General features: G+C 51.0%; 2 protein-coding genes across 17 annotated transcripts; one reads left to right on the top strand and one right to left on the bottom strand.

Annotated features, from left to right (window-relative positions):
- Positions 1-3,096: 3,096 nt before the first annotated feature.
- On the top strand, positions 3,097-37,479 carry USP48 (ubiquitin specific peptidase 48). The gene is made up of 22 exons (XM_073656056.1): positions 3,097-3,216; positions 3,295-3,428; positions 3,560-3,642; positions 19,908-20,087; positions 20,403-20,531; positions 24,797-24,946; positions 25,714-25,914; positions 26,142-26,256; positions 26,327-26,457; positions 26,566-26,637; positions 26,741-26,865; positions 27,244-27,366; positions 29,037-29,098; positions 30,215-30,325; positions 32,391-32,509; positions 34,996-35,102; positions 35,387-35,491; positions 36,037-36,195; positions 36,548-36,673; positions 36,758-36,806; positions 36,888-36,914; positions 37,004-37,479. The coding sequence occupies exons 1-22, from the start codon at positions 3,145-3,147 to the stop codon at positions 37,024-37,026; spliced, it is 2,403 nt and encodes an 800-aa protein (XP_073512157.1). The 5' UTR covers positions 3,097-3,144; the 3' UTR covers positions 37,027-37,479.
- A 13,549-nt stretch (positions 37,480-51,028) lies between these two features.
- Positions 51,029-217,200, bottom strand: RAP1GAP (RAP1 GTPase activating protein). Of its 16 annotated transcripts, none has more exons than XM_073656061.1 (24): positions 216,838-217,200; positions 120,601-120,691; positions 107,415-107,450; positions 102,187-102,234; positions 99,576-99,614; positions 96,161-96,346; positions 80,332-80,435; positions 75,538-75,616; positions 75,368-75,421; positions 75,135-75,218; positions 73,056-73,156; positions 72,787-72,916; positions 72,398-72,553; positions 72,055-72,126; positions 71,896-71,982; positions 71,689-71,826; positions 64,600-64,731; positions 55,912-55,989; positions 54,430-54,539; positions 54,209-54,322; positions 54,014-54,134; positions 53,782-53,893; positions 52,014-52,120; positions 51,029-51,733 (listed from the first exon to the last, which is right to left on the bottom strand). In XM_073656061.1, exons 1-24 carry the CDS (start codon positions 216,879-216,881, stop codon positions 51,725-51,727), a joined length of 2,232 nt encoding a protein of 743 aa, XP_073512162.1. In that variant the 5' UTR covers positions 216,882-217,200; the 3' UTR covers positions 51,029-51,724. The 16 variants fall into 16 exon arrangements, with proteins under 16 accessions (XP_073512162.1, XP_073512169.1, XP_073512173.1 ...); XM_073656068.1 differs by lacking the exon at positions 216,838-217,200 and adding an exon at positions 213,687-213,707; XM_073656072.1 differs by lacking the exon at positions 216,838-217,200 and adding an exon at positions 212,650-212,733.
- Positions 217,201-288,358: the final 71,158 nt, after the last annotated feature.

Here is a 288,358-nt window from a genome sequence, read left to right on the forward strand (position 1 = left end):
TGCGGTATACGCCTCCCCCGGTATATAGGTGCTTACTCTCCTGACTCCTCTCCCCCTGTAGGTGCGGTATAAGCCTCTCCCTGGTATATCGGTGCGGACTCTCCTGACTCCTCTCCCCCTGTAGGTGCGGTATATGCCCCCGGTATATCGGTGCGGACTCTCCTGACTCCTCTCCCCCTGTAGGTGCGGTATACGCCCCCGGTATATCGGTGCGGACTCTCCTGACTCTTCTCCCCCTGTAGGTGCGGTATACGTCCCCGGTATATCGGTGCGGACTCTCCTGACTCCTCTCCCCCTGTAGGTGCGGTATACGCCCCCGGTATATAGGTGCTTACTCTCCTGACTCCTCTCCCCCTGTAGGTGCGGTATACGCCTCTCCCGGTATATAGGTGCGGACTCTCCTGACTCCTCTCCCCCTGTAGGTGCGGAATACGCCTCTCCCGGTATATAGGTGCGGACTCTCCTGACTCCTCTCCCCCTGTAGGTGCGGTATACGCCTCTCCCGGTATATAGGTGCGGACTCTCCTGACTCCTCTCCCCCTGTAGGTGCGGTATACGCCTCTCCCCGGTTTATAGGTGCGGACTCCTGACTCCTCCCCCCTGTAGGTGCGGTATTCGCCTCTCCCCGGTATATAGGTGCGGACTCTCCTGACTCCTCTCCCCCTGTAGGTGCGGTATACGCCCCCGGTATATCGGTGCGGACTCTCCTGACTCCTCTCCCCCTGTAGGTGCGGTATACGCCCCCGGTATATAGGTGTGGACTCTCCTGACTCCTCTCCCCCTGTAGGTGCGGTATACGCCCCCGGTATATAGGTGCGGACTCTCCTGACTCTTCTCCCCCTGTAGGTGCGGTATACGCCCCCGGTATATAGGTGTGGACTCTCCTGACTCCTCTCCCCCTGTAGGTGCGGTATACGCCCCCGGTATATAGGTGTGGACTCTCCTGACTCCTCTCCCCCTGTAGGTGCGGTATACGCCCCCGGTATATAGGTGTGGACTCTCCTGACTCCTCTCCCCCTGTAGGTGCGGTATACGCCCCCGGTATATAGGTGTGGACTCTCCTGACTCCTCTCCCCCTGTAGGTGCGGTATACGCCTCTCCCGGTATATAGGTGCGGACTCTCCTGACTCCTCTTCCCCTGTAGGTGCGGTATACGCCCCCGGTATATAGGTGTGGACTCTCCTGACTCCTCTCCCCCTGTAGGTGCGGTATACGCCTCTCCCGGTATATAGGTGCGGACTCTCCTGACTCCTCTCCCCCTGTAGGTGCGGTATACGCCTCTCCCGGTATATAGGTGCGGACTCTCCTGACTCCTCTCCCCCTGTAGGTGCGGTATACGCCCCCGGTATATAGGTGCGGACTCTCCTGACTCCTCTCCCCCTGTAGGTGCGGTATACGCCTCTCCCGGTATATAGGTGCGGACTCTCCTGACTCCTCTCCCCCTGTAGGTGCGGTATACGCCTCTCCCGGTATATAGGTGTGGACTCTCCTGACTCCTCTCCCCCTGTAGGTGCGGTATACGCCTCTCCCGGTATATAGGTGTGGACTCTCCTGACTCCTCTCCCCCTGTAGGTGCGGTATACGCCTCTCCCGGTATATAGGTGTGGACTCTCCTGACTCCTCTCCCCCTGTAGGTGCGGTATACGCCTCTCCCGGTATATAGGTGTGGACTCTCCTGACTCCTCTCCCCCTGTAGGTGCGGTATACGCCTCTCCCGGTATATAGGTGTGGACTCTCCTGACTCCTCTCCCCCTGTAGGTGCAGTATACGCCCCCGGTATATAGGTGCGGACTCTCCTGACTCCTCCCCCCTGTAGGTGCGGTATACGCCTCTCCCGGTATATAGGTGCGGACTATCCTGACTCCTCTCCCCCTGTAGGTGCGGTATACGCCTCTCCCGGTATATAGGTGCGGACTCTCCTGACTCCTCTTCCCCTGTAGGTGCGGTATACGCCCCCGGTATATAGGTGTGGACTCTCCTGACTCCTCTCCCCCTGTAGGTGCGGTATACGCCTCTCCCGGTATATAGGTGCGGACTCTCCTGACTCCTCTCCCCCTGTAGGTGCGGTATACGCCTCTCCCGGTATATAGGTGTGGACTCTCCTGACTCCTCTCCCCCTGTAGGTGCGGTATACGCCTCTCCCGGTATATAGGTGCGGACTCTCCTGACTCCTCTCCCCCTGTAGGTGCGGTATACGCCTCTCCCGGTATATAGGGGCGGACTCTCCTGACTCCTCTCCCCCTGTAGGTGCGGTATACGCCCCCGGTATATCGGTGCGGACTCTCCTGACTCCTCTCCCCCTGTAGGTGCGGTATACGCCTCTCCCGGTATATAGGTGCTTACTCTCCTGACTCCTCTCCCCCTGTAGGTGCGGTATACGCCTCTCCCGGTATATAGGTGCGGACTCTCCTGACTCCTCTCCCCCTGTAGGTGCGGTATACGCCTCTCCCGGTATATAGGTGCTTACTCTCCTGACTCCTCTCCCCCTGTAGGTGCGGTATACGCCTCTCCCGGTATATAGGTGTGGACTCTCCTGACTCCTCCCCCCTGTAGGTGCGGTATACGCCTCTCCCGGTATATAGGTGCGGACTCTCCTGACTCCTCCCCCCTGTAGGTGCGGTATACGCCTCTCCCGGTATATAGGTGTGGACTCTCCTGACTCCTCTCCCCCTGTAGGTGCGGTATACGCCTCTCCCGGTATATAGGTGCGGACTCTCCTGACTCCTCTCCCCCTGTAGGTGCGGTATTCGCCTCTCCCCGGTATATAGGTGCGGACTCTCCTGACTCCTCTCCCCCTGTAGGTGCGGTATACGCCTCTCCCGGTATATAGGTGCGGACTCTCCTGACTCCTCTCCCCCTGTAGGTGCGGTATACGCCTCTCCCGGTATATAGGTGCGGACTCTCCTGACTCCTCTCCCCCTGTAGGTGCGGTATACGCCTCTCCCGGTATATAGGTGTGGACTCTCCTGACTCCTCTCCCCCTGTAGGTGCGGTATACGCCTCTCCCGGTATATAGGTGTGGACTCTCCTGACTCCTCCCCCCTGTAGGTGCGGTATACGCCCCCGGTATATAGGTGCGGACTCTCCTGACTCCTCTCCCCCTGTAGGTGCAGCCGCTGCGGTCGGGAGTCTCGGCTGCTCTCGATGTTTTCGGAGCTGGAGCTGAACATCCAGGGCCACAAGCAGCTGACGGACTGCGTCACCGAGTTCTTAAAGGTACGGCGGCCACCTGTGCAGGGGTATGTGGCCCCTGAGCGGCCCCTGTGGACTTCACCCCGCTGTGTCTTCTGACAGGAGGAGCGGCTGGAGGGAGACAATCGCTATTACTGCGAGGGCTGCCAGAGCAAGCAGAACGCCACGCGGAGGATCCGGCTGCTGCGCCTGCCGCCCACCCTCAACCTGCAGCTCATGCGCTTCGTGTTCGACAGGTGCGTGGATGGCGGGCGGGCGAGCGGGGCAGGGGGGTGTCTACCTGTGCGGACGGGGCAGGTCTCGGGTGGGGCGGGTCCTGTGCGCCCCTTATAAGCAGTTATCCTGATGACCCCTTTACTGTCTGCAGGCAAACGGGTCACAAGAAGAAGCTGAACACCTACATCGGCTTCAGTGAAACCCTGGAGATGGATCCGTTCATGGATCACACAGGTGAGCGCTGTCACATTACACAGACCTCTCATCCCAGACTGCTGCAGTACAGAGTGCAGCTCCGGAGTATAGTACAGGACAGTGTACGTACACAGTGACTGCACCAGCAGGATAGTGAGTGCAGCTCTGGAGTATAATACAGGATGTAACTCAGGATCAGTAATGTATATACACAGTGACTGCACCAGCAGAATAGTGAGTGCAGCTCTGGGGTATAATACAGGAGGTAACTCAGGATCAGTAATGTAATGTATGTACACAGTGACTGCACCAGCAGAATAGTGAGTGCAGCTCTGGAGTATAATACAGGATGTAACTCAGGATCAGTAATGTATGTACACAGTGACTGCACCAGCAGAATAGTGAGTGCAGCTCTGGAGTATAATACAGGATGTAACTCAGGATCAGTAATGTAATGTATGTACACAGTGACTGCACCAGCAGAATAGTGAGTGCAGCTCTGGAGTATAATACAGGAGGTAACTCAGGATCAGTAATGTAATGTATGTACACAGTGACTGCACCAGCAGGATAGTGAGTGCAGCTCTGGAGTATAATACAGGATGTAACTCAGGATCAGTAATGTATGTACACAGTGACTGCACCAGCAGAATAGTGAGTGCAGCTCTGGGGTATAATACAGGAGGTAACTCAGGATCAGTAATGTAATGTATGTACACAGTGACTGCACCAGCAGAATAGTGAGCGCAGCTCTGGGGTATAATACAGGATGTAACTCAGGATCAGTAATGTATGTACACAGTGACTACACCAGCAGAATAGTGAGTGCAGCTCTGGAGTATAATACAGGATGTAACTCAGGATCAGTAATGTAATGTATGTACACAGTGACTGCACCAGCAGGATAGGGAGTGCAGCTCTGGAGTATAATACAGGAGGTAACTCAGGATCAGTAATGTAATGTATGTACACAGTGACTGCACCAGCAGAATAGTGAGTGCAGCTCTGGAGTATAATACAGGATGTAACTCATGATCAGTAATGTAATGTATGTACACAGTGACTGCACCAGCATAATAGTGAGTGCAGCTCTGGAGTATAATACAGGATGTAACTCAGGATCAGTAATGTAATGTATGTACACAGTGACTGCACCAGCAGAATAGTGACTGCAGCTCTGGAGTATAATACAGGATGTAACTCAGGATCAGTAATGTAATGTATGCACACAGGGACTGCACCAGCAGAATAGTGAGTGCAGCTCTGGAGTATAATACAGGAGGTAACTCAGGATCAGTAATGTAATGTATGTACACAGTGACTGCACCAGCAGAATAGTGAGTGCAGCTCTGGAGTATAATACAGGATGTAACTCAGGATCAGTAATGTAATGTATGTACACAGTGACTGCACCAGCAGAATAGTGAGTGCAGCTCTGGAGTATAATACAGGATGTAACTCAGGATCAGTAATGTAATGTATGTACACAGGGACTGCACCAGCAGAATAGTGAGTGCAGCTCTGGAGTATAATACAGGATATAACTCAGGATCAGTAATGTAATGTATGTACACAGTGACTGCACCAGCAGAATAGTGAGTGCAGCTCTGGAGTATAATACAGGATGTAACTCAGGATCAGTAATGTAATGTATGTACACAGTGACTGCACCAGCAGAATAGTGAGTGCAGCTCTGGAGTATAATACAGGAGGTAACTCAGGATCAGTAATGTAATGTATGTACACAGTGACTACACCAGCAGAATAGTGAGTGCAGCTCTGGGGTATAATACAGGATGTAACTCAGGATCAGTAATGTACGTACACAGTGACTGCACCAGCAGAATAGTGAGTGCAGCTCTGGAGTATAATACAGGAGGTAACTCAGGATCAGTAATGTATGTACACAGTGACTACACCAGCAGAATAGTGAGTGCAGCTCTGGAGTATAATACAGGATGTAACTCAGGATCAGTAATGTAATGTATGTACACAGTGACTGCAGAATAGTGAGTGCAGCTCTGGAGGATAATACAGGATGTAACTCAGGATCAGTAATGTATGTACACAGTGACGGCACCAGCAGGATAGGGAGTGCAGCTCTGGAGTATAATACAGGAGGTAACTCAGGATCAGTAATGTAATGTATATACACAGTGACTGCACCAGCAGAATAGTGAGTGCAGCTCTGGGGTATAATACAGGATATAACTCATGATCAGTAATGTAATGTATGTACACAGTGACTGCACCAGCAGAATAGTGACTGCAGCTCTGGAGTATAATACAGGAGGTAACTCAGGATCAGTAATGTAATGTATGTACACGGTGACTGCACCAGCAGAATAGTGAGTGCAGCTCTGGAGTATAATACAGGATGTAACTCAGGATCAGTAATGTAATGTATGTACACAGTGACTGCACCAGCAGAATAGTGAGTGCAGCTCTGGTTTATAATACAGGATGTAACTCATGATCAGTAATGTAATGTATGTACACAGTGACTGCACCAGCAGAATAGTGAGTGCAGCTCTGGGGTATAATACAGGATGTAACTCAGGATCAGTAATGTAATGTATGTACACAGTGACTGCACCAGCAGAATAGTGAGTGACGCTCTGGAGTATAATACAGGATGTAACTCAGGATCAGTAATGTAATGTATGTACACAGTGACTGCACCAGCAGAATAGTGAGTGCAGCTCTGGAGTATAATACAGGAGGTAACTCAGGATCAGTAATGTAATGTATGTACACAGTGACTGCACCAGCAGAATAGTGAGTGCAGCTCTGGAGTATAATACAGGATGTAACTCAGGATCAGTAATGTATGTACACAGTGACTGCACCAGCAGAATAGTGAGTGCAGCTCTGGAGTATAATACAGGAGGTAACTCAGGATCAGTAATGTATGTACACAGTGACTACACCAGCAGAATAGTGAGTGCAGCTCTGGAGTATAATACAGGATGTAACTCAGGATCAGTAATGTATGTACACAGTGACTGCACCAGCAGAATAGTGACTGCAGCTCTGGAGTATAATACAGGAGGTAACTCAGGATCAGTAATGTATGTACACAGTGACTACACCAGCAGAATAGTGAGTGCAGCTCTGGAGTATAATACAGGATGTAACTCAGGATCAGTAATGTATGTACACAGTGACTGCACCAGCAGAATAGTGAGTGCAGCTCTGGAGTATAATACCGGATGTAACTCAGGATCAGTAATGTATGTACACAGTGACTACACCAGCAGAATAGTGAGTGCAGCTCTGGAGGATAATACAGGATGTAACTCAGGATCAGTAATGTATGTACACAGTGACGGCACCAGCAGGATAGGGAGTGCAGCTCTGGAGTATAATACAGCAGGTAACTCAGGATCAGTAATGTAATGTATGTACACAGTGACTGCACCAGCAGAATAGTGAGTGCAGCTCTGGAGTATAATACAGGAGGTAACTCAGGATCAGTAATGTAATGTATGTACACAGTGACTGCACCAGCAGAATAGTGAGTGCAGCTCTGGAGTATAATACAGGAGGTAACTCAGGATCAGTAATGTATGTACACAGTGACTGCACCAGCAGAATAGTGAGTGCAGCTCTGGGGTATAATACAGGAGGTAACTCAGGATCAGTAATGTAATGTATGTACACAGTGACTGCACCAGCAGAATAGTGAGTGCAGCTCTGGAGTATAATACAGGAGGTAACTCAGGATCAGTAATGTAATGTATGTACACAGTGACTGCACCAGCAGAATAGTGAGTGCAGCTCTGGGGTATAATACAGGAGGTAACTCAGGATCAGTAATGTAATGTATGTACACAGTGACTGCACCAGCAGAATAGTGAGTGCAGCTCTGGAGTATAATACAGGAGGTAACTCAGGATCAGTAATGTAATGTATGTACACAGTGACTGCACCAGCAGAATAGTGACTGCAGCTCTGGAGTATAATACAGGAGGTAACTCAGGATCAGTAATGTAATGTATGTACACAGTGACTGCACCTGCAGAATAGTGAGTGCAGCTCTGGAGTATAATACAGGAGGTAACTCAGGGTCAGTAATGTAATGTATGTACACAGTGACTGCACCAGCAGAATAGTGAGTGCAGCTCTGGGGTATAATACAGGAGGTAACTCAGGATCAGTAATGTAATGTATGTACACAGTGACTGCACCAGCAGAATAGTGAGTGCAGCTCTGGAGTATAATACAGGAGGTAACTCAGGGTCAGTAATGTAATGTATGTACACAGTGACTGCACCAGCAGAATAGTGAGTGCAGCTCTGGAGTATAATACAGGAGGTAACTCAGGATCAGTAATGTATGTACACAGTGACTGCACCAGCAGAATAGTGAGTGCAGCTCTGGAGTATAATACAGGAGGTAACTCAGGATCAGTAATGTAATGTATGTACACAGTGACTGCACCAGCAGAATAGTGAGTGCAGCTCTGGAGTATAATACAGGATGTAACTCAGGATCAGTAATGTATGTACACAGTGACTGCACCAGCAGAATAGTGAGTGCAGCTCTGGAGTATAATACAGGAGGTAACTCAGGATCAGTAATATAATGTATGTACACAGTGACTCCACCAGCAGAATAGTGAGTGCAGCTCTGGAGTATAATACAGCAGGTAACTCAGGATCAGTAATGTAATGTATGTACACAGTGACTGCACCAGCAGAATAGTGAGTGCAGCTCTGGAGTATAATACAGGAGGTAACTCAGGATCAGTAATGTAATGTATGTACACAGTGACTCCACCAGCAGAATAGTGAGTGCAGCTCTGGAGTATAATACAGCAGGTAACTCAGGATCAGTAATGTAATGTATGTACACAGTGACTGCACCAGCAGAATAGTGAGTGCAGCTCTGGAGTATAATACAGGAGGTAACTCAGGATCAGTAATGTAATGTATGTACACAGTGACCCCACCAGCAGAATAGTGAGTGCAGCTCTGGGGTATAATACAGGATGTAACTCAGGATCAGTAATGTATGTACACAGTGACTGCACCAGCAGAATAGTGAGTGCAGCTCTGGAGTATAATACAGGAGGTAACTCAGGATCAGTAATGTAATGTATGTACACAGTGACTGCACCAGCAGAATAGTGAGTGCAGCTCTGGAGTATAATACAGGAGGTAACTCAGGATCAGTAATGTAATGTATGTACACAGTGACTGCACCAGCAGAATAGTGAGTGCAGCTCTGGGGTATAATACAGGAGGTAACTCAGGATCAGTAATGTAATGTATGTACACAGTGACTGCACCAGCAGAATAGTGAGTGCAGCTCTGGAGTATAATACAGGATGTAACTCAGGATCAGTAATGTAATGTATGTACACAGTGACTGCACGAGCAGAATAGTGAGTGCAGCTCTGGGGTATAATACAGGAGGTAACTCAGGATCAGTAATGTAATGTATGTACACAGTGACTGCACCAGCAGAATAGTGAGTGCAGCTCTGGAGTATAATACAGGATGTAACTCAGGATCAGTAATGTAATGTATGTACACAGTGACTGCACGAGCAGAATAGTGAGTGCAGCTCTGGAGTATAATACAGGAGGTAACTCAGGATCAGTAATGTAATGTATGTACACAGTGACTGCACCAGCAGAATAGTGAGTGCAGCTCTGGAGTATAATACAGGAGGTAACTCAGGGTCAGTAATGTAATGTATGTACACAGTGACTGCACCAGCAGAATAGTGAGTGCAGCTCTGGGGTATAATACAGGATGTAACTGAGGATCAGTAATGTAATGTATGTACACAGTGACTGCACCAGCAGAATAGTGAGTGCAGCTCTGGAGCATAATACAGGAGGTAACTCAGGATCAGTAATGTAATGTATGTACACAGTGACTGCACCAGCAGAATAGTGAGCGCAGCTCTGGAGTATAATACAGGATGTAACTCAGGATCAGTAATGTAATGTATGTACACAGTGACTGCACCAGCAGAATAGTGAGTGCAGCTCTGGAGTATAATACAGGATGTAACTCAGGATCAGTAATGTAATGTATGTACACAGTGACTGCACGAGCAGAATAGTGAGTGCAGCTCTGGGGTATAATACAGGATGTAACTGAGGATCAGTAATGTAATGTATGTACACAGTGACTGCACCAGCAGAATAGTGAGTGCAGCTCTGGAGTTTAATACAGGATGTAACTCAGGATCAGTAATGTAATGTATGTACACAGTGACTGCACCAGCAGAATAGTGAGTGCAGCTCTGGAGTATAATACAGGAGGTAACTCAGGGTCAGTAATGTAATGTATGTACACAGTGACTGCACCAGCAGAATAGTGAGTGCAGCTCTGGAGTATAATACAGGAGGTAACTCAGGATCAGTAATGTAATGTATGTACACAGTGACTGCACCAGCAGAATAGTGAGTGCAGCTCTGGAGCATAATACAGGAGGTAACTCAGGATCAGTAATGTAATGTATGTACACAGTGACTGCACCAGCAGAATAGTGAGCGCAGCTCTGGAGTATAATACAGGATGTAACTCAGGATCAGTAATGTAATGTATGTACACAGTGACTGCACCAGCAGAATAGTGAGTGCAGCTCTGGAGTATAATACAGGATGTAACTCAGGATCAGTAATGTAATGTATGTACACAGTGACTGCACCAGCAGAATAGTGAGTGCAGCTCTGGGGTATAATACAGGATGTAACTCAGGATCAGTAATGTAATGTATGTACACAGTGACTGCACCAGCAGAATAGTGAGTGCAGCTCTGGAGTATAATACAGGATGTAACTCAGGATCAGTAATGTAATGTATGTACACAGTGACTACACCAGCAGAATAGTGAGTGCAGCTCTGGAGTATAATACAGGATGTAACTCAGGATCAGTAATGTAATGTATGTACACAGTGACTGCACCAGCAGAATAGTGAGTGCAGCTCTGCAGTATAATACAGGAGGTAACTCAGGATCAGTAATGTAATGTATGTACACAGTGACTGCACCAGCAGAATAGTGAGTGCAGCTCTGCAGTATAATACAGGAGGTAACTCAGGATCAGTAATGTAATGTATGTACACAGTGACTGCACCAGCAAAATAGTGAGTGCAGCTCTGGAGTATAATACAGGAGGTAACTCAGGATCAGTAATGTAATGTATGTACACAGTGACTCCACCAGCAGAATAGTGAGTGCAGCTCTGGGGTATAATACAGGATGTAACTTAGGATCAGTAATGTAATGTATGTACACAGTGACTGCACCAGCAGAATAGTGAGTGCAGCTCTGGAATATAATACAGGATGTAACTCAGGATCAGTAATGTAATGTATGTACACAGTGACTGCACCAGCAGAATAGTGAGTGCAGCTCTGGAATATAATACAGGATGTAACTCAGGATCAGTAATGTAATGTATGTACACAGTGACTGCACCAGCAGAATAGTGAGTGCAGCTCTGGAGTATAATACAGGATGTAACTCAGGATCAATAATGTAATGTATGTACACAGTGACTGCACCAGCAGAATAGTGAGTGCAGCTCTGGAGTATAATACAGGATGTAACTCAGGATCAGTAATGTAATGTATGTACACAGTGACTGCATCAGCAGAATAGTGAGTGCAGCTCTGGAGTATAATACAGGATGTAACTCAGGATCAGTAATGTAATGTATGTACACAGTGACTGCACCAGCAGAATAGTGAGTGCAGCTCTGGAGTATAATACAGGATGTAACTCAGGATCAGTAATGTAATGTATGTACACAGTGACTGCACCAGCAGAATAGTGAGTGCAGCTCTGGACTATAATACAGGAGGTAACTCAGGATCAGTAATGTAATGTATGTACACAGTGACTGCACCAGCAGAATTGCGAGTGCAGCTCTGGAGTATAATACAGGATGTAACTCAGGATCAGTAATGTAATGTATGTACACAGTGACTACACCAGCAGAATAGTGAGCGCAGCTCTGGGGTATAATACAGGAGGTAACTCAGGATCAGTAATGTAATGTATGTACACGGTGACTGCACCAGCAGAATAGTGAGTGCAGCTCTGGAGTATAATACAGGAGGTAACTCAGGATCAGTAATGTAATGTATGTATACAGTGACTGCACCAGCAGAATAGTGAGTGCAGCTCTGGAGGATAATACAGGAGGTAACTCAGGATCAGTAATGTAATGTATGTACACAGTGACTGCACCAGCAGAATAGTGAGTGCAGCTCTGGAGTATAATACAGGATGTAACTCAGGATCAGTAATGTAATGTATGTGCACAGTGACTGCACCAGCAGAATAGTGAGTGCAGCTCTGGAGTATAATACAGGATGTAACTCAGGATCAGTAATGTAATGTATGTACACAGTGACCGCACCAGCAGAATAGTGAGTGCAGCTCTGGAGTATAATACAGGAGGTAACTCAGGATCAGTAATGTAATGTATGTACACAGTGACTGCACCAGCAGAATAGTGAGTGCAGCTCTGGAGTATAATACAGGAGGTAACTCAGGATCAGTAATGTAATGTATGTACACAGTGACTGCACCAGCAGAATAGTGAGTGCAGCTCTGGAGTATAATACAGGAGGTAACTCAGGATCAGTAATGTAATGTATGTACACAGTGACTGCACCAGCAGAATAGTGAGTGCAGCTCTGGAGTATAATACAGGATGTAACTCAGGATCAGTAATGTAATGTATGTACACAGTGACTGCATCAGCAGAATAGTGAGTGCAGCTCTGGAGTATAATACAGGATGTAACTCAGGATCAGTAATGTAATGTATGTACACAGTGACTGCACCAGCAGAATAGTGAGTGCAGCTCTGGAGTATAATACAGGATGTAACTCAGGATCAGTAATGTAATGTATGTACACAGTGACTGCACCAGCAGAATAGTGAGTGCAGCTCTGGACTATAATACAGGAGGTAACTCAGGATCAGTAATGTAATGTATGTACACAGTGACTGCACCAGCAGAATTGCGAGTGCAGCTCTGGAGTATAATACAGGATGTAACTCAGGATCAGTAATGTAATGTATGTACACAGTGACTGCACCAGCAGAATAGTGAGTGCAGCTCTGGGGTATAATACAGGATATAACTCAGGATCAGTAATGTAATGTATGTACACAGTGACTGCACCAGCAGAATAGTGAGTGCAGCTCTGGAGTATAATACAGGAGGTAACTCAGGATCAGTAATGTAATGTATGTACACAGTGACTACACCAGCAGAATAGTGAGCGCAGCTCTGGGGTATAATACAGGAGGTAACTCAGGATCAGTAATGTAATGTATGTACACGGTGACTGCACCAGCAGAATAGTGAGTGCAGCTCTGGAGTATAATACAGGAGGTAACTCAGGATCAGTAATGTAATGTATGTATACAGTGACTGCACCAGCAGAATAGTGAGTGCAGCTCTGGAGGATAATACAGGAGGTAACTCAGGATCAGTAATGTAATGTATGTACACAGTGACTGCACCAGCAGAATAGTGAGTGCAGCTCTGGAGTATAATACAGGATGTAACTCAGGATCAGTAATGTAATGTATGTGCACAGTGACTGCACCAGCAGAATAGTGAGTGCAGCTCTGGAGTATAATACAGGATGTAACTCAGGATCAGTAATGTAATGTATGTACACAGTGACCGCACCAGCAGAATAGTGAGTGCAGCTCTGGAGTATAATACAGGAGGTAACTCAGGATCAGTAATGTAATGTATGTACACAGTGACTGCACCAGCAGAATAGTGAGTGCAGCTCTGGAGTATAATACAGGAGGTAACTCAGGATCAGTAATGTAATGTATGTACACAGTGACTGCACCAGCAGAATAGTGAGTGCAGCTCTGGAGTATAATACAGGAGGTAACTCAGGATCAGTAATGTAATGTATGTACACAGTGACTGCACCAGCAGAATAGTGAGTGCAGCTCTGGAGTATAATACAGGAGGTAACTCAGGATCAGTAATGTAATGTATGTACACAGTGACTGCACCAGCAGAATAGAGAGTGCAGCTCTGGAGTATAATACAGGATGTAACTCAGGATCAGTAATGTAATGTATGTACACAGTGACTGCACCAGCAGAATAGTGAGTGCAGCTCTGGAGTATAATACAGGATGTAACTCAGGATCAGTAATGTAATGTATGTACACAGTGACTGCACCAGCAGAATAGTGAGTGCAGCTCTGGAGTATAATACAGGATGTAACTCAGGATCAGTAATGTAATGTATGTACACAGTGACCGCACCAGCAGAATAGTGAGTGCAGCTCTGGAGTATAATACAGGAGGTAACTCAGGATCAGTAATGTAATGTATGTACACAGTGACTGCACCAGCAGAATAGTGAGTGCAGCTCTGGAGTATAATACAGGATGTAACTCAGGATCAGTAATGTAATGTATGTACACAGTGACTGCACCAGCAGAATAGTGAGTGCAGCTCTGGAGTATAATACAGGATGTAACTCAGGATCAGTAATGTAATGTATATACACAGTGACTGCACCAGCAGAATAGTGAGTGCAGCTCTGGAGTATAATACAGGATGTAACTCAGGATCAGTAATGTATGTACACAGTGACTGCACCAGCAGAATAGTGAGTGCAGCTCTGGAGTATAATACAGGATGTAACTGAGGATCAGTAATGTAATGTATGTACACAGTGACTGCACCAGCAGAATAGTGAGTGCAGCTCTGGAGTATAATACAGGAGGTAACTCAGGATCAGTAATGTATGTACACAGTGACTGCACCAGCAGAATAGTGAGTGCAGCTCTGGAGTATAATACAGGAGGTAACTCAGGATCAGTAATGTAATGTATGTACACAGTGACTGCACCAGCAGAATAGTGAGTGCAGCTCTGGAGTATAATACAGGAGGTAACTCAGGATCAGTAATGTAATGTATGTACACAGTGACTGCACCAGCAGAATAGTGAGTGCAGCTCTGGAGTATAATACAGGATGTAACTCAGGATCAGTAATGTAATGTATGTACACAGTGACTGCACCAGCAGAATAGTGAGTGCAGCTCTGGAATATAATACAGGATGTAACTCAGGATCAGTAATGTAATGTATGTACACAGTGACTGCACCAGCAGAATAGTGAGTGCAGCTCTGGAGTATAATACAGGATGTAACTCAGGATCAGTAATGTAATGTATGTACACAGTGACTGCACCAGCAGAATAGTGAGTGCAGCTCTGGAGTATAATACAGGATGTAACTCAGGATCAGTAATGTAATGTATGTACACAGTGACCGCACCAGCAGAATAGTGAGTGCAGCTCTGGAGTATAATACAGGAGGTAACTCAGGATCAGTAATGTAATGTATGTACACAGTGACTGCACCAGCAGAATAGTGAGTGCAGCTCTGGAGTATAATACAGGAGGTAACTCAGGATCAGTAATGTAATGTATGTACACAGTGACTGCACCAGCAGAATAGTGAGTGCAGCTCTGGAGTATAATACAGGAGGTAACTCAGGATCAGTAATGTAATGTATGTACACAGTGACCGCACCAGCAGAATAATGAGTGCAGCTCTGGAGTATAATACAGGATGTAACTCAGGATCAGTAATGTAATGTATGTACACAGTGACTGCACCAGCAGAATAGTGAGTGCAGCTCTGGAGTATAATACAGGATGTAACTCAGGATCAGTAATGTAATGTATGTACACAGTGACTGCACCAGCAGAATAGTGAGTGCAGCTCTGGAGTATAATACAGGATGTAACTCAGGATCAGTAATGTAATGTATGTACACAGTGACTGCACCAGCAGAATAGTGAGTGCAGCTCTGGAGTATAATACATGATGTAACTCAGGATCTGTAATGTAATATATGTACACAGTGACTGCACCAGCAGAATAGTGAGTGCAGCTCTGGAGTATAATACATGATGTAACTCAGGATCAGTAATGTATGTACACAGTGACTGCACCAGCAGAATAGTGAGTGCAGCTCTGGAGTATAATACAGGAGGTAACTCAGGATCAGTAATGTAATGTATGTACACAGTGACTGCACCAGCAGAATAGTGAGTGCAGCTCTGCAGTATAATACAGGATGTAACTCGGGATCAGTAATGTAATGTATGTACACAGTGACTGCACCAGCAGAATAGTGAGTGCAGCTCTGGAGTATAATACATGATGTAACTCAGGATCAGTAATGTATGTACACAGTGACTGCACCAGCAGAATAGTGAGTGCAGCTCTGGAGTATAATACAGGAGGTAACTCAGGATCAGTAATGTAATGTATGTACACAGTGACTGCACCAGCAGAATAGTGAGTGCAGCTCTGGAGTATAATACAGGATGTAACTCAGGATCAGTAATGTAATGTATGTACACAGTGACTGCACCAGCAGAATAGTGAGTGCAGCTCTGGAGTATAATACAGGATGTAACTCAGGATCAGTAATGTAATGTATGTACACAGTGACTGCACCAGCAGAATAGTGAGTGCAGCTCTGGAGTATAATACAGGATGTAACTCAGGATCAGTAATGTAATGTATGTACACAGTGACTGCACCAGCAGAATAGTGAGTGCAGCTCTGGAGTATAATACAGGATGTAACTCAGGATCAGTAATGTAATGTATGTACACAGTGACTACACCAGCAGAATAGTGAGTGCAGCTCTGGAGTATAATACAGGATGTAACTCAGGATCAGTAATGTATGTACACAGTGACTGCACCAGCAGAATAGTGAGTGCAGCTCTGGAGTATAATACAGGATGTAACTGAGGATCAGTAATGTAATGTATGTACACAGTGACTGCACCAGCAGAATAGTGAGTGCAGCTCTGGAGTATAATACAGGAGGTAACTCAGGATCAGTAATGTATGTACACAGTGACTGCACCAGCAGAATAGTGAGTGCAGCTCTGCAGTATAATACAGGAGGTAACTCAGGATCAGTAATGTATGTACACAGTGACTGCACCAGCAGAATAGTGAGTGCAGCTCTGGAGTATAATACAGGAGGTAACTCAGGATCAGTAATGTAATGTATGTACACAGTGACTACACCAGCAGAATAGTGAGTGCAGCTCTGGAGTATAATACAGGAGGTAACTCAGGATCAGTAATGTAATGTATGTACACAGTGACTGCACCAGCAGAATAGTGAGTGCAGCTCTGGAGTATAATACAGGATGTAACTCAGGATCAGTAATGTAATGTATGTACACAGTGACTGCACCAGCAGAATAGTGAGTGCAGCTCTGGAGTATAATACAGGATGTAACTCAGGATCAGTAATGTAATGTATGTACACAGTGACCGCACCAGCAGAATAGTGAGTGCAGCTCTGGAGTATAATACAGGAGGTAACTCAGGATCAGTAATGTAATGTATGTACACAGTGACTGCACCAGCAGAATAGTGAGTGCAGCTCTGGAGTATAATACAGGAGGTAACTCAGGATCAGTAATGTAATGTATGTACACAGTGACTGCACCAGCAGAATAGTGAGTGCAGCTCTGGAGTATAATACAGGAGGTAACTCAGGATCAGTAATGTAATGTATGTACACAGTGACCGCACCAGCAGAATAATGAGTGCAGCTCTGGAGTATAATACAGGATGTAACTCAGGATCAGTAATGTAATGTATGTACACAGTGACTGCACCAGCAGAATAGTGAGTGCAGCTCTGGAGTATAATACAGGATGTAACTCAGGATCAGTAATGTAATGTATGTACACAGTGACTGCACCAGCAGAATAGTGAGTGCAGCTCTGGAGTATAATACAGGATGTAACTCAGGATCAGTAATGTAATGTATGTACACAGTGACTGCACCAGCAGAATAGTGAGTGCAGCTCTGGAGTATAATACATGATGTAACTCAGGATCTGTAATGTAATATATGTACACAGTGACTGCACCAGCAGAATAGTGAGTGCAGCTCTGGAGTATAATACATGATGTAACTCAGGATCAGTAATGTATGTACACAGTGACTGCACCAGCAGAATAGTGAGTGCAGCTCTGGAGTATAATACAGGAGGTAACTCAGGATCAGTAATGTAATGTATGTACACAGTGACTGCACCAGCAGAATAGTGAGTGCAGCTCTGCAGTATAATACAGGATGTAACTCGGGATCAGTAATGTAATGTATGTACACAGTGACTGCACCAGCAGAATAGTGAGTGCAGCTCTGGAGTATAATACATGATGTAACTCAGGATCAGTAATGTATGTACACAGTGACTGCACCAGCAGAATAGTGAGTGCAGCTCTGGAGTATAATACAGGAGGTAACTCAGGATCAGTAATGTAATGTATGTACACAGTGACTGCACCAGCAGAATAGTGAGTGCAGCTCTGGAGTATAATACAGGAGGTAACTCAGGATCAGTAATGTAATGTATGTACACAGTGACTGCACCAGCAGAATAGTGAGTGCAGCTCTGGAGTATAATACAGGATGTAACTCAGGATCAGTAATGTAATGTATGTACACAGTGACTGCACCAGCAGAATAGTGAGTGCAGCTCTGGAGTATAATACAGGAGGTAACTCAGGATCAGTAATGTATGTACACAGTGACTGCACCAGCAGAATAGTGAGTGCAGCTCTGGAGTATAATACAGGATGTAACTCAGGATCAGTAATGTAATGTATGTACACAGTGACTGCACCAGCAGAATAGTGAGTGCAGCTCTGGAGTATAATACAGGATGTAACTCAGGATCAGTAATGTAATGTATGTACACAGTGACTGCACCAGCAGAATAGTGAGTGCAGCTCTGGAGTATAATACAGGAGGTAACTCAGGATCAGTAATGTAATGTATGTACACAGTGACTCCACCAGCAGAATAGTGAGTGCAGCTCTGGAGTATAATACAGGATGTAACTCAGGATCAGTAATGTAATGTATGTACACAGTGACTACACCAGCAGAATAGTGAGCGCAGCTCTGGGGTATAATACAGTAGGTAACTCAGGATCAGTAATGTAATGTATGTACACAGTGACTGCACCAGCAGAATAGTGAGTGCAGCTCTGGAGTATAATACAGGATGTAACTCAGGATCAGTAATGTAATGTATGTACACAGTGACTGCACCAGCAGAATAGTGAGTGCAGCTCTGGAGTATAATACAGGATGTAACTCAGGATCAGTAATGTAATGTATGTACACAGTGACTGCACCAGCAGAATAGTGAGTGCAGCTCTGGAGTATAATACAGGAGGTAACTCAGGATCAGTAATGTAATGTATGTACACAGTGACTCCACCAGCAGAATAGTGAGTGCAGCTCTGGAGTATAATACAGGATGTAACTCAGGATCAGTAATGTAATGTATGTACACAGTGACTCCACCAGCAGAATAGTGAGTGCAGCTCTGGGGTATAATACAGGATGTAACTCAGGATCAGTAATGTAATGTATGTACACAGTGACTGCACCAGCAGAATAGTGAGTGCAGCTCTGGAGTATAATACAGGATGTAACTCAGGATCAGTAATGTAATGTATGTACACAGTGACTGCACCAGCAGAATAATGAGTGCAGCTCTGGGGTATAATACAGGATGTAACTCAGGATCAGTAATGTAATGTATGTACACAGTGACTGCACCAGCAGAATAGTGAGTGCAGCTCTGGGGTATAATACAGGAGGTAACTCAGGATCAGTAATGTAATGTATGTACACGGTGACTGCACCAGCAGAATAGTGAGTGCAGCTCTGGAGTATAATACAGGAGGTAACTCGGGATCAGTAATGTAATGTATGTACACAGTGACTGCACCAGCAGAATAGTGAGTGCAGCTCTGGAGTATAATACAGGAGGTAACTCCGGATCAGTAATGTAATGTATGTATACAGTGACTGCACCAGCAGAATAGTGAGTGCAGCTCTGGAGGATAATACAGGAGGTAACTCCGGATCAGTAATGTAATGTATGTACACAGTGACTGCACCAGCAGAATAGTGATTGCAGCTCTGGAGTATAATACAGGAGGTAACTCAGGATCAGTAATGTATGTACACAGTGACTGCACCAGCAGAATAGTGAGTGCAGCTCTGGAGGATAATACAGGAGGTAACTCAGGATCAGTAATGTAATGTATGTACACAGTGACTGCACCAGCAGGATAGGGAGTGCAGCTCTGGAGGATGATGCAGGATGTGTTCTGCTTTGTGTAGGGACCATACTCTGCATGTCTCCTGTGGTCTCTCTGTTGGTCCGGGGGGTGTCATCACTGCTCTGATGGGTGTCGTCTTCCCCCAGGCAGTAAATGTGTGTATGAGCTGAGTGCCGTCCTCATCCACAGAGGGGTGAGCGCTTACTCCGGACACTACATCGCCCACGTGAAGGACCCTCACACCTCCGAGTGGTACAAGTTTAATGATGAGGAGATTGAGAAGATGGAGGTGAAGAAGCTGCAGCTGGGCATCGAGGAGGACCTAGGTAAAGCCCCCGTGTGAGGGTCTCATGCCTCTCTGGCTCTTGCGTGTTGAGTGCGGAGCAGCGTGCGCTGACGTTAGTCATGTCACAGGAGGTCCTGAAATCCTCTGTGCCTCTGTTAGGCCTGCTCGCCCTCTGGCCGCCTTGTGTCTCTGTGGATCGCTGTGCTTTCCTCCTGCTCTGTGCGCTGATGACGGTGGAGCCTCGGCCGCTCCGCAGGGGGGCTTCCTCCATTGTTGCATTGGTCGCTGGTCGATGGCGGCTTCTGCACGGCGGATGTAATGATCGCGGTCGTCTCTATTCTCTTCCCTTTATTAGCGGAGCCATCAAAATCCGCAACTCGGAAACCCAAGTGTGCGAAGGGCTTCCACTGCTCCCGCAACGCCTACATGCTGGTGTATAGGCTGAAGGCGGAAAAGCCGCCGGACGTGGACTGTGAGGTTCCAGGTGAGCGCCGCTCCGTCACCTCCACCTGCACGGGGAGGACATTACCCTGACTACTCTGCTCCGTCACCTCCACCTGCACGGGGAGGACATTACCCTGACTACTCTGCTCCGTCACCTCCACCTGCACGGGGCAGACATTACCCTGACTACTCTGCGCCGTCACCTCCACCTGCACGGGGCAGACATTACCCTGACTACTCTGCTCCGTCACATCCACCTGCACGGGGAGGACATTACCCTGACTACTCTGCTCCGTCACCTCCACCTGCACGGGGCAGACATTACCCTGACTACTCTGCGCCGTCACCTCCACCTGCACGGGGCAGACATTACCCTGACTACTCTGCGCCGTCACCTCCACCTGCACGGGGCAGACATTACCCTGACTACTCTGCTCCGTCACCTCCACCTGCACGGGGCAGACATTACCCTGACTACTCTGCTCCGTCACCTCCACCTGCACGGGGCAGACATTACCCTGACTACTCTGCTCCGTCACCTCCACCTGCACGGGGCAGACATTACCCTGACTACTGTGCTTCATCACCACCACCTGCACGGGAAGGACATTACCCTGACTACTCTGATCCTCCACCTGCACGGGGAGGACATTACCCTGACTACTCTGATCTGTCACCACCACCTGCACGGGGCAGACATTAACCTGACTACTGTGCTTCGTCACCTCCACCTGCACGGGGAGGACATTACCCTGACTACTCTGCTCCGTCACCTCCACCTGCACGGGGCAGACATTACCCTGACTACTGTGCTTCGTCACCTCCACCTGCACGGGGCTGACATTACCCTCACTACTGTGCTTCGTCACCACCACCTGCACGGGAAGGACATTACCCTGACTACTCTGATCCTCCACCTGCACGGGGAGGACATTACCCTGACTACTCTGATCTGTCACCACCACCTGCACGGGGCAGACATTAACCTGACTACTGTGCTTCGTCACCTCCACCTGCACGGGGCAGACATTACCCTGACTACTCTGCTCCGTCACCTCCCACCTGCACGGGGCAGACATTACCCTGATTACTGTGCTCCGTCACCTCCATCTGCACGGGGCAGACATTACCCTGACTACTCTGCTTCGTCACCTCCACCTGCACGGGGCAGACATTACCCTGACTACTCTGCGCCGTCACCTCCACCTGCACGGGGCAGACATTACCCTGACTACTCTGCTCCGTCACCTCCACCTGCACGGGGCAGACATTACCCTGACTACTCTGCTCCGTCACCTCCACCTGCACGGGGCAGACATTACCCTGACTACTCTGCTCCGTCACCTCCACCTGCACGGGGCAGACATTACCCTGACTACTCTGCTCCGTCACCTCCACCTGCACGGGGCAGACATTACCCTGACTACTGTGCTTCATCACCACCACCTGCACGGGAAGGACATTACCCTGACTACTCTGATCCTCCACCTGCACGGGGAGGACATTACCCTGACTACTCTGATCTGTCACCACCACCTGCACGGGGCAGACATTAACCTGACTACTGTGCTTCGTCACCTCCACCTGCACGGGGAGGACATTACCCTGACTACTCTGCTCCGTCACCTCCACCTGCACGGGGCAGACATTACCCTGACTACTGTGCTTCGTCACCTCCACCTGCACGGGGCTGACATTACCCTCACTACTGTGCTTCGTCACCACCACCTGCACGGGAAGGACATTACCCTGACTACTCTGATCCTCCACCTGCACGGGGAGGACATTACCCTGACTACTCTGATCTGTCACCACCACCTGCACGGGGCAGACATTAACCTGACTACTGTGCTTCGTCACCTCCACCTGCACGGGGCAGACATTACCCTGACTACTCTGCTCCGTCACCTCCCACCTGCACGGGGCAGACATTACCCTGATTACTGTGCTCCGTCACCTCCATCTGCACGGGGCAGACATTACCCTGACTACTCTGCTTCGTCACCTCCACCTGCACGGGGCAGACATTACCCTGACTACTCTGCTCCGTCACCTCCACCTGCACGGGGCAGACATTACCCTGACTACTCTGCTCCGTCACCTCCACCTGCACGGGGCGGACATTACCCTGACTACTGTGCTTCGTCACCTCCACCTGCACGGGGCGGACATTACCCTGACTACTGTGCTTCGTCACCTCCACCTGCACGGGGCAGACATTACCCTGACTACTCTGCTCCGTCACCTCCACCTGCACGGGGCGGACATTACCCTGACTTTGCTGATCCGTTACCACCACCTCCACTGGGCGGACGTTACCCTGACTACACTGATATGTCCCCTCACCCACTGCTGACGGCCGCGGGGAGGACATTACCCTGACTCTTCTGTGCTGCTCATGGTTCGTGGAGGACATTATCCTGACTTTTCTGTGCTGCTCATGGTTTGGGGAGGACATTATCCTGACTCTTCTGTGCTGCTCAAGGTTCGGGGAGGACATTACCCTGACTCTTCTGTGCTGCTCATGGCTCGGGGAGGACATTATCCTGACTCTTCTGTGCTGCTCATGGTTCGGGGAGGACATTATCCTGACTCTTCAGTGCTGCTCATGGTTCGGGGAGGACATTACTCTGACTCTTCTGTGCTGCTCATGGTTCGAGGAGTACATTACTCTGACTCTTCTGTGCTGCTCATGGCTCGGGGAGGACATTATCCTGACTCTTCTGTGCTGCTCATGGTTCGGGGAGGACATTATCCTGACTCTTCTGTGCTGCTCATGGTTCGGGGAGGACATTATCCTGACTCTTCAGTGCTGCTCATGGTTCGGGGAGGACATTACTCTGACTCTTCTGTGCTGCTCATGGTTCGAGGAGGACATTATCCTGACTCTTCAGTGCTGCTCATGGTTCGGGGAGGACATTATCCTGACTCTTCTGTGCTGCTCATGGTTTGGGGAGGACATTACTCTGACTCTTCTGTGCTGCTCATGGTTTGGGGAGGACATTACTCTGACTCTTCTGTGCTTCTCATGGTTTGGGGAGGACATTACTCTGACTCTTCAGTGCTGCTCATGGTTCGGGGAGGACATTATCCTGACTCTTCTGTGCTGCTCATGGTTCGGGGAGGACATTACCCTGACTCTTCTGTGCTGCTCATGGTTCGGGGAGGACATTACCCTGACTCTTCTGTGCTGCTCATGGTTCGAGGAGGACATTACTCTGACTCTTCTGTGCTTCTCATGGTTCGGGGAGGACATTACTCTGACTCTTCTGTGCTTCTCATGGTTTGGGGAGGACATTACTCTGACTCTTCAGTGCTGCTCATGGTTCGGGGAGGACATTACCCTGACTCTTCTGTGCTGCTCATGGTTCGAGGAGTACATTACTCTGACTCTTCTGTGCTTCTCATGGTTCGGGGAGGACATTACTCTGACTCTTCTGTGCTTCTCATGGTTTGGGGAGGACATTACTCTGACTCTTCAGTGCTGCTCATGGTTCGGGGAGGACATTACCCTGACTCTTCTGTGCTGCTCATGGTTTGGGGAGGACATTACCCTGACTCTTCTGTGCTTCTCATGGTTCGGGGAGGACATTACTCTGACTCTTCTGTGCTTCTCATGGTTTGGGGAGGACATTACTCTGACTCTTCAGTGCTGCTCATGGTTCGGGGAGGACATTATCCTGACTCTTCTGTGCTGCTCATGGTTCGGGGAGGACATTACCCTGACTCTTCTGTGCTGCTCATGGTTCGGGGAGGACATTACCCTGACTCTTCTGTGCTGCTCATGGTTCGAGGAGGACATTACTCTGACTCTTCTGTGCTTCTCATGGTTCGGGGAGGACATTACTCTGACTCTTCTGTGCTTCTCATGGTTTGGGGAGGACATTACTCTGACTCTTCAGTGCTGCTCATGGTTCGGGGAGGACATTATCCTGACTCTTCTGTGCTGCTCATGGTTCGGGGAGGACATTACCCTGACTCTTCTGTGCTGCTCATGGTTCGGGGAGGACATTACTCTGACTCTTCAGTGCTGCTCATGGTTTGGGGAGTACATTACTCTGACTCTTCAGTGCTGCTCATGGTTTGGGGAGGACATTATCCTGACTCTTCTGTGCTGCTCATGGTTCGGGGAGGACATTACCCTGACTCTTCTGTGCTGCTCATGGTTTGGGGAGTACATTACTCTGACTCTTCAGTGCTGCTCATGGTTTGGGGAGTACATTACTCTGACACTTCTGTGCTGCTTATGGTTCGGGGTGGGCCGCAGATCGCATTAACTCTTCTCCTCTCCGTCCCGTGTTGTAGTTTTCCTCCAGAAATTGGTGGAGCTGGATAACTGCAAGTTTGAGGAGTGGTGTGTGGAAATGTCCGAGATGCGGAAAGAGAGCGTGGACAAGGGCAAAGCCAAACATGAAGAGGTGAAGGAGCTGTACCAGAGGTTACCTGCAGGAGCTGGTCTGTAAGACATTTTATTACCTCCATAGCTGTGTGACTGTACTGATGCCGGGGGTCCGGGGCTCTCATTTCTTTATATGCTGCCTGTTCATTATCAGATTTGTGGGGGCCCCTCTGTCTGCCGCCGGGTGGGCTCGGTGCCCGGGCCCCTGATGCGTCCTGCAGCTCAGGTCACATTCCCGGGGTCCTGGTACCAGCTGCTCGGGGGGGGGGGGGGGGGGGTCTCTGGTTTCGGATCCCCACCCAGCTGACAGTGATGGCGCTGTTCTTAGTCCCGTGGGATTTCCTTTATTCTCTGGACCTGAGAGGTGAAGCGTCTCACTGACTCCGGAGCTCTTCCCTTATGGAGTCAGCTCGGTGACAGTAGGGGGCGCTCCTGTGATCAGTGGGGTCTTGCTTTGTACATGCACAGTTGTGTGGACTCTGTGATCGGGCCCAGGGTCAGTGATCGGCTTCTCCTCTCATCTCTGCTCCTCGGGGTGAAGCCGTATTTACAGTGTTGCATTGTTGTTGCCTCCTTGCTGATTGTTTCCTTACCTTTTATACTGCACTTTTCTCATGTACCGTGTGTGTGCGCAGGGGATGGGGGGCAGGTTGTGCACGGAGGGTGGCGGTAACTTACAATAGACATAGCAATGGTAACGCTGCCGCCGCCGCCTCGGTCTCCTCCTTGCTGACAGTTTCTGTACATTTGATTGTCTTGCTGATGGTTTCCGTGGTGGGCGGTGTGGTTACATTTTCCGCTCTTGTCCTCTGCTTCTCCGCAGATAACACCTACGAGTTCATTCCTCTCGAATGGCTCCAGAAATGGCTGGATGAATCTACGCCGGCCAAAGCCATCGACAACTCCAAGTACCTGTGTCCTCACGGCCGGCTGCACCCCGACAAGATCTCTCTAATGAAGAGGATCTCCGAGTACGCGGCGGAGGTCTTCTATAAGAGATACGATGGCGGGCCGCGTCTGAAAGGTGAGCCCCCCGTGAGGGTTATGCATCCCGACCATAGTCTTACTCCTCCTGTAGACCCCTGTCCCTCCCGGGTCGCGGCGGGGGCCCTCTCTGTCCCTCCCGGGTCGCGGCGGGGGCCCCATAGTAGGGACTCGAGCTGTTATTGTCCCTATGACAACACTTACCTGCTGGAGGCCGCCTCTCTGGGGGGTATTCTCCTTATTGTGCGGGGGCTTCTCTCTCCTCAGCCGAGTCCCTGTGTAAGGACTGTGTGGTGGAGCGCTGCCGGGTCCTGCGGCTGAAGAACCAGCTGAACGAAGACCACAAGAGCATCGCCACCATGGTGAAGGTGTCCGTGAGCGGGTGAGTGCGGCGCCCTCCGCAGGCGGGGGCCATGTGGCGGCATTTCTCACCGTCCCCCTCTGCTCCCCAGTGAAGGCTTCTGGATAGGGAAGGCGTCACTGCGACGATGGCGGCAGCTGGCGACCGAACAGCTCGGCCATCACCAAGAGGAGGAGTACGAGCACGGAGACGGGAAGATGAACGGCAGCACCCCCAAAAGAGGTAAAATGGCCCCCCCAACGTGTGTGTAGAGGCGGGTCCCCTCCAATACCCCCTCTTTCCCGGACGTGTGTGCGGAGGCGGCCCCCCAACATCTGTCTCTCTCTACAGAAGAGCTGCTGGAGGAGAAGAGGGAAGAGGACCCCGACACCGGCTTCAATGAAGACCTAGTCTGCCAGCACGGTAAGACCCCCGACCCTCCATCCTGGGGGGCTGCTGTTATCACACAGCACTTTGCTTGCCGCCCGGTTGTGAGCGCGGGGGCCGTAATCGCTCTCCCCCTCAGGTGGTCTGTGCACGTCAGAGAGCGAGAGGAGGCTGGTGTCTGACGCCACCTGGGTGAAGCTGAAGGAGTATTTCCCCACCGCCCCGGAGTTCAGACACGACCAGGAGCCGTGCTGCCAGTGCCAGGTACCGCCCCAAGCCCTGCCCCGGCTGCTGGGGTCCTGCCGCGGGGCCGCCCCAAACCCTGCCCCGGCTGCTGGGGTCCTGCCGCGGGGCCGCCCCAAACCCTGCCCTGGCTGCTGGGGTCCTGCCGCGGGGCCGCCCCAAACCCTGCCCTGGCTGCTGGGGTCCTGCCGCGGGGCCGCCCCAAACCCTGCCCTGGCTGCTGGGGTCCTGCCGCGGGGCCGCCCCAAACCCTGCCCTGGCTGCTGGGGTCCTGCCGTGGGGCCGCCCCAAACCCTGCCCCGGCTGCTGGGGTCCTGCCGCGGTGCCACCCCAAACCCCTGCCCGGCTGCTGGGGGGGGGGTCCTGCCGCCATCCCATTATATCCAGTGATTTCTGTAGGTTCTAGAACAAGAAGGGGAAAGGAACGACGCCCTGCACAGAAAGATGGCGACCGAGCAGAAGCTGGCGCTGCCCAACCTCTTCCAGGACAAGAGCCGCCCGTGCGGAGGCAGCTGGCCGCAGGTAGGTCGTCCATTGTGTGCACCAGGGGGCGCTCTTCTCTGCCGGCACCCGACTGCTGTCTGTTGTGTGCACCGGGGGGCGCTCTCCTGTGCCGGTACCTGACTGCTGTCTGTTGTGTGCACCGGGGGGCGCTCTCCTCTGCCGGTACCTGACTGCTGTCTGTTGTGTGCACCGGGGGGCGCTCTCCTCTGCCGGTACCTGACTGCTGTCTGTTGTGTGCACCGGGGGGCGCTCTCCTCTGCCGGTACCTGACTGCTCTGTTGTGTGCACCGATGGGCGCTCTCCTCTGCCGGTACCTGACTGCTGTCTGTTGTGTGCACCGGGGGGCGCTCTCCTCTGCCGGTACCTGACTGCTGTCTGTTGTGTGCACCGGGGGGCGCTCTCCTCTGCCGGTACCTGACTGCTGTCTGTTGTGTGCACCGGGGGGCGCTCTCCTCTGCCGGTACCTGACTGCTGTCTGTTGTGTGCACCGGGGGGCGCTCTCCTCTGCCGGTACCTGACTGCTGTCTGTTGTGTGCACCGGGGGGCGCTCTCCTCTGCCGGTACCTGACTGCTGTCTGTTGTGTGCACCGATGGGCGCTCTCCTCTGCCGGTACCTGACTGCTGTCTGTTGTGTGCACCGGGGGGCGCTCTCCTCTGCCGGTACCTGACTGCTGTCTGTTGTGTGCACCGGGGGGCGCTCTCCTCTGCCGGTACCTGACTGCTGTCTGTTGTGTGCATCGGGGGGCGCTCTCCTCTGCCGGTACCTGACTGCTGTCTGTTGTGTGCACCGGGGGGCGCTCTCCTCTGCCGGTACCTGACTGCTGTCTGTTGTGCGCACCGGGGGGCGCTCTCCTCTGCCGGTACCTGACTGCTGTCTGTTGTGCGCACCGGGGGGCGCTCTCCTCTGCCGGTACCTGACTGCTGTCTGTTGTGCGCACCGGGGGGCGCTCTCCTCTGCCGGTACCTGACTGCTGTCTGTTGTGCGCACCGGGGGGCGCTCTCCTCTGCCGGTACCTGACTGCTGTCTGTTGTGCGCACCGGGGGGCGCTCTCCTCTGCCGGTACCTGACTGCTGTCTGTTGTGCGCACCGGGGGGCGCTCTCCTCTGCCGGTACCTGACTGCTGTCTGTTGTGTGCACCGGGGGGCGCTCTCCTCTGCCGGTACCTGACTGCTGTCTGTTGTGTGCACCGGGGGGCGCTCTCCTCTGCCGGTACCTGACTGCTGTCTGTTGTGTGCACCGATGGGCGCTCTCCTCTGCCGGTACCTGACTGCTGTCTGTTGTGTGCACCGGGGGGCGCTCTCCTCTGCCGGTACCTGACTGCTGTCTGTTGTGTGCACCGGGGGGCGCTCTCCTCTGCCGGTACCTGACTGCTGTCTGTTGTGTGCACCGGGGGGCGCTCTCCTCTGCCGGTACCTGACTGCTGTCTGTTGTGTGCACCGGGGGGCGCTCTCCTCTGCCGGTACCTGACTGCTGTCTGTTGTGTGCACCGGGGGGCGCTCTCCTCTGCCGGTACCTGACTGCTGTCTGTTGTGTGCACCGGGGGGCGCTCTCCTCTGCCGGTACCTGACTGCTGTCTGTTGTGTGCACCGGGGGGCGCTCTCCTCTGCCGGTACCTGACTGCTGTCTGTTGTGTGCACCGGGGGGCGCTCTCCTCTGCCGGTACCTGACTGCTGTCTGTTGTGCGCAGGAGACGTCGGAGCTGTACATAGTCTCCCAGTTCTTCGTGGAGGAATGGAGAAAGTTTATAAGGTGAGCAAACCGGCGGCCCCCGTATGGTGAACAGAGAGCAAACCGGCGGCCCCACCTGCCGCCGTCTCCCTTCCCTCTTCCGGGGACTGAGCGGCCCCCAAGGGTGACCCTGCCTCCAGCCCCCTCCCCCTCCTGGGACTGAGTGGCCCCCAAGGGTGACCCTGCCTCCAGCCTCCCCCCTCCCCCCTCCAGGGACTGAGCTTCCCCCAAGGGTGACCCTGCCTCCAGCCTCCCCTCTCCCCCCTCCAGGGACTGAGCGGACCCCAAGGGTGAAGGGTGACCCTGCCTCCAGCCCCCTCCAGGGACTGAGCTTCCCCCAAGGGTGACCCTGCCTCCAGCCTCCCCTCTCCCCCCTCCAGGGACTGAGCGGACCCCAAGGGTGAAGGGTGACCCTGCCTCCAGCCCCCTCCCCCTCCAGGGACTGAGCTTCCCCCAAGGGTGACCCTGCCTCCAGCCTCCCCTCTCCCCCCTCCAGGGACTGAGCGGACCCCAAGGGTGACCCTGCCTCCAGCCTCTCCCCCCTCCAGGGACTGAGTGGCCCCCAAGGGTGAAGGGTGACCCTGCCTCCAGCCTCCCCCCTCCCCCCTCCAGGGACTGAGCTTCCCCCAAGGGTGACCCTGCCTCCAGCCTCTCCCCCTCCAGGGACTGAGCGGCCCCCAAGGTTGACCCTGCCTCCAGCCTCCCCCCTCCAGGGACTGAGCTTCCCCCAAGGGTGACCCTGCCTCCAGCCCCCTCCCCCCTCCAGGGACTGAGCGGCCCCCAAGGTTGACCCTGCCTCCAGCCTCTCCCCCCTCCAGGGACTGAGCGGCCCCCAAGGGTGACCCTGCCTCCAGCCCCCTCCCCCTCTCCAGGGACTGAGCGGCCCCCAAGGGTGACCCTGCCTCCAGCCTCCCCCCCCCCCCCCCCCCCCCCCCTCCAGGGACTGAGCGGCCCCCAAGGGTGACCCTGCCTCCAGCCCTCCCCCCCCCCCCCCCCCTCCAGGGACTGAGCGGCCCCCAAGGGTGACCCTGCCTCCAGCCTCCCCCCCCCCCCCCCCCCTCCAGGGACTGAGCGGCCCCCAAGGGTGACCCTGCCTCCAGCCCCCTTCTCACTGTAAACCGTACTTGTTTCCTTCAGGAGGCCGACCAAGTGCGGCCCGGTGCAGTCTCTGGGCAACAGCCTCCTCCTCTGCCCACACGGGGGTCTCATGTTCTCCTTCTCCACAATGACCAAGGAAGACTCCAAGCTGTGAGTATTCATCATGTGCTGGGAAGGGTGGGCCGCTGCTGAGCCGCACGTGGACCCCCCCCATACTCTGCTCCAGAGCTGAAAGCACAATTCTGCTGGTATTGGCAAGCTGGTGGATACCCCGATACTGTAACAGAGGGGCAATTAGTATTTACTTCAAATGACTGTCCTGACCTGGTGCAAAGACTGTGGGGGGCGCTGTGCGATCACTGAGCGAGTGGAAGACCAGCTGCAGAATAGGGAGTGCAGCTCTGGAGAATAACACAGGATGGATAGTGGCTTGCTAAAGTATTCACCCCCCCCCTAAAGTCAGTACTTTGTAGAGCCTCCTTTTGCAGCAATTACAGCTGCAGTCGCTTTGGATAAGTCTCTATGATCTTTCCACATCTGTCTCTGGGATTTTTGCACATTCCTCAAGGAACAACTACTCCGGCTCCTTCAGGTCAGATGTTTCCTCTGGTGAACAGCGATCTTCACGTCTGACCACAGATTCTCCATTGGATTAAGGTCTGGGCTGTGACTCGGCCACTCCAGGACATTTCCACGTTTCCCGTTACTCCACTCGAGTGTTGCTTTAGCAGTCTGCTTTGGGTCATTGTCTTGTTGGAAGGTGAACCTCCGTCCCAGTCTCCAATCACTGACAAACAGGTTTTGCTGAAGAATATCCCTGTATTTTGCATCATCCATCTTCCCCTCTACTCGGACTATTTTCCCTGTCCCTGCTGCTGAAAAACATCCCCACAGCATGATGCTACCACCACCATGTTTCACTGTGGGGATGGTGTTCTTGGGATGATGAGCTGTGTTGGTTTGGCGCCAGACATAGTGTTTACCTTGGTGGCCAAAAAGTTCAATTTTGGTCTCGTCTGACCACAGCACCTTCCTCCATACATTTGGGGAGTCTTCTACATGTTTTTGGCAAACTCAATTTTTGTGTGTAAGTAAAGGCTTTTTTCTGCCCACTCTTCCATAAAGGCCACCTCTATGGAGCGTACGGCTTATTGTGGTCGTATGGACAGATACTCCAGTCTCTGCTTATGAACTCTGCAGCTCCTTCAGGGTTACCTTTGGTCTCTGTGCTGTCTCTCTGATTAATGTCCTCCTTGCCCGTGGTGAGGATTTTGGTGGCGCCCTCTCTTGGCTGGTTTGGTGTGGTACCATGTTCTTTCCTTTTGATGGTGCTCCAGGGATCATCAAAGATTGGGAAATAATTTTTATAACCCCACTCTGACTTGTTTGGAGATCTCCCCGGTCTCCGGGGTGGTGTTTTGGAGGTCTCCCCGGTCTCCGGGGTGGTGTTTTGGAGGTCTCCCCGGTCTCCGGGGTGGCGTTTGGAAGGTCTCCTCGGTCTCCCTGGTGGCGTTTGGAAGGTCTCCTCGGTCTCCCTGGTGGCGTTTGGAAGGTCTCCTCGGTCTCCCTGGTGGCGTTTGGAAGGTCTCCTCGGTCTCCCTGGTGGCGTTTGGAAGGTCTCCTCGGTCTCCCTGGTGGCGTTTGGAAGGTCTCCTCGGTCTCCCTGGTGGCGTTTGGAAGGTCTCCTCGGTCTCCCTGGTGGCGTTTGGAAGGTCTCCCCGGTCTCCGGGGTGGCGTTTGGAAGGTCTCCTCGGTCTCCGGGGTGGCGTTTGGAAGGTCTCCTCGGTCTTCGCGGCGGCGTCTGGGGGTCTCTTCGCGGCGCCTCTTGTTAATGGTGTTGCAGCCTCTGTGGCTTTCAGAGAAGGTAAAGTGTATACTGACAGGTGACATTAGATTGCACACAGGTGACGTCCTGTCACTAATCAGGGACCTATGAAGGGAGTTGCTGGCACCAGAAATATTCAGGGGCTTCATAGTAAAAGGGGTGAATACTTTTGCACACGCTGATTTATAGTGATTTGATCCCATAAATATAATTTCTTCCTATATTTTCCTCCCTTCACCTTATATTCAGTGCTGATCGCACCAACCGATCACCGGTTATAATGTAACAAAATAGGTAAAAAGCCGAGGGGGTGAATACTTCCGCAAGCCCCTGTGTGTGCTCGGGGGTGGTCTTGCTGTGGTTCTGGGGGTAACGGGTGCCTTCTCACAGCTTCGCGCTCCTCTGGCCGGCTGAATGGGAAGTTATTCAGAAACTCTTCATTGTGGATCACACGATCAGGATCTCCAGGACGGCGGACGATGCGGCTTCACTCTATGTCTCTGATCCCGGTAGGTTCTTACGTTTTTCTTCTGCCGGGTGATACTGGGCGGGCAGTGAGGGGATCCCCGGCGTCTCCTGCGGTGCGGGCTGTGGAGGGGATCCCCGGCGTCTCCTGCGGTGCGGGCTGTGGAGGGGAACCCCGGCGTCTCCTGCGGTGCGGGCAGTGGGCGGTCCCCCAGCGTCTCCTGCGGTGCGGGCTGTGGAGGGGATCCCCGGCGTCTCCTGCGGGCAGTGGGGGGGGGATCCTGCGGTGCGGGCAGTGGGGGGGATCCCCGGCGTCTCCTGCGGGCAGTGGGGGGAACCCCGGCGTCTCTTGCGGTGCGGGCAGTGGGGGGAACCCCGGCGTCTCCTGCGGTGCGGGCAGTGGGGGGATCCCCGGCGTCTCCTGCGGTGCGGGCAGTGGGGGGGATCCCCGGCGTCTCCTGCAGTGCGGGCAGTGGTGGGGGCTCCCCGGCGTCTCGTGCGGGCAGTGAGGGGACACCCGGCGTCTCCTGCGGTGCGGGCAGTGAGGGGGGGATCCCCGGCGTCTCCTGCGGTCAGTGGGGGGAACCCCGGCATCTCCTGCGGTGCGGGCAGTGGGGGGAACCCCGGCGTCTCCTGCGGTGCGGTCAGTGGGGGTAACCCCGGCGTCTCCTGCGGTGCGGGCAGTGGGGGGAACCCCGGCGTATCCTGCCGTGGGGGCAGTGGGGGGGACGCCCGGGGTATCCTGCGGTGCGGGCAGTGGGGGGGGATCCCCGGCGTCTCCTGCGGGCAGTGGGGCGAACCCGACGTCTCCTGCGGTGCGGGCAGTGGGGGGAACTCCGGCGTCTCCTGCGGTGCGGGCAGTGGGGGGAACCCCGGCGTATCCTGCCGTGGGGGGGACGCCCGGCGTCTCCTGCGGTGCGGGCAGTGGGGGGAACCCCGGCGTCTCCTGCGGTGCGGGCAGTGGGGGGAACCCCGGCGTCTCCTGCGGTGCGGTCAGTGGGGGGAACCCCGGCGTCTCCTGCGGTGCGGGCAGTGGGGGGAACCCCGGCGTATCCTGCCGTGGGGGGGACGCTCGGGGTATCCTGCGGTGCGGGCAGTGGGGGGGGGATCCCCGGCGTCTCCTGCGGTGCGGGCAGTGGGGGGAACTCCGGCGTCTCCTGCGGTGCGGGCAGTGGGGGGAACCCCGGCGTATCCTGCCGTGGGGGGGACGCCCGGCGTATCCTGCGGTGCGGGCAGTGGGGGGGACCCCCGGCGTATCCAGCGGTGCGGGCAGTGGGGGGGGATCCCCGGCGTCTCCTGCGGTCAGTGGGGGGAACCCCGGCGTCTCCTGCGGTGCGGGCAGTGGGGGGAACTCTGGCGTCTCCTGCGGTGCGGGCAGTGGGGGGGGACCCCCGGCGTATCCTGCGGTGCGGGCAGTGGGGGGACACCCGGCGTCTCCTGCGGTCAGTGTGGGGGGGATCCCCGGCGTCTCCTGCGGTGCTGGCAGTGGGGGGGGGGATCCCCGGCGTCTCCTGCGGTCAGTGGGGGGAACCCCGGCGTCTCCTGCGGTGCGGGCAGTGGGGGGGGGATCCCCGGCGTCTCCTGCGGTCAGTGGGGGGAACCCCGGCGTCTCCTGCGGTGCGGGCAGTGGGGGGGACCCTCGGCGTATCCTGCGGTGCGGGCAGTGGGGGGGACCCTCGGCGTATCCTGCGGTGCCGGGCAGTGGGGGGGACCCTCGGCGTATCCTGCGGTGCTGGGCAGTGGGGGGTACCCCCGGCGTATCCTGCGGTGCGGGCAGTGGGGGAGACGCCCGGCATCTCCTGCGGTGCGGGCAGTGGGGGGGGATCCCCGGCGTCTCCTGCGGTGCGGGCAGTGGGGGGGGGGATCCCCGGCGTCTCCTGCGGTGCGGGCAGTGGGGGGGGGATCCCCGGCGTCTCCTGCAGTGCGGGCAGTGGGGGGGGGATCCCCGGCGTCTCCTGCAGTGCGGGCAGTGGGGGGGGGGATCCCAGGCGTCTCCTGCGGTGCGGGCAGTGGGGGAGACGCCCGGCGTCTCCTGCGGTGCGGGCAGTGGGGGGGGGATCCCCGGCGTCTCCTGCGGTGCGGGCAGTGGGGGGGGGGATCCCCGGCGTCTCCTGCGGTGCGGGCAGTGGGGGGGGGATCCCTGGCGTCTCCTGCGGTGCGGGCAGTGGGGGGGGGATCCCTGGCGTCTCCTGCGGTGCGGGCAGTGGGGGGGGGATCCCCGGCGTCTCCTGCAGTGGGGGGGGGGGAATTCCGCGTCTCCTGCGGTGCGGGCAGTGGGGAGAACTCCGGCGTCTCCTGCGGTGCGGGCAGTGGGGGGGAACTCCGGCGTCTCCTGCGGTGCTGGGCAGTGGGGGAGACGCCCGGCGTCTCCTGCGGTGCGGGCAGTGGGTGGTCCTCCAGCGTCTCCTGCGGTGCGGGCAGTGGGGGGAACCCCCGGCGTCTCCTGCGGTGTGTGTGTGTGTGGGGGGGTGCCTACTCTCTGCGGGGGTCTCCGTTCCTGACTGTCATGTCCTCTGATCCCCTCTGTCAGAGCTGTGTCCTGAGTGCCGGGAGGGTCTGCTGTGTCAGCAGGAGCGGGACCTGAGGGAATACGCACAGGCCACCATCTACGTCCACAAAGTGGTGGAGAACAAGAAGGTAAGCGGGCGACATCGGCCTGTGACGTGGCCCCCCCGCCCCCCCTGTGACGTGGCCCCCCCCCGCCCCCCCTGTGACGTGGCCCCCCTCCCTGTGGCCCCCACTCCCCGTGGCCCCTCCCTGTGGCCCCCACTCCCCGTGGCCCCCACTCCCCGTAGCCCCTCCCCGTGGCCCCCACTCCCCGTGGCCCCTCCCTGTGGCCCCCACTCCCCGTGGCCCCTCCCTGTGGCCCCCACTCCCCGTAGCCCCTCCCCCCGTGACGTGGCGTCTCCCCCTTTTTGCAGGTCATGAAGGAAGCAGCCCCCGAGCTGAACGTCAGCAGTTCAGACCCAGAAGAAGAGAAAGACGAACCCCGACCCGAAGGAGAGAACGACCCCGACTTCAATCAGGTGGGCTGCTCCAGGCCGGGATGTGTGTGGCCGGGGGGCCCTGCATTGTTACTCTGCTGCCGGCAGTGTAGGGGTCCTCCGATCTGTGGTTGGGGATTTTCCCTGTTGTTGTGTCATGGGCCATGATGGTGTGGTCCGATGTCATGGCCCCGGGGTGTGATGCGTGCAGGGTTTCGGGGTATTCATATCCCAATATGCAGTAGGTGTAATAATAATAGTAGCAAGTACCTCAAATTAGCAATTTACTATAATAAATCTTCAGATTCGCTGTGTCGCATACTCCATGGACAGGGCATTGTAGTAGCTTAGGTATCCATGGTTACGACCACTAAGCGCTAACTGTCACTATATGAGTGGTCATAACCATGGATACCTAAGCTACTGCAATGCCCTGCACATGGGGTATGCGACATAATGAATGCCTCCAATTTAGAAATGTATAGTTCTACTGATTAGCTAATATTATTATTAAGGCACCTACTACATTATTGGGATAGTATTTTGGAGAATGGGAGTACTCCGTTAACCTTTCCCCCGTTCTCCAGGCCAATGGAGCCGTCAAGAGGCAGAAGGTGTCCGTCCAAGGACAGGTGTCGTATCTGAAGCAGCCGGGGATCCGGAGGAGTACGCGGCACCGGAAGGTGCGGGGCGAGAAGGCGCTGCTGGTGTCTGCTAACCAGACGCTGAAGGACCTGAAGATCCAGGTGAGGGGTGGGTGCCGCCTCCGGGCTCTTGGGGGGCGGTGCCGCCTCCGGGCTCTTGGGGGGCGGTGCCGCCTCCGGGCTCTTGGGGGGCGCGGTGCCGCCGCCGGGCTCTTGGGGGGTGGGTGCCGCCTCTGGGCTCTTGGGGGGCGGTGCCGCCTCTGGGCTCTTGGGGGGCGGTGCCGCCTCTGGGCTCTTGGGGGGCGCGGTGCCGCCGCCGGGCTCTTGGGGGGTGGGTGCCGCCGCCGGGCTCTTGGGGGGCGGGTGCCGCCGCCGGGCTCTTGGGGGGCGGGTGCCGCCGCCGGGCTCTTGGGGGGCGCGGTGCCGCCTCCGCTGACCCTGCCTCTGCTTGCAGATCATGCACGCTTTCTCCGTCGCCCCCTTCGATCAGAACCTGTCTCTGGATGGGAAGGTGTTGAGCGAGGACGGCGCCACCCTGGGGTCGCTGGGGATCGTCCCGGAGAGCGTCGTTTTACTCAAGGTGATTAACCCCTTCCTGTCTGCGCCGGTCACCATCTGCTTGTGCGGAGCGGGGTGTAACCGCGGCTCTGTTTTACCACCACAGGCGGATGAGCCCATCGCAGACTACGCGGCCATGGACGACGTGATGCAAGGTGAGGGCGGCATGCATGTATGATGGGAGTAGTAGTCGCCGTGTCCTGACCTCATGTGATTCCTGCTCTTCTCTCTTGCAGTTTGTTTACCAGAGGAAGGATTTAAAGGTGAGGGGTCCGGGGTCCCGCGGATCACAATGATGGGGGTTGTCGTCTGCGGGGCGGCGGGTCGTCACTGACTCTCCCTCTCTTTGCAGGTACGGGGCTGCTGGGACATTAGCTCCGGTGATGGCGTCTTCCAGGGGGCGCGGAGCCTCCTCCTCCGAGCGTTGCCTTACACAGCAGATTGCACTGACGCCGGCGGCGGCGGCACAGAACGGACTCTACTTTTGTATGTACATAGAGATGGCGCCGTATATCTAGTATATGACTTGTTTACACTGGGGCCTCCATGCTGATGGGCTCCACAGACCGGAGGGCTCCATGCTGATGGGCTCCACAGACCGGAGGGCTCCATGCTGATGGGCTCCACAGACCGGAGGGCTCCATGCTGATGGGCTCCACAGACCGGAGGGCTCCATGCTGATGGGCTCCACAGACCGGAGGGCTCCATGCTGATGGGCTCCACAGACCGGAGGGCTCCATGCTGATGGGCTCCACAGACCGGAGGGCTCCGTCACCCTGAGTCTCCTCTCTGGCTTCTTGTCACATTAAAAGCCGACTGATCTGATAATGCTCAGCCTCCGTGTCCTGATGTGGTGGGGAGACCGCGTCCACAGCAGCACAGAGTGTTTCAGGAGAGCAGTTACAATAGTTGAAGGGGGGCGTGTGCTGAACATGGGGAAGGGCATAGACCAATACACAATGGAAGGAGCAGGATCCTCAGCAGCACAGAGTGTTTCAGGAGAGGTGTGGCGGTCCTTTGCACCTGGAGCGTCCAGCTCAGGGCGAGATATGTCTGCAGGTGGAACCAAACCCCAAATCTGCTGATCGTAACGTGAAAGCCGTGCGCGTCCTGGAGATCTGCAGCCCCTGACGATGGGACGTCCCACCCAAAGAGCAGAGCGAGCGTCCTGGAGCTCTGCAGCCCCTGATGATGGGACGTCCCACCCAAAGAGCAGAGCGAGCGTCCTGGAGATCTGCAGCCCCTGTCGATGGGACGTCCCACCCAAAGAGCAGAGCGAGCGTCCTGGAGATCTGCAGCCCCTGACGATGGGACGTCCCACCCAAAGAGCAGAGCGAGCGTCCTGGAGATCTGCAGCCCCTGACGATGGGACGTCCCACCCAAAGAGCAGAGCGAGCGTCCTGGAGATCTGCAGCCCCTGACGATGGGACGTCCCACCCAAAGAGCAGAGCGAGCGTCCTGGAGATCTGCAGCCCCTGACGATGGGACGTCCCACCCAAAGAGCAGAGCGAGCGTCCTGGAGATCTGCAGCCCCTGACGATGGGACGTCCCACCCAAAGAGCAGAGCGAGCGTCCTGGAGATCTGCAGCCCCTGACGATGGGACGTCCCACCCAAAGAGCAGAGCGAGCGTCCTGGAGATCTGCAGCCCCTGACGATGGGACGTCCCACCCAAAGAGCAGAGCGAGCGTCCTGGAGATCTGCAGCCCCTGACGATGGGACGTCCCACCCAAAGAGCAGAGCGAGCGTCCTGGAGATCTGCAGCCCCTGACGATGGGACGTCCCACCCAAAGAGCAGAGCGAGCGTCCTGGAGATCTGCAGCCCCTGACGATGGGACGTCCCACCCAAAGAGCAGAGCGAGTGTCCTGGAGATCTGCAGCCCCTGACGATGGGACGTCCCACCCAAAGAGCAGAGCGAGCGTCCTGGAGATCTGCAGCCCCTGACGATGGGACGTCCCACCCTCCCCCGAAGAGCAGAGCGAGCGTCCTGGAGATCTGCAGCCCCTGACGATGGGACGTCCCACCCAAAGAGCAGAGCGAGCGTCCTGGAGATCTGCAGCCCCTGACGATGGGACGTCCCACCCAAAGAGCAGAGCGAGCGTCCTGGAGATCTGCAGCCCCTGATGATGGGACGTCTCACCCTCCCCCGAAGAGCAGAGCGAGCGTCCTGGAGATCTGCAGCCCCTGACGATGGGACGTCCCACCCAAAGAGCAGAGCGAGCGTCCTGGAGATCTGCAGCCCCTGACGATGGGACGTCCCACCCAAAGAGCAGAGCGAGCGTCCTGGAGATCTGCAGCCCCTGACGATGGGACGTCCCACCCAAAGAGCAGAGCGAGCGTCCTGGAGATCTGCAGCCCCTGACGATGGGACGTCCCACCCAAAGAGCAGAGCGAGCGTCCTGGAGATCTGCAGCCCCTGACGATGGGACGTCCCACCCAAAGAGCAGAGCGAGCGTCCTGGAGCTCTGCAGCCCCTGACGATGGGACGTCCCACCCAAAGAGCAGAGCGAGCGTCCTGGAGATCTGCAGCCCCTGACGATGGGACGTCCCACCCAAAGAGCAGAGCGAGCGTCCTGGAGCTCTGCAGCCCCTGACGATGGGACGTCCCACCCAAAGAGCAGAGCGAGCGTCCTGGAGATCTGCAGCCCCTGACGATGGGACGTCCCACCCAAAGAGCAGAGCGAGCGTCCTGGAGATCTGCAGCCCCTGACGATGGGACGTCCCACCCAAAGAGCAGAGCGAGCGTCCTGGAGATCTGCAGCCCCTGACGATGGGACGTCCCACCCAAAGAGCAGAGCGAGCGTCCTGGAGATCTGCAGCCCCTGACGATGGGACGTCCCACCCAAAGAGCAGAGCGAGCGTCCTGGAGATCTGCAGCCCCTGACGATGGGACGTCCCACCCAAAGAGCAGAGCGAGCGTCCTGGAGATCTGCAGCCCCTGATGATGGGACGTCCCACCCTCCCCCGAAGAGCAGAGCGAGCGTCCTGGAGATCTGCAGCCCCTGATGATGGGACGTCTCACCCTCCCCCGAAGAGCAGAGCGAGCGTCCTGGAGATCTGCAGCCCCTGACGATGGGACGTCCCACCCAAAGAGCAGAGCGAGCGTCCTGGAGATCTGCAGCCCCTGACGATGGGACGTCCCACCCAAAGAGCAGAGCGAGCGTCCTGGAGATCTGCAGCCCCTGACGATGGGACGTCCCACCCAAAGAGCAGAGCGAGCGTCCTGGAGATCTGCAGCCCCTGACGATGGGACGTCCCACCCAAAGAGCAGAGCGAGCGTCCTGGAGATCTGCAGCCCCTGACGATGGGACGTCCCACCCAAAGAGCAGAGCGAGCGTCCTGGAGCTCTGCAGCCCCTGACGATGGGACGTCCCACCCAAAGAGCAGAGCGAGCGTCCTGGAGATCTGCAGCCCCTGACGATGGGACGTCCCACCCAAAGAGCAGAGCGAGCGTCCTGGAGCTCTGCAGCCCCTGACGATGGGACGTCCCACCCAAAGAGCAGAGCGAGCGTCCTGGAGATCTGCAGCCCCTGACGATGGGACGTCCCACCCAAAGAGCAGAGCGAGCGTCCTGGAGATCTGCAGCCCCTGACGATGGGACGTCCCACCCAAAGAGCAGAGCGAGCGTCCTGGAGATCTGCAGCCCCTGACGATGGGACGTCCCACCCAAAGAGCAGAGCGAGCGTCCTGGAGATCTGCAGCCCCTGACGATGGGACGTCCCACCCAAAGAGCAGAGCGAGCGTCCTGGAGATCTGCAGCCCCTGATGATGGGACGTCCCACCCTCCCCCGAAGAGCAGAGCGAGCGTCCTGGAGATCTGCAGCCCCTGATGATGGGACGTCTCACCCTCCCCCGAAGAGCAGAGCGAGCGTCCTGGAGATCTGCAGCCCCTGACGATGGGACGTCCCACCCAAAGAGCAGAGCGAGCGTCCTGGAGATCTGCAGCCCCTGACGATGGGACGTCCCACCCAAAGAGCAGAGCGAGCGTCCTGGAGATCTGCAGCCCCTGATGATGGGACGTCCCACCCTCCCCCGAAGAGCAGAGCGAGCGTCCTGGAGATCTGCAGCCCCTGATGATGGGACGTCCCACCCTCCCCCGAAGAGCAGAGCGAGCGTCCTGGAGATCTGCAGCCCCTGACGATGGGACGTCCCACCCAAAGAGCAGAGCGAGCGAGCATCCTGGAGATCTGCAGCCCCTGATGATGGGACGTCCCACCCTCCCCCGAAGAGCAGAGCGAGCGTCCTGGAGATCTGCAGCCCCTGATGATGGGACGTCCCACCCTCCCCCGAAGAGCAGAGCGAGCGTCCTGGAGAACTGCAGCCCCTGATGATGGGACGTCCCACCCTCCCCCGAAGAGCAGAGCGAGCGTCCTGGAGATCTGCAGCCCCTGACGATGGGACGTCCCACCCTCCCCCGAAGAGCAGAGCGAGCGTCCTGGAGAACTGCAGCCCCTGACGATGGGACGTCCCACCCTCCCCCGAAGAGCAGAGTGAGCGTCCTGGTGAGTGCAGTGTACGGTCTAACATAAGTGACCGCTGAAATAATCCAGGTGTGTCTTCTGTGCTGCTATAACCTGGGCGTCTCCTGTGTATAATCACACACAGCGGTGAAGCAAGTATTGAACACGTCACCAATGTTCTCAGTAAATCTATTGGTAAAGATGCTATTGACATGAAATTCTCCCCAGATGTCGGTAACAACCCGTCCAATCCACACAGGAAAGAAATCACCATAGATATCTCTCATTATTACACAGTTTATGGACGACACCGGGAGAAGTACTGAAATCTTAGTAATTAGAAAGCAATCCTGCCACTTGGTGACAAACTCAGCTGGTTCACCTGATGGCCGATAAAAGGGCGTCTCATTACCAAAGTGACACACAAGAATCATCTCATGATGGGTAAAACCAGTGAGCTGTCTCAAGACTTTCGCAACCTTATTGTTGCAAAACATCCTGATGACATTGGTTACAGAAGAATTTCTAATCTACTGAAAGTTCCAGTGAGCTCTGCTGGGGCGATAATCCGGAAGTGGAAGGAACATAATTTCACCATAAACCGGCCACGACCAGGAGCTCCCTTCAAGATTTCACCATAAACCGGCCACGACCAGCTGCTCTCTGCAACCTCCATGGCCCGTATGCACCCTCGCCACGCAACCTCCATGGCCCGTATGCACCCTCGCCACGCAACCTCCATGGCCCGTATGCACCCTCGCCACGCAACCTCCATGGCCCGTATGCACCCTCGCCACGCAACCTCCATGGCCCGTATGCACCCTCGCCACGCTACCTCCATGGCCCGTATGCACCCTCGCCACGCTACCTCCATGGCCCGTATGCACCCTCGCCACGCTACCTCCATGGCCCGTATGCACCCTTGCCACGCTACCTCCATGGCCCGTATGCACCCTTGCCACGCTACCTCCATGGCCCGTATGCACCCTTGCCACGCAAGACTCCATGGCCCGTATGCACCCTTGCCACGCAAGACTCCATTGCTGAACATAAAACATGGTCAAGCACGTTTGCTCAACCACATTCAGACAAGCCTATGAAATACTGGGAGAACATAGTCTGGTCAGATGAGACCAAAATTGAACTCTTTGGATGCCATAACACACTATGTTTTGGAGGCCAAAAGGCACTGCATATCACCCCAAAAACACCATACCAACAGTGAAGTGTGAAGGTGGGAACATCACGGTGTGGGGCTGGTTTTGAGGATACGGCACTGACAAACTTAATGTAACTGAAAGAAGGATGAATGGACAAATGTACCGAAACATTCTTGATAATCTGCTGCCATCTACCAGGATGATGAGGATGAAACGAGGGTGGACATTTCAGCAAGACAATGATCCCAAAAACACGGCCAAGGAAACTCAACTGGTGGCAGAAAATAAATCTGCCGATCACCGGACCTGAATCCTATAGAAAATGTATGGAAGGAACTAAAGCTCAGAGGTCATAGGAGGCACGGGAGCTTCAGAATGTGACGATTGTGTGGAAGAATGGGCCAAAATCCCACCGGAGCAATGCCTGCGACTAGTTTCTCCATACAGGAGGCATCTGGAAGCTTCATCACCAACAAAGGCTTTTGTACCAAGTATTACATTTCAGTAACGTGGTCAGTACGTCTCCCGGTGTCATCTCTCATTATTACACAGTTTATGGACATCTATGGTGATTTCTTTCCTGTGTGGATTGGACGGGTTGTTACCGAGATCTGGGGAGAATTTCATGTCAATGGCACCTTTACCAATAAATTTACTGAGAACATTGATGAAATATTGCAGGGAGCACCTGGTCATGGCCGGTTTATGGTGAAATCTTGTGGATAGAACCTGGTCGTGATCAGTTCATGGTGAAATCTTGCGGGGAGCACCTGGTCATGGCCGGTTTATGGTGAAATCTTGCAAGGAGCTCCTGGTCGTGGCCGGTTTATGGTAAAATAATGTTCTTTCCACTTCCGGATTATGGCCCCAGCAGAGCTCACTGAAAGTTTCAGTAGATTAGAAATTCTTCTGTACCTGATGCCATCAGTATGTTTTGCAACAATAAGGTTGCGAAAGTCTTGAGACAGCTCACTGATTTTACCCATCATGAGATGATTCTTGTGTGGCACTTTGGAAATAAGACACCTTTTTTTATCGGCCAGCAGGTGAACAAACACCTCTGCTTGCTGGGCCCTGCTGCGCTCTGAGGGGTTACACCTCTGCTTGCTGGGCCCTGCTGCGCTCTGAGGGTTACACCCACTTCTGCTTGCTGGGCCCTGCTGCGCTCTGAGGGTTACACCCACTTTTGCTTGCTGGGCCCCGCTGCGCTCTGAGGGGTTGCACCTCTGCTTGCTGGGCCCTGCTGCGCTCTGAGGGGTTGCACCTCTGCTTGCTGGGCCCCGCTGCGCTCTGAGGGGTTGCACCTCTGCTTGCTGGGCCCCGCTGCGCTCTGAGGGGTTGCACCTCTGCTTGCTGGGCCCCGCTGCGCTCTGAGGGGTTGCACCTCTGCTTGCTGGGCCCCGCTGCGCTCTGAGGGGTTGCACCTCTGCTTGCTGGGCCCCGCTGCGCTCTGAGGGTTACACCCACCTCTGCTTGCTGGGCCCCGCTGCGCTCTGAGGGGTTACACCTCTGCTTGCTGGGCCCCGCTGCGCTCTGAGGGGTTACACCTCTGCTTGCTGGGCCCCGCTGCGCTCTGAGGGGTTACACCTCTGCTTGCTGGGCCCCGCTGCGCTCTGAGGGGTTACACCTCTGCTTGCTGGGCCCCGCTGCGCTCTGAGGGGTTACACCTCTGCTTGCTGGGCCCCGCTGCGCTCTGAGGGGTTACACCTCTGCTTGTTGGGCCCCGCTGCGCTCTGAGGGGTTACACCTCTGCTTGTTGGGCCCCGCTGCGCTCTGAGGGGTTACACCTCTGCTTGCTGGGCCCCGCTGCGCTCTGAGGGGTTACACCTCTGCTTGTTGGGCCCCGCTGCGCTCTGAGGGGTTACACCTCTGCTTGCTGGGCCCCGCTGCGCTCTGAGGGGTTACACCTCTGCTTGCTGGGCCCCGCTGCGCTCTGAGGGGTTACAGGGGTTAATCATCAATAAATACAATTGTAAACAACAAACGTGTGTAGGAGGGATACAATAAAAGTAGCAGCAAGGGCGCAAGGCAAACAGGGAGCCAGACAAGCCTAGTAGGAGGTACTGTAATAGGGATTGGTTTAGAAACCAAGGAAGACACCAAACCAGGGCATAATAGATGGCTGAAGACCTCAAACCATGTGGTATAGTAAGTATGAAGAGTATACTGAGGAATAAGTAGCCCAGAGTGTGTAGAAAAGCAAGGACCTGGGAAAATGTCGATCCAAAATGTAAGAACCCAAACCTACTAATTACGGCTAAATGGCTTACCTCGAAGGAGCACAGCTCCCCAAAGGTGACCGATCTGTACCGCTTCCCGACGCGCGTTTCGTGTGGAGCGTATCCGGCTTTATCAAGGGAAGGTACTTTTGAGGACCTTAAAATACCCAGGTGACCAATCACGTGGTACTGTGTGTGCAGCGCATGGTGCGAATTGCGCCCCGCACCACAAGCCCGGCAGCCATGTTCGGGAGCGCGCAGCACAGGGCTGCGCGAGCACGGAGGATAAGACGCCGGACCGCAGAGCTCTTGCTGCTACTTTTTATTTTATCCCTCCTACACTTGTTTTCTCTGGTGCTCGGAGGAGCCTGGCCCGAGCTCGAAGGAGCTGCGCTGGATCTGGTCAGTGTCTCGGCTGTGACGCCTCGTATTCGGCCAGAGCCTCAGGATTGGAGACTGAGTTAAAGAAATTAACGTTCATCTGCTGCAACGCCGATCCGAGAAGTGAGAATTCTGCCGAGAACTAAAATGTTTGTATTCACGGGACCAATGCAGCATCATCATCATCATCATCATCATCATCATGATGTCCCGGCTCCATCTCCTGCCCAGTGAGTGGCTCCACATGGTGTGTATATACAGTAGTGTTGAAAATAACAGCAGTCCAGTATGACTAACCAGATTAATCACTGTTTTCTCCAATCCCCTCCATGAGGGCACCCTAGGAGTTAGCCTCCCCATCCTAATTCCATCCTAATTAGGGACAGGAAACACGAGAGGTTAAATAAACACCCCCCCCCCCCCCACCGCCATCCTCAATGTTTTTCCTGTCCCTAATGAGATGAAGAGGTTATCTGTGGGGTGCTGTGGCCGGCGATCAGTATCCCCCTTATGTTACCTGGAAACCAGGCTGCAGCGGTTGACCGCTCCTGCCCTTCTCCTGTCAGCTCCGGACCAGGACCCCGCCACGTATCCATGCTGCAGGGTAACGTTGAGTTCGGGCGGAGGTCTAGGGTCCTCACGCAGCTCCCCAGCCCCGATCTTCCTCCATTGCGCTCTGAATGCCTCCTGCAGGAGAAACCGGAGGTCCGGTATCGGCGACTGGTGACGTCACTTCCGGTGCGTTCCAGGGTCACCGGCGGGAAATAAAAAAACAGGAACAACCTTCCATGATGGACGAACTTAGGAGGATGGTCCGACAAGCAATTCAATCATCCCTAGCCTCCTCAAAAACCTTCTGTCTGGGGGGTCCACTTGCTGCTAAAAAGTACGACCCTAGAGATTCATCAGACTCTGACGTAGAGATATGTGTATCAGATGAATGGTCAGAAGGAGAATTAGATGTTCAACATTCAGAAGAAGATAAGATATTACTTTTCCTCTGAAGATATGGAAGAACTGTTAACAGCCGTAAGAAGTACGATGGGAGTGGAGGAAGAGGAAAAGAGGAGAAGACGCGGTCGGTGTTAGGAGAACTAAAGTCCAGGAAGAAATTGCTGTTTCCCGTCCATGATAACATCCAAAGTCTGATAACAGATGAATGGGAGTATCCTGAAAAAAAAAGGCTGAGTATCCCAGGAGAAATGAAAAACCGATATCCCCTAGACGAAGATATTGCAAAATATTGGACTGAAATCCCAAAAGTTGAATATACAAGTGGCAAGAGTAGTGAAAAGATGATGCTACCTTTTGAGGATTCATCTCAGCTTAGAGATCCTATGGACCGAAAAACAGACAACTTATTAAGGAAGTCATGGGAAACCTCCTCACCCTTGAAAAACAGACAAGTCATGGGAAACCTCCTCACCCTTGAAAAACAGACAAGTCATGGGAAACCTCCTCACCCTTGAAAAACAGACAAGTCATGGGAAACCTCCTCACCCTTGAAAAACAGACAAGTCATGGGAAACCTCCTCACCCTTGAAAAACAGACAAGTCATGGGAAACCTCCTCACCCTTGAAAAACAGACAAGTCATGGGAAACCTCCTCACCCTTGAAAAACAGACAAGTCATGGGAAACCTCCTCACCCTTGAAAAACAGACAAGTCATGGGAAACCTCCTCACCCTTGTTAAATACTAACATCGCATCAACTTGTGTGGCAAGGTCCGTTTTTCGCTGGCTACAACAGCTGGAGGAGCATATTTCCAAACGTACCCCGAGAGAAGAGTTGCTAGCTGCTTTACCTTTGCTGAAAAAAATTCCCGGGATTCCCGGCGGATGCTTCTGCAGAATCTGTTACGACGGCAGCCCGATCCTTGGTCTTATCCAATTCAGCGAAAAAGGGCGCTATGGTTGAAGATGTGGAGTGGGGATAGTACTTCCAAATCTAAGCTTTGTACTATTCCGTTTTAAAGGAAAATATTTATTGGGGAAGCCTTGGATGAGTTATTGGAAAAAGCTTCGGAGAAAATGAAGTCGCTACCGGAGCTGAAGGTGTTTAAAAGGAGAGCACAAATAGTTCTCCTCACATCCTTATTAGGAGGTCTTCAAGATCTACAAAAATCTGGAGTTGTATCTCCACGAGGAACAAGGGAAGGGTCATTACTCCCAACTTTTCCTCATAAAGAAGCCCTCAGGGGCATACAGAATGAATCTAAAACTGTTGAATCATTGTCGAGTACAGAAGATTCGTGATGGAATCTATAAGATCCACGATTCCGTTCATACGCATCATGGCAACCATCGACCTGCAAGAGGCGTATTATCACATACCTATACATCAATCTTACCGAAAATATCTAAGGTTTGCAGTCAAACAAGGACAAAATATAGGGCATTTCCAATTCAACGTTCTGCCCTTCGGGATCTCGTCAGCTCCATGGCGGAGGTGGTAGCGTTCATAAGAAATCGGTATCTCCATCATCCCCCTACCTAGACTACTTCCTGGTAATGGCCGCCTTGGTTCCTCAACTCAAACAAGATCTGCTGGTTACCCTTCACATCTTGGAATCTTTGGGTTGGCTGGTAAACGGAGAAATCGGACCCAATCCCACCCAGTAGGATAATTTTCCTGGACTCACAGAAGCAAACCTTGTTTCAACCCAAAGAGAAACAGATATGGTTGAGAGCAAAGGTCTATGCCCTGAAGAACAGAAAGAGGGTCTCTAGACGGTTGGCGATATCAGTCCTAGGTTCCATGTCCTCCTGTATTCAGGCTGTCCCATGGTCCCAGGCCCACTCAAGACTTCTTACATTCTTTCTCGCTGGGACAGAACGCCAAAGTCTCATCTTTATCCACCGTGGAAGGTGGATATTGTGAATCGAGAGAACATTGGAAGAGGAACATCATGGACACCACCAATCCTCGAACTTCAGAGAATTAAAGGCGGTGGAAGAGACCCTCAAAGCGGTTACGTCTCAGCTTCAAGGGACACATGTCAAAGTATACTCGGACAACATAACGACTGTGGCCCATTTAAGACATAAGGGGAGCATGAGATACAAAAAACTGCAGCAGATCTTCATCCGGGCAGGGCAGCATCTTCTCGCCCTGTCCGTCCTTCACTTAGAGGGCTCTGACAACCCCCAGGTGGCGGACTTCTAGAGCGGAAAGGGAATGGAGCTTGAACACAGACATATTCCAGATGCTGGTGGAAAGATGGATGTATCTGGAAGTGGATGCAAAAGTGAGACGATTCTTCTCCCTGAACCCAAAGACGCTTCAGTGGGGATAGATTCTTTCTCCTATCCTTGGGAAGCCAGTCTCACCTACGCATTCCTGCCGATCCCATTGCTACCGAGATTACTACAAAAAAATCAGCAGAACGAGTCAAGACAATCCTCATAGCTCCAAATTGGCCAAAAAAGAGGATGGTTTGAGACTAAGACTAAAACGACCTAAAGATAGAAGAACCGATATTGCTTCCTCCAGTCCACAACATACTACAACAAGGCCCGATCATCCATCCGGACCCTCAGAGCCTAAATCTAGCAGCCTGACTTCTGAAGCATCTCGGAAGGAGCGATTCAGATCCTTCAGAAGAGCAGGTTACTAATTCTATCTATGCTAAAATCTGGAAGGCTTATGGTACGGTCCTCATCCACCAGACCCTTTCCATCCAGATGTGGCCAAGATTCGGGATTTCCTACAGGAAGGCCAGTCAAAGGGACTATATTCAGAGCCCTGAGTTCTTACTTTGATAAAGATCTAGCAAATCACAGATCCTACAAAAACAGTCCCTCCCTGGGATCTGAATGCGGCCCTTTAAAGGTCTTGCCATGCGGCCCTTTAAAGGTCTTGCCATGCGGCCCTTTAAAAGTCTTGCCATGCGGCCCTTTAAACCAATCATAGAGGTACAAATTGAGGAGCTGTCATCTGCTTTTCTGGTAGCCATAACGGCAAGAAGAGTAAGCGAGATCCAAGCGCTATCCATCAGAGAACCCTATCTGAAGATCTCAGAGGATAGGATAGTTTTCCAGCGAGAAGCTTCATTTCTTCCTAAAGTGGTAACAGATTTTCATAGGTACCAACCTATAATCCTCCCTTCTTTTTGTCAAAACCCTTCAAACAGCGGAGAAGTGTTCCCTACCCTGGATGTCAGGAGGATTATTCCAGTCTACCAGAGCACTGTCTCCTGGGCTGAGAGCGAGTGCATCAGTCGAGACGATCTGCAGAGCGGCGGCCATACCTTTGCAAAACATTATCGTTTAGATGTGGCCGCTAATAAGGATCTAGTCTTTGGAAGGAAGATCCTTCAAGCTGTTGTCTCTCCCTGAAATATTATTCTTTGGTCCTACTCCTAGGGTGCTGTTATGGAGAAAACAGAAACCGAATTACCGGTAAGGCTAATTCTAAGACCCTCCATGACATCACGGGGAGTTTCCGCCCTTTAAAATTTGTTTCTTTATCAATTCCTTGGTGTGATTAAAAATATTTGATGCATTCATACTGTGTGGTCCTTTAGAAAAACACTGAGGATGGCGGTGGGGAGGTGCTATTTAACCTCTTGCGTTTCCTGTCCCTAGCTAGGATTGGGAGGCTACCTCCTAGGGTGCCGTCATGGAGAGTCTTAGAATTAGACTTACCGGTAAGTCTAATTCTATCACCACATGTTAGACAATTTACCAGTTGGTGCAGTAGATTATAAGAAACCCCCAGACTCGGCATTCATGATCTGCAGGTTTCTGACTCTGTGTATCTGAATAATTAATTATACAACGTGTGTTCAATATAATAGCAGTGTGGAGGTCAATCAGTGCGGTCAATCATTCCGTGAGGAAACAGGGGTGAATCAGGTGGCCCTTATTTAAGGGTGAAGCAGCACATGTTGTACCTGCATTTCTCCTTGAAAGCCTGAGAAATATGGGTCGTTCCAGACATTGCTCAGAAGAACAGTGTACTTTTGATGAGTTTTACTCTTTCCAGTCAACTTTTTAAAGAAGCGCAGAGAATGATCGGCTGTTCAGGAAAGCAAAACCAGAGCGACGTGGAAGAAAACGGAAGACTACCATCCGAATGGATGGAAGAATAGCCAGAATGGCAAAGGCTCAGCCAATGATCAGCTCCAGGATGATCACAGACAGTCTCCAGTTACCTGTGAGGACTGGGACAGTTAGAAGACCCCTGTGTGAAGCTAATCTCTTACCAAGAAGTCCCCGCAAAGTCCCACTGTTACAAAAAAGACATGTACTGAAGCGGATACAATTTGCCAAATAACATATCAACCGGCCTAAAGAGAAATGGAGAAACATTTTGTGGACGGATGAAAGTAAAATTGTTCTTTTTGGGTCCAAGGGCTGCAGACAGTTCATCAGACGACCCCCAAACTCTGCATTCAGCCACAGTACACCCTGCAGACAGTGAAGCATGGTGGAAACATTGTGATATGGGCATGTTTCTCTTACTATGGTCTGGATCTATTTACCGCATACCAGGGATCATGGACCAGTCCGTATATATTAAAATACTTGAAGAGATCATGTTGCCTTACGCTGAAGAGGATATGCCCTTGAAATAAGACTCTGTGATGACTCGTGTTTCTGATCACACTGCTATTATTGTGAACACTCCTGTATGTGATGTGTTCCCGCATATTCACTGTCTGTACGCGGCTTTATCTGATGAAGGATTTCACCTGCTTTACACCAAATGCAGACTCCGTGGCCAATCAGGTTAGGTCTACGTCTGTGTATGGGAAGTGACTGCAGCTCTGGAGGTGACTGGAGTATAAGAGAGTCACTATCCTGCTGTAACATCATGTCTTACCCTCCCGTCACCTGCAGAGCTGCCCTCACTCGAAGTAATCACACAGCAGTGACCGCAGCTCTAGTGAACACCACGTGATGAAACAGCAGCGTTCACTTTACTGGCCAGGCCGGGCTTTACCTGCAGTGCCCCCTCCATCCATCATCTTTGCCCCCAATACAAGCAGCCCCTCCCCCACCACTGCACACATGGAGTCGCTGAGCGGCCAGGACGATGGTGGCGCCGCTCATCTTCAGCAGCGCTTGTCCTGGTGCCGCGGCTCCGTGTGCTGTGATGTCTGCGGCGTCGTGGGGTCCCCGGAGCAGCGGCTGAGGCGACACATGGGGTCTTTTTCTCATTTTATTTCTTTACATCTCGTCAGATAAATAATTTCTATTTCTTTACAATTAAACATCGAGACATCGTGACGCTGAATGGAAAAATAATATTTATCCCCTGCCAGGGGGCGTGCCGCCGCAGGCAGAGGCCAGGGGGCGTGCCGCCTCCAACACCGGGCTCCACGGGATGCAGTCACCAATCCTCTCAGCCGGACGCCTGTGATCACCGCTGGGAGGATGAGAGTTGTAGTGCTGCAGTTACCGCCCGGCGCTGAGCGGGCCGCGTCCACAGATGAGAACAAGCAGGACGAGACACACGATGCATAGAGGGGGCACAGTAACCCCTTCAGGTCTGGGTAAGCGTTCGAGGACTTGTGCATTGATTGACATCCTGAGAATGAACTGTACAAGGCGCCACGTCCAGGGCGCCACGTGAGGATGGCCCCCCCCACAGCTCACCCCCCGCCTCTTCTGACGGCTGGGGGAAGGGCGCAGCCTCCCTCGTTATTAAGTGCTGGAGCGGCGACTGCAGGAAAGAGTCGGTGGTTGGTGCAGATCGCTCCATTTCTGCTTCGGTGCCGCCGCTGGCGGAGAGGACAGGAAAAAATGTCGCTCCGCAGGTCGGAGGGCAGGGACGGAGAGGTGGTCACCCGGCGTCCATGGAGGATCGTTAGTGATGGGGTCCTCACCTGCCTTCGCTCAGGTGGGGGCTAGCAGCGCTGGGGAGAGATGCAAACAGTCAGTGCGCAGGAGGCGGAGCCAGAGGTCACATGTCACTACAGCAGGAGGTGGAGCCAGAGGTCACACGTCACTGCAGCAGGAGGTGGAGCCAGAGGTCACACGTCACTGCAGCAGGAGGCGGAGCCAGAGGTCACACGTCACTGCAGCAGGAGGCGGAGCCAGAGGTCACACGTCACTGCAGCAGGAGGCGGAGCCAGAGGTCACACGTCACTGCAGCAGGAGGCGGAGCCAGAGGTCACACGTCACTGCAGCTCTTACCTCATTGGTTGCACTTGGGTTGGTTTCTTCCAGCTGAATCTTAATCTCGGGGTACGCGGGGTCTCCGCTCAATCTCCGGCCGTCTGGGTGGGGGGAGCGCGGGAAACCTGGTGGACAGAGGATCAGTTACACTCCTCCAGATGGCGCCAGTGAGGGGTCGTTCACCGCTGACCAGCGTCTAAGTAGCGGCCACAGGGCGCTGCATCACAACAGACGTGGCTGCTGATCAGTGGCAGCGGTCTCTGTAAAATATACCACGGGAGACGAGCTGCACCCCCAACACTGCATGAGGGGATGGACAATCCCTTAAAGCAGTGGTCACTCCGCCCTGCGCAGGCGTATATTCCCTGCCGTACTGTATACTGCTCCTCTGCACTACGTAAGTGTACAGTGGGGGAAATAAGTATTTGATCCCCTTCAAACCATTATGAGTTCTGGCTCCTAGTGAACTCGTTACCTGCATTACAGACGGCTGTCTTACATAGTCACCTGTATAAAAGACTCCTGTCCACAGACTCAATCAGTCAGACTCTAACCTCTACAACATGGGCAAGACCAAAGAGCTTTCTAAGGATGTCAGGGACAAGATCATAGACCTGCAGAAAGCTGGAATGGGCTACAAAACCATAAGTAAGACGCTGGGTGAGAAGGAGACAACTGTTGGTGCAATAGTAAGAAAATGGATGAAATACAAAATGACTGTCAATCAACATCGATCTGGAGCACCATGTAAAATCTCACCTCGTGGGGTGTCCTTGATCATGAGGAAGGTGAGAGATCAGCCTAAAACTACACAGGGGGAACTTGGTAATGATCTCCAGGCAGCTGAGACCACAGTCACCAAGAAAACCATTGGTAACACATTACACCTTAAAGGTTTAAAATCCTGCAGTGCCCGCAAGGTCCCCCTGATGAAGAAGGCACATGTGCCGGCCCGTCTGAAGTTACCAATGAACACCGGGATGATTCTGTGAGTTATTAGGAGAAGGTGCTGTGGTCAGATGCTGCGTATGACCCAAAGAACACCATCCCCACTGTCAAGCATGCAGGTGGAAACATTATGTTTTGGGGGTGTTTCTCTAATTAGGGCACAGGACTACTTCACCGCATCAATGGGAGAATGGATGGAGCCATGTACCGTAAAATCCTGAGTGACAACCTCCTTCCCTCCGCCAGGACATTAAAAATGGGTCGTGGCTGAGTCTTCCAGCAAGACAATGACCCCAAACATACAGCCAAGGCAACAAAGGAGTGGCTCAAAAAGAAGCACAGTAAGGTCATGGAGTGGCCTAGCCAGTCTCCAGACCTTAATCCCATAGAAAACTTATGGAGGGAGTTGAAGCTCCGAGTTGCCAAGAAACAGCCTCAAAATCTTAATGATTTAGAGATAATCTGCGAAGAGGAGTGGACCAAAACTCCTCCTGACATGTGCACAACCCTCATCAACTACAGAAAACCTCTGACTGCTGTGCTGCCAACAAGGGTATTACCACCAAGTATTAAGTGGTGTTTGCCAGAGGGATCAAATACTTATTTCTCACTGCAAAATGCAAATACATTTATCTAATTTATACAATGTGATTTTCTTGATTGTTTTGGGGATATTCTATCTCTCAATGTTCAAATTAACCGACCCGTAAAATTATAGACTGTTCATGTCTGTGTCAGTGGGCAAACTTACAAAAACAGCAAGGGATCAAATACTTATTTCCTTCACTGTATATTCCCTGCCGTACAGCAGACTACTCCTATACAATGATGTCGGCACCTGATGCGCTGCCTCCGCTGGCGGTGCTCATACTGCTGGCGGTGTCTTCCAGCCACGTGCTGTATGTGAAGGAGTCGCGCTTGTGCGGAGCGTCCGCGGAGGAGACGCCGTCCTGCGGAGAAACGTCAGTGCTACATCAGTGTACGCAGAACACGCGCTATATACAGATGCAGACGCCGTGCTGTACCCCCATCCACCCCCAGAGGCGCTGTTCTGGCGATGAATGCGTTACCGTCCCGGGGTCGTCCTCGTCCAGGAGTTCGCTCTCCTCCACCACGCTGGCGAAGCTGCTGGCGCTGGACGATGAGCGGGAGAAATCTCTTTGGGCTTCTGGTTTAGACCCGGAATCCATCCTGAGAGACAGCGATAATGAGTACAGAGGTCCGGGGGGCCGCACGTCCGGGGGCCGCCGCATCAGGACACGTACATATTCTTTGTCGTGGGCAGCTCCGGGGAGCTGTGATTGGACGAGTTGTCAGATTTCGGCTCCTGGGAGGCGGGGCCGCTGTCTGGGGTCTTCAGGGGGCCAGTCGGACTCTCTCTAAAATCATGTAAATAATACTGAAAAAATGTCCTTTAAGTAAGTACACCCCCATCCTCGGATCGGCCCGACCCGCCGAGGCTGAACTTCCTCTTGCGGCCGCTCACCGCTTCTCCTGCACCTCCTGGATGTTCTCGATGCCGATGGCGCTGCTGCGCCGGGAGCTGAAGGGGCCGGACTTCTTCCTGGTCGGACTCTTCCCAGGAACAATCAGAGACTGGAAGAGATTGGCTTGTCGTTAATCTGCGGCCACGTTTCCCTGTCTCCCGTTCCCCCCCCCATTCCTCCATCTCCCGTTCCTCCATCTCCCGTTCCTCCGTCTCCCTTACCCCCGTCTCCCTTACCCCCGTCTCCCGTTCCCCCCCATTCCTCCGTCTCCCGTTCCACCTTTCCTCAGTCTCCCGTTCCTCCGTCTCCCGTTCCCCGTCTCCCTTACCCCTGTTCCTCCGCCTCCCGTTCCGCCGCCTCCCGTTCCTCCGCCTCCCGTTCCTCCGCCTCCCGTTCCTCCGCCTCCCTTACCCCCGTTCCGCCGTCTCCCGTTCCTCCGTCTCCCATTCCCCTGTCTCCCGTTCCACCGCCTCCCGTTCCCCCGTCTCCTTTACCCCCGTTCCGCCGTCTCCCGTTCCCCCGTCTCCCGTTCCGCCGTCTCCCTTACCCCCGTTCCGCCGTCTCCCTTACCCCCGTTCCGCCGTCTCCCGTTCCTCCGTCTCCCGTTCCCCCGCCTCCCGTTCCCCCGTCTCCTTTACCCCCGTTTCGCCGCCTCCCGTTCCCCCGTCTCCCCCCATTCCTCCGTCTCCCGTTCCACCTTTCCTCAGTCTCCCGTTCCTCCGTCTCCCGTTCCCCGTCTCCCTTAACCCTGTTCCTCCGCCTCCCGTTCCTCCGCCTCCCGTTCCTCCGCCTCCCGTTCCTCCGCCTCCCGTTCCTCCGCCTCCCGTTCCTCCGCCTCCCTTACCCCCGTTCCGCCGTCTCCCGTTCCTCCGTCTCCCATTCCCCTGTCTCCCGTTCCACCGCCTCCCGTTCCCCCGTCTCCTTTACCCCCGTTCCGCCGTCTCCCGTTCCCCCGTCTCCCGTTCCGCCGTCTCCCGTTCCCCCGCCTCCCGTTCCCCCGTCTCCTTTACCCCCGTTTCGCCGCCTCCCGTTCCCCCGTCTCCCGTTCCGCCGTCTCCCTTACCCCCGTTCCGCCGTCTCCCGTTCCGCCGTCTCCCGTTCCCCCGTCTCCCCACTGCACCTTCCAAATCCCTTGCTCAGCTGCAGGTGCGTGACAATGTATTCTTGCAGCAAGTCATGGGCCTTACCTGCACTGACACATTGTAACTACCCCTCAGCTGTATGTAGGACAAGGCCCCTAATGTGAAGCATATACATTTTATTCACGGACAGTCGGCCATTGGTGAGGACACCGGTCACACAGGCGGACGGCAAGAAGCGGAGGACGAGGAGAGGCCACCTGACACTTCTGATGCCGCCGATCCATGATGTATGCCGGGGTCCGCGCAGCTCACACACCATCCACACCTCACGCCACGAGCTCACGTGACCCCGCACTCAGCGACACCGAAATTTGAGCCACAGCCGGAGCCATTATCCACCTCTTCTATGGTTCCTATGCCTATGGCACTGCCGCGGCGTCCATGCCGACCGGGAGCTCTCCCTGGCACAAGCAATGACTAGTGAACAAGAAGGAGCGAGGCACAAAGACATGGAGGAAGAGACAGCGGGCGGAAAAAGGAGCGCGAGACAGACAGGTAATGATGGCGAGTCAGGGAGAGAGAAGAGAGAAAAAGAGAACGTCATTCACAACCTCCACCTGCGGGGGCAGCACCCCAGTGCCCTCCACCTGTGGGGGCAGCACCCCAGTGCCCTCCACCTGCGGGGGCAGCACCCCAGGGCCCTCCACCTGCCAACACTCCCGGGGAGTCCCACTCCTCACTGGCCTCTGATCAGGAAGCTTCTCAGATCTCCACACAGACCCATCTGCCCGGACCACCTAATCTATAACCAGCCCCTAGAAAGGTGTCTGCACAAACTGACGACCCTGGAGAGGGCGGACAGAGAAGAATCTGGAAAAAAGGAGAAGGAGGACAGAGAAAAGTCTGGGAGGGAGGAGAGAGGAGGACAGAGAAGAGTCTGGGAGGAAGGAGAGAGGAGGACAGAGAAGAGTCTGGGAGGGAGGAGAGTGAGGACAGAAGAGTCTGGGAGGGAGGGAAGAGAGGACAGAAGAATCTGGGAGGGAGGAGAGTGAGGACAGAAGAGTCTGGGAGGGAGGAGTGAGGGGGAGGACAGAGAAGAGTCTGGGAGGGAGGAGTGAGGGGGAGGACAGAGAAGAGTCTGGGAGGGAGGAGAGGGGAGGACAGAGAAGAGTCTGGGAGGGAGGAGAGGGGAGGACAGAGAAGAGTCTGGGAGGGAGGAGAGAGGACAGAGAAGAGTCTGGGAGGGAGGAGAGAGGACAGAGAAGAGTCTGGGAGGGAGGAGAGCGGACAGAGAAGAGTCTGGGAGGGAGGAGAGAGGACAGAGAAGAGTCTGGGAGGGAGGAGAGAGGACAGAGAAGAGTCTGGGAGGGAGGAGAGAGGACAGAGAAGAGTCTGGGAGGGAGGAGAGAGGAGGACAGAGAAGAGTCTGGGAGGGAGGAGAGAGGACAGAGAAGAGTCTGGGAGGGGGGAGAGAGGACAGAGAAGAGTCTGGGAGAGAGGACAGAGAAGAGTCTGGGAGGGAGGAGAGAGGACAGAGAAGAGTCTGGGAGGGAGGAGAGAGGACAGAGAAGAGTCTGGGAGGGAGGAGAGAGGAGGACCGAGAAGAGTCTGGGAGGGAGGAGAGAGGAGGACAGAGAAGAGTCTGGGAGGGAGGAGAGGACAGAGAAGAGTCTGGGAGGGAGGAGAGAGGAGGACAGAGAAGAGTCTGGGAGGGAGGAGAGAGGAGGACAGAGAAGAGTCTGGGAGGGAGGAGAGAGGAGGACAGAGAAGAGTCTGGGAGGGAGGAGAGAGGACAGAGAAGAGTCTGGGAGGGAGGAGAGAGGAGGACAGAGAAGAGTCTGGGAGGGAGGAGAGAGGAGGACAGAGAAGAGTCTGGGAGGGAGGAGAGAGGAGGACAGAGAAGAGTCTGGGAGGGAGGAGAGAGGAGGACAGAGAAGAGTCTGGGAGGGAGGAGAGAGGACAGAGAAGAGTCTGGGAGGGAGGAGAGAGGAGGACAGAGAAGAGTCTGGGAGGGAGGAGAGAGGAGGACAGAGAAGAGTGTGGGAGGGAGGAGAGAGGACAGAGAAGAGTCTGGGAGGGAGGAGAGAGGAGGACAGAGAAGAGTCTGGGAGGGAGGAGAGAGGAGGACAGAGAAGAGTCTGGGAGGGAGGAGAGGACAGAGAAGAGTCTGGGAGGGAGGAGAGAGGAGGACAGAGAAGAGTCTGGGAGGGAGGAGAGAGGAGGACAGAGAAGAGTCTGGGAGGGAGGAGGACAGAGAAGAGTCTGGGAGGGAGGAGGACAGAGAAGAGTCTGGGAGGGAGGAGGACAGAGAAGAGTCTGGGAGGGAGGAGAGAGGAGGACAGAGAAGAGTCTGGGAGGGAGGAGAGAGGAGGACAGAGAAGAGTCTGGGAGGGAGGAGAGGACAGAGAAGAGTCTGGGAGGGAGGAGAGGACAGAGAAGAGTCTGGGAGGGAGGAGAGAGGAGGACAGAGAAGAGTCTGGGAGGGAGGAGAGAGGAGGACAGAGAAGAGTCTGGGAGGGAGGAGGACAGAGAAGAGTCTGGGAGGGAGGAGGACAGAGAAGAGTCTGGGAGGGAGGAGGACAGAAGAGTCTGGGAGGGAGGAGGACAGAGAAGAGTCTGGGAGGGAGGAGGACAGAAGAGTCTGGGAGGGAGGAGGACAGAGAAGAGTCTGGGAGGGAGGGGAGAGAGGACAGAAGAATCTGGGAGGGAGGAGAGTGAGGACAGAAGAGTCTGGGAGGGAGAAGAGAGGACAGAGAAGAGTGGGAGGGAGGAGAGAGGACAGAGAAGAGTCTGGGAGGGAGGAGAGAGGACAGAGAAGAGTCTGGGAGGGAGGAGAGAGGACAGAGAAGAGTCTGGGAGGGAGGAGAGAGGACAGAGAAGAGTCTGGGAGGGAGGAGAGAGGACAGAGAAGAGTCTGGGAGGGAGGAGAGAGGACAGAAGAGTCTGGGAGGGAGGAGAGAGGACAGAGAAGAGTCTGGGAGGGAGGAGAGAGGACAGAGAAGAGTCTGGGAGGGAGGAGAGAGGACAGAGAAGAGTCTGGGAGGGAGGAGAGAGGACAGAGAAGAGTCTGGGAGGGAGGAGAGAGGACAGAGAAGAGTCTGGGAGGGAGGAGAGAGGACAGAAGAGTCTGGGAGGGAGGAGAGAGGACAGAGAAGAGTCTGGGAGGGAGGAGAGAGGACAGAGAAGAGTCTGGGAGGGAGGAGAGAGGACAGAGAAGAGTGGGAGGGAGGAGAGAGGACAGAGAAGAGTCTGGGAGGGAGGAGAGAGGACAGAGAAGAGTCTGGGAGAGAGGACAGAGAAGAGTCTGGGAGGGAGGAGAGAGGACAGAGAAGAGTCTGGGAGGGAGGAGAGAGGACAGAAGAGTCTGGCAGGGAGGAGAGAGGACAGAGAAGAGTCTGGGAGGGAGGAGAGAGGACAGAGAAGAGTCTGGGAGGGAGGAGAGAGGACAGAGCAGAGTCTGGGAGGGAGGAGAGAGGACAGAGAAGAGTCTGGGAGGGAGGAGAGAGGACAGAGAAGAGTCTGGGAGGGAGGAGAGAGGACAGAGAAGAGTCTGGGAGGGAGGAGAGAGGACAGAGAAGAGTCTGGGAGGGAGGAGAGAGGGAGAGGACAGAAGAGTCTGGGAGGGAGGAGGACAGAGAAGAGTCTGGGAGGGAGGAGGACAGAGAAGAGTCTGGGAGGGAGGAGGACAGAGAAGAGTCTGGGAGGGAGGAGGACAGAGAAGAGTCTGGGAGGGAGGAGGACAGAGAAGAGTCTGGGAGGGAGGAGGACAGAGAAGAGTCTGGGAGGGAGGAGAGAGGACAGAGAAGAGTCTGGGAGGGAGGAGAGAGGACAGAGAAGAGTCTGGGAGGGAGGAGAGAGGACAGAGAAGAGTCTGGGAGGGAGGAGAGAGGACAGAGAAGAGTCTGGTAGGGAGGAGAGAGGGAGAGGACAGAGAAGAGTCTGGGAGGGAGGAGGACAGAGAAGAGTCTGGGAGGGAGGAGGACAGAGAAGAGTCTGGGAGGGAGGAGGACAGAAGAGTCTGGGAGGGAGGGAAGAGAGGACAGAAGAATCGGAGGGAGGAGAGTGAGGACAGAAGAGTCTGGGAGGGAGGAGTGAGGGGGAGGACAGAGAAGAGTCTGGGAGGGAGGAGAGAGGACAGAGAAGAGTCTGGGAGGGAGGAGAGGGGAGGACAGAGAAGAGTCTGGGAGGGAGGAGAGAGGACAGAGAAGAGTCTGGGAGGGAGGAGAGAGGAGGACAGAGAAGAGTCTGGGAGGGAGGAGAGAGGAGGACAGAGAAGAGTCTGGGAGGGAGGAGAGAGTGTCGGGGTAAAAGAGAATATATATTTTCTGTAACTTTTATACTTTTGTAACTTTTATACGCTTTTTTGCTAATGTACTAACCACCATTTTGTGTCTTATAACAATAAGCTTTCCTTGCTACGTAATACTTAAATCGAAACTTAAACTAAGACATTTCCAGCGTTGCCAAGACTTATTTCAGAGAAACGAAACAAGATTATAAGCTGACGGCTGCAATATCTGCCCAGAGACTGAGATAAGGAGATGTGGACCAATCAGGAGTAGCCAGACACTGGACTTTCATGGCTTACCCCGCTCCAGACAACCCCTTTCCCCTCCCCATTATGTAGTGTATTTAGGTTTATGTATGTAGGAATAAACACAGAACATTGCTGAGAACGTTGTCTGTAGTAGTCTTTTGAGCGTGCTCTGAGTTTGAACCAGCTTGTTGTCTGACTCATTCTTTGAATGGTTGACCCATGCTCATAGCCTTAATTTGGAGTGACTGGAGGACGAGTGGAATGTCATCACGACCCTCACAAGAGGAGGACAGAGAAGAGTCTGGGAGGGAGGAGAGAGGAGGACAGAGAAGAGTCTGGGAGGGAGGAGAGAGGAGGACAGAGAAGAGTCTGGGAGGGAGGAGAGAGGACAGAGAAGAGTCTGGGAGGGAGGAGAGAGGACAGAAAAGAGTCTGGGAGGGAGGAGAGAGGAGGACAGAGAAGAGTCTGGGAGGGAGGAGAGAGGAGGACAGAGAAGAGTCTGGGAGGGAGGAGGACAGAGAAGAGTCTGGGAGGGAGGAGGACAGAGAAGAGTCTGGGAGGGAGGAGGACAGAGAAGAGTCTGGGAGGGAGGAGGACAGAGAAGAGTCTGGGAGGGAGGAGGACAGAGAAGAGTCTGGGAGGGAGGGAAGAGAGGACAGAAGAATCTGGGAGGGAGGAGAGTGAGGACAGAAGAGTCTGGGAGGGAGGAGTGAGGGGGAGGACAGAGAAGAGTCTGGGAGGGAGGAGAGAGGACAGAAGAGTAGGACAGAAGAGTCTGGGAGGGAGGAGAGAGGACAGAGAAGAGTCTGGGAGGGAGGAGAGAGGACAGAGAAGAGTCTGGGAGGGAGGAGAGAGGACAGAGAAGAGTCTGGGAGGGAGGAGAGAGGAGGACAGAGAAGAGTCTGGGAGGGAGGAGAGAGGAGGACAGAGAAGAGTCTGGGAGGGAGGAGAGAGGACAGAGAAGAGTCTGGGAGGGAGGAGAGAGGACAGAGAAGAGTCTGGGAGGGAGGAGAGGACAGAGAAGAGTCTGGGAGGGAGGAGAGAGGACAGAGAAGAGTCTGGGAGGGAGGAGAGAGGACAGAGAAGAGTCTGGGAGGGAGGAGAGAGGACAGAGAAGAGTCTGGGAGGGAGGAGAGAGGACAGAGAAGAGTCTGGGAGGGAGGAGAGAGGACAGAGAAGAGTCTGGGAGGGAGGAGAGAGGACAGAGAAGAGTCTGGGAGGGAGGAGAGAGGACAGAGAAGAGTCTGGGAGGGAGGAGAGAGGACAGAGAAGAGTCTGGGAGGGAGGAGAGAGGACAGAGAAGAGTCTGGGAGGGAGGAGAGAGGACAGAGAAGAGTCTGGGAGGGAGGAGAGAGGACAGAGAAGAGTCTGGGAGGGAGGAGAGAGGACAGAGAAGAGTCTGGGAGGGAGGAGGACAGAAGAGTCTGGGAGGGAGGAGGACAGAAGAGTCTGGGAGGGAGGAGGACAGAAGAGTCTGGGAGGGAGGGAAGAGAGGACAGAAGAATCTGGGAGGAGTGAGGGGGAGGACAGAGAAGAGTCTGGGAGGGAGGAGAGCGGACAGAGAAGAGTCTGGGAGGGAGGAGAGAGGACAGAGAAGAGTCTGGGAGGGAGGAGAGAGGAGGACCGAGAAGAGTCTGGGAGGGAGGAGAGAGGAGGACAGAGAAGAGTCTGGGAGGGAGGAGAGAGGAGGACAGAGAAGAGTCTGGGAGGGAGGAGAGAGAACAGAGAAGAGTCTGGGAGGGAGGAGAGAGGACAGAGAAGAGTCTGGGAGGGAGGAGAGGACAGAGAAGAGTCTGGGAGGGAGGAGAGAGGACAGAGAAGAGTCTGGGAGGGAGGAGAGAGGACAGAGAAGAGTCTGGGAGGGAGGAGGACAGAGAAGAGTCTGGGAGGGAGGAGGACAGAGAAGAGTCTGGGAGGGAGGAGGACAGAGAAGAGTCTGGGAGGGAGGAGGACAGAGAAGAGTCTGGGAGGGAGGGAAGAGAGGACAGAAGAATCTGGGAGGGAGGAGAGTGAGGACAGAAGAGTCTGGGAGGGAGGAGTGAGGGGGAGGACAGAGAAGAGTCTGGGAGGGAGGAGAGAGGACAGAGAAGAGTCTGGGAGGGAGGAGAGAGGACAGAGAAGAGTCTGGGAGGGAGGAGAGAGGACAGAGAAGAGTCTGGGAGGGAGGAGAGAGGACAGAGAAGAGTCTGGGAGGGAGGAGAGAGGACAGAAGAGTCTGGGAGGGAGGAGAGAGGACAGAGAAGAGTCTGGGAGGGAGGAGAGAGGACAGAGAAGAGTCTGGGAGGGAGGAGAGAGGACAGAGAAGAGTCTGGGAGGGAGGAGAGAGGACAGAAGAGTCTGGGAGGGAGGAGAGAGGACAGAGAAGAGTCTGGGAGGGGGGAGAGAGGACAGAGAAGAGTCTGGGAGGGAGGAGGACAGAGAAGAGTCTGGGAGAGAGGAGGACAGAGAAGAGTCTGGGAGAGAGGAGGACAGAGAAGAGTCTGGGAGGGAGGAGGACAGAGAAGAGTCTGGGAGGGAGGAGAGAGGAGGACAGAGAAGAGTCTGGGAGGGAGGAGAGAGGAGGACAGAGAAGAGTCTGGGAGGGAGGAGAGAGGAGGACAGAGAAGAGTCTGGGAGGGAGGAGAGAGGAGGACAGAGAAGAGTCTGGGAGGGAGGAGAGAGGAGGACAGAGAAGAGTCTGGGAGGGAGGAGAGAGGAGGACAGAGAAGAGTCTGGGAGGGAGGAGAGAGGAGGACAGAGAAGAGTCTGGGAGGGAGGAGAGAGGAGGACAGAGAAGAGTCTGGGAGGGAGGAGAGAGGAGGACCGAGAAGAGTCTGGGAGGGAGGAGAGAGGAGGACCGAGAAGAGTCTGGGAGGGAGGAGAGAGGAGGACAGAGAAGAGTCTGGGAGGGAGGAGAGAGGAGGACAGAGAAGAGTCTGGGAGGGAGGAGAGAGGAGGACAGAGAAGAGTCTGGGAGGGAGGAGAGAGGACAGAGAAGAGTCTGGGAGGGAGGAGAGAGGACAGAGAAGAGTCTGGGAGGGAGGAGAGAGGACAGAGAAGAGTCTGGGAGGGAGGAGAGAGGACAGAGAAGAGTCTGGGAGGGAGGAGAGAGGACAGAGAAGAGTCTGGGAGGGAGGAGAGAGGACAGAGAAGAGTCTGGGAGGGAGGAGGACAGAAGAGTCTGGGAGGGAGGAGGACAGAAGAGTCTGGGAGGGAGGAGGACAGAAGAGTCTGGGAGGGAGGAGGACAGAAGAGTCTGGGAGGGAGGGAAGAGAGGACAGAAGAATCTGGGAGGAGTGAGGGGGAGGACAGAGAAGAGTCTGGGAGGGAGGAGAGCGGACAGAGAAGAGTCTGGGAGGGAGGAGAGAGGACAGAGAAGAGTCTGGGAGGGAGGAGAGAGGAGGACCGAGAAGAGTCTGGGAGGGAGGAGAGAGGAGGACAGAGAAGAGTCTGGGAGGGAGGAGAGAGGAGGACAGAGAAGAGTCTGGGAGGGAGGAGAGAGAACAGAGAAGAGTCTGGGAGGGAGGAGAGAGGACAGAGAAGAGTCTGGGAGGGAGGAGAGGACAGAGAAGAGTCTGGGAGGGAGGAGAGGACAGAGAAGAGTCTGGGAGGGAGGAGAGGACAGAGAAGAGTCTGGGAGGGAGGAGAGGACAGAGAAGAGTCTGGGAGGGAGGAGAGGACAGAGAAGAGTCTGGGAGGGAGGAGAGGACAGAGAAGAGTCTGGGAGGGAGGAGAGAGGACAGAGAAGAGTCTGGGAGGGAGGAGAGGACAGAGAAGAGTCTGGGAGGGAGGAGAGAGGAGGAAAGAAGAGTCTGGGAGGGAGGAGAGAGGACAGACAAGAGTCTGGGAGGGAGGAGAGAGGACAGAGAAGAGTCTGGGAGGGAGGAGAGAGGACAGAGAAGAGTCTGGGAGGGAGGAGAGCGGACAGAAGAGTCTGGGAGGGAGGAGAGAGGAGGACAGAGAAGAGTGTGGGAGGGAGGAGAGAGGAGGACAGAGAAGAGTCTGGGAGGGAGGAGAGAGGAGGACAGAGAAGAGTCTGGGAGGGAGGAGAGAGGAGGACAGAGAAGAGTCTGGGAGGGAGGAGAGAGGACAGAGAAGAGTCTGGGAGGGAGGAGAGAGGAGGACAGAGAAGAGTCTGGGAGGGAGGAGAGAGGGGGAGGACAGAGAAGAGTCTGGGAGGGAGGAGAGAGGAGGACAGAGAAGAGTCTGGGAGGGAGGAGAGAGGGGGAGGACAGAGAAGAGTCTGGGAGGGAGGAGAGAGGACAGAGAAGAGTCTGGGAGGGAGGAGACAGGAGGACAGAGAAGAGTCTGGGAGGGAGGAGAGAGGACAGAGAAGAGTCTGGGAGGGAGAGGACGGAGAAGAGTCTAGGAGGGAGGTGGACTCGCGCTCTCTGAATCTGAGGTGTATGATATATTTCGGGGGGTCCTGCAGGCTTCTTCTGACCTTACACTACCTCTGCTGTTAACCGCTATCCACCTCCTTTACCTACAGGGGCAGAGTCACCTGTGCCCACAGCAACCAATCAGAATGCGTGTCTGCCCTGGTATACATGTATACAGGTGGCACTTACTATTCCTGGGGGCTTTGGATTATCCTGGTTGTTGTGGCCAAAGCTGCCGCTGTGGCTGGTGGACACCGTGTGCGGCTTCTTACTGCTGAGCCCCATGGCGTCCATGGATTGACTGCGGCTCCGGATTACTCTCTGCAAAGAGACAAGGCTGTGACACACCGGGGGCAGAAGTGACCTGTATGGGGCGAGGGTGGCTGTACGGGGTGACGGCAGAACGCAGGATGGGTGCAGTACTGCTGCACGACCACCAGGGGTCACTGCTGTCACTACTAAATAGCAGAAATGAGGATCATCTCTGTATGTAAGATGCAGCAGAGACCCCCAGATCCTGAGAGTAGACAGATACAAAGACCTGAGCCCCCCCAGATCCTGAGAATAGACAGATACAAAGACCTGAGACCCCCAGATCCTGAGAATAGACAGATACAAAGACCTGAGCCCCCCAGATCCTGAGAATAGACAGATACAAAGACCTGAGCCCCCCAGATCCTGAGAATAGACAGATACAAAGACCTGAGCCCCCCAGATCCTGAGAGTAGACAGATACAAAGACCTGAGCCCCCCCCAGATCCCGAGAATAGACAGATACAAAGACCTGAGCCCCCCCCAGATCCCGAGAATAGACAGATACAAAGACCTGAGCCCCCCAGATCCTGAGAATAGACAGATACAAAAGACCTGAGCCCCCCAGATCCTGAGAATAGACAGATACAAAGACCTGAGCCCCCCCAGATCCTGAGAATAGACAGATACAAAGACCTGAGCCCCCCCAGATCCTGAGAATAGACAGATACAAAGACCTGAGCCCCCCAGATCCTGAGAATAGACAGATACAAAGACCTGAGCCCCCCCAGATCTGAGAATAGACAGATACAAAGACCTGAGCCCCCCCCAGATCCCGAGAATAGACAGATACAAAGACCTGAGCCCCCCAGATCCTGAGAATAGACAGATACAAAGACCTGAGCCCCCCAGATCCTGAGAGTAGACAGATACAAAGACCTGAGCCCCCCAGATCCTGAGAGTAGACAGATACAAAGACCTGAGCCCCCCAGATCCTGAGAGTAGACAGATACAAAGACCTGAGCCCCCCAGATCCTGAGAATAGACAGATACAAAGACCTGAGCCCCCCCAGATCCTGAGAATAGACAGATACAAAGACCTGAGCCCCCCCCAGATCCTGAGAATAGACAGATACAAAGACCTGAGCCCCCCAGATCCTGAGAATAGACAGATACAAAGTCCTGAGCCCCCCATATCCTGAGAATAGACAGATACAAAGACCTGAGCCCCCCCAGATCCTGAGAATAGACAGATACAAAGACCTGAGCCCCCCCAGATCCTGAGAATAGACAGATACAAAGACCTGAGCCCCCCAGATCCTGAGAATAGACAGATACAAAGACCTGAGCCCCCCATATCCTGAGAATAGACAGATACAAAGACCTGAGCCCCCCCCAGATCCTGAGAATAGACAGATACAAAGACCTGAGCCCCCCCAGATCCTGAGAATAGACAGATACAAAGACCTGAGCCCCCCCCAGATCCTGAGAATAGACAGATACAAAGTCCTGAGCCCCCCATATCCTGAGAATAGACAGATACAAAGACCTGAGCCCCCCCCAGATCCTGAGAATAGACAGATACAAAGACCTGAGCCCCCCAGATCCTGAGAATAGACAGATACAAAGACCTGAGCCCCCCATATCCTGAGAATAGACAGATACAAAGACCTGAGCCCCCCAGATCCTGAGAATAGACAGATACAAAGACCTGAGCCCCCCAGATCCTGAGAATAGACAGATACAAAGACCTGAGCCCCCCCCAGATCCCGAGAATAGACAGATACAAAGACCTGAGCCCCCCAGATCCTGAGAGTAGACAGATACAAAGACCTGAGCCCCCCCAGATCCTGAGAATAGACAGATACAAAGACCTGAGCCCCCCCCAGATCCCGAGAATAGACAGATACAAAGACCTGAGCCCCCCCCAGATCCCGAGAATAGACAGATACAAAGACCTGAGCCCCCCAGATCCTGAGAATAGACAGATACAAAAGACCTGAGCCCCCCAGATCCTGAGAATAGACAGATACAAAGACCTGAGCCCCCCCAGATCCTGAGAATAGACAGATACAAAGACCTGAGCCCCCCCAGATCCTGAGAATAGACAGATACAAAGACCTGAGCCCCCCAGATCCTGAGAATAGACAGATACAAAGACCTGAGCCCCCCCAGATCTGAGAATAGACAGATACAAAGACCTGAGCCCCCCCCAGATCCCGAGAATAGACAGATACAAAGACCTGAGCCCCCCCCAGATCCCGAGAATAGACAGATACAAAGACCTGAGCCCCCCAGATCCTGAGAATAGACAGATACAAAGACCTGAGCCCCCCAGATCCTGAGAGTAGACAGATACAAAGACCTGAGCCCCCCAGATCCTGAGAGTAGACAGATACAAAGACCTGAGCCCCCCAGATCCTGAGAGTAGACAGATACAAAGACCTGAGCCCCCCAGATCCTGAGAATAGACAGATACAAAGACCTGAGCCCCCCCAGATCCTGAGAATAGACAGATACAAAGACCTGAGCCCCCCCCAGATCCTGAGAATAGACAGATACAAAGACCTGAGCCCCCCCAGATCCTGAGAATAGACAGATACAAAGACCTGAGCCCCCCAGATCCTGAGAATAGACAGATACAAAGTCCTGAGCCCCCCATATCCTGAGAATAGACAGATACAAAGACCTGAGCCCCCCCAGATCCCGAGAATAGACAGATACAAAGACCTGAGCCCCCCCAGATCCTGAGAATAGACAGATACAAAGACCTGAGCCCCCCCAGATCCTGAGAATAGACAGATACAAAGACCTGAGCCCCCCCCAGATCCTGAGAATAGACAGATACAAAGACCTGAGCCCCCCCAGATCCTGAGAATAGACAGATACAAAGACCTGAGCCCCCCAGATCCTGAGAATAGACAGATACAAAGTCCTGAGCCCCCCAGATCCTGAGAATAGACAGATACAAAGACCTGAGCCCCCCCAGATCCTGAGAATAGACAGATACAAAGACCTGAGCCCCCCAGATCCTGAGAATAGACAGATACAAAGACCTGAGCCCCCCAGATCCTGAGAATAGACAGATACAAAGTCCTGAGCCCCCCATATCCTGAGAATAGACAGATACAAAGACCTGAGCCCCCCCCAGATCCTGAGAATAGACAGATACAAAGACCTGAGCCCCCCAGATCCTGAGAATAGACAGATACAAAGACCTGAGCCCCCCATATCCTGAGAATAGACAGATACAAAGACCTGAGCCCCCCAGATCCTGAGAATAGACAGATACAAAGACCTGAGCCCCCCAGATCCTGAGAATAGACAGATACAAAGACCTGAGCCCCCCCCAGATCCCGAGAATAGACAGATACAAAGACCTGAGCCCCCCAGATCCTGAGAGTAGACAGATACAAAGACCTGAGCCCCCCCAGATCCTGAGAATAGACAGATACAAAGACCTGAGCCCCCCAGATCCTGAGAATAGACAGATACAAAGACCTGAGCCCCCCAGATCCTGAGAATAGACAGATACAAAGACCTGAGCCCCCCAGATCCCGAGAATAGACAGATACAAAGACCTGAGCCCCCCCAGATCCTGAGAGTAGACAGATACAAAGACCTGAGCCCCCCCAGATCCTGAGAATAGACAGATACAAAGACCTGAGCCCCCCAGATCCTGAGAATAGACAGATACAAAGACCTGAGCCCCCCAGATCCTGAGAATAGACAGATACAAAGACCTGAGCCCCCCAGATCCTGAGAATAGACAGATACAAAGACCTGAGCCCCCCAGATCCTGAGAATAGACAGATACAAAGTCCTGAGCCCCCCAGATCCTGAGAATAGACAGATACAAAGTCCTGAGCCCCCCATATCCTGAGAATAGACAGATACAAAGACCTGAGCCCCCCCCAGATCCTGAGAATAGACAGATACAAAGACCTGAGACCCCCAGATCCTGAGAATAGACAGATACAAAGACCTGAGCCCCCCCAGATCCCGAGAATAGACAGATACAAAGACCTGAGCCCCCCAGATCCTGAGAATAGACAGATACAAAGACCTGAGCCCCCCAGATCCTGAGAATAGACAGATACAAAGTCCTGAGCCCCCCATATCCTGAGAATAGACAGATACAAAGACCTGAGCCCCCCCCAGATTCTGAGAATAGACAGATACAAAGACCTGAGCCCCCCAGATCCTGAGAATAGACAGATACAAAGACCTGAGCCCCCCAGATCCTGAGAATAGACAGATACAAAGACCTGAGCCCCCCAGATCCTGAGAATAGACAGATACAAAGACCTGAGCCCCCCAGATCCCGAGAATAGACAGATACAAAGACCTGAGCCCCCCAGATCCTGAGAGTAGATAGATACAAAGACCTGAGCCCCCCCAGATCCTGAGAATAGACAGATACAAAGACCTGAGCCCCCCAGATCCTTAGAATAGACAGATACAAAGACCTGAGCCCCCCCAGATCCTGAGAATAGACAGATACAAAGACCTGAGCCCCCCAGATCCTGAGAATAGACAGATAGAAAGACCTGAGCCCCCCCAGATCCTGAGAATAGACAGATACAAAGACCTGAGCCCCCCCAGATCCTGAGAATAGACAGATACAAAGACCTGAGCCCCCCAGATCCTGAGAATAGACAGATACAAAGACCTGAGCCCCCCAGATCCTGAGAATAGACAGCTATGTGCTCCACTTGTGTGGGCGTAGATGACTGTTGCAATGATACTGGGGGCCCCCAGGATATTACAGTGGGTAACCAGTATTTGACCCGCTCCCGATCCTGTAAGTTTTCCCCCTCCACAGAATGGAGAGATCTGTGATTGTTCTCGTCGGTCTCTTCACCTGTGAGAGACGGAATCTAAGAATAATCCAGAGGATCCATTGTAGGATTGTTCCAGAATTAATCTGCATTTTACTGCATGAAATAAATATTTGATACAATAGAGAAACAGAAGTTAATATTTGTTACAGAAACCTTTGTTACAATTACAGAGGGCAGACGTTTCCTGTAGTTCTTGACCCGGTTTGCACACACTGCAGCAGGGATTTTGGCCCCCTCCTCCATACAGATCTTCACCAGGTTTGCACACACTGCAGCAGGGATTTTGGCCCCCTCCTCCATACAGATCTTCACCAGGTTTGCACACACTGCAGCAGGGATTTTGGCCCCCTCCTCCATACAGATCTTCACCAGGTTTGCACACACTGCAGCAGGGATTTTGGCCCCCTCCTCCATACAAATCTTCACCAGGTTTGCACACACTGCAGCAGGGATTTTGGCCCCCTCCTCCATACAGATCTTCACCAGGTTTGCACACACTGCAGCAGGGATTTTGGCCCCCTCCTCCATACAAATCTTCACCAGGTTTGCACACACTGCAGCAGGGATTTTGGCCCCCTCCTCCATACAAATCTTCACCAGGTTTGCACACACTGCAGCAGGGATTTTGGCCCCCTCCTCCATACAAATCTTCACCAGGTTTGCACACACTGCAGCAGGGATTTTGGCCCCCTCCTCCATACAGATCTTCACCAGGTTTGCACACACTGCAGCAGGGATTTTGGCCCCCTCCTCCATACAGATCTTCACCAGGTTTGCACACACTGCAGCAGGGATTTTGGCACCCTCCTCCATACAGATCTTCACCAGGTTTGCACACACTGCAGCAGGGATTTTGACCCCCTCCTCCATACAGATCTTCACCAGGTTTGCACACACTGCAGCAGGGATTTTGGCCCCCTCCTCCATACAGATCTTCTCCAGATCTTTCAGGTTTCGGGGCTGTCGTGGACAACATTGAGTTTCAGCTTCCTCCAAAGATTTTCTATTGGTTTCAGGTCTGGAAACTGGCTAGTGGCTTCTTATGGAGCCACTATTAGGCTGCCCTGGCTGTGTGTTTCGGGTCATTGTCATGCTGGAAGACCCAACCACGACCCATCTTCAATGCTCTGACTGAGGGAAGGAGGTTGTTGGCCAAAATCTCGCAATACATGACCCCCGTCCATCCTCCTTTCAATATGGTGCAGTCGTCCTGTCCCCTTTGCAGAAAAGCACCCCCAAAGTATGATGTTTTCCCCACCATGCTTCACGGTTGGGAGGGTGTTCTTGGGGTTGTACTCATCCTTCTTTTTCCTCCAAACACGGCGAATGGAGTTGATACCATAAAGTTGTATTTTGGTCTCATGTGACCACATGACCTGCTCCCATGCCTCCTGTGGATCATCCAGATGGTCATTGGTGAACTTCAAATGGGCCTGGACATGTGTTGGCGTGAGCAGGAGGACCTTGTGTGCCCTACAGGATGTTAATCCATGACGGCGTAGTGTGTTACTGACGGTAATGATTGAGACTGTGGTCCCAGCTCTCTTCAGGTCATTGACCAGGTCCTCCCGTGTAGTTCTGGGCTGATTCCTGACCTTTCTCAGAATCATCCTTACCCCACGAGTCGAGACCTTGCATGGAGCCCCAGACCGAGGGAGATTGACCGTCATCTTGTGATTCTTCCATTTTCTAATAATTGTGCCAACAGTTGTCGCCTTCTCACCAAGCTGCTGCCTATTGTCCTGTAGCCTATCCTAGTCTTGTGCAGGTCTACAATTTTGTCCCTGGTGTCCTTAGACAGCTCTTTGGTCTTGGCCATGGTGGAGAGGTTGGAGTGTGAGTTGTGTGGACAGGTGTCTATTATACAGGTAACGAGTTCAAACAGGTGCAGTTAATACAGGTAATGAGTGCAGAGTAGGAGGCTTCTTACAGAAAAACCATCAGGTCTGTGAGAGGCAGAATTCTTGCCGGTTGGTCGGGGATCGAATACTTATTTCCTGCAGTAAAATGCAGATTAATTCTGGAACAATCCTACAATGGATCCTCTGGATTATTCTTAGATTCCGTCTCTCACAGGTGAAGAGACCGACGAGAACAATCACAGATCTCTCCGTTCTGTGGAGGGGGAAAACTTACAGGATCGGGAGCGGGTCAAATACTCATTTCCCCCACTACATCTCACCTTAAAAGACTCAAAGAAGCCCCCGCCACCGCCGCCGTTCTCCATCTTGTCGTCGTCCCCGCCGAGCCCCATCATGGACTGGCTGTTGATGTGCAGCTCCTCGTACAGCGTCTCCAGTAATGCGGCGCGCGTCCGCTCCTGAGGGCGAGGAGAGGTGAGACACGGGGGGACATGAGCGGACACTGTTCGGGGGGGCGCAGCCCTCACCTCCAGCTTAGCGAACTTCTCGGCCTTGTAGCAGGCGTACTCCGCGTTGATCAGTTTAGTCAGAAGGAATTCCTGAAAGTCGGAGTCCTGGGAAAAGGCGGAAAAGAGTCAGGCCAGAGGGCTGCTGGGAGTTGTAGTTCACCAGAATGTCTGACTTACCTTATGGAACACAGCGGGGTCTGGAAGTGGTGGGCCGAAGAAAGGCACGTCATCCCGGGCAGTGACCGAGACCTGAGGGGGCCACACATTATATTATTACATAACCGAGAACACCGGAGACGCTGCCGCTGAGGGGTCCGAGACGGGCGAGAGCGCAGCGTGTCCCCCCATCACCGCACCACAGAGCCGACCTCCAACACACTGCTCAGTAGGGACCCGGAGCAGCCCCCGGGATCAGCGGCATGGGGTCCGGGGCACCCTGGGATCAGCGGCATGGGGTCCGGGGCCCACACAGGATCAGCGGCATGGGGTCCCCCCTGAGATCAGCGGCATGGGGCCGCACCTTGTATGCGGCGGTGTCGGTGCCGGCGTTCTCCACCTGCACCACGATGTAGGCGTGCAGAAAGTTGGAGGCGATCATGTCGGGGACGAACGGCGTGTTCTCCTCCTGGAAGACGATGGCCACGATGTCATTCCCGATGTGCCGCTTACGCTGCAACTAAACAAATGAGAAAGATGACACAGCGGGACGGGGGAGGGGCAGCAGCGGACCACCAGGACTCATATCAAGAGGGGTCTCCACAGCCCATCATCTGGGCTTCTATCTACTCCGAGGAAAGTTGTCCGACACCCCAGTAACCAGAATGATAGCTCCTGGAGGGTGTCAGACGCCGACACTTCTATAAGGCCTTGCATGTGTACACCCCCCCGCACCGAATACGGGGGTCCTACCTGCTGGGCATCGCCCTCAGTGTACGGCAGCTTGGTGGACACGTGGAACATGATCTCCTTCCCTCGGAAGTTGCAGTAGACGGATTCTGTCCCCGTCTGTCCATGAGTCACATCCAGTCCTCCCCGAAACCTGCAGCATCAGACGGAGTCAGAGGGGAGCGGCCAACGACCACCACAGGATCCCGAGAGAGCGCCAGACCCCCGAACCACTACAGGGCCCCCAGACAGAGGGTGAGACCCCCGCACCCCCACAGGACCCCCGGACTCACCCCCTAAAGTCCTGCAGGAGAACCCGCTCCCCCAGCAGCTCCAGGAACTCCACGAAGGCAGCGCCCTCCTGTGTGGTGCCGAACAGCTCCTCCTCGGTGGTCTGCAACGGGGGGAGGGTTACCAGAGACCGAGAAAGGCAGAGACACGCCCCAAGAGAACCCGCCACATCCCGAGAGAGAGCGACGCGCCCTGAGAGGAGCCGCCACATCCCGAGAGAGACCGACGCGCCCCAAGAGGAGCCGCCACATCCCGAGAGAGAGCGACGCGCCCCAAGAGGAGCCGCCACATCCCGAGAGAGAGCGACGCGCCCCAAGAGGAGCCGCCACATCCCGAGAGAGAGCGACGCGCCCCGAGAGGAGCCGCCACATCCCGAGAGAGACCGACGCGCCCCAAGAGGAGCCGCCACATCCCGAGAGAGAGAGCGACGCGCCCCGAGAGGAGCCGCCACATCCCGAGAGAGAGCGACGCGCCCCGAGAGGAGCCGCCACATCCCGAGAGAGAGCGACGCGCCCCCTAGAGAGCGAGAGCGACGCTCCCCCGAGAGACGCTCCCCCGAGAGAGAGATGCTCCCCCCGAGAGAGAGCGACGCTCCCCCGAGAGGAGCCGCCACATCCCGAGAGAGAGAGCGACGCGCCCCGAGAGGAGCCGCCACATCCTGAGAGAGAGCGACGCGCCCCGAGAGGAGCCGCCACATCCCGAGAGAGAGAGCGACGCGCCCCGAGAGGAGCCGCCACATCCCGAGAGAGAGCGACGTGCCCCGAGAGGAGCCGCCACATCACGAGAGAGCGACGCGCCCCGAGAGGAGCCGCCACATCACAAGAGAGAGCGACGCGACCCGAGAGGAGCAGTCACATCCCGAGAGAGAGCGATGCTCCCCCAAGAGAACCCGCCACATCCCAAGAGAGAGCGACGCGCCCCGAGAGGAGAAGCCCCATCCCGAGAGAGAGCAACGTGCCCCGAGAGGAGCCGCCACATCCTGAGAGAAAGCGACGCTCCCCCAAGAGGAGCCGCCACATCCCGAGAGAGAGCGACGCGCCCCGAGAGAACCTGCCACATCCAGAGAGAGAGAGCGACGCGCCCCGAGAGGAGCGGCCACATCCCGAGAGAGAGAGCGACGCGCCCCGAGAGAACCCGCCACATCCCGAGAGGAGCCGCCACATCCCGAGAGAGAGAGCGACGCGCCCCGAGAGGAGCCGCCACATCCTGAGAGAGAGAGACGCTCCCCCGAGCGGAGCCGCCACATCCTGAGAGAGAGAGCGACGCTCCCCCGAGAGGAGCCGCCACATCAAGAGAGAGAGAGCGATGCGCCCCGAGAGGAGCCGCCACATCAAGAGAGAGAGCGACGCGCCCCGAGAGGAGCAGCCACATCCCGAGAGAGAGCGACGCGCCCCGAGAGGAGCCGCCACATCCCGAGAGACAGTGACGCGCCCCGAGAGGAGCCACCACATCCCAAGAGAGCGACGCGCCCCGAGAGGAGCCGCCCCATCCTGAGAGAGAGCGACGCGCCCCGAGAGGAGCCGCCACATCCCGAGAGAGAGAGCGACGCGCCCCGAGAGGAGCCGCCACATCCCGAGAGAGAGAGCGACGCGCCCCGAGAGGAGCCGCCACATCCCGAGAGAGAGCGACGCTCCCCCGAGAGAGAGCGACGCGCCCCGAGAGGAGCAGCCACATCCCGAGAGGAGCAGCCACATCCCGAGAAAGAGAGCGACGCGCCCCGAGAGAACCCGCCACATCCCGAGAGGAGCCGCCAGGTCCCGAGAGAGAGCGACGCGCCCCGAGAGGAGCCGCCACATCCTGAGAGAGAGAGACGCTCCCCTGAGAGAGTGAGAGAGACACACCACCTAGAGAGAGAGCGACGCTCCCCCGAGAGCGACGCTCCCCTGAGAGAGACGCACCCCCTAGAGAGAGAGCGACGTGCCCCGAGAGTGAGGCTGCCCGACCGAGAAAGAGAGAGACAGACAGAGACACTTTTCTGACAGCCAGACACCCCCCTGATAGTGATCATGACCGAGAGACACCCTGGAGGTCCCAAAATCCCCCCACCCAGCGGTCAGAGACCTCCGGGGGCCGCCACTCACCTGCCCGCTCTTCTGGTAAATGACCCCAAATTTGAAGTTGTTGCTGATGACGTGTTCATCATAGGTGACGATGAGCCGAGAGGCCTGAAGAGCGAGAGGTCAGAGGTCAGTACGAGCGCCGGCAGGTGGATACATTGTATCACTCGGATGCAGCAGAGCGCAGCGTGTAATGGATCGCGGGGGATCACGTGGCGCACAGCTGATCACGTGTCGCAGATCCGGTTACCACTCACCTTTGGGTAAAGGACGGGATGAAATCGATCCACGTTCACATCTTCACAGACCAGCTGGAAAACAAAGCAAAATGACTGAGGTGGGGGAGGGGCGGGCTGCCGAAAACAGCCAGGAGATGCCCAATAGTGCAGAGAGCAGGCGCCGTGGGGTCCGGCTGTGGGGTCCGTACCTTGGCCATCTGCACCACGTTGGGGAACTCGGTGAGGCAGGAGATGGGGATCACGTCGTGGAACGTCTGGTTCTTCGTCCTGGAGAAACGATGGAATAAACTGAGCGGCGCCGCAGCATCCGAGCACAGCGGAGCCATCAGCAGCCACCACCCCCTCCCAAATATCAGGGGGCAACACCCGGGCCGGGGGCACAGCGGAGCAGAGCTGGGGGCACAACGGAGCAGGGAGCCGAGCCGGGGGCACAGAGAAGCCATCAGCAGCCACCACCCCCTCCCAAATATCAGGGGGCAACACCCAGGCCGAGCGGAGCAGGGAACAGAGCCGGTGGCACAGCAGAGCCATCAGCAGCCACCACCCCCTCCCAAATATCAGGGGGCAACACCCGGGCCGGGGGCACAGCGGAGCAGAGCTGGGGGCACAACGGAGCAGGGAGCCGAGCCGGGGGCACAGAGAAGCCATCAGCAGCCACCACCCCCTCCCAAATATCAGGGGGCAACACCCAGGCCGAGCGGAGCAGGGAACAGAGCCGGGGGCACAGCAGAGCCATCAGTAGCCACCACCCCCTCCCAAATATCAGGGGGCAACACCCGGGCCGGGGGCACAGCGGAGCAGAGCTGGGGGCACAACGGAGCAGGGAGCCGAGCCGGGGGCACAGAGAAGCCATCAGCAGCCACCACCCCCTCCCAAATATCAGGGGGCAACACCCAGGCCGAGCGGAGCAGGGAACAGAGCCGGGGGCACAGCAGAGCCATCAGCAGCCACCACCCCCTCCCAAATATCATGGGGCAACACCCAGGCCGGGCGGAGCAGGGAGCAGAGCCGGGGGCACAGCAGAGACATCAGCAGCCACCACCCCCTCCCAAATATCAGGGGGCAACACCCAGGCCGAGCGGAGCAGGGAGCAGAGCCGGGGGCACAGCAGAGCCATCAGCAGCCACCACCCCCTCCCAAATATCAGGGGGCAACACCCAGGCCGAGCGGAGCAGGGAGCAGAGCCGGGGGCACAGCAGAGCCATCAGCAGTCACCACCCCCTCCCAAATATCAGGGGGCAACACCCAGGCCGAGCGGAGCAGGGAGCAGAGCCGGGGGCACAGCGGAGCCATCAGCAGCCACCACCCCCTCCCAAATATCAGGGGGCAACACCCGGGCCGGGGGCACAGCGGAGCAGAGCTGGGGGCACAACGGAGCAGGGAGCCGAGCCGGGGGCACAGAGAAGCCATCAGCAGCCACCACCCCCTCCCAAATATCAGGGGGCAACACCCAAGCCGAGCGGAGCAGGGAGCAGAGCCGGGGGCACAGCAGAGCCATCAGCAGCCACCACCCCCTCCCAAATATCAGGGGGCAACACCCAGGCCGAGCGGAGCAGGGAGCAGAGCCGGGAGCACAGCGGAGCCATCAGCAGCCACCACCCCCTCCCAAATATCAGGGGGCAACACCCGGGCCGGGGGCACAGCGGAGCAGAGCTGGGGGCACAACGGAGCAGGGAGCCGAGCCGGGGGCACAGAGAAGCCATCAGCAGCCACCACCCCCTCCCAAATATCAGGGGGCAACACCCAGGCCTAGCGGAGCAGGGAGCCGGGCCGGGGGCACAGCGGAGCAGAGCCAGGGGCACAGCGGAGCATAGCCGGGGGCACAGCGGAGCCATCAGCAGCCACCACCACCTCCCAAATATCAGGGGGCAACACTCGGACCGAGCGGAGCAGGGAGCCGGGCCGGGGGCACAGCGGAGCAGGGAGCAGAGCCGGGGGCACAGCGGAGCAGGGAGCAGAGCCGGGGGCACAGCGGAGCAGAGCCGGGGGCACAGAGAAGCCATCAGCAGCCACCACCCCCTCCCAAATATCAGGGGGCAACACCCAGGCCGAGCGGAGCAGGGAGCAGAGCTGGGGGCACAGCGGAGCCATCAGCAGCCACCACCCCCTCCCAAATATCAGGGGGCAACACCCGGGCCGGGGGCACAGCGGAGCAGAGCCGGGGGCACAACGGAGCAGGGAGCCGAGCCGGGGGCACAGAGAAGCCATCAGCAGCCACCACCCCCTCCCAAATATCAGGGGGCAACACCCAGGCCGAACGGAGCAGGGAGCAGAGCCGGGGGCACAGCGGAGCCATCAGCAGCCACCACCCCCTCCCAAATATCATGGGGCAACACCCGGGCCGGGGGCACAGCGGAGCAGAGCCGGGGGCACAGCGGAGCAGAGCCGGGGGCACAACGGAGCAGGGAGCCGAGCCGGGGGCACAGAGAAGCCATCAGCAGCCACCACCCCCTCCCAAATATCAGGGGGCAACACCCAGGCCGAGCGGAGCAGGGAGCCGGGCCGGGGGCACAGCGGATCAGAGCCGGGGGCACAGCGGAGCCATCAGCAGCCACCACCACCTCCCAAATATCAGGGGGCAACACCCGGACCGAGCGGAGCAGGGAGCCGGGCCAGGGGCACAGCAGAGCAGGGAGCAGAGCCGGGGGCACAGCGGAGCAGAGCCGGGGGCACAGAGAAGCCATCAGCAGCCACCACCCCCTCCCAAATATCAGGGGGCAATACCCAGGCCGAGCAGAGCAGGGAGCAGAGCCGGGGGCACAGCGGAGCCATCAGCAGCCACCACCCCCTCCCAAATATCAGGGGGCAACACCCGGGCCAAGCGGAGCAGGGAGCAGAGCCGGGGGCACAGCAGAGCCATCAGCAGCCACCACCCCCTCCCAAATATCAGGGGGCAACACCCAGGCCGAGCGGAGCAGGGAGCAGAGCCGGGGGCACAGCGGAGCCATCAGCAGCCACCACCCCCTCCCAAATATCAGGGGGCAACACCCGGGCCGGGGGCACAGCGGAGCAGAGCCGGGGACACAACGGAGCAGGGAGCCGAGCCGGGGGCACAGAGAAGCCATCAGCAGCCACCACCCCCTCCCAAATATCAGGGGGCAACACCCAGGCCGAGCGGAGCAGGGAGCCGGGCCGGGGGCACAGAGGAGCAGAGCCGGGGGCACAGCGGAACCATCAGCAGCCACCACCACCTCCCAAATATCAGGGTGCAACTCCCGGACCGAGCGGAGCAGGGAGCCGGGCCGGGGGCACAGCGGAGCAGGGAGCAGAGCCGGGGGCACAGCGGAGCAGAGCCGGGGGCACAGAGAAGCCATCAGCAGCCACCACCCCCTCCCAAATATCAGGGGGCAACACCCGGGCCGAGCGGAGCAGGGAGCAGAGCCGGGGGCACAGCGAAGCCATCAGCAGCCACCACCCCCTCCCAAATATCAGGGGGCAACACCCAGGCCGAGCGGAGCAGGGAGCCGGGGGCACAGCGGAGCAGGGAGCAGAGCCGGGGGCACAGCGGAGCCATCAGCAGCCACCAACCCCTCCCAAATATCAGGGGGCAACACCCGGGCCGGGGGCACAGCGGAGCCATCAGCAGCCACCACCTCCTCCCAAATATCAGGGGGCAACACCCGGGCCGAGCGGAGCAGGGAGCTGAGCCGGGGGCACAGCGGAGCAGGGAGCAGAGCCGGGGGCACAGCGGAGCAGGGAGCAGAGCCGGGGGCACAGCGAAACCATCAGCAGCCACCACCCCCTCCCAAATATCGGGGCAACACCCGGGCCGAGCGGCGCAGGGAGCAGAGCCGGGGGCACGGCGGAGCAGAGCCGGGGGCACGGCGGAGCAGGGAGCAGAGCCGGGGGCACGGCGGAGCAGGGAGCAGAGCAGGGGGCACAGCGGAGCAGGGAGCAGAGCAGGGGGCACAGCGGAGCAGGGAGCAGAGCAGGGGGCACAGCGGAGCAGGGAGCAGAGCCGGGGGCACGGCGGAGCAGGGAGCCGAGCCGGGGGCACGGCGGAGCAAGGAGCCGAGCCGGGGGCACGGCGGAGCAGGGAGCCGAGCCGGGGGCACGGCGGAGCAGGGAGCAGAGCCGGGGGCACGGCGGAGCAGGGAGCAGAGCCGGGGGCACGGCGGAGCAGGGAGCAGAGCCGGGGGCACAGCGGAGAAGAGCCGGGGGCACAGCGGAGCCATCAGCAGCCACCACCCCCTCCCAAATATCAGGGGGCAACACCCGGGCCGAGCCGAGCAGGGAGCCGGGGGCACAGCGGAGCAGGGAGCAGAGCCGGGGGCACAGCGAAGCCATCAGCAGCCACCACCCCCTCCCAAATATCAGGGGGCAACACCCGGGCCGAGCGGAGCCGGGCCGGGGGCACAGCGGAGCAGACCCGGGGGCACAGCGGAGCCATCAGCAGCCACCACCCCCTCCCAAATATGAGGGGGCAACACCCAGGCCGAGCGGAGCAGGGAGCCGGACCGGGGGCACAGCGGAGCCATCAGCAGCCACCACCCCCTCCCAAATATCAGGGGGCAACACCCGGGCCGAGCGGAGCAGGGAGCAGAGCCGGGGGCACAGCGGAGCCATCAGCAGCCACCACCCCCTCCCAAATATCAGGGGGCAACACCCGGGCCGAGCGGAGCAGGGAGCCGGGCCGGGGGCACAGCGGAGCAGAGCGGGGGGCACAGCGGAGCAGGGAGCCGGGTCGGGAGCAGACTGGCGCAGGGAGCGGAACTGATGCTGTACAGAGCTGGGTGGTTGTAACTCTGCATCAGTTCTAAACTAGACACCTCAATTATTCAGATGATACATCCCCCTGGCTCGGGCCCCGGTGTGGGGGTCCCTACATCCCCGCTGGCTTGGGCCCCGGTGTGGGGGTCCCTACATCCCCCGCTGGCTCGTGCCCCGGTATGGAGGTTCCTACTTCTCCCGCTGGCTCAGGCCCTGGTGTGGAGGTCCCTACTTCTCCCGCTGGCTCGGGCCCCGGTGTGGGGGTCACTCACCGCAGCAGCAGGCGGAGGTGCTCCTGATCTCCAATCACATCGTACTTCAGAGAAAAAACCAGATGCCCGAGAGCTGCGTCCAGAGAGTAATAGCTGAAGTGTTCCTGGAAAATAGGGGTAACATCACATATACACGTACACCGGGGGTCCTGTACACACCGGGGTCAGAGAGTATACAGTGGGGGAAATAAGTATTTGATCCCTTGCTGTTTTTGTAAGTTTGCCCACTGACACAGACATGAACAGTCTATAATTTTAAGGGTCGGTTAATTTGAACATTGAGAGACAGAATATCCCCCAAAAAAATCAAGAAAATCACATTGTATAAATTAGATAAATGTATTTGCATTTTGCAGTGAGAAATAAGTATTTGATCCCTCTGGCAAACAACACTTAATACTTGGTGGTAAAACCCTTGTTGGCAGCTCAGCAGTCAGACGTTGTTTGTAGTTGATGATGAGGGTTGTGCACATGTCAGGAGGAGTTTTGGTCCACTCCTCTTCGCAGATCATCTATAAATCATTCAGATTTTGAGGCTGTCGCTCGGCAACTCGGAGCTTCAACTCCCTCCATAAGTTTTCTATGGGATTAAGGTCTGGAGACTGGCTAGACCACTCCATGACCTTACTGTGCTTGTTTTTGAGCCACTCCTTTGTTGCCTTGGTTGTATGTTTTGGGTCATTGTCTTGCTGGAAGACCCAGCCACGACCCATTTTTAATGTCCTGGCGGAGGGAAGGAGGTTGTCACTCAGGATTTTACGGTACATGGCTCCATCCATTCTCCCATTGATGCGGTGAAGTAGTCCTGTGCCCTTAGCAGAGAAACTACCCCAAAACATAATGTTTCCACCACCATGCTTGACAGTGGGGATGGTGTTCTTTGGGTCATAGGCCGCATTTCTCTTCCTCCAAACACGGTGAGTTGAGTTAAGAGCTCAATTTTTGTCTCATCTGACCACAGCACCTTCTCCCAATAACTCACAGAATCATCCAGGTGTTCAGTGGTAAACTTCAGACGGGCCTGCACATGTGCCTTCTTCATCAGGGGGACCTTGTGGGCACTGCAGGATTTTAAACCTTTAAGGTGTAATGTGTTACCAATGGTTTTCTTGGTGACTGTGGTCTCAGCTGCCTTGAGATCATGAACAAGTTCCCCCCGTGTAGTTTTAGGCTGATCTCTCACCTTCCTCATCATCAAGGATACCCCACGAGGTGAGATTTTACATGGTGCTCCAGATCGATGTTGATTGACAGTCATTTTGTATTTCATCCATTTTCTTACTATTGCACCAACAGTTGTCTCCTTCTCACCCAGCGTCTTACTTATGGTTTTGTAGCCCATTCCAGCTTTGTGCAGGTCTATGATCTTGTCCCTGACAGCTCTTTGGTCTTGCCCATGTTGTAGAGGTCAGCGTCTGACTGATTGAGTCTGTGGACAGGAGTCTTTTATACAGGTGACTATGTAAGACAGCCGTCTGTAATGCAGGTAACGAGTTCACTAGGAGCCAGAACTCATAATGGTTTGTAGGGGGTCAAATACTTATTTCTCACTGCAAAATGCAAATAAATTATCTAATTTATACAATGTGATTTTCTTGATTGTTTTGGGGATATTCTGTCTCTCAATGTTCAAATTAACCGACCCGTAAAATTATAGACTGTTCATGTCTGTGTCAGAGGGCAAACTTACAAAAACAGCAAGGGATCAAATACTTATTTCCTTCACTGTATACACCGGGGGTCCTGTATACACCAGGGTCAGAGTGTATATACACCGGGGGTCCTGTATACACCAGGGTCAGAGTGTATATACACCGGGGGATTCCTGTATACACCAGGGTCAGAGTGTATATACACCGGGGGATTCCTGTATACACCGGGGTCAGAGTGTATATACACCGGAAGATTCCTGTATACACCGGGTTCAGAGTGTATATACACCGGGGGATTCCTGTATACACCAGGGTCAGAGTATATATACACCGGAAGATTCCTGTATATACCGGGGTCAGAGTGTATATACACCGGGGGATTCCTGTATACACCAGGGTCAGAGTATATATACACCGGGGGATTCCTGTATACACCAGGGTCAGAGTGTATATACACCAGGGGTCCTGTATACACCGGGGTCAGAGTATATATACACCGGGGGATTCCTGTATACACCAGGGTCAGAGTGTATATACACCGGGGGATTCCTGTATACACCAGGGTCAGAGTGTATATACACCGGGGGATTCCTGTATACACCGGGGTCAGAGTATATACACACCGGCAGTCCTGTATACACCGGGGTCAGAGTGTATATACACCGGGGTCAGAGTATATATACACCGGGGGATTCCTGTATACACCAGGGTCAGAGTGTATATACACCGGGGGTCCTGTATACACCGGGGTCAGAGTGTATATACACCGGGGGTCCTGTATACACCAGGGTCAGAGTGTATATACACCGGGGGTCCTGTATACACCGGGGTCAGAGTGTATATACACCGAGGGATTCCTGTATACACCGGGGTCAGAGTGTATATACACAGGGGGTCCTGTATACACCGGGGGTCCTGTATACACCAGGGTCAGAGTGTATATACACCAGGGGTCCTGTATACACCAGGGTCAGAGTGTATATACACCGGGGGATTCCTGTATACACCGGGGTCAGAGTATATATACACCGGAAGATTCCTGTATACACCGGGGTCAGAGTGTATATACACCAGGGTCAGAGTGTATATACACCGGGGGTCCTGTATATATACACCGGAAGATTCCTGTATACACCGGGGTCAGAGTGTATATACACCAGGGTCAGAGTGTATATACACCGGGGGTCCTGTATATATACACCGGAAGATTCCTGTATACACCGGGTTCAGAGTGTATATACACCGGGGGTCCTGTATACACCTGGGTCAGAGTGTATATACACCGGGGGATTCCTGTATACACCAGGGTCAGAGTGTATATACACCGGAAGATTCCTGTATACACCGGGTTCAGAGTGTATATACACCGGGGGTCCTGCATACACCAGGGTCAGAGTGTATATACACCGGGGGTCCTGTATACACCGGGGTCAGAGTGTATATACACCGGGGGTCCTGCATACACCAGGGTCAGAGGGTATATACACAGGGGGTCCTGTATACACCGGGGGTCCTGTATACACCAGGGTCAGAGTGTATATACACCAGGGGTCCTGTATACACCAGGGTCAGAGTGTATATACACCGGGGGTCCTGTATACACCGGGGTCAGAGTGTATATACACCGGAAGATTCCTGTATACACCGGGGTCAGAGTGTATATACACCAGGGTCAGAGTGTATATACACCGGGGGTCCTGTATATATACACCGGAAGATTCCTGTATACACCGGGGTCAGAGTGTATATACACCAGGGTCAGAGTGTATATACACCGGGGGTCCTGTATATATACACCGGAAGATTCCTGTATACACCGGGGTCAGAGTGTATATACACCGGGGGATTCCTGTATACACCGGGGTCAGAGTGTATGTACACCGGGAGTCCTGTATACACCGGGGGTCCTGTATACACCAGGGTCAGAGTGTATATACACCGGGGGTCCTGTATACACCGGGGTCAGAGTGTATATACACCGGGGGATTCCTGTATACACCGGGGTCAGAGTGTATATACACCGAGGGATTCCTGTATACACCGGGGTCAGAGTGTATATACACAGGGGGTCCTGTATACACCGGGGGTCCTGTATACACCAGGGTCAGAGTGTATATACACCAGGGGTCCTGTATACACCAGGGTCAGAGTGTATATACACCGGGGGTCCTGTATACACCGGGGTCAGAGTGTATATACACCGGAAGATTCCTGTATACACCGGGGTCAGAGTGTATATACACCAGGGTCAGAGTGTATATACACCGGGGGTCCTGTATATATACACCGGAAGATTCCTGTATACACCGGGGTCAGAGTGTATATACACCAGGGTCAGAGTGTATATACACCGGGGGTCCTGTATATATACACCGGAAGATTCCTGTATACACCGGGTTCAGAGTGTATATACACCGGGGGTCCTGTATACACCTGGGTCAGAGTGTATATACACCGGGGGATTCCTGTATACACCAGGGTCAGAGTGTATATACACCAGAAGATTCCTGTATACACCGGGTTCAGAGTGTATATACACCGGGGGTCCTGCATACACCAGGGTCAGAGTGTATATACACCGGGGGTCCTGTATACACCGGGGTCAGAGTGTATATACACCGGGGGTCCTGCATACACCAGGGTCAGAGGGTATATACACAGGGGGTCCTGTATACACCGGGGGTCCTGTATACACCAGGGTCAGAGTGTATATACACCAGGGGTCCTGTATACACCAGGGTCAGAGTGTATATACACCGGGGGTCCTGTATACACCGGGGGATTCCTGTATACACCGGGGTCAGAGTGTATATACACCGAGGGATTCCTGTATACACCGGGGTCAGAGTGTATATACACCGGAGGTCCTGTATACACCGGGGGATTCCTGTATACACCGGGGTCAGAGTGTATATACACCGGAGGTCCTGTATACACCGGGGTTAGAGTGTATATACACCGGGGAATTCCTGTATACACCGGGGTCAGAGTGCATATACACCGGAGGTCCTGTATACACCGGGGTCAGAGTGTACATACACCGGGGAATTCCTGTATACACCGGGATCAGAGTGTATATACACCGGGGTCAGAGTGTATATACACCAGGGGATTCCTGTATACACCGGGGTCAGAGTGTATATACACCGGGGGTCCTGTATACACCGGGGTCAGAGTGTATGTACACCGGGGGTCCTGTATACACCGGGGTCAGAGTGTATATACACCGGGGGTCCTGTATACACCGGGGTCAGAGTGTATGTACACCGGGAGTCCTGTATACACCGGGGTCAGAGTGTATATACACCGAGGGTCCTGTATACACCGGGGTCAGAGTATATATACACCGGGGTCAGAGTGTATATACACCGGGGTCAGAGTATATATACACCGGGGGTCCTGTATACACCAGGGTCAGAGAGTATATACACCGGGGGATTCCTGTATACACCGGGGTCAGAGAGTATATACACCGGGGGATTCCTGTATACACCGGGGTCAGAGTGTACATACACCGGGGAATTCCTGTATACACCGGGGTCAGAGTGTATATACACCGGGGTCAGAGTGTATATACACCAGGGGATTCCTGTATACACCGGGGTCAGAGTGTATATACACCGGGGGTCCTGTATACACCGGGGTCAGAGTATATATACACCGGGGGTCCTGTATACACCGGGGTCAGAGTGTATATAAACCAGGGGATTCCTGTATATACACCGGGGGTCCTGTATACACCGGGGTCAGAGTGTATATACACCGGGGAATTCCTGTATACACCGGGGTCAGAGTGTATATACACCGGGGGATTCCTGTATATACCGGGGTCAGAGTGTATATACACCGGGGGTCCTGTATACACCAGGGTCAGAGTGTATATACACCGGGGGATTCCTGTATACACCAGGGTCAGAGTGTATATACACCGGGGGATTCCTGTATACACCAGGGTCAGAGTGTATATACACCGGAAGATTCCTGTATACACCGGGTTCAGAGTGTATATACACCGGGGGATTCCTGTATACACCAGGGTCAGAGTATATATACACCGGGGGATTCCTGTATACACCAGGGTCAGAGTGTATATACACCGGGGGTCCTGTATACACCGGGGTCAGAGTATATATACACCGGAAGATTCCTGTATACACCGGGTTCAGAGTGTATATACACCGGGGGTCCTGCATACACCAGGGTCAGAGTGTATATACACCGGGGGTCCTGTATACACCGGGGTCAGAGTGTATATACACCGGGGGTCATGCATACACCAGGGTCAGAGGGTATATGCACAGGGGGTCCTGTATACACCGGGGGTCCTGTATACACCAGGGTCAGAGTGTATATACACCGGGGGTCCTGTATACACCAGGGTCAGAGTGTATATACACCGGGGGTCCTGTATACACCGGGGTCAGAGTGTATATACACCGGGGGATTCCTGTATACACCAGGGTCAGAGTGTATGTACACCGGGAGTCCTGTATACACCGGGGTCAGAGTGTATGTACACCGGGGGTCCTGTATACACCAGGGTCAGAGTGTATATACACCGGGGGTCCTGTATACACCGGGGTCAGAGTGTATATACACCGGGGGATTCCTGTATACACCGGGGTCAGAGTGTATATACACCGAGGGATTCCTGTATACACCGGGGTCAGAGTGTATATACACCGGAGGTCCTGTATACACCGGGGGATTCCTGTATACACCGGGATCAGAGTGTATATACACCGGAGGTCCTGTATACACCGGGGTCAGAGTGTATATACACCGGGGAATTCCTGTATACACCGGGGTCAGAGTGCATATACACCGGAGGTCCTGTATACACCGGGGTCAGAGTGTACATACACCGGGGAATTCCTGTATACACCGGGGTCAGAGTGTATATACACCGGGGGTCCTGTATACACCGGGGTCAGAGTGTATATACACCAGGGGATTCCTGTATACACCGGGGTCAGAGTGTATATACACCGGGGGTCCTGTATACACCGGGGTCAGAGTATATATACACCGGGGGTCCTGTATACACCGGGGTCAGAGTGTATATAAACCAGGGGATTCCTGTATACACCGGGGTCAGAGTGTATATACACCGGGGGTCCTGTATACACCGGGGTCAGAGTGTATATACACCGGGGAATTCCTGTATACACCGGGGTCAGAGTGTATATACACCGGGGGATTCCTGTATACACCGGGGTCAGAGTGTATATACACCGGGGAATTCCTGTATACACCGGGGTCAGAGTGTATATACACCGGGGTCAGAGTGTATATACACCGGGGGATTCCTGTATATACACCGGGGGATTCCTGTATACACCGGGGTCAGAGTGTATATACACCGAGGGATTCCTGTATACACCGGGGTCAGAGTGTATATACACCGGGGGTCCTGTATACACCGGGGTCAGAGTGTATATACACCGGGGGTCCTGTATACACCGGGGTCAGAGTGTATATACACCACGGGTCCTGTATACACCGGGGTCAGAGTGTATGTACACCGGGGGTCCTGTATACACCTGGGTCAGAGTGTATATACACCGAGGGTCCTGTATACACCGGGGTCAGAGTATATATACACCAGGGGATTCCTGTATACACCGGGGTCAGAGTATATACACACCGGCAGTCCTGTATACACCGGGGTCAGAGTGTATATACACCGGGGTCAGAGTGTATATACACCAGGGGATTCCTGTATACACCGGGGTCAGAGTGTATATACACCGGGGGATTCCTGTATACACCGGGGTCAGAGAGTATATACACCGGGGGTCCTGTATACACCGGGGTCAGAGTGTATATACACCGGGAGTCCTGTATATACACCGGGGTCAGAGTGTATATACACCGGGGGATTCCTGTATACACCGGGATCAGAGTGTATATACACCGGGATCAGAGTGTATATACACCGGGGGTCCTGTATACAGCGGGGTCAGAGTGTATATACACCGGGGGTCCTGTATACACCGGGGTCAGAGTGTATATACACCGGGGGTCCTGTATACACCGGGGTCAGAGTGTATGTACACCGGGGGTCCTGTATACACCGGGGTCAGAGTGTATATACACCGGGGGTCCTGTATACACCGGGGTCAGAGTGTATGTACACCGGGGGTCCTGTATACACCGGGGTCAGAGTGTATATACACCGGAGGTCCTGTATACACCGGGGGATTCCTGTATACACCGGGGTCAGAGTGTATATACACCGGAGGTCCTGTATACACCGGGGTCAGAGTGTATATACACCGGGGAATTCCTGTATACACCGGGGTCAGAGTGCATATACACCGGAGGTCCTGTATACACCGGGGTCAGAGTGTACATACACCGGGGAATTCCTGTATACACCGGGGTCAGAGTGTATATACACCGGGGTCAGAGTGTATATACACCAGGGGATTCCTGTATACACCGGGGTCAGAGTGTATATACACCGGGGGTCCTGTATACACCGGGGTCAGAGTATATATACACCGGGGGTCCTGTATACACCGGGGTCAGAGTGTATATAAACCAGGGGATTCCTGTATACACCGGGGTCAGAGTGTATATACACCGGGGGTCCTGTATACACCGGGGTCAGAGTGTATATACACCGGGGAATTCCTGTATACACCGGGGTCAGAGTGTATATACACCGGGGGATTCCTGTATACACCGGGGTCAGAGTGTATATACACCGGGGTCAGAGTGTATATACACCGGGGTCAGAGTGTATATACACCGGGGGATTCCTGTATATACACCGGGGGATTCCTGTATACACCGTGGTCAGAGTGTATATACACCGAGGGATTCCTGTATACACCGGGGTCAGAGTGTATATACACCGGGGGTCCTGTATACACCGGGGTCAGAGTGTATATACACCGGGGGTCCTGTATACACCGGGGTCAGAGTGTATATACACCACGGGTCCTGTATACACCGGGGTCAGAGTGTATGTACACCGGGGGTCCTGTATACACCTGGGTCAGAGTGTATATACACCGAGGGTCCTGTATACACCGGGGTCAGAGTATATATACACCAGGGGATTCCTGTATACACCGGGGTCAGAGTATATACACACCGGCAGTCCTGTATACACCGGGGTCAGAGTGTATATACACCGGGGTCAGAGTGTATATACACCAGGGGATTCCTGTATACACCGGGGTCAGAGTGTATATACACCGGGGGATTCCTGTATACACCGGGGTCAGAGAGTATATACACCGGGGGTCCTGTATACACCGGGGTCAGAGTGTATATACACCGGGGAATTCCTGTATACACCGGGAGTCCTGTATATACACCGGGGTCAGAGTGTATATACACCGGGGGATTCCTGTATACACCGGGGTCAGAGTGTATATACACCGGGATCAGAGTGTATATACACCGGGGGTCCTGTATACAGCGGGGTCAGAGTGTATATACACCGGGGGTCCTGTATACACCGGGGTCAGAGTGTATATACACCGGGGGTCCTGTATACACCGGGGTCAGAGTGTATGTACACCGGGGGTCCTGTATACACCGGGGTCAGAGTGTATATACACCGGGGGTCCTGTATACACCGGGGTCAGAGTGTATGTACACCGGGGGTCCTGTATACACCGGGGTCAGAGTGTATATACACCGAGGGTCCTGTATACACCGGGGTCAGAGTATATATACACCGGGGGTCCTGTATACACCGGGGTCAGAGTGTATATACACCGGGGTCAGAGTATATATACACCGGGGGTCCTGTATACACCAGGGTCAGAGAGTATATACACCGGGGGATTCCTGTATACACCGGGGTCAGAGAGTATATACACCGGGGGATTCCTGTATACACCGGGGTCAGAGTGTACATACACCGGGGAATTCCTGTATACACCGGGGTCAGAGTGTATATACACCGGGGTCAGAGTGTATATACACCAGGGGATTCCTGTATACACCGGGGTCAGAGTGTATATACACCGGGGGTCCTGTATACACCGGGGTCAGAGTATATATACACCGGGGGTCCTGTATACACCGGGGTCAGAGTGTATATAAACCAGGGGATTCCTGTATACACCGGGGTCAGAGTGTATATACACCGGGGGTCCTGTATACACCGGGGTCAGAGTGTATATACACCGGGGAATTCCTGTATACACCGGGGTCAGAGTGTATATACACCGGGGGATTCCTGTATACACCGGGGTCAGAGTGTATATACACCGGGGAATTCCTGTATACACCGGGGTCAGAGTGTATATACACCGGGGTCAGAGTGTATATACACCGGGGGATTCCTGTATATACACCGGGGGATTCCTGTATACACCGGGGTCAGAGTGTATATACACCGAGGGATTCCTGTATACACCGGGGTCAGAGTGTATATACACCGGGGGTCCTGTATACACCGGGGTCAGAGTGTATATACACCGGGGGTCCTGTATACACCGGGGTCAGAGTGTATATACACCACGGGTCCTGTATACACCGGGGTCAGAGTGTATGTACACCGGGGGTCCTGTATACACCTGGGTCAGAGTGTATATACACCGAGGGTCCTGTATACACCGGGGTCAGAGTATATATACACCAGGGGATTCCTGTATACACCGGGGTCAGAGTATATACACACCGGCGGTCCTGTATACACCGGGGTCAGAGTGTATATACACCGGGGTCAGAGTGTATATACACCAGGGGATTCCTGTATACACCGGGGTCAGAGTGTATATACACCGGGGGATTCCTGTATACACCGGGGTCAGAGAGTATATACACCGGGGGTCCTGTATACACCGGGGTCAGAGTGTATATACACCGGGGAATTCCTGTATACACCGGGAGTCCTGTATATACACCGGGGTCAGAGTGTATATACACCGGGGGATTCCTGTATACACCGGGGTCAGAGTGTATATACACCGGGATCAGAGTGTATATACACCGGGGGTCCTGTATACAGCGGGGTCAGAGTGTATATACACCGGGGGTCCTGTATACACCGGGGTCAGAGTGTATATACACCGGGGGTCCTGTATACACCGGGGTCAGAGTGTATGTACACCGGGGGTCCTGTATACACCGGGGTCAGAGTGTATATACACCGGGGATCCTGTATACACCGGGGTCAGAGTGTATATACACCGGGGGTCCTGTATACACCGGGGTCAGAGTGTATATACACCGGGGTCAGAGTATATATACACCGGGGGTCCTGTATACACCAGGGTCAGAGAGTATATACACCGGGGGATTCCTGTATACACCGGGGTCAGAGAGTATATACACCGGGGGATTCCTGTATACACCGGGGTCAGAGTGTATATACACCGGGGGATTCCTGTATACACCGGGATCAGAGTGTATATACACCGGGGGATTCCTGTATACACCGGGGTCAGAGTGTATATACACCGGGGGTCCTGTATACACCTGGGTCAAAGTGTATATACACCGGGGTCAGAGTGTATATACACCGGGGGATTCCTGTATACACCGGGGTCAGAGTGTATATACACCGGGGGTCCTGTATACACCTGGGTCAAAGTGTATATACACCGGGGTCAGAGTATATATACACCGGGGGTCCTGTATACACCGGGGTCAGAGTGTATATACACCGGGGGATTCCTGTATACACCGGGGTCAGAGAGTATATACACCGGGGGATTCCTGTATACACCGGGGTCAGAGAGTATATACACCGGGGGATTCCTGTATACACCGGGGTCAGAGTGTATATACACCGGGGGATTCCTGTATACACCGGGGTCAGAGAGTATATACACCGGGGGATTCCTGTATACACCGGGGTCAGAGTGTATATACACTGGGGTCAAAGTGTATATACACCGGGGTCAGAGTGTATATACACTGGGGTCAAAGTGTATATACACCGGGGTCAGAGTGTATATACACTGGGGTCAAAGTGTATATACACCGGGGGATTCCTGTATACACCGGGGTCAGAGTGTATATACACCGGGGGTCCTGTATACACCGGGGTCAGAGTGTATGTACACCGGGGGTCCTGTATACACCGGGGTCAGAGTGTATATACACCGGGGGTCCTGTATACACCGGGGTCAGAGTGTATATACACCGGGGGTCCTGTATACACCGGGGTCAGAGTGTATGTACACCGGGGGTCCTGTATTCACCGGGGTCAGAGTGTATATACACCAGGGGTCCTGTATACACCGGGGTCAAAGTGTATATACACCGGGGTCAGAGTGTATATACACTGGGGTCAAAGTGTATATACACCGGGGGATTCCTGTATACACCGGGGTCAGAGTGTATATACACCGGGGGTCCTGTATACACCGGGGTCAGAGTGTATGTACACCGGGGGTCCTGTATGCACCTGGGTCAGAGTGTATGTACACCGAGGGTCCTGTATATATACACTGGGGGATTACTGTATACTCCGGGGTCACAGTGTATATACACCGGGGCTCCTGTATACACCGGGGTCAGAGTGTATATACACCAGGGGTCCATTATACACCGGGGTCAGAGTGTATATACACCGGGCTCCTGTATACACCGGGGTCAGAGTGTATATACACCAGGGGTCCATTATACACCGGGGTCAGAGTGTATATACACCGGGGGTCCTGTATACACCGGGGTCAGAGTGTATATACACCGGGGTCAGAGTGTATATACACCGGGGGATTCCTGTATACACCGGGGTCAGAGTATATATACACCGGGGGATTCCTGTATACACCGGGGTCAGAGTGTATATACACCGGGGTATTCCTGTATACACCGGGGTCAGAGTGTATATACACCGGGGTCAGAGTGTACATACACCGGGGTCAGAGTGTATATACACCGGGGTCAGAGTCTATATACACCGGGGGATTCCTGTATACACCGGGGTCAGAGTGTATATACACCGGGGGTCCTGTATACACCGGGGTCAGAGTGTATATACACCAGGGGATTCCTGTATACACCGGGGTCAGAGTGTATATACACCGGGGGATTCCTGTATACACCGGGGTCAGAGTATATATACACCGGGGTCAGAGTATATATACACCGGGGGTCCTGTATACACCGGGGTCAGAGTATATATACACCGGGGGTCCTGTATACACCGGGGTCAGAGTGTATATACACCAGGGGATTCCTGTATACACCAGGGTCAGAGTGTATATACACCGGGGGATTCCTGTATACACCGGGGTCAAAGTGTATATACACCGGGGGATTCCTGTATACACCGGGGTCAGATTGTATATACACCGGGAGTCCTGTATACACTGGGGTCAGAGTGTATGTACACCGGGGGTCCTGTATACACCAGGGTCAGAGTGTATATACACCGGGGTTCCTGTATACACCGGGGGTCCTGTATACACCTGGGTCAGAGTGTATATACACCAGGGGATTCCTGTATACACCGGGGTCAGAGTGTATATACACCGGGGGATTCCTGTATACACCGGGGTCAAAGTGTATGTACACCGGGGTCCTGTATACACCGGGGTCAGAGTGTATATACACCGGGGGATTCCTGTATACACCGGGGTCAGAGTGTATATACACCGGGGGTCCTGTATACACCTGGGTCAGAGTGTATATACACCGAGGGTCCTATATACACCGGGGTCAGAGTGTATATACACCGGGGTCAGAGTGTATGTACACCGGGGGTCCTGTATACACCGGGGTCAGAGTATATATACACCGGGGTCAGAGTGTATGTACACCGGGGGATTCCTGTGTACACCGGGGTCAGAGTGTATATACACCGGGGTCAAAGTGTATATACACCGGGGGTCCTGTATACACCGGGGTCAGAGTGTATATACACCGGGGGATTCCTGTATACACCGGGGTCAGAGTGTATATACACCGGGGTCAGAGTGTATGTGCACCGGGGGTCCTGTATACACCTGGGTCAGAGTGTATATACACCGAGGGTCCTGTATACACCGGGGTCAGAGTGTATATACACCGGGGCTCTTGTATACACCGGGGTCAGAGTGTATGTACACCGGGGGTCCTGTATACACCGGGGTCAGAGTATATATACACCGGGGTCAGAGTGTATGTACACCGGGAGTCCTGTATACACCTGGGTCAGAGTGTATATACACCGGGGCTCTTGTATACACCGGGGTCAGAGTGTATGTACACCGGGGGTCCTGTATACACCTGGGTCAGAGTGTATATACACCGAGGGTCCTGTATACACCGGGGTCAGAGTGTATATACACCGGGGCTCTTGTATACACCGGGGTCAGAGTGTATGTACACCGGGGGTCATGTATACACCGGGGTCAGAGTATATATACACCGGGGGTCCTGTATACACCGGGGTCAGAGTGTATGTACACCGTGGTTCCTGTATACACCGGGGTGAGAGTGTATATACACCGGGGTCAGAGTGTATGTACACCGGGAGTCCTGTATACACCTGGGTCAGAGTGTATATACACCGAGGGTCCTGTATACACTGGGGTCAGAGTGTATATACACCGGGGGTCCTGTATACACCGGGGTCAGAGTATATATACACCGGGGGTCCTGTATACACCGGGGTCAGAGTGTATATACACTGAGGGTCCTGTATACACCTGGGTCAGTGTGTATGTACACCGGGGGTCCTGTATACACCGGGGTCAGTGTGTATGTACCCTGGGGGTCCTGTATACACCGGGGTCAGAGTGTATATACACCGGAGGTCCTGTATACACCAGGGTCAGAGTGTATGTACACCGGGGGTCCTGTATACACCAGGGTCAGAGTGTATATACACCGGGGGTCCTGTATACACCGGGGTCAGAGTGTATGTACACCGGGGGTCCTGTATACACCGGGGTCAGTGTGTATGTACCCTGGGGGTCCTGTATACACCGGGGTCAGAGTGTATATACACCGGAGGTCCTGTATACACCAGGGTCAGAGTGTATATACACCGGGAGTCCTGTATACACCGGGGTCAGAGTGTATATACACCGGGGGTCCTGTATACACCGGGGTCAGAGTATATATACACCGGGGGTCCTGTATACACCGGGGTCAGAGTGTATATACACCGGGGGTCCTGTATACACCGGGGTCAGAGTATATATACACCGGGGGTCCTGTATACACCGGGGTCAGAGTGTATATACACCGGAGGTCCTGTATACACCAGGGTCAGAGTGTATATACACCGGGAGTCCTGTATACACCGGGGTCAGTGTGTATGTACCCTGGGGGTCCTGTATACACCAGGGTCAGAGTGTATATACACCGGGAGTCCTGTATACACCGGGGTCAGAGTGTATGTACACCGGGGGTCCTGTATACACCGCGGTCAGAGTGTATATACACCGGGGGTCCTGTATACACCGGGGTCAGAGTGTATATACACCGGGGGTCCTGTATACACCGGGGTCAGAGTATATATACACCGGGGGTCCTGTATACACCGGGGTCAGAGTGTATATACACCGGGGGTCCTGTATACACCGGGGTCAGAGTGTATATACACCGGGTTCAGAGTGTATATACACCGGGGGTCCTGTATACACCGGGGTCAGAGTATATATACACCGGGGGTCCTGTATACACCAAGGTCAGAGTGTATATACACCGGGGGTCCTGTATACACCGGGGTCAGAGTGTATATACACCGGGGGTCCTGTATACACCGGGGTCAGAGTATATATACACCGGGGGTCCTGTATACACCGGGGTCAGAGTGTATATACACCGGAGGTCCTGTATACACCGGGGTCAGAGTGTATGTACACCGGGGGTCCTGTATACACCGGGGTCAGTGTGTATGTACCCTGGGGGTCCTGTATACACCGGGGTCAGAGTGTATATACACTGGGGTCAAAGTGTATATACACCGGGGTCAGAGTGTATATACACTGGGGTCAAAGTGTATATACACCGGGGGATTCCTGTATACACCGGGGTCAGAGTGTATATACACCGGGGGTCCTGTATACACCGGGGTCAGAGTGTATGTACACCGGGGGTCCTGTATACACCTGGGTCAGTGTGTATGTACCCTGGGGTCCTGTATACACCGGGGTCAGAGTGTATATACACCGGGGGGTCCTGTATACACCTGGGTCAGTGTGTATGTACACTGGGGGTCCTGTATACACCGGGGGTCCTGTACGCACCAGTCGCCGCGCTCTCACCTTCCCCAGGAAGTGCTTGCGGTACAGCCGCGCAGTGTGGTTGCTCTCCAGCTTCACTTTGCTGCTCGGTGATTGGTAGTTCTCGGAGGCGGGGATCAGCGAGACGTCATGATTGGTTCCCTCAATCCAGTATCCCCCAAACTGAGGCAAAAGAATGAGAGGGAAGGGACGGCGCCTCCCGAGCACCTGCCGAGCAGAGAGCACAGGGTGGGCAGCGGCACGCGGGCAGAGAGCACAGGGTGGGCCGCGGCACGCGGCCAGAGAGCACAGGGTGGGCAGCGGCACGAGGGCAGAGAGCACAGGGTGGGCAGCGGCACGAGGGCAGAGAGCACAGGGTGGGCAGCGGCACGAGGGCAGAGAGCACAGGGTGGGACGCGGCACGCGGCCAGAGAGCACAGGGTGGGACGCGGCACGCGGCCAGAGAGCACAGGGTGGGACGCGGCACGCGGCCAGAGAGCACAGGGTGGGCAGCGGCACGAGGGCAGAGAGCACAGGGTGGGCAGCGGCACGCGGCCAGAGAGCACAGGGTGGGACGCGGCACGCGGCCAGAGAGCACAGGGTGGGCAGCGGCACGCGGCCAGAGAGCACAGGGTGGGCAGCGGCACGCGGCCAGAGAGCACAGGGTGGGCAGCGGCACGCGGCCAGAGAGCACAGGGTGGGACGCGGCACGCGGGCAGAGACCACAGGGTGGGACGCGGCACGCGGGCAGAGAGCACAGGGTGGGACGCGGCACGCGGGCAGAGAGCACAGGGTGGGACGCGGCACGCGGGCAGAGAGCACAGGGTGGGACGCGGCACGCGGGCAGAGAGCACAGGGTGGGACGCGGCACGCGGGCAGAGAGCACAGGGTGGGACGCGGCACGCGGGCAGAGAGCACAGGGTGGGACGCGGCACGCGGGCAGAGAGCACAGGGTGGGACGCGGCACGCGGGCAGAGAGCACAGGCTGGGGCGCGGCACGCGGGCAGAGAGCACAGGCTGGGGCGCGGCACGCGGGCAGAGAGCACAGGGTGGGACGCGGCACGCGGGCAGAGAGCACAGGGTGGGACGCGGCACGCGGGCAGAGAGCACAGGGTGGGACGCGGGCAGAGAGCACAGGGTGGGACGCGGCACGCGGGCAGAGAGCACAGGGTGGGACGCGGCACGCGGGCAGAGAGCACAGGGTGGGACGCGGCACGCGGGCAGAGAGCACAGGGTGGGACGCGGCACGCGGGCAGAGAGCACAGGGTGGGACGCGGCACGCGGGCAGAGAGCACAGGGTGGGACGCGGCACGCGGGCAGAGAGCACAGGGTGGGACGCGGCACGCGGGCAGAGAGCACAGGGTGGGACGCGGCACGCGGGCAGAGAGCACAGGGTGGGACGCGGCACGCGGCCAGAGAGCACAGGGTGGGACGCGGCACGCGGCCAGGGAGCACAGGGTGGGACGCGGCACGCGGGCAGGGAGCACAGGGTGGGCAGCGGCACGCGGGCAGAGAGCACAGGGTGGGACGCGGCACGCGGGCAGAGAGCACAGGGTGGGACGCGGCACGCGGCCAGAGAGCACAGGGTGGGACGCGGCACGCGGCCAGAGACCACAGGGTGGGACGCGGCACGCGGCCAGAGACCACAGGGTGGGACGCGGCACGCGGCCAGAGACCACAGGGTGGGACGCGGCACGCGGCCAGAGAGCACAGGGTGGGACGCGGCACGCGGCCAGAGAGCACAGGGTGGGACGCGGCACGCGGGCAGAGAGCACAGGGTGGGACGCGGCACGCGGGCAGAGAGCACAGGGTGGGACGCGGCACGCGGGCAGAGAGCACAGGGTGGGACGCGGCACGCGGGCAGAGAGCACAGGGTGGGACGCGGCACGCGGGCAGAGAGCACAGGGTGGGACGCGGCACGCGGGCAGAGAGCACAGGGTGGGACGCGGCACGCGGGCAGAGAGCACAGGGTGGGACGCGGCACGCGGGCAGAGAGCACAGGGTGGGACGCGGCACGCGGGCAGAGAGCACAGGGTGGGACGCGGCACGCGGCCAGAGAGCACAGGGTGGGACGCGGCACGCGGCCAGAGAGCACAGGGTGGGACGCGGCACGCGGGCAGAGAGCACAGGGTGGGACGCGGCACGCGGGCAGAGAGCACAGGGTGGGACGCGGCACGCGGGCAGAGAGCACAGGGTGGGACGCGGCACGCGGGCAGAGAGCACAGGGTGGGACGCGGCACGCGGGCAGAGAGCACAGGGTGGGACGCGGCACGCGGGCAGAGAACACAGGGTGGGACGCGGCACGCGGCCAGAGAGCACAGGGTGGGACGCGGCACGCGGCCAGAGAGCACAGGGTGGGACGCGGCACGCGGCCAGAGAGCACAGGGTGGGACGCGGCACGCGGCCAGAGAGCACAGGGTGGGACGCGGCACGCGGCCAGAGAGCACAGGGTGGGACGCGGCACGCGGCCAGAGAGCACAGGGTGGGACGCGGCACGCGGCCAGAGAGCACAGGGTGGGACGCGGCCAGAGAGCACAGGGTGGGACGCGGCACGCGGCCAGAGAGCACAGGGTGGGACGCGGCACGCGGCCAGAGAGCACAGGGTGGGACGCGGCACGCGGCCAGAGAGCACAGGGTGGGACGCGGCACGCGGCCAGAGAGCACAGGGTGGGACGCGGCACGCGGCCAGAGAGCACAGGGTGGGACGCGGCACGCGGCCAGAGAGCACAGGGTGGGACGCGGCACGCGGCCAGAGAGCACAGGGTGGGACGCGGCACGCGGCCAGAGAGCACAGGGTGGGACGCGGCACGCGGCCAGAGAGCACAGGGTGGGACGCGGCACGCGGCCAGAGAGCACAGGGTGGGACGCGGCACGCGGCCAGAGAGCACAGGGTGGGACCCGGCACGCGGCCAGAGACCACAGGGTGGGACGCGGCACGCGGCCAGAGACCACAGGGTGGGACGCGGCACGCGGCCAGAGACCACAGGGTGGGACGCGGCACGCGGCCAGAGACCACAGGGTGGGACGCGGCACGCGGCCAGAGACCACAGGGTGGGACGCGGCACGCGGCCAGAGACCACAGGGTGGGACGCGGCACGCGGCCAGAGACCACAGGGTGGGACGCGGCACGCGGCCAGAGACCACAGGGTGGGACGCGGCACGCGGCCAGAGACCACAGGGTGGGACGCGGCCAGAGACCACAGGGTGGGACGCGGCCAGAGACCACAGGGTGGGACGCGGCACGCGGGCAGAGAGCACAGGGTGGGACGCGGCACGCGGGCAGAGAGCACAGGGTGGGACGCGGCACGCGGGCAGAGAGCACAGGGTGGGACGCGGCACGCGGGCAGAGAGCACAGGGTGGGACGCGGCACGCGGGCAGAGAGCACAGGGTGGGACGCGGCACGCGGGCAGAGAGCACAGGGTGGGACGCAGCACGCGGGCAGAGATCAGCGCTTACCTCGTGGACGCTAGGATACGGGATGTAATCCTCTTCTGTCTGTAAGAGAAGATGTGGTCACATGGCGGACCCCGCGAGAGAGGTCAGCGGGGGCCACAGGGCAGCTCCACCCACTGACCACATTCATATAGTGCTCAAGTCACCTCCAGAGCTGCAATCACACTGCATCCTATCCTCCAGTCACCTCCAGAGCTGCAGTCACGTCATCTCCTATCCTCCAGTCACCTCCAGAGCTGCAGTCACGTCATCTCCTATCCTCCAGTCACATGGCGTACTGCGGTCACATTATGTCCTATCCTCCAGTCACCTCCAGAGCTGCGGTCACATGGCAGCCTATCCTCCAGTCACCTCCAGAGCTGCAATCACACGGCGTCCTATCCTCCAGTCACCTCCAGAGATGCAGTCACATCGTGTCCTATCCTCCAGTCACTTCCAGAGCTGCAGCCACATCATCTCCTATCCTCCAGTCACATGGCGTACTGTCCTGCAGAACTGCGGTCACATTATGTCCTATCCTCCAGTCACCTCCAGAGCTGCAGTCACATCGTGTCCTATCCTCCAGTCACTTCCAGAGCTGCAGTCACGTCATCTCCTATCCTCCAGTCACTTCCAGAGCTGCAGTCACGTCATCTCCTATCCTCCAGTCACTTCCAGAGCTGCAGCCACGTCATCTCCTATCCTCCAGTCACATGGCGTACTGTCCTGCAGAACTGCGGTCACATTATGTCCTATCCTCCAGTCACCTCCAGAGCTGCAGTCACATCGTGTCCTATCCTCCAGTCACCGCCAGGGCTGCGGTCACATTATGTCCTATCCTCCAGTCACCTCCAGAGCTGCAGTCACATTATGTCCTATCCTCCAGTCACCTCCAGAGCTGCAGTCACATCGTGTCCTATCCTCCAGTCACCGCCAGGGCTGCGGTCACATGGCAGCCTATCCTCCAGTCACCTCCAGAGCTGCAGTCACATGGCAGCCTATCCTCCAGTCACCTCCAGAGCTGCAGTCACATCGTGTCCTATCCTCCAGTCACCGCCAGGGCTGCGGTCACATGGCAGCCTATCCTCCAGTCACCTCCAGAGCTGCAGTCACATCGTGTCCTATCCTCCAGTCACCGCCAGAGCTGCGGTCACATGGCAGCCTATCCTCCAGTCACCTCCAGAGCTGCAGTCACATCGTGTCCTATCCTCCAGTCACCTCCAGAGCTGCAGTCACATTGTGTCCTATCCGCCAGAGCTGCAGTCACATGGCAGCCTATCCTCCAGTCACCTCCAGAGCTGCAGTCACATCGTGTCCTATCCTCCAGTCACCTCCAGAGCTGCGGTCACATGGCAGCCTATCCTCCAGTCACCTCCAGAGCTGCAGTCACATCGTGTCCTATCCTCCAGTCACCTCCAGAGCTGCGGTCACATGGCAGCCTATCCTGCAGTCACCTCCAGAGCTGCAGTCACATCGTGTCCTATCCTCCAGTCACCTCCAGAGCTGCGGTCACATGGCAGCCTATCCTCCAGTCACCTCCAGAGCTGCGGTCACATGGCAGCCTATCCTGCAGTCACCTCCAGAGCTGCAGTCACATCGTGTCCTATCCTCCAGTCACCGCCAGAGCTGCAGTCACATCGTGTCCTATCCTCCAGTCACATGGCGTACTGTCCTGCAGAACTGTGGTCACATTATGTCCTATCCTCCAGTCACCTCCAGAGCTGCGGTCACATGGCAGCCTATCCTCCAGTCACCTCCAGAGCTGCAATCACACTGCGTCCTATCCTTCAGTCACCTCCAAAGCTGCAGTCACATTGTGTCCTATCCTCCAGTGACTTCCAGAGCTGCAGTCACGTCATCTCCTATCCTCCAGTCACCTCCAGAGCTGCAGTCACGTCATCTCCTATCTTCCAGTCACCTCCAGAGCTGCAGTCACGTCATCTCCTATCCTCCAGTCACATGGCGTACTGTCCTGCAGAACTGCGGTCACATTATGTCCTATCCTCCAGTCACCTCCAGAGCTGCAGTCACATCGTGTCCTATCCTCCAGTCACTTCCAGAGCTGCAGTCACATCATCTCCTATCCTCCAGTCACCTCCAGAGCTGCAGTCACGTCATCTCCTATCCTCGTCACATGGCGTACTGTCCTGCAGAACTGCGGTCACATTATGTCCTATCCTCCAGTCACCTCCAGAGCTGCAGTCACATCGTGTCCTATCCTCCAGTCACCGCCAGGGCTGCGGTCACATGGCGGCCTATCCTCCAGTCACCTCCAGAGCTGCAGTCACATGGCAGCCTATCCTCCAGTCACCTCCAGAGCTGCAGTCACATCATGTCCTATCCTCCAGTCACCGCCAGGGCTGCGGTCACATGGCAGCCTATCCTCCAGTCACCTCCAGAGCTGCAGTCACATCGTGTCCTATCCTCCAGTCACCGCCAGGGCTGCAGTCACATGGCAGCCTATCCTCCAGTCACCTCCAGAGCTGCAGTCACATCGTGTCCTATCCTCCAGTCACCGCCAGGGCTGTGGTCACATGGCAGCCTATCCTCCAGTCACCTCCAGAGCTGCAGTCACATCGTGTCCTATCCTCCAGTCACCTCCAGAGCTGCGGCCACATCCTGGATGAGACGTTACCTTTAGGGGGGGTGGCAGTGAGTATCTCTGTTCGTCCATTCTGCAGCCCTGAAAGACAAAGCAAAAAGCTGAGCAGAAATCACACGACCAACTGTAACAGACCCTCAGCTGTGACAACGACAATCTGTCAGTAACACAGCCGGAGATCACACAGGGGAGGCTGCTGCTCCGAGAGCACTGTCTGCACTGACACACTGCAACAAAAATCAGCTGTGGGAGGTGTGTCTGCACTGCGCATTATTAAAACAGGGGGTATGGAAGTGACAATGCGCGCTCCGGAATCAGAACAATCCCGTGGTAAAATGTAGGTTTATTATCAGTACCATGGGATGGTGGTGATTCCGAAGAGCGCGGTATCAGTGCCACATCGCTCTGCAGCATCTGGAAAACAGGCGTCACGCAACCGTATAGGTAGGAGAGCGCGGAGAGCGCGGAGAGAGCGGCGAGAGAGGAGACCGGTGAGAGAGGAGAAGAGGAGAGCGGCGAGAGAGGAGAGCGCGGAGAGAGCGGCGAGAGAGGAGGAGAGGAGAGCTGAGAGCGGTGAGAGAAGAGAAGAGGAGAAGAGAGAGGCGAGAGAGGAGGAGAGGAGAGCTGAGAGCGGTGAGAGAAGAGAAGAGGAGAGGAGAGCGGCGAGAGAGGAGAGCGCGGAGAGAGCGGCGAGAGAGGAGGAGAGGAGAGCTGAGAGCGGTGAGAGAAGAGAAGAGGAGAGGAGAGCGGCGAGAGAGGAGGAGAGGAGAGCTGAGAGAGAGCTGAGAGCGGTGAGAGAAGAGAAGAGGAGAGAGAGGAGAAGAGGAGAGAGAGGAGAAGAGGAGAGAGAGGAGAGAGAGGAGAAGAGGAGAGAGAGGAGAAGAGGAGAGAGAGGAGAAGAGGAGAGAGAGGAGAGAGGAGAGCGGGGAGAGAGGAGAGCGGGGAGAGAGGAGAGCGGGGAGAGAGGAGAGCGGGGAGAGAGGAGAGCGGGGAGAGAGGAGAGCGGGGAGAGAGGAGAGCGGGGAGAGAGGAGAGCGGGGAGAGAGGAGAGCGGGGAGAGAGGAGAGCGGGGAGAGAGGAGAGCGGGGAGAGAGGAGAGCGGGGAGAGAGGAGAGCGGGGAGAGAGGAGAGCGGGGAGAGAGGAGAGCGGGGAGAGAGGAGAGCGGGGAGAGAGGAGAGCGGGGAGAGAGGAGAGCGGGGAGAGAGGAGAGCGGGGAGAGAGGAGAGCGGGGAGAGAGGAGAGCGGGGAGAGAGGAGAGCGGGGAGAGAGGAGAGCGGGGAGAGAGGAGAGCGGGGAGAGAGGAGAGCGGGGAGAGAGGAGAGCGGGGAGAGAGGAGAGCGGGGAGAGAGGAGAGCGGGGAGAGAGGAGAGCGGGGAGAGAGGAGAGCGGGGAGAGAGGAGAGCGGGGAGAGAGGAGAGCGGGGAGAGAGGAGAGCGGGGAGAGAGGAGAGCGGGGAGAGAGGAGAGCGGTGAGAGAGGAGAGCGGAGAGAGAGGAGAGCGGTGAGAGAGGAGAGCGGTGAGAGAGGAGAGCGGGGAGAGAGGAGAGCGGGGAGAGAGGAGAGCGGGGAGAGAGGAGAGCGGGGAGAGAGGAGAGCGGGGAGAGAGGAGAGCGGGGAGAGAGGAGAGCGGGGAGAGAGGAGAGCGGGGAGAGAGGAGAGCGGGGAGAGAGGAGAGCGGGGAGAGAGGAGAGCGGGGAGAGAGGAGGAGAGGAGAGAGGAGAGCGGTGAGAGGACAGCGGTGAGAGAGGAGAGCGGAGAGAGAGGAGAGCGGTGAGAGAGGAGAGCGGTGAGAGAGGAGAGCGGTGAGAGAGGAGAGCGGTGAGAGAGGAGAGCGGTGAGAGAGGAGAGAGGAGGAGAGGAGAGAGGAGGAGAGGAGAGAGGAGGAGAGGAGAGAGGAAGAGAGGAGAGAGGAGGAGAGGAGAGCTGAGAGCGGTGAGAGAAGAGAAGAGGAGAGGAGAGCGGCGAGAGAGGAGGAGAGGAGAGCTGAGAGAGAGCTGAGAGCGGTGAGAGAAGAGAAGAGGAGAGAGAGGAGAAGAGGAGAGAGAGGAGAAGAGGAGAGAGAGGAGAGAGAGGAGAAGAGGAGAGAGAGGAGAAGAGGAGAGAGAGGAGAAGAGGAGAGAGAGGAGAAGAGGAGAGAGAGGAGAAGAGGAGAGAGAGGAGAAGAGGAGAGAGAGGAGAAGAGGAGAGAGGGAGAAGAGGAGAGAGGGGAGAGAGGAGAGAGGGGAGAGAGGAGAGCGGGGAGAGAGGAGAGCGGGGAGAGAGGAGAGCGGGGAGAGAGGAGAGCGGGGAGAGAGGAGAGCGGGGAGAGAGGAGAGCGGGGAGAGAGGAGAGCGGGGAGAGAGGAGAGCGGGGAGAGAGGAGAGCGGGGAGAGAGGAGAGCGGGGAGAGAGGAGAGCGGGGAGAGAGGAGAGCGGGGAGAGAGGAGAGCGGGGAGAGAGGAGAGCGGGGAGAGAGGAGAGCGGGGAGAGAGGAGAGCGGGGAGAGAGGAGAGCGGGGAGAGAGGAGAGCGGGGAGAGAGGAGAGCGGGGAGAGAGGAGAGCGGGGAGAGAGGAGAGCGGGGGGAGCGGGGAGAGAGGAGAGCGGGGAGAGAGGAGAGCGGGGAGAGAGGAGAGCGGGGAGAGAGGAGAGCGGGGAGAGAGGAGAGCGGGGAGAGAGGAGAGCGGGGAGAGAGGAGGAGAGGAGAGAGGAGGAGAGAGAGAGGAGGAGAGGAGAGAGGAGGAGAGGAGAGAGGAGAGCGGTGAGAGAGGAGGAGAGGAGAGAGGAGGAGAGGAGAGAGGAGGAGAGGAGAGAGGAGGAGAGGAGAGAGGAGGAGAGGAGGAGAGGAGAGAGGAAGAGAGGAGAGAGGAAGAGAGGAGAGGAGAGCTGAGAGCGGTGAGAGAAGAGAAGAGGAGAGGAGAGCGGCGAGAGAGGAGGAGAGGAGAGCTGAGAGAGAGCTGAGAGCGGTGAGAGAGGAGACCGGTGAGAGAGGAGAGCGGTGAGAGAGGAGAGCGGTGAGAGAGGAGAGCGGTGAGAGAGGAGAGCGGTGAGAGAGGAGGAGAGGAGGAGAGGAGAGAGGAGGAGAGGAGAGAGGAGGAGAGGAGGAGAGGAGAGAGGAGGAGAGGAGAGAGGAGGAGAGGAGAGAGGAGGAGAGGAGAGAGGAGGAGAGGAGAGAGGAGGAGAGGAGAGAGGAGGAGAGCTGTGAGAGAGGAGGAGAGCTGTGAGAGAGGAGGAGAGCTGTGAGAGAGGAGAGGAGGACAGCGGGGAGAGAGGAGAGCGGGGAGAGAGGAGAGCGGGGAGAGAGGAGAGCGGGGAGAGAGGAGAGCGGGGAGAGAGGAGAGCGGGGAGAGAGGAGAGCGGGGAGAGAGGAGAGCGGGGAGAGAGGAGAGCGGGGAGAGAGGAGAGCGGGGAGAGAGGAGAGCGGGGAGAGAGGAGAGCGGGGAGAGAGGAGAGCGGGGAGAGAGGAGAGCGGGGAGAGAGGAGAGCGGGGAGAGGAGCGGGGAGAGAGGAGAGCGGGGAGAGAGGAGAGCGGGGAGAGAGGAGAGCGGGGGGAGCGGGGAGAGAGGAGAGCGGGGAGAGAGGAGAGCGGGGAGAGCGGGGAGAGAGGAGAGCGGGGAGAGAGGAGAGCGGGGAGAGAGGAGAGCGGGGAGAGAGGAGAGCGGGGAGAGAGGAGAGCGGGGAGAGAGGAGGAGAGGAGAGCTGAGAGAGAGCTGAGAGCGGTGAGAGAGGAGAGCGGTGAGAGGAGAGCGGTGAGAGAGGAGAGCGGTGAGAGAGGAGAGCGGTGAGAGAGGAGAGCGGTGAGAGAGAAGAGCGGTGAGAGAGAAGAGCGGTGAGAGAGGAGAGCGGTGAGAGAGGAGAGCGGTGAGAGAGGAGAGCGGTGAGAGGAGGAGAGGAGGAGAGGAGAGAGGAGGAGAGGAGAGGAGAGAGGAGGAGAGGAGAGGAGAGAGGAGGAGAGGAGAGAGGAGGAGAGGAGAGAGGAGGAGAGGAGAGAGGAGGAGAGGAGAGAGGAGGAGAGGAGAGAGGAGGAGAGGAGAGAGGAGGAGAGGAGAGAGGAGGAGAGGAGAGAGGAGGAGAGCTGTGAGAGGAGGAGAGCTGTGAGAGAGGAGGAGAGGAAAGCAGCGAGAGAGGAGAGGAGAGCGGGGAGAGAGGAGAGCGGGGAGAGAGGAGAGCGGGGAGAGAGGAGAGCGGGGAGAGAGGAGAGCGGGGAGAGAGGAGAGCGGGGAGAGAGGAGAGCGGGGAGAGAGGAGAGCGGGGAGAGAGGAGAGCGGGGAGAGAGGAGAGCGGGGAGAGAGGAGAGCGGCGAGAGAGGAGAGCGGGGAGAGAGGAGAGCGGCGAGAGAGGAGAGCGGCGAGAGAGGAGAGCGGCGAGAGAGGAGAGCGGCGAGAGAGGAGAGCGGCGAGAGAGGAGAGCGGCGAGAGAGGAGAGCGGCGAGAGAGGAGGAGAGGAGAGCTGAGAGAGAGCTGAGAGCGGTGAGAGAAGAGAAGAGGAGAGGAGAGCGGCGAGAGAGGAGGAGAGGAGAGCTGAGAGAGAGCTGAGAGCGGTGAGAGAGGAGACCGGTGAGAGAGGAGAAGAGGAGAGCGGGGAGAGAGGAGAGCGGGGAGAGAGGAGAGCGGCGAGAGAGGAGAGCGGCGAGAGAGGAGAGCGGCGAGAGAGGAGAGCGGCGAGAGAGGAGAGCGGCGAGAGAGGAGAGCGGCGAGAGAGGAGAGCGGCGAGAGAGGAGAGCGGCGAGAGAGGAGAGCGGCGAGAGAGGAGGAGAGGAGAGCTGAGAGAGAGCTGAGAGCGGTGAGAGAAGAGAAGAGGAGAGGAGAGCGGCGAGAGAGGAGGAGAGGAGAGCTGAGAGAGAGCTGAGAGCGGTGAGAGAGGAGAAGAGGAGAGGAGAGCGGCGAGAGAGGAGGAGAGGAGAGCTGAGAGAGAGCTGAGAGCGGTGAGAGAGGAGACCGGTGAGAGAGGAGAAGAGGAGAGCGGGGAGAGAGGAGAGCGGGGAGAGAGGAGAGCGGGGAGAGAGGAGAGCGGGGAGAGAGGAGAGCGGGGAGAGAGGAGAGCGGGGAGAGAGGAGAGCGGGGAGAGAGGAGAGCGGGGAGAGAGGAGAGCGGGGAGAGAGGAGGAGAGGAGAGCGGGGAGAGAGGAGGAGAGGAGAGCGGTTCTTCTGATCTATTGTGACCCTACTGCGCTTTTACATCTCTTTCTAATGCTGCTCATTGTTATCTATAAGCAATGGGGTGAGAGGAGCGAGGCCCCCAGAGACGGCAGGGGCCCCCCAGAGACAGTGAGGTTCAGACACTCACCTGCATCTTCTCAATCATCTCAAAGAAGTCCGAATACTAAAAGAGAAAACAAAAATTATGAGAAATATCAAAAACTACACAGGACCGAACCCTCAGCTGAGCGACCGTACAGAAGACACAGGACCGAACCCTCAGCTCAGCGACCGTACAGGAGACACAGGACCGAACCCTCAGCTCAGCGACCGTACAGAAGACACAGGACCGAACCCTCAGCTCAGCGACCGTACAGAAGACACAGGACCGAACCCTCAGCTCAGCGACCGTACAGGAGACACAGGACCGAACCCTCAGCTCAGTGACCGTACAGGAGACACAGGACCGAACCCTCAGCTCAGCGACCGTACAGAAGACACAGGACCGAACCCTCAGCTCAGCGACCGTACAGAAGACACAGGACCGAACCCTCAGCTCAGCGACCGTACAGGAGACACAGGACCGAACCCTCAGCTCAGCGACCGTACAGGAGACACAGGACCGAACCCTCAGCTCAGCGACCGTACAGGAGACACAGGACCGAACCCTCAGCTCAGCGACCGTACAGGAGACACAGGACCGAACCCTCAGCTCAGCGACCGTACAGGAGACACAGGACCGAACCCTCAGCTCAGCGACCGTACAGGAGACACAGGACCGAACCCTCAGCTCAGCGACCGTACAGAAGACACAGGACCGAACCCTCAGCTCAGCGACCGTACAGAAGACACAGGACCGAACCCTCAGCTCAGCGACCGTACAGAAGACACAGGACCGAACCCTCAGCTCAGCGACCGTACAGAAGACACAGGACCGAACCCTCAGCTCAGTGACAGTACAGAAGACACAGGACCGAACCCTCAGCTCAGCGACCGTACAGAAGACACAGGACCGAACCCTCAGCTCAGCGACCGTGCAAAAGACACAGGACCGAACCCTCAGCTCAGCGACCGTACAGAAGACACAGGACCGAACCCTCAGCTCAGCGACCGTACAGAAGACACAGGACCGAACCCTCAGCTCAGTGACCGTACAGGAGACACAGGACCGAACCCTCAGCTCTAGTCACATGATGCGGCCCGAGTGTGACAGTGACAGGCGGTAGCGGTTTGCTCAGCCCCCAGGAGGATTGTGCGGAGATTTCCATACGGAGGAGACTCCGTGGCTTCCAGGTATCAGGTCAGAGACTGCACCACTGCGCCAGCACTGCAGCCACCGCCGACCCTGCTGCCTCTCGCCTCCTCTGTTTGCTGGCAGTGAATGGCCACATTCTGACCCAGACCAGCTCCCACAGCTGAGGCTTTGTAACATTGTGTCAGCAGAGCATTACATGGTGCGGAGAGGGGACCGTACCCCGATCACAACCTGCCGGGAGAGAATCATCAGATCCTCTGCAGAGACCTACCCAAAAGAGGAGGCACGTCCGGAACCAGCCCCCCACTGACCGCCTCCTCCGGGCCCGGAGCCCCTCACTCACAGCCTCCTCCCGGCCCGGAGCCCCCCACTCACAGCCTCCTCCCGGCCCAAAGCCCCCCACTCACCGCCTCCTCCCGGCCCAAAGCCCCCCACTCACCGCCTGCTCCTGGCCCGGAGTCCCCCCACTCACCGCCTGCTCCTGGCCCGGGGCCCCCCCACTCACCGCCTCCTTCTGGCCCGGGCCCCCCACTCACCGCCTGCTCCTGGCCCGGAGTCCCCCCACTCACCGCCTGCTCCTGGCCCGGGGCCCCCCCACTCACCGCCTCCTTCTGGCCCGGGCCCCCCACTCACCGCCTCCTCCTGGCCCGGAGCCCCCCACTGACCGCCTCCTCCTGGCCCGTAGCCCCCCACTGACCGCCTCCTCCTGGCCCGGAGCCCCCCACTGACCGCCTCCTCCTGGCCCGGAGCCCCCCACTGACCGCCTCCTCCTGGCCCGGAGCCCCCCACTGACCGCCTCCTCCTGGCCCGGAGCCCCCCACTAACCGCCTCCTCCTGGCCCCCCCCAATTCAACGCCTGCTCCTGGCCCGCCCAACTCAACGCCTGCTCCTGGCGCGGCGCCCCCCACTCACCGCTTGCTCCTGGCCTGGGACCCCTCACACAGCCTGCTGCTGGCCCGGGACCCCCCCTCACACCGCCTGCTCCTGGCCTGGGACCCCTACAACGCCTGTTCCTGGCCTGAAACCCCACACACCGTCTGCTCCTGGCCTGGGACCCCTACAATGCTTGTTCCTGGCCTGAAACCCCACACACCGCCTGCTGCTGGCCTGGGACCCCTCACACCGCCTGCTCCCAGCCTAGGGCCCCCCACTCACCGCCTGCTCCCAGCCCAGGGCCCCCCACTCACCGCCTGCTCCCAGCCCAGGGCCCCCCACTCACCGCCTGCTCCCGGCCCAGGGCCCCCCACTCATCGCCCGCTCACCGCCCAGGGCCCCCCACTCACCGCCCGCTCCCGGCCCAGGGCCCCCCACTCACCGCCTGCTCCCGGCCCAGGGCCCCCCACTCACCGCCTGCTCCCAGCCCAGGGCCCCCCACTCATCGTCTGCTCCCAGCCCAGGGCCCCCCACTCACCGCCTGCTCCCGGCCCAGGGCCCCCCACTCGCAGCCTGCTCCTGTCACAGACCCCTCACCTGCAGCACGACGCTGTGGCTCCTGTGGCCCTGTAGTCTCCTCATCTTGTGCTTGCTCATGCTCCTGGACACTGGGCCACCGCCGCCTCTGGTCCGTGCCATGTACCCGCCGCTCAGGTATAATTATCCTCCAGTGATGTCACAACCCGGCTGTTATCAGGGACGGAGCGTCCTGCACCCGGGTGTGACCGAGGACACCTCAGATCAGGAGAAATACCAGAGCTCCTGACCGCCCCACCGGGGCTCCAAATAAGCAGAGGGGCCCCAGAACCACGCACCCACAAGACACCGACCCCCGCGACCAGAGCCGCATGAGCGGAGAAAACGCATCTTACTGTGACACGGAACACTGACTGCAGCTCTATTATGGGGGCACTGGGGCTCTTATTCTGGGGGGGAGGCACTGGGGCTCTTAGTCTGGAGGGGGAGGCACTGGGGCTCTTATTCTGGGGGGGAGGCACTGGGGCTCTTATTCTGGGGGGGAGGCACTGGGGCTCTTAGTCTGGAGGGGGAGGCACTGGGGCTCTTAGTCTGGAGGGGGAGGCACTGGGGCTCTTAGTCTGGGGGGGGGCACTGGGGCTCTTAGTCTGGAGGGGGAGGCACTGGGGCTCTTAGTCTGGAGGGGGAGGCACTGGGGCTCTTATTCTGGGGGGAGGCCCTGGGGCTCTTAGTCTGGAGGGGGAGGCACTGGGGCTCTTATTCTGGGGGGGAGGCACTGGGGCTCTTATTCTGGGGGGAGGCACTGGGGCTCTTATTCTGGGGGGGAGGCACTGGGGCTCTTATTCTGGGGGGGAGGCCCTGGGGCTCTTAGTCTGGAGGGGGAGGCACTGGGGCTCTTATTCTGGGGGGGAGGCACTGGGGCTCTTATTCTGGGGGGAGGCACTGGGGCTCTTATTCTGGGGGGAGGCACTGGGGCTCTTATTCTGGGGGGGCACTGGGGCTCTTATTCTGGGGGGAGGCACTGGGGCTCTTATTCTGGGGGGGAGGCACTGGGGCTCTTATTCTGGGGGGAGGCACTGGGGCTCTTAGTCTGGGGGGGAGGCACTGGGGCTCTTAGTCTGGGGGGGAGGCACTGGGGCTCTTAGTCTGGGGGGGAGGCACTGGGGCTCTTATTCTGGGGGGAGGCACTGGGGCTCTTATTCTGGGGGGAGGCACTGGGGCTCTTAGTCTGGGGGGGAGGCACTGGGGCTCTTAGTCTGGAGGGGGAGGCACTGGGGCTCTTATTCTGGGGGGGAGGCACTGGGGCTCTTATTCTGGGGGGAGGCCCTGGGGCTCTTAGTCTGGAGGGGGAGGCACTGGGGCTCTTAGTCTGGAGGGGGAGGCACTGGGGCTCTTAGTCTGGAGGGGGAGGCACTGGGGCTCTTATTCTGGGGGGGGGGGGCACTGGGGCTCTTAGTCTGGAGGGGGAGGCACTGGGGCTCTTAGTCTGGAGGGGGAGGCACTGGGGCTCTTATTCTGGGGGGAGGCCCTGGGGCTCTTATTCTGGGGGGGAGGCACTGGGGCTCTTAGTCTGGAGGGGGAGGCACTGGGGCTCTTATTCTGGGGGGGAGGCACTGGGGCTCTTATTCTGGGGGGAGGCACTGGGGCTCTTATTCTGGGGGGGAGGCACTGGGGCTCTTATTCTGGGGGAAGGCACTGGGGCTCTTATTCTGGGGGGGGCACTGGGGCTCTTATTCTGGGGGGAGGCACTGGGGCTCTTATTCTGGGGGGGAGGCACTGGGGCTCTTATTCTGGGGGGAGGCACTGGGGCTCTTATTCTGGGGGGAGGCACTGGGGCTCTTATTCTGGGGGGGAGGCACTGGGGCTCTTATTCTGGGGGCACTGAGGCTCCTCCCCCAGGATTATATAATGGCCTCCTGATGTAACTTCTGGTGACTCCGGTTCTTCGTCTCCCTGCAGCTTCTCTCTCTGCTATATATAGAGCAGCAGCGCCCAACCGTGTACAGCACAGGCCGCTTACATGGGACTACAGGGGACACCTACTGGATTATGTAACAGTTATCAGCTGTACTCAGAGGACAGATAATATAGTGATGTCACCCGCAGTCCCATGTAACACCACATATAATGTCCATGTCACCTGCAGCCCCGTGTAACACAACTGATAATGAAGATATCACCTGCAGTCCTATGCAACACCACAGATAATGTAGCTATCAGCTGCAGTCCTATGTAACAACACGGATAATGTAGCTATCACCTGCAGTCCCATGTAACACCACAGATAATGCTATCACCTGCAGTCCCATGTAACACCACAGATAATGTAGATATCACCTGCAGTCCCATGTAACACCACAAATAATGTAGCTATCACCTGCAGTCCCATGTAACACCTCAGATAAAGTAGATATCACCTGCAGTCCTATGCGACACCACAGATAATGTAGCTATCACCTGCAGTCCTATGTAACACCACGGATAATGTAGCTATCACATGCAGTCCTATGTAACACCTCAGATAATGTGGCTATCACCTGCAGTCCTATGTAACACCTCAGATAATGTAGCTATCACCTGCAGTCCTATGTAACACCTCAGATAATGTAGATATCACCTGCAGTCCTATGTAACACCACAGATAATGTAGCTATCACCTGCAGTCCCATGTAACACCTCAGATAAAGTAGATATCACCTGCAGTCCTATGCGACACCACAGATAATGTAGCTATCACCTGCAGTCCTATGTAACACCACGGATAATGTAGCTATCACATGCAGTCCTATGTAACACCTCAGATAATGTAGATATCACCTGCAGTCCTATGTAACACCTCAGATAATGTAGATATCACCTGCAGTCCTATGTAACACCACAGATAATGTAGCTATCACCTGCAGTCCTATGTAACACCTCAGATAATGTAGATATCACCTGCAGTCCTATGTAACACCACAGATAATGTAGCTATCACCTGCAGTCCTATGTAACACCACAGATAATGTAGCTATCACCTGCAGTCCTATGTAACACCACAGATAATGTAGCTATCACCTGCAGTCCTATGTAACACCACAGATAATGTAGCTATCACCTGCAGTCCTATGTAACACCTCAGATAATGTAGATATCACCTGCAGTCCTATGTAACACCACAGATAATGTAGCTATCACCTGCAGTCCTATGTAACACCACAGATAATGTAGCTATCACCTGCAGTCCTATGTAACACCACAGATAATGTAGCTATCACCTGCAGTCCTATGTAACACCTCAGATAATGTAGCTATCACCTGCAGTCCTATGTAACACCACAGATAATGTAGCTATCACCTGCAGTCCTATGTAACACCTCAGATAATGTAGCTATCACCTGCAGTCCTATGTAACACCTCAGATAATGTAGATATCACCTGCAGTCTTATGTAACACCACAGATAATGTAGCTATCACCTGCAGTCCTATGTAACACCTCAGATAATGTAGCTATCACCTGCAGTCCTATGTAACACCTCAGATAATGTAGCTATCACCTGCAGTCCTATGTAACACCTCAGATAATGTAGCTATCACCTGCAGTCCTATGTAACACCTCAGATAACGTAGCTATCACCTGCAGTCCTATGTAACACCTCAGATAATGTAGCTATCACCTGCAGTCCTATGTAACACCTCAGATAATGTAGATATCACCTACAGTCCTATGTAACACCTCAGATAATGTAGCTATCACCTGCAGTCCTATGTAACACCTCAGATAACGTAGCTATCACCTGCAGTCCTATGTAACACCTCAGATAATGTAGCTATCACCTGCAGTCCTATGTAACACCTCAGATAATGTAGCTATCACCTGCAGTCCTATGTAACACCTCAGATAATGTAGCTATCACCTGCAGTCCTATGTAACACCTCAGATAATGTAGCTATCACCTGCAGTCCTATGTAACACCTCAGATAATGTAGCTATCACCTGCAGTCCTATGTAACACCTCAGATAATGTAGATATCACCTGCAGTCCTATGTAACACCTCAGATAATGTAGCTATCACCTGCAGTCCTATGTAACACCTCAGATAATGTAGATATCACCTGCAGTCCTATGTAACACCTCAGATAATGTAGCTATCACCTGCAGTCCTATGTAACACCTCAGATAATGTAGCTATCACCTGCAGTCCTATGTAACACCTCAGATAATGTAGATATCACCTGCAGTCCTATGTAACACCTCAGATAATGTAGCTATCACCTGCAGTCCTATGTAACACCTCAGATAATGTAGCTATCACCTGCAGTCCTATGTAACACCTCAGATAATGTAGCTATCACCTGCAGTCCTATGTAACACCTCAGATAATGTAGCTATCACCTGCAGTCCTATGTAACACCTCAGATAATGTAGATATCACCTGCAGTCCTATGTAACACCTCAGATAATGTAGCTATCACCTGCAGTCCTATGTAACACCTCAGATAATGTGGCTATCACCTGCAGTCCTATGTAACACCACAGATAATGTAGCTATCACCTGCAGTCCTATGTAACACCTCAGATAATGTAGATATCACCTGCAGTCCTATGTAACACCACAGATAATGTAGCTATCACCTGCAGTCCTATGTAACACCACAGATAATGTAGCTATCACCTGCAGTCCTATGTAACACCTCAGATAATGTAGCTATCACCTGCAGTCCTATGTAACACCTCAGATAATGTAGCTATCACCTGCAGTCCTATGTAACACCTCAGATAATGTAGCTATCACCTGCAGTCCTATGTAACACCTCAGATAATGTAGATATCACCTGCAGTCCTATGTAACACCTCAGATAATGTAGATATCACCTGCAGTCCTATGTAACACCTCAGATAATGTAGCTATCACCTGCAGTCCTATGTAACACCTCAGATAATGTGGCTATCACCTGCAGTCCTATGTAACACCACAGATAATGTAGCTATCACCTGCAGTCCTATGTAACACCTCAGATAATGTAGATATCACCTGCAGTCCTATGTAACACCACAGATAATGTAGCTATCACCTGCAGTCCTATGTAACACCACAGATAATGTAGCTATCACCTGCAGTCCTATGTAACACCTCAGATAATGTAGCTATCACCTGCAGTCCTATGTAACACCTCAGATAATGTAGCTATCACCTGCAGTCCTATGTAACACCTCAGATAATGTAGCTATCACCTGCAGTCCTATGTAACACCTCAGATAACACAGTGATACAGTAGCAGTGCAGGTAAAGCGGCAGGTGTTACATAGGACTGCCGCCGCCGCCGCCCCCGGTCGCTCACCCCGGACGCTCCGGTCTCCTCCTCCTCCTCTCGGGTCTCCGCCATCCTCGCGCTGTGCCCGGTCCCGGGTCTCCGCCGGCTGTTCCGCCTCCTCCATGCTCCGGGCGGGGGAGGGGACAGCGCGGCTCCGGGTCTCACCTTACACGGGGGGCGGGCGCCTCTCCCGGGCCCCGGGGGCCACACGGTGCAGCGCGCTCCGGACCCTCATACACAGGAGCTCCCGGCCGCGTCCTGCACCGCACGGCATTCTGGGGGAACGGAGAGACCCTCGGTGCGGCCCCCATTCACATGATCTGGAGGTGGAAAATACGGGGTCAGGGCTATGAGACCCCCGCTACACACCGGACCCCACAGACCCCCCGCCACACACGGGACCCCGCAAACCCCCCGCCACACACTAGACCCCGCAGACCCCCCACCGGACCAGCAGACCCTCGCCACACACTAGACCCCGCAGACCCTCGCCACACACTAGACCCCGCAGACCCCCCACCGGACCCCGCAGACCCTCGCCACACACTAGACCCCGCAGACCCCCCACCGGACCCGCAGACCCTCGCCACACACTAGACCCCACAGACCCTCGCCACACACTAGACCCCGCAGAGCCCCCACCGGACCCCGCAGACCCTCGCCACACACTAGACCCCGCAGACTCCCTGACCCTCGCCACACACTAGACCCCGCAGACCCCCCACCGGACCCCGCAGACCTTCGCCACACACTAGACCCCGCAGACCCCCCACCGGACCAGCAGACCCTCGCCACACACTAGACCCCGCAGACCCTCGCCACACACTAGACCCCGCAGACCCCCCACCGGACCCCGCAGACCCTCACCACACACTAGACCCCGCAGACCCCCCACCGGACCCGCAGACCCTCGCCACACACTAGACCCCGCAGACCCCCCTGACGCTCGCCACACACTAGACCCCGCAGACCCCCCACGGACCCCGCAGACCCTCGCCACACACTAGACCCCGCAGACCCCCGCCACACACTAGACCCCGCAGACCCTCGCCACACACTAGACCCCGCAGACGCCCCTGACCCTCGCCACACACTAGACCCCGCAGACACCTCGCCACACACCGGACCCCGCAGACTCCTCAGTGTAGCCTGGGCAGGGGGCCCTGATGCCTCTTCTCTGGACGTTCACAGGAGGAGAGTGCCGCCGCCACAGTAGGAGAGCGACACAGGAGAGCGCCACCACCACAGGAGGAGAGCGACACCACCACAGGAGGAGAGCGACACAGGAGAGCGCCACCACCACAGGAGGAGAGCGAAACACAGGAGAGCGCCACCACCACAGGAGGAGAGCGCCACCACCACAGGAGGAGAGCGACACAGGAGTAGAGCGACACAGGAGAGCACCACCACCACAGGAGGAGAGCGACACCACCACAGGAGGAGAGCGAAACACAGGAGAGCGCCACCACCACAGGAGGAGAGCGACACAGGAGAGCGCCACCACCACAGGAGGAGAGCGACACAGGAGAGCGCCACCACCACAGGAGGAGAGCGACACAGGAGAGCACCACCACCACAGGAGGAGAGCGACACCACCACAGGAGGAGAGCGAAACACAGGAGAGCGCCACCACCACAGGAGGAGAGCGACACCACCACAGGAGGAGAGTGCCACCACCATAGGAGGAGAGCGACACAGGAGGAGAGCGACACCACCACAGGAAGAGAGCAACACAGGAGGAGAGCGCCACCACCACAGGAGGAGAGCGACACAGGAGGAGAGCGCCACCACCACAGGAGGAGAGCGACACAGGAGAGCGCCACCACCACAGGAGGAGAGCGACACAGAAGAGCGCCACCACCACAGGAGGAGAGCGACACCACCACAGGAGGAGAGCGACACCACCACAGGAGGAGAGCGACACAGGAGTAGAGCGACACCACCACAGGAGGAGAGCGACAAAAGAGGAGAGCGACAAAGGAGGAGAGCGCCACCACCACAGGAGGAGGGCGACAAAGGAGGAGAGCGACACCACCGCAGGAGGAGAGGGACACCAGAGGAGACGACACCACCACAGGAGGAGAGCGACACAGGAGGAGAGCGACACCACCACAGGAGGAGAGCGCCACCTCAGGAGGAGAGCGGCGCCACCACAGGAGGAGAGGGACACAGGAGGAGAGCGACACCACCACAGGAGGAGAACGACACCACCACAGGAGGAGAGTGCCATCACCACAGGAGGAGAGCGACACCAACCACAGGAGGAGAGTGCCATCACCACAGGAGGAGAGCAACATCACCACAGGAGGAGAGTGCCATCACCACAGGAGGAGAGTGCCATCACCACAGGAGGAGAGCGACACCACCACAGGAGGAGAGGGACATCACCACAGGAGGAGAGCACCACCACAGGAGGAGAGCGCCACCACCACAGGAGGAGAGCGACACAGGAGAGCGCCACCACCACAGGAGGAGAGCGACACCACCACAGGAGGAGAGCGACAAAAGAGGAGAGCGACACCACCGCAGGAGGAGAGGGACGCAGGAGGAGAGGGACACCAGAGGAGAGTGACACCACCACAGGAGGAGAGCGACACAGGAGGAGAGCGACACCACCACAGGAGGAGAGGGACACAGGAAGAGAGCAACACAGGAGGAGAGCGGCGCTACAGGAGGAGAGCGGCGCCACCACAGGAGGAGAGGGACACAGGAGGAGAGCGACACCACCACAGGAGGAGAGCGACACCACCACAGGAGGAGAGCGACACCACCACAGGAGGAGAGCGACACCAACCACAGGAGGAGAGCGCCATCACCACAGGAGGAGAGCGACACCAACCACAGGAGGAGAGCGACACCACCACAGGAGGAGAGCGACACCACCACAGGAGGAGAGTGCCATCACCACAGGAGGAGAGCGACACCACCACAGGAGGAGAGCGACACCACCACAGGAGGAGAGCGACACCAACCACAGGAGGAGAGCGACACCAACCACAGGAGGAGAGCGACACCAACCACAGGAGGAGAGCGACACCAACCACAGGAGGAGAGCGACATCACCACAGGAGGAGAGCGACACCACCACAGGAGGAGAGCGACACAGGAGAGCACCACCACCACAGGAGGAGAGCGCCACCACCACAGGAGGAGAGCGAAACACAGGAGAGCGCCACCACCACAGGAGGAGAGCGCCACCACCACAGGAGGAGAGCGACACAGGAGTAGAGCGACACAGGAGAGCACCACCACCACAGGAGGAGAGCGACACCACCACAGGAGGAGAGCGAAACACAGGAGAGCGCCACCACCACAGGAGGAGAGCGACACAGGAGAGCGCCACCACCACAGGAGGAGAGCGACACAGGAGAGCACCACCACCACAGGAGGAGAGCGACACCACCACAGGAGGAGAGCGAAACACAGGAGAGCGCCACCACCACAGGAGGAGAGCGCCACCACCATAGGAGGAGAGCGACACAGGAGGAGAGCGACACCACCACAGGAAGAGAGCAACACAGGAGGAGAGCGCCACCACCACAGGAGGAGAGCGACACAGGAGGAGAGCGCCACCACCACAGGAGGAGAGCGACACAGGAGAGCGCCACCACCACAGGAGGAGAGCGACACAGGAGAGCGCCACCACCACAGGAGGAGAGCGACACCACCACAGGAGGAGAGCGACACAGGAGTAGAGCGACACCACCACAGGAGGAGAGCGACAAAAGAGGAGAGCGACAAAGGAGGAGAGCGCCACCACCACAGGAGGAGGGCGACAAAGGAGGAGAGCGACACCACCGCAGGAGGAGAGGGACACCAGAGGAGAGCGACACCACCACAGGAGGAGAGCGACACAGGAGGAGAGCGACACCACCACAGGAAGAGAGCGCCACAGGAGGAGAGCGCCACCTCAGGAGGAGAGCGGCGCTACAGGAGGAGAGCGGCGCCACCACAGGAGGAGAGGGACACAGGAGGAGAGCGACACCACCACAGGAGGAGAACGACACCACCACAGGAGGAGAGTGCCATCACCACAGGAGGAGAGCGACACCAACCACAGGAGGAGAGTGCCATCACCACAGGAGGAGAGCAACATCACCACAGGAGGAGAGTGCCATCACCACAGGAGGAGAGGGACATCACCACAGGAGAAGAGCGACACAGGAGAGCGCCACCACCACAGGAGGAGAGCGACACAGGAGAGCGCCACCACCACAGGAGGAGAGCGACACCACCACAGGAGGAGAGCGACACCACCACAGGAGGAGAGCGACAAAAGAGGAGAGCGACACCACCGCAGGAGGAGAGGGACGCAGGAGGAGAGGGACACCAGAGGAGAGTGACACCACCACAGGAGGAGAGCGACACAGGAGGAGAGCGACACCACCACAGGAGGAGAGGGACACAGGAAGAGAGCAACACAGGAGGAGAGCGGCGCTACAGGAGGAGAGCGGCGCCACCACAGGAGGAGAGGGACACAGGAGGAGAGCGACACCACCACAGGAGGAGAGCGACACCACCACAGGAGGAGAGCGACACCAACCACAGGAGGAGAGCGACACCAACCACAGGAGGAGAGCGACACCAACCACAGGAGGAGAGCGACATCACCACAGGAGGAGAGCGACCACCACCACAGGAGGAGAGCGACACCAACCACAGGAGGAGAGTGCCATCACCACAGGAGGAGAGCGACACCACCACAGGAGGAGAGCGACACCACCACAGGAGGAGAGCGACACCACCACAGGAGGAGAGCGACACCACCACAGGAGGAGAGCGACATCACCACAGGAGGAGAGCGACATCACCACAGGAGGAGAGCGACACCAACCACAGGAGGAGAGCGACACCAACCACAGGAGGAGAGCGACATCACCACAGGAGGAGAGCGACATCACCACAGGAGGAGAGCGACACCAACCACAGGAGGAGAGTGCCGTCACCACAAGAGGAGAGCGACACCAACCACAGGAGGAGAGCGACATCACCACAGGAGGAGAGTGCCATCACCACAGGAGGAGAGCGACACCAACCACAGGAGGAGAGTGCCATCACCACAAGAGGAGAGCGACACCAACCACAGGAGGAGAGCGACACCAACCACAGGAGGAGAGCAGCGCAGCCACAGGAAGAGAGTACAGTCGTCACGGTCCATGATTGTCAGACATGTGAGATCGGGAAGACAGAGGCGGCCATTACCACAGGACAGGGGGCATCCGAGCACGCAGCCGCCATATTGGATGGAGGCGGAATAGAGGAACGTTCTAGCCAAGACCACACAAAGCAGGCACAGTTTATGTAAGCGGGTAGGGGGGGCAGCACGGTCAATGTAATGGATGGGGGGGGCAGTATGTGGGGTTTCCTCTTACCTTAACTTGGGGAGCACTTTCCTGGGGGCTGGAGTTGGTGCTGGAGAGATCTAGGGTGTAAGAAAGGAGCTGACTCCGCTCATCATACTGCCTGGAAATGAGAGGAAAGAAGAATATGTGATGCCCCCGCAGAGCAGTGCTGTCGCTAAGCCCCTCCCCCGCAGAGCAGTGCTGTCGCTAAGCCCCTCCCCCGCAGAGCAGTGCTGACGCTAAGCCCCTCCCCCGCAGAGCAGTGCTGCCGCTAAGCCCCTCCCCCGCAGAGCAGTGTTGTCGCTAAGCCCCTCCCCCGCAGAGCAGTGCTGTCGCTAAGCCCCTCCCCCGCGGAGAGGAAGATGCTGTATGTGTCCCTCTACAGTCAGTGCAGCAGATCTGCCGGGATGGGGGCAACTCCCCAGGAACGAGACGCCCCCTCCACCCCTCCCCCACCCGCTGCTTGCATTCTGTGCTGGCAGCGTGCGGCACGTACAGGGTTAACCCCTCGCTGCGGCTCCCGGATGCCGACATCCTGTTTGTTCTTGTAAAATATAACTGCAGGAAATGTTACCTGAGATCAGGTTACAGCACCTGAGGCAGCAGCCTCCGCAAAGTATGTGCCCCCCGAGAGGTGGGACACGAGAGCCTGGCCGGTCCCCCATATAATACGCATCCTCCTCCCTCAGGCCGCAGGGGTCACATTTGCCGTGCTGCCGGCCCCCCACGGCCCTCGCTCTCTGGGATGCGCCCGTGCAGCTGCCGGCCCCTCGCGGCCCTTGCTCTCCGGGATGCGCCCGTGCAGCTGCCGGCCCCCCGCAGCCCTCGCTCTCCGGGATGCGCCCGTGCAGCAGTCGGCCCCCTGAAGCCCTCGCTCTCCGGGATGCGCCCGTGCAGCTGCCGGCCCCCTGAAGCCCTCGCTCTCCGGGATGCGCCCGTGCAGCTGCCGGCCCCCCGCGGCCCTTGCTCTCCAGAATGCGCCCGTGCAGCTGCCGGCCCCCCGCGGCCCTCGCTCTCCGGGATGCGCCCGTGCAGCTGCCGGCCCCCCCGCGGCCCTCGCTCTCCGGGATGCGCCCGTGCACCAGTCGCCCCCCCGCGGCCCTCGCTCTCCGGGATGCCACCGTGCAGCTGCCGGCCCCCTGAAGCCCTCGCTCTCCGGGATGCGCCCGTGCAGCTGCCGGCCCCCCGCGGCCCTCGCTCTCCAAGATGCGCGCGTGCAACAGTCGGCCCCCCGCGGCCCTCGCTCTCCAAGATGCGCGCGTGCAACAGTCGGCCCCCCGCGGCCCTCGCTCTCCGGGATGCCACCATGCAGCTGCCGGCCCCCTGAAGCCCTCGCTCTCCAGGATGCGCCCGTGCAGCTGCCGGCCCCCTGAAGCCCTCGCTCTCCGGGATGCCACCGTGCAGCTGCCGGCCCCCTGCGGCCCTCGCTCTCCAGGATGCGCCCGTGCAGCTGCCGGCCCCCCGCGGCCCTCGCTCTCCGGGATGCGCCCGTGCAGCTGCCGGCCCCCCCGCGGCCCTCGCTCTCCGGGATGCGCCCGTGCACCAGTCGCCCCCCCGCGGCCCTCGCTCTCCGGGATGCCACCGTGCAGCTGCCGGCCCCCTGAAGCCCTCGCTCTCCGGGATGCGCCCGTGCAGCTGCCGGCCCCCCGCGGCCCTCGCTCTCCAAGATGCGCGCGTGCAACAGTCGGCCCCCCGCGGCCCTCGCTCTCCAAGATGCGCGCGTGCAACAGTCGGCCCCCCGCGGCCCTCGCTCTCCGGGATGCCACCATGCAGCTGCCGGCCCCCTGAAGCCCTCGCTCTCCAGGATGCGCCCGTGCAGCTGCCGGCCCCCTGAAGCCCTCGCTCTCCGGGATGCCACCGTGCAGCTGCCGGCCCCCTGCGGCCCTCGCTCTCCAGGATGCGCCCGTGCAGCTGCCGGCCCCCCGCGGCCCTCGCTCTCCGGGATGCGCCCGTGCAGCAGTCGGCCCCCCGCGGCCCTCGCTCTCCAGGATTCCACCATGCAGCTGCCGGCCCCCTGAAGCCCTCGCTCTCCGGGATGCGCCCGTGCAGCTGCCGGCCCCCTGCGGCCCTCGCTCTCCGGGATGCGCCCGGGCAGCTGCCGGCCCCCTGCGGCCCTCGCTCTCCGGGATGCGCCCGTGCAGCTGCCGGCCCCCCGCGGTCCTCGCTCTCCGGAATTTGTGTATTCACCTTTCCCGGATCTTTGCTCTGTAAATAAAGTTGCAGAGCGCGGCACACACTGAGCTCTGCGAGGACGACGGTCAGAAAAGGCAAATACGTCAGGGAGTAGCTCGGCACCTGCTCTTCTGCCCCCACTTACGCCATCGTGGGCAATGACTGGACCGGACACACTGGGTGGGTTTAAACTAAAACATGGTAAAGACTAAGCCAAAGCTACCGATGTCAGGAAGCTGATTATTATTCTGAGAGTCATAAAGCCATGAAGAGGAGCCATGGGATTCACCTGTTCTCAGAGCCAAGTAACCTAGAAGTGGACGACCACGGAGAAGGTTCTCCAGAGTCGATCACATTATTAAGGAAAAGTCAGGATCTGATTCCCATAAAAGTGCTGGACAGATATCGCAAGAAATGAAGAAGAATATGGGGTGAAAGTCGCCGGACTGTGGTGTGACGGCTGAGAGCAGTAGGGTGAACGCACGAGGTCCAGTCAAGAAGCCTTTCATCTCCGCAAGAACCGGAGAAAGAACAATGGAAGGAGACAGAATGCTCTCAGGTGTTGTGGTCGTATGAATCCAAATGCAGGCAGCACTATATATACCGCCCAATGTGAAAGAGTAATGATGTAAGGTACCACACGCCTACAGTGAAGCATGGTGGAGGCAATGTCATGGTTTGGGGCTGCTTTTTGCATCTGCCATTGGCCCTCTGCATAGAATTGATGGAAATATGAATGTTACCATGTACAAGGATATACTGGAGAATGTAATGCCGCCACATGGTAAAACCAAAGTAAACCAGCAAGACAATGATCCTAAGCACACATCCAAAGAAATATATTCACCTGTCGCAATGGCCGAGCCGATCGCCTGATGTAAACCCTATAGAGCACCTCTGGGATGAGTTGGGGCCCGGACCCCGAGCAATAAAGATGAATTGCCTGCAGATTTGTAAATGGAGCGAGATCCCTCCAGACGTCCTGAATCCCCGAGTGGCGTCAATGCGCCGTCAGTGCGGGAATTACAGCACGAGGTTGTGATACAAAATACTAAGTTCTGGCATTGTAAGCAATGAATGAACTCTATGATGGGATCAATAAACAGGAGATGCAGAACTATCCGCCAAGACTTGTCCTTGAGCAGAGCGCCACCTGGTGCAAATGTGGAGACAATGCAGTAATCGAGCAGGTGAAAAAAATCTATATAGCCCCTTTATTGTCGCCATAATCTGTACAAATCCACAGAAACAAATAAGTCAATGACAAAACTACTGTAATGTGTTTGCATAAGTGTGCACACCCTGCTATGATTGTGGCTGAGCTCAGAATCAGCCGATCACATTCCCCCATGGTACACAGTAGTCAGCGCTCGGCTGCCGTCATTTACAGTTATTCTGATTAACGCCAGAGAAAGTGTCGCTGCTCTCGGAGGATGTGCCCCCCTATAAACAGCTGACAACACAGCAAACGATCTCCGTGTGGAAAGTTGTCAGGAGACGGTACAAGAACATTTCCCAGGCTTCAGATCCACCATGGACACTGTGAGGATGTCACAAGAAGGGGCTGAAATCCGGCCGCACAGCGACATCACCCAGAGCTGGACGTCCCTCCATGATGAACAGACCAGAACATTGGTGCTGGAGGCTGCAAGAGGCTGAGACAACATTAGAGGAGCTGCAGGAGCTTCTGACCAGTCCTGGTTGTGTCCTGCATGTGACCACAATCTCCCGTATTCCTCATATCTCCAGCCTGTGGGGTCGGGGGGGAGACTGAGCCTCTTCTTACTAAACCTCCAGGCCGGCCATCTTCTTCCATCACGTCGGCCAGAAGCAGAGACGTGTTCTGTGTGATGAGACAGAGGGGGAACTCTGCGGCCATAATCCCACAAGGCACAAAGCCAACACCGGTCATCACCAGAAGATCACCATCCCCACAGTGAGGCATGGTGGAGGTAGCATTGTGTTCTGGAGCTGGTCTTCAGCAGCTGCATCTGGGGCTTTAGCCAAGGGGGAGGGGCTTATGGAGAGAACAAATATCAGACAATTCTACATCAGAACCTTCCGGCCGCTGATAAAAGCTGAAGATGAGGAATTTCACCTCTCACCAGACAACGACCCTGAGCGACCTCTGAAGCTCTGGAGCCGCTGAGGGGCAATCTGTGGTGACCTGAAGAGGGCGCTGTACACAGAAGACGCCCCCGCAATCTGACAGATGTGGAGACGCCGACAACTTTCGCCAAGATGTGCCGAGTGATCGACCCCCCCCCCCCCGAGCCAAAAACACCGACCGCTGCCAGAGACTCACAGGGACTGCAGCAAAGTGTAAGGGTGTGAAGACTTATGCAACCACATTATTTACTTTTTTAACTTGAAACTACTGGAATGATTCTATCCTGAACCAAGATGTACAATACAAAGTTATATTGTGGTACCGTGTTAGCCAGAAAAATCACTTGTATGCCATAAATGACAAAAGTATTTACGTTCCTACAACAAGGATCCCATCCGCTGGTAATAGATGAACAGATCCAAGAAGCAGCCTCCTGGAGTACAGACAGAGGGAGGACATCAACAGGGAGCCTCTGTGGTCACATACGACCCCCACATGAACGTCCTAAGATTGGTGCTGATCTCCAACCCATATTCCACAGAAATATTCCCAGAACTACCACTTCTCTCCTACAAACGGCCCCTTAACTTAAGGAATCTCCTTGTCAGAAGTGTCCTCTCATTCCCATGTAAAAACATAAAAAATGCAAAACTTGTAGCCACATATTACCATCAAATACAGTCGGCAAACCCAACACAAATCAGGACTACAAAATCATGGCTGTCATGGACATCCTCCAATGTGGTGACATGATACAATGTACAAGGTGCCCGGAAGGAGTTTATATTGGAGAAACTATGCAAAGGCTGCAAACGAGAATGAATTTACACAGACACACAATTAAGAATGAACTGGACACGCCTGTGGGAAAACATTTCTCTGGCCGGGGACACTGGATGAAGGATCTAAAAGTTTTAATACTAAAAGGTCACTTCAAGGGCGACAGAGAAAGAAAAAATTGGGAATTCAAATTGATAAGGACGTTCAATTCACTGACAACAGGACTCAATATAACACCTGGGTTTATGACTCACTACATGGACACAATTCACACCTCCAGATAATTAAACATTCCCAAGGCCTCTCATTTTGCAACAAAAAAAAAACTAATTTGCTCTCCCTAACTTATCAGTAGGAGGCATCACAACTTACACCTCATGAACAAATGTCTTGCTGTAACATCTCTCAAATGCTGTGCCTTTTGTCTTATGGATTCATTTGTAATCTTGCCTGAAGAAGGTGCCTCTGTGCTCTGAAAGCTCGCATATATATATATATTTTTTTTCTGGTTAGCCAATAAAGGTATCACCCCAAGAATACTTTTGGCATTCTTGGCATTCTTGGCATTCAAGTATCCTGAACCAAGAATTTTACAGGAGCGTGTAGACTTTCTATATCCATTATAGATCCACCCTTCGTATAATCCCATCTCCAGCCATTGTATCATCAGTTTCAGGGGTAATAAACCTTGTTTTCTGCCATAGGCCACTTGGATCATCATTCGGAGGCCAAAGAAATTCATCACCTGAAAATTTATCCTGCAATATTTGCTCAAATATTTAATTACCTCCCCCCTAATGTGATGGTGGAGCGGCGCCTCTCTGGTGAGGTGTGAGCTTAGGTGGGATGGGTGATGTTACTCTCGGCTGCCTGTCCAGGTTTGTATCAATCAGGAGTGCAAGCGACTCCCTGTAATGGAAAGGCACACCGACACTGCGGTATATACATCACGTAGGAGACACCAAGACTGCTGTATATATCACGTATGAGATACCGAGACTGCTGTATATACATCACGTAGGAGATACCGAGACTGCTGTATATATCACGTAGAAGATACCGAGACTGCTGTATATATCACGTAGGAGATACCGAGACTGCTGTATATATATCACGTAGGAGATACCGAGACTGCTGTATATACATCACGTAGGAGACACCAAGACTGCTGTATATACATCACATAGTAGGCACCAAGACAGCTGTATATACATCATGTAGGAGATACCAAGACTGCTGTCTATATCACGTAGGAGATACCGAGACTGCTGTATATATATCACGTAGGAGATACCGAGACTGCTGTATATACATCACGTAGGAGACACCAAGACTGCTGTATATACATCACATAGTAGGCACCAAGACAGCTGTATATACATCACGTAGGAGATACCAAGACTGCTGTATATATCACGTAGGAGATACCGAGACTGCTGTATATACATCACGTAGGAGACACCAAGAATGCTGTATATACATCACGTAGGAGACACCAAGACTGCTGTGTATACATCACGTAGGAGACACCAAGACTGCTGTATAAATATCACGTAGGACATACCGAGACTGCTGTTTATACATCATGTAGGAGACACCAAGACTGCTGTATATACATCACATAGTAGGCACCAAGACAGCTGTATACACATCATGTAGGAGCCACCGAGACTGCTGTATATACATCACATAGGAGACACCAAGACTGCTATATATACATCACATAGGAGATACCGAGACTGCTGTATATACATCACGTAGGAGACACCAAGACTGCTGTATATACATCACATAGGAGACACCAAGACTGCTGTATATATATCACGTAGGACATACCGAGACTGCTGTATATACATCACGTAGGAGACACCAAGACTGCTGTATATATATCACGTAGGACATACCGAGACTGCTATATATACATCACATAGGAGATACCGAGACTGCTGTATATATATCACGTAGGAGACACCAAGACTGCTGTATATACATCACATAGGAGACACCAAGACTGCTGTATATATATCACGTAGGAGATACCGAGACTGCTGTATATACATCACGTAGGAGACACCAAGACTGCTGTATATATATATCACGTAGGAGATACCGAGACTGCTGTATATACATCACGTAGGAGACACCAAGACTGCTGTATATACATCATGTAGGAGCCACCGAGACTGCTGTATATACATAACGTGGGAGCCACCGAGACTGCTGTATATACATCACATGACAGCAAGACTGCTGTATATACATCACATGACAGCAAGACTGCTGTATATACATCACATAGGAGACACCAAGACTGCTGTATATATCACGTAGGAGAGACCGAGACTGCTGTATATACATCATGTAGGAGACACCAAGACTGCTGTATATATATCACGTAGGAGATACCGAGACTGCTGTATATACATCACGTAAGGGACACCAAGACTGCTGTATATATCACGTAGGAGAGACTGAGACTGCTGTATATACATCACGTAGGAGACACCAAGACTGCTGTATATATATCACGTAGGAGATACCGACACTGCTGTATATACATCACATAGGAGACACCAAGACTGCTGTATATACATCATGTAGGAGCCACCGAGACTGCTGTATATACATAACGTAGGAGCCACCGAGACTGCTGTATATACATCACATGACAGCAAGACTGCTGTATATACATCACATAGGAGACACCAAGACTGCTATATATACACATCACATAGGAGACACAGAAGCCACTGTATACACATCACATATGTGATGTATATACAGAAGTCTTGGTGTCTCCTACGTGATGTATGTACAGCAGTTTCGGTGCCTCCTATGTGATGTATATACACACAGCTGTCTCAGTGTCACCTAGGAGGCACCGAGACTGCTGTATATACATCACATAGGAGGCACCGAAACTACTGTACATACATCAAATGACAAGACTTCTGTGTATACATCACATAGAAGACAATGAGACTGATGTATCCATTACATAAGAGACACCGAGACTTCTGTATATACATCACATAGAAGACACAGATTGCTGTATATACATCACACAGGAGACACAGACTGCTGTGATATATATATATATATATATATATCTATATCTATCACATATTGAGACACTGAGACTGCTGTTTCACATAGGAGACACCGAGACTGCTGTACGTATTTCACACAGAAGACCCAGAGACTGCTGTATATACATCACATAAGAGAGACAGAGACTGCTGTATATACATCACACAGGAGACTCAGAGACTGCTGTATATACATCACACTGGACACACAGAGACTGATGTATATACATCACATAGGAGACACAGACTGCTGTATATACATCACATAGGAGACACAGACTGCTGTGGTGTGAAGGTTGGATTTGCTTTGCAGAAAGATCAAACATGAGAACTTATACTACAGCGCCAGCTCCTCATCTATTAATTCTGACAACCAGCCTGTATACCCTGTGAGAGGTTGTCAGCCCCGCCCCCTGGCGATGACATCACTGATATACTGACATGTGATCAGGCATGAGACCACACCCCTTATACTACAACACCAGCTCCTCATCTAACACTGCTGACAACCAGCCAGTATATATGTGTGAGGGGTTGTCAGTCCCACCCCCTGGTGATGACATCACTGATATAATGACATGAGACCACGCCCCTTATACTCCAGCACCAGCTCATCTATCACTGCTGACAACCAGCCTTTATACATGTGTGAGAGATTGTCAGCCCCGCCCCCTGGTGGTGACATGACTGATATAATATCTGACAACCAGCCTGTATACAGGTGTGAGGGGTTGTCAGCCCCGCCCCCTGGTGATGACATCACTGATATAATATCTGATAACCAGCCTGTATACAGGTGTGAGGGGTTGTCAGCCCCGCCCCCTGGTGATGACATCACTGATATAATATCTGATAACCAGCCTGTATACAGGTGTCAGGGGTTGTCAGCCCCGCCCCCTGGTGATGACATCACTGATATAATATCTGACAACCAGCCTGTATACAGGTGTGAGGGGTTGTAGCCCCGCCCCCTGGTGATGACATCACTGATATAATATCTGACAACCAGCCTCTATACAGGTGTGAGGGGTTGTTAGCCCCGCCCCCTGGTGGTGACATCACTGATATAATATCTGACAACCAGCCTGTATACAGGTGTGAGGGGTTGTCAGCCCCGCCCCCTGGTGATGACATCACTGATATAATATCTGACAACCAGCCTGTATACAGGTGTGAGGGGTTGTCAGCCCCGCCCCCTGGTGATGACATCACTGATATAATATCTGACAACCAGCCTGTATACAGGTGTGACGGGTTGTCAGCCCCGCCCCCTGGTGATGACATCACTGATATAATATCTGACAACCAGCCTGTATACAGGTGTGAGGGGTTGTCAGCCCCGCCCCCTGGTGGTGACATCACTGATATAATATCTGACAACCAGCCTGTATACAGGTGTGAGGGGTTGTCAGCCCCGCCCCCTGGTGATGACATCACTGATATAATATCTGACAACCAGCCTCTATACAGGTGTGAGGGGTTGTTAGCCCCGCCCCCTGGTGGTGACATCACTGATATAATATCTGACAACCAGCCTGTATACAGGTGTGAGGGGTTGTCAGCCCCGCCCGCTGGTGATGACATCACTGATATAATATCTGATAACCAGCCTGTATACAGGTGTGAGGGGTTGTCAGCCCCGCCCCCTGGTGATGACATCACTGATATAATATCTGATAACCAGCCTGTATACAGGTGTCAGGGGTTGTCAGCCCCGCCCCCTGGTGATGACATCACTGATATAATATCTGACAACCAGCCTGTATACAGGTGTGAGGGGTTGTAGCCCCGCCCCCTGGTGATGACATCACTGATATAATATCTGACAACCAGCCTCTATACAGGTGTGAGGGGTTGTTAGCCCCGCCCCCTGGTGGTGACATCACTGATATAATATCTGACAACCAGCCTGTATACAGGTGTGAGGGGTTGTCAGCCCCGCCCCCTGGTGATGACATCACTGATATAATATCTGACAACCAGCCTCTATACAGGTGTGAGGGGTTGTCAGCCCCGCCCCCTGGTGATGACATCACTGATATAATATCTGACAACCAGCCTGTATACAGGTGTGAGGGGTTGTCAGCCCCGCCCCCTGGTGATGACATCACTGATATAATATCTGACATCCAGCCTGTATACAGGTGTGAGGGGTTGTCAGCCCTGCCCCCTGGTGATGACATCACTGATATAATATCTGACAACCAGCCTGTATACAGGTGTGAGGGGTTGTCAGCCCCGCCCCCTGGTGATGACATCACTGGTATAATATCTGACAACCAGCCTGTATACAGGTGTGAGGGGTTTTCAGCCCCGCCCCCTGGTGATGACATCACTGATATAATATCTGACAACCAGCCTGTATACAGGTGTGACGGGTTGTCAGCCCCGCCCCCTGGTGATGACATCACTGATATAATATCTGACAACCAGCCTGTATACAGGTGTGAGGGGTTGTCAGCCCCGCCCCCTGGTGATGACATCACTGGTATAATATCTGACAACCAGCCTGTATACAGGTGTGAGGGGTTGTCAGCCCCACCCCCTGGTGATGTCATCACTGATATAATATCTGATAACCAGCCTGTATACAGGTGTGAGAGGTTGTCAGCCCCGCCCCCTGGTGGTGACATCACTGATATAATATCTGATAACCAGCCTGTATACAGGTGTGAGAGGTTGTCAGCCCCGCCCCCTGGTGATGACATCACTGGTATAATATCTGACAACCAGCCTGTATACAGGTGTGAGGGGTTGTCAGCCCCGGCCCCTGGTGATGACATCACTGGTATAATATCTGACAACCAGCCTGTATACAGGTGTGAGGGGTTGTCAGCCCCGCCCCCTGGTGATGACATCACTGGTATAATATCTGACATCCAGCCTGTATACAGGTGTGAGGGGTTGTCAGCCCCGCCCCCTGGTGATGACATCACTGATATAATATCTGACAACCAGCCTGTATACAGGTGTGAGGGGTTGTCAGCCCCGCCCCCTGGTGATGACATCACTGGTATAATATCTGACATCCAGCCTGTATACAGGTGTGAGGGGTTGTCAGCCCCGCCCCCTGGTGATGACATCACTGATATAATATCTGACAACCAGCCTGTATACAGGTGTGAGAGGTTATCAGCCCCGCCCCCTGGTGATGACATCACTGGTATAATATCTGACAACCAGCCTGTATACAGGTGTGACGGGTTGTCAGCCCCGCCCCCTGGTGATGTCATCACTGATATAATATCTGACAACCAGCCTGTATACAGGTGTGAGGGGTTGTCAGCCCCGCCCCCTGGTGATGACATCACTGATATAATATCTGACAACCAGCCTGTATACAGGTGTGAGGGGTTGTCAGCCCCGCCCCCTGGTGATGTCATCACTGATATAATATCTGACAACCAGCCTGTATACAGGTGTGACGGGTTGTCAGCCCCGCCCCCTGGTGATGTCATCACTGATATAATATCTGACAACCAGCCTGTATACAGGTGTGAGGGGTTGTCAGCCCCGCCCCCTGGTGATGTCATCACTGATATAATATCTGACAACCAGCCTGTATACAGGTGTGAGGGGTTGTCAGCCCCGCCCCCTGGTGATGTCATCACTGATATAATATCTGACAACCAGCCTGTATACAGGTGTGAGGGGTTGTCAGCCTCGCCCCCTGGTGGCCGTCACCTCATCCTCGGGCTCCTGTGATGTAATACATCAGGTTATTACGGACGGACCCGCCGCACACGATGTGGCGCTCATTAGTCGGCTCATTATCTCCTCGTTCACTATCTGATCCGTAATCTACAGAATTAATGCAATAATTAGACTATTTCATCACACGCTGGAATAGCGGAGGATTACAGCACATAATACCGAGACATCACAGGCGGAGGGGGAATCGGCTAACACCGACGCTGTACAGGCGGGGGGACGGACCCCGAGACTAGATCTCATTCACTGACAAAGGACATCCGCACTTCATAATTATTACAGGTGAAGTCCAGGTCCAGAGCGGAAAAGATTACACATCCATCTAAGATCTACAGCAAAATCCCCCGACACAGAACAAGGTGTGAAACCCCCCGACACAAAACAAGGTGTGAAACCCCCCGACACAAAACAAGGTGTGAAACCCCCCGACACAAAACAAGGTGTGAAACCCCCCGACACAAAACAAGGTGTGAAACCCCCCGACACAAAACAAGGTGTGAAACCCCCCGACACAAAACAAGGTGTGAAACCCCCCGACACAAAACAAGGTGAGAAACCCCCCGACACAAAACAAGGTGAGAAACCCCCCGACACAAAACAAGGTGTGAAACCCCCCGACACAAAACAAGGTGTGAACCCCCCCCCCGACACAAAACAAGGTGAGAAACCCCCCGACACAAAACAAGGTGTGAAACCCCCCGACACAAAACAAGGTGAGAAACCCCCCGACACAAAACAAGGTGAGAAACCCCCCCGACACAAAACAAGGTGTGAAACCCCCCCGACACAAAACAAGGTGTGAAACCCCCCGACACAAAACAAGGTGAGAAACCCCCCGACACAAAACAAGGTGAGAAACCCCCCGACACAAAACAAGGTGAGAAACCCCCCCGACACAAAACAAGGTGTGAAACCCCCCCCGACACAAAACAAGGTGTGAAACCCCCCGACACAAAACAAGGTGAGAAACCCCCCGACACAAAACAAGGTGAGAAACCCCCCCGACAAAAAACAAGGTGAGAAACCCCCCGACACAAAACAAGGTGAGAAACCCCCCGACACAAAACAAGGTGAGAAACCCCCCGACACAAAACAAGGTGAGAAACCCCCCCGACAAAAAACAAGGTGAGAAACCCCCCGACACAAAACAAGGTGTGAAACCCCCCCCCGACACAAAACAAGGTGTGAAACCCCCCCCCGACACAAAACAAGGTGTGAAACCCCCCGACACAAAACAAGGTGAGAAACCCCCCGACACAAAACAAGGTGTGAAACCCCCCCCCGACACAAAACAAGGTGTGAAACCCCCCCGACACAAAACAAGGTGAGAAACCCCCCCGACACAAAACAAGGTGAGAAACCCCCCGACACAAAACAAGGTGAGAAACCCCCCGACACAAAACAAGGTGTGAAACCCCCCGACACAAAACAAGGTGAGAAACCCCACCCCGACACAAAACAAGGTGTGAAACCCCACCCCGACACAAAACAAGGTGTGAAACCCCCCCCCCCCGACACAAAACAAGGTGTGAAACCCCCCCCGACACAAAACAAGGTGTGAAACCCCCCGACACAAAACAAGGTATGAAACCCCCCGACACAAAACAAGGTGTGAAACCCCCCGACACAAAACAAGGTGTGAAACCCCCCCGACACAAAACAAGGTGTGAAACCCCCCGACACAAAACAAGGTGAGAAACCCCCCGACACAAAACAAGGTGAGAAACCCCCCCCGACACAAAACAAGGTGAGAAACCCCCCGACACAAAACAAGGTGAGAAACCCCCCGACACAAAACAAGGTGAGAAACCCCCCGACACAAAACAAGGTGAGAAACCCCCCCGACAAAAAACAAGGTGAGAAACCCCCCCGACACAAAACAAGGTGAGAAACCCCCCGACACAAAACAAGGTGTGAAACCCCCCCGACACAAAACAAGGTGTGAAACCCCCCGACACAAAACAAGGTGTGAAACCCCCCCGACACAAAACAAGGTGTGAAACCCCCCGACACAAAACAAGGTGAGAAACCCCCCGACACAAAACAAGGTGAGAAACCCCCCCGACAAAAAACAAGGTGAGAAACCCCCCGACACAAAACAAGGTGAGAAACCCCCCGACACAAAACAAGGTGAGAAACCCCCCGACACAAAACAAGGTGAGAAACCCCCCCGACAAAAAACAAGGTGAGAAACCCCCCGACACAAAACAAGGTGAGAAACCCCCCGACACAAAACAAGGTGAGAAACCCCCCGAGAAAACCAGCAACGCTGCGTTGAAAAATGCTGCACACATCAGTGCAGAAAAATACTCCAGCGTTACTGCTATCACCTGATCAACTCCGTACTATAATACTGCCCCCTATGTACAAGAATATAACTACTATAATACTGCTCCTATGTACATGAATATAACTACTATAATACTGCTCCTATGTACAAGAATATAACTACTATAATACTGCCCCTATGTACAAGACTATAACTACTATAATACTGCCCCTATGTACAAGAATATAACTACTATAATACTGCTCCTATGTACAAGAATATAACTACTATAATACTGCCCCCTATGTACAAGAATATAACTACTATAATACTGCTCCTATGTACAAGAATATAACTACTATAATACTGCTCCCTATGTACAAGAATATAACTACTATAATACTGCCCCCTATGTACAAGAATATAACTACTATAATACTGCCCCCCTATGTACAAGAATATAACTACTATAATACTGCTCCTATGTACAAGAATATAACTACTATAATACTGCTCCCTATGTACAAGAATATAACTACTATAATACTGCTCCTATGTACAAGAATATAACTACTATAATACTGCCCCCCTATGTACAAGAATATAACTAGTATAATACTGCTCCTATGTACAAGAATATAACTACTATAATACTGCCCCCTATGTACAAGAATATAACTACTATAATACTGCTCCCTATGTACAAGAATATAACTACTATAATACTGCTCCCTATGTACAAGAATATAACTAGTATAATACTGCTCCTATGTACAAGAATATAACTACTATAATACTGCCCACTATGTACAAGAATATAACTACTATTATACTGCTCCTATGTACAAGAATATAACTACTATAATACTGCCCCCTATGTACAAGAATATAACTACTATAATACTGCCCCCTATGTACAAGAATATAACTACTATAATACTGCTCCTATATACAAGAATATAACTACTATAATACTGCTCCTATGTACAAGAATATAACTACTATAATACTGCCCCCCTATGTACAAGAATATAACTACTATAATAACAAGGTGAGAAACCCCCCCGACACAAAACAAGGTGAGAAACCCCCCGACACAAAACAAGGTGAGAAACCTCCCGACACAAAACAAGGTGAGAAACCCCCCCGACACAAAACAAGGTGAGAAACCCCCCCGACAAAAAACAAGGTGTGAAACCCCCCGACACAAAACAAGGTGTGAAACCCCCCGACACAAAACAAGGTGAGAAACCCCCCGACACAAAACAAGGTGAGAAACCCCCCGACACAAAACAAGGTGAGAAACCCCCCCGAGAAAACCAGCAACGCTGCGTTGAAAAATGCTGCACACATCAGTGCAGAAAAATACTCCAGCGTTACTGCTATCACCTGATCAACTCCGTACTATAATACTGCCCCCTATGTACAAGAATATAACTACTATAATACTGACCCCTATATACAAGAATATAACTAGTATAATACTGCTCCTATGTACAAGAATATAACTACTATAATACTGCCCCCCTATGTACAAGAATATAACTACTATAATACTGCTCCTATGTACAAGAATATAACTACTATAATACTGCCCCCTATGTACAAGAATATAACTACTATAATACTGCTCCTATGTACAAGAATATAACTACTATAATACTGCTCCCTATGTACAAGAATATAACTACTATAATACTGCCCCCTATGTACAAGAATATAACTACTATAATACTGCCCCCCTATGTACAAGAATATAACTACTATAATACTGCTCCTATGTACAAGAATATAACTACTATAATACTGCTCCCTATGTACAAGAATATAACTACTATAATACTGCTCCTATGTACAAGAATATAACTACTATAATACTGCCCCCCTATGTACAAGAATATAACTAGTATAATACTGCTCCTATGTACAAGAATATAACTACTATAATACTGCCCCCTATGTACAAGAATATAACTACTATAATACTGCTCCCTATGTACAAGAATATAACTAGTATAATACTGCTCCTATGTACAAGAATATAACTACTATAATACTGCCCACTATGTACAAGAATATAACTACTATAATACTGCTCCCTATGTACAAGAATATAACTAGTATAATACTGCTGCTATGTACAAGAATATAACTACTATAATACTGCCCACTATGTACAAGAATATAACTACTATTATACTGCTCCTATGTACAAGAATATAACTACTATAATACTGCCCCCTATGTACAAGAATATAACTACTATAATACTTCTCCTATGTACAAGAATATAACTACTATAATACTGCTCCTATATACAAGAATATAACTACTATAATACTGCTCCTATGTACAAGAATATAACTACTATAATACTGCTCCTATGTACAAGAATATAACTACTATAATACTGCTCCTATGTACAAGAATATAACTACTATAATACTGCTCCTATATACAAGAATATAACTACTATAATACTGCCCCTATGTACAAGAATATAACTACTCTAAATACTTCTATGTACAAGAATATAACTACTATAATACTGCGCCCTATGTACAAGAATAGAACTTCTATAATACTGCTCCTATGTACAGGAAAATAACTACTATAATACTGCTCCTATGTACAAGAATATAACTACTATAATACTGCCCCTATGTACAAGAATATAACTACTATAATACTGCTCCCATGTACAAGAATATAACTACTATAATACTGCCCCCTATGTACAAGAATATAACTACTATAATACTGCCCCCTATGTACAAGAATAGAACTACTATAATACTGCCCCCTATGTACAAGAATATAACTACTATAATACTGCTCCTATGTACAAGAATATAACTACTATAATACTGCCATCTATGTACAAGAATATAACTACTATAATACTGCTCCATATGTACAAGAATATAACTACTATAATACTGCCATCTATGTACAAGAATATAACTACTATAATACTGCTCCTATGTACAAGAATATAACTACTATAATACTGCTCCCTATGTACAAGAATATAACTACTATAATACTGCTCCTATGTACAAGAATATAACTACTATAATACTGCCCCCCTATGTACAAGAATATAACTAGTATAATACTGCTCCTATGTACAAGAATATAACTACTATAATACTGCCCCCTATGTACAAGAATATAACTACTATAATACTGCTCCCTATGTACAAGAATATAACTAGTATAATACTGCTCCTATGTACAAGAATATAACTACTATAATACTGCCCACTATGTACAAGAATATAACTACTATAATACTGCTCCCTATGTACAAGAATATAACTAGTATAATACTGCTCCTATGTACAAGAATATAACTACTATAATACTGCCCACTATGTACAAGAATATAACTACTATAATACTGCTCCCTATGTACAAGAATATAACTAGTATAATACTGCTGCTATGTACAAGAATAGAACTTCTATAATACTGCTCCTATGTACAGGAAAATAACTACTATAATACTGCTCCTATGTACAAGAATATAACTACTATAATACTGCCCCTATGTACAAGAATATAACTACTATAATACTGCTCCCATGTACAAGAATATAACTACTATAATACTGCCCCCTATGTACAAGAATATAACTACTATAATACTGCCCCCTATGTACAAGAATAGAACTACTATAATACTGCCCCCTATGTACAAGAATATAACTACTATAATACTGCTCCTATGTACAAGAATATAACTACTATAATACTGCCATCTATGTACAAGAATATAACTACTATAATACTGCTCCATATGTACAAGAATATAACTACTATAATACTGCCATCTATGTACAAGAATATAACTACTATAATACTGCTCCTATGTACAAGAATATAACTACTATAATACTGCCCCTATGTACAAGAATATAACTACTATAATACTGCCATCTATGTACAAGAATATAACTACTATAATACTGCTCCATATGTACAAGAATATAACTACTATAATACTGCCATCTATGTACAAGAATATAACTACTATAATACTGCTCCTATGTACAAGAATATAACTACTATAATACTGCCCCCTATGTACAAGAATATAACTACTATAATACTGCTCCTATGTACAAGAATATAACTACTATAATACTGCCCCTATGTACAAGAATATAACTACTATAATACTGCCCCTATGTATAAGAATATAACTACTATAATACTGCTCCATATGTACAAGACTATAACTACTATAATACTGCTCCTATGTACAAGATTATAACTACTATAATACTGCTCCTATGTACAAGATTATAACTACTATAATACTGCTCCTATGTACAAGAATATAACTACTATAATACTGTTCCCTATGTACAAGAATATAACTACTATAATACTGCCCCTATGTACAAGAATATAACTACTATAATACTGCTCCATATGTACAAGAATATAACTACTATAATACTGCCCTCTATGTACAAGAATATAACTACTATAATACTGCCTCTATGTACAAGAATATAACTACTATAATACTGCTCCTATATACAAGAATATAACTACTATAATACTGCTCCTATGTATAAGAATATAACTACTATAATACTGCCCCTATGTACAAGAATATAACTACTATAATACTGCCCCTATGTACAAGAATATAACTAATATAATACTGCCCCCTATGTACAATATAACTACTATAATACTGCCCCTATATACAAGAATATAACTACTATAATACTGCTCCTATATACAAGAATATAACTACTATAATACTGCTCCTATGTATAAGAATATAACTACTATAATACTGCCCCTATGTACAAGAATATAACTACTATAATACTGCCCCTATGTACAAGAATATAAATACAAAAATACTGCCCCCTATATACAATATAACTACTATAATACTGCCCCTATATACAAGAATATAACTACTATAATACTGCCCCCTAAGTACAAGAATATAACTACTATAATACTGCTGCTATGTACAAGAATATAACTACTATAATACTGCCCCTATGTACAGGAATATATCTACTATAATACTGCTCCTATGTACAAGAATATATCTACTATAATACTGCTCCTATGTACAAGAATATAACTACTATAATACTGCTCCTATGTACAAGAATATAACTACTATAATACTGCCCCTATGTACAAGAATATAACTACTATAATACTATCCCCTATGTACAAGAATATATCTACTATAATACTGCTCCTATGTACAAGAATATATCTACTATAATACTGCTCCTATGTACAAGAATATAACTACTATAATACTGCTCCTATGTACAAGAATATAACTACTATAATACTGCTATGTATAAGAATATAACTACTATAATACTGCCCCTATGTACAAGAATATAACTACTATAATACTGCCCCTATGTACAAGAATATAAATACAAAAATACTGCCCCCTATGTACAATATAACTACTATAATACTGCCCCTATATACAAGAATATAACTACTATAATACTGCCCCCTAAGTACAAGAATATAACTACTATAATACTGCTGCTATGTACAAGAATATAACTACTATAATACTGCCCCTATGTACAGGAATATAACTACTATAATACTGCCCCTATGTACAAGAATATAACTACTATAATACTATCCCCTATGTACAAGAATATATCTACTATAATACTGCTCCTATGTACAAGAATATAACTACTATAATACTGCTCCTATGTACAAGAATATAACTACTATAACACTGCTCCTATGTACAAGAATATAACTACTATAATACTGCCCCTATGTACAAGAATATAACTACTATAATACTATCCCCTATGTACAAGAATATATCTACTATAATACTGCTCCTATGTACAAGAATATATCTACTATAATACTGCTCCTATGTACAAGAATATAACTACTATAACACTGCTCCTATGTACAAGAATATAACTACTATAATACTGCCCCTATGTACAAGAATATAACTACTATAATACTATCCCCTATGTACAAGAATATATCTACTATAATACTGCTCCTATGTACAAGAATATAACTACTATAATACTGCCCCTATGTACAAGAATATAACTACTATAATACTATCCCCTATGTACAAGAATATATCTACTATAATACTGCTCCTATGTACAAGAATATATCTACTATAATACTGCTCCTATGTACAAGAATATAACTACTATAATACTGCTCCTATGTACAAGAATATAACTACTATAATACTGCCCCTATGTACAAGAATATAACTACTATAATACTATCCCCAATGTACAAGAATATATCTACTATAATACTGCTCCTATGTACAAGAATATATCTACTATAATACTGCTCCTATGTACAAGAATATAACGACTATAATACTATCCCCTATGTACAAGAATATATCTACTATAATACTGCTCCTATGTACAAGAATATAACTACTATAATACTGCCCCCTATGTACAAGAATATAACTACTATAATACTGCTCCTATGTACAAGAATATAACTACTATAATACTGCCCCTATGTACAAGAATATAACTACTATAATACTGCTCCTATGTACAAGAATATAACTACTATAATACTGCTCCTATGTACAAGAATATGACTACTATAATACTGCCCCCTATATACAAGAATATAACTACTATAATACTGCTCCCTATGTACAAGAATATAACTACTATAATACTGCTCCTATATACAAGAATATAACTACTATAATACTGCCCCTATGTACAAGAATATAACTACTATAATACTGCCCCTATGTACAAGAATATAACTACTATAATACTGCCCCTATGTACAAGAATATAACTACTATAATACTGCCCCTATGTACAAGAATATAACTACTATAATACTGCTCCTATGTACAAGAATATAACTACTATAATACTGCCCCTATGTACAAGAATATAACTACTATAATACTGCTGCTATGTACAAGAATATAACTACTATAATACTGTTGCTATGTACAAGAATATAACTACTATAATACTGCTCCTATGTATAAGAATATAACTACTATAATACTGCTCCTATGTATAAGAATATAACTACTATAATATTGCTCCTATGTACAACAATATAACTACTATAATACTGCCCCCTATATACAAGAATATAACTACTATAATACTGCCCCTATATACAAGAATATAACTACTATAATACTGCCCCTATGTACAAGAATATAACTACTATAATACTGCTCCTATGTACAAGAATATAACTACTATAATACTGCTCCATATGTACAAGAATATACCTACTATAATACTGCTCCTATGTACAAGAATATAACTACTATAATACTGCTGCTATGTACAAGAATATAACTACTATAATACTGCTCCATATGTACAAGAATATAACTACTATAATACTGCTCCTATGTACAAGAATATAACTACTATAATACTGCTCCATATGTACAAGAATATAACTACTATAATACTGCTCCTATGTACAAGAATATAACTACTATAATACTGCTCCTATGTACAAGAATATAACTACTATAATACTGCTCCATATGTACAAGAATATAACTACTATAATACTGCTCCTATGTACAAGAATATAACTACTATAATACTGCTCCTATGTACAAGAATATAACTACTATAATACTGCCGCCTATGTACAAGAATATAACTACTATAATACTGCCCCTATGTACAAGAATATAACTACTATAATACTGCCCCTATATACAAGAATATAACTACTATAATACTGCTCCCTATGTACAAGAATATAACTACTATAATACTGCTCCCTATGTACAAGAATATAACTACTATAATACTGCCCCCTATGTACAAGAATATAACTACTATATTACTGCCCCCTATGTACAAGAATATAACTACTATAATACTGCTCCTTATGTACAAGAATATAACTACTATAATACTGCCCACTATGTACAAGAATATAACTACTATAATACTGCTCCTATGTACAAGAATATAACTACTATAATACTGCTCCTATGTACAAGAATATAACTACTATAATACTGCTTCTATGTACAAGAATATAACTACTATAATACTGCTCCCTATGTACAAGAATATAACTACTATAATACTGCTCCTATGTACAAGAATATAACTACTATAATACTGCCCCTATGTACAAGAATATAACTACTATAATACTGCCCCCTATTTACAGGAATATAACTACTATAATACTGCTCCTATGTACAAGAATATAACTACTATAATACTGCTCCTATGTACAAGAATATAACTACTATAATACTGCTCCTATGTACAAGAATATAACTACTATAATACTGCCCCTATGTACAAGAATATAACTACTATAATACTGCCCCCTATTTACAGGAATATAACTACTATAATACTGCTCCTATGTACAAGAATATAACTACTATAATACTGCTCCTATGTACAAGAATATAACTACTATAATACTGCTCCTATGTACAAGAATATAACTACTATAATACTGCTCCCTATGTACAAGAATATAACTACTATAATACTGCTCCTATGTACAAGAATATAACTACTATAATACTGCCCCCTTTGTACAAGAATATAACTACTATAATACTGCTCCATATGTACAAGAATATAACTACTATAATACTGCTCCTATGTACAAGAATATAACTACTATAATACTGCTCCCTATGTACAAGAATATAACTACTATAATACTGCTCCTATGTACAAGAATATAACTACTATAATACTGCCCCCTTTGTACAAGAATATAACTACTATAATACTGCTCCATATGTACAAGAATATAACTACTATAATACTGCTCCTTATGTACAAGACTATAACTACTATAATACTGCCCCTATGTACAAGAATATAACTACTATAATACTGCCCCCTATTTACAGGAATATAACTACTATAATACTGCTCCTATGTACAAGAATATAACTACTATAATACTGCCCCCTTTGTACAAGAATATAACTACTATAATACTGCTCCATATGTACAAGAATATAACTACTATAATACTGCTCCTATGTACAAGAATATAACTACTATAATACTGCCCCTATGTACAAGAATATAACTACTATAATACTGCTCCTATGTACAAGAATATAACTACTATAATACTGCTGCTATGTACAAGAATATAACTACTATAATACTGTTGCTATGTACAAGAATATAACTACTATAATACTGCTCCTATGTATAAGAATATAACTACTATAATACTGCTCCTATGTACAAGAATATAACTACTATAATACTGCCTCCTATGTACAACAATATAACTACTATAATACTGCCCCCTATATACAAGAATATAACTACTATAATACTGCCCCTATATACAAGAATATAACTACTATAATACTGCCCCTATGTACAAGAATATAACTACTATAATACTGCCCCCTATGTACAAGAATATAACTACTATAATACTGCTCCTATGTACAAGAATATAACTACTATAATACTGCTCCATATGTACAAGAATATAACTACTATAATACTGCTCCTATGTACAAGAATATAACTACTATAATACTGCTGCTATGTACAAGAATATAACTACTATAATACTGCCCCCTATGTACAAGAATATAACTACTATAATACTGCCCCCTATGTACAAGAATATAACTACTATAATACTGCTCCTATGTACAAGAATATAACTACTATAATACTGCCCCCTATGTACAAGAATATAACTACTATAATACTGCCCCCTATGTACAAGAATATAACTACTATAATACTGCCCCCTATGTACAAGAATATAGCTACTATAATACTGCTCCCTATGTACAAGAATATAACTACTATAATACTGCTCCTATGTACAAGAATATAACTACTATAATACTGCTCCTATGTACAAGAATATAACTACTATAATACTGCTCCTATGTACAAGAATATAACTACTATAATACTGCTCCATATGTACAAGAATATAACTACTATAATACTGCTCCTATGTACAAGAATATAACTACTATAATACTGCTCCTATGTACAAGAATATAACTACTATAATACTGCCCCCTATGTACAAGAATATAACTACTATAATACTGCCCCTATGTACAAGAATATAACTACTATAATACTGCCCCTATATACAAGAATATAACTACTATAATACTGCTCCCTATGTACAAGAATATAACTACTATAATACTGCTCCCTATGTACAAGAATATAACTACTATAATACTGCCCCTATATACAAGAATATAACTACTATAATACTGCTCCCTATGTACAAGAATATAACTACTATAATATTGCTCCCTATGTACAAGAATATAACTACTATAATACTGCCCCCTATGTACAAGAATATAACTGCTATAATACTGCCCCTATGTACAAGAGTATAACTACTATAATACTGCCCCCTATGTACAAGAATATATCTACTATTATACTGCTCCTATGTACAAGAATATAACTAGTATAATACTGCCCCTATGTACAAGAATATAACTACTATAATACTGCTCCTATGTACAAGAATATAACTACTATAATACTGCCCCTATGTACAAGAATATAACTACTATAATACTGCTCCCTATGTACAAGAATATAACTACTATAATACTGCCCCTATGTACAAGAATATAACTACTATAATACTGCCCCTATATACAAGAATATAACTACTATAATACTGCTCCCTATGTACAAGAATATAACTACTATAATACTGCTCCCTATGTACAAGAATATAACTACTATATTACTGCCCCCTATGTACAAGAATATAACTACTATAATACTGCTCCTTATGTACAAGAATATAACTACTATAATACTGCTCCTATGTACAAGAATATAACTACTATAATACTACTCCCTATGTACAAAAATATAACTACTATAATACTGCCACTATGTACAAGAATATAACTACTATAATACTGTCCCTATGTACAAAAATATAACTACTATAATACTGCCACTATGTACAAGAATATAACTACTATAATACTGCTCCTATGTACAAGAATATAACTACTATAATACTGCTCCCTATGTACAAGAATATAACTACTATAATACTGCCACTATGTACAAGAATATAACTACTATAATACTGCCCCTATGTACAAGAATATAACTACTATAATACTGCCCCCTATTTACAGGAATATAACTACTATAATACTGCTCCTATGTACAAGAATATAACTACTATAATACTGCCCCCTTTGTACAAGAATATAACTACTATAATACTGCTCCATATGTACAAGAATATAACTACTATAATACTGCTCCTTATGTACAAGACTATAACTACTATAATACTGCTCCTATGTACAAGAATATAACTACTATAATACTGCTCCTTATGTACAAGACTATAACTACTATAATACTGCTCCTATGTACAAGAATATAACTACTATAATACTGCTCCTATGTACAAGAATATAACTACTATAATACTGCCCCTATGTACAAGAATATAACTACTATAATACTGCTCCATATGTACAAGAATATAACTACTATAATACTGCTCCTTATGTACAAGACTATAACTACTATAATACTGCTCCTATGTACAAGAATATAACTACTATAATTCTGCTCCTATGTACAAGAATATAACTACTATAATACTGCTCCTATGTACAAGAATATAACTACTATAATACTGCCCCCTATGTACAAGAATATAACTACTATAATACTGCTCCTATGTACAAGACTATAACTACTATAATACTGCCCCTATGTACAAGAATATAACTACTATAATACTGCTCCTATGTACAAGAATATAACTACTATAATACTGCCCCCTATGTACAAGAATATAACTACTATAATACTGCCCCTATGTACAAGAATATAACTACTATAATACTGCTCCTATGTACAAGAATATAACTACTATAATACTGCCCCTATGTACAAGAATATAACTACTATAATACTGCTCCTATGTACAAGAATATAACTACTATAATACTGCCCCCTATGTACAAGAATATAACTACTATAATACTGCATCCTATGTACAAGAATAAAACTACTATAATACTGCCCCCTATGTACAAGACTATAACTACTATAATACTGCTCCTATGTACAAGAATATAACTACTATAATACTGCCCCCTATGTACAAGACTATAACTACTATAATACTGCTCCTATGTACAAGAATATAACTACTATAATACTGCTCCTGTGTACAAGAATATAACCACTATAATACTGCTCCTATGTACAAGAATATAACTACTATAATACTGCCCCCTATGTACAAGAATATAACTACTATAATACTGCCCCCCTATGTACAAGAATATAACTACTATAATACTGCCCCTATGTACAAGAATATAACTACTATAATACTGCCCCCTATGTACAAGAATATAACTACTATAATACTGCTCCCTATGTACAAGAATATAACTACTATAATACTGCCCACTATGTACAAGAATATAACTACTATAATACTGCTCCTATGTACAAGAATATAACTACTATAATACTGCTCCTATGTACAAGAATATAACTACTATAATACTGCTTCTATGTACAAGAATATAACTACTATAATACTGCTCCCTATGTACAAGAATATAACTACTATAATACTGCCCAATATGTACAAGAATATAACTACTATAATACTGCTCCTATGTACAAGAATATAACTACTATAATACTGCCCCTATGTACAAGAATATAACTACTATAATACTGCCCCCTATTTACAGGAATATAACTACTATAATACTGCTCCTATGTACAAGAATATAACTACTATAATACTGCTCCTATGTACAAGAATATAACTACTATAATACTGCTCCTATGTACAAGAATATAACTACTATAATACTGCCCCTATGTACAAGAATATAACTACTATAATACTGCCCCCTATTTACAGGAATATAACTACTATAATACTGCTCCTATGTACAAGAATATAACTACTATAATACTGCTCCTATGTACAAGAATATAACTACTATAATACTGCTCCTATGTACAAGAATATAACTACTATAATACTGCTCCTGTGTACAAGAATATAACCACTATAATACTGCTCCTATGTACAAGAATATAACTACTATAATACTGCCCCCTATGTACAAGAATATAACTACTATAATACTGCCCCCCTATGTACAAGAATATAACTACTATAATACTGCCCCCTATGTACAAGAATATAACTACTATAATACTGCTCCCTATGTACAAGAATATAACTACTATAATACTGCCCACTATGTACAAGAATATAACTACTATAATACTGCTCCTATGTACAAGAATATAACTACTATAATACTGCTCCTATGTACAAGAATATAACTACTATAATACTGCTTCTATGTACAAGAATATAACTACTATAATACTGCTCCCTATGTACAAGAATATAACTACTATAATACTGCTCCTATGTACAAGAATATAACTACTATAATACTGCTTCTATGTACAAGAATATAACTACTATAATACTGCTCCCTATGTACAAGAATATAACTACTATAATACTGCTCCTATGTACAAGAATATAACTACTATAATACTGCCCCTATGTACAAGAATATAACTACTATAATACTGCCCCCTATTTACAGGAATATAACTACTATAATACTGCTCCTATGTACAAGAATATAACTACTATAATACTGCTCCTATGTACAAGAATATAACTACTATAATACTGCTCCTATGTACAAGAATATAACTACTATAATACTGCCCCTATGTACAAGAATATAACTACTATAATACTGCCCCCTATTTACAGGAATATAACTACTATAATACTGCTCCTATGTACAAGAATATAACTACTATAATACTGCTCCTATGTACAAGAATATAACTACTATAATACTGCTCCTATGTACAAGAATATAACTACTATAATACTGCTCCTGTGTACAAGAATATAACCACTATAATACTGCTCCTATGTACAAGAATATAACTACTATAATACTGCCCCCTATGTACAAGAATATAACTACTATAATACTGCCCCCCTATGTACAAGAATATAACTACTATAATACTGCCCCTATGTACAAGAATATAACTACTATAATACTGCCCCTATGTACAAGAATATAACTACTATAATACTGCCCCCCTATGTACAAGAATATAACTACTATAATACTGCTCCTATGTACAAGAATATAACTACTATAATACTGCCCCCTATGTACAAGAATATAACTACTATAATACTGCTCCCTATGTACAAGAATATAACTACTATAATACTGCCCACTATGTACAAGAATATAACTACTATAATACTGCTCCTATGTACAAGAATATAACTACTATAATACTGCTCCTATGTAAAAGAATATAACTACTATAATACTGCTTCTATGTACAAGAATATAACTACTATAATACTGCTCCCTATGTACAAGAATATAACTACTATAATACTGCCCCTATGTACAAGAATATAACTACTATAATACTGCCCCCTATTTACAGGAATATAACTACTATAAAATACTGCTCCTATGTACAAGAATATAACTACTATAATACTGCTCCTATGTACAAGAATATAACTACTATAATACTGCTCCTATGTACAAGAATATAACTACTATAATACTGCTCCTATGTACAAGAATATAACTACTATAATACTGCTCCTATGTACAAGAATATAACTACTATAATACTGCCCCCTTTGTACAAGAATATAACTACTATAATACTGCTCCATATGTACAAGAATATAACTACTATAATACTGCTCCTATGTACAAGAATATAACTACTATAATACTGCTCCCTATGTACAAGAATATAACTACTATAATACTGCTCCTATGTACAAGAATATAACTACTATAATACTGCTCCTATGTACAAGAATATAACTACTATAATACTGCCCCCTTTGTACAAGAATATAACTACTATAATACTGCTCCATATGTACAAGAATATAACTACTATAATACTGCTCCTTATGTACAAGACTATAACTACTATAATACTGCCCCTATGTACAAGAATATAACTACTATAATACTGCCCCCTATTTACAGGAATATAACTACTATAATACTGCTCCTATGTACAAGAATATAACTACTATAATACTATCCCCTATGTACAAGAATATATCTACTATAATACTGCTCCTATGTACAAGAATATATCTACTATAATACTGCTCCTATGTACAAGAATATAACTACTATAATACTGCTCCTATGTACAAGAATATAACTACTATAATACTGCCCCTATGTACAAGAATATAACTACTATAATACTATCCCCAATGTACAAGAATATATCTACTATAATACTGCTCCTATGTACAAGAATATATCTACTATAATACTGCTCCTATGTACAAGAATATAACTACTATAATACTATCCCCTATGTACAAGAATATATCTACTATAATACTGCTCCTATGTACAAGAATATAACTACTATAATACTGCCCCCTATGTACAAGAATATAACTACTATAATACTGCTCCTATGTACAAGAATATAACTACTATAATACTGCCCCTATGTACAAGAATATAACTACTATAATACTGCTCCTATGTACAAGAATATAACTACTATAATACTGCTCCTATGTACAAGAATATGACTACTATAATACTGCCCCCTATATACAAGAATATAACTACTATAATACTGCTCCCTATGTACAAGAATATAACTACTATAATACTGCTCCTATATACAAGAATATAACTACTATAATACTGCCCCTATGTACAAGAATATAACTACTATAATACTGCCCCTATGTACAAGAATATAACTACTATAATACTGCCCCTATGTACAAGAATATAACTACTATAATACTGCCCCTATGTACAAGAATATAACTACTATAATACTGCTCCTATGTACAAGAATATAACTACTATAATACTGCCCCTATGTACAAGAATATAACTACTATAATACTGCTGCTATGTACAAGAATATAACTACTATAATACTGTTGCTATGTACAAGAATATAACTACTATAATACTGCTCCTATGTATAAGAATATAACTACTATAATACTGCTCCTATGTATAAGAATATAACTACTATAATACTGCTCCTATGTACAACAATATAACTACTATAATACTGCCCCCTATATACAAGAATATAACTACTAGAATACTGCCCCTATATACAAGAATATAACTACTATAATACTGCCCCTATGTACAAGAATATAACTACTATAATACTGCTCCTATGTACAAGAATATAACTACTATAATACTGCTCCATATGTACAAGAATATACCTACTATAATACTGCTCCTATGTACAAGAATATAACTACTATAATACTGCTGCTATGTACAAGAATATAACTACTATAATACTGCTCCATATGTACAAGAATATAACTACTATAATACTGCTCCTATGTACAAGAATATAACTACTATAATACTGCTCCATATGTACAAGAATATAACTACTATAATACTGCTCCTATGTACAAGAATATAACTACTATAATACTGCTCCTATGTACAAGAATATAACTACTATAATACTGCTCCATATGTACAAGAATATAACTACTATAATACTGCTCCTATGTACAAGAATATAACTACTATAATACTGCTCCTATGTACAAGAATATAACTACTATAATACTGCCGCCTATGTACAAGAATATAACTACTATAATACTGCCCCTATGTACAAGAATATAACTACTATAATACTGCCCCTATATACAAGAATATAACTACTATAATACTGCTCCCTATGTACAAGAATATAACTACTATAATACTGCTCCCTATGTACAAGAATATAACTACTATAATACTGCCCCCTATGTACAAGAATATAACTACTATATTACTGCCCCCTATGTACAAGAATATAACTACTATAATACTGCTCCTTATGTACAAGAATATAACTACTATAATACTGCCCACTATGTACAAGAATATAACTACTATAATACTGCTCCTATGTACAAGAATATAACTACTATAATACTGCTCCTATGTACAAGAATATAACTACTATAATACTGCTTCTATGTACAAGAATATAACTACTATAATACTGCTCCCTATGTACAAGAATATAACTACTATAATACTGCTCCTATGTACAAGAATATAACTACTATAATACTGCCCCTATGTACAAGAATATAACTACTATAATACTGCCCCCTATTTACAGGAATATAACTACTATAATACTGCTCCTATGTACAAGAATATAACTACTATAATACTGCTCCTATGTACAAGAATATAACTACTATAATACTGCTCCTATGTACAAGAATATAACTACTATAATACTGCCCCTATGTACAAGAATATAACTACTATAATACTGCCCCCTATTTACAGGAATATAACTACTATAATACTGCTCCTATGTACAAGAATATAACTACTATAATACTGCTCCTATGTACAAGAATATAACTACTATAATACTGCTCCTATGTACAAGAATATAACTACTATAATACTGCTCCCTATGTACAAGAATATAACTACTATAATACTGCCCCCTATGTACAAGAATATAACTACTATAATACTGCCCCCTATGTACAAGAATATAACTACTATAATACTGCCCCCTTTGTACAAGAATATAACTACTATAATACTGCTCCATATGTACAAGAATATAACTACTATAATACTGCTCCTTATGTACAAGACTATAACTACTATAATACTGCCCCTATGTACAAGAATATAACTACTATAATACTGCCCCCTATTTACAGGAATATAACTACTATAATACTGCTCCTATGTACAAGAATATAACTACTATAATACTGCCCCCTTTGTACAAGAATATAACTACTATAATACTGCTCCATATGTACAAGAATATAACTACTATAATACTGCTCCTATGTACAAGAATATAACTACTATAATACTGCCCCTATGTACAAGAATATAACTACTATAATACTGCTCCTATGTACAAGAATATAACTACTATAATACTGCTGCTATGTACAAGAATATAACTACTATAATACTGTTGCTATGTACAAGAATATAACTACTATAATACTGCTCCTATGTATAAGAATATAACTACTATAATACTGCTCCTATGTACAAGAATATAACTACTATAATACTGCCTCCTATGTACAACAATATAACTACTATAATACTGCCCCCTATATACAAGAATATAACTACTATAATACTGCCCCTATATACAAGAATATAACTACTATAATACTGCCCCTATGTACAAGAATATAACTACTATAATACTGCCCCCTATGTACAAGAATATAACTACTATAATACTGCTCCTATGTACAAGAATATAACTACTATAATACTGCTCCATATGTACAAGAATATAACTACTATAATACTGCTCCTATGTACAAGAATATAACTACTATAATACTGCCCCCTATGTACAAGAATATAACTACTATAATACTGCCCCCTATGTACAAGAATATAACTACTATAATACTGCCCCCTATGTACAAGAATATAGCTACTATAATACTGCTCCCTATGTACAAGAATATAACTACTATAATACTGCTCCTATGTACAAGAATATAACTACTATAATACTGCTCCTATGTACAAGAATATAACTACTATAATACTGCTCCTATGTACAAGAATATAACTACTATAATACTGCTCCATATGTACAAGAATATAACTACTATAATACTGCTCCTATGTACAAGAATATAACTACTATAATACTGCTCCTATGTACAAGAATATAACTACTATAATACTGCCCCCTATGTACAAGAATATAACTACTATAATACTGCCCCTATGTACAAGAATATAACTACTATAATACTGCCCCTATATACAAGAATATAACTACTATAATACTGCTCCCTATGTACAAGAATATAACTACTATAATACTGCTCCCTATGTACAAGAATATAACTACTATAATACTGCCCCTATATACAAGAATATAACTACTATAATACTGCTCCCTATGTACAAGAATATAACTACTATAATACTGCTCCCTATGTACAAGAATATAACTACTATAATACTGCCCCCTATGTACAAGAATATAACTGCTATAATACTGCCCCTATGTACAAGAGTATAACTACTATAATACTGCCCCCTATGTACAAGAATATATCTACTATTATACTGCTCCTATGTACAAGAATATAACTAGTATAATACTGCCCCTATGTACAAGAATATAACTACTATAATACTGCTCCTATGTACAAGAATATAACTACTATAATACTGCCCCTATGTACAAGAATATAACTACTATAATACTGCTCCCTATGTACAAGAATATAACTACTATAATACTGCCCCTATGTACAAGAATATAACTACTATAATACTGCCCCTATATACAAGAATATAACTACTATAATACTGCTCCCTATGTACAAGAATATAACTACTATAATACTGCTCCCTATGTACAAGAATATAACTACTATATTACTGCCCCTATGTACAAGAATATAACTACTATAATACTGCTCCTTATGTACAAGAATATAACTACTATAATACTGCTCCTATGTACAAGAATATAACTACTATAATACTGCTCCATATGTACAAGAATATAACTACTATAATACTGCTCCTATGTACAAGAATATAACTACTATAATACTGCTCCCTATGTACAAAAATATAACTACTATAATACTGCCACTATGTACAAGAATATAACTACTATAATACTGTCCCTATGTACAAGAATATAACTACTATAATACTGCCACTATGTACAAGAATATAACTACTATAATACTGCTCCTATGTACAATAATATAACTACTATAATACTGCTCCCTATGTACAAGAATATAACTACTATAATACTGCCACTATGTACAAGAATATAACTACTATAATACTGCCCCTATGTACAAGAATATAACTACTATAATACTGCCCCCTATTTACAGGAATATAACTACTATAATACTGCTCCTATGTACAAGAATATAACTACTATAATACTGCCCCCTTTGTACAAGAATATAACTACTATAATACTGCTCCATATGTACAAGAATATAACTACTATAATACTGCTCCTTATGTACAAGACTATAACTACTATAATACTGCTCCTATGTACAAGAATATAACTACTATAATACTGCTCCTTATGTACAAGACTATAACTACTATAATACTGCCCCTATGTACAAGAATATAACTACTATAATTCTGCTCCTATGTACAAGAATATAACTACTATAATACTGCTCCTATGTACAAGAATATAACTACTATAATACTGCTCCTATGTACAAGAATATAACTACTATAATTCTGCTCCTATGTACAAGAATATAACTACTATAATACTGCTCCATATGTACAAGAATATAACTACTATAATACTGCTCCTTATGTACAAGACTATAACTACTATAATACTGCCCCTATGTACAAGAATATAACTACTATAATACTGCTCCATATGTACAAGAATATAACTACTATAATACTGCTCCTTATGTACAAGACTATAACTACTATAATACTGCTCCTATGTACAAGAATATAACTACTATAATTCTGCTCCTATGTACAAGAATATAACTACTATAATACTGCTCCTATGTACAAGAATATAACTACTATAATACTGCCCCCTATGTACAAGAATATAACTACTATAATACTGCTCCTATGTACAAGACTATAACTACTATAATACTGCCCCTATGTACAAGAATATAACTACTATAATACTGCTCCTATGTACAAGAATATAACTACTATAATACTGCCCCCTATGTACAAGAATATAACTACTATAATACTGCTCCCTATGTACAAGAATATAACTACTATAATACTGCCCACTATGTACAAGAATATAACTACTATAATACTGCTCCTATGTACAAGAATATAACTACTATAATACTGCTCCTATGTACAAGAATATAACTACTATAATACTGCTTCTATGTACAAGAATATAACTACTATAATACTGCTCCCTATGTACAAGAATATAACTACTATAATACTGCTCCTATGTACAAGAATATAACTACTATAATACTGCTTCTATGTACAAGAATATAACTACTATAATACTGCCCCCTATGTACAAGACTATAACTACTATAATACTGCTCCTATGTACAAGAATATAACTACTATAATACTGCTCCTGTGTACAAGAATATAACCACTATAATACTGCTCCTATGTACAAGAATATAACTACTATAATACTGCCCCCTATGTACAAGAATATAACTACTATAATACTGCCCCCCTATGTACAAGAATATAACTACTATAATACTGCCCCTATGTACAAGAATATAACTACTATAATACTGCCCCCTATGTACAAGAATATAACTACTATAATACTGCTCCCTATGTACAAGAATATAACTACTATAATACTGCCCACTATGTACAAGAATATAACTACTATAATACTGCTCCTATGTACAAGAATATAACTACTATAATACTGCTCCTATGTACAAGAATATAACTACTATAATACTGCTTCTATGTACAAGAATATAACTACTATAATACTGCTCCCTATGTACAAGAATATAACTACTATAATACTGCCCCCTATGTACAAGAATATAACTACTATAATACTGCTCCTATGTACAAGAATATAACTACTATAATACTGCCCCTATGTACAAGAATATAACTACTATAATACTGCCCCCTATTTACAGGAATATAACTACTATAATACTGCTCCTATGTACAAGAATATAACTACTATAATACTGCTCCTATGTACAAGAATATAACTACTATAATACTGCTCCTATGTACAAGAATATAACTACTATAATACTGCCCCTATGTACAAGAATATAACTACTATAATACTGCCCCCTATTTACAGGAATATAACTACTATAATACTGCTCCTATGTACAAGAATATAACTACTATAATACTGCTCCTATGTACAAGAATATAACTACTATAATACTGCTCCTATGTACAAGAATATAACTACTATAATACTGCTCCTGTGTACAAGAATATAACCACTATAATACTGCTCCTATGTACAAGAATATAACTACTATAATACTGCCCCCTATGTACAAGAATATAACTACTATAATACTGCCCCCCTATGTACAAGAATATAACTACTATAATACTGCCCCTATGTACAAGAATATAACTACTATAATACTGCCCCCTATGTACAAGAATATAACTACTATAATACTGTTCCCTATGTACAAGAATATAACTACTATAATACTGCCCACTATGTACAAGAATATAACTACTATAATACTGCTCCTATGTACAAGAATATAACTACTATAATACTGCTCCTATGTACAAGAATATAACTACTATAATACTGCTTCTATGTACAAGAATATAACTACTATAATACTGCTCCCTATGTACAAGAATATAACTACTATAATACTGCTCCTATGTACAAGAATATAACTACTATAATACTGCTTCTATGTACAAGAATATAACTACTATAATACTGCTCCCTATGTACAAGAATATAACTACTATAATACTGCTCCTATGTACAAGAATATAACTACTATAATACTGCCCCTATGTACAAGAATATAACTACTATAATACTGCCCCCTATTTACAGGAATATAACTACTATAATACTGCTCCTATGTACAAGAATATAACTACTATAATACTGCTCCTATGTACAAGAATATAACTACTATAATACTGCTCCTATGTACAAGAATATAACTACTATAATACTGCCCCTATGTACAAGAATATAACTACTATAATACTGCCCCCTATTTACAGGAATATAACTACTATAATACTGCTCCTATGTACAAGAATATAACTACTATAATACTGCTCCTATGTACAAGAATATAACTACTATAATACTGCTCCTATGTACAAGAATATAACTACTATAATACTGCTCCTGTGTACAAGAATATAACCACTATAATACTGCTCCTATGTACAAGAATATAACTACTATAATACTGCCCCCTATGTACAAGAATATAACTACTATAATACTGCCCCCCTATGTACAAGAATATAACTACTATAATACTGCCCCTATGTACAAGAATATAACTACTATAATACTGCCCCCTATGTACAAGAATATAACTACTATAATACTGCTCCCTATGTACAAGAATATAACTACTATAATACTGCCCACTATGTACAAGAATATAACTACTATAATACTGCTCCTATGTACAAGAATATAACTACTATAATACTGCTCCTATGTACAAGAATATAACTACTATAATACTGCTTCTATGTACAAGAATATAACTACTATAATACTGCTCCCTATGTACAAGAATATAACTACTATAATACTGCCCCTATGTACAAGAATATAACTACTATAATACTGCCCCCTATTTACAGGAATATAACTACTATAAAATACTGCTCCTATGTACAAGAATATAACTACTATAATACTGCTCCTATGTACAAGAATATAACTACTATAATACTGCTCCTATGTACAAGAATATAACTACTATAATACTGCCCCTATGTACAAGAATATAACTACTATAATACTGCCCCCTATTTACAGGAATATAACTACTATAATACTGCTCCTATGTACAAGAATATAACTACTATAATACTGCTCCTATGTACAAGAATATAACTACTATAATACTGCTCCTATGTACAAGAATATAACTACTATAATACTGCTCCTATGTACAAGAATATAACTACTATAATACTGCTCCTATGTACAAGAATATAACTACTATAATACTGCCCCCTTTGTACAAGAATATAACTACTATAATACTGCTCCATATGTACAAGAATATAACTACTATAATACTGCTCCTATGTACAAGAATATAACTACTATAATACTGCTCCCTATGTACAAGAATATAACTACTATAATACTGCTCCTATGTACAAGAATATAACTACTATAAAACTGCTCCTATGTACAAGAATATAACTACTATAATACTGCCCCCTTTGTACAAGAATATAACTACTATAATACTGCTCCATATGTACAAGAATATAACTACTATAATACTGCTCCTTATGTACAAGACTATAACTACTATAATACTGCCCCTATGTACAAGAATATAACTACTATAATACTGCCCCCTATTTACAGGAATATAACTACTATAATACTGCTCCTATGTACAAGAATATAACTACTATAATACTGCCCCCTATGTACAAGAATATAACTACTATAATACTGCTCCTATGTACAAGAATATAACTACTATAATACTGCTCCTATGTACAAGAATATAACTACTATAATACTGCTCCTATGTACAAGAATATAACTACTATAATACTGCTCCCTTTGTACAAGAATATAACTACTATAATACTGCTCCATATGTACAAGAATATAACTACTATAATACTGCTCCTATGTACAAGAATATAACTACTATAATACTGCCCCTATGTACAAGAATATAACTACTATAATACTGCTCCTATGTACAAGAATATAACTACTATAATACTGCTGCTATGTACAAGAATATAACTACTATAATACTGTTGCTATGTACAAGAATATAACTACTATAATACTGCTCCTATGTATAAGAATATAACTACTATAATACTGCTCCTATGTACAAGAATATAACTACTATAATACTGCCTCCTATGTACAACAATATAACTACTATAATACTGCCCCCTATATACAAGAATATAACTACTATAATACTGCCCCTATATACAAGAATATAACTACTATAATACTGCCCCTATGTACAAGAATATAACTACTATAATACTGCCCCCTATGTACAAGAATATAACTACTATAATACTGCTCCTATGTACAAGAATATAACTACTATAATACTGCTCCATATGTACAAGAATATAACTACTATAATACTGCTCCTATGTACAAGAATATAACTACTATAATACTGCTGCTATGTACAAGAATATAACTACTATAATACTGCCCCCTATGTACAAGAATATAACTACTATAATACTGCCCCCTATGTACAAGAATATAACTACTATAATACTGCTCCTATGTACAAGAATATAACTACTATAATACTGCCCCCTATGTACAAGAATATAACTACTATAATACTGCCCCCTATGTACAAGAATATAACTACTATAATACTGCCCCCTATGTACAAGAATATAGCTACTATAATACTGCTCCCTATGTACAAGAATATAACTACTATAATACTGCTCCTATGTACAAGAATATAACTACTATAATACTGCTCCTATGTACAAGAATATAACTACTATAATACTGCTCCTATGTACAAGAATATAACTACTATAATACTGCTCCATATGTACAAGAATATAACTACTATAATACTGCTCCTATGTACAAGAATATAACTACTATAATACTGCTCCTATGTACAAGAATATAACTACTATAATACTGCCCCCTATGTACAAGAATATAACTACTATAATACTGCCCCTATGTACAAGAATATAACTACTATAATACTGCCCCTATATACAAGAATATAACTACTATAATACTGCTCCCTATGTACAAGAATATAACTACTATAATACTGCTCCCTATGTACAAGAATATAACTACTATAATACTGCCCCCTATGTACAAGAATATAACTACTATATTACTGCCCCCTATGTACAAGAATATAACTACTATAATACTGCTCCTTATGTACAAGAATATAACTACTATAATACTGCTCCTATGTACAAGAATATAACTACTATAATACTGCTCCATATGTACAAGAATATAACTACTATAATACTGCTCCCTATGTACAAAAATATAACTACTATAATACTGCCACTATGTACAAGAATATAACTACTATAATACTGTCCCTATGTACAAGAATATAACTACTATAATACTGCCACTATGTACAAGAATATAACTACTATAATACTGCTCCTATGTACAAGAATATAACTACTATAATACTGCTCCCTATGTACAAGAATATAACTACTATAATACTGCCACTATGTACAAGAATATAACTACTATAATACTGCCCCTATGTACAAGAATATAACTACTATAATACTGCCCCCTATTTACAGGAATATAACTACTATAATACTGCTCCTATGTACAAGAATATAACTACTATAATACTGCCCCCTTTGTACAAGAATATAACTACTATAATACTGCTCCATATGTACAAGAATATAACTACTATAATACTGCTCCTTATGTACAAGACTATAACTACTATAATACTGCTCCTATGTACAAGAATATAACTACTATAATACTGCTCCTATGTGCAAGAATATAACTACTATAATACTGCTCCTATGTACAAGAATATAACTACTATAATACTGCTCCTATGTACAAGAATATAACTACTATAATTCTGCTCCTATGTACAAGAATATAACTACTATAATACTGCTCCTATGTACAAGAATATAACTACTATAATACTGCCCCCTATGTACAAGAATATAACTACTATAATACTGCTCCTATGTACAAGACTATAACTACTATAATACTGCCCCTATGTACAAGAATATAACTACTATAATACTGCTCCTATGTACAAGAATATAACTACTATAATACTGCCCCCTATGTACAAGAATATAACTACTATAATACTGCCCCTATGTACAAGAATATAACTACTATAATACTGCTACTATGTACAAGAATATAACTACTATAATACTGCCCCTATGTACAAGAATATAACTACTATAATACTGCTCCTATGTACAAGAATATAACTACTATAATACTGCCCCCTATGTACAAGAATATAACTACTATAATACTGCATCCTATGTACAAGAATAAAACTACTATAATACTGCCCCCTATGTACAAGACTATAACTACTATAATACTGCTCCTATGTACAAGAATATAACTACTATAATACTGCCCCCTATGTACAAGACTATAACTACTATAATACTGCTCCTATGTACAAGAATATAACTACTATAATACTGCTCCTGTGTACAAGAATATAACCACTATAATACTGCTCCTATGTACAAGAATATAACTACTATAATACTGCCCCCTATGTACAAGAATATAACTACTATAATACTGCCCCCCTATGTACAAGAATATAACTACTATAATACTGCCCCTATGTACAAGAATATAACTACTATAATACTGCCCCCTATGTACAAGAATATAACTACTATAATACTGCTCCCTATGTACAAGAATATAACTACTATAATACTGCTCCTATGTACAAGAATATAACTACTATAATACTACCCCATATGTACAAGAATATAACTACTATAATACTGCTCACTATGTACAAGAATATAACTACTATAATACTGCCCCTATATACAAGAATATAACTACTATAATACTGCCCCCTATGTACAAGAATATAACTACTATAACACTGCCCCTATGTACAAGAATATAACTACTATAATACTGCTCCTATGTACAAGAATATAACTACTATAATACTGCTCCTATCTACAAGAATATAACTACTATAATACTGCCCCTATGTACAAGACTATAACTACTATAATACTGCCCCTATGTACAAGACTATAACTACTATAATACTGCCCCTATGTACAAGAATATAACTACTATAATACTGCTCCTATGTACAAGAATATAACTACTATAATACTGTTCCTATGTACAAGAATATAACTACTATAATACTGCTCCTATGTACAAGAATATAACTACTATAATACTGCTCCATATGTACAAGAATATAACTACTATAATACTGCTCCTATGTACAAGACTATAACTACTATAATACTGCCCCTATGTACAAGACTATAACTACTATAATACTGCCCCTATGTACAAGAATATAACTACTATAATACTGCCCCTATGTACAAGAATATAACTACTATAATACTGCCCCTATGTACAAGAATATAACTACTATAATACTGCTCCTATGTACAAGAATATAACTACTATAATACTGCCCCTATGTACAAGACTATAACTACTATAATACTGCCCCTATGTACAAGACTATAACTACTATAATACTGCCCCTATGTACAAGACTATAACTACTATAATACTGCTCCTATGTACAAGAATATAACTACTATAATACTGCCCCTATGTACAAGACTATAACTACTATAATACTGCCCCTATGTACAAGACTATAACTACTATAATACTGCCCCTATGTACAAGACTATAACTACTATAATACTGCCCCTATGTACAAGACTATAACTACTATAATACTGCCCCTATGTACAAGACTATAACTACTATAATACTGCCCCTATGTACAAGACTATAACTACTATAATACTGCCCCTATGTACAAGAATATAACTACTATAATACTGCCCCTATGTACAAGACTATAACTACTATAATACTGCCCCTATGTACAAGAATATAACTACTATAATACTGCTCCTATGTACAAGAATATAACTACTATAATACTGCCCCTATGTACAAGACTATAACTACTATAATACTGCTCCTATGTACAAGAATATAACTACAATAATACTGCCCCTATGTACAAGACTATAACTACTATAATACTGCCCCTACGTACAAGACTATAACTACTATAATACTGCCCCTATGTACAAGACTATAACTACTATAATACTGCCCCTATGTACAAGACTATAACTACTATAATACTGCCCCTATGTACAAGAATATAACTACTATAATACTGCCCCTATGTACAAGACTATAACTACTATAATACTGCTCCTATGTACAAGAATATAACTACTATAATACTGCCCCTATGTACAAGACTATAACTACTATAATACTGCCCCTATGTACAAGACTATAACTACTATAATACTGCCCCTATGTACAAGAATATAACTACTATAATACTGCTCCTATGTACAAGAATATAACTACTATAATACTGCCCCTATGTACAAGACTATAACTACTATAATACTGCCCCTATGTACAAGAATATAACTACTATAATACTGCCCCTATGTACAAGACTATAACTACTATAATACTGCCCCCTATGTACAAGAATATAACTACTATAATACTGCTCCTATGTACAAGAATATAACTACTATAATACTGCTCCTATGTACAAGAATATAACTACTATAATACTGCCCCTATGTACAAGACTATAACTACTATAATACTGCTCCTATGTACAAGAATATAACTACTATAATACTGCCCCTATGTACAAGACTATAACTACTATAATACTGCCCCTATGTACAAGACTATAACTACTATAATACTGCCCCTAAGTACAAGACTATAACTACTATAATACTGCTCCTATGTACAAGAATATAACTACTATAATACTGCCCCTATGTACAAGACTATAACTACTATAATACTGCCCCTATGTACAAGACTATAACTACTATAATACTGCTCCATATGTACAAGAATATAACTACTATAATACTGCTCCTATGTACAAGACTATAACTACTATAATACTGCCCCTATGTACAAGACTATAACTACTATAATACTGCCCCCTATGTACAAGAATATAACTACTATAATACTGCTCCTATGTACAAGACTATAACTACTATAATACTGCTCCTATGTACAAGAGTATAACTACTATAATACTGCTCCTACGTACAAGACTATAACTACTATAATACTGCCCCTATGTACAAGAATATAACTAATATAATACTGCCCCCTATGTACAGGAATATAACTAATATAATACTGCCCCCTATGTACAGGAATATAACTACTATAATACAGCCCCCTATGTACAGGAATATAACTACTATAATACTGCTCCTATGTACAAGAATATAACTACTATAATACTGCTCCTATGTACAAGAATATAACTATTATAATACTGCTCCCTATGTACAAGAATATAACTACTATAATACTGCCCCCTATGTACAAGAATATAACTACTATAATACTGCTCCTATGTACAAGAATATAACTACTATAATACTGCCCCTATGTACAGGAATATAACTACTATAATACTGCTCCTATGTACAAGAATATAACTACTATAATACTGCTCCTATGTACAAGAATATAACTATTATAATACTGCTCCCTATGTACAAGAATATAACTACTATAATACTGCCCCCTATGTACAAGAATATAACTACTATAATACTGCTCCTATGTACAAGAATATAACTAATATAATACTGCCCCCTATGTACAGGAATATAACTACTATAATACAGCCCCCTATGTACAGGAATATAACTACTATAATACTGCCCCTATGTACAGGAATATAACTACTATAATACTGCTCCTATGTACAAGAATATAACTACTATAATACTGCTCCCTATGTACAAGAATATAACTACTATAATACTGCTCCTATGTACAAGAATATAACTACTATAATACTGCCCCTATGTACAGGAATATAACTACTATAATACTGCTCCTATGTACAAGAATATAACTACTATAATACTGCTCCCTATGTACAAGAATATAACTACTATAATACTGTTCCCTATGTACAAGAATATAACTACTATAATACTGCTGCTATGTACAAGAATATAACTACTATAATACTGCCCCTATGTACAAGACTATAACTACTATAATACTGCCCCTATGTACAAGACTATAACTACTATAATACTGCCCCTAAGTACAAGACTATAACTACTATAATACTGCTCCTATGTACAAGAATATAACTACTATAATACTGCCCCTATGTACAAGACTATAACTACTATAATACTGCCCCTATGTACAAGACTATAACTACTATAATACTGCTCCATATGTACAAGACTATAACTACTATAATACTGCTCCTATGTACAAGACTATAACTACTATAATACTGCCCCTATGTACAAGACTATAACTACTATAATACTGCCCCCTATGTACAAGAATATAACTACTATAATACTGCTCCTATGTACAAGACTATAACTACTATAATACTGCTCCTATGTACAAGAGTATAACTACTATAATACTGCTCCTACGTACAAGACTATAACTACTATAATACTGCCCCTATGTACAAGAATATAACTAATATAATACTGCCCCCTATGTACAGGAATATAACTAATATAATACTGCCCCCTATGTACAGGAATATAACTACTATAATACAGCCCCCTATGTACAGGAATATAACTACTATAATACTGCTCCTATGTACAAGAATATAACTACTATAATACTGCTCCTATGTACAAGAATATAACTATTATAATACTGCTCCCTATGTACAAGAATATAACTACTATAATACTGCCCCCTATGTACAAGAATATAACTACTATAATACTGCTCCTATGTACAAGAATATAACTACTATAATACTGCCCCTATGTACAGGAATATAACTACTATAATACTGCTCCTATGTACAAGAATATAACTACTATAATACTGCTCCTATGTACAAGAATATAACTATTATAATACTGCTCCCTATGTACAAGAATATAACTACTATAATACTGCCCCCTATGTACAAGAATATAACTACTATAATACTGCTCCTATGTACAAGAATATAACTAATATAATACTGCCCCCTATGTACAGGAATATAACTACTATAATACAGCCCCCTATGTACAGGAATATAACTACTATAATACTGCCCCTATGTACAGGAATATAACTACTATAATACTGCTCCTATGTACAAGAATATAACTACTATAATACTGCTCCCTATGTACAAGAATATAACTACTATAATACTGCTCCTATGTACAAGAATATAACTACTATAATACTGCCCCTATGTACAGGAATATAACTACTATAATACTGCTCCTATGTACAAGAATATAACTACTATAATACTGCTCCTATGTACAAGAATATAACTACTATAATACTGCCCCTATGTACAAGAATATAACTACTATAATACTGCCCCCAAGCTGTGAGGTTGTGTTTTGTAGCTCTCCTCATGTCTGGAGCAAGCCCAGGGCGGGGCCCCCCTGGGCGGGGAAGCTCCCCAGGCAAGGCCCAGGCTTCTCGGCCTACACTGGGACAAGGCTCCCAGGCTACTTCGAATGGGAATAATACACCCAGAGTCACTGTGAGACCTGTGACTGCAGCACAAAGCTCCAGTAAGAAAGAAGGAGATAAAGAATCTGTGTGTAAAGTTTTGGGAGGAAAACCAGCTCCAAGTGCAGCAAAGAAGCCAGATGTGAGTAAAGAAATGCAGCAAAGTGTGAAGCTTTGTAATCCACCCAGTGGAAGTCCAGTCCGTGCACAGCCCCAGCCGGCAGCTCAGCCTCCATCACCATCAGGTGTGCAGCTCAGCTCTCCAGTCTGCAGACAGAGACGGACGTCTCTGGAGAAACAAACCCTCCAGGAAAATCTCCAGCAGCAGCATGTGGTGTCCGGCATGGTGAATTCAGGTCGCACGAGGTCGCAGTCTGGTGTCAGCGGGAAACTTGCCGCAGTGCCTGAATCCAACAAGGTAGCCACAAAAACACCTGTGGTGGACGCAAGTGACAAGTCAGTATTCAGAGTCCCTGACCCTGTGGCCAAGCCTAAATCTGTGGAGACGCAGCGTGCCCCCGAGCTGCAGCTGGCGGAGGAGATACCCGGACTGGTCAGGAAGATGGGTGAGTTGCAGCAGCACAAACAACTGCTGCAGATGCAGATAGACTTTATCTATAATCTAAAAGCAACTAACCCTGAGAGTAACGCTGTGTGTGACATGAAACTGAACTCACTTGGTGTCGAGCTGGCGAGTGTGGTGCAGGACATGGACAGTGTGCTGGAAAGCATGGGGCCCCTGAAGGAGACCTACGCAAACCGGGCACGGTTCGCCTCCTATAAGCAGGACTGTGCTGCGGAGTCCAGAACCCCTGATGTGAAGTCAGAGACCCCCCAGCTGCAGGCACGACCGGTGTTACAGGCTCCCCGCTTCTGTTTCCAGGTTGGAAAAACACTGCAACAGCAGGCAGCGGCGTGTGAACGGGAGTGTATACCTCAGATTCCAGCAGAGGCACCACAAGTCCCAGAGTGCCCCACACAGGAGCAGGACATTGCATGTGAGACTGTTTGTGCTGATGAGGCCGAGGCTGAAGCACAGACTGGCGCTAATGATGCTGTGCCTATGGGGTCGGGGGCTGGGGGGGATTTACAGGCTGTGATGGACGTTGTACTGTCTGATGATAATAATGCTGTTCATGATAATGTGCATGATATGGGTGATTGTCCCCCTTTACCATCTAGTACACAAGGTGTGACAGCCCCTCCTGCTGCAGACCCTATCCCTGTCAGCCAGCCTAGTGTGACCCGGCAGGTGCCCCCCAGGAATGCCTGGAGCCGCGGCGCTCCGTCTTTCACCTCCGGAGCAGGGTATACGGGCCAGACATTTAGGCGCATAAATGTAGTGCGTTTTAAATTCTTAGGTGCCAAGGAGGATCTACCACAACGCAGGTATGTGGTGAGAGAGCTACTATGCCGCCAGATGGGGTTTGTGCCGACTGAAATCCTGGCGGTAACTAATCTGCAGGACAGGCAGGGCTATGATGTCAGCTTTAAGCTCATGCCTGACCTGGATAGATTCTGGGCCAATTACCCCAAGTTCAGAGAAACTGAGGTCTGGAATAAGTTTATACTGGTTCCCATTTCCAGGCCAGATACCGTCACTGTGAATATCACCTTCTGGAATGAGGCCGTTCCCCCACAGGACATCCAGGTGTGGCTCCAGAGACATTGTGACCTCGTCTCTGGACTCACCAAGATCAGAGATGAGGATGGTATCTGGACAACGGGGTGGAAGGTCCAGGTGAAGCTGCGGCAGTATAACAACATCACTGCCCACCTACCCAACTCCTTCTTCATTGGGAGGGAGAAGGGGGCATGTTACTATCCCGGGCAGCCAAGAAAATGCTTTAAATGTGGTAAAACAGGTCATCTGGCTAATGCCTGTACTGTACTAAAGTGCAGCCTGTGTGGGGTAATCGGCCATGTCGCTGCAGACTGCCGGGACGTTAGGTGCAACCTCTGTGGTAAGATGGGCCACCCTCACAGGGACTGTCCAGACGCCTGGCACAATATCTGCAAAGCCTTCCCTGATGAGGATGTGATGGCAGGGGCAGAGGCTCAGGAGGTGGTGGCAGGGGCAGAGGCTCAGGAGGTGGTGGCAGGGGCAGAGGCTCAGGAGGTGGTGGCAGGGGCAGAGGCTCAGGAGGTGGTGGCAGAGGCAGAGGCTCAGGAGGTGGTGGCAGGGGCAGAGGCTCAGGAGGTGGTGGCAGGGGCAGAAGCTCAGGAGGTGGTGGCAGGGGCAGAGGCTCAGGAGGTGGTGGCAGGGGCAGAGGCTCAGGAGGTGGTGGCAGGGGTGCAGGAGGAAGAGGATTTAACTTCAGCAGGGATACTGAATAGCTCAGGTGCCCGCCAGGAGTCCACCCATGTAACACCAGAGCAGCGGGGTACAGAGGGTGCAGAGGGGAACATGGAGGTCGTGCCTCAGGTAGCCCCCCCTTCAGCATCAATGTCTGTATCTGATGACTGGAGCGTAAATCATAATAAAAGAAAGAAAAAGAACACGTCCTCCCGTAAACCTGAGGCAGAATATGACTCTGGTCAGAGTGGTAGTAAGAAGGTCCAGAGTTCTGCAGATGTGATGGTTGTGTCCAACAAATATGGAGTCTTATCTGAGGATAATGATGATGACTATGAGGAAGAGTTGAGGAAAATTGATGCTGAATGTGACAGGGACACAGAGGACCATCCCCCGCCAAAGCGAAAGCCCTTATCTGTGGACCCTCAGGTGGAGGCTGACATGGACACCGGTGGTGGACAGAATATTTCTGATTCACGATGATGGCTGTTACTCTGCTCCTTCTATATTGTGTTGTGATGGCGGGGTTCTCATTAACACTGACATCAAGTAACGTGAATAGTATTAAGGTGAGGAGGACGAGACACGCAGTGTATGAACATCTCAGATACCTGGACACAGATGTCATCTTCCTGCAGGAGACACGACTGACATCTCTGGGGCTTTTGAGAGAGGCAGAGAGGGAATGGCGGTCCGGTCCATCTTTCTGGTCACTGGCTGTGGAGCCTTACGCCGGGGTTGCTATCCTGTTTAACACCCATGATGTGACTGTACATAGGAGGACAGAAGTGGTCATGGGAAGGTGTCTGGTCCTGGAAGTCACTATCCATGGTAGGCGACTCCGGCTTATTAACATCTATGGGCCACAGACGGTGACTGACAGGATCCAGCTGTTTAATGACGTCAGGCCTTTCCTCTTCACCTCTCTCCCGGTGGTGATGGCGGGAGACTTTAATGCCATACTGACATCAGGTGACAGCTCCTCAGGTAGGACAGTGACCAGGGACGGCAAGGTCCTACATAACATCATAATGCAGGCAGGACTGACTGATATTTTCACACAGGGAGGTCGTCAGCCAAAATTTACGTATTCTTGTTCCAACAGGAGCAGTAGGATAGATTTTGTTTTTGCGAGTCCTACTGAGGCTGTCAGCTCCCTGAGTGAGAAGGTCGTCCCTTACTCTGACCACCTCGCCTTGTGCTTCTGTCTGGGGACCTCTAACCGCCCGGACATTGGTAGAGGGTTGTGGAAGCTTAATTCCAGTCTCCTAGGTGATGCCTATGTCCAGAGTCGTGTCCACTCCCTTATTCAGGTCCATCTAGACAGGGTTGATTTTTATGACAACATGACCGACTGGTGGGAGGACGTCAAGGAGGATATCAGATCCCTCTTAAAGAGACTGTCAGTTAATAAAGGGAGGAACAAGTACAGCCAGTACCTAAAGCTGCGTAAAGAATTGGAGTCATTGTATTCGGCAGGCGGGGATGATAAAGTGAAGATCGACCGGCTGAAATCTGAGATAAGGCAGTATCAGTACAGCAGGTACACCTCCCTGGTTCTTGAACGGGATTATGGGTCCTTAGGGGCACCTGATCCCTTTGAGAATTGCAGGGAGAGGGTGGCCAAAAAAATGGTCCCAGGTCTCACTGACTCCCAGGGTGTATTGCAGGATTCACGGGAGGGTATTCTGGGGGTCGTGAGATCTTACTATGCTGACTTGTTTCAGAGGAAAGTTTTGGATAAAAATAAGATGGCTCAATTCTTGGAGGCAACTCCAGTGCCTGATACTAACGATCTGGACTTTTCTTCTTTGACAGCAGAATTAACGGTGGAGGAAGTTAAGGCGGCTATTGATAAATTATATCTGAAGAAGGCACCAGGTCCAGATGGTATAACAGCAGAATTTTATAAGGAATTCAGAGACCTCCTGGCTCCAATCCTTGTGGATGTGTATAGGAATTGTCTAGAAAATCACCTGATGCCTCCATCCATGAGAGTGTCCTCGTTAATTCTGCTGTCTAAAGGTAAAGAGCCGAGTGACATCAAGAACTGGAGGCCGATTGCCCTCTTGAATGTAGACAGGAAGATTCTGGCAAAGATCCTGTTTTCTAGGTTAGTTTGTTTGTCCCCGGCACTGTTGGCAGGCTCTCAGTTTGGCACAGTAAAAGGGCGGAACATCTCTGGAGCAGTCATCTCGATACGGGAGATGTTTGAGAGATGTAAAGCTCTGCGGTGTGGGAGATATGTTGTCAGTCTGGACCAGGCTAAAGCCTTTGACAGGGTTGATCACGATTATCTGTGGGCCACTTTGTCAAAGTACGGTGTTCCGGGACAATTCGTGGATTGGCTGAAGACTTTGTATAGAGAGGCGCTGAGCTTTCCTCTGATTAATGGTTGGCAGGGTGATACTTTTGGAGTTGAGGCAGGGGTGAGACAGGGCTGCCCACTGAGTCCGCTCCTGTATGTTTTCGCCATAGACCCGTTTCTGAGGTCACTGCAGGAGTGTGATTTTCAGGGGGTGCCGGTCCCCCACTGCCTGCCTCTGACTGTTGTTGCCTATGCTGATGATGTGACGTTGGTGATCTCCAATCCTCAAGAGGTGCGGATGTTATCGGCGGCCATCAGAAGCTACTCTGAGGCCTCCGGGTCTCTGGTCAACCTTGAGAAGAGTCAAGCTCTGTGGACGTTAGACACTGATCCCGGCTTTGATCTGCCACAGTTTGCTAAGGCCTCCACCCATATTAAGATCTTAGGGGTTAAATTTGGGAGGGATGATAATGCCAAGCTAAATTGGGAAGAGAAATTGGAAACCGGAAATGCAAAGGTTCAGCGATGGAAGAACTGGAGGCTGACCTACAGAGAAAGGGTCGCTATGTTGAAGACGTACCTGGTCCCCATCTTCTTGTATGTCTCTGTTATTTTCCCTTTGCCAGAGTCTTTCTCAGCGAGGCTTTTCAGCTTGTTCTTCCAGCTCTTGTGGGGGAATAGGTTGAACCTAATAAAGAGGGGAGTAACGTACCTACGGCGGAGAGATGGTGGGCTGGATATGTTAAATCCAAGGGTTTTCTTTGACTCCCTGTTTCTAAAAGTGAATTTTGGGAACATGGACTCAAACAGTAGCTCCCTGTGGGTGAATAGTATCAAGGACTGGATATTGCCTTTTGCAGAGTCTTGGGTGCGAGGTGGCAGTCTCAAGAGGAGGAGATGGACAGGTGACCACCTCCCCCAATATCTGGACTACGGTCTGAAGTGTGTCAGGAAGTGGGGACTGGAGAGGTCTTACATTGAGAGCAATACGAGAAGAGACCTATATGCTCATGTATGTGGGACGTTCTTCTTTTCTCCACTGGCCCTGAGAAATTGTGTCACCACCGCCCTGCAGGAAAGTCTCAGGTTCCTAAACGGGAAACGACTTCCTCCCAAACTGTTTGACATCTCTTGGCTTTCACTACATAGTCGGCTCTTTGTCAGGGGGAACCTGAAACATCTGAGTGTCTCTGATCGGAATTGTCCCCTTGGTTGTCAGCAGGAGGAGACTATGGAGCACTTTATCTGTGATTGCTGGGGAGGGAGGAAGATCTGGGAGGAGGTGTCAGCTAATCTAAAAATCCCCAGACTTCTGACCCTAAAGTATCCTGACATAATCTATGGTGTCCCATCCACTGTCAGTAACATCGACAGAGAGACCATGTACATTATAATCAGTGTCATAAAAGACTATCACTGGCACATGAGAACCCGGGTATCACTGCACAATGAGCCGTTCGATCACACCGCTGCAGCCAATCAGGTGATATCAGAACTCCGGTGGATAAAATCACTAGAAGTTGGAAGGAGTCAGAAAAACATAAAGTTATGGAGCAACGTAAAATTCAGTTAGGGAATATGATGATGATTATTATTATTATTATTATTTTTTTTTTTTTTTTCCGCAGGCGTGGACTTTTTAATTTATTTATGTATATGATCTGATTATTTTAATGTTTTTTTTTTTTTTTTGCATATATAACCCATGTGATTTGTCTTTTTGTAATACTGGATGATTTTTGTTTGTTATAATTGTATTTATGTTTGTTTTTATAATAAAAATTGCCCCTATGTACAAGAATATAACTACTATAATACTGCCCCTATGTACAAGAATATAACTACTATAATACTGCCCCTATGTACAAGAATATAACTACTATAATACTGCCCCTATGTACAAGAATATAACTACTATAATACTGCTCCTATGTACAAGAATATAACTACTATAATACTGCTCCTATGTACAAGAATATAACTACTATAATACTGCTCCCTATGTACAAGAATATAACTACTATAATACTGCTCCTATGTACAAGAATATAACTACTATAATACTGCCCCTATGTACAAGAATATAACTACTATAATACTGCTCCTATGTACAAGAATATAACTACTATAATACTGCCCCTATGTACAAGAATATAACTACTATAATACTGCCCCTATGTACAAGAATATATCTACTATAATACTGCTCCTATGTACAAGAATATAACTACTATAATACTGCTCCTATGTACAAGAATATAACTACTATAATACTGCTCCTATGTACAAGAATATAACTACTATAATACTGCTCCTATGTACAAGAATATAACTACTATAATTATGCTCCTATGTACAAGAATATAACTACTATAATACTGCTCCTATGTACAAGAATATAACTACTATAATACTGCCCCTATGTACAAGAATATAACTACTATAATACTGCCCCCTATGTGCAAGAATATAACTACTATAATACTGCCCCTATGTACAGGAATATAACTACTATAATACTGCCCCTATGTACAAGAATATAACTACTATAATACTGCCCCCTATGTGCAAGAATATAACTACTATAATACTGCCCCTATGTACAAGAATATAACTACTATAATACTGCCCCTATGTACAAGAGTATAACTACTATAATACTGCTCCCTATGTACAAGAATATAACTACTATAATACTGCCCCCTATGTACAAGAATATAACTACTATAATACTGCCCCTATGTACAGGAATATAACTACTATAATACTGCCCCTATGTACAGGAATATAACTACTATAATACTGCTCCCTATGTACAAGAATATAACTACTATAATACTGCCCTCTATGTACAAGAATATAACTACTATAATACTGCTCCTATGTACAAGAATATAACTACTATAATACTGCTCCCTATGTACAAGAATATAACTACTATAATACTGCCCCCTATGTGCAAGAATATAACTACTATAATACTGCTCCTATGTACAAGAATATAACTACTATAATACTGCCCCTATGTACAAGAATATAACTACTATAATACTGCCCCTATGTGCAAGAATATAACTACTATAATACTGCCCTATGTACAAGAATATAACTACTATAATACTGCCCCTATGTGCAAGAATATAACTACTATAATACTGCCCCTATGTACAAGAATATAACTACTATAATACTGCTCCTATGTACAATATAACTACTATAATACTGCTCCTATATACAAGAATATAACTACTATAATACTGCTCCTATGTACAAGAATATAACTACTATAATACTGCCCCTATGTACAAGAATATAACTACTATAATACTGCCCCTGTATACAAGAATATAACTACTATAATACTGCCCCCTATGTGCAAGAATATAACTACTATAATACTGCCCCTATGTACAAGAATATAACTACTATAATACTGCTCCTATATACAAGAATATAACTACTATAATACTGCCCCCTATGTACAAGAATATAACTACTATAATACTGCCCCCCATGTACAATATAACTACTATAATACTGCTCCTATATACAAGAATATAACTACTATAATACTGCTCCTATGTACAAGAATATAACTACTATAATACTGCCCCCTATGTACAATATAACTACTATAATACTGCTCCTATTTACAAGAATATAACTACTATAATACTGCTCCTATGTACAAGAATATAACTACTATAATACTGCCCCTATGTACAAGAATATAACTACTATAATACTGCTCCTATGTACAAGAATATAACTACTATAATACTGCTCCTATGTACAAGAATATAACTACTATAATACTGCCCCTATGTACAAGAATATAACTACTATAATACTGCTCCTGTATACAAGAATATAACTACTATAATACTGCTCCTATGTACAAGAATATAACTACTATAATACTGCCCCCTGTATACAAGAATATAACTACTATAATACTGCCCCTATGTACAAGAATATAACTACTATAATACTGCCCCCTATGTGCAAGAATATAACTACTATAATACTGCCCCTATGTACAAGAATATAACTACTATAATACTGCCCCTATGTACAAGAATATAACTACTATAATACTGCCCCCTATGTGCAAGAATATAACTACTATAATACTGCCCCTATGTACAAGAATATAACTACTATAATACTGCCCCCTATGTGCAAGAATATAACTACTATAATACTGCCCCCTATGTACAAGAATATAACTACTATAATACTGCCCGTATGTACAAGAATATAACTACTATAACACTGCCCCCTATGTACAAGAATATAACTACTATAATACTGCTCCTATGTAAAAGAATAAAACTACTATAATACTGCCCCCTATGTACAAGAATATAACTACTATAATACTGCTCCCTATGTACAAGAATATAACTACTATAATACTGCTCCTATGTACAAGAATATAACTACTATAATACTGCTCCATATGTACAAGAATATAACTACTATAATACTGCCCCCATGTGCAAGAATATAACTACAATAATACTGCTCCTATGTACAAGAATATAACTACTATAATACTGCCCCTATGTACAAGAATATAACTACTATAATACTGCCCCTATGTGCAAGAATATAACTACTATAATACTGCTCCTATGTACAAGAATATAACTACTATAATACTGCTCCTATGTACAAGACTATAACTACTATAATACTGCCCCTATGTACAAGACTATAACTACTATAATACTGCCCCTATGTACAAGAATATAACTAATATAATACTGCCCCCTATGTACAGGAATATAACTACTATAATACAGCCCCCTATGTACAGGAATATAACTACTATAATACTGCCCCTATGTACAAGAATATAACTACTATAATACTGCCCCCTATGTACAAGAATATAACTACTATAATACTGCTCCCTATGTGCAAGAATATAACTACTATAATACTGCCCCTATGTACAGGAATATAACTACTATAATACTGCCCCTATGTACAGGAATATAACTACTATAATACTGCCCCTATGTACAGGAATATAACTACTATAATACTTCCCCCTATGTACAAGAATATAACTACTATAATACTGCTCCTATGTACAAGAATATAACTACTATAATACTGCTCCCTATGTACAAGAATATAACTACTATAATACTGCCCCTATGTACAAGAATATAACTACTATAATACTGCCCCTATGTACAAGAATATAACTACTATAATACTGCCCGCTATGAGCAAGAATATAACTACTATAATACTGCTCCTATGTACAAGAATATAACTACTATAATACTGCTCCTATGTACAAGAATATAACTACCATAATACTGCCCCTATGTACAAGAATATAACTACTATAATACTGCCCCTATGTACAAGACTATAACTACTATAATACTGCCCCTATGTACAAGACTATAACTACTATAATACTGCCCCTATGTACAAGACTATAACTACTATAATACTGCCCCTATGTACAAGAATATAACTACTATAATACTGCCCCTATGTACAAGACTATAACTACTATAATACTGCCCCTATGTACAAGACTATAACTACTATAATACTGCCCCTATGTACAAGAATATAACTACTATAATACTGCCCCTATGTACAAGACTATAACTACTATAATACTGCCCCTATGTACAAGACTATAACTACTATAATACTGCTCCATATGTACAAGAATATAACTACTATAATACTGCTCCCTATGTACAAGAATATAACTACTACAATACTGCTCCTATGTACAAGAATATAACTACTATAATACTGCCCCCTATGTACAAGACTATAACTACTATAATACTGCCCCTATGTACAAGACTATAACTACTATAATACTGCCCCTATGTACAAGACTATAACTACTATAATACTGCTCCATATGTACAAGAATATAACTACTATAATACTGCTCCTATGTACAAGACTATAACTACTATAATACTGCCCCTATGTACAAGACTATAACTACTATAATACTGCTCCTATGTACAAGAATATAACTACTATAATACTGCCCCTATGTACAAGACTATAACTACTATAATACTGCCCCTATGTACAAGACTATAACTACTATAATACTGCCCCTATGTACAAGACTATAACTACTATAATACTGCCCCTATGTACAAGACTATAACTACTATAATACTGCCCCTATGTACAAGAATATAACTACTATAATACTGCCCCTATGTACAAGACTATAAGTACTATAATACTGCTCCTATGTACAAGACTATAACTACTATAATACTGCCCCTATGTACAAGACTATAACTACTATAATACTGCCCCTATGTACAAGAATATAACTACTATAATACTGCTCCTATGTACAAGACTATAACTACTATAATAATGCCCCTATGTACAAGACTATAACTACTATAATACTGCCCCTATGTACAAGACTATAACTATAATACTGCCCCTATGTACAAGAATATAACTACTATAATACTGACCACTATGTACAAGACTATAACTACTATAATACTGCCCCCTATGTACAAGAATATAACTACTATAATACTGCCCCCTATGTACAAGAATATAACTACTATAATACTGCTCCTATGTACAAGAATATCACTACTATAATACTGCTCCTATGTACAAGAATATAACTACTATAATACTGCCCCTATGTACAAGACTATAACTACTATAATACTGCCCCTATGTACAAGACTATAACTACTATAATACTGCCCCTATGTACAAGTCTATAACTACTATAATACTGCTCCTATGTACAAGAATATAACTACTATAATACTGCCCCTATGTACAAGACTATAACTACTATAATACTGCCCCTATGTACAAGAATATAACTACTATAATACTGCTCCTATGTACAAGAATATAACTACTATAATACTGCCCCTATGTACAAGACTATAACTACTATAATACTGCCCCTATGTACAAGAATATAACTACTATAATACTGCTCCATATGTACAAGAATATAACTACTATAATACTGCTCCTATGTACAAGAATATAACTACTATAATACTGCTCCTATGTACAAGAGTATAACTACTATAATACTGCTCCTACGTACAAGACTATAACTACTATAATACTGCCCCTATGTACAAGCATATAACTAATATAATACTGCCCCCTATGTACAGGAATATAACTACTATAATACTGCCCCCTATGTACAGGAATATAACTACTATAATACAGCCCCCTATGTACAGGAATATAACTACTATAATACTGCCCCTATGTACAAGAATATAACTACTATAATACAGCCCCCTATGTACAGGAATATAACTACTATAATACTGCCCCTATGTATAAGAATATAACTACTAAAATACTGCCCCCTATGTACAAGAATATAACTACTATAATACTGCCCCCTATGTGCAAGAATATAACTACTATAATACTGCTCCTATGTACAAGAATATAACTACTATAATACTGCCCCTATGTACAAGAATATAACTACTATAATACTGCCCCTATGTGCAAGAATATAACTACTATAATACTGCCCCTATGTACAAGAATATAACTACTATAATACTGCCCCTATGTGCAAGAATATAACTACTATAATACTGCCCCTATGTGCAAGAATATAACTACTATAATACTGCTCCTATGTACAAGAATATAACTACTATAATACTGCCCCTATGTACAAGAATGTAACTACTATAATACTGCCCCTATGTGCAAGAATATAACTACTATAATACTGCCCCTATGTACAAGAATATAACTACTATAATACTGCCCCTATGTGCAAGAATATAACTACTATAATACTGCCCCTATGTGCAAGAATATAACTACTATAATACTGCTCCTATATACAAGAATATAACTACTATAATACTGCTCCTATGTACAAGAATATAACTACTATAATACTGCCCCTATGTACAAGAATATAACTACTATAATACTGCCCCTGTATACAAGAATATAACTACTATAATACTGCCCCCTATGTGCAAGAATATAACTACTATAATACTGCTCCTATGTACAAGAATATAACTACTATAATACTGCCCCTATGTACAAGAATATAACTACTATAATACTGCTCCTATGTACAAGAATATAACTACTATAATACTGCTCCTATGTACAAGAATATAACTACTATAATACTGCCCCTATGTACAAGACTATAACTACTATAATACTGCCCCTATGTACAAGAATATAACTACTATAATACTGCTCCATATGTACAAGAATATAACTACTATAATACTGCTCCTATGTACAAGAATATAACTACTATAATACTGCTCCTATGTACAAGAGTATAACTACTATAATACTGCTCCTACGTACAAGAGTATAACTACTATAATACTGCTCCTACGTACAAGACTATAACTACTATAATACTGCCCCTATGTACAAGCATATAACTAATATAATACTGCCCCCTATGTACAGGAATATAACTACTATAATACTGCCCCCTATGTACAGGAATATAACTACTATAATACTGCCCCTATGTACAAGAATATAACTACTATAATACAGCCCCCTATGTACAAGAATATAACTACTATAATACTGCCCCTATGTACAGGAATATAACTACTATAATACTGCTCCCTATGTACAGGAATATAACTACTATAATACTGCCCCCTATGTACAAGAATATAACTACTATAATACTGCCCTCTATGTACAAGAATATAACTACTATAATACTGCTCCTATGTACAATATAACTACTATAATACTGCCCCTATGTACAAGAATATAACTACTATAATACTGCCCCCTATGTGCAAGAATATAACTACTATAATACTGCTCCTATGTACAAGAATATAACTACTATAATACTGCCCCTATGTACAAGAATATAACTACTATAATACTGCCCCTATGTGCAAGAATATAACTACTATAATATTGCCCCTATGTACAAGAATATAACTACTATAATACTGCCCCTATGTGCAAGAATATAACTACTATAATACTGCCCCTATGTACAAGAATATAACTACTATAATACTGCTCCTATGTACAATATAACTACTATAATACTGCTCCTATATACAAGAATATAACTACTATAATACTGCTCCTATGTACAAGAATATAACTACTATAATACTGCCCCTATGTACAAGAATATAACTACTATAATACTGCCCCTGTATACAAGAATATAACTACTATAATACTGCCCCCTATGTGCAAGAATATAACTACTATAATACTGCACCTATGTACAAGAATATAACTACTATAATACTGCTCCTATGTACAAGAATATAACTACTATAATACTGCCCCTATGTACAAGAATATAACTACTATAATACTGCTCCTATGTACAATATAACTACTATAATACTGCCCCTATGTACAAGAATATAACTACTATAATACTGCTCCTATGTACAAGAATATAACTACTATAATACTGCCCCTATGTACAAGAATATAACTACTATAATACTGCCCCTGTATACAAGAATATAACTACTATAATACTGCCCCCTATGTGCAAGAATATAACTACTATAATACTGCCCCTATGTACAAGAATATAACTACTATAATACTGCCCCTATGTACAGGAATATAACTACTATAATACTGCTCCTATGTACAAGAATATAACTACTATAATACTGCCCCTATGTACAAGAATATAACTACTATAATACTGCCCCTATGTACAAGAATATAACTACTATAATACTGCTCCTATGTACAATATAACTACTATAATACTGCCCCTATGTACAGGAATATAACTACTATAATACTGCCCCTATGTACAAGAATATAACTACTATAATACTGCTCCTATGTACAATATAACTACTATAATACTGCCCCTATGTACAAGAATATAACTACTATAATACTGCTCCTATGTACAAGAATATAACTACTATAATACTGCCCCTATGTACAAGAATATAACTACTATAATACTGCCCCTGTATACAAGAATATAACTACTATAATACTGCCCCCTATGTGCAAGAATATAACTACTATAATACTGCCCCTATGTACAAGAATATAACTACTATAATACTGCCCCTATGTACAGGAATATAACTACTATAATACTGCTCCTATGTACAAGAATATAACTACTATAATACTGCTCCTATGTACAAGAATATAACTACTATAATACTGCCCCTATGTACAAGAATATAACTACTATAATACTGCCCCTGTATACAAGAATATAACTACTATAATACTGCCCCCTATGTGCAAGAATATAACTACTATAATACTGCACCTATGTACAAGAATATAACTACTATAATACTGCTCCTATGTACAAGAATATAACTACTATAATACTGCCCCTATGTACAAGAATATAACTACTATAATACTGCTCCTATGTACAATATAACTACTATAATACTGCCCCTATGTACAAGAATATAACTACTATAATACTGCTCCTATGTACAAGAATATAACTACTATAATACTGCCCCTATGTACAAGAATATAACTACTATAATACTGCCCCTGTATACAAGAATATAACTACTATAATACTGCCCCCTATGTGCAAGAATATAACTACTATAATACTGCCCCTATGTACAAGAATATAACTACTATAATACTGCTCCTATGTACAAGAATATAACTACTATAATACTGCCCCCTATGTACAAGAATATAACTACTATAATACTGCCCCTATGTACAAGAATATAACTACTATAATACTGCCCTCTATGTACAAGAATATAACTACTATAATACTGCCCCCTATGTACAAGAATATAACTACTATAATACTGCCCCTATGTACAAGAATATAACTACTATAATACTGCTCCTATGTACAAGAATATAACTACTATAATACTGCCCCCTATGTACAAGAATATAACTACTATAATACTGCCCCCTATGTACAAGAATATAACTACTATAATACTGCCCCTATGTACAAGAATATAACTACTATAATACTGCCCCTATGTACAAGAATATAACTACTATAATACTGCCCCCTATGTACAAGAATATAACTACTATAATACTGCTCCTATGTACAAGAATATAACTACTATAATACTGCCCCTATGTACAAGAATATAACTACTATAATACTGCTCCTATGTACAAGAAAATAACTACTATAATACTGCCCCTATGTACAAGACTATAACTACCATAATACTGCCCCTATGTACAAGACTATAACTACTATAATACTGCCCCTATGTACAAGACTATAACTACTATAATACTGCCCCTATGTACAAGACTATAACTACTATAATACTGCCCCTATGTACAAGACTATAACTACTATAATACTGCCCCCTATGTACAAGACTATAACTACTATAATACTGCCCCCTATGTACAAGACTATAACTACTATAATACTGCCCCTATGTACAAGACTATAACTACTATAATACTGCCCCCTATGTACAAGAATATAACTACTATAATACTGCTCCTATGTACAAGAATATAACTACTATAATACTGCTCCTATGTACAAGACTATAACTACTATAATACTGCTCCTATGTACAAGAATATAACTACTATAATACTGCCCCTATGTACAAGACTATAACTACTATAATACTGCCCCTATGTACAAGACTATAACTACTATAATACTGCCCCTATGTACAAGACTATAACTACTATAATACTGCTCCTATGTACAAGAATATAACTACTATAATACTGCTCCTATGTATAAGAATATAACTACTATAATACTGCTACTATGTACAAGACTATAACTACTATAATACTGCCCCTATGTACAAGACTATAACTACTATAATACTGCCCCTATGTACAAGACTATAACTACTATAATACTGCCCCTATGTACAAGAATATAACTACTATAATACTGCCCCTATGTACAAGACTATAACTACTATAATACTGCCCCTATGTACAAGACTATAACTACTATAATACTGCTCCATATGTACAAGAATATAACTACTATAATACTGCTCCCTATGTACAAGAATATAACTACTACAATACTGCTCCTATGTACAAGAATATAACTACTATAATACTGCCCCCTATGTACAAGACTATAACTACTATAATACTGCCCCTATGTACAAGACTATAACTACTATAATACTGCCCCTATGTACAAGACTATAACTACTATAATACTGCTCCATATGTACAAGAATATAACTACTATAATACTGCTCCTATGTACAAGACTATAACTACTATAATACTGCCCCTATGTACAAGACTATAACTACTATAATACTGCTCCTATGTACAAGAATATAACTACTATAATACTGCCCCTATGTACAAGAATATAACTACTATAATACTGCCCCTATGTACAAGACTATAACTACTATAATACTGCCCCTATGTACAAGACTATAACTACTATAATACTGCCCCTATGTACAAGACTATAACTACTATAATACTGCCCCTATGTACAAGAATATAACTACTATAATACTGCCCCTATGTACAAGACTATAAGTACTATAATACTGCTCCTATGTACAAGAATATAACTACTATAATACTGCCCCTATGTACAAGACTATAACTACTATAATACTGCCCCTATGTACAAGAATATAACTATTATAATACTGCTCCTATGTACAAGACTATAACTACTATAATACTGCCCCTATGTACAAGACTATAACTACTATAATACTGACCCTATGTACAAGACTATAACTATAATACTGCCCCTATGTACAAGAATATAACTACTATAATACTGACCACTATGTACAAGACTATAACTACTATAATACTGCCCCCTATGTACAAGAATATAACTACTATAATACTGCCCCCTATGTACAAGAATATAACTACTATAATACTGCTCCTATGTACAAGAATATCACTACTATAATACTGCTCCTATGTACAAGAATATAACTACTATAATACTGCCCCTATGTACAAGACTATAACTACTATAATACTGCTCCTATGTACAAGAATATAACTACTATAATACTGCCCCTATGTACAAGACTATAACTACTATAATACTGCCCCTATGTACAAGACTATAACTACTATAATACTGCTCCATATGTACAAGAATATAACTACTATAATACTGCTCCTATGTACAAGAATATAACTACTATAATACCGCTCCTATGTACAAGAGTATAACTACTATAATACTGCTCCTACGTACAAGACTATAACTACTATAATACTGCCCCTATGTACAAGCATATAACTAATATAATACTGCCCCCTATGTACAGGAATATAACTACTATAATACTGCCCCCTATGTACAGGAATATAACTACTATAATACAGCCCCCTATGTACAGGAATATAACTACTATAATACTGCCCCTATGTACAAGAATATAACTACTATAATACAGCCCCCTATGTACAGGAATATAACTACTATAATACTGCCCCTATGTACAGGAATATAACTACTATAATACTGCCCCCTATGTACAAGAATATAACTACTATAATACTGCCCCCTATGTGCAAGAATATAACTACTATAATACTGCTCCTATGTACAAGAATATAACTACTATAATACTGCCCCTATGTACAAGAATATAACTACTATAATACTGCCCCTATGTGCAAGAATATAACTACTATAATACTGCCCCTATGTACAAGAATATAACTACTATAATACTGCCCCTATGTGCAAGAATATAACTACTATAATACTGCCCCTATGTACAAGAATATAACTACTATAATACTGCTCCTATGTACAATATAACTACTATAATACTGCTCCTATATACAAGAATATAACTACTATAATACTGCTCCTATGTACAAGAATATAACTACTATAATACTGCCCCTATGTACAAGAATATAACTACTATAATACTGCCCCTGTATACAAGAATATAACTACTATAATACTGCCCCCTATGTGCAAGAATATAACTACTATAATACTGCTCCTATGTACAAGAATATAACTACTATAATACTGCCCCTATGTACAAGAATATAACTACTATAATACTGCTCCTATGTACAAGAATATAACTACTATAATACTGCTCCTATGTACAAGAATATAACTACTATAATACTGCCCCTATGTACAAGACTATAACTACTATAATACTGCCCCTATGTACAAGAATATAACTACTATAATACTGCTCCATATGTACAAGAATATAACTACTATAATACTGCTCCTATGTACAAGAATATAACTACTATAATACTGCTCCTATGTACAAGAGTATAACTACTATAATACTGCTCCTACGTACAAGACTATAACTACTATAATACTGCCCCTATGTACAAGCATATAACTAATATAATACTGCCCCCTATGTACAGGAATATAACTACTATAATACTGCCCCCTATGTACAGGAATATAACTACTATAATACTGCCCCTATGTACAAGAATATAACTACTATAATACAGCCCCCTATGTACAAGAATATAACTACTATAATACTGCCCCTATGTACAGGAATATAACTACTATAATACTGCTCCCTATGTACAGGAATATAACTACTATAATACTGCCCCCTATGTACAAGAATATAACTACTATAATACTGCCCTCTATGTACAAGAATATAACTACTATAATACTGCTCCTATGTACAATATAACTACTATAATACTGCCCCTATGTACAAGAATATAACTACTATAATACTGCCCCCTATGTGCAAGAATATAACTACTATAATACTGCTCCTATGTACAAGAATATAACTACTATAATACTGCCCCTATGTACAAGAATATAACTACTATAATACTGCCCCTATGTGCAAGAATATAACTACTATAATATTGCCCCTATGTACAAGAATATAACTACTATAATACTGCCCCTATGTGCAAGAATATAACTACTATAATACTGCCCCTATGTACAAGAATATAACTACTATAATACTGCTCCTATGTACAATATAACTACTATAATACTGCTCCTATATACAAGAATATAACTACTATAATACTGCTCCTATGTACAAGAATATAACTACTATAATACTGCCCCTATGTACAAGAATATAACTACTATAATACTGCCCCTGTATACAAGAATATAACTACTATAATACTGCCCCCTATGTGCAAGAATATAACTACTATAATACTGCACCTATGTACAAGAATATAACTACTATAATACTGCTCCTATGTACAAGAATATAACTACTATAATACTGCCCCTATGTACAAGAATATAACTACTATAATACTGCTCCTATGTACAATATAACTACTATAATACTGCCCCTATGTACAAGAATATAACTACTATAATACTGCTCCTATGTACAAGAATATAACTACTATAATACTGCCCCTATGTACAAGAATATAACTACTATAATACTGCCCCTGTATACAAGAATATAACTACTATAATACTGCCCCCTATGTGCAAGAATATAACTACTATAATACTGCCCCTATGTACAAGAATATAACTACTATAATACTGCCCCTATGTACAGGAATATAACTACTATAATACTGCTCCTATGTACAAGAATATAACTACTATAATACTGCCCCTATGTACAAGAATATAACTACTATAATACTGCCCCTATGTACAAGAATATAACTACTATAATACTGCTCCTATGTACAATATAACTACTATAATACTGCCCCTATGTACAGGAATATAACTACTATAATACTGCCCCTATGTACAAGAATATAACTACTATAATACTGCTCCTATGTACAATATAACTACTATAATACTGCCCCTATGTACAAGAATATAACTACTATAATACTGCTCCTATGTACAAGAATATAACTACTATAATACTGCCCCTATGTACAAGAATATAACTACTATAATACTGCCCCTGTATACAAGAATATAACTACTATAATACTGCCCCCTATGTGCAAGAATATAACTACTATAATACTGCCCCTATGTACAAGAATATAACTACTATAATACTGCCCCTATGTACAGGAATATAACTACTATAATACTGCTCCTATGTACAAGAATATAACTACTATAATACTGCTCCTATGTACAAGAATATAACTACTATAATACTGCCCCTATGTACAAGAATATAACTACTATAATACTGCCCCTGTATACAAGAATATAACTACTATAATACTGCCCCCTATGTGCAAGAATATAACTACTATAATACTGCACCTATGTACAAGAATATAACTACTATAATACTGCCCCTATGTACAAGAATATAACTACTATAATACTGCTCCTATGTACAATATAACTACTATAATACTGCCCCTATGTACAAGAATATAACTACTATAATACTGCTCCTATGTACAAGAATATAACTACTATAATACTGCCCCTATGTACAAGAATATAACTACTATAATACTGCCCCTGTATACAAGAATATAACTACTATAATACTGCCCCCTATGTGCAAGAATATAACTACTATAATACTGCCCCTATGTACAAGAATATAACTACTATAATACTGCTCCTATGTACAAGAATATAACTACTATAATACTGCCCCCTATGTACAAGAATATAACTACTATAATACTGCCCCTATGTACAAGAATATAACTACTATAATACTGCCCCCTATGTACAAGAATATAACTACTATAATACTGCCCCCTATGTACAAGAATATAACTACTATAATACTGCTCCTATGTACAAGAATATAACTACTATAATACTGCCCCTATGTACAAGAATATAACTACTATAATACTGCTCCTATGTACAAGAATATAACTACTATAATACTGCCCCTATGTACAAGACTATAACTACCATAATACTGCCCCTATGTACAAGACTATAACTACTATAATACTGCCCCTATGTACAAGACTATAACTACTATAATACTGCCCCTATGTACAAGACTATAACTACTATAATACTGCCCCTATGTACAAGACTATAACTACTATAATACTGCCCCCTATGTACAAGACTATAACTACTATAATACTGCCCCTATGTACAAGACTATAACTACTATAATACTGCCCCCTATGTACAAGAATATAACTACTATAATACTGCTCCTATGTACAAGAATATAACTACTATAATACTGCTCCTATGTACAAGACTATAACTACTATAATACTGCTCCTATGTACAAGAATATAACTACTATAATACTGCCCCTATGTACAAGACTATAACTACTATAATACTGCCCCTATGTACAAGACTATAACTACTATAATACTGCCCCTATGTACAAGACTATAACTACTATAATACTGCCCCTATGTACAAGACTATAACTACTATAATACTGCTCCTATGTACAAGAATATAACTACTATAATACTGCCCCTATGTACAAGACTATAACTACTATAATACTGCCCCTATGTACAAGAATATAACTACTATAATACTGCTCCTATGTACAAGAATATAACTACTATAATACTGCCCCCTATGTGCAAGAATATAACTACTATAATACTGCCCTTATGTACAAGAATATAACTACTATAATACTGCCCCTATGTACAAGAATATAACTACTATAATACTGCCCCCTATGTGCAAGAATATAACTACTATAATACTGCCCTTATGTACAAGAATATAACTACTATAATACTGCCCCTATGTACAAGAATATAACTACTATAATACTGCCCCCTATGTGCAAGAATATAACTACTATAATACTGCCCCTATGTACAAGAATATAACTACTATAATACTGCCCCCTATGTGCAAGAATATAACTACTATAATACTGCCCCCTATGTACAAGAATATAACTACTATAATACTGCCCCCTATGTACAAGAATATAACTACTATAATACTGCCCGTATGTACAAGAATATAACTACTATAATACTGCCCCCTATGTACAAGAATATAACTACTATAATACTGCTCCTATGTAAAAGAATAAAACTACTATAATACTGCCCCCTATGTACAAGAATATAACTATTATAATACTGCTCCCTATGTACAAGAATATAACTACTATAATACTACTCCTATGTACAAGAATATAACTACTATAATACTGCTCCATATGTACAAGAATATAACTACTATAATACTGCCCTTATGTACAAGAATATAACTACTATAATACTGCCCCTATGTACAAGAATATAACTACTATAATACTGCTCCTATGTGCAAGAATATAACTACAATAATACTGCTCCTATGTACAAGAATATAACTACTATAATACTGCCCCTATGTACAAGAATATAACTACTATAATACTGCCCCTATGTGCAAGAATATAACTACTATAATACTGCTCCTATGTACAAGAATATAACTACTATAATACTGCTCCTATGTACAAGAATATAACTACTATAATACTGCCCCTATGTGCAAGAATATAACTACTATAATACTGCCCCTATGTACAAGAATATAACTACTATAATACTGCTCCTATGTACAAGAATATAACTACTATAATACTGCCCCTATGTACAAGAATATAACTACTATAATACTGCTCCTATGTACAAGAATATAACTACTATAATACTGCCCCTATGTGCAAGAATATAACTACTATAATACTGCCCCTATGTACAAGAATATAACTACTATAATACTGCTCCTATGTACAAGAATATAACTACTATAATACTGCTCCTATGTACAAGAATATAACTACTATAATACTGCCCCTATGTACAAGACTATAACTACTATAATACTGCCCCTATGTACAAGAATATAACTACTATAATACTGCTCCATATGTACAAGAATATAACTACTATAATACTGCTCCTATGTACAAGAATATAACTACTATAATACTGCTCCTACGTACAAGAGTATAACTACTATAATACTGCTCCTACGTACAAGACTATAACTACTATAATACTGCCCCTATGTACAAGCATATAACTAATATAATACTGCCCCCTATGTACAGGAATATAACTACTATAATACTGCCCCCTATGTACAGGAATATAACTACTATAATACAGCCCCCTATGTACAGGAATATAACTACTATAATACTGCCCCTATGTACAAGAATATAACTACTATAATACAGCCCCCTATGTACAAGAATATAACTACTATAATACTGCCCCTATGTACAGGAATATAACTACTATAATACTGCTCCCTATGTACAGGAATATAACTACTATAATACTGCCCCATATGTACAAGAATATAACTACTATAATACTGCCCTCTATGTACAAGAATATAACTACTATAATACTGCTCCTATGTACAAGAATATAACTACTATAATACTGCTCCCTATGTACAAGAATATAACTACTATAATACTGCCCCCTATGTGCAAGAATATAACTACTATAATACTGCTCCTATGTACAAGAATATAACTACTATAATACTGCCCCTATGTACAAGAATATAACTACTATAATACTGCCCCTATGTGCAAGAATATAACTACTATAATATTGCCCCTATGTACAAGAATATAACTACTATAATACTGCCCCTATGTGCAAGAATATAACTACTATAATACTGCCCCTATGTACAAGAATATAACTACTATAATACTGCTCCTATGTACAATATAACTACTATAATACTGCTCCTATATACAAGAATATAACAACTATAATACTGCTCCTATGTACAAGAATATAACTACTATAATACTGCCCCTATGTACAAGAATATAACTACTATAATACTGCCCCTGTATACAAGAATATAACTACTATAATACTGCCCCCTATGTGCAAGAATATAACTACTATAATACTGCACCTATGTACAAGAATATAACTACTATAATACTGCTCCTATGTACAAGAATATAACTACTATAATACTGCCCCTATGTACAAGAATATAACTACTATAATACTGCTCCTATGTACAATATAACTACTATAATACTGCCCCTATGTACAAGAATATAACTACTATAATACTGCTCCTATGTACAAGAATATAACTACTATAATACTGCCCCTATGTACAAGAATATAACTACTATAATACTGCCCCTGTATACAAGAATATAACTACTATAATACTGCCCCCTATGTGCAAGAATATAACTACTATAATACTGCCCCTATGTACAAGAATATAACTACTATAATACTGCCCCTGTATACAAGAATATAACTACTATAATACTGCCCCCTATGTGCAAGAATATAACTACTATAATACTGCCCCTATGTACAAGAATATAACTACTATAATACTGCTCCTATGTACAAGAATATAACTACTATAATACTGCCCCTATGTACAAGAATATAACTACTATAATACTGCTCCTATGTACAATATAACTACTATAATACTGCCCCTATGTACAAGAATATAACTACTATAATACTGCTCCTATGTACAAGAATATAACTACTATAATACTGCCCCTATGTACAGGAATATAACTACTATAATACTGCTCCTATATACAAGAATATAACTACTATAATACTGCTCCTATGTACAAGAATATAACTACTATAATACTGCTCCTATGTACAAGAATATAACTACTATAATACTGCCCCCTATGTGCAAGAATATAACTACTATAATACTGCCCCTATGTACAAGAATATAACTACTATAATACTGCTCCTATGTACAAGAATATAACTACTATAATACTGCCCCCTATGTACAAGAATATAACTACTATAATACTGCCCCCTATGTGCAAGAATATAACTACTATAATACTGCCCCTATGTACAAGAATATAACTACTATAATACTGCCCCCTATGTACAAGAATATAACTACTATAATACTGCCCCTATGTACAAGAATATAACTACTATAATACTGCTCCTATGTACAAGAATATAACTACTATAATACTGCTCCTATGTACAAGAATATAACTACTATAATACTGCCCCTATGTACAAGAATATAACTACTATAATACTGCTCCTATGTACAAGAATATAACTACTATAATACTGCCCCTATGTACAAGACTATAACTACCATAATACTGCCCCTATGTACAAGACTATAACTACTATAATACTGCCCCCTATGTACAAGACTATAACTACTATAATACTGCCCCCTATGTACAAGACTATAACTACTATAATACTGCCCCTATGTACAAGACTATAACTACTATAATACTGCCCCCTATGTACAAGAATATAACTACTATAATACTGCTCCTATGTACAAGAATATAACTACTATAATACTGCTCCTATGTACAAGACTATAACTACTATAATACTGCTCCTATGTACAAGAATATAACTACTATAATACTGCCCCTATGTACAAGACTATAACTACTATAATACTGCCCCTATGTACAAGACTATAACTACTATAATACTGCCCCTATGTACAAGACTATAACTACTATAATACTGCCCCTATGTACAAGACTATAACTACTATAATACTGCTCCTATGTACAAGAATATAACTACTATAATACTGCCCCTATGTACAAGACTATAACTACTATAATACTGCCCCTATGTACAAGAATATAACTACTATAATACTGCTCCTATGTACAAGAATATAACTACTATAATACTGCCCCCTATGTGCAAGAATATAACTACTATAATACTGCCCTTATGTACAAGAATATAACTACTATAATACTGCCCCTATGTACAAGAATATAACTACTATAATACTGCCCCCTATGTGCAAGAATATAACTACTATAATACTGCCCTTATGTACAAGAATATAACTACTATAATACTGCCCCTATGTACAAGAATATAACTACTATAATACTGCCCCCTATGTGCAAGAATATAACTACTATAATACTGCCCCTATGTACAAGAATATAACTACTATAATACTGCCCCCTATGTGCAAGAATATAACTACTATAATACTGCCCCCTATGTACAAGAATATAACTACTATAATACTGCCCCCTATGTACAAGAATATAACTACTATAATACTGCCCGTATGTACAAGAATATAACTACTATAATACTGCCCCCTATGTACAAGAATATAACTACTATAATACTGCTCCTATGTAAAAGAATAAAACTACTATAATACTGCCCCCTATGTACAAGAATATAACTATTATAATACTGCTCCCTATGTACAAGAAAATAACTACTATAATACTACTCCTATGTACAAGAATATAACTACTATAATACTGCTCCATATGTACAAGAATATAACTACTATAATACTGCCCCCTATGTGCAAGAATATAACTACAATAATACTGCTCCTATGTACAAGAATATAACTACTATAATACTGCCCCTATGTACAAGAATATAACTACTATGATACTGCCCCTATGTGCAAGAATATAACTACTATAATACTGCTCCTATGTACAAGAATATAACTACTATAATACTGCTCCTATGTACAAGAATATAACTACTATAATACTGCCCCTATGTGCAAGAATATAACTACTATAATACTGCCCCTATGTACAAGAATATAACTACTATAATACTGCTCCTATGTACAAGAATATAACTACTATAATACTGCCCCTATGTACAAGAATATAACTACTATAATACTGCTCCTATGTACAAGAATATAACTACTATAATACTGCTCCTATGTACAAGAATATAACTACTATAATACTGCCCCCTATGTGCAAGAATATAACTACTATAATACTGCCCCTATGTACAAGAATATAACTACTATAATACTGCTCCTATGTACAAGAATATAACTACTATAATACTGCCCCCTATGTACAAGAATATAACTACTATAATACTGCCCCCTATGTGCAAGAATATAACTACTATAATACTGCCCCTATGTACAAGAATATAACTACTATAATACTGCCCCCTATGTACAAGAATATAACTACTATAATACTGCCCCTATGTACAAGAATATAACTACTATAATACTGCTCCTATGTACAAGAATATAACTACTATAATACTGCCCCTATGTACAAGAATATAACTACTATAATACTGCTCCTATGTACAAGAATATAACTACTATAATACTGCCCCTATGTACAAGACTATAACTACCATAATACTGCCCCTATGTACAAGACTATAACTACTATAATACTGCCCCCTATGTACAAGACTATAACTACTATAATACTGCCCCCTATGTACAAGACTATAACTACTATAATACTGCCCCTATGTACAAGACTATAACTACTATAATACTGCCCCCTATGTACAAGAATATAACTACTATAATACTGCTCCTATGTACAAGAATATAACTACTATAATACTGCCCCTATGTACAAGAATATAACTACTATAATACTGCTCCTATGTACAAGAATATAACTACTATAATACTGCCCCCTATGTACAAGAATATAACTACTATAATACTGCCCCTATGTACAAGAAAATAACTACTATAATACTGCCCCTATGTACAGGAATATAACTACTATAATACTGCCCCCTATGTACAAGAATATAACTACTATAATACTGCTCCTATGTACAAGAATATAACTACTATAATACTGCTCCCTATGTACAAGAATATAACTACTATAATACTGCCCCCTATGAGCAAGAATATAACTACTATAATACTGCTCCTATGTACAAGAATATAACTACTATAATACTGCCAATATGTACAAGAATATAACTACTATAATACTGCCCCTATGTGCAAGAATATAACTACTATAATACTGCCCCTATGTGCAAGAATATAACTACTATAATACTGCCCCTATGTGCAAGAATATAACTACTATAATACTGCCCCTATGTACAAGAATATAACTACTATAATACTGCTCCTCTGTACAAGAATATAACTACTATAATACTGCCCCTGTATACAAGAATATAACTACTATAATACTGCCCCTGTATACAAGAATATAACTACTATAATACTGCCCCCTATGTGCAAGAATATAACTACTATAATACTGCCCCTATGTACAAGAATATAACTACTATAATACTGCTCCTACATACAAGAATATAGCTACTATAATACTGCCCCTATGTACAAGAATATAACTACTATAATACTGCCCCCTATGTGCAAGAATATAACTACTATAATACTGCCCCCTATGTACAAGAATATAACTACTATAATACTGCCCCTATGTACAAGAATATAACTACTATAATACTGCCCCCTATGTGCAAGAATATAACTACTATAATACTGCCCCCTATGTGCAAGAATATAACTACTATAATACTGCCCCCTATGTACAAGAATATAACTACTATAATACTGCCCCTATGTACAAGACTATAACTACTATAATACTGCCCCTATGTACAAGACTATAACTACTATAATACTGCCCCTATGTACAAGACTATAACTACTATAATACTGCCCCTATGTACAAGAATATAACTAATATAATACTGCCCCCTATGTACAGGAATATAACTACTATAATACAGCCCCCTATGTACAGGAATATAACTACTATAATACTGCCTCCTATGTACAAGAATATAACTGCTATAATACTGCCCCCTATGTACAAGAATATAACTACTATAATACTGCCCCTATGTACAGGAATATAACTACTATAATACTGCCCCCTATGTACAAGAATATAACTACTATAATACTACCCCTATGTACAAGAATATAACTACTATAATACTGCCCCCTATGTACAAGAATATAACTACTATAATACTGCCCCTATGTACAGGAATATAACTACTATAATACTGCCCCTATGTACAGGAATATAACTACTATAATACTGCCCCCTATGTACAAGAATATAACTACTATAATACTGCCCCTATGTACAAGAATATAACTACTATAATACTGCCCCCTATGTACAAGAATATAACTACTATAATACTGCCCCTATGTACAGGAATATAACTACTATAATACTGCCCCTATGTACAGGAATATAACTACTATAATACTGCCCCCTATGTACAAGAATATAACTACTATAATACTGCTCCTATGTACAAGAATATAACTACTATAATACTGCTCCCTATGTACAAGAATATAACTACTATAATACTGCCCCCTATGTGCAAGAATATAACTACTATAATACTGCTCCTATGTACAAGAATATAACTACTATAATACTGCCCCTATGTACAAGAATATAACTACTATAATACTGCCCCTATGTGCAAGAATATAACTACTATAATACTGCCCCTATGTGCAAGAATATAACTACTATAATACTGCCCCTATGTGCAAGAATATAACTACTATAATACTGCCCCTATGTACAAGAATATAACTACTATAATACTGCTCCTATATACAAGAATATAACTACTATAATACTGCTCCTAGGTACAAGAATATAACTACTATAATACTGCCCCTGTATACAAGAATATAACTACTATAATACTGCCCCCTATGTGCAAGAATATAACTACTATAATACTGCCCCTATGTACAAGAATATAACTACTATAATACTGCTCCTATATACAAGAATATACCTACTATAATACTGCCCCCTATGTGCAAGAATATAACTACTATAATACTGCCCCTATGTACAAGAATATAACTACTATAATACTGCCCCCTATGTGCAAGAATATAACTACTATAATACTGCCCCCTATGTACAAGAATATAACTACTATAATACTGCCCCTATGTACAAGAATATAACTACTATAATACTGCCCCCTATGTGCAAGAATATAACTACTATAATACTGCCCCCTATGTGCAAGAATATAACTTCTATAATACTGCCCCCTATGTACAAGAATATAACTACTATAATACTGCTCCTATGTACAAGAATATAACTACTATAATACTACTCCTATGTACAAGAATATAACTACTATAATACTGCTCCTATGTACAAGTATATAACTACTATAATACTACTCCTATATACAAGAATATAACTACTATAATACTGCTCCTATGTACAAGAATATAACTACTATAATACTGCCCCCTATGTGCAAGAATATAACTACTATAATACTGCCCCTATGTACAAGAATATAACTACTATAATACTGCTCCTATATACAAGAATATACCTACTATAATACTGCCCCCTATGTGCAAGAATATAACTACTATAATACTGCCCCTATGTACAAGAATATAACTACTATAATACTGCCCCCTATGTGCAAGAATATAACTACTATAATACTGCCCCCTATGTACAAGAATATAACTACTATAATACTGCCCCTATGTACAAGAATATAACTACTATAATACTGCCCCCTATGTGCAAGAATATAACTACTATAATACTGCCCCCTATGTGCAAGAATATAACTTCTATAATACTGCCCCCTATGTACAAGAATATAACTACTATAATACTGCTCCTATGTACAAGTATATAACTACTATAATACTACTCCTATATACAAGAATATAACTACTATAATACTGCTCCTATGTACAAGAATATAACTACTATAATACTGCCCCCTATGTGCAAGAATATAACTACTATAATACTGCCCCTATGTACAAGAATATAACTACTATAATACTGCCCCCTATGTACAAGTATATAACTACTATAATACTACTCCTATATACAAGAATATAACTACTATAATACTGCTCCTATGTACAAGAATATAACTACTATAATACTGCTCCTATGTACAAGAATATAACTACTATAATACTGCCCCCTATGTGCAAGAATATAACTACTATAATACTGCCCCTATGTACAAGAATATAACTACTATAATACTGCTCCTATATACAAGAATATAACTACTATAATACTGCCCCTATGTACAAGAATATAACTACTATAATACTACTCCTATATACAAGAATATAACTACTATAATACTGCCCCTATATACAAGAATATAACTACTATAATACAGCTCCTATGTACAAGAATATAACTACTATAATACTGCTCCTATATACAAGAATATAACTACTATATTACTGCTCCTATGTACAAGAATATAACTACTATAATACTGCCCCCTATGTACAAGAATATAACTACTATAATACTGCTCCTATGTACAAGAATATAACTACTATAATACTGCCCCCTATGTACAAGAATATAACTACTATAATACTGCCCCCTATGTACAAGAATATAACTACTATAATACTGCTCCTATGTACAAGAATATAACTACTATAATACTGCCCCCTATGTACAAGAATATAACTACTATAATACTGCTCCTATGTACAAGAATATAACTACTATAATACTGCCCCCTATGTACAAGAATATAACTACTATAATACTGCCCCCTATGTACAAGAATATAACTACTATAATACTGCTCCCTATGTACAAAAATATAACTACTATAATACTGCCCCCCTATGTACAAGAATATAACTACTATAATACTGCCTCCTATGTACAGGAATATAACTACTATAATACTGCCCCCTATGTACAAGAATATAACTACTATAATACTGCCCTCTATGTACAAGAATATAACTACTATAATACTGCTCCTATATACAAGATATAACTACTATAATACTGCCCCTATGTACAAGAATATAACTACTATAATACTGCCCCTATATACAAGAATATAACTACTATAATACTGCTCCTATGCACAAGAATATAACTACTATAATACTGCCCCCTATGTACAAGAATATAACTACTATAATACTGCCCCTATGTACAAGAATATAACTACTATAATACTGCCCCTATGTACAAGAATATAACTACTATAATACTGCCCCCTATGTACAAGAATATAACTACTATAATACTGCCCCCTATGTGCAAGAATATAACTACTATAATACTGCCCCTATGTACAAGTATATAACTACTATAATACTACTCCTATATACAAGAATATAACTACTATAATACTGCTCCTATGTACAAGAATATAACTACTATAATACTGCTCCTATGTACAAGAATATAACTACTATAATACTGCCCCCTATGTGCAAGAATATAACTACTATAATACTGCCCCTATGTACAAGTATATAACTACTATAATACTACTCCTATATACAAGAATATAACTACTATAATACTGCTCCTATGTACAAGAATATAACTACTATAATACTGCTCCTATGTACAAGAATATAACTACTATAATACTGCTCCTATGTACAAGAATATAACTACTATAATACTGCCCCCTATGTGCAAGAATATAACTACTATAATACTGCCCCTATGTACAAGAATATAACTACTATAATACTGCTCCTATATACAAGAATATAACTACTATAATACTGCCCCCTATGTACAAGAATATAACTACTATAATACTGCCCCCTATGTACAAGAATATAACTACTATAATACTGCCCCTATGTACAAGAATATAACTACTATAATACTGCCCCTATGTACAAGAATATAACTACTATAATACTACTCCTATATACAAGAATATAACTACTATAATACTACTCCTATATACAAGAATATAACTACTATAATACTGCCCCTATATACAAGAATATAACTACTATAATACTGCCCCTATGTACAAGAATATAACTACTATAATACTGCTCCTATATACAAGAATATAACTACTATAATACTGCCCCTATGTACAAGAATATAACTACTATAATACTACTCCTATATACAAGAATATAACTACTATAATACTGCCCCTATATACAAGAATATAACTACTATAATACTGCCCCTATATACAAGAATATAACTACTATAATACTGCTCCTATATACAAGAATATAACTACTATAATACTGCTCCTATGTACAAGAATATAACTACTATAATACTGCCCCCTATGTACAAGAAAATAACTACTATAATACTGCCTCTATGTACAAGAATATAACTACTATAATACTGCCCCCTATGTACAAGAATATAACTACTATAATACTGCTCCTATGTACAAGAATATAACTACTATAATACTGCCCCCTATGTACAAGAATATAACTACTATAATACTGCCCCCTATGTACAAGAATATAACTACTATAATACTGCCCCCTATGTACAAGAATATAACTACTATACTACTGCTCCTATGTACAAGAATATAACTACTATAATACTGCCCCCTATGTACAAGAATATAACTACTATAATACTGCTCCTATGTTCAAGAATATAACTACTATAATACTGCCCCCTATGTACAAGAATATAACTACTATAATACTGCTCCCTATGTACAAAAATATAACTACTATAATACTGCCCCCCTATGTACAAGAATATAACTACTATAATACTGCCTCCTATGTACAGGAATATAACTACTATAATACTGCCCCCTATGTACAAGAATATAACTACTATAATACTGCCCTCTATGTACAAGAATATAACTACTATAATACTGCTCCTATATACAAGATATAACTACTATAATACTGCCCCTATGTACAAGAATATAACTACTATAATACTGTCCCTATATACAAGAATATAACTACTATAATACTGCCCCCTATGTACAAGAATATAACTACTATAATACTGCCCCTATGTACAAGAATATAACTACTATAATACTGTCCCCTATGTACAAGAATATAACTACTATAATACTGCTCCTATGTACAAGAATATAACTACTATAATACTGCCCCCTATGTTCAAGATATAACTACTATAATACTGCCCCTATGTACAAGAATATAACTACTATAATACTGCCCCTATATACAAGAATATAACTACTATAATACTGCCCCTATATACAAGAATATAACTACTATAATACTGCCCCCTATGTACAAGAATATAACTACTATAATACTGCTCCTATGTACAAGAATATAACTACTATAATACTGCCCCCTATGTTCAAGATATAACTACTATAATACTGCCCCTATGTACAAGAATATAACTACTATAATACTGCTCCTATATACAAGAATATAACTACTATAATACTGCCCCCTATGTACAAGAATATAACTACTATAATACTGCTCCTATGTACAAGAATATAACTACTATAATACTGCCCCTATGTACAAGATATAACTACTATAATACTGCCCCTATGTACAAGAATATAACTACTATAATACTGCCCCTATATACAAGAATATAACTACTATAATACTACTCCTATATACAAGAATATAACTACTATAATACTGCTCCTATGTACAAGAATATAACTACTATAATACTGCCCCCCTATGTACAAGAATATAACTACTATAATACTGCCCCTATGTACAAGAATATAACTACTATAATACTGCCCCTATGTACAAGAATATAACTACTATAATACTGCCCCCTATGTACAAGAATATAACTACTATAATACTGCCTCTATGTACAAGAATATAACTACTATAATACTGCCCCTATGTACAAGAATATAACTACTATAATACTGCTCCTATGCACAAGAATATAACTACTATAATACTGCCCCCCTATGTACAAGAATATAACTGCTATAATACTGCCCCCTATGTACAAGAATATAACTACTATAATACTGCCCCCTATGTACAAGAATATAACTACTATAATACTGCTCCTATGTACAAGAATATAACTACTATAATACTGCCCCTATGTACAAGAATATAACTACTATAATACTGCCCCCTATGTACAAGAATATAACTACTATAATACTGCCTCTATGTACAAGAATATAACTACTATAATACTGCCCCTATGTACAAGAATATAACTACTATAATACTGCTCCTATGTACAAGAATATAACTACTATAATACTGCCCCCTATGTACAAGAATATAACTACTATAATACTGCTCCTATGTACAAGAATATAACTACTATAATACTGCCCCTATGTACAGGAATATAACTACTATAATACTGCCACCCTATGTACAAGAATATAACTACTATAATACTGCTCCTATGTACAGGAATATAACTACTATAATACTGCTCCTATATACAAGAATATAACTACTATAATACTGCTCCTATGTACAAGAATATAACTACTATAATACTGCTCCTATATACAAGAATATAACTACTATAATACTGCCCCCTATGTACAAGAATATAACTACTATAATACTGCCCCTATGTACAAGAATATAACTACTATAATACTGCTCCTATATACAAGAATACAACTACTATAATACTGCCCCTATGTACAAGAATATAACTACTATAATACTGCCCCTATGTACAAGAATATAACTACTATAATACTGCTCCTATGTACAAGAATATAACTGCTATAATACTGCCCCTTATGTACAAGAATATAACTACAATAATACTGCCCCTATGTACAAGAATATAACTACTATAATACTGCCCCTATGTACAAGAATATAACTGCTATAATACTGCTCCTATGTACAAGAATATAACTACTATAATACTGCTCCTATGTACAGGAATATAACTACTATAATACTGCTCCTCTGTACAAGAATATAACTACTATAATACTGCCCCCTATGTACAAGAATATAACTACTATAATACTGCCCCCTATGTACAAGAATATAACTACTATAATACTGCCCCTTATGTACAAGAATATAACTGCTATAATACTGCCCCCTATGTACAAGAATATAACTACTATAATACTGCTCCTATGTACAGGAATATAACTACTATAATACTGCTCCTATGTACAAGAATATAACTACTATAATACTGCCCCCTATGTATAAGAATATAACTACTATAATACTGCTCCTATGTACAAGAATATAACTACTATAATACTGCTCCTATGTACAAGAATATAACTACTATAATACTGCCCCCTATGTACAAGAATATAACTACTATAATACTGCTCCTATGTACAAGAATATAACTACTATAATACTGCCCCCTATGTACAAGAATATAACTACTATAATACTGCTCCTATGTACAAGAATATAACTACTATAATACTGCCCCCTATGTACAAGAATATAACTACTATAATACTGCTCCTATGTACAGGAATATAACTACTATAATACTGCTCCTATGTACAAGAATATAACTACTATAATACTGCCCCTATGTACAAGAATATAACTACTATAATACTGCCCCCTATGTACAAGAATATAACTACTATAATACTGCCACCCTATGTACAAGAATATAACTATTATAATACTGCCCCTATGTACAAGAATATAACTACTATAATACTGCTCCTATATACAAGAATATAACTACTATAATACTGCTCCTATGTACAGGAGTGCTGTGGTGTTGTGTGAGCTGCAGTGACGGTTTCGCTGCGTCCTTGTGTGTGACCTTACAGCCGCTATACTACGCTGCTGTGCGGTATAAACTGCTGAGGCCGCACACTCGGGTGTGCAGGGTCACAGCTGCGGTGGCTCAGGGGAGATGTACAATGTACACGTGTTAGTTTTAACGTCTGTCGTCCAGGTGCGGGGCGTCACTGACAGGTTCGGGGTCTAGATCCATGAACAGGTCGCACTGGTCACTACCTGTGTGGGGGATGGGTGTTCTCATTGCATCACACATCAGAGGTGATGACATCACATCTTATCAGTTACATCACCCCTGTAATGGGCGCCCCTGGGGTCATATTGTGCGTTATGTTGGTTGTCGGCAGCAGGAGCCGTCGTCCTCTCACCCGTTTATCTTTCTGTATACACCGCTGCTGGCGGAGAAGAGAAAACCACGAGAAGCTGCGCACAACCAGTAACCTCTGACACTGAAGACGAGGATTAGGCACCCAAGTCAGGCCACGTCTCCACCGGGCGCCACGTCCCCTTCCCACCCAGCGACTCCGCAGAAAGGGCGCCACATTCACTTCCCACCCGGCGACTCCATATGACTGGGTACCACAACCCCTTCCCACCCAGCAACTGCACAGGACGAGGCACCACATTCACTTTCCACCCAGGGACTCCACGGGATGAGGCACCACACCCCTTCCCACCCGCCGAATCCACAGGACCGGTGCAACACCCCCTTCCTACCCGGCGACACCACGGGACGGGCGCCATGTTCCCTTCTCACCCGCCAACTCTATAGGACAGGCACCACATTCCCTTCCCACCCGGGGACTGCACAGGATGGGGCACCAACCACATCCCCTTCCCATCCTTAAACTCCACAGGACGTGCCACCACGTCCCCTTCCCCCTTCCACAGGATGCACACTGTGTTCACTAGAGGGCAACCCGTCCACTTCATACAGGACAGTACACTGTGCCCTCTTCCCACCCGGCGACTATGCAGAATGAGCGCTGCATCCCTTTACCACCCCGCAGGAAGAGGCTTTGTGTCCCCTCCACCCCCCCCCCGTGACTCCGCAGAAAGGGGCACTGTCCCCTTCCCACCCAGTGACTTCACAGAACGGATGCCACATCCCCTTCCTACCCGGCAACTCTGTAGAACGGGCACCACGTCCCCTCCCCACCGGGCGACTCTGCAGAACAGACGCCACGTCCCCTCCCAACCGGGCGACTCTGCAGAACAGACGCCACGTCCCCTCCCAACCGGGCGACTCTGCAGAACAGACGCCACGTCCCCTCCCAACCGGGCGACTCTGCAGAACAGACGCCACGTCCCCTCCCAACCGGGCGACTCCGCAGAACAGACGCCAAAGTCCCCTCCCCACCCAGCAACTCCGCAGAACAGACGCCACATTCCCTCCCCACCGGGCGACTCCGCAGAAAGGACGTCACGTTCCCTTCCCACCGGGCGACTCCGCAGAACAGACGCCACGTCCCTTTCCCACCGGGCGACTCCGCAGAAGGGGCGTGTCAAGAAAATATTAACGTCAGGAAAATGTTCTTCTATATTTGCCTGACATAGATGTTCACCCCCCTCCCTTATTCCCCTTCTGCTCAGCACAAAAGCCCCAATTAACACAAGCCTGAGAAAAAGCTTACACAAACAAATGCCAGCCAAACAGTTTTATAACTTCATTTAGAAGAAAGCATCTTGTCCCTGGCACTCACGGGGGGTAATTACTGGCAGGGTTGCACAAATTTGTGTGTAACTGGGAAAGTCCCTTTCCCGAGCTTCAAAGAGAGTTTAACAGAAATTTCAAGCTGACTCCGAAATGAATTATGAAATATTGTGAGTTCCATACGTCTGACAGTAAAGGGACCGATATGTTTAGTGACCAAATCAGCCCAGGAATGTATAGGTAGTTTTCCTGGCTGTAAGCAAAATCAGGGAGCTGTAGCGCAAAAACACCAGAATAGCAGACTGCAGCTATGTGATGTGTGGTCTCTAAATAAAAATAAAATCATAAGGGAAAAAATGGCATCGTTTGCAAGCTTCTGCGATCAACGAGCGATGAGTTATTGCAGAGGTTAGCGTCTTTAATAAAAATGTACAGGCTGGAGACCGGCCCACATGATGTCACCACAAGGGGCGTGTGGCCAGATCTCCCCTTAGGTATAAGAGAACCCATGGACCTTACAGGAGCACTCATTGCCAGGGGGGAATAAGAATTATAAACAACGGGTCCTGTTCAATAACAGCAAAGTCAACTGGGGAGCCTCTCCTCCACCTATACTGAGTTGTCTCAGCGATCGTATAGTGTAAGTTTCACCTTTTTATCCTGTTTATTTTATGTAACTGCCTTTGTATTTTAATGTCCCCTTTGTAACATCCTTGTATATATTTTTCCTAAACACTGCCTCCCTTTTGGATTAAATATAAAATTTAATAGTTCTGTTTCTTTTGTTCTGTAATCGTTCCCTTCCCCGAAGCCATATACGCTACCAAAACGCAGGCGTCCGGCCAGGCCGGTATTATATTTCAAACTCGGCCGGTGGTGGCAGAGAATAATAATAATAATTGGGCTATCGTGAAGCTGACAGTAACAGTACGAGGGTGTACACATGGATTCCAGGCTTTGTAGCCCAGAGGTGTGACGCCATACGCTCACTGGTCGCTTGCCGATATCCACGTAGCGAGCAGTCTGGATCGCGTGCTCGCGACCCCGGACAAAATACTGACAGCGTGACGGCAACGGAGAGAGATTGCGTGATTTCCCCGGGGTCGTCCATGTGTTGGAATCCCTGACAGGACGCCATGTCCCCTTCCCACCCTGAGACTCCGCAGAACTTACGCCACGTCCCCTTCCCACCCTGAGACTCCGCAGAACGCACGCCACGTCCCCTTCCCACCCGGAGGCTCCGCAGAACGGACGCCACGTCCCCTTCCCACCCGGAGGCTCCGCAGAACGGATGCCACGTCCCCTTCCCACCGGGCGACTCCGCAGAACAGACGCCACGTCCCTTTCTCACCGGGCGACTCCGCAGAAGGGGCGTGTCAACAAAATATTAATGTCAGGAAAATGTTCTTCTATATTTGCCTGACATAGATGTTCACCCCCCTCCCTTATTCCCCTTCTGCTCAGCACAAAAGCCCCAATTAACACACGCCTGAGAAATAGCTTACACAAACAAATGCCAGCCAAACAGTGTTATAACTTCATTTAGAAGAAAGCATCTAGTCCCTGGCACTCACGGGGGGTAATTACTGGCAGGGTTGCACTAATTTGTGTGTAACTGGGAAAGTCCCTTTCCCGAGCTTCAAAGAGAGTTTAACAGAAATTTCAAGCTGACTCCGAAATGAATTATGAAATATTGTGAGTTCCATACGTCTGACAGTAAAGGGACTGATATGTTTAGTGACCAAATCAGCCCAGGAATGTATAGGTAGTTTTCCAGGGCTGTAAGCAAAATCAGGGAGCTGTAGCGCAAAAACACCAGAATAGCAGACTGCAGCTATGTGATGTGTGGTCTCTAAATAAAAATAAAATCATAAGGGAAAAAATGGCGTCGATTGCAAGCTTCTGCGATCAACGAGAGATGAGTTATTGCAGAGGTTAGCGTCTTTAATAAAAATGTACAGGCTGGAGACCGGCCCACATGATGTCACCACAAGGGGCGTGTGGCCAGATCTCCCCTTAGGTATAAGAGAACCCATGGACCTTACAGGAGCACTCATTGCCAGGGGGGAATAAGAATTATAAACAACGGGTCCTGTTCAATAACAGCAAAGTCAACTGGGGAGCCCCTCCTCCACCTATACTGAGTCGTCTCAGCGATCGTATAGTGTAAGTTTCACCTTTTTATCCTGTTTATTTTATGTAACTGCCTATGTATTTTAATGTCTCCTTGTAACATCCTTGTATATATTTTTCCTAAACACTGCCTCCCTTTTGGATTAAATATAAAATTTAATAGTTCTGTTTCTTTTGTTCTGTAATCGTTCCCTTCCCTGAAGCCATATACGCTACCAAAACGCAGGCGTCCAGCCAGGCCTGTATTATATTTCAAACTCGGCCGGTGGTGGCAGAGAATAATAATGATAATTGGGCTATCGTGAAGCAGACAGTAACAGTATGGAGGGTGTACACACGGATTCCAGGCTTTGGAGCCCAGAGGTGTGACGCCATACGCTCACTGGTCGCTTGCCGATATCCACGTAGCGAGTAGTCTGGATCGCGTGCTCGCGACCCAGGACAAAATACTGACAGCGTAACGGCAAGATATTGCGTGATTTTCCCGGGGTCGTCCATGTGTTGGAATCCCTGACAGGACGCCACGTCCCCTTCCCACCCGGAGACTCGGCAGAACGGACGCCACGTCCCCTTCCCACCCGGAGACTCGGCAGAACGGACGCCACGTCCCCTTCCCACCCGGAGACTCGGCAGAACGGACGCCACGTCCCCTTCCCACCCGGAGACTCGGCAGAACGGACGCCACGTCCCCTTCCCACCCGGAGACTCGGCAGAACGGACGCCACGTCCCCTTCCCACCCGGAGACTCGGCAGAACGGACGCCACGTCCCCTTCCCACCCGGAGACTCGGCAGAACGGACGCCACGTCCCCTTCCCACCCGGAGACTCGGCAGAACGGACGCCACGTCCCCTTCCCACCCGGAGACTCGGCAGAACGGACGCCACGTCCCCTTCCCACCCGGAGACTCGGCAGAACGGACGCCACGTCCCCTTCCCACCCGGAGACTCGGCAGAACGGACGCCACGTCCCCTTCCCACCCGGAGACTCGGCAGAACGGACGCCACGTCCCCTTCCCACCCGGAGACTCGGCAGAACGGACGCCACGTCCCCTTCCCACCCGGAGACTCGGCAGAACGGACGCCACGTCCCCTTCCCACCCGGAGACTCGGCAGAACGGACGCCACGTCCCCTTCCCACCCGGAGACTCGGCAGAACGGACGCCACGTCCCCTTCCCACCCGGAGACTCGGCAGAACGGACCCCACGTCCCCTTCCCACCCGGAGACTCGGCAGAACGGACGCCACGTCCCCTTCCCACCCGAAGACTCGGCAGAACGGACGCCACGTCCCCTTCCCACCCGGAGACTCGGCAGAACGGACGCCACGTCCCCTTCCCACCCGAAGACTCGGCAGAACGGACGCCACGTCCCCTTCCCACCCGGAGACTCGGCAGAACGGACGCCACGTCCCCTTCCCACCCGGAGACTCGGCAGAACGGACGCCACGTCCCCTTCCCACCCGGAGACTCGGCAGAACGGACGCCACGTCCCCTTCCCACCCGGAGACTCGGCAGAACGGACGCCACGTCCCCTTCCCACCCGGAGACTCGGCAGAACGGACGCCACGTCCCCTTCCCACCCGGAGACTCGGCAGAACGGACGCCACGTCCCCTTCCCACCCGGAGACTCGGCAGAACGGACGCCACGTCCCCTTCCCACCCGGAGACTCGGCAGAACGGACGCCACGTCCCCTTCCCACTCGGAGACTCGGCAGAACGGACGCCACGTCCCCTTCCCACCCGGAGACTCGGCAGAACGGACGCCACGTCCCCTTCCCACCCGGCAGAACGGACGCCACGTCCCCTTCCCACCCGGAGACTCGGCAGAACGGACGCCACGTCCCCTTCCCACCCGGAGACTCGGCAGAACGGACGCCACGTCCCCTTCCCACCCGGAGACTCGGCAGAACGGACGCCACGTCCCCTTCCCACCCGGAGACTCGGCAGAACGGACACCACGTCCCCTTCCCACCCGGAGACTCGGCAGAACGGACGCCACGTCCCCTTCCCACCCGGCAGAACGGACGCCACGTCCCCTTCCCACCCGGCAGAACGGACGCCACGTCCCCTTCCCACCCGGAGACTCGGCAGAACGGACGCCACGTCCCCTTCCCACCCGAAGACTCGGCAGAACGGACGCCACGTCCCCTTCCCACCCGGAGACTCGGCAGAACGGACGCCACGTCCCCTTCCCACCCGGAGACTCGGCAGAACGGACGCCACGTCCCCTTCCCACCCGGAGACTCGGCAGAACGGACGCCACGTCCCCTTCCCACCCGGAGACTCGGCAGAACGGACGCCACGTCCCCTTCCCACCCGGAGACTCGGCAGAACGGACGCCACGTCCCCTTCCCACCCGAAGACTCGGCAGAACGGACGCCACGTCCCCTTCCCACCCGGAGACTCGGCAGAACGGACGCCACGTCCCCTTCCCACCCGGAGACTCGGCAGAACGGACGCCACGTCCCCTTCCCACCCGGAGACTCGGCAGAACGGACGCCACGTCCCCTTCCCACCCGGAGACTCCGCAGAACGGACGCCACGTCCCCTTCCCACCCAGAGACTCCGCAGAACGGACGCCACGTCCCCTTCCCACCCGGAGACTCGGCAGAACGGACGCCACGTCCCCTTCCCACCCGGAGACTCGGCAGAACGGACGCCACGTCCCCTTCCCACCCGGAGACTCGGCAGAACGGACGCCACGTCCCCTTCCCACCCGGAGACTCCGCAGAACGGACGCCACGTCCCCTTCCCACCCAGAGACTCCGCAGAACGGACGCCACGTCCCCTTCCCACCCGGAGACTCGGCAGAACGGACGCCACGTCCCCTTCCCACCCAGAGACTCCGCAGAACGGACGCCACGTCCCCTTCCCACCCGGAGACTCGGCAGAACGGACGCCATGTCGCTCACGACTTTGTACAGTTGAGTTATTGGTGAATTGGGATAATTGCTCCAGGGCGGCGGTTCGGCCATCACCTGCTCGGCTCCGGTGGACATCACACCTGGTGGCGGCTCCACCTGCAGATCCCGCACACTGATGCGCTGCCACAGACGCTGATTGTCACCGGAACACCCGGTCCAGGCGGCCGTCCAGTCACTACAGCGTCAGCTCTGTGGCCCACACCGGAGACCTGCCTGCAGCACGCCCGGGCTCGTCATCGGACCCCACAGTCCTCAGCGCTGGAGACCCCCATGTAAGCAGAACTCACCTGAGCCGCCGCCGCCACCGTCCGTCCGCAGGATTATCCGGCTCTGCTGACGATCACAGGCTGTTAACCATCGCAGCCCCGGTCCTGTCCCCACCTGACACAAAGCCCCGGATAAGAAGGATGGAGGACGACTGACGCAGCAAGACGAGTCCCAATCCTCCATCTGCAGCCGCGAATCCCGGCGAGACCCCGAGCCAATGGCAGCGACGCAGACGGCCTCCTGCGCCCAGCGGCTGAGAGGGAGGAAAGCAGCCGCCATCTGCCCTCCCCCTGCGTCCCTGCCGGATCATACCGACCCCGACCCCTGCCCCTTACCTGTGCCCGACCCCTGCCTCTGCCCCAACCTGCTCCTGCCACAGCCCCTGCCCTCCCCCTGCGTCCCTGCCGGATCATACCGACCCGTGCCCGGCCCCGACCCCTGCCCCGACCCCTGCCCCTTATCTGTGCCAACCCCTGCCCCAGCCCCTTACCTGTGCCGACCCCTGCCCCTTACCTGTGCCCGGCCCCTGCCCCTTACCTGTGCCCGGCCCCTGCCCCTTACCTGTGCCGACCCCTGCCTCTGCCCCAACCTGCTCCTGCCACAGCCCCTGCCCGACCCCTGCCCCTTACCTGTGCCCGGCCCCGACCCCTGCCCCTTATCTGTGCCAACCCCTGCCCCTGCCCCTTACCTGTGCCCGGCCCCTGCCCCTTACCTGTGCCGACCCGTGCCCGGCCCCGACCCCTGCCCCTTATCTGTGCCAACCCCTGCCCCAGCCCCTTACCTGTGCCGACCTGTGCCCTGCCCCTAACCTGTGCCCTGCCCCGACCGGCCCCTGCTCCGGGACCCGTGCTTGGCCCCTGCCCCGGGACCTGTGCCCGGCCCCGTGCCCTTCCCCTGCCCTGTCCCGTTCCCTGTTGGCGGCAGTGTCCAGGCAGGCGATCACTACTAGGTCAGCGATAACTCACCAACCATCGAGATCACTGTGATTGGCTGAGCAACAGGCCGGGTGTCAGACCGTGGCACCAGAGCGTACGCCCAGAGTGTAACCCCAGACCATGGCATCAGACCTTACCCTGAGACCATACCCCCAGAGCATGTCACTAGAGCATACCCCCAGACCATGCCACCAAACCGTACCCTTAGAGCGTGCCACCAGACTGTACCACCAAAGCATGATCCCAAACACTGCCACCAGAGGTCACCCCCAGACCGTGCCACTAGACCGTACCCCCAGACCGTGCCCCCACAGTCCCCATCCCCAATATGTCACGCTGTATCAGCCACCAGTGTCGGGCGGCGGGGGGTAGCGCTCAGATCAACAGCAGTCGCCAGTCACCGACAAGATGTCCAGCTAGGCCGGAGCCCAGACTCCTGTCAGGCGGTGCGCGCTCGGCCGCTCATTACCCGGCGACTCGTCCTCTCCGCTTCCCTCCTGTCAGGCGGTGCGCGCTCGGCCGCTCATTACCCGGCGTCTCGTCCTCTCTGCTTCCCTCCTGTCAGGCGGTGCGCGCTCGGCCGCTCATTACCCGGCGTCTCGTCCTCCCCGCTTCCCTCCTGTCAGGCGGTGCGCGCTCGGCCGCTCATTACCCGGCGTCTCGTCCTCTCTGCTTCCCTCCTGTCAGGCGGTGCGCGCTCGGCCGCTCATTACCCGGCGACTCGTCCTCTCTGCTTCCCTCCTGTCAGGCGGTGCGCGCTCGGCCGCTCATTACCCGGCGACTCGTCCTCTCTGCTTCCCTCCTGTCAGGCGGTGCGCGCTCGGCCGCTCATTACCCCGCGTCTCATCCTCTCAGCTTCCCTCCTGTCAGGCGGTGCGCGCTCGGCCGCTCATTACCCGGCGACTCGTCCTCTCTGCTTCCCTCCTGTCAGGCGGTGCGCGCTCGGCCGCTCATTACCCGGCGTCTCGTCCTCTCCGCTTCCCTCCTGTCAGGCGGTGCGCGCTCGGCCGCTCATTACCCGGCGACTCGTCCTCTCTGCTTCCCTCCTGTCAGGCGGTGCGCGCTCGGCCGCTCATTACCCGGCGACTCGTCCTCTCTGCTTCCCTCCTGTCAGGCGGTGCGCGCTCGGCCGCTCATTACCCGGCGACTCGTCCTCTCTGCTTCCCTCCTGTCAGGCGGTGCGCGCTCGGCCGCTCATTACCCCGCGTCTCATCCTCTCAGCTTCCCTCCTGTCAGGCGGTGCGCGCTCGGCCGCTCATTACCCGGCGACTCGTCCTCTCTGCTTCCCTCCTGTCAGGCGGTGCGCGCTCGGCCGCTCATTACCCGGCGTCTCGTCCTCTCCGCTTCCCTCCTGTCAGGCGGTGCGCGCTCGGCCGCTCATTACCCGGCGTCTCGTCCTCTCTGCTTCCCTCCTGTCAGGCGGTGCGCGCTCGGCCGCTCATTACCCGGCGTCTCGTCCTCTCCGCTTCCCTCCTGTCAGGCGGTGCGCGCTCGGCCGCTCATTACCCGGCGTCTCGTCCTCTCTGCTTCCCTCCTGTCAGGCGGTGCGCGCTCGGCCGCTCATTACCCGGCGTCTCGTCCTCTCCGCTTCCCTCCTGTCAGGCGGTGCGCGCTCGGCCGCTCATTACCCGGCGACTCGTCCTCTCTGCTTCCCTCCTGTCAGGCGGTGCGCGCTCGGCCACTCATTACCCGGCGTCTCGTCCTCTCCGCTTCCCTCCTGTCAGGCGGTGCGCGCTCGGCCGCTCATTACCCGGCGTCTCGTCCTCTCTGCTTCCCTCCTGTCAGGCGGTGCGCGCTCGGCCGCTCATTACCCGGCGTCTCGTCCTCTCCGCTTCCCTCCTGTCAGGCGGTGCGCGCTCGGCCGCTCATTACCCGGCGTCTCGTCCTCTCTGCTTCCCTCCTGTCAGGCGGTGCGCGCTCGGCCGCTCATTACCCGGCGTCTCGTCCTCTCCGCTTCCCTCCTGTCAGGCGGTGCGCGCTCGGCCGCTCATTACCCGGCGACTCGTCCTCTCTGCTTCCCTCCGTATCTTCCCGCCGTCCCCAGAACTGAGGATCTTTCTCCCCCGGAGCGGAGGGGGATTTACATGTTGTCATAGTAACGGGATTAAAGTCTCACAGAGGGAGCTGACGATTACGAGCGCAGCGGGGGTCCGGCGACGACTTCATGTGTTGTGTCACATAGAGAACAGGGAGACCCCGCCGGAGCGGCGCTGACCTCTGGAGACCCCCTGCCTGCGAGGGGACCGGCCACCGCCTCCCCCATTACCTATAGGAAGGTCTCCCTGGAGGCGAATCCTTGAGTGACTGGACGCCAAGGAATGTACCGACCCGAGAGCGACAGAATATGGCGTCCTGGGGGTGAAGTGCGTCAGCTGGGGTGAAGCCGGACGCCAGGGTATGAGGGCAGCAGCTCGTGCCCACCCTCCGGCATCTGTGGTAACAAATCAACTATGGACGACGAACTACACAAAACCTCCACCGAGAAAATCACCAGAAAGACCTGCGGATACCGATCAGAGAGGACCACAGAACCCACCACACCGGGCTGTGCCGCGGGAAAGGGCAGTCTACTGTACAAACCACACCGGCCTGTGCCGCGGGGAAGAGGCAGTCTACTGTACAGACCACACCGGCCTGTGCCGTGGGGAAGAGGCAGTCTACTGTACAAACCACACTGGCCTGTGCCGCGGGGAAGGGGCAGTCTACTGTACAGACCACACCGGCCTGTGCCGCGGGGAAGAGGCAGTCTACTGTACAGACCACACCGGCCTGTGCCGCGGGGAAGAGGCAGTCTACTGTACAGACCACACCGGGCTGTGCCACGGGGAAGGGGCAGTCTACTGTACAGACCACACCAGTCTGTACCACGGGGAGGGGGCAGTCTACTGTACAGACCACACCGGCCTGTGCTGTGGGGAAGGGGCAGTCTACTGTACAGACCACACCGGCCTGTGCCGCGGGGAGGGGGCAGTCTACTGTACAGACCACATAGGCCTGTGCCGCGGGGAAGGGGCAGTCTACTGTACCGACCACTCTGGCCTGTCCCGCGGGAAAGGGGCAGTCTACTGTACCGACCACTCTGGCCTGTGCCACGGGAAAGGAGCAGTCTACTGTACCGACCACTCTGGCCTGTGCCACGGGAAAGCGACAGTCTATTGTACAGATCACACCAGTCTGTGCCGCGGGGAGGGGGCAGTCTACTGTACAGACCACGCCGGCCCGTGCCGCGGGGAGGGGGCAGTCTACTGTACAGACCACGCCGGCCCATGCTGTGGGGAGGGGGCAGTCTACTGTACAGACCACACCGGCCCGTGCCGCGGGGAGGGGGCAGTTTCTCTCCCTTAGTATACCCGGCCTCCCGCCCCTATCCATACGCCCACCACTGGCCTTCGGGCCCCCGTTCGGCGGTGCGCTGTGCACGTCCGGCTTTTGTCCCGGCATTGGCAGGTTTGATCCCAACCATCTTGGGACGGCGGCGGTGATGTCACAGGTCGCACCTCCGGGCCACAGACACACGAAGACCGGGGGGCCGAACGAGGACTGGAGTGTGAACACGCGCATGATTCACACCGTGTGCGGCTGCACTCCTGACCATGAGGTGACGCTGTCTCTGCACGACCCCCACAACGTCCGTCAGCTCCTCCATAGAATATAACGAGCAGCAACTCAGGATCGGAGAGACCTGCAGCCACCGACAGGAAATCACCCGAGAAGTGAGAGCAAAAGTCAGTCCAAGGGAAGGTCGCCGCCGCAGGTAAGGGATCGGTATACAGGGCTAATGGACGGCGGGCGCCATCGCCACCCGGTGGTCACTGCACAGACAGCGCCACAGAAAGACACGGAGCAGACTGTGCGTGGCATAACACTGAGCAATACTTAGTGTCCCCAGCAGTCCCATGTAACACCACAGGTGATGCCGTAGATGAGACGTTGCCCACGCCGCCGTCTCTGCTCGCCCGCCTCCGCTCGCCCACAGGCCCTTCCACCGTTTCTTGGATATAGCAGCTGACGCTCAGAACATTCTTATATAAGGTGACATCTTTTTTACATGACAATATGAAGACGTCGGAGATAATCACGGCAGCAATTACGTGAGTCATGATTACGTGAGTCATCACAGTCGCCTGTGGGAGGCAGGTGACGGATCCAGTCTGCGAGGGACAGACGCCAAACCTCACTCACCGGCCCGATCACGGGGCCCCAGAACCGGCATCACACAAGGAGCCTAAACCATAAGGAAACCTCCTCAGGGGCGGGGCCTCACAGGGAGGAGCCATCTCAGCCAATCACAGTGAGAGGCTTCTTCATTGGCTGATATATTGGGGTGTAATGGAAACTCTCAGGCACGTACGCCCAGAGATTACATCCAGTCCAGGCCCTCATCATACAATCACCGAGACCCCCCGCCCCGTCTATTACTAGCCGAGTACACTCACAACTAATGTGACGCCACCACAAGCTGCCGCCCGAGGCAGGGGCCGAGACCCCGTGTGGTGTAAGAGCAGCTCCAAGGGGTCGTCATCAGCGGCCAACCAAGTCTGCTCCACCTGCACTGTATGGGCCCCCCGGGTCAGGCTGATAACAGAGAACACCAGAGAAGCCTCTGACCGTCAGCAGGGGTGCGCAGTCCCATGTAAATGAGGCAGCCTGGCTGAGGAGGAGCAGCTCTTCCCCGGTGTTTTCTCTGCTTGCTGTCAGTGAATGGCAGCCATGTCTGGAGCCGCCGCCCGGGGCACAGGATGGTGGTGGAGGCCGGTGCCCGACTGTCCTGAGCTCCGACTAATCCCTGCACCAAGCAGCTCCGGGCAAACACCAGACCCCCCAATAATACTGGGGGCCGCAGCCGCCAGAAAGAAGGGCCCCCCGGGGCCAACACACAGAGGAGAGTGGGGGCCACAGAGGATCTACAGACATTAGCGCTACCTGCACCCCAAGACAGGGTTAACAGAAGAGTGATGGATGCTCTGCAGATCTCTGGAGGGCGGTGGTGTAATACTCTGCAGAATATATCATGTATCTGGCTGGAGCGATGTTCTGCAGAGAGGTCAGTATGTATCTGTCAGGAGGAGCGATGCTCTGCAGAGCTGTAGAGAGCAGTGGTTTAATACTCCGCTCCTCTGGGTTCGGGGTCTCGGCAGCACTTACCTCGTGTATCCCCCAAATGTGAAGCTTCTCTTCCTGTGGTTCATGGTGTGACTGAGGGTCCGGCTGCTGGGGGTCCGTCCACGGCTCCCCAGATTCCCACCTCCATTCACTACTGAGGAGTTCGGGGCCCAGATGGCGGCCGGAGACGAGCGGCGAATACACACAAGTCTGTGAGCGCCCCCTATAATATCCAGCACTGACAGCGCCTCCAAGGGGTCTCTAAGCCCCCCAGCAACATCCCACCACACCCCGCCTGTCCTCACTGCAGGGGGAGTACAACTAACAATGCCTCTACTGTGGCTGATAACAGGGAGTAATAGATTGTAGTCTCCTGTCCTACAGTCACCTCCCCCAGTAATGGCTGATAACAGGGGGCAGTAGCGGAGGATGATGGGGGTTGTAGTGATGACCTCCTGGTATTTGCGGTCTCCTGTGTGTCGGCTCCGGGGGGGGGGGGGGGGATATTGCTGAATGCCCCATTGTCAGCCCCTGCGCCCGTGGCTGGGTCGCCCCGCACAGAACAGTTGGCACATTGTCCTGCTGCAGACAGTCACTGGTTATCAGAGGGCTGGGAGCATCTTATATAGTGTCCGTCCTCCCATAATGCACTGTTCTATGGGCGGGACCTCTTTGTGCTGTGGGCGGGGTATGTAAGTGACACTCCACCCCCCTGTGGTGTCAGAGAATGTAACCATCTAAAATGACACATTGTAACAAACCCCCAGCTGAGAGCAGCTCCGGGCTGGATGGAGGCTCCGCCGGACTGAACAATGTTCCTTCTCATCGTCAGCGAGTCTGACAACGTCTAATAGAAGGTGGTGCAAGACGCAGAACTAAAAGGAAGGATGGATGGACGGACGGATGGATGGATGGATGGACGGAAGGATGGATGGATGGACAGACGGAAGGATGGATGGAAGGATTGACAGAAAGGATGGATGGACGGATGGATGGAAGGACGGAAGGAAGGATGGACAGACGGATGGATGGACGGACTTAAGGATGGATGGACGGAAGGATGGACCATCATCTATGACCATCGCACTCTAATCAGCATGTCCATTTGTCTACTCTTCTTGCAGGTACAACGAGCTTTCCGTGTGTGACCTATCTTGCCATTCCTGTCTGCACTAACCTGGTATGTCTGTAAGCCGACCACAGAACGACCCCGTAAACAATGTTTATGTATGTTTTCACTCTCTCCCCTATAGTCCTTCATTTTCTACTAACCCCACTAATCCCTATACCTAGTAAAGAACTCTTCATCTCTCCCTCCATCCTCCCCATTCATCTCACCTCCTCCTCAGAACTGTTCCTCAATATTCAATTCTGCATCTCCAAACACAGACAGCTACCTCATGCCCTCTCCTGCTCCCACCTGCTAACACTTTCTCTGCTCCTTCTGACTGCCGGCGATATCTACAAATCCTGGGCCTCCTCATCACATGCCCACAGTCACTTTCATCTCCTATCCACAATCTATCACAAATTCTCGCAACCTTTCGAACTTTATACGCATCCGCCCAGCCCCCACTTCCCCAGTCATACTAACAGGAGCTCTATGGAACGCTCGCTCCGTCTGCAACAAACTTTCCTACATCCATGACAGTTTCCTTACTAACAAACTTTCCTTCCTCGGCATCACCGAAACTTGGATCACCCCCTCTGACACAGCCTCCCCAGCTGCAATTTCTTATGGTGGATTCCATCTTTCCCATACCCCCGGCTCCATTGGCAAACATGGTGGCGGAGTAGGTTTTCTCCTGTCAGATAACTGCTCATTTAGCCAAATCCCACTGCCACCCTCCGTTGCTCTTCCCTCTTTTGAGGTGCACTGTGTGCGCATCTACTCCCCCTCCAATCTCAAACTGGCCATCATTTACCGTCCCCCGGGACCTGCCACCTCTTTCTTCGACCACTTCACCACTTGGCTACTTCATTTCCTTTCCGCTGACATCCCCATTATCATCATGGGCGACTTCAACATCCCCATTGACACTTCCCACTCATCTGTCTCTAAACTTCTATCTCTCACTTCTTCCTTTGGCCTCGCTCAATGATATTCTGCCCCCACTCACAAAGATAGCCACACACTGGACCTCATCTTCACCCGCTCTCCTCTCCCTCTGTCTGACCACAACCTACTTACGTTCTCTTCCCTCTCCTCTCCAGGTGCACAACCCCCACTCCACAAACTTGCACACCCTCGCAGAAATCTCAAACACCTTGACCTACACTCACTCTCTGAATCCCTTCTCCCTCTTACAGACATTAGTTCCTTACGCAATGCAGATGTTGCTGCCGCTTCATATAACACCACAATAGCTGCAGCTCTCGAATCTCTCGCCCCCCTCACACATATCACAGCTCGCACACTCAACAGGCAACCCTGGCACACCAACCTGACTAAAGAACTGCGACGGGCCTCCAGGGTTGCTGAGCGGAGATGGAAAAGGTCCCACTCCATTGAGCACTTCATCGCATTCGAACAGTCCCTCACTTCTTTCATGTCCACAATCACTGCAACAAAACAATCCTACTTTTCATCTCTCATATCCTCCCTGTCTCACAACCCTAAACAGCTATTTAACACTTTCAATTTTCTCCTCCGTCCCCCAACGCCTCCTCTCTCTCCTCTTATCTCAGCCGAGGACTTTGCCTCATTCTTCAAGCAGAAGATTGACACCATCAGACTAAACTTTTGCCTAAAGTCCCCACAGCCTCTCCTCGTATCTACTCAACCCTCCTCCTCCAAAACCAGCTTCTCCACCATTACGGATGATTCCCTTTCCTCTTTACTCTCCAAATCATACCTCACCACCTGCGAACTTGACCCAATCCCATCCCACCTCATCCCTAACCTTGCCCCAATCTTCATCCCAACCCTAACCCACCTTTTCAACCTGTCACTAACACTGGTGTCTTCCCCTCATGCTTCAAAAATGCCTCAATCACACCCATCCTCAAAAATCCCTCCCTTGTCCCATCCTCTCTGTCTAGCTATCGCCCCATATCACTTCTCCCCTATGCCTCAAAACTACTGGAACAACACGTCCACTCTGAGCTGTCCTCCCACCTCTCCTCCTGCTCCCTCTTTGACCTCTTACAATCTGGTTTCCGACCGCACCATTCTACTGAAACTGCACTGACTAAAGTCACCAACGACCTACTAACCGCCAAATCCAAGCGACACTACTCTGTCCTCCTCCTCCTGGATCTGTCATCTGCCTTCGACACAGTCGACCATTCCCTCTTACTACAAACTCTCTCATCTCTCGGCATCACAGCCTAGGCCTCTGGGATCTCTTCATACCTAACAGACCAGACATTCAGCATCTCCCACTCACACACCACCTCCTCATCTCGCCCCCTATCTGTCGGTGTCCCCAAAGGCTCAGTTCTAGGACCCCTGCTCTTCTCCATCCACACCTTCGGCCTGGGACAGCTCATAGTCTCATGGCTTTCATTATCACCTCTATGCTGATGACACACAGATCCACTTCTCTGGACCTGATATCACCTCCTTACTAACCAAAATCCTACAATGTCTGTCCGCTATTTCATCCTTCTTCTCTGATAGATTTCTAAAACTTAACATGGATAAAAAAGAGTTCATCATCTTTCCACCATCTCAATGGCTGCCCACTCTTCCCAGTCCCACAAGCTCGCTGCCTTGGGGTAACCCTGGACTCTGATCTCTCCTTCAAACCACATATCCAAGCCCTTTCCACTTCCTGCCGACTGCAACTCAGAAATATCTCCCGGATCCGCACATTCCTCAACCATGAATCTGCAAAAACACTAGTGCATGCCCTCATCATCTCCCGCCTCGACTACTGCAACCTCCTGCTCTGTGGCCTCCCCTCTAACTCTCTCGCACCCCTCCAATCTATCCTTAACTTTGCTGCCCGACTAATCCACCTTTCTCCCCGCTATTCTCCGGCCTCTCCCCTCTGTAAATTCCTTCACGGGATCCCCATTGCCCAGAGACTCCAGTTCAAAACCCTAACCATGGCATACAAAGCCATCCACAACCTGTCTCCTCCATACATCTGTGACCTAGTCTCCCGGTACATACCTGCACGCAACCTCCGATCCTCACAAGATCTCCTTCTCTACTCCCTCTTATCTCCTCCTCCCACAATCACATACAAGATTTCTCCTGGGCTTCCCCCCTACTCTGGAACACTCTACCCCAACATATCAAACTCTCGCCTACCATGGAAACCTTCAAAAGGAACCTGAAGACCCACCTCTTCTGACAAGCCTACGACCTGCAATAACCACCGCTCCACCATACCGCTGCACGACCAGCTCTACCCTCATCTACTGTATCCTCACCCATCCCTTGTAGATTGTGAGCCCTCGCGGGCAGGGTCCTCGCTCCACCATACCGCTGCACGACCAGCTTTACCCTCACCTACTATATCCTCACCCATCCCTTGTAGACTGTGAGCCCTCGCGGTCAGGGTCCTCGCTCCACCATACCGCTGCACGACCAGCTCTACCCTCACCTACTATTTCCTCACCCATCCCTTGTAGACTGTGAGCCCTCGCGGGCAGGGTCCTCGCTCCTCCTGGACCAGTCACTGACTTGTATTGTTCAAGATTATTCAAATTGTAATTGTTTTTGCTATGTATACCCCGATCACATGTAAAGTGAAACGGTGTAAAGGGCGCTATAATAAATAATAATGGATAGAAGGATGGATGGATGGATGGATGGATGGATGGATGGATGGATGGATGAATGGAAGGATGGACAGAAGGTTGACAGATGGAAGGATGGATGGATGGTTGGAAGGAGGAACGGATGGATGGATGGAAGGATGACAGATGGACGGAAGGATGGATGGATGGACGGAAGGATGGATTGATGGACGGATGGATAGACGGAATGATGGATGGAAGAATGGACGAACGGTGGATGGAAGGATGGACGGGAGGATGGATGGGTAGATGGATGGATGGACGTAAGGATGGATGGAACGATGGATGGACGGACATAAGGATGGACGGACGTAAGGATGGACGGAAGGTTTTATGGATGGAAGGATGGATGGAAGGAAGGATGGACAGAAATACGGAAGGATGGACGGAGGACAGACAGATGATGGAAGGATAGACGAAAGCCTGGATGGATGGACGATGTATGAACAGAAGGACGGAGGAATGGATGGATGGAAGGAATGATGGATGGAAGGACGGATGGAAGGATGGATGAACTGATGGATGGAAGGATGAATGGATGGATGTACGGAAGGAATGACGGATGGGTGGGAGGATAGATGGAAGAATGGAAGGACGGACTAATGGGAGGATGGACGAAAGAATGGATGGATGGACGGAAGGATGGATGGAAGGTTGGACGGATTGAAGGATGGATGGAAGGATGGGTGGACGGAAGGATGGGTGGATGGAAGAATGGATGGAAGGATGCATGGATGGAAGAATGGAGGAAAGGATGGACGGAAGGATGGATGGAAGGATGGATAGACGAAAGGATGGATGGAAGAATGGATGGAAGAATGGATGGAAGGATGGACGGATGAATGGAAGGATGGATGGAAGAATGGACGGAAGGATGAATGGATGGACGGAAGGATGGATGAACGGAAGGAATGACGGATGGATGGACTGATGGAAGGATGGACAGAAGGAAGGATGGGTGGAAGGACAGAAGGATGTACAGAAGGTTGGAAGGATGGATGGAAAGACAGAAGGATGTACAGAAGGTTGGAAGGATGGATGGAAAGACAGAAGGATGTACAGAAGGTTGGAAGGATGGATGGAAATATGGAAGGATGGAAAGGTGATGGAAGGATAGATGAAAGGATGGCTGGATGGACGGAAGGATTAACGGATGGATGGACGGAAGGATTGACAAATGGAAGGATGGATGGACGGAAGGATTGACGGATAGATGGACAGATGGTTGCAAGTATGGATAGATGGATGGATAGAAAGTTGGATGGATGGAGGCATGGATGGGTGGAAGGATGGATGGACGGAAGGATGGATGGATGGACAGAAGGATGGATGGAAGGTTGGAAGGACAGATGTATGGAAGGATGGATGGTTGGAAGGATGGATGGATGGACGAAAGGATGAACTGATGGAAGGATAGATGGACTGAAGGATGGATGAAAGGAAGGATGGATGGAAGGATGGACAGAAGGATGGACGGAAGGTTGGATGGATGGATGAAAGGATGGATGGACGGAAATATGGAAGGATTGACTGAGGACACACAGATGATGGAAGGATAGATGAAACAATGGAAAGATGGATGGAAGAATGGAATGATGGATGGAAGGATAAAAGGATGGACGGATATATGAACAGAAGGACAGAACGGATGGATGGACGGAAGGATGGATTGATGAAAGGATGGACAGATGGAAGGATGGCTGGGTGGAAGAATGGATTGAAAGATAGAAGGATGGACAGATGTATGAACAGATGGATGGAAGAACGGATGGATGATGGATGGAAAGATGGACGGAAGGATGGATGGATGAGGAAATGACGGAAGGATGGACAGATGGATGGACAGATGGATGGATGGTGGAAGGATGGTTGATGGAAGAATGGACGGATAGATGGAAGGAAGGAATGACGGATGGATGGATGGGAGGATGGACGAAAGGATGGATGAAAGGATGAATGGACGGAAGGTTGGAAGGATGGACAGATGGAAGGATGGATGGAAAGATGGAAGGATGGGTGGATGGAAATACAGAAGGATGGACGGACTGCTGGATGGACGGAAGGATTGACAAATGGACGGATGAAAGGATGGATGGTTGGCTGGACGGATGGATGGAAAGATGGAAGGATGGGTGGACGGAAATACGAAAGGATGGATGGAAGGACTGCTGGATGGACGGAAGGATTGACTAATGGAAGGAAGGATGGATGGACAGATGAATGGAAGGATGGATGGTTGGATGGATGTAAGAATGGAGGAAAGGAAGGATGGATTGATGAATGGATGGACGGATAGTTGGATGGACGGAAAGATGGACGGATGGATGGATGTAAGAATGGAGGAAAGGAAGGATGGATTGATGAATGGATGGACGGACGGATGAATGGAAAGATGGATGAATGGATGAACGGAAGGATGGATGGATGGATGGACAGAAGGATGGATGGAAGGTTGGACGGATGGATGGATAGAAGAATGGACGGATGGAAGTATGGACAGAAGGATGGATAGACGGAAGGAAGGATGGACTGAAGGAAGGATGGATGGAAGTATGGACAGAAGGATGGAGGAAGGTTGGACAGAAGGACGGATGGATGGAAGGATGGATGGACAGAAATACGGAAGGATGGAGAGAGGACAGACAGATGATGGAAGGATGGACGAAAGGATGGATGGATAGACGGATGGATGGAGGAAAGGAAGGATGGGTGAACAGGAGGATGGGCCGAAGGATGGATGGAAGAATGGAAGGATGAATGGATGGACTAAAGGATGGACGGAAGGTTGGACAGAAGGACGGATGGATGGAAAGATGGAAGGATAGATGGACAGAAATACAGAAGGATGGAGAAAGGACAGACAGATGGAAGGATGGACGAAAGGATGGACGGATGGCTGGATGGATGGAAGGAAGGATGGATGATGGATGGATGGAAGGATGGATGGAAGGATGGATGGATGGATGGACGGAAGGATGGATGGACGGAAGGATGGATGGACGGATGGAAGGATAGATGGATGGAAAGATGGAAGGATAGATGGACAGAAATACGGAGGGATGGAGAGAGGACAGACAGATGATGGAAGGATGGACGAAAGGATGCACGGATGGAAGGACGGCTGGATGGATGGCAGGATTGACGGATGGAAGGATGGATGGATGGACGGAAGGTTGGACAGAAGGACGGATGGAAGGATAGATGGACAGAAATACGGAAGGATGGAGAGAGGATGGACGAAAGGATGGATGGATGGACGGAGGGATGGATGAATGGACGGATGGATGGTTGGTTGGACGGAAAGATGGATGGACGGATGGATGGAAAGATGGAAGGATGGGTGGACAGAAATACGAAAGGATGGATAGATGGACGGAAGGATTGACGGATGGATGGATGGTTGGATGGACGGAAAGATGGATGGATGTAAGAATGGAGGAAAGGAAGGATGGATTAATGGGAGGACGGATGGATGGACAGAAGGACGGATGGATGGACAGAAGGACGGATGGATGGACAGAAGGACGGATGGATGGACAGAAGGATGGATGGATGGACAGAAGGATGGACGGAAGGATTGATGGAAGGATGGACGGAAGGAAGGAAGGATGGACGGAAGGAAGGATGGACGGAAGGTTGGACAGAAGGACGGATGGATGGACAGAAATACGGAAGGATGGAGAGAGGACAGACAGATGATGGAAGGATGGACGGATGGAAGGACGGCTGGATGGATGGAAGGATTGACGGATGGATGGATTGACGGAAGGATGGAGGGATGGATTGATGATGGATGGAAGGATGGAGGAATGGATGGAGGAAAGGAAGGATGGATGGATGGGAGGATGGGCCAAAGGATGGATGGACGGATGGATGGAAGAATGGAAGGATGAATAGATGGATGGACAGAAGGAAGGACGGACGGATGGATGGATGGAAGGACGGATGGATGGAAGGATGGACGGAAGGATGGATGGACAGAAATACGGAAGGATGGAGAGAGGACAGACAGATGATGGAAGGAAGGACGGCTGAATGGATGGAAGGATTGATGGATGGATGGAAGGATGGATGGATAGACGGAAGGATGGAGGAAAGGAAGGATGGGTGGACGGGAGGATGGGCCGAAGGATGGATGGAAGGATGAATGGATGGACTGAAGGATGGATGGACGGATGGATGGATGGAAAGATGGAAGGATAGATGGACAGAAATACAGAAGGATGGAGAAAGGACAGACAGATGATGGAAGGATGGACGAAAGGACGGACGGCTGGATGGAAGGAAGGATTGACGGATGGATGGAAGGATGGATGGACAGAAGGATGGAAGGTTGGACAGAAGGACGGATGGAAGGGTAGATGGATGGAAAGATGGAAGGATAGATGGACAGAAATACGGAGGGATGGAGAGAGGACAGACATGATGGAAGGATGGACGAAAGGATGCACGGATGGAAGGACGGCTGGATGGATGGCAGGATTGAAGGATGGATGGATGGACGGAAGGATGGATGGACGGAAGGTTGGACAGAAGGACGAATGGAAGGATAGATGGATGGAAGGATAGATGGACAGAAATACGGAAGGATGGAGAGAGGATGGACGAAAGGATGGATGGATGGACGGAGGGATGGATGAATGGAAGGATGGATGGTTGGTTGGACGGAAAGATGGATGGATGGAAAGATGGAAGGATGGGTGGACAGAAATAGGAAAGGATGGATGGACGGAAGGATTGATGGATGGATGGTTGGATGGACGGAAAGATGGATGGATGTAAGAATGGAGGAAAGGAAGGATGGATGGACAGAAGGATGGAGGGATGAATGGAAGGATGGATGGATGGACAGAAGGATGGATGGACGAATGGATGGATTGATGGAAGGAAGGAAGGATGGACGGAAGGTTGGACAGAAGGACGGACGGATGGATGGACAGAAATACGGAAGGATGGAGAGAGGACAGACAGATGATGGAAGGATGGAAGGATTGACAGATGGATGGACGGAGGGATGGATGGAAGGATGGAGGAAAGGACGGATTGATGGACGGGAGGATGGGCCGAAGGATGGATGGAAGGATGAATGGATGGATGGACGGATGAATGGATGGACGGAAGGAAGGACTGAATGAAGGAAGGACGGACGGACGGAAGGTTGGAAGGACAGATGGAAAGACTAATGGATGGGTGAATGGAAGGATGGACGAAAGGACAGATGTATGGTCGGAAGGATGGACGAACGGAGGACAGACAGATGATGGATGCAAGGAATTATGGAAGGACGGATGGATGGACGGAAGGATCGATGGAAGGATGAATGGATGTACGGATGGATGGAAGGAATGAGGGATGTATAGATGAATGGAAGGAAGGAGGGAAGGATAGATGGATGGATGGATGGAAAGACGGAAGAATGGACTGATGGAGGATGGACAGATGATGGAAGGTTAGACGAAAGGATGGACTGATGGAAGGACAGCGAGATGGACGGAAGGATGGGCAGAAGGATGGATGGATGGACGGAAAGAAGGATGGAAGGATGGACGCATTTTTCATGGCTTTACACAAATTCTCACGTGAATGCCTCCGTCCTCTGATCAGCGGGGCACACCCTGGTTATACAGGGCACAGCCGCGCTCACCAGATGGCTGCCACTGTGCAGATGCCAGGCAGCTCCTAGGAGCACGACTCTCATCCTCCCAGCCTGCTGGTAGAGGACAGTGCACTGTGTGGGGTTCACCTTTCTGGTGTCCCCCATTAGTAACAGACATGATCAGTGGTGCTGTACAGCCGGGGCAGCCCATGATCCCAGACAAGTGCCAAACATCCAACAAGAGAGCAATGCTGGTGGCGCAGATGGTGGCAGCTCCTGGGGGCCCCGCTCCCTCCATGGGCTCCTGTGTATGATAATCTGTCAGCGAGCGGTGCCCCCCAGCAATCATTATAATGGCAGATTACAGGTGGGGGAGGGGAGGCCGGTAATAATGTCACAGAGGCGGCTGCGTCCTCACAGGGAGGTCACCTGCCATCACACGAGGAGCAGCAGCTGCGGCACCAGCGTGTCTTGTGTACGTTGTGTATCGCTGGCATCTGCAGCCGGATACAGAGGAGCCCCCGGGGCCACCGGATGTGCCACATCTACAGCAGCAGCAACACATCACAGGATACATCCATCATCATCCTCCAGGACTGGGATCATCATCAGCCACCAGGACAAGGATCATCATCGTCATCCTCCTCCAGGACAGAGATAATCATCATCCTCCAGGACAAGGATCATCATCCTCCAGGACTGGGGTCATCATCATCATCCTCCAGGACTGGGATCAGCGTCATCCTTCAGGACTGGGATCATCATCCTCCAGGACTGGGATCATCATGATCCTCCAATATTGAGATAATCATCATCATCCTCCATGACTGGGATCATCATCATCCTCCTCTAGGACAAGGATCTTCATGATCCTCCAGGATTGAGATCATCATCATCATCCTCCAGGACTGGGATCATCGGCATCATCCTCCTCCAGGACAAGGATCATCATCAGCATCTTCCTCCAGGACTGGGATCATCATCCTCCAGGACAAGTGTGAAGACCAGGGTTCTTCCGTGGGCGTAACGCTACTCAGACAACACAGGGTGAGGGTAAAACAGCACGGCGAGACTTTACTGACCCACAAAGAGGACAATAAACACAGAACAGTCCCAGCAAATACCCAAGATGGTGCAAAATTACACAGTCTCACCCTTCCGCTGGCCCGCCGGGAACAGATCAGCTGCGACTTTGGGACTTCCAGGGCCGATTACCTCAATCAGTGACCCCCGCTTTGGATGGACACCCACAGAGAGGAGGTAGCAGCAAGCTTAGGAAGCTGACAGTCCACCGAGGTACAAGGCCAGGAGACCCGGGGGCCCCACCCTGGCCTCTTCGAACAACCGCATGGGTTCCAGGTGACCTCATTGTCCCAACCTGGATTTCTCCAAGTGTCTCCATTGGTTCCAGGTGACCAGATGGTCTTAACCTGGCAACCCCAAACAACATATCCATGGGGCTAGGTGACCTCATTGTCCCAACCTGGTTTCCCCAAATGTATCCATGGATTCTCTGATGGTCAATGGAGTAGATCTGTATCCTTCCAGCCAGGGCATCCTTAGGCTGGAATCCTATAAAATCCAAATCTGTGTCTCTCTGGATGGAGCCATGTTACCAAACTACTGTCATGAAGAGCCTCTCTGATTTTCTGAACTGACTTGCAGCACGATCAAAATCCCTTTTTATAGTTTACATTTGTCCTTTCAAGCCATCATTCACAGGTCAGAGGGAAGGTGCGTGGCTCAAGGTCTCATTGTTTGAGTATTTAATCAATTTGCATAGTTGGTATCCCCGTGCTCTTTAAATCAACAACTAATTGGCTTAGTACAATATGCAATTAGCATATTACCAAACATTATTGTTCCCAAACCAAAAGAAGTCCACATTCAGGTTTACACAAATATTAGTATGTCCTTCTTGACCAGCCAAAGAAAAACACACACATTCAAAAGTCAACACAAATACAATAGTGTAATTCTCTTGGCCTAACAAATCTAGACGTCTGGCTAATTAAGAATAGAAGCTGTGTCGTCACAAAACGGATCATCATCATTCTCCAGGACACGGATCATGATCATCATCTTGCAGGACAGGGATTATCATCTTCCAGGACAAGGATCATTATCCTCCTGGACAGGGATTGTCATCCTCTTGGACAGGGATCATCCTTCATGACTGGGATCATCATCCTCCATGTCTGGGATCATCATCATGCTTCAGGATAGGGATCATCATCATCCTCCTCCAGGACAGGGATTATCATCATCATCCTCCAGGACAGGGAACATTATCCTCCAGGACTGCGATAATCCTCCTCCTCCAGAACAGAGATCATCATCATCATCCTCCAGGACAAGGATCATAATCATCCTCCAGGACAGGAATCATCATCTTCATCATGATCCTTCAGGACAGGGATCATCATCCTCCAGGACAGTGATCATCATCATTCTCCAGGACAGGAATCATCATCTTCATCATCATCCAGGACTGGAATCATCATCATCCTTCAGGACAGGGATCATCATCCTCCAGGACAGGAATCATTATCTTCATCTTCCTCCAGGACAAGGATCATCATCATCATCATCATCATCCAGGACTGGGATCATCATCTTCATCATCATCATCCAGGACAGGGATCATCATCATTCTCCAGGACAGGAATCATCATCTTCATCATCATCCAGGACTGGAATCATCATCATCCTTCAGGACAGGGATCATCATCCTCCAGGACAGGAATCATTATCTCCATCTTCCTCCAGGACAAGGATCATCATCATCATCCAGGACAAGGATCATAATCATCATCCAGGACAGGGATCATCATCATTCTCCAGGACAGGAATCATCATCTTCATCATCATCCAGGACTGGAATCATCATCATCCTTCAGGACAGGGATCATCATCCTCCAGGACAGGAATCATTATCTTCATCTTCCTCCAGGACAAGGATCATCATCATCCTCCAGGACAAGGATCATCATCATCCGGGACAGGGATCATCATCTTCATCATCATCCAGGACTAGAATCATCATCATCCTTCAGGACAAGGATCATCATCTTCATCATCAAGGACTGGGATCATCATCATCATCCTCCAGGACAGGAATAATAATAATAATCTCTTTATTTATATAGCGCCAACATATTCCACAGCGCTTTACAATTCAGACAATTTACAGACATCTTCATCACTGTCCCCATTGGGGCTCACAATCTACATTCCCTATCACTCTGTGGAGTGTGGGAGGAAACCGGAGAACCCGGAGGAAACCCAGGCAAACACGAGGAGAACATACAAACTCCTTGCAGATGTTGTCCTTAGTGGGATTTGAACCCAGGACCCCAGCGCATCATCTTCATCTTCCTGTAGGACAAGGATCATCATCATCCTCCTGGACAAGGATCCTCATCTTCATCATCATACAGGACTGGGATAATCATCATCCTCCAAAACAAGGACTGGGATAATCATCATCCTCCTCCAGGACAGGAATCATCTTCATCATCATCCACGAGTGGGATCATCATCTTCCTAAGGATAGACGTTTTTCCGGCCCACTCTGGTAACTTGTACTTTTTACCTGACAGATCTGCAGATCATTACTCCTCTTCCTGATAGATCTGCAGAGCATCCCTCCTCCGCCCCCTACCAGACTTGCAGAGCATCACTGCTCCACCTCCTGACAGATACATAGTGTCATAGAGAAAAATTAAAATCCATACAGATGTCTCCAGAGAGGGGACACATCACCCTCACATTGAACATATGGGGAAGAGAGAAATTAATTAAAACAAGGAAAGTGAGAGAAAGCTGACACTTCAACCTCCATTGAAGTAGGGGTCTCCTGCAGTGACCAGATAATTGCTGCAGGGAGATTTGCTTGGAAGAAGACACCAAGGTTGAGTTTTGTTTACGCAGATGCGGGAAAGTATGCTTCCAAACCAAAGAGCTTCCTCTGATTGAAGAATCTTTCGTAGACCCTTCGGAGCCCATGGTCAGTGATGAATATTGGGGTTTGCATTGATCCGATATTTATGGGAGATATATTTTCGGCGTTATAGTGAAAGGACAAACAGAATGCATTCGCTCACATCACCGTAAGGCCATTCTAACCCCTTCAACTTAATAACGTTCAGATGGATGATGCTATCCATGCCATGTTTCATCTCTATATAAAGGTAACAACACAATATGAAACATAACAACAATATCTCCCGCCTGGGACCTCCAGGTCAAAAATGTCCTTAATGTTGGGGATCTCATAAACTTCTAACAGACGTAGCACATACCACAATCAGCTCCCACGTGAGCTCACTGATGGGAGGTATGAGATGACCCAGCACAGTGAGGTATGTGGCCAGGTGACCTGATTGTCCCAACCTAGGTTCTTAAAATGACTTTGTGGGCTCAGTGATGGGCAGTGGAGCAGATCTGTAATCCACCCACTGGAACCATGGTCCCTGGGCTGACGTCCTGTAGAATCACACTGGTGACAGAAGCAGGCCTATTTTGTATCCCACAACTCCGATTTCAGGGCATTGTCCCGCAGGATTAGGAAGAGGTAGCCATGGTTGTTCCCTCAGTGTTCAATTAGACTGCATATTTGTCCTCCAAGTTGTTCAGACTAGTACACCGCAATCTGTAATCAGCAGGCATTCCACAAATTAACATACAATAAGGGTCATCGGACAGTCTCACATGAAATAATGGCTCATTTCCCTTGACCTAATGAACACACCTTTCGGCAGCTTCACCTTTTCCTGACGCAACTCCGGTCCCGCTGTGCCATCTTGTGCCCGTAACTTCTGACTGGCCGGAAGTCAGAAGTTACATCACAAGAGCTCAATGCAAGTCTATGAAAGCCAGAACGAGGCTAGGACGAGGCCAGAAGAGGTTAGAAGAGGCCAGAACGAGGCTAGGACGAGGCCAGAAGAGGTTAGAAGAGGCCAGAACGAGGCTTTTCATAGATTTGTATTGAAAAGTGACCTCCGCAGCGTTCCATGAAACACTGAAGCTGCCGGGTGGTCAAGAGCGATGCTGGAAAAGGATGAAGGTGACGACAGGTGAGTATGAGACGGGGGGGCAGGGAAATTAGATTTAAAGCACCACTCCAGCTGGGCAATAAAAAAACATCTGGGGTGGTGCTTTAAAGGGAACCTGTCTCCATGTTTGCCCCATAAGAGATAAGACCACCACCTTTCAGCCCTCATATACAGCACTCATATAAACCCCCGATCCGGCCTGCAACAAAACAAAAACACCTTTTATCATACTCACCTGCGGGGTGGTCTGGTCCGAAGGGCATCGCAGGTCTGGGTCCAGCACCTCCCTTCTTCTTTCAATGCCGTCCTCCTTCTTGCTACGCGTGGATGACGCGTCCTACGTCATCCACAGTGTCCTCCATCGCGCTTCTGCGCAGTCGAAGTTCTGGGGGCACATGAGCTGCTGGTGTCGGGGGGCACATGAGCTGCTGGTGTCGGGGGGCACATGAGCTGCTGGTGTCGGGGGACACATGAGCTGCTGGTGTCGGGGGCACATGAGCTGCTGGTGTCGGGGGGCACATGAGCTGCTGGTGTCGGGGGACACATGAGCTGCTGGTGTCGGGGGCACAGGAGCTGCTGGTGTCGGGGGGCACATGAGCTGCTGGTGTCGGGGGCACAGGAGCTGCTGGTGTCGGGGGGCACATGAGCTGCTGGTGTCGGGGGGCACATGAGCTGCTGGTGTCGGGGGGCACATGAGCTGCTGGTGTCTGGGGGCACATGAGCTGCTGGTGTCGGGAGCACATGAGCTGCTGGTGTCGGGGGCACACGAGCTGCTGGTGTCTGGGGGCACATGAGCTGCTGGTGTCGGGGGCACACGAGCTGCTGGTGTCGGGGGGCACATGAGCTGCTGGTGTCGGGGGCACATGAACTGCTGGTGTCGGAGAGAGCACATGAGCTGCTGGTGTCGGGGGCACATGAGCTGCTGGTGCTGGGGGGGCACATGAGCTGCTGGTGTCGGGGGCACATGAACTGCTGGTGTCGGAGAGAGCACATGAGCTGCTGGTGTCGGGGGCACATGAGCTGCTGGTGCTGGGAGGGCACATGAGCTGCTGGTGTCGGGGAGCACATGAGCTGCTGGTGTCGGGGAGCACATGAGCTGCTGGTGTCGGGGGCACAGGAGCTGCTGGTGTCGGGGAGCACATGAGCTGCTGGTGTCGGGGAGCACATGAGCTGCTGGTGTCTGGGGGCACATGAGCTGCTGGTGCTGGGAGGGCACATGAGCTGCTGGTGTCGGAGAGAGCACATGAGCTGCTGGTGTCGGAGAGAGCACATGAGCTGCTGGTGTCGGGGGCACATGAGCTGCTGGTGCTGGGAGGGCACATGAGCTGCTGGTGTCGGGGAGCACATGAGCTGCTGGTGTCGGGGGCACACGAGCTGCTGGTGTCGGGGAGCACATGAGCTGCTGGTGTCGGGGAGCACATGAGCTGCTGGTGTCGGGGAGCACATGAGCTGCTGGTGTCGGGGAGCACATGAGCTGCTGGTGTCGGGGGGCACATGAGCTGCTGGTGTCGGGGGCACACGAGCTGCTGGTGTCGGGGAGCACATGAGCTGCTGGTGTCGGGGAGCACATGAGCTGCTGGTGTCGGGGGGCACATGAGCTGCTGGTGTCTGGGGGCACAGGAGCTGCTGGTGTCGGGGGCACATGAGCTGCTGGTGCTGGGAGGGCACATGAGCTGCTGGTGTCTGGGGGCACATGAGCTGCTGGTGTCGGGGAGCACATGAGCTGCTGGTGTCGGGGGCACACGAGCTGCTGGTGTCTGGGGGCACATGAGCTGCTGGTGTCGGGGGCACAGGAGCTGCTGGTGTCGGGGGGCACATGAGCTGCTGGTGTCGGGGGCACATGAGCTGCTGGTGCTGGGAGGGCACATGAGCTGCTGGTGTCAGGGGCATATGAGCTGCTGGTGTCGGGGGCACATGAGCTGCTGGTGTCGGGGGCACATGAGCTGCTGGTGTCGGGGGCACATGAGCTGCTGGTGTCGGGGGGCACATGAGCTGCTGGTGTCGGGGGGCACAGGAGCTGCTGGTGTCGGGGACACATGAGCTGCTAGCGTCGGGGGCATACGAGTTGCTGGTGTAGGGGGGCACATGAGCTGCTGGTGATGGGGGGCACATGAGCTGCTGGTGTCGGGGGCACATGAACTGCTGGTGTCGGAGAGAGCACATGAGCTGCTGGTGTCGGGGGCACATGAGCTGCTGGTGCTGGGGGGACACATGAGCTGCTGGTGTCGGGGGCACATGAACTGCTGGTGTCGGAGAGAGCACATGAGCTGCTGGTGTCGGGGGCACATGAGCTGCTGGTGTCGGGGGGCACATGAGCTGCTGGTGTCAGGGGCATATGAGCTGCTGGTGTCGGGGGCACATGAGCTGCTGGTGTCGGGGGCACATGAGCTGCTGGTGTCGGGGGCACATGAGCTGCTGGTGTCGGGGGGCACATGAGCTGCTGGTGTCGGGGGCACATGAGCTGCTGGTGTCGGGGGGCACATGAGCTGCTGGTGTCGGGGGCACATGAGCTGCTGGTGTCGGGGACACATGAGCTGCTAGCGTCGGGGGCATACGAGTTGCTGGTGTAGGGGGGCACATGAGCTGCTGGTGATGGGGGGCACATGAGCTGCTGGTGTCGGGGGGCACATGAGCTGCTGGTGACTCATTGGCCGAATGTCTCCTGACAACCGGACCCCTATGGGGAGTTCTGGAGACAAGTTGTCACCTCTCTCCCTCCAGACTCTAGAGCTCGTTCTGGAGATGGAGAAAGATGGACGCTGTAATATGTCTCCACCTTGTTCCTTCCAGGCCGAGAAGACTCGGTGCCTCCTCGCACAGCATGGCGTTCAGACACAACACATGGAGGAGTTACTGATGGGGTGTACTCATTTCTGCATCAACTAATTGGAGTAAAACTGAACAGTTATAACCTCAAGTCATAGGGAAAATGTTCTGTGAAGCCGAGAATTGTCAGAATGTGGAAACTACACATATAAATCATGTGGCTCAGTTATGGTGGGTATGAAGAGAGGAAGAGGACTAGAACGCTAGTGCCACCTACAGGAAGCAGGTGTCTCTGAAGAGACAATTTGCATATTTCCCAGAGGAGCATTGTGGCTTTAAAAGTCTCCTCACCCTGACATGCTTAACATGTCACGCTCCGCAAGGAGAAACGTTACTCCTACATACTGGTGGATAGTGACGTGTCAGATTCCTTCTTCCAGTAGGTGGTGCTAGAGATCAGGTCCTGTTCCTCTGTGAAGACACAATGCACACATAATATATATACAGTACAGACCAAAAGTTTGGACACACCTTCTCATTTAAAGATTTTTCTGTATTTTCATGACTATGAAAATTGTACATTCACACTGAAGGCATCAAAACTATGAATTACCACATGTGGAATTATATACTTAACAAAAAAGTGTGAAACAACTGAGAATATGTCTTATATTCTAGGGTCTTCACAGTAGCCACCTTTTGCTTTGATGACTGCTTTGCACACTCTTGGCATTCTCTTGATGAGCTTCAAGAGGTCGTCACCGAAAATGGTCTTCACTTCACAGGTGTGCCCTGTCAGGGTCAATAAGTGGGATTTCTTGCCTTATAAATGGGGTTGGGACCATCAGTTGTGTTGTGCAGAAGTCAGGTGGATACACAGCTGATAGTCCTACTGAATAGACTGTTAGAATTTGTATTATGGCAAGAAAAAAGCAGCTAAGTAAAGAAAAACGAGTGGCCATCATTACTTTAAGAAATGAAGGTCAGTCAGTCCGAAAAATTGGGAAAACTTTGAAAGTGTCCCCAAGTGCAGTTGCAAAATGTTACGGGTCCGGGTGGTGGAACCTCTGTGCCGCGGTGCAAGGAGGGACCCAGAGGGGCGTAACTAGGTATCAACTCAGACTGACCCTGGTCGTACGGCGGCTAACGACTCCGTGACCAGGGAGGGACCGAGCAGAGGGACCAGGTGCTACTCTGGGGACGACCTTGTAAGGGAGCAGGTGACTCCCACGGGTCAACAGACTGGGACTGACCGGTATAGCGGATGGACACAACAGGCAGGCAGGAGTCTCTGGATAGTTGACAGGTGGTCACGGCACGTGACGGCAGGGCAGGTAGAAGTCTCTAGGTTAGCAGGCGGGTGGTCACGGCAAGTAACAGCAGGAGCCTCCAGGTAGGCTATCAGGCAACAGGCAGGTAACAAACGAGTGCTCCCAGGTGAGCGGGCTAGCAGGCACGGCAGGTAACAGGCAGGTACTGGCAGGTGCTTCCTGGTAAGCAGGCGGACTTGCCCATAGACAGACTGGTGGGTAGAACGGAAGGCAGACTGTCGGGCTGGAGAGTAGTCAGACTGGCGAACTGGAACAGTAGTCAGGCTGGCAACTGGACCTGAGGGCTGAAGCAGAGGTAAGTATGCTGTGCAACAACTTTTGCTCGGGCACCTCCATTTTGGAGGAGGTGCCATATATATGGGAGGACCCTCGGCTATTGGCCGGGGACTCCTTAGGACGGCGCGCACGGCCCCTTTAAGAGAGAGGGAGCGCGCGCACCCTAAGCACAGTGGCCGGGAAGCTGCGCGCGCCGGCAGCAGCAGGAAGAGGAGCGCAGGAAGACTCCGCTCGGGGAGGTGAGAGGGACGGTGTCTCTGCCTGGCAAGGGGCAGAGATGCCGATGCTACAGTACCCCCCCCTTTAGGCCCCCTCTTTTTTATGCCAGAAAGAAACTTTTCAAGGAGAAGCGGGGCATGGATGTTCTCCCTGGGTTCCCAAGTTCTCTCCTCTGGGCCAAACCCCTTCCAATCCACCAGAAAAAAGGTCTTTCCTCTTACCCTCTTGGTGGCCAGAATGTTCTCTACCTCATAGACGTCCTCAGCGGAGACCGGAGCTGGGGAGGAACCTGGATTGTCGGAAAAAGAATTAAGAACAACTGGTTTGAGGAGAGATACATGGAAGGAGTTGGGAATCCGTGAGGTGGCCGGGAGTTTTAACTTGTAGGCCACTGAATTGATTTGCTTGAGGACTTCAAATGGACCGATGAACCGAGGACCCAACTTATAGGAAGGTATTTTGAGACGAATATGTTTGGAGGAGAGCCAAACCTTGTCTCCCGGACGGAATTGAGGCGGATCCAGACGTCTCTTATCAGCATGTTTCTTCATCCGCTCGGAAGACTGAAGAAGTGCGGACCTAGTACTCTCCCAAATGGTGGAAAATTCGCTGACTAGAGACTCCGCGGCCGGGTTGTCCACAGAAATGGAGACGGGAAACAGAATCCGGGGATGTTGACCATAGACTTCAAAGAACGGGGACTTGGAAGTCGATTCGCTCTGATGGTTGTTGTAAGAGAATTCGGCCCATGGCAGGAGATCCACCCAATCAGTATGGTGAGCGTTAACAAAGTGCCAAAGGTAGCTGGTAAGGATCTGGTTGATCCGCTCCACTTATCCATTGGACTGTGGATGATAAGCGGAGGAGAAATCCAGGGTGACATCCAACAGCTTACACGTAGCTCTCCAGAAACGTGAGGTGAACTGAACCCCTCGATCCGACACAATGTGGAGGGGTAGGCCATGGAGACGGAAGATGTGAAGGAAGAAGTCCTTAGCCAGCTCCGATGCAGACGGGAGACCAGGCAGAGGGATGAAGTGGGCCATTTTAGAAAAGCGGTCGGCGACCACCCAAATGACTGTACAACCGGCAGAGACAGGGAGATCTGTAATAAAGTCCATAGCAATGTGTTGCCACCGGGCAGCAGGTACAGGAAGAGGCAGGAGACGGCCGGCTGGTAGGTGTCTGGGAACTTTATTGCGGGCACAGGATGAACAGGCAGAGACGAAGTCTACCACATCCTTGCGCAGGGTAGGCCACCAGTAATGCCGGGCGATAAGCAGGAAGGTCTTCTTTTGACCAGCATGGCCGGCTAGTTTAGATGAATGACCCCAGTGAAGAACCTTCTCACGATCTGGTACTGCTACAAACGTCTTAACGGGTGGAGGACGAGTCAGATCCAAGGGGGCCACATTCATCACTTTGGAGGGGTCGATGATGTGCATAGGCTCCTCCTCTTGATCAGAGGACAGGAAGGATCGGGACAAGGCGTCTGCTTTGACATTCTTGTCCGCCGGGCGGAAATGTAGGACGAAGTCGAAGCGGGCGAAGAACAAAGACCACCGGGCCTGACGCGGATTGAGTCTTTGGGCATTTTGGAGATATGCCAGATTTTTGCGATCTGTATAGATGATCACCGGGTATAGAGCCCCTTCAAGCAGGTAACGCCACTCCTCCAGTGCCAACTTGATGGCTAACAATTCTCGGTCTCCAATAGAGTAGTTGCGCTCAGATGAGGAGAAGAGTTTGGAGAAGAAGCCGCAGGTTACCATTCTCCCGGAAGAAGACTTTTGGGTGAGCACCGCTCCGGCTCCGGAGGAGGAAGCATCAACCTCCAGGTAGAACTGTTTGTTGCTATCCGGACGGTGCAGCACTGGGGCGGAGGAGAAGGCTTGCTTTAAGGAAAGGAAGGCCTCCTCAGCTTCAGGCGACAATTTCTTGGGATTTGCTCCCTTACGGCTGAGCGCAGATATGGGAGCAGTCCGAGAAGAGAAGTGCGGGATGAAGAGACGATACTAGTTGGCGAAGTCCAGGAATCACTGAATTTCCTTCAACCCCTCCAGACGGGGCCACTTTAGGACAGCAGAGAGCTTCTCAGGATCCATTCGTAGGACTGTCTGGGAGATAACATAGCCCAGGAATGGAAGAGAGGTCTGCTCGAAGAGGCACTTCTCGTATTTTGCATAGAGGTGATTCTGCCTGAGCCTAAGCAGGACCTGACGAACATCCCTCCATTGTGTGGGAAGATCCGGAGAGAAGACCAAGATATCGTCCAGGTATACCACCACACAGGAGTAAAGAAGATCACGGAAGATGTCGTTGACCAATTCTTGGAAGACGGCGGGAGCATTGCAGAGACCGAAGGGCATAACACGGTATTCATAGTGACCGTCCTGGGTATTGAATGCAGTCTTCCACTCATCTCCTTGACGGATTCAGACCAGGTTATATGCTCCACGAAGATCCAGCTTGGAAAAGATCCTGGCGCCCTTAAGGCGATCAAACAACTCGGAGAATAGCAGCAGGGGATATTTGTTTTTTACTGTGATCTGATTGAGTCCTCTATAATCAATACAGGGGCGTAGCGAACCATCCTTCTTCTTGACATGGCTCGGGTTTCGGCCACCGACAACGGGTAAATACGCTCACGGGGTGGAGTGGCGCCAGGTACCAGCTCGATTGGGCAATCATATGGCCTATGAGGTGGCAGTGTCTCTGCTTCCTTTTTACCGAAGACATCCGCGTAGGACCAGTAAGGAGCCGGTAGACCGGGTAAATTAGCTGGGGTAGGTGGTAGACGAGTAGGGCGAACCGGGATCAGGCAGGTCCTGTGGCAGTCCAGCCCCCACCGGAGTACTTCACCAGATTGCCAGTACAGCACGGGTTCATGTGTCTGGAGCCAAGGTAGGCCTAGCAATAGGGAGTGAGAGAGTCCAGACAGAACATAGAAGGAGATTTTCTCCGAGTGCAGCATTCCCACCTGCAGGGTTAGGGGCTCAGTGACGAGCAGGATGGTCACCGGAAGGAGTCTTCCATCCACGGAGGCGACTGACAATGGTTCAGCCAGAGGTTTGGTGGGAATTCGGTATCTCTCTACCAGGGACTGAGAAATGAGGTTTCCAGCAGCTCCAGAATCCAGATGAGCAATTTCAAAGAGACGGTTCTCTCCCCAGGAGATAGAGACAGACAAAGTCAAGGATGGAGAGGGCTTACTTTTGCCTAGGACGACCTCTCCGAGCGGTCCTAGACACTGAAGTTTCCCGGCCTCTCCGGGCAGGAACGGATCAGGTGCTCTTTACTGCCACAATAGAAACAGCTCCCCTCGGCTCGACGTGACTCTTGGCGAGATTTGACCCTCTTGGTCTGGTCGATCTGCATGGGTTCGGGCGAGTGCGCCCGGGGAGTGACTGGTTGAGAGGCAGGTCTCTGGAAAGTAGGAGCAAGGCGGAAGAACTTTCTCTCCTGGGTGGTCTCTTTGGTGCGTTCTTGGAACCGGATGTCAATCCGGGTAGCGAGTAACACCAGGTCATCCAGGGTGGTAGGAATGTCCCGACCGGCTAGCTCATCATTAATCCGACCGGAAAGACCCTCCCAGAAGACGGACACCAGAGCCTCGTTATCCCAGGCAAGCTCAGAAGCGAGGGTTCGGAACCGTATGGCATATTGGCCCACGGTGAGACTCCCTTGGCGGAGACGTAGCAGAGAGGAAGCTGAAGAGGTTTTTCGCCCTGGTTCATCGAAGACTTTCCGGAAAGCAGCGAGGAAAGACGACAGGTCGGACACCAGGGGATCCCCTCTCTCCCACAGGGGATTTAGCCATGCCAGTGCCTCCCCAGTGAGATGGGACATGATGAAGGTCACTTTGGCCCGGTTGGAGATGAACTGATGTGCCAAAAGTTCAAAGTGCAGGGTGCACTGGTTTATGAAACCCCGAGCTAGAGCGGGGTCGCCTCCAAAACGAGGAGGTGCAGAAAGCTGGGGTCCTGGGTTGGATGCCGTGGTACTGGTGGGCAGCGGCGCTGCCGGAGCGGGTGTTGCTCGACTAGGGGCGGACACAGGTGGTACGGACAGCGTGTCCAGGCGAGTGTTGACAGACTGCAGGTAAGTCAGGATGGTTTCCTGTTGGGATCTCTGACGAGACACCTCCTGGAATAGGTCAGCAAGCGAAGGAGCCTGGGGGCCACCGGGTTCCATGGCCCGAGCAAACTGTTACGCATCCGGGTGGTGGAACCTCTGTGCCGAGGTGCAAGGAGGGACCCAGAGGGGCGAAACTAAGTATCAACTCAGACCGACCCAGGTCGTACGGCGGCTAACGACTCCGTGACCAGGGAGGGACCGAGCAGAGGGACCAGGTGCTACTCTGGGGACGACCTTGTAAGAGAGCAGGTGGCTCCCACGGGTCAACAGACTGGGACTGACCGGTATAGCAGATGGACACAACAGGCAGGCAGAAATCTCTGGATAGTTGACAGGTGGTCACGGCACGTGACGGCAGGGCAGGTAGAAGTCTCTAGGTTAGCAGGCGGGTGGTCACGGCAAGTGACAGCAGGAGCCTCCAGGTAGGCTACGGTAAGTGACGGCTAAGCAGGCTGAAGTCTCTAGGTTAGCAGGCGGGTGGTCACGGCAAGTGACAGCAGGAGCCTCCAGGTAGGCTATCAGGCAACAGGCAGGTAACAAGCGAGTGCTCCCAGGTGAGCGGGCTAGCAGGCACGGCAGGTAACCCTCGGCTATTGGCTAGGGACTCCTTAGGACGGCGCGCACGGCCCCTTTAAGAGAGAGGGAGCGCGCGCCCTAAGCACAGTGCCCGGGAAGCTGCGCGCGCTGGCAGCAGCAGGAAGAGGAGCGCAGGAGGACGCCGCGCGGGGAGTGGGGAGATGAGAGGGACGGCGTCTCTGCCTGGCAGGGGGCAGAGACGCTGATGCTACACAAAAACCATCAAGCACTACAAAGAAACTGGCTCACATGAGGACCGCCCCAGGAAAGGAAGACCAAGAGTCACCTCTGCTTCTGAGGATAAGTTTATTCGAGTCACCAGCCTCAGAAATCGCAGGTTAACAGCAGCTCAGATTAGAGACCAGGTCAATGCCACACAGAGTTCTAGCAACAGACACATCTCTACAACAACTGTTAAGAGGAGACTTTGTGCAGCAGGCCTTCATGGTAAAATAGCTGCTAGGAAACCACTGCTAAGGACAGGCAACAAGCATAAGAGACTTGTTTGGGCTAAAGAACACAAGGAATGGACATTAGACCAGTGGAAATCTGTGCTTTGGTCTGATGAGTCCAAATTTGAGATCTTTGGTTCCAACCACCGTGTCTTTGTGCGACGCAGAAAAGGTGAACGGATGGACTCTACATGCCTGGTTCCCACCGTGAAGCATGGAGGAGGAGGTGTGATGGTGTGGGGGGGCTTTGCTGGTGACACTGTTGGGGATTTATTCAAAATTGAAGGCATACTGAACCAGCATGGCTACCACAGCATCTTGCAGCGGCATGCTATTCCATCCGGTTTGCGTTTAGTTGGACCATCATTTATTTTTCAACAGGACAATGACCCCAAACACCTCCAGGCTGTGTAAGGGCTATTTGACCAAGAAGGAGAGTGATGGGGGGCTACGCAAGATGATCTGGCCTCCACAGTCACCAGACCTGAACCCAATCGAGATGGTTTGGGGTGAGCTGGACCGCAGAGTGAAGGCAAAAGGGCCAACAAGTGCTAAGCATCTCTGGGAACTCCTTCAAGATTGTTGGAAGACCATTTCCGGTGACTACCTCTTGAAGCTCATCAAGAGAATGCCAAGAGTGTGCAAAGCAGTCATCAAAGCAAAAGGTGGCTACTGTGAAGAACCTAGAATATAAGACCTATTTTCAGATGTTTCACACTTTTTTGTTAAGTATATAATTCCACATGTGTCATAGTTTTGATGCCTTCAGTGTGAATGTACAATTTTCATAGTCATGAAAATACAGAAAAATCTTTAAATGAGAAGGTGTGTCCAAACTTTTGGTCTGTACTGTATATGTGTTGCCCCTGAGGGTGCGGTGCCCGCAGAGGTGTTGCATCTCACTCTCAGGTAAAGAAGGAGTACAGCTCAGGACCCTAACACCTGCATCCAACACACCACTCCAGGCCAGCAGGAGGGGCAAGATGCCTCCCACGTACTTGCTGAGCCCCTTTCCTGGCTGGAGTGGGGGGAACCTAGCTGGTAAGGGGAACCACATAGTGGGTGTGGGTGGAGGAAGTAGTTAAGAGGAGCACATAGAAGAAAGATATAAGTAGAGAAGCCATCTTAGAAAGACAGATTAGTTTGAGGAGGAAAGTGACAGGAGCAGAGGCTCTGCAGGAGCTCTGCTCCAGAGGCAGGCCTAAACAGTGAGGCCCAAGACTGAGAGGAAGGAGAGAAGAGAGGAGAAGGAGCAGAGAGGCTCCAGGAACAGAAGAAAGGACCCCAGGGGTACAGGCAGTGCTGGAGGCCACCCGTACGCCCGCATCTACCGGGATGTGGAGGGGTCAGGCCACACAAAGGGGACCAGTCCCTCAGCTAGCGGAAGACTGTACGTCTTAACTAGAAACCGGAGGCTGCAGTATTTCATGTCCTGTAGCCAACAGTCCATCTCAGTCTCATCAAGAAGGTAGCCACATAGGACCCAGGGGACGGAACAGACGTCGCCCGCCAAGGCCCGTGGGTACTGGACTGGGACACTTGGTATGAGTTGCAGGGAGACGGCCAGAGAGAGGACACAGAAGGGGGTCCTGCTAGGTACTCCGGAGCTACCTGGGGGTGGACTGAGCCCCTCACTGAGTAAACGCAGCATGGCATGGGAAGTTACTTTGACGTCTGTAACTTGGACTGCAATAACCGTGAGTAAAGACCCTGGGACTGCACTATCTTGTCTCTGTGTTTCTTGCGGCGCCATCTACCCCTGCACTACAACGCCCAGCACAACCTGAAACTTCTACACTGCCCTGGAGCTAGCTGTTCCTGAGGAGAGCCACACCATCCCTGCTGCAGTAACACCCGCTCCAGAGGATCTGCTCCGCAGCGGCGGCTCCACATAGCCGCAATCCACAGGTGGCGTCACCATCAGCTCCAGAGGATCTGCTCCGCAGCGGCGGCTCCACATAGCCGCATACCACAGGTGGCGTCACCATCAGCTCCAGAGGACTGCTCCGCAGCGGCGGCTCCACATAGCCGCATACCACAGGTGGCGTCACCATCAGCTCCAGAGGATCTGCTCCGCAGCGGCGGCTCCACATAGCCGCATACCACAGGTGGCGTCACCATCAGCTCCAGAGGATCTGCTCCGCAGCGGCGGCTCCACATAGCCGCATACCACAGGTGGCGTCACCATCAGCTCCAGAGGATCTGCTCCGCAGCGGCGGCTCCACATAGCCGCATACCACAGGTGGCGTCACCATCAGCTCCAGAGGATCTGCTCCGCAGCGGCGGCTCCATATAGCCGCATACCACAGGTGGCGTCACCATCAGCTCCAGAGGATCTGCTCCACAGCGGCGGCTCCATATAGCCGCATACCACAGGTGACGTCACCATCAACTCCAGAGGATCTGCACCGCAGCGGGGGCTCCATATAGCCGCATACCACAGGTGGCGTCACCATCAGCTCCAGAGGATCTGCTCCGCAGCGGCGGCTCCACATAGCCGCATACCACAGGTGGCGTCACCATCAGCTCCAGAGGATCTGCTCCGCAGCGGCGGCTCCACATAGCCGCATACCACAGGTGGCGTCACCATCAGCTCCAGAGGATCTGCTCCGCAGCGGCGGCTCCACATAGCCGCATACCACAGGTGACGTCACCATCAGCTCCAGAGGATCTGCACCGCAGCGGCGGCTCCATATAGCCGCATACCACAGGTGGCGTCACCATCAGCTCCAGAGGATCTGCTCCGCAGCGGCGGCTCCACATAGCCGCATACCACAGGTGGCGTCACCATCAGCTCCAGAGGATCTGCTCTGCAGCGGCGGCTCCACATAGCCGCATACCACAGGTGGCGTCACCATCAGCTCCAGAGGATCTGTTCCGCAGCGGGGGCTGCACATAGCCGCATACCACAGGTGGCGTCACCATCAGCTCCAGAGGATCTGCACCGCAGCGGCCTCATATAGCCGCATACCACAGGTGGCGTCACCATCAGCTCCAGAGGACTGCTCCGCAGCGGCGGCTCCACATAGCCGCATACCACAGGTGACGTCACCATCAGCTCCAGAGGATCTGCTCCGCAGCGGCGGCTCCATATAGCCGCATACCACAAGTGACGTCACCATCAGCTCCAGAGGATCTGCTCCGCAGCGGCGGCTCCACATAGCCGCATACCACAGGTGGCGTCACCATCAGCTCCAGAGGATCTGGTCCGCAGCGGCGGCTCCACATAGCCGCATACCACAGGTGGCGTCACCATCAGCTCCAGAGGATCTGCTCTGCAGCGGCGGCTCCACATAGCCGCATACCACAGGTGGCGTCACCATCAGCTCCAGAGGATCTGTTCCGCAGCGGGGGCTGCACATAGCCGCATACCACAGGTGGCGTCACCATCAGCTCCGGAGGATCTGCACCGCAGCGGCCTCATATAGCCGCATACCACAGGTGGCGTCACCATCAGCTCCAGAGGACTGCTCCGCAGCGGCGGCTCCACATAGCCGCATACCACAGGTGACGTCACCATCAGCTCCAGAGGATCTGCTCCGCAGCGGCGGCTCCATATAGCCGCATACCACAAGTGACGTCACCATCAGCTCCAGAGGATCTGCTCCGCAGCGGCGGCTCCACATAGCCGCATACCACAGGTGGCGTCACCATCAGCTCCAGAGGATCTGCTCCGCAGCGGCGGCTCCACATAGCCGCATACCACAGGTGGCGTCACCATCAGCTCCAGAGGACTGCTCCGCAGCGGCGGCTCCACATAGCCACAATCCACAGGTGGCGTCACCATCAGCTCCAGAGGATCTGCTCCGCAGCGGCGGCTCCACATAGCCGCAATCCACAGGTGGCGTCACCATCAGCTCCAGAGGATCTGCTCCGCAGCGGGGGCTCCATATAGCCACATACCACAGGTGACGTCACCATCAGCTCCAGAGGATCTGCACCGCAGCGGGGGCTCCATATAGCCACATACCACAGGTGGCGTCACCATCAGCTCCAGAGGATCTGCTCCGCAGCGGCGGCTCCACATAGCCGCAATCCACAGGTGACGTCACCATCAGCTCCAGAGGATCTGCTCCGCAGCGGCGGCTCCACATAGCCGCAATCCACAGGTGACGTCACCATCAGCTCCAGAGGATCTGCTCCGCAGCGGCGGCTCCACATAGCCGCAATCCACAGGTGGCGTCACCATCAGCTCCAGAGGACTGCTCCGCAGCGGCGGCTCCACATAGCCACATACCACAGGTGACGTCACCATCAGCTCCAGAGGATCTGCTCCGCAGCGGGGGCTCCATATAGCCGCATACCACAGGTGGCGTCACCATCAGCTCCAGAGGATCTGCTCCGCAGCGGCGGCTCCACATAGCCGCAATCCACAGGTGGCGTCACTATCAGCTCCAGAGGATCTGCTCCGCAGCGGGGGCTCCACATAGCCGCATACCACAGGTGGCGTCACCATCAGCTCCAGAGGATCTGCTCCGCAGCGGCGGCTCCACATAGCCACAATCCACAGGTGGCGTCACCATCAGCTCCAGAGGATCTGCTCCGCAGCGGCGGCTCCACATAGCCGCAATCCACAGGTGGCGTCACCATCAGCTCCAGAGGATCTGCTCCGCAGCGGGGGCGCCATTTGGCCGCATACCACAGGTGGCGTCACCATCAGCTCCAGAGGACTGCTCCGCAGCGGCGGCTCCACTTAGCCACAATCCACAGGTGGCGTCACCATCAGCTCCAGAGGATCTGCTCCGCAGCGGCGGCTCCATATAGCCGCATACCACAGGTGGCGTCACCATCAGCTCCAGAGGATCTGCTCCGCAGCGGCGGTTCCACATAGCCGCAATCCACAGGTGGCGTCACCATCAGCTCCAGAGGATCTGCTCCGCAGTGGGGGCGCCATATAGCCGCATACCACAGGTGTCGTCACCATCAGCTCCAGAGGACTGCTCCGCAGCGGCGGCTCCACATAGCCACATACCACAGGTGACGTCACCATCAGCTCCAGGGGATCTGCTCCGCAGCAGGGGCTCCATATAGCCACATACCACAGGTGGCGTCACCATCAGCTCCAGAGGATCTGGTCCGCAGCGGCGGCTCCACATAGCCGCAATCCACAGGTGGCGTCACCATCAGCTCCAGAGGATCTGCTCCGCAGCGGCGGCTCCACATAGCCGCAATCCACAGGTGGCGTCACCATCAGCTCCAGAGGACTGCTCCGCAGCGGCGGCTCCACATAGCCACATACCACAGGTGACGTCACCATCAGCTCCAGGGGATCTGCTCCGCAGCGGGGGCTCCATATAGCCGCATACCACAGGTGGCGTCACCATCAGCTCCAGAGGACTGCTCCGCAGCGGCGGCTCCACATAGCCACATACCACAGGTGACGTCACCATCAGCTCCGGAGGATCTGCTCCGCAGCGGGGACTCCACATAGCCGCATACCACAGGTGGCGTCACCATCAGCTCCAGAGGATCTGGTCCGCAGCGGCGGCTCCACATAGCCGCAATCCACAGGTGGCGTCACCATCAGCTCCAGAGGATCTGCTCCGCAGCGGCGGCTCCATATAACCGCATACCACAGGTGACGTCACCATCAGCTCCGGAGGATCTGCTCCGCAGCGGCGGCTCCATATAGCCACATACCACAGGTGACGTCACCATCAGCTCCAGAGGATCTGCTCCGCAGCGGCGGCTCCATATAGCCGCATACCACAGGTGACGTCACCATCAGCTCCGGAGGATCTGCTCCGCAGCGGGGACTCCATATAGCCACATACCACAGGTGACGTCACCATCAGCTCCAGAGGATCTGCTCCGCAGCGGCGGCTCCATATAGCCGCATACCACAGGTGACGTCACCATCAGCTCCGGAGGATCTGCTCCGCAGCGGGGACTCCATATAGCCACATACCACAGGTGACGTCACCATCAGCTCCAGAGGATCTGCTCCGCAGCGGCGGCTCCATATAGCCACATACCACAGGTGACGTCACCATCAGCTCCAGAGGATCTGCTCCGCAGCGGCGGCTCCATATAGCCGCATACCACAGGTGACGTCACCATCAGCTCCGGAGGATCTGCTCCGCAGCGGGGACTCCATATAGCCGCATACCACAGGTGGCGTCACCATCAGCTCCAGAGGATCTGCACCGCAGCGGGGGCTCCATATAGCCGCATACCACAGGTGATGTCACCATCAGCTCCGGAGGATCTGCTCCGCAGCGGGGACTCCATATAGCCGCATACCACAGGTGGCGTCACCATCAGCTCCAGAGGATCTGCACCGCAGCGGGGGCTCCATATAGCCGCATACCACAGGTGATGTCACCATCAGCTCCGGAGGATCTGCTCCGCAGCGGGGACTCCATATAGCCGCATACCACAGGTGGCGTCACCATCAGCTCCAGAGGATCTGCACCGCAGCGGGGACTCCATATAGCCGCATACCACAGGTGGCGTCACCATCAGCTCCGGAGGATCTGCACCGCAGCGGGGACTACATATAGCCGCATACCACAGGTGGCGTCACCATCAGCTCCAGAGGATCTGCTCCGCAGCGGCGGCTCCATATAGCCGCATACCACAGGTGGTGTCACCATCAGCTCCAGAGGATCTGCTCCGCAGCGGCGGCCTCATATAGCCGCATACCACAGGTGACGTCACCATCAGCTCCGGAGGATCTGCTCCGCAGCGGGGACTCCACATAGCCGCATACCACAGGTGGCGTCACCATCAGCTCCAGAGGATCTGCACCGCAGCGGCGGCTCCATATAGCCGCATACCACAGGTGACGTCACCATCAGCTCCAGAGGATCTGCACCGCAGCGGCGGCTCCATATAGCCACATACCACAGGTGGCGTCACCATCAGCTCCAGAGGATCTGCTCCGCAGCGGCGGCTCCATATAGCCGCATACCACAGGTGGCGTCACCATCAGCTCCAGAGGATCTGCTCCGCAGCGGCGGTTCCACATAGCCGCAATCCACAGGTGGCGTCACCATCAGCTCCAGAGGATCTGCTCCGCAGTGGGGGCGCCATATAGCCGCATACCACAGGTGTCGTCACCATCAGCTCCAGAGGACTGCTCCGCAGCGGCGGTTCCACATAGCCGCAATCCACAGGTGGCGTCACCATCAGCTCCAGAGGATCTGCTCCGCAGTGGGGGACTCCATATAGCCGCATACCACAGGTGACGTCACCATCAGCTCCAGAGGATCTGCTCCGTTGCGGGGGCTCCATATAGCCGCATACCACAGGTGACGTCACCATCAGCTCCAGGGGATCTGCTCTGCAGCAGGGGCTCCATATAGCCACATACCACAGGTGGCGTCACCATCAGCTCCAGAGGATCTGGTCCGCAGCGGCGGCTCCACATAGCCGCAATCCACAGGTGGCGTCACCATCAGCTCCAGAGGATCTGCTCCGCAGCGGCGGCTCCTCATAGCCGCAATCCACAGGTGGCGTCACCATCAGCTCCAGAGGACTGCTCCGCAGCGGCGGCTCCACATAGCCACATACCACAGGTGACGTCACCATCAGCTCCAGGGGATCTGCTCCGCAGCGGGGGCTCCATATAGCCGCATACCACAGGTGGCGTCACCATCAGCTCCAGAGGATCTGGTCCGCAGCGGCGGCTCCACATAGCCGCAATCCACAGGTGGCGTCACCATCAGCTCCAGAGGATCTGCTCCGCAGCGGCGGCTCCACATAGCCGCAATCCACATGTGACGTCACCATCAGCTCCAGAGGATCTGCTCCGCAGCGTCGGCTCCATATAACCGCATACCACAGGTGACGTCACCATCAGCTCCGGAGGATCTGCTCCGCAGCGGCGGCTCCATATAGCCACATACCACAGGTGACGTCACCATCAGCTCCAGAGGATCTGCACCGCAGCGGCGGCTCCATATAGCCACATACCACAGGTGGCGTCACCATCAGCTCCAGAGGATCTGCTCCGCAGCGGCGGCTCCATATAGCCGCATACCACAGGTGGCGTCACCATCAGCTCCAGAGGATCTGCTCCGCAGCGGCGGTTCCACATAGCCGCAATCCACAGGTGGCGTCACCATCAGCTCCAGAGGATCTGCTCCGCAGTGGGGGCGCCATATAGCCGCATACCACAGGTGTCGTCACCATCAGCTCCAGAGGACTGCTCCGCAGCGGCGGTTCCACATAGCCGCAATCCACAGGTGGCGTCACCATCAGCTCCAGAGGATCTGCTCCGCAGTGGGGGACTCCATATAGCCGCATACCACAGGTGACGTCACCATCAGCTCCAGAGGATCTGCTCCGTTGCGGGGGCTCCATATAGCCGCATACCACAGGTGACGTCACCATCAGCTCCAGGGGATCTGCTCTGCAGCAGGGGCTCCATATAGCCACATACCACAGGTGGCGTCACCATCAGCTCCAGAGGATCTGGTCCGCAGCGGCGGCTCCACATAGCCGCAATCCACAGGTGGCGTCACCATCAGCTCCAGAGGATCTGCTCCGCAGCGGCGGCTCCTCATAGCCGCAATCCACAGGTGGCGTCACCATTAGCTCCAGAGGACTGCTCCGCAGCGGCGGCTCCACATAGCCACATACCACAGGTGACGTCACCATCAGCTCCAGGGGATCTGCTCCGCAGCGGGGGCTCCATATAGCCGCATACCACAGGTGGCGTCACCATCAGCTCCAGAGGATCTGGTCCGCAGCGGCGGCTCCACATAGCCGCAATCCACAGGTGGCGTCACCATCAGCTCCAGAGGATCTGCTCCGCAGCGGCGGCTCCACATAGCCGCAATCCACAGGTGACGTCACCATCAGCTCCAGAGGATCTGCTCCGCAGCGTCGGCTCCATATAACCGCATACCACAGGTGACGTCACCATCAGCTCCGGAGGATCTGCTCCGCAGCGGCGGCTCCATATAGCCACATACCACAGGTGACGTCACCATCAGCTCCAGAGGATCTGCTCCGCAGCGGCGGCTCCATATAGCCGCATACCACAGGTGACGTCACCATCAGCTCCGGAGGATCTGCTCCGCAGCGGGGACTCCATATAGCCACATACCACAGGTGACGTCACCATCAGCTCCAGAGGATCTGCTCCGCAGCGGCGGCTCCATATAGCCGCATACCACAGGTGACGTCACCATCAGCTCCGGAGGATCTGCTCCGCAGCGGGGACTCCATATAGCCACATACCACAGGTGACGTCACCATCAGCTCCAGAGGATCTGCTCCGCAGCGGCGGCTCCATATAGCCACATACCACAGGTGACGTCACCATCAGCTCCAGAGGATCTGCTCCGCAGCGGCGGCTCCATATAGCCGCATACCACAGGTGATGTCACCATCAGCTCCGGAGGATCTGCTCCGCAGCGGGGACTCCATATAGCCGCATACCACAGGTGGCGTCACCATCAGCTCCAGAGGATCTGCACCGCAGCGGGGACTCCATATAGCCGCATACCACAGGTGGCGTCACCATCAGCTCCGGAGGATCTGCACCGCAGCGGGGACTCCATATAGCCGCATACCACAGGTGGCGTCACCATCAGCTCCAGAGGATCTGCTCCGCAGCGGCGGCTCCATATAGCCGCATACCACAGGTGGTGTCACCATCAGCTCCAGAGGATCTGCTCCGCAGCGGCGGCCTCATATAGCCGCATACCACAGGTGACGTCACCATCAGCTCCGGAGGATCTGCTCCGCAGCGGGGACTCCACATAGCCGCATACCACAGGTGGCGTCACCATCAGCTCCAGAGGATCTGCACCGCAGCGGCGGCTCCATATAGCCGCATACCACAGGTGACGTCACCATCAGCTCCAGAGGATCTGCACCGCAGCGGCGGCTCCATATAGCCGCATACCACAGGTGGCGTCACCATCAGCTCCAGAGGATCTGCTCCGCAGCGGCGGCTCCATATAGCCGCATACCACAGGTGACGTCACCATCAGCTCCAGAGGATCTGCTCCGCAGCGGCGGCTCCATATAGCCACATACCACAGGTGGCGTCACCATCAGCTCCGGAGGATCTGCACCGCAGCGGCAGCTCCATATAGCCGCATACCACAGGTGACGTCACCATCAGCTCCGGAGGATCTGCACCGCAGCGGGGGCTCCATATAGCCGCATACCACAGGTGACGTCACCATCAGCTCCAGAGGATCTGCACCGCAGCGGGGGCTCCATATAGCCGCATACCACAGGTGACGTCACCATCAGCTCCAGAGGATCTGCACCGCAGCGGCGGCTCCATATAGCCGCATACCACAGGTGGCGTCACCATCAGCTCCAGAGGATCTGCACCGCAGCGGGGGCCCCATATAGCCGCATACCACAGGTGACGTCACCATCAGCTCCAGAGGATCTGCACCGCAGCGGGGGACTCCATATAGCCGCATACCACAGGTGGCGTCACCATCAGCTCCAGAGGATCTGCACCGCAGCGGGGACTCCATATAGCCGCATACCACAGGTGGCGTCACCATCAGCTCCGGAGGATCTGCTCCGCAGCGGCGGCTCCATATAGCCGCATACCACAGGTGGCGTCACCATCAGCTCCGGAGGATCTGCTCCGCAGCGGCGGCTCCATATAGCCGCATACCACAGGTGACGTCACCATCAGCTCCAGAGGATCTGCACCGCAGCGGGGGCTCCATATAGCCACATACCACAGGTGGCGTCACCATCAGCTCCGGAGGATCTGCACCGCAGCGGGGGCTCCATATAGCCGCATACCACAGGTGACGTCACCATCAGCTCCAGAGGATCTGCACCGCAGCGGGGGCTCCATATAGCCGCATACCACAGGTGGTGTCACCATCAGCTCCGGAGGATCTGCTCCGCAGCGGGGGCTCCATATAGCCGCATACCACAGGTGGCGTCACGAACTCTATAAATCCCCTATACATAACCCGTTTTATTGACCGCCCTGGGTCACGGACCGGGTCACCGCCACTGTGACCTTCCCCCAGCATCTACCAGCCCGGCATCGGGTACCCCACGGCCCAGTGGGCACATCATATACAGTACAATACAATACAAAGAAGCTTTATTAGCAGGACCAAATAAACATTAGTTTTGCCAAAGCAAGTGTACAGTAGGGGATGGGGACAGTGGGGGTGATGGATGGGGACAATGGGGGTGATGGATGGGGACAATGGGGGTGATGGATGGGGACAATGGGGGTGATGGATGGGGACAATGGGGGTGATGGATGGGGACAGTGGGGGTGATGGATGGGGACTGTGGGGGTGATGGATGGGGACAGTGGGGATGATGGATGGGGACTGTGGGGGTGATAGATGGGGACAGTGGGGGTGATAGATGGGGACTGTGGGGGGTGATGGATGGGGACAATGGGGGTGATGGATGGGGACTGTGGGGGTGATAGATGGGGACAGTGGGGGTGATGGATGAGGACAGTGGGGGTGATGGATGGGGACAGTGGGGGTGATGGATGGGGACAGTGGGGGTGATAGATGGGGACTGTAGGGGGTGATGGATGGGGACAATGGGGGTGATGGATGGGGATTGTGGGGGTGATAGATGGGGACAGTGGGGGTGATGGATGGGGACAGTGGGGGTGATGGATGGGGACTGTGGGGGTGATGGATGGGGACTGTGGGGGTTGATGGATGGGGACAATGGGGGTGATGGATGGGGACTGTGGGGGTGATAGATGGGGACAGTGGGGGTGATGGATGGGGACAGTGGGGGTGATGGATGGGGACTGTGGGGGTGAGGGATGTGGACTGTGGGGTTGATGGAAGGGGACAGTGGGGGTGATGGATGGGTACTGTGGGGGTGATGGATGGGGACTGTGGGGGTGATAGATGGGGACAGTGGGGGTGATGGATGGGGACAGTGGGGGTGATGGATGGGGACTGTGGGGTTGATGGATGGGGACAGTGGGGGTGATGGGGACCGTGGGAACGATGGGTGGGGGCATATTCAGGGTGAGGGCTATGGAAGTCCATAGCATATCACAGTCCTCTTTCTCGCAGCCTATGGCATGCATTCACATACCGCGCTGCTATCTCCCCTGCGCTCACATACTGCGCTGCTCTCTCCTCCGCGCTCACATACTGCGCTGCTCTCTCTCCCGTGCTCACATACTGCGCTGCTCTCTCCCCTGCGCTCACATACTGCGCTGCTCTCTCCCCTGCGCTCACATACTGCGCTGCTCTCTCCCCCACGCTCACATACTGCGCTGCTCCCTCCGCCGCACTCACATACTGCGCTGCTCTCTCCGCCGCACTCACATACTGCGATGCTCTCTCCCCGTGCGCTCACATACTGCGCTGCTCCCTCCGCCGCACTCACATACTGCGCTGCTCCCTCCGCCGCACTCACATACTGCGCTGCTCCCTCCGCCGCACTCACATACTGCGCTGCTCCCTCCCCCTGCGCTCACATACTGCGCTGCTCTCTCCCCCTGCGCTCACATACTGCGCTGCTCTCTCCCCCTGCGCTCACATACTGCGCTGCTCCCTCCGCCGCACTCACATACTGCGCTGCTCCCTCCGCCGCACTCACATACTGCGCTGCGCCCTCCGCCGCACTCACATACTGCGCTGCTCCCTCCCCCTGCGCTCACATACTGCGCTGCTCTCTCCCCCTGCGCTCACATACTGCGCTGCTCTCTCCCCCGTGCTCACATACTGCGCTGCTCTCTCCACCGCGCTCACATACTGCGCTGCTCTCTCCCCTTGCGCTCACATACTGCGCTGCTCTCTCCCCCACGCTCACATACTGCGCTGCTCCCTCCGCCGCACTCACATACTGCGCTGCTCTCTCCCCCACGCTCACATACTGCGCTGCTCTCCCCCCCGCACTCACATACTGCGCTGCTCCCTCCGCCGCACTCACATACTGTGCTGCTCTCTCCCCCACGCTCACATACTGTGCTGCTCCCTCCGCCGCACTCACATACTGTGCTGCTCTCTCACCCACGCTCACATACTGCGCTGCTCCCTCCGCCACGCTCACATACTGTGCTGCTCCCTCCGCCGCACTCAAATACTGTGCTGCTCTCTCCCCCACGCTCACATACTGCGCTGCTCTCTCCCCTTGCGCTCACATACTGCGCTGCTCTCTCCCCCACGCTCACATACTGCGCTGCTCCCTCCGCCGCACTCACATACTGCGCTGCTCTCTCCCCCACGCTCACATACTGCGCTGCTCTCCCCCCCGCACTCACATACTGCGCTGCTCCCTCCGCCGCACTCACATACTGTGCTGCTCTCTCCCCCACGCTCACATACTGTGCTGCTCCCTCCGCCGCACTCACATACTGTGCTGCTCTCTCACCCACGCTCACATACTGCGCTGCTCCCTCCGCCACGCTCACATACTGTGCTGCTCCCTCCGCCGCACTCAAATACTGTGCTGCTCTCTCCCCCACGCTCACATACTGCGCTGCTCTCTCCCCCTGCGCTCACATACTGCGCTGCTCTCTCCCCTGCAGTCACATACTGCGCTGCTCTCTCCCCCACGCTCACATACTGCGCTGCTCTCTCCCCCACGCTCACATACTGCGCTGCTCTCTCCCCCACGCTCACATACTGCGCTACTCTCTCCCCCACGCTCACATACTGCGCTGCTCTCTCCCCCTGCGCTCACATACTGCGCTGCTCCCTCCCCCACGCTCACATACTGCGCTGCTCTCTCCCCCTGCGCTCACATACTGCGCTGCTCTCTCCCCCACGCTCACATACTGCGCTGCTCTCTCCCCCACGCTCACATACTGCGCTGCTCTCTCCCCCTGCGCTCACATACTGCGCTGCTCTCTTCCCCGCGCTCACATACTGTGCTGCTCTCTCCGCCGCACTCACATACTGTGCTGCTCTCTCCCCCTGCACTCACATACTGTGCTGCTCTCTCCCCCTGTGCTCACATACTGCGCTGCTCCCTCCGCCGCGCACATACTGCGCTGCTCTCTCCCCCGCACTCACATACTGCGCTGCTCCCTCCGCCGCGCTCACATACTGCGCTGCTCTCTCCCCCGCGCTCACACACTGCGCAGCTCTCTCCCCCTTCGCTCACATACTGCGCTGCTCCCTCCGCCGCGCTCACATACTGTGCTGCTCTCTCCCCCTGCGCTCACATACTGCGCTGCTCCCTTCGCCGCACTCACATACTGCGCTGCTCTCTCCGCCGCACTCACATACTGTGCTGCTCTCTCCCCCTGCGCTCACATACTGCGCTGCTCCCTCCGCCGCGCACATACTGCGCTGCTCTCTCCCCCACGCTCACATACTGAGCTGCTCCCTCCGCCGCACTCACATACTGCGCTGCTCTCTCCGCCGCACTCACATACTGCGCTGCTCCCTCCGCCGCACTCACATACTGCGCTGTTCTCTCCCCCCGCACTCACATACTGCGCTGTTCTCTCCCCCCGCACTCACATACTGCGCTGCTCCCTCCGCCGCACTCACATAGTGTGCTGCTCTCTCCCCCTGCGCTCACATACTGCGCTGCTCTCTCCCCCGCGCTCACATACTGCGCTGCTCTCTCCCCCACGCTCACATACTGCACTGCTCCCTCCGCCGCACTCACATACTGCGCTGCTCTCTCCGCCGCACTCACATACTGCGCTGCTCTCTCCCCCTGCGCTCACATACTGCGATGCTCTCTCCCCGTGCGCTCACATACTGCGCTGCTCCCTCCGCCGCACTCACATACTGCGCTGCTCCCTCCGCCGCACTCACATACTGCGCTGCTCCCTCCCCCTGCGCTCACATACTGCGCTGCTCTCTCCCGCTGCGCTCACATACTGCGCTGCTCTCTCCGCCGCACTCACATACTGCGCTGCTCTCTCCCCCTGCGCTCACATACTGCGCTGCTCTCTCCCCCTGCGCTCACATACTGCGCTGCTCCCTCTGCCGCACTCACATACTGCGCTGCTCCCTCCGCCGCACTCACATACTGCGCTGCGCCCTCCGCCGCACTCACATACTGCGCTGCTCCCTCCCCCTGCGCTCACATACTGCGCTGCTCTCTCCCCCTGCGCTCACATACTGCGCTGCTCTCTCCCCCGTGCTCACATACTGCGCTGCTCTCTCCACCGCGCTCACATACTGCGCTGCTCCCTCCCCCGCGCTCACATACTGCGCTGCTCTCTCCCCTTGCGCTCACATACTGCGCTGCTCTCTCCCCCACGCTCACATACTGCGCTGCTCCCTCCGCCGCACTCACATACTGCGCTGCTCTCTCCCCCACGCTCACATACTGCGCTGCTCTCCCCCCCGCACTCACATACTGCGCTGCTCCCTCCGCCGCACTCACATACTGTGCTGCTCTCTCCCCCGCGCTCACATACTGTGCTGCTCTCTCCCCCACGCTCACATACTGTGCTGCTCCCTCCGCCGCACTCACATACTGTGCTGCTCTCTCCCCCACGCTCACATACTGCGCTGCTCTCTCCCCCACGCTCACATACTGCGCTGCTCTCTCCCCCACGCTCACATACTGCGCTGCTCTCTCCCCCTGCGCTCACATACTGCGCTGCTCTCTCCCCCACGCTCACATACTGCGCTGCTCTCTCCCCCACGCTCACATACTGCGCTGCTCTCTCCCCCTGCGCTCACATACTGCGCTGCTCTCTTCCCCGCGCTCACATACTGTGCTGCTCTCTCCGCCGCACTCACATACTGTGCTGCTCTCTCCCCCTGCGCTCACATACTGTGCTGCTCTCTCCCCCTGCGCTCACATACTGCGTTGCTCCCTCCGCCGCGCACATACTGCGCTGCTCTCTCCCCCGCAGTCACATACTGCGCTGCTCTCTCCCCCACGCTCACATACTGCGCTGCTCTCTCCCCCGCGCTCACATACTGCGCTGCTCTCTCCCCCTGCGCTCACATACTGCGCTGCTCTCTTCCCCGCGCTCACATACTGTGCTGCTCTCTCCGCCGTACTCACATACTGTGCTGCTCTCTCCCCCTGCGCTCACATACTGCGCTGCTCCCTCCGCCGCGCACATACTGCGCTGCTCTCTCCCCTGCACTCACATACTGCGCTGCTCCCTCCGCCGCGCTCACATACTGCGCTGCTCTCGCCCCCACGCTCACATACTGCGCTGCTCTCTCCCCCTGCGCTCACATACTGCGCTGCTCTCTTCCCCGCGCTCACATACTGTGCTGCTCTCTCCGCCGCACTCACATACTGCGCTGCTCTCTCCCCCACGCTCACATACTGCGCTGCTCTCCCCCCCGCACTCACATACTGCGCTGCTCCCTCCGCCGCACTCACATACTGTGCTGCTCTCTCCCCCACGCTCACATACTGCGCTGCTCCCTCCGCCACGCTCACATACTGTGCTGCTCCCTCCGCCGCACTCACATACTGTGCTGCTCTCTCCCCCACGCTCACATACTGCGCTGCTCTCTCCCCCACGCTCACATACTGCGCTGCTCTCTCCCCCACGCTCACATACTGCGCTGCTCTCTCCCCCACGCTCACATACTGCGCTGCTCTCTCCCCCACGCTCACATACTGCGCTGCTCTCTCCCCCTGCGCTCACATACTGCGCTGCTCTCTCCCCCACGCTCACATACTGCGCTGCTCTCTCCCCCACGCTCACATACTGCGCTGCTCTCTCCCCCTGCGCTCACATACTGCGCTGCTCTCTTCCCCGCGCTCACATACTGTGCTGCTCTCTCCGCCGCACTCACATACTGTGCTGCTCTCTCCCCCTGCGCTCACATACTGTGCTGCTCTCTCCCCCTGCGCTCACATACTGCGCTGCTCCCTCCGCCGCGCACATACTGCGCTGCTCTCTCCCCCGCAGTCACATACTGCGCTGCTCCCTCCGCCGCGCTCACATACTGCGCTGCTCTCTCCCCCGCGCTCACATACTGCGCTGCTCTCTCCCCCACGCTCACATACTGCGCTGCTCTCTCCCCCGCGCTCACATACTGCGCTGCTCTCTCCCCCACGCTCACATACTGCGCTGCTCTCTCCCCCTGCGCTCACATACTGCGCTGCTCTCTTCCCCGCGCTCACATACTGTGCTGCTCTCTCCGCCGCACTCACATACTGTGCTGCTCTCTCCCCCTGCGCTCACATACTGTGCTGCTCTCTCCCCCTGCGCTCACATACTGCGCTGCTCTCTTCCCCGCGCTCACATACTGTGCTGCTCTCTCCGCCGCACTCACATACTGTGCTGCTCTCTCCCCCTGCGCTCACATACTGTGCTGCTCTCTCCCCCCGCACTCACATACTGCGCTGCTCCCTCCGCCGCGCACATACTGCGCTGCTCTCTCCCCCGCACTCACATACTGCGCTGCTCCCTCCGCCGCGCTCACATACTGCGCTGCTCTCTCCCCCGCGCTCACATACTGCGCTGCTCTCTTCCCCTGCGCTCACATACTGCGCTGCTCTCTTCCCCGCGCTCACATACTGTGCTGCTCTCTCCGCCGCACTCACATACTGTGCTGCTCTCTCCCCCTGCGCTCACATACTGTGCTGCTCTCTCCCCCTGCGCTCACATACTGCGCTGCTCCCTCCGCCGCGCACATACTGCGCTGCTCTCTCCCCCGCACTCACATACTGCGCTGCTCCCTCCGCCGCGCTCACATACTGCGCTGCTCTCTCCCCCACGCTCACATACTGCGCTGCTCTCTCCCCCGCGCTCACATACTGCGCTGCTCTCTCCCCCTGCGCTCACATACTGCGCTGCTCTCTTCCCCGCGCTCACATACTGCGCTGCTCTCTCCCCCTGCGCTCACATACTGCGCTGCTCTCTCCCCCGCGCTCACATACTGCGCTGCTCTCTCCCCCTGCGCTCACATACTGCGCTGCTCTCTCCCCCGCGCTCACATACTGCGCTGCTCTCTCCCCCACGCTCACATACTGCGCTGCTCTCTCCCCCGCGCTCACATACTGCGCTGCTCTCTCCCCCTGCGCTCACATACTGCGCTGCTCTCTTCCCCGCGCTCACATACTGTGCTGCTCTCTCCGCCGCACTCACATACTGCGCTGCTCCCTCCGCCGCGCACATACTGCGCTGCTCTCTCCCCCGCACTCACATACTGCGCTGCTCCCTCCGCCGCGCTCACATACTGCGCTGCTCTCTCCCCCGCACTCACATACTGCGCTGCTCCCTCCGCCGCACTCACATACTGCTCTGCTCTCTCCCCCGCGCTCACACACTGCGCAGCTCTCTCCCCCTTCGCTCACGTACTGCGCTGCTCCCTCCGCCGCGCTCACATACTGTGCTGCTCTCTCCCCCTGCGCTCACATACTGCGCTGCTCCCTCCGCCGCACTCACATACTGTGCTGCTCTCTCCCCCTGCGCTCACATACTGCGCTGCTCCCTCCGCCGCGCTCACATACTGTGCTGCTCTCTCCCCCTGCGCTCACATACTGCGCTGCTCTCTCCGCCGCACTCACATACTGTGCTGCTCTCTCCCCCTGCGCTCACATACTGCGCTGCTCCCTCCGCCGCGCACATACTGCGCTGCTCTCTCCCCCACGCTCACATACTGCGCTGCTCCCTCCGCCGCACTCACATACTGCGCTGCTCTCTCCGCCGCACTCACATACTGCGCTGCTCTCTCCCCTGCGCTCATATACTGCGCTGCTCCCTCCGCCGCACTCACATACTGCGCTGTTCTCTCCCCCCGCACTCACATACTGCGCTGCTCTCTCCCCTGCGCTCACATACTGCGCTGCTCCCTCCGCCGCACTCACATAGTGTGCTGCTCTCTCCCCCTGCGCTCACATACTGCGCTGCTCTCTCCCCCGCGCTCACATACTGTGCTGCTCTCTCCCCCGCGCTCACATACTGTGCTGCTCTCTCCCCCGCGCTCACATACTGCGCTGCTCTCTCCCCCACGCTCACATACTGCGCTGCTCTCTCCCCCGCGCTCACATACTGCGCTGCCCTCTCCCCCGCGCTCACATAGTGTGCTGCTCTCTCCCACGCGCTCACATACTGCGCTGCTCTCTCCCCTGCACTCACACACTGCGCTGCCCTCTCCCCCACGCTCACATACTGCGCTGCTCTCTCCCCCACGCTCACATACTGCGCTGCTCTCTCCCCCACGCTCACATACTGCGCTGCTCTCTCCCCCGCGCTCATGACGCGCCCCCTGGGCCAGTGTTGTTGGGGATACCCGGAGCCGGATCAGATGGGGGTTGTAGTCTCCGAGTGGCTGTGACCCGGTCCGTGCCCAGGGTGTCAAGCTCAGTGTGTGGCAGTCCTTATGATGTTACTAGATGTTCTTTTGTGTCGACTACGCCACCCGTTGAATTGCGGTCAATACGGCCGCCGCTGCAGCAGGGTCCGCTGAGGCTGGTGATGTATGTGCAGCTCAGGTAGTATAACCCCCAACGGGAGGGGTATAGCCTCAGGGGGTCAGTTGCAGAGGATGGGGGTTGTGGTGGTGCAGCAGGGATGGAAATGAGACTCAGAGTCGGGCTGTGCAGTTCAGGGTTTGTTTACTTACTGCAGTTGTTCTGGTCACTCCGGCCTTAAGTGACCACCCGAGCCGTGCTGCGTCCACCAGGTCCTGGACTCAGCCAACCCCCAGGTGATTCTGGAGCGTGGTCCTGAGCTCCCTTTCTGTCCTGTCCTCTTCTCTGGCCTTCCCCACCAGGGATCCACCTATGTCCGGCTCCCTCGGGCCTCTTGTTGGTAAACCCTTGTCTCTGGGTTCCCTGACCCTATTCCTGGTCTGCCTTCCGGGTGGATTTAGTGGGTGATCGTGGCAGATCGATCCTGCCCACGACCTCCGATTCCTGGCTAAGGTGTGCTGTAGCCTCCGCCAGCTTGGGATCCGGTACCCTGTTGCCAACTCTTCACCCTCTGGTCTAATTTGGGCTCTTGGAGTTCCTTCTTTCTCCCCCTCTGGGTCTTTCTTTCTCCTCTCTCTCTCTCTTGGCCTTGGAGCTGCTCTTCTCCTCTGCTCTGACAGACTGACCTCACTCTGCAAAAGACTGACATCTCACTCTGCAAAAGACTGACCCTGTCCTAAGATGGTGCCCACCTTATATACTCCTTCTATGTGTGAGCTCAGGTGACCAGCACCCAATGAGCTCCTAGCACTACCCAGACTGCTCCCCCTATCTGCCCCTACACTACTGGGATGTTCCACCCCCCTCCCACTCCAGCCAGGAACAGACACTGTCGTACCTGCACATTTCTCTAGTGGGAGTACCGTCGGTCTGTTCCTCGGAAATGGGATGTGTGTAGTGCATGCAGCTAACTGAGCTCAGTTCCACACTCCATCCTTACCCGGGAGTGGAATATCACACCTCTGGCTTGAGGTGTAATACCCCTGTAGCAGCCGAATCCTCAGGGTGCTACATTCCCCCCTGGTAAATCACAGCACGTCCTCGGGCTGTAAGACAAAAACATCCACAAACATACATTTTTTTTTTTTTCATAAACATAAACTTATAAAACATCAGCAGCAGCAATAAACTTTTCATATAAACATTCTTGTTTCTGGTTCCTCCGGTCACGGTGCAACTTGTGACCGGGTAAAGTGCGACAGTCTCTCTTGGAATAAAACAGTTCCCTATAAAACCGGTAGGGGGCGCTTTAGGAAGCGCAACTATATACATGGGGATATGGCCGCTCTCAGTCCTCGGCCAGGTATTAGGGAGGATTGACCGCTCTCAGTCCTCGGTCAGTGGGAATAGGGACACACGGGGTTAGCAGTTCACTCTTGGCTGGTCCCAACGGGGACTATATTTTAACTAGAACAGTTCTTATACCCTGACGGGTAACTATGTACAGTCTCTCTCTACCGTACTTCAACGACGGCGTCCTCCTGCTCTTTCTTGTTGGTTGGTTTCAGTTTCAGACCCGTCCGGGTCCTCTTGCTCCTCCTCACACCGCAGCTCCTCCTCCGTCAGGCGATGCACATGGAGGGCGTAGGGTCCTTTGGCACACTTGTGCCGGGTGAAGGTGACCTCGTCCCCTACATACAGGTCACGACCTCTGTGTCCCTCCGGCAGATGGCTTTCTACGTCTCTGCGGGTTGCAAAGACGTCGCCGGGGGTATGATGGTCTCTGATAAAGCCCCATCCGTGCTGCATGTTGAATTTTATCACAGTCCCGGTGGAAGGGGGACCATGAGCTGCACGGGGATTCCTCCTGGTCCGGCTCTTCTGCTCCGCGCTCCTTATCTGCGCTTGCTGTTCCCGGACCCGCCTCTCTCTCCGCTCCCTCTCGAAGACCTCGAGCTGCTGGCGGCAGCACTCTGCACGCTCTGCTGCGGCCGCCCGAGTCTCCTGAGTGAACCCCATGAGGTCTTCTCCAGTGGGGTCCCACTCAAACTGTGCCTCCTCCAGCGGGGGCGAGGTCCTCTTTACGGGCTTCGGAGCCGGAATCAGGGGCTCGCACATGGGCCTTGCTCTCTGGAGTTCCAGCTGAATGTACTCCTGGGGCCATATGAAGGGCTGCCCATCCGGGCACGTATGCTGGGCGAATAGATCTTCACCCAGGTGCGGCACTCTAGATGCTGAGGGCGCGTTGATGGTAGCGGCGCCCGGGTTAACCAGGCCTTGCGACCAGGCCTGGGGCACCTTAAAGGCAAAGGGCACCGTAAGAACGGCGGCGCCCTGGGTTATTCAGCCCTGCGGCCAGGCCGGTGGCTCCGCGGAGGTAGGGGGCGCTGTTGGTATTGCGGCGCCCGGGGGTACTAGGCCTTGCGACCAGGCCGGTGGTATTTCCTGCTTGGCCACGCTCGAGGTCGAGGCGTGTGACGTCACAGGGGTCGCGGCCGCGGTTTCCGGTTGAGGCCTAGTCGGCGGCGGTGACGATGCAGCGACGGGCACGGCAGGGGGAATTTCGGGCTCTGCGACGGGGAGCTGGGGCAGGCACGCGGTTTCCCGGCTCGGGGTAGAGACGTCCCCTTTACCTGCCTCCGTCCGTTCAGCTCCCTTCTCGGCGCCGTCTCCTGCCTTCATTCCTCCTGCGCCATCCTCAGAGGCGGTCTGTCTCCTAGTCTCGGGCGGCGTGCTCCGCTGACAGGTGCCGGTCTGCTGGGCCATCTCTCGGCTCCACTCCGCCAACGTCTCTCGCTGTACCCGGGCCATCCTCCGTGCGAGGCCCTCCAGCGCGGTCTGTGCACACTCCCGGTCTCGGGGGAGCTGTGCTAGGATCTCCAGCAGGCTTTCTGGAGTGGCGACCTGCAACAGGCTCCTGACCACTGGGTCGGTGCTGCCTGACTCTCCCTCCATCTCCGGGTAGGCTCTCTCTGGACTCTCTTCCAGACGTCTTGTCTCCGGGTGCGCTCTCTCCAGACTCCTCCAGGCGACACCCATCTTTGTTCTCTTCTTCTGTCTCCGCCCACATCGAGGGTGGTCCCGGGGCAACTTGGTGATTGTCAGTTCCAGGGGCAGTTCTCTTACGCTGATGGACACTTCCAGCATCACAGTCTCTGTTGGTGGGCGCGGTTTCCGCTTTTGGCGCCATTCTTCGACCTGGCCCACGATGGGAGGTGGCCTTTTGCCACCCTCTGGCACGCCCATAATGGCGTCCGCTCTTCCAAGGTGGGAAATCTTTGGAAATGGCGGGAACTGATCCGAGATGGCGTCCGATGGCGGGGACCCTCTGGAATTGGCGGGAGACTTCTTTTTGAGGTAAATGCGATCCTTTCTTCAGGCACGCAGTACCCGGTTGTTGCGGGCACGTGATCCTGCCGACTACGCCAAAGTTGACGCGCCCCCTGGGCCAGTGCTGTTAGGGATACCCGGAGCCGGATCAGATGGGGGTTGTAGTCTCCGAGTGGCTGTGACCCGGTCCGTGCCCAGGGTGTCAAGCTCAGTGTGTGGCAGTCCTTATGATGTTACTAGATGTTCTTTTGTGTCGACTACGCCACCCGTTGAATTGCGGTCAATACGGCCGCCGCTGCAGCAGGGTCCGCTGAGGCTGGTGGTGTATGTGCAGCTCAGGTAGTATAACCCCCAACGGGAGGGGTATAGCCTCAGGGGGTCAGTTGCAGAGGATGGGGGTTGTGGTGGTGCAGCAGGGATGGAAATGAGACTCAGAGTCGGGCTGTGCAGTTCAGGGTTTGTTTACTTACTGCAGTTGTTCTGGTCACTCCGGCCTTAAGTGACCACCCGAGCCGTGCTGCGTCCACCAGGTCCTGGACTCGGCCAACCCCCAGGTGATTCTGGAGCGTGGTCCTGAGCTCCCTTTCTGTCCTGTCCTCTTCTCTGGCCTTCCCCACCAGGGATCCACCTATGTCCGGCTCCCTCGGGCCTCTTGGTGGTAAACCCTTGTCTCTGGGTTCCCTGACCCTATTCCTGGTCTGCCTTCCGGGTGGATTTAGTGGGTGATCGTGGCAGATCGATCCTGCCCACGACCTCCGGTTCCTGGCTAAGGTGTGCTGTAGCCTCCGCCAGCTTGGGATCCGGTACCCTGTTGCCAACTCTTCACCCTCTGGTCTAATTTGGGCTCTTGGAGTTCCTTCTTTCTCCCCCTCTGGGTCTTTCTTTCTCCTCTCTCTCTCTCTTGGCCTTGGAGCTGCTCTTCTCCTCTGCTCTGACAGACTGACCTCACTCTGCAAAAGACTGACGTCTCACTCTGCAAAAGACTGACCCTGTCCTAAGATGGTGCCCACCTTATATACTCCTTCTATGTGTGAGCTCAGGTGACCAGCACCCAATGAGCTCCTAGCACTACCCAGACTGCTCCCCCTATCTGCCCCTACACTACTGGGATGTTCCACCCCCCTCCCACTCCAGCCAGGAACAGACACTGTCGTACCTGCACATTTCTCTAGTGGGAGTACCGTCGGTCTGTTCCCCGGAAATGGGATGTGTGGAGTGCATGCAGCTAACTGAGCTCAGTTCCACACTCCATCCTTACCCGGGAGTGGAATACCACACCTCTGGCTTGAGGTGTAATACCCCTGTAGCAGCCGAATCCTCAGGGTGCTACACTCACATACTGTGCTGCTCTCTCCCCCGCGCTCACATACTGTGCTGCTCTCTCCCCCGCGCTCACATACTGCGCTGCTCTCTACCCCGCGCTCACATACTGTGCTGCTCTCTCCCCCGTGCTCACATACTGTGCTGCTCTCTCCCCCGCGCTCACATACTGCGCTGCTCTCTCCCCCACGCTCACATACTGCGCTGCTCTCTCCCCCGCACTCACATACTGCGTTGCTCCCTCCGTCGCGCTCACACACTGCGCTGCTCTATCCCCCTGCGCTCACATTCTGCGCTGCTCCCTCCGCCGCACTCACATACTGCGCTGCTCTCTCCGCCGCACTCACATACTGTGCTGCTCTCTCCCCCACGCTCACATACTGCGCTGCTCCCTCCCCCACGCTCACATACTGTGCTGCTCTCTCCCCCGCGCTCACATACTGCGCTGCTCTCTACCCCGCGCTCACATACTGTGCTGCTCTCTCCCCCGCGCTCACATACTGTGCTGCTCTCTCCCCCGCGCTCACATACTGCGCTGCTCTCTCCCCCACGCTCAAATACTGCGCTGCTCTCTCCCCCGCACTCACATACTGCGCTGCTCTCTCCCCCTGCGCTCACATTCTGCGCTGCTCCCTCCACCGCACTCACATACTGCGCTGCTCTCTCCCCTGCGCTCACATACTGTGCTGCTCCCTCCCCCACGCTCACATACTGCGCTGCTCTCTCCGCCACACTCACATACTGCTCTGCTCCCTCCCCCGCACTCACATACTGCTCTGCTCCCTCCACCGCACTCACATACTGCGCTGCTCTCTCCCCTGCGCTCACATACTGTGCTGCTCCCTCCCCCACGCTCACATACTGCGCTGCTCTCTCCGCCACACTCACATACTGTGCTGCTCTCCCCCCTGAGCTCACATACTGCGCTGCTCTCTCCCCCGCACTCACATACTGCTCTGCTCCCTCCCCCGCACTCACATACTGCTCTGCTCCCTCCCCCGCACTCACATACTGTGCTGCTCTCCCCCCTGCGCTCACATACTGCTCTGCTCCCTCCGCCGCGCACATACTGCGCTGCTCTCCCCCTGCACTCACATACTGCGCTGCTATCTCCCCCGCACTCACATACTGCTCTGCTCCCTCCCCCACACTCACATACTGCTCTGCTCCCTCCCCCGCACTCACATACTGCGCTGCTCTCTCCCCCGCACTCACATACTGTGCTGCTCTCCCCCCTGCGCTCACATACTGCGCTGCTCTCTTCCCCGCACTCACATACTGCGCTGCTCTCTCCCCCGCGCTCACATACTGCGCTGCTCCCTCCCCCACACTCACATACTGCTCTGCTCCCTCCGCCGCGCACATACTGCGCTGCTCTCTCCCCCACGCGCACATACTGCGCTGCTCTCTCCCCCACGCGCACATACTGCGCTGCTCTCCCCCTGCGCTCACATACTGCGCTGCTCTCTCCCCCTGCGCTCACATACTGCGCTGCTCTCTCCCCCGCGCTCACACACTGCGCTGCCCTCTCCCCCGCACTCACATACTGCTCTGCTCCCTCCCCCACACTCACATACTGCTCTGCTCCCTCCGCCGCGCACATACTGCGCTGCTCTCTCCCCCACGCGCACATACTGCGCTGCTCTGTCCCCCTGCGCTCACATACTGCGCTGCTCTCTCCCCCTGCGCTCACACACTGCGCTGCCCTCTCCCCCTGCGCTCACATACTGCGCTGCTCCCTCCGCCGCACTCACATACTGCGCTGCTCTCTCCCCCGCGCTCACATACTGCGCTGCTCCCTCCGCCACACTCACATACTGCGCTGCTCTTTCCCCCTGCACTCACATACTGCGCTGCTCTCTCCCCCACGCTCACATACTGCGCTGCTCTCTCCCCCACGCTCACATACTGCGCTGCTCCCTCCGCCGCGCACATACTGCGCTGCTCTCTCCTCCACGCTCACATACTGCGCTGCTCTCTCCCCCACGCTCACATACTGCGCTGCTCCCTCCGCCGCGCACATACTGCGCTGCTCTCTCCCCCGCACTCACATACTGCTCTGCTCACTCCACCGCACTCACATACTGTTCTGCTCTCTCCCCCGCACTCACATACTGCGCTGCTCTCTCCCCCGCGCTCACGTACTGCGCTGCTCCCTCCCCCGCGCTCACATACTGCGCTGCTCCCTCCCCCGCGCTCACATACTGCGCTGCTCTCTCCCCCACGCTCACATACTGCGCTGCTATCTCCCCCCACCCTCACATACTGCGCTGCTCTCTCCCCCGCGCTCACATACTGCGCTGCTCTCTCCCCCGTGCTCACATACTGCGCTGCTCTCTCCCCCTGCGCTCACATACTGCGCTGCTCTCTCCCCCGCGCTCACATACTGCGCTGCTCTCTCCCCCGTGCTCACATACTGTGCTGCTCTCTCCCCCTGCGCTCACATACTGTGCTGCTCTCTCCCCCGCACTCACATACTGCGCTGCTCTCTCCCCCGCGCTCACATACTGCGCTACTCCCTCCCCCGCGCTCACAAACTGCGCTGCTCCCTCCCCCGCGCTCACATACTGCGCTGCTCTCTCCCCCACGCTCACATACTGCGTTGCTATCTCCCCCCACCCTCACATACTGCGCTGCTCTCTCCCCCGCGCTCACATACTGCTCTGCTCCCTCCCCCGCGCTCACATACTGCGCTGCTATCTCCCCCCACCCTCACATACTGCGCTGCTCTCTCTCCCACGCTCACATACTGCTCTGCTCCCTCCCCCGCGCTCACATACTGCGCTGCTCTTTCCGTCACACTCACATACTGTGCTGCTCTCTTCCCCGCACTCACATACTGCGCTGCTCTCTTCCCCGCGCTCACATACTGTGCTGCTCCCTCCCCCGCGCTCACATACTGCACTGCTCTCTCCCCCACGCTCACATACTGCGCTGCTCTCTCCCCCACGCTCACATACTGCGCTGCTCTCTCCCCCACGCTCACATACTGCGCTGCCCTCTCCCCCACGCTCACATACTGCGCTGCTCTCTCCCCCGCACTCACATACTGCGCTGCTCTCTCCCCCTGCGCTCACATACTGTGCTGCTCTCTCCCCCACGCTCACATACTGTGCTGCTCTCTCCCCCACGCGCACATACTGCGCTGCTCTCTCCGCCACACTCACATACTGTGCTGCTCTCCCCCCCGCGTTCACATACTGCGCTGCTCTCTCCCCCACGCTCACATACTGCGCTGCTCTCTCCCCCACGCTCACATACTGCGCTGCTCTCTCCCCCACGCTCACATACTGCGCTGCTCTCTCCCCCGCACTCACATACTGCGCTGCTCTCTCCCCCTGCGCTCACATACTGTGCTGCTCTCTCCCCCACGCTCACATACTGTGCTGCTCTCTCCCCCACGCGCACATACTGCGCTGCTCTCTCCGCCACACTCACATGCTGTGCTGCTCTCCCCCCCGCGTTCACATACTGCGCTGCTCTCTCCCCCACGCTCACATACTGCGCTGCTCTCTCCCCCACGCTCACATACTGCGCTGCTCTCTCCCCCACGCTCACATACTGCGCTGCCCTCTCCCCCACGCTCACATACTGCGCTGCTCTCTCCCCCGCACTCACATACTGCGCTGCTCTCTCCCCCTGCGCTCACATACTGTGCTGCTCTCTCCCCCACGCTCACATACTGCGCTGCTCTCTCCCCCACGCGCACATACTGCGCTGCTCTCTCCGCCACACTCACATACTGTGCTGCTCTCTCCCCTGCACTCACATGCTGTGCTGCTCTCCCCCCCGCGTTCACATACTGCGCTGCTCTCTCCCCCATGCTCACATACTGTGCTGCTCTCTCCCCTGCACTCAAATACTGCGCTGCTCTCTCCCCTGCACTCACATACTGCGCTGCTCTCTCCCCTGCACTCACATACTGCGCTGCTCTCTCCCCCACGCTCACATACTGCGCTGCTCTCTCCTCTGCACTCACATACTGCGCTGCTCTCTCCGCCACACTCACATACTGCGCTGCTCTCTCCCCCGCACTCACATACTGCGCTGCTCTCTCCCCCACGCTCACATACTGCGCTGCTCTCTCCCCCACGCTCACATACTGCGCTGCTCTCTCCCCCGCGCTCACATACTGCGCTGCTCTCTCCCCCACGCTCACATACTGCGCTGCTCCCTCCGCCGCACTCACATACTGCGCTGCTCTCCCCCCCGCGCTCACATACTGCGCTGCTCCCTCCGCCACACTCACATACTGCGCTGCTCTCTCCCCTGCACTCACATACTGTGCTGCTCTCTCCCCCGCACTCACATACTGCGCTGCTCTCTCCCCCGCGCTCACATACTGCGCTGCTCTCTCCGCCGCACTCACATACTGCGCTGCTCTCTCCTCCGCTCTCACATACTGCGCTGCTCTCTCCCCCACGCTCACGTACTGTGCTGCTCTCTCCCCCACTCTCACATACTGCGCTGCTCTCTCCCCCGCACTCACATACTGTGCTGCTCTCTCCCCCGCACTCACATACTGTGCTGCTCTCTCCCCCGCGCTCACATACTGCGCTGCTCTCTCCCCCGCGCTCACACACTGCGCTGCTCTCTCCCCCTGCGCTCACATACTGCGCTGCTCTCTCCTCCGCTCTCACATACTGCGCTGCTCTCTCCCCACACGCTCACGTACTGTGCTGCTCTCTCCCCCACGCTCACATACTGCGCTGCTCTCTCCCCCGCGCTCACATACTGCGCTGCTCCCTCCCCCGCGCTCACATACTACGCTGCTCTCTCCCCCACGCTCACATACTGCGCTGCTCCCTCGGCCGCACTCACATACTGTGCTGCTCTCTCCCCCGCACTCACATACTGCGCTGCTCTCTCCCCCGCACTCACATACTGTGCTGCTCTCTCCCCCGCGCTAACATACTGCGCTGCTCCCTCCCCCGTGCTCACATGCTGCGCTGCTCTCTCACCCACGCTCACATACTGCGCTGCTCTCTCCCCCGCACTCACATACTGCGCTGCTCCCTCCCCCGCGCTCACATGCTGCGCTGCTCTCTCCCCCGCGCTCACACACTGCGCTGCTCTCTCCCCCACGCTCACATACTGCGCTGCTCCCTCCCCCGCGCTCATATGCTGCGCTGCTCTCTCCCCCGCGCTCACACACTGCGCTGCTCTCTCACCCACGCTCACATACTGCGCTGCTCTCTCCCCCACGCTCACATACTGCGCTGCTCCCTCCCCCGCGCTCACATGCTGCGCTGCTCTCTCCCCCGCGCTCACACACTGCGCTGCTCTCTCCCCCGCGCTCACATACTGCGCTGCTCTCTCCCCCGCGCTCACATACTGCGCTGCTCCCTCCCCCGCGCTCACATACTACGCTGCTCTCTCCCCCACGCTCACATACTGCGCTGCTCCCTCGGCCGCACTCACATACTGTGCTGCTCTCTCCCCCGCACTCACATACTGCGCTGCTCTCTCCCCCGCACTCACATACTGTGCTGCTCTCTCCCCCGCGCTCACATACTGCGCTGCTCCCTCCCCCGCGCTCACATGCTGCGCTGCTCTCTCACACACGCTCACATACTGCGCAGCTCTCTCCCCCGCACTCACATACTGCGCTGCTCTCTCCCCCACGCTCACATACTGCGCTGCTCCCTCCCCCGCGCTCACATGCTGCGCTGCTCTCTCCCCCGCGCTCACATACTGCGCTGCTCCCTCCCCCGCCCTCACATACTGCGCTGCTCTCTCCCCTGCGCTCACATACTGCGCTGCTCTCTCCCCCACACTCACATACTGCGCTGCTCCCTCCGCCGCACTCACATACTGCGCTGCTCTCTCCCCCACGCTCACATACTGCGCTGCTCTCTCCCCTGCGCTCACATACTGCGCTGCTCTCTCCCCCACACTCACATACTGCGCTGCTCCCTCCGCCGCACTCACATACTGCGCTGCTCTCTCCCCCACGCTCACATACTGCGCTGCTCTCCCCCCCGCGCTCACATACTGCTCTGCTCTCTCCCCCGCGCTCACACACTGCGCTGCTCTCTCCCCCACGCTCACATACTGTGCTGCTCTCTCCCCCGCACTCACATACTGCGCTGCTCTCTCCCCCGCACTCACATACTGCGCTGCTCCCTTCCCCGCGCTCACATACTGCGCTGCTCTCTCCCCCGCACTCACATACTGCGCTGCTCCCTCCCCCGCGCTCACATACTGCGCTGCTCTCTCCGCCACACTCACATACTGCGCTGCTCTCTCCCCCGCACTCACATACTGTGCTGCTCTCTCCCCCGCACTCACGTACTGGGCTGCTCTCTCCCCCACGCTCACATACTGCTCTGCTCTCTCCCCCGCACTCACATACTGCGCTGCTCTCTCCCCCACACTCACATACTGCGCTGCTCTCTCCCCCGCACTCACATACTGCGCTGCTCTCTCCCCTGTCGCTCACATACTGCGCTGCTCTCTCCCCCGCGCTCAGATACTGCGCTGCTCTCTCCCCCGCACTCACATACTGTGCTGCTTTCTCCCCCGCGCTCACATACTGCGCTGCTCTCTCCCCCGCACTCACATACTGCGCTGCTCTCTCCCCCTGCACTCACATACTGCGCTGCTCTCTCCCCCGCACTCACATACTGCGCTGCTCTCTCCCCCTGTACTCACATACTGCGCTGCTCTCTCCCCTGCACTCACATACTGCGCTGCTTTCTCCCCCGCGCTCACATACTGCGCTGCTCTCCCCCCCGCGCTCACATACTGCACTGCTCTCCCCCCCGCGCTCACATACTGCGCTGCTCTCTCTCCCGCGCTCACATACTGCGCTGCTCTCTCTCCCGCGCTCACATACTGCGCTGCTCTCTCCCCCGCGCTCACATACTGCGCTGCTTTCTCCCCCGCGCTCACATACTGCGCTGCTCTCCCCCCCGCGCTCACATACTGCACTGCTCTCCCCCCCGCGCTCACATACTGCGCTGCTCTCTCTCCCGCGCTCACATACTGCGCTGCTCTCTCTCCCGCGCTCACATACTGCGCTGCTCTCTCCCCCGCGCTCACATACTGCGCTGCTCTCTCCCCCTGCGCTCACATATTGCACTGCTCCCTCCGCCGCACTCACATACTGCGCTGCTCCCTCCCCCGCGCTCACATACTGTGCTGCTCCCTCCGCCGCACTCACATACTGCGCTGCTCTCTCTCCCGCGCTCACATACTGCGCTGCTCTCTCCCCCGCGCTCACATACTGCGCTGCTCTCTCTCCCGCGCTCACATACTGCGCTGCTCTCTCTCCCGCGCTCACATACTGCGCTGCTCTCTCCCCCTGCGCTCACATATTGCACTGCTCCCTCCGCCGCACTCACATACTGCGCTGCTCCCATACTGTGCTGCTCTCTCCGCCGCGCTCACATACTGCGCTGCTCTCTCCCCCTGCACTCACATACTGCGCTGCTCCCTCCCCCGCGCTCACATACTGTGCTGCTCTCTCCGCCGCGCTCACACACTGCGCTGCTCTCTCCCCTGCATTCACATACTGCGCTGCTCTCTCCCCCGCACTCACATACTGCGCTGCTCTCTCCCCCACGCTCACATGCTGCGCTGCTCTCTACCCCGCACTCACATACTGCGCTGCTCTCTCCCCCACGCTCACATGCTGCGCTGCTCTCTCCCCCGCACTCACATACTGCGCTGCTCTCTCCCCCGCGCTCACACACTGCGCTGCTCTCTCCCCCGCGCTCACATACTGCGCTGCTCTCTCCCCCGCGCTCACACACTGCGCTGCCCTCTCCCCCTGCGCTCACATGCTGCGCTGCTCTCTCCCCCGCACTCACATACTGCACTGCTCTCTCCCCCGCACTCACATACTGCGCTGCTCTCTCCCCTGCACTCACATACTGCGCTGCTCTCTCCCCCACGCTCACATACTGCGCTGCTCTCTCCCCTGCACTCACATACTGCTCTGCTCTCTCCCCTGCACTCACATACTGCGCTGCTCTCTCCCCCGCACTCACATACTGCGCTGCTCCCTCCCCCGCACTCACATACTGCGCTGCTCTCTCCCCCGCGCTCACATACTGCGCTGCTCTCTCCCCCGCACTCACATACTGCGCTGCTCCCTCCCCCGCACTCACATACTGCTCTGCTCTCTCCCCTGCACTCACATACTGCGCTGCTCTCTCCCCCGCACTCACATACTGCGCTGCTCCCTCCCCCGCACTCACATACTGCTCTGCTCTCTCCCCCGCGCTCACATACTGCGCTGCTCTCTCCCCCGCACTCACATACTGCGCTGCTCCCTCCCCCGCACTCACATACTGCTCTGCTCTCTCCCCCGCGCTCACATACTGCGCTGCTCTCTCCCAGCGCTCACACACTGCGCTGCTCTCTCCCCCGCACTCACATACTGCGCTGCTCTCTCCCCCGAACTCACATACTGCGCTGCTCTCTCCCCCGCACTCACATACTGCGCTGCTCTCTCCGCCGCACTCACATACTGCGCTGCTCCCTCCCCCGCACTCACATACTGCGCTGCTCTCTCCCCTGCACTCACATACTGCGCTGCTCTCTCCCCCGCGCTCACACACTGCGCTGCTCTCTCCCCCGCACTCACATACTGCGCTGCTCTCTCCCCCGCACTCACATACTGCGCTGCTCCCTCCCCCGCACTCACATACTGCGCTGCTCTCTCCCCCGCACTCACATACTGCGCTGCTCTCTCCCCCGCACTCACATACTGCGCTGCTCCCTCCCCCGCACTCACATACTGCGCTGCTCTCTCCCCCGCACTCACATACTGCGCTGCTCTCTCCCCCACGCTCACATACTGCGCTGCTCTTGACGCGCCCCCTGGGACATATTCCTTTTTGAGGGGAATACCCGGCACCGGATCAGATGGGGGGGGTTGTAGTCTCCGAGCGGCTGTGACCCGGTCCCGTGCCCAGGGCGTCAAGCTCAGTGTTATGTGGCAGTCCTTACTGATGTTATTAAAGTTCGTTGTGTCGACTACGCCACCCGTTGTGATGCGGTCACTGTGGCCGCCGCTGCTGCAGGGTCCGCTGAGGCTGATGGTGGGTGCGCAGCTTGGTGGGATAACCCCCAACGGGAGGGGTATAGCCTCAGAGGGGACAGGCGCAGAGGATGGGGGTTGTGGTGGTGCGGTGCAGCCGGTAATGATGACAGACTCGGGTTGTGCAGTTAAGGGTCTTTACTTACTGCAGATGTTCCTGGTCACTCTAGCTCCAAGTGACCTCCCGAGCCGTGCTGCGTCCACCAGGTCCTGGATCCAGCCAACCCCCAAACAAGTCCGGAGCGTGGCCCTGAGCTCTCCCTCTGTCCTTTCTTCAGCCGTCCCCACCAGTGATTCACCTAAATCCAGCTCCCTCGGGCCTTCTGTTGGGCAACCTTTGGCCTAAGGTTCCCTGACCCTCCATGTGGTGTGCCTTCAGGGTGAATGTAGTGGGTGACCGTGACAGACACTGCCCACGGTCTCCGGTCTCTGGCTGGGGAATGTCTTTGCCCCCACCAGCTTGGGTTCCGGTACCCTTCTGCTGACTCCTCACCCGGTGTTCTTATTTGGGTTCTTGGGTCCCTTCTTTGTCCCCCTCTGGGTCTTTCTGCACTCCACTCTCTCTCCAGGGCTGTTGTTTCTTTCTCTCTCTTGCTGCAGGCTTGTCCTCTGCATCTGACTTCCTCTCTGCGTCTGACCCTGATCTTTGATGGTGCCCACCTTATATACACCCTCTATGTGTGAGCTCAGGTGACCAGCACCCAATGAGCTCCTACCACTACCCAGACTGCTCCCCCTATCTGCCCCTACACTACATGGGATGTTCCTCCCCCCTCCCACTCCAGCCAGGAACAGGCTCGGTCGCACCTGCACATTTCTAAGTGGGAGTGCCGTCGGTCTGCTCCTCTGGAATGGGATGTATGTAGTGCATGCAGTCTATCTGAGCTCAGTTCCACACTCCTTCCTTACCCGGGAGTGGAATATCACACCTCTGGGTTGAGGTGCAATACTCCTGTAGCAGCCGAATCCTCAGGGTGCTACATTCCCCCCTGGTAAATCACAGCACGTCCTCGGGCTGCAAAGACAAAAACACCAAAACATACAAATTTTTATAAACATGTAAAACACATAAAACATATATATATAAAACTTTCTCGTCGTCTTTTTCTTTCTTCCTCCTCTGGTCACCGTGCAACTCGTGACCAGGTAAAGTGCGACAGTCTTTTGAAAAACAGTTTCTCATATAAAACCGGTAGGGGGCGCTTTAGGAAGCGCAACTATGTACAGGGAAATTTTGGCCGTTCTCAGTCCCCGGCCAGGTAAAGGGAAAGGGATGGCTGCTCACAGTCCTCAGCCTGGTATGGAAGGGGTCACACAGGTAAACAGTTCACTGGTCCCAACGGGGACTACTTTAGCAGCAACGGTTGCTTGGGTACCCCGACAGGTAACTATATACAGTCCTTTGTACTATTTCAGTCATAGTACCTTCTAGCCTTGAACCCGTCCGGGTCTTCTGGCTCCTCCTCCCTACACCGCAACTCCTCCTCCGTCAGGCGGTGCACGTGGAGGGCATAAGGTCCCTTGGCACACTTGTGCCGGGTGAACGTTACCTCATCACCGACGTAGAGGTCACGGCCTTTGTGACCCTCTGGCAGGTGGGACTCGACGTCCCGTCGAGTAACGAAGACGTCACCCATGGTGTTCCGGTCCCTTATGAAGCCCCACCCATGCTGCGCATTAAACTTTATTACCGTCCCGATGGTACGGGGACGATCTGCTGCACGGGGGTTCCTTCTGGTCCGACTCTTTTGCTCCGCGCTGCGGGTCTGTGCCCATTGCTCTCTGGCCCGCCTCTCCTCCCGCTCTCTCTTGAACTCTGCCAGCTGTTGACGGCAACACTCGGTACGCTCTGCTGCAGCTGCCCGAGTCTCTCCGGTGAACCCCATCAAATCTTCTCCCGTGGGGTCCCACACGAACTGGGCTTCCTCGAGTGGAGGCGAGACCCGAGTCACGGGCTTCGGAGCCGGGATTAGGGGCTCACACAAGGGCCCCAACTTCTTTTGTCGCTCCAGTTCCAAGAATTCTTTGGGCCAGATGAAAGGCCGCCCGTCCGGCCACGTTAGCTGGCTGAAGGGGTCCTCTCCCAGATATGGCACCCTTGGTGTTGCGGGTGCGGGCGCGATGGTGGGGGCACCCAGGTTGCCCAGGCCTTGCGGCCAGGCCGGGGGCATCTGGAAGGTAAATGGAACTGTTAGGACGGCGGCGCCCTGGGCTACCTGGCCTTGCGACCAGGCCGGAGGCTCCGCGGAGGTAGATGGCTCTACTGGGGATGCGGCGCCCGGAAACGCTAGGCCCTGCGACCAGGCCGGAGGCTCCTCTTCCTTAGCCACGCTCCGGGTCACGACGCGTGACGTCACCGGGGTCGCGACGGCGGCTTCCGGTCGGGGCCTAGTCGGTGGCGGTGTCATGGCGGTCTCGGGTACGGCCGGGGGACCTTCGGGCTCTGCGACGGGGAGCTGGGGCAGGTAAGCGGTCTTCCGGTATGGGGTATAGGCGTCCCCCTTACCTGCTGCCATGCGTCTCGCTCCCTCTTCTGCGCCGTCTCCGGCCTTGGGTCCTCCCGCGTCATCCGCAGAGGTAGTCGGTGTCTTCTTCCAAGGGAGCGGGTTCCGTGGACGGGTTCCAGCTTGCTGGGCCATCTCCCGGCCCCACTCCGCCAGGATCTCCCTCTGCACTCGGGCCATCCTTCCCGCGAGGCCCTCCAGGGCACTCCGCGCGCACTCCCGGTCTCGGGGAAGCTGCGCCAGGATCTCCGCTAAGCCTAGCGGGGTTGTTGACTCCAGCAGGCTCCTGACCATCGGGTCGGTGCTGCTCTGCTCTGCTTCCGGCAGGCTCCTGGCCAGCGGGCCGGTGCTGCTCTGCTCTCCTCCTTCTTCCTTCTGCAGGCTCCTGGCCAGCGGGCCGGTGCTGCTCTGCTGCCGCTCCATTCCCGGGTCTACTCTTTCTCTCCTCGACTCCGGGTGCTCTCGCTCTAGACACCTTGCCTCCGGGTGCGCTCGTTCTAGACTGCTCCAAGCGACACCCATCTTTTCTCTTTTCTTTCGTCTCCTCCTACTTCGAGGGCGGTCCCGGGGCAACTCGGTGACTGTCAGCTCCAGGGGGAGTTCTTTCACGCTGACAGACACCTCCAGCATCACAGTCTCTGTTGGTGGGGGCGGTTTCCACTTTTGGCGCCATTTTCTGTCCCGGCCCACGATGGGAGGTGGCCTCTTGCTCTCCTTTGGCACGCCCATAATGGCGTCCGCTGCTCTTCCAAGGCGGGAAATCTGCGGTTTTGGCGGGAATCGCTTCCCAGTGGCGGGAAACTCTGCAGATGGCGGGAACAAGCTGGAAATGGCGGACAATCGGCGGGAAACGACTGGTGATGGAGTCCGATGGCGTGGACCCTCCGGAACCGGCAGGAGTCTTCTTTCTGAGGTAAACTTGCACTTTTCTTCAGGCACGCAGTACCCGGGTGTTGCGGGCACGTAATCCTGCCGACTACGCCAAAGTTAACGCGCCCCCTGGGACATATTCCTTTTTGAGGGGAATACCTGGCACCGGATCAGATGGGGGGGGTTGTAGTCTCCGAGCGGCTGTGACCCGGTCCCGTGCCCAGGGCGTCAAGCTCAGTGTTATGTGGCAGTCCTTACTGATGTTATTAAAGTTCGTTGTGTCGACTACGCCACCCGTTGTGATGCGGTCACTGTGGCCGCCGCTGCTGCAGGGTCCGCTGAGGCTGATGGTGGGTGCGCAGCTTGGTGGGATAACCCCCAACGGGAGGGGTATAGCCTCAGAGGGGACAGGCGCAGAGGATGGGGGTTGTGGTGGTGCGGTGCAGCCGGTAATGATGACAGACTCGGGTTGTGCAGTTAAGGGTCTTTACTTACTGCAGATGTTCCTGGTCACTCTAGCTCCAAGTGACCTCCCGAGCCGTGCTGCGTCCACCAGGTCCTGGATCCAGCCAACCCCCAAACAAGTCCGGAGCGTGGCCCTGAGCTCTCCCTCTGTCCTTTCTTCAGCCGTCCCCACCAGTGATTCACCTAAATCCAGCTCCCTCGGGCCTTCTGTTGGGCAACCTTTGGCCTAAGGTTCCCTGACCCTCCATGTGGTGTGCCTTCAGGGTGAATGTAGTGGGTGACCGTGACAGACTCTGCCCACGGTCTCCGGTCTCTGGCTGGGGAATGTCTTTGCCCCCACCAGCTTGGGTTCCGGTACCCTTCTGCTGACTCCTCACCCGGTGTTCTTATTTGGGTTCTTGGGTCCCTTCTTTGTCCCCCTCTGGGTCTTTCTGCACTCCACTCTCTCTCCAGGGCTGTTGTTTCTTTCTCTCTCTTGCTGCAGGCTTGTCCTCTGCATCTGACTTCCTCTCTGCGTCTGACCCTGATCTTTGATGGTGCCCACCTTATATACACCCTCTATGTGTGAGCTCAGGTGACCAGCACCCAATGAGCTCCTACCACTACCCAGACTGCTCCCCCTATCTGCCCCTACACTACATGGGATGTTCCTCCCCCCTCCCACTCCAGCCAGGAACAGGCTCGGTCGCACCTGCACATTTCTAAGTGGGAGTGCCGTCGGCCTGCTCCTCTGGAATGGGATGTATGTAGTGCATGCAGTCTATCTGAGCTCAGTTCCACACTCCTTCCTTACCCGGGAGTGGAATATCACACCTCTGGGTTGAGGTGCAATACTCCTGTAGCAGCCGAATCCTCAGGGTGCTACACTCTCTCCCCCGCACTCACATACTGCGCTGCTCCCTCCCCCGCACTCACATACTGTGCTGCTCTCTCCCCCACGCTCACATACTGCGCTGCTCTCTCCCCCGCACTCACATACTGCGCTGCTCTCTCCCCCGCACTCACATACTGCGCTGCTCCCTCCCCCGCACTCACATACTGCGCTGCTCTCTCCCCCCGCACTCACATACTGCGCTGCTCTCTCCCCCGCGCTCACACACTGCGCTGCTCTCTCCTCCGCGCTCACACACTGCGCTGCTCTCTCCTCCGCACTCACATACTGCGCTGCTCTCTCCCCCGCACTGACATACTGCGCTGCTCTCTCCCCCGCACTCACATACTGCGCTGCTCCCTCCCCCGCACTCACATACTGCGCTGCTCTCTCCCCTGCACTCACATACTGCGCTGCTCTCTCCCCTGCACTCACATACTGCGCTGCTCCCTCCCCCGCACTTACATACTGCGCTGCTCCCTCCCCCGCACTCACATACTGCGCTGCTCTCTCCCCCGCACTCACATACTGCGCTGCTCCTTACCCCGCACTCACATACTGCGCTGCTCTCTCCCCCGCACTCACATACTGCGCTGCTCTCTCCCCCGCACTCACATACTGCGCTGCTCTCTCCCCCGCGCTCACACACTGCGCTGCTCTCTCCCCCGCACTCACACACTGCGCTGCTCTCTCCCCCGCACTCACATACTGCGCTGCTCTCTCCCCCGCACTCACATACTGCGCTGCTCTCTCCCCCGCGCTCACACACTGCGCTGCTCTCTCCCCCTGCGCTCACACACTGCGCTGCTCTCTCCTCCGCACTCACATACTGCGCTGCTCTCTCCCCCGCACTGACATACTGCGCTGCTCTCTCCCCCGCACTCACATACTGCGCTGCTCCCTCCCCCGCACTCACATACTGCGCTGCTCTCTCCCCTGCACTCACATACTGCGCTGCTCTCTCCCCCGCACTCACATACTGCGCTGCTCTCTCCCCCGCACTCACATACTGCGCTGCTCTCTCCCCCGCACTCACATACTGCGCTGCTCTCTCCCCCGCACTCACATACTGCGCTGCTCTCTCCCCCGCGCTCACACACTGCGCTGCTCTCTCCCCCGCACTCACACACTGCGCTGCTCTCTCCCCCGCACTCACATACTGCGCTGCTCTCTCCCCCGCACTCACATACTGCGCTGCTCTCTCCCCCGCGCTCACACACTGCGCTGCTCTCTCCCCCTGCGCTCACACACTGCGCTGCTCTCTCCTCCGCACTCACATACTGCGCTGCTCTCTCCCCCGCACTGACATACTGCGCTGCTCTCTCCCCCGCACTCACATACTGCGCTGCTCCCTCCCCCGCACTCACATACTGCGCTGCTCTCTCCCCCGCACTCACATACTGCGCTGCTCCCTCCCCCGCACTCACATACTGCTCTGCTCTCTCCCCCGCACTCACATACTGCGCTGCTCTCTCCCAGCGCTCACACACTGCGCTGCTCTCTCCCCCGCACTCACATACTGCGCTGCTCTCTCCCAGCGCTCACACACTGCGCTGCTCTCTCCCCCGCACTCACATACTGCGCTGCTCTCTCCCCCGCACTCACGTACTGCGCTGCTCTCTCCCCCGCACTCACATACTGCGCTGCTCTCTCCCCCGCACTCACATACTGCGCTGCTCTCTCCCCCACGCTCACATACTGCGCTGCTCTCTCCCCCGCACTCACATACTGCGCTGCTCTCTCCGCCGCACTCACATACTGCGCTGCTCCCTCCCCCGCACTCACATACTGCGCTGCTCTCTCCCCTGCACTCACATACTGCGCTGCTCTCTCCCCCGCGCTCACACACTGCGCTGCTCTCTCCCCCGCACTCACATACTGCGCTGCTCTCTCCCCCGCACTCACATACTGCGCTGCTCCCTCCCCCGCACTCACATACTGCGCTGCTCTCTCCCCCGCACTCACATACTGCGCTGCTCTCTCCCCCGCACTCACATACTGCGCTGCTCCCTCCCCCGCACTCACATACTGCGCTGCTCTCTCCGCCACACTCACATACTGCGCTGCTCTCTCCCCCGCACTCACATACTGCGCTGCTCCTTCCCCCGCACTCACATACTGCGCTGCTCTCTCCCCCGCGCTCACATACTGCTCTGCTCTCTCCCCCGCACTCACATACTGCGCTGCTCTCTCCCCCGCGCTCACACACTGCGCTGCTCTCTCCCCCGCACTCACATACTGCGCTGCTCTCTCCCCCGCGCTCACACACTGCGCTGCTCTCTCCCCCGCGCTCACACACTGCGCTGCTCTCTCCCCCGCGCTCACATACTGCGCTGCTCTCTCCCCCGCACTCACATACTGCGCTGCTCTCTCCCCCGCAGTCACATACTGCGCTGCTCTCTCCCCCGCACTCACATACTGCGCTGCTCTCTCCCCCGCACTCACATACTGCGCTGCTCTCTCCCCCGCACTCACATACTGCGCTGCTCTCTCCCCCGCGCTCACATACTGCGCTGCTCTCTCCCCCGCACTCACATACTGCGCTGCTCTCTCCTCCGCGCTCACATACTGCGCTGCTCTCTCCCCCGCACTCACATACTGTGCTGCTCTCTCCCCCGCACTCACATACTGCGCTGCTCTCTCCCCCGCACTCACATACTGCGCTGCTCTCTCCCCCGCACTCACATACTGCGCTGCTCTCTCCCCCGCACTCACATACTGCGCTGCTCTCTCCCCCGCGCTCACATACTGCGCTGCTCTCTCCCCCGCGCTCACATACTGCGCTGCTCTCTCCCCCACGCTCACAGTACCCCCCCTTTACGCCCCCTCTTTTTCAGGCCAGGAAGAAATTTTTTAAGGATGAGAGGGGCATGGATGTTCTCCCTGGGTTCCCAAGTTCTCTCCTCTGGACCAAACCCCTTCCAATCCACCAGAACAGGATGCTCCTCTCCGTGTATCTCTTGAGAAAAGCCCGTTTGGAGTACAAATTACTTCTCAAAGCCGAGGGGAATCGGGACTGGCTGCTTACACAAAGCTACTTTCAGTTCTCGAAAAGTCGTGTCCGCCTCCGAAGTCCATTTGGCCATTATTGATTTTGCCCCTTTAAGGAGGTCAGTCAGGGATGCGGCCACCATGGCAAAGTTTGGAAGAAACCTCCTGTAGTACCCCACAATTCCTAGAAAGGCCCTAACGTGCTTCTTTGAGAGTGGTTTCGGCTAGTTCTGGATTGCGACCACTTTATTGATATTGGGTTTGATTTCGCCTCTACCTACTACATATCCTAGATATTCGGTCTCTTCTTTCCCCATGACACATTTGTTGGATTTAAAGAGTTCCCCAACTTCCTGAGAGCATCATACACTGCCTGGACCTTTCCAAGATGACTTCCCCAATCCCGGCTGAAGATTACGATATCGTCCAGGTATGTCGCAGCGTAATTCTTGTGGGGTGCGAGGATCCGGTCCATGGCCTCTGGAAGGTGGCCGGAGCTCCCTGCGGTCCAAACGGCATTCAGATATATTTGAAGCAACTGTCAGGCATGGAGAAAGCTGTCTTCTCCTTGGCTTCTTATGACATGGGGATTTACCGATATGCCTTTGTTAGATCGAAGATGGTTATGTACCTTGCCGGCCCAAGTCTCTCGATCAGCTCCTCAACACACGGCATCGGATATGTGCCGAACTTGGAGACTTCGTTCAGTTTCCAATAATCAATACCGAATCTCCATTCTCCATCAGGTTCTGCTGAAGCAATTCCCAACATTTCTGTTTTTGGGCCTTCGACAGGGTTTCGGTTACTGTGACGTCCCCTTCATGCCAACATGGAGTTTGAACTCTTGCTCTGCCTTGATGGTTAGCGGCACAAGAGGATTTCGGAAGTGAAAGATGGGAGCGGTTAACTGGCAGGTGGGACAGGACTTGCAATACCGTAGGATTTCACGGTGACATCCGGGCCAAAAGCACCTCTTGCATGACCCGTTCTTGAGTTTTGTCGACCCCCAGATGGCCACTCAAGACATGTGAATAGGCCCTGTCCAACACCCTACGTTTATAGGGTCCTGGTAGCAATAATTGCTCCAGTATCTCCTCCCTCACATTAGTAACCGGGTACAATAAGTCCCCACTCAACATGGAATAGGGAAACCTGGTGTCAGCCCCCGGCTCCTATATAATGCCGTTTATGAACGCTTCTTTTAGAGTTTCGTCCCTAACCCCAAAACAACACAAGGTCCAAACCTATGATAATTGAGTGCAATGAATCTGGGACCACGCCGACCTCCTGGGACTCAGTACCTCGGGCCGTTTCAATGACCACTCTGGCCACCGGATAGTCTTTAGCATCCCCGTGAATGCAGCAGACGCCCACCATCTTCCCTGTGATCAATTCGAGAGGAAGTGTGGCCCTCACAACGGTCACCAAACTCCCTGTGCCTAGTAGTCCAGTCATTTGCAGGCCATTCACTTTGACAGGACAAGTTTGGGGCCCCTAGCCGGTTGGACAGTCCACACTGCGTATGCTTAGAATGAACACCGGCGTCCATTTCCTCGGTGGTCGGGTGGCAATGGGCTGCTATATGACCTGGGCCGTGACATCGCCAGCAAATTACATCCCCCGATGAGGGCCTTGGAATGACCTCTGCTACCCCCTTGGACTTTGGACACCCCACCCCTTTTTAACCTCCGCCCCCCAGTATTGAGCGAGTTGCATCCCGAAGGACTCCCTGATACTTTTCGACCTGTCTGACCAAGTCATTGGCGTTCCGGTTATCTCCCTGGGCAACCTGCGCTGGGGTAGAGGACTCCGGCTGTAACCACTTTTGGATTAGGTGCAGCAGATCAAACATTTGGGAGCGATGGGGTTTGTCACGTGATATGCCCAGCGGTGGACCCATTGTGCCCTGACAGATATCGTCACCCTCAATGGCGCCAAAATTTCTGTTTTCAATTTTGCATATTATTTGGTGTCCTGTAAGGCCAAATCATATATATATAGTATATACACACATATATATATATATATATATGTACAGTATATACACACATATATATATATACAGTATATACAGACACATATAGTGACAAAGTCAATGGCAAAGTACTAGAGGGGAGATATGTAGCACTGAGGTTGTTAGCTTCAGTAATATGAACCTAGGAAAAATGCCCCAGCACACAGAGTTCTGAGAGGGGTTAATCTGCCATGTTTTGTGCTAGGATGATTGAACAGCTGTAGAGTGGGAGGAGTACAGAGGATAATTACCCAGCTTTCTAGAGCATTCAGTGTGGGTGGGCCTGGAGGTGCAAGCTCTGGAGCTGTGTTTTTCCTGTTAAGGAAAGCTGGGCCTTGTGTTGTTTGTTCCTGATGCGGGTGGTTTCCCGTAGCAACAAGGACTGTGCCATACGTTATGTTTTTGGTTTTCCTGTTACGCCAGGAAGGCCGTGTTTGTTTTGCTAACGTTGCACAGGTTTATGCCGTGCTTTTAATAAACCAGTGGAAGACTTAAAGAGACAGCGTTCCTGTGTCTACCTCTATGTGCAGCCGAGTGAGCTAATCTATAACAATATATACACACATTATATACACACAGTATATACACACATACACATCTAACTTATATCATCCTCTTCCTCTCGCACCAGGATATTGGCACATATATATAAATTCATAGGATGATGGGAATATTTCTGCCTCCTTCGCCGCTCTGCACATTCATCTCCTCCTGTCTGTTTGGTGCAGCCTTGTGGGCGCTGAAGGATTTCTGGCTGATTTTTGGCACAGTCCTGGGGTGGTTGTCTCCTGGGGTGGAGGTGGTGTCCCCTCCTGGCACTGTCTGCTCTCTTCATAGGCTGCTGTGGATGGGAGGATGGAGCAGGATTGTCTGGGGTGAGAAGGTATGTCTGAGGAGTCTTGTATGGTCAGAGCCAACGCAACAGCTGAATGAGCCTCAGTGCCAAGGAGGGGAGTGGAGGCAGCTTCAAAGATGTCCACTGCATGTCTGGAATGAGAGATAAAGAATACTGAGATCCTCCGGAGATACCAGCCTGTGGGGCAGGTGGAGGCTGCCGGAGATACCAGCCTGTGGGGCAGGGGGAGGCTGACGGAGATACCAGCCTGTGGGGCAGGGGGAGGCTGCCGGAGATACAAGCCTGTGGGGCAGGGGGAGGCTGACGGAGATACCAGCCTGTAGGGCAGGGGGAGGCTGCCGGAGATACAAGCCTGTGGGGCAGGGGGAGGCTGACGGAGATACCAGCCTGTGGGGCAGGGGGAGGCTGACAGAGATACCAGCCTGTGGGGCAGGGGGAGGCTGCCGGAGATACAAGCCTGTGGGGCAGGTGGAGGCTGCCAGAGATACCAGCCTGTGGGGCAGGGGGAGGCTGACGGAGATACCAGCCTGTGGGGCAGGGGGAGGCTGCCAGAGATACAAGCCTGTGGGGCAGGGGGAGGCTGACGGAGATACCAGCCTGTGGGGCAGGGGGAGGCTGACGGAGATACAAGCCTGTGGGGAAGGTGGAGGCTGCCGGAGATACAAGCCTGTGGAGCAGGGGGAGGCTGACGGAGATACCAGCCTGTAGGGCAGGGGGAGGCTGCCGGAGATACAAGCCTGTGGGGCAGGGGGAGGCTGACGGAGATACCAGCCTGTGGGGCAGGGGGAGGCTGACAGAGATACCAGCCTGTGGGGCAGGGGGAGGCTGCCGGAGATACAAGCCTGTGGGGCAGGGGGAGGCTGCCGGAGATACCAGCCTGTGGGGCAGGGGGAGGCTGCCGGAGATACAAGCCTGTGGGGCAGGGGGAGGCTGCCGGAGATACAAGCCTGTGGGGCAGGTGGAGGCTGCCGGAGATACCAGCCTGTGGGGCAGAGGGAGGCTGCCGGAGATACAAGCCTGTGGGGCAGGTGGAGGCTGACGGAGATACAAGCCTGTCGGGCAGGGGGAGGCTGACGGAGATACCAGCCTGTGGGGCAGGGGAAGGCTGACAGAAATACCAGCCTGTGGGGCAGAGGGAGGCTGCCGGAGATACAAGCCTGTGGGGCAGGGGGAGGCTGCCAGAGATACCAGCCTGTGGGGCAGGGGGAGACTGCCGGAGATACCAGCCTGTGGGGCAGGTGGAGGCTGACGGAGATACAAGCCTGTCGGGCAGGTGGAGGCTGCCGGAGATACAAGCCTCTGGGGCAGGGGGAGGCTGACGGAGATACCAGCCTGTGGGGCAGGGGAAGGCTGACAGAAATACCAGCCTGTGGGGCAGAGGGAGGCTGCCGGAGATACAAGCCTGTGGGGCAGGTGGAGGCTGCCAGAGATACCAGCCTGTGGGGCAGGGGGAGGCTGCCGGAGATACAAGCCTGTGGGGCAGGTGGAGGCTGCCGGAGATACAAGCCTGTGGGGCAGGGGGAGGCTGACGGAGATACCAGCCTGTGGGGCAGGGGGAGGCTGCCGGAGATACCAGCCTGTGGGGCAGGGGGAGGCTGCCGGAGATACAAGCCTGTGGGGCAGGGGGAGGCTGACGGAGATACCAGCATGTGGGGCAGGGGGAGGCTGCCGGAGATACAAGCCTGTGGGGCAGGGGGAGGCTGACGGAGATACCAGCCTCTGGGGCAGGGGGAGACTGACAGAGATACCAGCCTGTGGGGCAGGGGGAGGCAGCCGGAGATACAAGCCTGTGGGGCAGGGGGAGGCTGCCGGAGATACCAGCCTGTGGGGCAGGGGGAGGCTGCCGGAGATACAAGCCTGTGGGGCAGGGGGAGGCTGCCGGAGATACAAGCCTGTGGGGCAGGTGGAGGCTGCCGGAGATACCAGCCTGTGTGGCAGGGGGAGGCTGCCGGAGATACAAGCCTGTGGGGCAGGTGGAGGCTGACGGAGATACCAGCCTGTGGGGCAGGGGAAGTCTGACGGAGATACCAGCCTGTGGGGCAGAGGCAGGCTGCCGGAGATACCAGCCTGTGGGGCAGGGGGAGGCTGACGGAGATACCAGCCTGTGGGGCAGGGGGAGGCTGACAGAGATACCAGCCTGTGGGGCAGGGGGAGACTGCCGGAGATACCAGCCTGTGGGGCAGGGGTAGGCTGCCGGAGATACAAGCCTGTGGGGCAGGGGGAGGCTGCCGGAGATACCAGCCTGTGGGGCAGGGGGAGGCTGCCAGAGATACCAGCCTGTGGGGCAGGGGGAGGCTGCCAGAGATACCAGCCTGTGGGGCAGGGGGAGACTGCCGGAGATACCAGCCTGTGGGGCAGGGGGAGGCTGCTGGAGATACAAGCCTGTGGGGCAGGTGGAGGCTGCCGGAGATACCAGCCTGTGGGGCAGGGGGAGGCTGCCAGAGATACCAGCCTGTGGGGCAGGGGGAGGCTGCCGGAGATACAAGCCTGTGGGGCAGGGGGAGGCTGCCAGAGATACCAGCCTGTGGGGCAGGGGGAGGCTGCCAGAGATACCAGCCTGTGGGGCAGGGGGAGACTGCCGGAGATACCAGCCTGTGGGGCAGAGGGAGGCTGCCGGAGATACAAGCCTGTGGGGCAGGTGGAGGCTGCCGGAGATACCAGCCTGTGGGGCAGGGGGAGGCTGCCGGAGATACCAGCCTGTGGGGCAGGTGGAGGCTGCCAGAGATACCAGCCTGTGGGGCAGGGGGAGGTTGCCGGAGATACCAGCCTGTGGGGCAGGGGGAGGCTGCCGGAGATACCAGCCTGTGGGGCAGGGGGAGGCTGCCGGAGATACAAGCCTGTGGGGCAGGGGGAGGCTGACGGAGATACCAGCCTGTGGGGCAGGGGGAGGCTGCCGGA

This window comes from Phyllobates terribilis, unplaced genomic scaffold, assembly GCF_046119375.1.
Source record: "Phyllobates terribilis strain yellow unplaced genomic scaffold, ASM4611937v1 Scaffold_12__6_contigs__length_324123572, whole genome shotgun sequence".
In the NCBI taxonomy this organism is placed as follows: domain Eukaryota; kingdom Metazoa; phylum Chordata; class Amphibia; order Anura; family Dendrobatidae; genus Phyllobates; species Phyllobates terribilis.

Coding starts and splice junctions, on each gene's coding strand:
- USP48 (XM_073656056.1), top strand. CDS start 3,145: ATGTTTTCGGAGCTGGAGCTGAACATCCAGGGCCACAAGCAGCTGACG. Junction 20,088..20,402: donor GGGCATCGAGGAGGACCTAG/GTAAAGCCCCCG, acceptor TCCCTTTATTAG/CGGAGCCATCAAAATCCGCA. Junction 36,915..37,003: donor ACCAGAGGAAGGATTTAAAG/GTGAGGGGTCCG, acceptor CTCTCTTTGCAG/GTACGGGGCTGCTGGGACAT.
- RAP1GAP (XM_073656057.1), bottom strand. CDS start 204,407: ATGTGGTGCCTCGTCCTGTGCAGTTGCTGGGTGGGAAGGGGTTGTGGT. Junction 73,157..75,134: donor TTTACCAGAAGAGCGGGCAG/GTGAGTGGCGGC, acceptor CCCCCGTTGCAG/ACCACCGAGGAGGAGCTGTT. Junction 53,894..54,013: donor ACGAGGACGACCCCGGGACG/GTAACGCATTCA, acceptor GTTTCTCCGCAG/GACGGCGTCTCCTCCGCGGA.